The sequence below is a fragment of the Asterias amurensis genome, chromosome 1 (genome assembly GCF_032118995.1).
Source record: "Asterias amurensis chromosome 1, ASM3211899v1".
NCBI classification, from domain to species: domain Eukaryota; kingdom Metazoa; phylum Echinodermata; class Asteroidea; order Forcipulatida; family Asteriidae; genus Asterias; species Asterias amurensis.
The window spans coordinates 32604587-32890864 of NC_092648.1; the positions used below are offsets into that span (position 1 = coordinate 32604587).

At 38.5% G+C, this 286278-nt stretch overlaps 13 protein-coding genes and 1 pseudogene across 16 annotated transcripts; 6 read left to right on the plus strand and 8 right to left on the minus strand.

Moving 5' to 3' along the window:
• Window positions 1-265: 265 nt before the first annotated feature.
• Window positions 266-5105, minus strand: LOC139941033 (uncharacterized). Its single transcript, XM_071937450.1, has 3 exons — window positions 5007-5105; window positions 4059-4332; window positions 266-3268 (listed from the first exon to the last, which is right to left on the minus strand). Exons 2-3 carry the CDS (start codon window positions 4255-4257, stop codon window positions 2520-2522), a joined length of 948 nt encoding a protein of 315 aa, XP_071793551.1. The 5' UTR covers window positions 4258-4332; window positions 5007-5105; the 3' UTR covers window positions 266-2519.
• A 3035-nt stretch (window positions 5106-8140) lies between these two features.
• Window positions 8141-63629, minus strand: LOC139937177 (pecanex-like protein 1). Of its 2 annotated transcripts, XM_071932237.1 has the most exons (35): window positions 63376-63629; window positions 57418-57656; window positions 55385-55496; window positions 54322-54562; window positions 50811-51950; window positions 50087-50200; window positions 48643-48780; window positions 47513-47626; window positions 43035-43175; window positions 41920-42034; window positions 40106-40498; window positions 39402-39555; window positions 38817-38849; window positions 38140-38317; window positions 37025-37135; window positions 36178-36269; window positions 35445-35551; window positions 32474-32576; window positions 31206-31449; window positions 30213-30348; window positions 29628-29814; window positions 28878-28986; window positions 28005-28134; window positions 27009-27283; window positions 26598-26657; window positions 25497-25690; window positions 24170-24400; window positions 22757-22860; window positions 21841-21991; window positions 21293-21444; window positions 20147-20225; window positions 19418-19692; window positions 18369-18493; window positions 17032-17237; window positions 8141-15372 (listed from the first exon to the last, which is right to left on the minus strand). In XM_071932237.1, exons 1-35 carry the CDS (start codon window positions 63526-63528, stop codon window positions 15097-15099), a joined length of 6612 nt encoding a protein of 2203 aa, XP_071788338.1. In that variant the 5' UTR covers window positions 63529-63629; the 3' UTR covers window positions 8141-15096. The 2 variants fall into 2 exon arrangements, with proteins under 2 accessions (XP_071788338.1, XP_071788345.1); XM_071932244.1 differs by lacking the exon at window positions 47513-47626.
• Window positions 63630-64040: 411 nt separating this feature from the next.
• Window positions 64041-102073, plus strand: LOC139937216 (mitogen-activated protein kinase kinase kinase 9-like). 2 transcript variants are annotated; one of them, XM_071932297.1, is made up of 11 exons: window positions 64041-64207; window positions 66047-66902; window positions 81452-81632; window positions 82624-82772; window positions 87295-87470; window positions 88318-88558; window positions 97792-97914; window positions 98687-98875; window positions 99585-100298; window positions 100772-100888; window positions 101230-102073. In XM_071932297.1, the coding sequence occupies exons 2-11, from the start codon at window positions 66158-66160 to the stop codon at window positions 101754-101756; spliced, it is 3162 nt and encodes a 1053-aa protein (XP_071788398.1). In that variant the 5' UTR covers window positions 64041-64207; window positions 66047-66157; the 3' UTR covers window positions 101757-102073. The 2 variants fall into 2 exon arrangements, with proteins under 2 accessions (XP_071788398.1, XP_071788407.1); XM_071932306.1 differs by lacking the exon at window positions 100772-100888.
• Window positions 102074-112748: 10675 nt separating this feature from the next.
• Window positions 112749-126894, minus strand: LOC139937190 (adenylate kinase 7-like). Its single transcript, XM_071932256.1, has 17 exons — window positions 126705-126894; window positions 125648-125824; window positions 124939-125047; window positions 124421-124515; window positions 123272-123382; window positions 122490-122573; window positions 121841-121929; window positions 120941-121031; window positions 120233-120310; window positions 119329-119478; window positions 118571-118699; window positions 117843-117954; window positions 116473-116601; window positions 115668-115931; window positions 114930-115150; window positions 114172-114330; window positions 112749-113895 (listed from the first exon to the last, which is right to left on the minus strand). Exons 1-17 carry the CDS (start codon window positions 126798-126800, stop codon window positions 113857-113859), a joined length of 2133 nt encoding a protein of 710 aa, XP_071788357.1. The 5' UTR covers window positions 126801-126894; the 3' UTR covers window positions 112749-113856.
• Window positions 126895-129054: 2160 nt separating this feature from the next.
• Window positions 129055-144983, plus strand: LOC139937199 (ras-related protein ORAB-1). The gene is made up of 7 exons (XM_071932270.1): window positions 129055-129233; window positions 135824-135896; window positions 136983-137030; window positions 139420-139467; window positions 139886-139981; window positions 140925-141056; window positions 141607-144983. The coding sequence occupies exons 1-7, from the start codon at window positions 129211-129213 to the stop codon at window positions 141805-141807; spliced, it is 621 nt and encodes a 206-aa protein (XP_071788371.1). The 5' UTR covers window positions 129055-129210; the 3' UTR covers window positions 141808-144983.
• Window positions 144984-147118: 2135 nt separating this feature from the next.
• Window positions 147119-175705, plus strand: LOC139937204 (ERO1-like protein beta). Of its 2 annotated transcripts, XM_071932292.1 has the most exons (14): window positions 147119-147308; window positions 147551-147740; window positions 151100-151219; window positions 154829-154912; window positions 159333-159389; window positions 163680-163851; window positions 164438-164558; window positions 165403-165461; window positions 168749-168841; window positions 170472-170654; window positions 171873-172003; window positions 172673-172759; window positions 173615-173715; window positions 174753-175705. In XM_071932292.1, exons 2-14 carry the CDS (start codon window positions 147624-147626, stop codon window positions 174850-174852), a joined length of 1425 nt encoding a protein of 474 aa, XP_071788393.1. In that variant the 5' UTR covers window positions 147119-147308; window positions 147551-147623; the 3' UTR covers window positions 174853-175705. The 2 variants fall into 2 exon arrangements, with proteins under 2 accessions (XP_071788393.1, XP_071788385.1); XM_071932284.1 differs by having other exon boundaries at window positions 147119-147740.
• An 11253-nt stretch (window positions 175706-186958) lies between these two features.
• On the plus strand, window positions 186959-187933 carry LOC139943386 (alpha-1A adrenergic receptor-like). The gene has a single exon (XM_071940232.1). The coding sequence runs from the start codon at window positions 186959-186961 to the stop codon at window positions 187931-187933; it is 975 nt and encodes a 324-aa protein (XP_071796333.1).
• A 9802-nt stretch (window positions 187934-197735) lies between these two features.
• LOC139937228 (uncharacterized) lies at window positions 197736-207949 on the minus strand (annotated as a pseudogene).
• A 68-nt stretch (window positions 207950-208017) lies between these two features.
• LOC139937246 (cytochrome c oxidase assembly factor 6 homolog) lies at window positions 208018-211949 on the plus strand. The gene is made up of 3 exons (XM_071932337.1): window positions 208018-208147; window positions 209243-209414; window positions 211389-211949. Exons 2-3 carry the CDS (start codon window positions 209250-209252, stop codon window positions 211482-211484), a joined length of 261 nt encoding a protein of 86 aa, XP_071788438.1. The 5' UTR covers window positions 208018-208147; window positions 209243-209249; the 3' UTR covers window positions 211485-211949.
• Window positions 211950-212087: 138 nt separating this feature from the next.
• Window positions 212088-223315, plus strand: LOC139937237 (neuronal acetylcholine receptor subunit alpha-10-like). Its single transcript, XM_071932325.1, has 6 exons — window positions 212088-214344; window positions 217187-217335; window positions 218053-218097; window positions 221410-221519; window positions 221892-222430; window positions 222848-223315. The coding sequence occupies exons 1-6, from the start codon at window positions 214269-214271 to the stop codon at window positions 223102-223104; spliced, it is 1176 nt and encodes a 391-aa protein (XP_071788426.1). The 5' UTR covers window positions 212088-214268; the 3' UTR covers window positions 223105-223315.
• A 2977-nt stretch (window positions 223316-226292) lies between these two features.
• Window positions 226293-227577, minus strand: LOC139941468 (galactose-specific lectin nattectin-like). The gene has a single exon (XM_071937991.1). The coding sequence runs from the start codon at window positions 227513-227515 to the stop codon at window positions 226796-226798; it is 720 nt and encodes a 239-aa protein (XP_071794092.1). The 5' UTR covers window positions 227516-227577; the 3' UTR covers window positions 226293-226795.
• A 4641-nt stretch (window positions 227578-232218) lies between these two features.
• Window positions 232219-241858, minus strand: LOC139943484 (neuronal acetylcholine receptor subunit alpha-10-like). Its single transcript, XM_071940330.1, has 6 exons — window positions 241795-241858; window positions 236626-236774; window positions 235802-235846; window positions 234636-234745; window positions 232921-233459; window positions 232219-232475 (listed from the first exon to the last, which is right to left on the minus strand). The coding sequence occupies exons 1-6, from the start codon at window positions 241856-241858 to the stop codon at window positions 232219-232221; spliced, it is 1164 nt and encodes a 387-aa protein (XP_071796431.1).
• A 4234-nt stretch (window positions 241859-246092) lies between these two features.
• On the minus strand, window positions 246093-261142 carry LOC139943608 (neuronal acetylcholine receptor subunit alpha-7-like). Its single transcript, XM_071940366.1, has 6 exons — window positions 261082-261142; window positions 252992-253137; window positions 252190-252234; window positions 251817-251926; window positions 250347-250904; window positions 246093-246279 (listed from the first exon to the last, which is right to left on the minus strand). Exons 1-6 carry the CDS (start codon window positions 261140-261142, stop codon window positions 246093-246095), a joined length of 1107 nt encoding a protein of 368 aa, XP_071796467.1.
• A 4963-nt stretch (window positions 261143-266105) lies between these two features.
• LOC139942286 (uncharacterized) lies at window positions 266106-269113 on the minus strand. The gene is made up of 3 exons (XM_071939095.1): window positions 268980-269113; window positions 268464-268881; window positions 266106-266751 (listed from the first exon to the last, which is right to left on the minus strand). The coding sequence occupies exons 1-2, from the start codon at window positions 269062-269064 to the stop codon at window positions 268466-268468; spliced, it is 501 nt and encodes a 166-aa protein (XP_071795196.1). The 5' UTR covers window positions 269065-269113; the 3' UTR covers window positions 266106-266751; window positions 268464-268465.
• Between the last annotated feature and the right edge of the window lie 17165 nt (window positions 269114-286278).

Below are 286278 nucleotides of genomic sequence, written 5' to 3' on the forward strand. Positions count from 1 at the left end.
ATCTCGCAACTTCGACGACCGATTGAGCTCAAATTTTCATGAGGTTTGTTATTTTATGCAATGTTGAGATACACCAACTGTGAAGACTAGTCTTTGACAATTACCACAGCTGCTCATTGAGCCTATATAGGGAGGCCTAAATAGTATAGTTGCATTATATAGTTTTCTTAAGTTTGCACTTTGCAGTAAGCATAAAAGTAATAATTAATCACAGTACTCTCAAATTCTTTGCTTGTTGATCTATTAATTTTATTTGCATGGTCGTTGTGTTCACACAAAGCCTTCAGGCTACAGGTTATTGTTATTATCATTTTTAAAAGCCAATAATATACACTTTTGGTAAAAATACTGCAAAATGGTACGGAATAAGAATAAGTCGCAACCCCGAATTAATGCTTTGCTGTCTTTTAATGTCTGGTAGCACCTTGGGACTTATAAAATGTTATTATATGACATCGAACCACATTTTTTATGTTTAAACGAAATACAGATTGGTTATAGTTATTATAGGTGTTCTGAAAGCTCATTGGTCAAAACGTTTCTACCAATATCAGGCCTCGATGAGAACATTGTCCGTCTGAAAACGGTACAAATAAAGGATATCGCAACTTTACCGAACACTATTAGTAATTACTCAAAATAATTGTTAGCATTAAAACTTACTTGGTAACGAGCAATGGAGAGCTGTTGGTTATAGTATAAAACATTGTGAGAAAGCAACGTAGTTTTCGAGAAAGAAGTAAATTCTCACTAAAATAATATTTGAAATGAATTTTAAGCATCTGAAAGCACGCAGCTTTGTGTGACAAGTGTGTTTTTTTTTCTTTCATTATTTTCTCGCAACTTCGACGACCAATGGTCTTCAAATTTTCACAGTTGTGTTACTTTATGCAGTGTTGAGACACCAAGTGCGAAGACTGGTCTTTGACAATTTATACCAAAGGTGTCCAGTGTCACTGTCCCTTAGTATCACCGATGGTTTCACTCGGCTGTATGCTGCAATCAAATGCCACCCATTGTAATAAAATTGCACCAAATCCTGTCATGCAATAATATATATGTCTTTCACTGGCATGTACTTGATTGTTCACAGAATTCAACGATTTTTGTTTACGGGTGTGGCTGTTAAATTTGTTTACCAACAACACAACTTAAACTAAAGACGTCTTTCTCTGAGGTCTGGTTGTTCAACATTTATTTGTTATACCGTAAGTTTTACAAATTGGGATTTGAGAAGTTACTGATGAAGACACAACGCAAAACATAAGCTTACAATAATTCAGACAAACGTGTTAATTTAATTAAACACGGTGTGAGAAGCGCTGAGATAGGCCTATTTCAAAGATAATTCATTATTGCAAACCAGTGTTGGGATAATTGTGGCGAAATCTGCAGTGGAGATTTGAAACCGAAGCCATATTAAAAACGGCTGCTGCTGATGATCCAGCAGAAATACGCAACTGTTGATTGGAAGTGTCGTGGCCGAGCGGTTACCTACTATAGCACCGAATTCAAACTCTGTTGTTTCTGATCAGCAGAGTGTGGGTTCGAATCCCCAGCCGTGACACTTGTGTCCTTAAGCAAGACACTTGACCATTGCTTCGTCCTTCGGATGGGACGTAATAAAGCCGTTGGTCCCATGTGTTGATGTGTAACGCATGCAGTGCACTTTTCGAAAAGGGAAGGGGTTCGCCCCGGTGTTCCTGGCTGTGGCAAGGTGCTACACACCGCAACAACCTATCTTTCTGAGAGTTTGTATATACTCAGCGCCTTGAGTCCTTGTTTGGTAGATACGTGCGCTATTAAGACTTCGATATTATTATCAGCCCGAAATAGTGTGTGGCGCTTACTCTTTCAGACGTCATGTGACAATCACACGAACACATCAGAGTATAGTTTCACAGAGCTTTTACGTTTAATGAAAATTCTGCTCACCAAATTTCTTTGCCAAGCAAGATAAGAGTGGGTACCATTTGCAGCAATAGTGTGAATTGTATTTTCGTTGGTTACCTTTAGATGCCAACCAACCAATGATAATTGTCTGTAGACCTACTTCAAGTTTTGTTTTGCTCGAAGCTTTAAGGAAATAGGCACTGTTTCATGGCTCTGCTCACACCGAAAAGTCAGCCATTGGTGGACAGTCTTATTTCAAGGCCATGACTTATGTCCGTCTAAAACGTTTCTTATTTAAAAATCCATTGAAGTCTCAATATCAGCCTGTTTGCCAACACCGTTATCACAGTATAGGCCCTACAGCTCACAAAATACCAATTGTTTCTGAAAAACTATAATAAATACATGTCTCTTAGCTGCAATCTTGTTTATAAGTCATTTACATCTTTTCAGGAAGTTCGAGTTAGAGTTCATTTTGTAGATTTTATACACTGTACAGGAAAGTTTTCGTAAATCTCGAAGGCATGTTGCGATTTAGATGGGGTATTTCCCTTACAATATTATAGCGAGCCGTCATTAGAAAGGGTTTTAGCTTATGGAAACATACTGCCTTTAACACGTAGAGGTTACATGGGTTCGCCAAGGCATGAAAGAAGACTCTGAAACACATTGTCGATATCGCCGAAGATTGAGGGCGTTTCACCGTCCACTGTGCCACCGTCGCCATCGTCAGCCGCTTCTCCACAGTCCGACTCCATGGATGTACACTTGTTATAACGCATCGGTAGCTCCAAGCTATCCCGTAAGCCATCCGCAGACTCTTTACACTGGCTCAGACCAGTCTTCTCAAACGCATCATCAAGGTTCCTCCGGAGTCCTCCCCTGTAGCTGTCATACCGACACCCCGGGTTATGAGCGGCTGTCAACCCCACCACATCTGGTTGTACGCTGATGGAATCGACACGCCGGAAAGAGTGCCGTTTCTTCGGTAGCAGCACAGGCCGTTCGTGATGATCCAATTCCCGCTTCAGTTTAACCGTCATATTGTTGATAAGAACACATCTTCGGAGGGACGTCTCTGGGTCTTCCATGCGCCTCATTTTACACAGAGACACTTCCAACATCCTCTGCTGGTCCATATAGTCTGAGACACACCTTTCGCCCCCGTCCTCTCGCGACGCAAGGCTACCTCCGACCGTCTCGTCATCCGCTACGGAGTCGAAGTCCAGTTTTCGTTTGACACCAGCCGTAAATCGGCAAGGTTGGTACGTTGTGGTCGCCTCCTCACAACTCGCTGATGGGGGTGATAACTCGTTCGGATACATGTCCTGATGGTGGGCGGTGTCCTTTGCCGATATTCCCAATGCACACTGCTCTGTAATGTTTAAACATAAAGATATTTATTAATTTGGCTTATTAAAACATTTCAAATGTATAGGGAGATGTTTCATAGAAATAAACATCTTGAGAACCAGCCCAACCTCTCCCCACAAATATGAGTGAAACAGATATAATTATGCAATTGAATGAATTAATGAATTTAAGAACAAAATGAACAAATAAGTTAATAAATACATAAATAAAGGAATGAAGAAATGAAGGAAGAAAAAATAAGACGGTTTAATTTGATATATAAAAATAAATGCAAATTGATAGATACATAAATCAATCAATCAATCAATCAAACTAAAACATTATAAATTACCGTGTGGAAACCAGAATTATGATCCAGTAAAGGGTGTTCAAAACAAAACCACGTTACGATGTAAATACGTCATAGGTTCCCCCACGTTAGTACAAATCAATTACCACGAAAACATCTTATTTATAGCTCGTATAGTCTATTTTAAAAACTATAAGTCTTCTCGTAAGTGTTATAAAACAACCCGACGGCTCTTATACGCAAACGGTTATTTCTGCTCCAGCGACTATTTGTTTTTGCCCACCTTATAAATAAAGTCATCCCAAAGTCCCAACCCACGCAATCAACGCGATACTATTTTACTACGGTAGATACTCCGGCCTTTATCAAATACTATAGCATTCGGGTCAGAATATCTTACGAAACAACTACGTCATTTTTCCAATCGCCCGTCAATAGATAGATCATGCCTACAGTGCATAGACAACAACCGTATATATAGGTTTGTGTAATGTCCTTTTACCTGCAAGCTCTAGGATGCTACGTATGCTGTCCGCGTCCACTACGTCATCACTGACGTCACTGTCGTTGTCCACGAGAGACAGGGAGAAGTTGCCATGGTAACACAGGCTGACTGGCTGGGTAGCAGTGAGCGGCAGCGGGTCAGTCGGAGGTCGCCATGGGGGTGTAGGGGCTGTTCTTTCAGGCACGGCAACCGTCATGCCCGGACCGGCAGCGGAGCTTGCTGCTGTTGCCTGGGACGGCGGCCGAAAGTCCCCTCGTCGACACCCGAACACCTGTCATGTAAATGGGAACACCAAAGTCACAATTGGGATCTAAACCAGCACTATGAAACTCATTTATGTGAGGCACAGATTGCATGAAATATTCAGGGTCTGGTTGGAATTTTATGAGCTTAGCGTCGTTGGCGTTTCCTCTTAGGACACGCTTCATTCAGTAATAATCAATTAATTTATAGAAACAAAAACACCGCGTTGAGTTAATCGCGTCATACAGAATTAACCAACTAAGTGGAACTAAACATCCTAATTGTTCAACACGATGTTAATAAATCACAATAGATGATCACATCAGGCACCTGTTAAAAAACAATCAACAATAATAGGCTACTTTTATAATTGCCACTCATACTATACAAGTGCACATCCAAATATTTTAGATGAAAATGCAAAAGATGAAAATGCAATTAATGAATGAAAGCAACAATGATGTGATTATTGTAACCTTAAATAATTTTCTCTCGTTAGTTTTATTGTATGGTCAAAATCGATGGTTATTTTCTCACACGTGTTTAAGTTGAGGTTGATACTCCAGTGACAAAGGTACCATTTCAGCTCTAAACACATTAGAGCCGATAGTAGGTCTAAACCACTTAATATCAACGCACCCTTGGACAATCAGAACAATGAGATCGCAAGATTTCTTGATAAAACAAAAATAATGTTCTCACCGTAGCTTGATCTGCCGTCCGTTCACGGTAATTTGGAGTAGTAATTTTTCCCAGCGGGCAAATTGAGCGGTAGTCCTCGTGGAGGCAAGAGATGGTGGTCCGGAGAATGGGAGGGGGTTTAAGGCGATATCCGGTCTACTCCTAGAGAAGAATAACCACTGTAGACTATTGGCTTGAAGTGAGTAGTAGATACGAGATGGTGCTGAAGTGTCGATGAAAGTGACATCTTAAGCAGCGACAAAATCACAGCGCAGCTGTGTGCGGTTCTCACAACCGTTGTTGACGTATGGACAGTTGGAGTCGAGCACGTGTATTATATTGGGAAAGATACAAAGGCCCTCCAGCTCAGCCCATGATGAAGTTACAATCTACTAAGAAATCGTCACTGTACGGACGAGCCGTCGGAAAAAGGGACTCCTCTCTCGCATAATGAGGCACGGTCGCGCGTCACCGATGAATGGGAATTGTGCATCGCTGTTCCAAACACTTCCTGTCCTCCCTACGGCGACGTACTCAACGCCACTGATTCGCCATTCAAAGTTTCATTCACTGGAAGGTGATGGAGTCGACCGTGCATAAAATTATGACGAGCCAATAATGGGCATATATTATGAGATACGCGGTATTGTTTGGTAACCGCGTAGTCTTCGTCTATAGAGCTTGATTTCTGCGCCAGAGGCATGACGCAGGAAATCGGGCATACTAATGTGTACGTATAATCACTGTGAAGTAACGAGGTTGTCTGTGTTCACAGAATAAGGGACTGAATAATAACCGAGGTTATCAAAAGTTGTTGACTGAAATTTCCAGAAAATAAAGGCGAATACTGAAAACATGGCAGACAAACACAACTATTGAATTTTCGAGAAAAACAAGATTGTATCTGTAGTGAAACTTTACAATTTAAATGTCGAGCACTAGACCATCAAGAAATTTAATCCCAAAGGTCTTATGTACGCGGTATTTGACTTGAAATATAAAAGAGTAATTAGCCTTCAGTTTTTATCCCTTTTTTTCGTAATGGAAACATTATTCTTTGTTTATACCCCTCACTCAGCCGAAATACAACCAACTAAACATTGGCATTTTAACACATAATCTCTTGGTAGCGTTTTAGAGAGAAAGACGCTAATTAATGTTTTGTGCGGGAATGTGTGCACGTGCAAAATCTGCTTCCCATCAAATTCAAATCATTTTGAAACTGACAATCCTGTCTCTCGCACACGATATTTTTGAACGGGATTATTTCTCACGATACTACAATTACTTGTGAGTTCCAGTACCAAGTTTATTACAAAATAAATCGTATTGAAAGAATGGGAATCGAAATCATGTCAGACTAATGAAATTGAAATCTCTTTGTCAATTTGTTACAAACATTTAAGTTATTTTTTTTTTTCATACAAAATCAAACACCAATTTAACCCCAGTGACTGCTGACCAGCGGAAGGGCCCGTACCTCAAATACGGTTCGTCGAACCTTACGGGAATTGGATCCGCAGTGGGAAGCGACGGCAATAAACTCCGAAAAAGGTAACATTAACCGACACGCGGGGGGGGGGGGGGGGGGTTCAAAATCAGAACGGTTGTGAAGAACCGTTAACCACAGGGGATAGTGGTCAGGAATAGAACATCATTTCCCCAAACAATGCAAACTGAAAACACTTGTGGATTGGCACTCTAAATATAAAGTCAGCGAAAGGGGACTGTAACTGAGCGGTGGTAGACACCCTATACTCGTGTTTCACTGAGCCGGAACCAGATTAGTGGTATTTTTGATGGTGGATAAATTTGACTGTTGTTGAGAATATTATACACTCTCGTTAGAAGTGATGTCGTAAAAGGTAACCGTTATTTCACCACAAACACTGTACATTGTACGCCGTTTAATAGCAATGTTCTAAAACATCTAGTACAATTTAAACCACTATTCATGACTGCACGAAGCCACAGTATATTCACAAGCAGTTTGTATCACTGGTCGAAACCTTGGCACTTTTGTTATAGTTCGGTCAGCGATGACGTCAAATTCTGTGTCACGTTTCGTTGCGTCCGTTTTTGTTTACATCACTCTACCAATCTACGGGCGTAAGAGTAGGGCCCGTACACTTCCAATTTTTTGACATTATTGCTCACAAAAAAGCGAACTCCTTCTTTGAAAGTCAGTGGACACTAACGGTAATTATTAAAAAAATAACGTTAGGGTAAAATCTTACTTGGTAACGAGTAATGGGGAGTTGTTGGTAGTATAAAATATTGTGAGAAACGGCTCCCTCTATGTAGATTTCGAGAGACAATTAAGTAATTTTCCACGAATTTGATTTCGAGACCTTAGAATTTGAGGTCTCGAAATCAAGCATCATAAAGCACACAAATTCGTAAGACAAGGGTGTTTTTTCTTTCATTATTATCTCGCAAATTCGACGACCAATTGAGCTCAAATTTTAACAGGCTTGTTATTTTATGCATATGTTGAGATACACCAAGTGGGAAGACTGGTCTTTGAAAATTACCAATAGTGTGACTGTCTAATTGTCAAAGACCAGCCTTCTCACCTGGTGTATCTCATCATAACCATAAAAAACAAGCCTGTGAACATTTGGGCTCAATTGGTCATCGAAGTTGCGAGAAAATGATGAAAGTAAAAACACCCTTGTTGGACGCATTTGTGTGCTTCGAATTCCAGATAAAATAAAAGACTTCTAGCTAGAAGTCTTTTATTATTTTAGTGAGAAATTACCTGTTTCTCAAAAATTACGTTACTTCATAGGAAGCCTTTTCTCACGATGTATCATACTACCAACAGCTCTCCAATGCTCGTGTACAAAACTTAGTTCTTTTACATACATTTGGACATCTACTGCTCGGAATGCCCAACCCCGGAGAACCAAGCAATGGTTGAGTGCTTGCTTTAGGACACATGTCACGACCGGGACTCGGACTTTATACCACAAATTTAAATACTTCTAAATAGTTGATTTCATGCAATCAAATCTTAAACCACATCCAAAAAACAAATGAATCACATAAAAACACAATACAAACAAATTACCCCAAATTCTAGACCAACATATTTCTCAACAGACAAACTAACAAACAGAAACACTCATATAAAACCACAAATTTCCTTTTTTCAGTTTTCATTAGATCTGCATTAGCCAATTTATTTCAAAGTTGACTTCCCTTTGAAACACACTCCCTGCGGTATAAAACAGCCGGTATAAAACAGCCGTCTGGAGCACAACAAATGAAAATATAAACAACCATATCATCAAAACAATGAAAGCTGTCTACACCACCAACAGTAACCAAATAACGAGGAATGCCCTCTCCGCTCATCCATCACAAAATAAATCCACTTAAAATACACATAATTATCATAGAGTGCCTTTGCCCAGTAAATATCATCCAATAGTCAAATATTTTCTTCATTTTGTACATTAATTTGTAAATCTTTTTTTTTTAAAGTACTGTTCAGTCATACTGTATAGCATGACATGAGGATCTATTGTTTATACATTTATACAAATCATGTTAAATTCTTTCCATATTATAGAAAAGGAAACTGAGCATAACTCCTGAGTGAAAGACCTTACATATACAGATGACAAAGAATAACTACATGGTCAGCAGCCGATCTCACTAAACTCTAGGATTAATCCTATCTCGAGTTAGGACGAGTAACCCGCTCTTACTTAGGATGGGTTCAATGCTTCCTTTGTCTTCGGACAGGGAACTTAACTCGTCCAAAGCCCTCAGATTAATCCCAAGTTAGGAAGAGTTTGGTGAAATCGACAGCAGAACCCTATCTCAATAGGTTGATTAAGCATAACAAAAAATCACTAAGCATGAGCAGATTTTGCGAAGAAGCAATAGGTTTTTACCAGCCATTTGTGACTGGTTCCCACTCACAGGCATGCAATTGTAACTTCACCAAAGAAGAGGAAATTTCAATGATTTTTTTATAGTATTTTTCAATTTTGAATGGTAAAACTGAGAATAAAAAAAGAGGAAATCAGTAAAAGTTGCATGCCTGCACTCATGGTTTACTAAGGTGGTGGACTTGTTCAGTGGTATTTTATGCCTTTAGCACCTTTGTGAAATTGGGTGCAGGCACAGTACACTACGACCTGGAAGTGTGACAACCCTCATTAACCTCTTTGAGGTACGAGTATAATGACCACTATAAGAGTGCACTGTTTGGTTTGGGTGTGATACAGACAAAGTTATCCAAACCTAACAGCGTCACAGTGCTGTGTCCACATTACCTCAAAATGGCTTATTGAAAATGATATGAGCAGCTTGCTGAACCATTTAGGAGAAACTAAATTGTCCCTTAATGTACTCTTCTTGATCTGGTTAGACCAAACACACACAGTGTCCTGTCTCTATGCACACACCCAATACCTTTGGATGTGCTCCGATCGCCGATAGATCAGACTGGGAATCCTTGTTATGTGCTAGTAAGAGGAACTTTGTAGAATTCCCCGATCGGTACAATCAAAAAGTCTTAGGAGAATTCTCCTATTTGCACAAATCAAAGGAAATTGGACATTGATGGGACAATAGTCTCAGTTTCTCAGACATATTTTTCTGACATTTGGAATTTGATTCCTTTGATTCTTTCCCATCAACAGGTTTTGCCTCAAACTTGTTAGCTAACACCCACGCAGCTCCTATACAAACTGATACACAAAAGGTCATGCCTACCTGCAATTCAAGAAACACGATTAGTGATATTCTTCTGTGACCACAACTCACACAACAAGTGATAAATAAATAAATTAAAAAACACAAAGATTGTTGTAGTCTTGACTCTAACTGAAACTCAAAACTGATCAAATACTATTGCAACTTCATGCTTTATACCATAATCAAAGAAGAAAAATCAACGTTTTACTTTGCCCAAGTCAAACAACAGGCTCTCAAACCTGTTTTCAAAGCCAGAATTGCAAGGAAAAAGCCTGCATATTGCTACCATATAAAGAAAACATGTACATCATGATTGACTGAAACACATTTGTACTCTGTCTTTTGTCCAAATTGGTTATGTCCAAGAAATAATGCTGTAATAAAAAAAATCAACAACTTCTTCCAGACTTAAAGTTTTTTTTCTAACTGAGATGAATTCCAAGAACTATATGGATGAATAGGTAAATAGCCTGCTCAGTTTAATAGAGCTGCCTAAACAGTAAATATTGCCTATATAAATTCTGCTAAGCAACAAAAAGCAGACGACCAGACACAGTTGCTACATGTAAAACAGTATTTTGGCTGGTACCCTTTTACAGGTAAGCAAAATTTTGTTGTGCTTAGCTAGTTTGTGTGCTTAAGCAGCTCTATAAAATTGGGAACTGGTTACAGCAAGAGGGTTCTCTGTGTTTTAACAAAAAGGAGAAACAAAATGACAATTCTTTTTAATTGTCGAAAATACTTTCAAAGTATGTCACTTCCCCCCCCCCCCCCCAATACTGTCATAACTACCTTCTCATTTATAGAATGTTAAAGGTCAAATAGCTATAAAAAAAATTATTGTTGCATAAATTTATCAAAGTTTCCGATTGGGAATCTCTTTTCAAACTGAATTAAAAAATAGACAGACTTCAATGTCACATTGCATTCAATCTTGATTAAGAAACATTTAGGATACCAGACAAGTACACATAACCATTAGTTATCATTGATAGATATATATCATGAATGTCAATGGCCCAATTGACACCATGCTTTTTTTATCAGTAAATAATAATAAACTTCCAATTTTCCTGAGGCATCACAAATTTGCAGGGAACCACTTTGACAAATTGATATCTCGTCAGTATTGAATGATGCCCTCTCTACAATCTACATTGTTTACACCATGATTTGCTTGGGTTTCATAATTCCATGGAGTATGAACTGTGTATATGGCACAGTGGACTTCTTCTTTTAGAGGAACTTCAGGCTTTGTCCAAGAGAATGGGTTAGGGCAAGGGCAAGGGCCAGGGCCAGGGCTACATCAGTGCACCTGTTCACATGTCCACAAGTATAAGGTCACAGCCTTGGCCAAAGACTCAGAGTGCATGCCATCTGTTTAGGTACCATAACTGACTTAAAACATTTGTCTATTAAAGACACTGGACACAAGACTAGTCTTCACAGTTGGTGTATCTCAACATATGCATAAAATAACAGACCTGTGAAAATTTGAGCTCAATCAGTCGTCGAAGTTGCAAGATAACAATGAAAAAAAAAATACCCTTGACACGAAGTTGTGTGCTTTCAGATGCTCGATTTCGAGACTTCAAGATTTAATCCTGAGGTCTCGAAATCAAATATGTGGAAAATAACTTCTTTCTCGAAAACTACGTCCATTCAGAGGGAGCTGTTTCTCACAATGCTTTATACCATCAACCTCTCCCCTTTACTCGTTACCAAGTAAGTTTTTATGCTAATAATTTATTTTCTTGTAATAACCAATAGTGTCCACTGCCTTTGAAGAAAAAGGTTTTTTTTGAATATATTTGTTTTCTTTAAATAAATATTTTCTTCTTCTTCCAATTCATTAACTGCTAAAAGGGTGACCACAATATTGGTAAGAGTGAAAACATAATTAGTGTTTGAATATTTGCATTTACAAATGGTCATGGTGGAAAAATTCCCTCAAACATTGTTTTCCCCTGAGTTGATACAGTGCTTGTTCATTTTGATCCTACGAGTCCAAAATTCCCCACTATTTTTGTGACTGCTTGAGATTAAACTTTTACTTGTTTGTTTCTACATGTATGTTGGGTCGCACAAAGCAGGGATACTGGTCTTTGGCAACAACTAATTATTTTTTTGAGAAATGTAAATTTGAAGGCAATCGCTTATTTTGTAAAAAAGAAAAAAAAAAAAAACCTAATGTATGATGAATACTTCATGGTTAAAAAGTGTTGACTTTGTCCATCAAAATAGTCAATCTTTCATTTTGTATTGTCTCTAGTGGGCTAAGAGCCTGTCTAGTAACTTGATATCACTCTACGAAACAAGTAAATTGTGGAAAATACTTTTTTTTTTAAAGAATTTGAAATTTATTTGGAGTGATTGCATAAATCTTTGTTAGTTTAAATTCAGAGGAGAATGAAGACAACATTTTACAGTTGTCTCTCTGTACATTTTACGGAAAATCAACACAAAAAAGTAAGAGGAAAAAAAAAGACGAGGAATTATTGCAAAATGAAAGAGGATTCAACAATCTCCTAAATGGCCTTCAACACAAATGTTTGTCACATCTGAAAAGGAAAAAATCTAGCCTTAAAGGCAGTGGACACAATTGGTAATTACTCAAAATAATTATAAGCATAAAACCTTTCTTTGTGATGAGTAATGGGGAGAGGTTGATGGTATAAAACATTGTGAGAAACGGCTCCCTCTGAAGTGCCATAGTTTTTGAGAAAGAAGTAATTTTCCACGAATTTGATTTCGAGACCCCAGATTTAGAACTTGATGTCTCGAAATCAACCATCTAAACGCACACAACTTCGTGTGACATGGGTGTTTTTCTCTTTCATTATTATCTCGCAAGTTCGATGACTGATTGAGCTCAAATTTTCACAGGTTTGTTATTTTATGCATATGTTGAGATACACCAACTGTGAAGGCTAGTCTTTGACAATTACCAATAGTGTCCACTGTCTTTAAAGACAAATTGGCTGCAGGGTTTTTTGTAGCCCACTGGGCAAGTTGAGGAAGTGGTATGTTGGGCATGTAGGGCTTTTGTTGAGGGTGACGCCTATATCATCAGTACAATGGTCTATTCATTCACATGTGGGTTTATATGAATACTGCACAACAGTATTCAGTATAATGTTTCTTATCAGCATCTGTGTGTACAGGTTTATAAAACAACAACCCCAAAATGAGTACCATACAAAAAAAAAACCATTTCAGATTTGGCTCAAAAGATGGAATGGGTTTCAAAACTGAGATTTTTTATGCGGGATTTAAACTATGGTATAAAGACTTTCTTAAGAGAATTTGTAACACCATGGACATATCCAACACTACAAAAAAATCAAAATCCAAGGAAATGTCCAACACTGTGGAAATGACTAAAAAATTGGTTTTAGGTGCGTCTGTGGGGAGGGGGAGTTTCTCTTGAAATGCAAACTTTTTTCTTTCTTTTTAATTTTAATATAAAAAAAATACAAAAAATGTTGAGTTGTTAGGATTACAATTTCTTTTCAGGCGATTAAGAACAGTTAACTTGTAATTTGATGCATCTGTACTTACATCGATGTTTGATTTCAGATGCTTTTAGCTGGAGCGATTCATTAATTAAGTATTGTGGAAATCTGTTGATAAGTTGCGTGACTGTAAAGGGAGAAATGGCTTTAGCTTGTAAGAGGTTAAGGCTATTGGCATTGGGAGGGATGTGGATGGGCAATAAATGTATTGAGTGTCGTGGCCGATTGGTTAAGAGCATCGAATTCAAGTTCTGATGCTAAGTCACCGGAGTGCGGGTTCGAATCCCAGTCATGACACTTGTGTCCTTGAGCGAGATACTTCACTATAATTGCTTCTCTTCACCCAGGGGTATAAATGGGTACCTACGATGGTAGATGTTGATATTGTGATTGAAAAAGCCTTCGGAGCGCCACGGCAGCTCGGGCTGTATACCACCTAACGGGAGCTGAGAAAGATTGAAGGGATGTTTATTGTCCCAATGACCAGGGGACTAATGTAAAGCGCATTGATACCGTTTATTGTGAAATGCGCTATATAAAAATTTGCTTAGTATTATTTGGTCGATACAGTTTTTGATTGATAGTTTGACAGTTAGCCAGTTGAGCTATCTACATTTTGGGCATTTACATTCTTTTATATCAGATTTATCTGGTATTATTACTCTTTTTTAAAAGTCGCTGTTTTACTCGCACCACGGATGGTACCAGTAACATTACATAAAGATGGCATCTGTTCAATTAGTCGAGTTTCAACTAGTTCTATGCGCTGTGGTGAGCACAGCTTTCATGGAAACGAAAACTAAAGTCATCGAGCAAAGGATTTATCTTTATTTATGTCCGACAGGTTCCTGGATGATGTTGCTGTAATGTTTGTCTTGACAGTCATAACACAGTTCAATGTATTCAAACTGATTGCCAGAGTATATCATCTGCACTCTCAGGGATGAAACTTGAAGCCTGATCTTTGGAAGTATGTTGCAATGGTGGCATTTCTACTTTTCGGTACCCCCTGGAGTTATAGATTCCAAGGAGCTTTTGGGAACATAATTCGCAGTGCTAGATAAGTAGATCAAAGAACAGGACTTATTTAATTTGCAGAAAACTACTGCATGTTTGTTTACCAGGCAGACTTTAAAAAAAGTATAAATTCAGAAAAAAAGTCTGAAATATCTCATTTCTGATCTCTCTAAAAAGCCTGCAATGCTTGAAATCTATAAAGGGTGATATTTATGAGATGATGGGATTCCTTCCCGTTGGGCTTTGCTAGAATCAAGACCCATCCATTCGTCATTATCTGCAGCATTAATTCATCAATCTTGCATCCATCCCGAACAAGCAACTGACTGTGAATAATCTCCACTTCTCCTGCTACAGTTACAGTTCGAGAACGTGGCCGTCCGTGGGTCGCAACTCATCCAGCAGCAGCAATACTTGAATACCTCCTTGTCGAATACAGCAATCCTTGATGGCACAACTCTTGTTGGCACAATGAGTATTGCAGCTGACTTCAGGTCACCCATATATCTGTTATTCACACAGCATTTAATAGGCCGTATCCAAGTTGGCATCTACAGCTACAGCTGTTGCTAAGGGTGTTGCTAAGGATGTCCTATACCTTAACGCCTGACATCGCATAAAAACTAGCTGTAGCCCTAACTTCAACCGTCAATTCCTCCAAAAAAAGGTTTAAGAACTAGAAGTACTGACCTAATGATGTTTGATCTTGGTGTCATGGCATATGTCGAGTATAAGCCTGGGCGAACTAGTGTCAAAAGTGAGGACTATTTGTGGTTCGACCAGTCGAGTAGTAAACTTCAATTGTCACCCAAGGCCTGCCGTTGAATACTGTATTCCAATATGAAGGCACCAAGCGGTAACATTCGTTATACCTCTGCACCTAGATCCAAGACAGCTCCTTCTGGAATGGGCACAAACCTATGATCGACCTGAACTAAGAGTATCGTCCGATCGATATGCGATCTCCGCAATTGTTCTCGGTGGCATGGTACCCAAGTGTGGACTACAGTCCCTTCCATACCGTCCTCGGGGTACCAGCCCTTCCAGGAGTTCCTGCCCCCTGTTGATCTCATGCTCTCCTCCGGCCACATGACAAACTTACTGGTGTTGAGTGTATCGTAGACTAGACTGGGATCCATGATCTAACACAAAAAAAAGAACATTGAAATGAATGTTGGTTTTACCCATATACACCGATGTGTGTTAGCACTGTATACTCGGTACTTTCCCGAGCTCTGTGAAAAAATCACAGGCAAAATAAGCCTGGTTCATACTTCCTACGAATGCGAATGCGAATGTGTAGTGAATTTGACGTGAATTTGACTTCACAACCCTCCTTTCGCACTGATATTCGCAAGTGAGTTGAGCAGAGTTGAACTGCTGCGAATTTTTCGTTGCGAATTTGTGACGTCAACATTCGTATCGCATTCGCATTCGCAGGAAGTATGAACTGGGCTTTACTTTAAAATTTGAACATTTAGCAATGCTGGATAGACAAGTTAATAACGCCATCACCAGCTTTATCTGTAGCCTTTAGTCAAGGCGCACGCGGCACACCAGATGGCACGCACAACCCCAAAAGTGTAACGCACGAAAAAAGACTATCACCGCGAGAGGCGAAGCTGCGAAGCGCCTTTACCAACTCGTTTTGGGGGCCTTATGTTTTTCTTTACATTTGCCAATGATTTTGGTGGGAGAAAATGTAATGCATAATGCATTAGCGTGGTGAGTTGCTGGCTCTTATGCTGGCCAATAAGAAGCCACAATTACTTGCATGACGTCACAAGAACATTCGATGCAAGTTCGTTACTTTTTCTCCCACCAAAATCGTTGGCAAATGTAAAGAAAAACATAAGGCCCCCAAACGAGTTGGTAAAGGGGCTTCAAGGCTTCGCCGCTCGCGGTGATAGTCTTTTTTCGTGTGTTATATTTTTGGGACTGTGCGTGCTATCCGGTGTGTTGCGTGCGCCTTGACTAAAAGCTACTTTATCTGCAGACCTGAAACAATAATGAGGAGCCTGAATGTTCACCTCCCACCTCAGTTTGTATTTGTCTCGGAGAAAATGAGAAAGATTGCATGGTTGTAAAGATCAATTAACCTCAAGTTTTATTTCTAACAAAATTAATGCAAGCTGAAGCACGCAAATTTCATAGGGCTGCTTAAGCAGAAAATATTGCTGGACAGTTTTCTGCTTAGCAGAATTGTGCAGAATACCAGTCGAAAATGTTACATGTTACATGGTATGTTGAATGGCAACCCTAAGCTAAGTTTCATAAAGCTGCTTACCTGTTAGCAAATTTGTGTACGTACTGTAGCAGAAAAATGTGCGAAAGCATAAACGTGTTTCTTTCTCAAGTAAGCAGAAATATTATAGACGTGCATGCACATTCAACATGTATTTGCTTTATCACATTACTCATGTGCTAACCATGGGTTAGCCAGCATTTATACTAGCTTACGGTAAACAGCTTTATGAAAAAGACATTCAGCTAAGGGCACTCCATAAACGGCTGCTTACATGTTTTATGAAATTGGGCCCAGATGACGCCAGTAGCTACAATAGACCATATTGAATATGACGTCACGCGGCTAAAATATCCGACTTACAAGATGGCGTCGTTGTGTGTGCGTGTGTGTGTGTGCGTGCATGTGCCGTAGAAATCAAACCGGGAATGTTGCGTGCTGCAGACTTCGATGATGCACACGATTGGACGCGCATACGGTGTGCCCTACAAGATGGCGACTTTTCATAGCAAAAAGGGGTTATTCAATACGGTCTACAAATGATATGTCCACTCACCCTGACACGATGTGCGAGGTACGGATCTTTGTGGTATGGAGATTCACTGAATAGACTAGACAGTGGAATACGTCCCACGCCAGGCTTCCCTACTGACCCTGTACTTGAGGCTAGACTATGTCTGTTATGACCGGGGGTCTGTAACTGTTGGGAGGAGGTCTCGGATTGACCCGTTGAGCCCATCTGTGGCTGGGATGCACTCTCACCTGAGTAGAAAGACAATACAGTGTAGAATGATATTAAGGGTATGTATGGACCTTATGCAGTGACGTCATCACGCCGCGCCACCATTGCTGGGACATTGGCAGCCAAATGTTTTGTACACAAAGACATAGTCCGTCCCCTTTTTAAACTTGTATGTGAATTACGGGTCTTTCTCAATGATTTTACAGCATTTCCCTAACAGGACAGCAAGACATAACAATGTACAAACCACTGAACATGGATATATGCAAAGTAGTTCCAATTGAGGAGTTCCAATAACTCAGCAACCAGAAACCAGTTTTAAGATGCTGCTCACCATCAGCCAAGGACATTACAGTCTTCCAATTTACTTCAAGTTACAAAGCATCATTTGCTTACACAGATAGTCTTGGCTGTTTTCTGTGAAAACAAGCCATAGTTATATGGCTTATAGTTATCCTCGGACATACTTGTGCTTAAAACAAACGATTGTCCCATTTTTTTCCAGTTTTTTTTTTTATCAGAGTAAACTCAGAACAAATCAAGCTGTGACAGTGTATTCATAAGGATTCTTGATAAGGATTCTTGATAATTTACCTCGACCTTGTCTCGGTTAAATTATCAAGAACCAGGCCTCGGCGGGTTTAAACCACTAGTTGAAAACCGATTCAACACACTTTGATTCCCTTTCATATATACCTTTTCAGTAAAAAAACATCAACATTTGTTGGTCAAAAAGTAAAATAAATGCAAAAATTATAATTGTTCAATGATTTCTTTCAACACAACACCCCTCCAGCTATGAAATGGTAAGGCCCTCGGGTAAACAACTCCTTATAAGGAGATTGTTGTGCACGTCGCGCGTATCGCGTGATGTGGCACAAATTTGTTCCAGTTGTTGCTCTCAACCAATAGGAATGAATAAACTGTCTTATAAGCACAGGCGCAAGCTCGCGTGTCACACCCATGTTTCAACACTTTTTACTGGTGTTATATCATCCGTTATAACACCCGACATGAGGCCCTCTCGACCAATCAGAATGGATAAACTGTCTTAGGTATTTATGAATAAAGGACAACATGCCAGTACCTCATTCATTATACAACAAGTAATGTTCTAACACCTGTTCTGATTTCAACAGATAATATCTTACTTTGTGAACTAGGGGCGTGGCTTGTGTTTGCCCCTCCCCCTGTGACTGTATCGGCATCGTCTTTATCACCTCCGTCTGGTCCCCCGCCTCCACTACTGCATCCAGTCACACAGTGCATTCGTATCCTGTCAATTAACAATCAGGTGGACCACCACTTTCAGTAAATGATCATTACCTACAAATACACAGTAAATCTAGCCTGTGAAGTTTCATTTGAAAAGGTGTTAGCATTTTTTGCAAAAAGTCTTGACCAGTTAGGTCAAGCAGGAAGAAGAATCCATTATTGGAATACACATTCTGAGAAACATTTAACGCAGAAACGTTTCTCAGATTGAAATTTTTTCAAATCCCTCTCTCCTAAACAACATTCCTTTAAAGGGAACTGTTTCTAAAAATGTGTATCAACAGCTGCAGTGCTTCTTAAAAAAGAAAGTTTTGATGGTCATTACAAAGGTCGTGGGTTCGAATCCCACCAGAGTAATATGCCACTGATTTTTTTTGTCCACAGGATTCGGGAAAGAACTGAGTATACAGTATTTACAAACATCGTTGTAAGGGTAAAACCAAAACTAATTTTCTTTATCCCTGCTGTAAATTTAACATCTATTATGCAATTTTTTTAGTAACTACCAAAGGTATACCTTCCCTTTAAAGACAGTGGACACTATTGGTAATTACTCAAAATAATTGTCATAAAACCTCACTTGGTAATGAGTGATGGGGAGAGGTTGATAGTACAAAACATTGTAAGAAACGGCTCCCTCTGGAGTGATGTAGTTTTCGAGAAAGAAGTAATTTTCCACCAATTTGATTTCGAGACCTCAAGTTTAGAACTGGAGGTCTTGAAATCAACCATCCAAACGCACACAACTTTGTGTGACAAGGGTGTTTTTTCTTTCATTATTATCTCGCAACTTCGACAACCAGTTGAGCTCAAATTCTCACCAAGTGAGAAGACTGGTCTTTGGCAATTACCAAAGGTGTCCATTGCCTTTAATCTTAGAGTCTTAGAGTCAGTTATAATATGTCCATGACTAGTGACTTCATACCTTCTCCAGCAGTTAAGGACTGTTACTCTGATGTTACTGAAGCTTAGCGATCCACCAATCACACTAGCTAGTTGCTCGCTACTGTCTGCATAGGAGGTCGTTAACGGTGAAACATAGATGGGATAACCAATGGGTTGATCACAGGATGAGTTGATCATATTGCGCAGGGCTTGCTTGGCATTCTGGATGCTGCCTCTCTCTGGGTTGCGATTACGAAGGAAGACCAGCTCCTGTTGCTGCCCCGCCCACAGACCACGTACACACTCACGATTAACCTGTTTAAGTAAATTTCAGTTTGAAAGGTTACTGATTATGAAGTTCATACTAGAACCATTTTTTACTGTGAAACATTTCCCTCCAAAAAAAAGTCATATTCTAAAAGACAGTATCTGAAAACCTTTTAAAAAAACACCTCCAGCTGATCTTGGTTGTTACAACCAAAATTAAGGACGATGTGTTTACATGGTGAACATTATGCATGGTTTTCACTATTTTCCAAATTTTTCACATGTCTGTGATTTCATGTATACGATTGATTAAACAAAAAATGAACACAATGGGACTATTTTGTTTACCAATCCTGTATTATACCTTATTAATAAATTAAAGTTTCAAAGGAAAAGAGAATTCCCAATTTTTTTTATTGACAGTAATACATTTGTACATATTTGGAAGAGAAAATGACAGTCTTTGGGGTTTGTGTTTTCTTCAAGACAATATTTAGCTTACCTTGATGACTCTGAAGCTCAGGTATTTCTTATTCAGCATAATGATCTTGTAGTCATCCGTTCCTTCATCCAGAACATGTCTAAAAAATATAAAATAATAGAGTAATTGTTATACTAAAAACTGTGTGATTCTGAAGTACAGTACATTAAAGTTGATTTGACAGTACCGCAATTCTCCATTGTGGATCTCCTTCATGTAATTTTCACAGGGTTTGTCATTATTGTAAGTACAAAGACACGATGACATCTTGAGTTTCTGTTATTTTTTCAGGAAATTACAGGGGTGAGAGTCATTACTAACGAAAAAGTCTGAAACTTGGATACAAATTCAAAGGTATGTTGAAATGATGCCATTTCTACTGTTTTGGTAACCCCTGGGGCTATAGATTCCAAGATAGTATCCAAAGCACCAGAAAAGTAGACAAATGAGCAGTATTTCTTTATTTGTGGAAACAAATATTGTCTGATTTTCTTCACCAGGCTGACATGACAAGTCTGAATCCAGCCAAAAGACTGAACAATCTCATCCCTTAAATTATCACTCTATTCTACTCTTATTCTTTGTTTATCATTTCTGTAAACTAAGATTAGTCACGGTTCCATTCTAAGATAAAAGATTATTCAATAAGTTGCATCATTTGAAGGAATATTTTGATGGTTCCGGAATCTAGTCATCAGCAAGTGTTGGTCACAATAAGGCCACCGTACCCAGACTCAGCATGTCAGCCCCTATTTTGAATGTATTTATTAGCCACTGTTTGTAAATAGTTTGCTCTGAAACTTCTTCTGGATCGGGATAAATACTCTCAACGCTCCAATTAGAGCCCAACGAAAAGAGAAGATAATGAATAAATTAAAGTTTTAGATGTGGGAGGAAAACCCCAGAGAATTGTTCCAGGGAAACCCACGCAGTCAAGTAGGGATTGAAAACCAAATCAACACTTTACCCCCAGTGGGATTCGAGCCAGGGTCTTAGAGGTAGAAGGCGAGGCAAGAAACCACAGCACCGAACTGACCGATTCTTATAATTGTTTCCTTCATGAATTTTTTTACAAGATGTCGTTGATTGATTTGAACTTATGCTTATTTTCTGTACGTGAAAAAAGTGTTGTCTTGCTGTTTCCCAATTGTTAAATTTGGACCCTACCTGAGTGCGAGTAGCGAGGGTGTGTTTGACAGCACAGCATTCCTCCATTGTGGGTCTCCTTCATGGGCGATTACAAGGTTCTGCTCATGAGTAGTGATGGCATCATATAACAGCTGATGTTCCTCGTACTCATCCGGTGATGTAAAGTGATCCTGGAGGATTAAAAATAACATTTGAATTAAATTGTATAAAACAAAATGCACTAATGGGTGGCTTTTTATATAATAACTACAACAGAAACTAGCTTTTCCATAGCGCATTATCTACAGGCTTCTCAAAGTGTTTATCTTTAGTTATTTGTGGACAGGTCTTTGAGGTTATTGAATTATGAGACCCATTTATGAGACCCACTTATAATCAGACATGCAACTTTCTAATTGCAAAAAAAAAGGAAAAGGCCGATCACACTTAAAACTTTTGTACTATGTTTTTCGTTTTTCTATGGCACTGTTTTGAAAAACAAAAGAGGAAATCAGCTGATCAGCTGTGCAAAAAAAAAAAGAAGTTCATTGACTTTGATCTTCTACATATTTTGAGCATCTTCTAACCTGGTGTAGTTTAAGAGACATCCTGACCCCTGGCGCAACACATCTTCTTAACATCTCCACATCAGTAAACACCCACTCATCTTTGACTGACGTGATGCGGAAATCTCCCTTGAACAATGCGTGAAGACCATACAGAAAAGATTCCAGGATGCTGCAACAACGAAACAAAAAACTTACTTAATCTTAAAAGGAATATTTACTTCAATTCATGTAAACATCCCAAAAGGGCATCTTTTAGAATTTAGATGTTATTCTTGCGCTTGGGACTACCAACAATTTATATCAGTGTTGCCGCACATTGGTGTTTGGCACACACTTTGAACACAGTCAAATATAAAAAGGCCTTGTCACACAAGGCAACTTTTACAGGCAACTTTGAGGCAACCAACTGCAGTGCATGCTACCGGAGTACTTTGGTAGCACATGAGTAATTTTTTAAAGAATGTCTTACAATCCCCTACAAAAGTATGTGAACATTCAAATGTGAACACTGTTTCTTCTTGGAAATTGCCTGGAACTGGTTGCCTGGAAATTGCCTTGTGTGACAGGGGCCTTTTGTGCACAAAAGTTATGCAATACCAAAGGCTCCAAAGTGCAAGGCTCCAAAGTAATCACTGATCCACCAAATCCTACAATTATAAGGTTGTTACAGCCTCTGTGATTACTTGGTAATACCATTGATGAAAATGCCCATGCATATCCATAACAGTGCACATTGCTTGAAATGCATTAAGAAATTAATTTTAAAAAATGTACCCTAAAAATCGTGCAGTAACGGATAAAGACAGAATTAGCAATGTGATAGGTGGTACATTTTAAGGAAAGGAAAAAAAACCACTTAGAATTTGGGAAAAAATATTGACACAAGAAACTAAACAGTTTGCAAATCTTTTGAGAGACGACAAATCGTACTGACCTTGTTGACAGATGATGTGAAGCGGTACCCAGTGCCCTTCTACCCAGCAAACACAAGGCAAAGCATAGGGTTACCAGCCAAGACTGCTTGGTACTTTCAAGCTCCTTGAGAGAAAAAATAAATATTTGATTTAATTGGAGCTGTGTTTGTGGTCACATCCTCAGGGATAACGATGGTAAAGTTGATGAATACAAAGACCTGTTCCAGTGTATTGACAGGGTGCTGTGGCCGAGTGTCTTCTGCAAACGACTCAAGTTCTAATGGCCCAGTCATCCGAGTGTGGGTTCCAGAAACAAAACATGAAGTTGGATTGCGATGGGTTAGGGGTGGTTTAGGTCAGAGCTGTGTACTGAGAGAGTTGCAAAAACATGCGATTAGAAGCCAGTTGTGGTCCATTTTTGGCGCCACATTTGGACTGAAAATGGCGTCCAGCAACCATGTGACCTAAGAAACCTGGTCCCTCCATGTCACAATGCTCTCAATACACAGCTCTGGTGATTTAAAGGCAGTGGACACTATTAGTAATTACTCAAAATAATTATTAGCATAAAACCTTTCTTGGTAACGAGTAATGGGGAGAGGTTGATAGTATAAAACATTGTGAGAAACGGCTCCCTCTGAAGTGACATAGTTTTTGAGAGAGAAGTAATTTTCCACGAATTTGATTTTGAGACCTCAGTTTTAGAACTTGAGGTCTCGAAATCAAGCATTAGAAAGCACACAACTTCGTGTGACAGGGTGTTTTTTCTTTCATTATTATCTCGCAACTTGGATGACCGATAGAGCTAAAATTTTCACAGGTTTGTTATTTTATGCATATGTTGAGATACACCATATGAGAAGACTGGTCTTTGACAATTACCAATAGTGTCCAGGTCTTTAAGACGACAATTTTGGGCCATTTTTTGCGCTACATTTGGACAGAACCACATGACCAAAGAAAAGTGACCCCTCCATGTCACAACTCTTTCAATACACAGCTCTGGTTAAGGTTAGGGATATATTTAATAGTGGAGTAACATAATGATAATTAAGAATATAATTTGTTTTTACCCTTACACCAAAGTGTTTTAAGCACTGTATACCAGTATTTCAGAATTCTGTGAAATAAATCCACAAGCAAATCACTATGGTGGGATTAGAACCCACGACCTTTGCCATTGCAGATGTCTTACCACTAGACCACCAAGCTAGCCCGGTAGAAAGAGGAAGTTTGAATCCTGTGTTAGCAGCGGATACCACATTGATAAAAGATATTAGTTTTGCAACGCGGATAAAAAATATAATTCACAGAACTCAGGAAAATACCCGGTATACAGTGCTTAATACACATCGACGTAGGGTACAAAAAAATATATAACTTTTTTGTCCATGATGCAAAACCAACAACGATAACTAACTATAACACCTTACCTCCTGCCGTCTTCCGACACAATGCTGGATCCACCCCAGATAACAATTACAGAAGCTATCTCTAGAGATACCGCTCTGTCTCAGATCGTAGTCTTCGTCAATCTTCGGAGTGAATGTCGGGTCGCAGTCGGTGTAGGCGTCGTCGTTACACGTCCTTAGTGCCTCCTGGAGAATCTCATCATTGACCCATTGCTCGAGCTTAGGGCAGCGAACCACGTAGTAGATGATGCTCTGTATAAATCAACATTCTTAATGTCATTCATCATCCATTTGTTGCTTTTTTGGCTAAAGACATTTAGAAATATCTGCAAATAGTTACAGCTGGGCTCAGAATGAATTAAAAAAAATATATATCAAATAAAATATAGTATTTCTTGGTCAAGCAGTTTTTTTGCATTAAATTCAAGTTCTGGTGGCCAAGTTGTTTGGGTTATGGGTTCGAGTCCCAGTCATGACACATGTGTCCTTGAGCACGATGCTTTACTGTAATTGCTTCTCTTCATCCAGAGGTATAAATTGAGACGTTTATTTTGTGTTTGTAAGAGCCTTTGGAGCACTATGGCAGCCCAGGGATGTATAATCACCAAAGCAGCCCAGGGGTGGATTTCACAAAGAGTTAAGACTAGTCTCATCTCGAGTTAGGATGAGTAACTTCTCCTAACTTAGGACTAGCCATACGTTTTTAGTATCTCCCTAGACTAGTCCTAAGTTAGGACTAGTTCCTACTCTTTGTGAAATCGACCCCAGGGCCCCTTTTTCTCTCAGGTAGTCGAGACAGATTATAGAAATGTTGTTGGCCCAAGGACCAGCCGTCGATTTCACCAAACTCTTCCTAACTTAGGATTAATCTTAGGACTTAGGACAAGTCCCAGCCCTGCAATGTAGTATGCAAACCTTAAGATTAATCATAAATTAGTACGAGTTACTTGCCCAAACCCGAGATAGGATTAATCCTAGCGTTTCGTGAAGTCTGCTGCAGGGCATTACTGTAAAGCTTGATTGTAAAATGTGCTATATAAGGTGCGTTCCTTTAGCTTCCATGGGTCTACCACGCGGTGCTCACTCGGGTGAGCCCCTGACAAGAGCTAAACGACCGACCACTCACCGCTCTCGTAGTGACGTTGTTTACATGGGGCCAGCCCCAAGTGAACCACTACACAAGCAGAGCACTGGGGGCTGACCTGGGTGAGCCCCTGGAATCATCGTCAAAAGCTATTCGAACACACCGGGGCAGACCGGGGATGACCCAGGGAAGCTAAACGAACGCACCCATAAGAAGTTATTCCTATTAAATTTAAAGCGGTACTTGGCACATCGTTTCCCTTACCTTGACATAATAAGTAATTAGTATCTTGCGTAGATCAAAGACCTGTAGCATGGAGGCAGCACAGTTGTCCGATATGCTATAACCCTGTAGTATATACTTGCTAGCTATGACCTCCCACGCTAACCACCGTTGGCTGAATGCTGCATTAGCCGAGAGGAAATGGGGAAGGTGACCCGGATAGCAGCAGCAACAACCTAAAGGAAGAGTGCAAGACATGACATAGGGTGATCACACATTCTATTTTGTACCTCCCTGTGGAGACATCTTTTGCTCTTTCCTTTCTCCGTGTACTTAAAGGCAGTGGACACTATTGGTAATTACTCAAACTAATTATTGGCATAAAACCTTACTTGGTAATGAGTAATTGGGAGATGGTGATAGTATAAAACATTGCGAGAAACGGCTCCCTCTGAAGTACATGTAGAGTAGCTTTCGAGAAAGAAGGAATTTTCCACGAATATGATTTAGAGACCTCAGATTTAGAACTTGAGGTCTCGAAATCAACCATCTAAACGCACACAACTTCGTGTGACAAGGGTGTTTTTCTGTCATTATTATCTCGCAAGTTGACCGATTGAGCTCAAATTTTCACAGGTTTGTTATTTTATGCATATGTTGAGATACACCAACTGTAAAGGCTAGTCTTTGACAATTACCATTAGTGTCCACTGCCTTTAAGATCCTCACACAATTTTCATTGTGGAGCACCCTAGCCTTTAGAATTCCCCTGAGTAAATCTTTTGTTTGTCAACATTTTTTGTGGTCTCTTTAAGGTACATGAATATTAAAAACAATAGCACATGGTTGTGTGAAAACTTTAGTTTTTATAAAAGCGGTCCAGCTGGCTACTTCAGTGTTGAAAGACATCCCTGCTTAATATGAAGAAACACCTTGCGGACTTGTGAACCTTCAATCCAACTGTCCCTACTTGCTAGTCACTAAATCAAGTTCAGCCAACCCTGAATTCATCTAAAAAATGGAGATCCAATGCACTCGTTGATTGATCCAAAACATACTTAATTGTAAAGAGGCACAGATTAACTTTGTACATTATTAGTGCAATGCTGGGGGAAACAAGTAAGAACCATTCAGCATACATACCATCATCGTCATCAACTCCTTCAGTAATAGCTTCAACTTCTCTCTGCTGACAGTATGTCCCTATCAAATCATAAAAACAACTACATCAATATTTTTTACAGCTCAATACTCTGTACGAAAACAGCCCTTCAAAGACACAAAACAATCCTTGTCTAACCAAAATCTACATCAGCTTTTGAGATTCATTTTGTCTATAAAAGCGAGCTGGTGAAGAAATAATATTGAATTTAGCAGAGCAAACTTTTTGCTTTCCATAACAGTTGGTTTTAGTGAGAATATAAATTAATTTCAAGCAAAATAAAAAAAAACTAAAATTAAAAACGACAAGTAGGTCGAAGTCGGAATTTCAATCGTATCAATGCAACCAAAGACAAGATTCTAGAAAAAAAACCTGAGCCGTCCTGGTTTTACCTCTGAACTCCAACCCCCTGAGCTGGAACGTAACCAGCCCACTTCCAATCTCGATGACGTGGACCAGAGCATTGAGGTAGTCCGATGCTAAGATGAAGCAGTCCCCGGCGTTAACCCTACCCCAGCGGCCTAGCGTCAGGTCACCACAGAGGGTCTCCTGCAGGGAACGGGTCAGGTGCTCGTAGAAGATGGAGTTGAGATTGTTATCATCGGAGCCTGGGTTCTTGTCTAGCTGGGTGGAAAGTCGTGTATTGGAATGGTCCACTCGTTTGGTGCTTGAAAGAAAAACAGAACACCTCATATCAATGGATAATCTGCTTTGCAAATAGTCACTCTTAAAGCAGTTCACTTACTCTTTTTATGATGTACCATTTATTTTCGTGAGATATTGATCACATGGACAAATTAATTATTTTATTAATAATATTAACAATGTTCACGTGTCTCGCTTAAGGACAAAAGTTTCAAGACTGGGACTCGATTTCACACTCTGCTGATCAAAAATACTAGAGCTTGAGTATGGTGCAATTGACCCCTCCGCCACAACATTAAGTATGAAACACCATAAACACAAATATAGTGATTAAAGGGAAGGTACACGCTTGGTAATTACTCAAAACATATATCAACTTAAAAACTGACTTGGTAACAAGCATTGGAGAGCTGTTGATCGTATAAAACATTGTGATAAATGGCTCCCTCTGAAGTAGCATAGATTTTGAGAAAGAGGTTATTTCTCACTAAAATAATAAACGCCTTCTAGCCAGAAGTCTTTTATTCCTTTCTGAAAGCACACAAATTCGTCCAACAAGGGTGTTTTTTCTCTCATCATTTTCTCGCAACTCCGATGACCAATTGAGCTCAAATTTTCACAGGCTTGTTATTTTATGCTTATGATGGGATACACCAAGTGAGAAAGACTGGTCTTTGACAATGACCAATAGTGTCCAGTGTCTTTAAGTTGATGATTCCTGTATAATTTCTTTGGCTACTTACTTATAATCTCTCTCCCAGAATTTCATCGGTCTGAGATAAGAAGTGATAAATATTGCACTGCCCAGAATGGGGTTGAGAGGTGTGGAGAAAAACGCTGATATAACGGTCTGTAGGAGCAGCATAGCAGAGTCTGGGGGTTTTAAGTGGTTAAGGAGTAGTCACATCTGAATCTGAATTATATAGTCGGCAAAGCATCCTAATGGAAATATCACATCAACTTTCTGTAGAGAAGACAATGAAGACATTTCAGTTTAGATGCGTGGAGGGAAAACCCCTACAGGAAAAAAACCAGGCAGTCAGGCAGTGAATGAAAACCCAATCCACATGCAAGGCTCAGGTCCGGGCTCAAACCGGGGTCCACAGAGATGAAAGGCAGGGTCAGAAACCACTGAGCCAACCTGACTGCCCAACATAATCAAACATGCAGAGTGATCACTCAGACATGCGATAATAGTGGGTAGAAAAAAACCCAGAATTTTCCATTTTAAAAATGTTTACAGTGGGAGTCTTCAGCAACTAAAATGTTTGAAAACCATGCTCCAGATGTTAGGAACTATGTTGAAATGATGATAATTCCACCTTTCAGTTTTGGCTGGTAACCTTAATTTGGTAAGCGAAATTGTTTTGTGCTGTACAACTGTTTGTGCTGAAATTTCAATGAACTGATTAAGCACAAAAAGTTGCTAAGCACAAACAAACTTCTGCTCGCCAGATTAAGGATGCCGTCCAATACACCATGACACATGTACCTTTTGTGACTGGTATCCTGCTCTTTTTTGCTTACCAGAAAATTGTAAAGCAGAATTAACTTCTTTTGATAACTAAACACCCATTACTAATGGGCCCTTAACTAAGCTAGGAATGCAAGGATACGAGGAACACTGAACGGTTGAGCGAATGCGTGGAATGCTGATCCCCAGGTGATCTGCCATGGAGCGATGTAAGTAAAGACAAACTTCATCTTCAGTATCCACTCATGGAGCTTTAAGAAAAAAGACAACATCATAAAGACATATTCATTTTGGTTTTATCAATGTACACCGATATGTGTCAGCACTGTATACTCAGTACTTTCCTGAGCTCTGTGAAAAAATATCACAGGCATATTACTAGGGTGGGATTCGAACCCATGTCCTTTGCAATTCAAGAGCAGTGTCATACCAACCAGACTACCGAGGACGCCCGATAGCTAGAGGAAGTTTGAATGCTATATTTAAGCAGCGGGTACGGCCAACGACTTTAAGACACATATGAAAGAATTGGCGTTGCAGTAATTCTAAGAATATATACCTACACTTTTCAATCCTCTAATTTAAACAAATATAATTCTTGTTTTAAATTAACTTAGTAGAATGGCAGGACGTTTATCTGGAGGTCGCAGGTTCAAGTTCCCCCATTGTCAATTTGTCTCTGTTCAACACAAAATTATTCAAAAGTTATCAAGTCAGTTTCACTTGTGGTGTATTACTTGATAGTAATAATAACTTGTTAAAAAGATCACCCCAAACTAGGATAATACAACATAAATGCTAACTCATTGTGGTATGCACATATTAAACACCTTTTAATCACAACGTGAACCAAATTTACTGAAACGACATCTAAGAACAGCGTTTTCATTACCTTGTGAACAAAAATAGACATTAAGAAGTAGTTGACGACAAAGAGTTCCAGCAAGATGGTGTCATCATGAAAGTCATACTTGAAGAAGAGGACGGTGAGGGCCAGGATAGGGTACTGGGTCGCTGTGTTAGAGAAGGCACTACGGAGAAGTTTAAGTCCACAGACTGTCACAATAAAGGCACCACCTCTGCATGGAACAAAACATATACAATTTAGACTTTTTGACTTTTTGAGTTTTTAAAACCTAAAACTTTCAATGGTCTGGTTAGACAGCACTGCATCAGACACTGGACCTTTGCCAATTGTCAAAGACCAGTGTTCTGACTTGAAGATGTGGGCTCAATTTGTCAGCAAAGTTGCAAAGAAATAATGAAAAATAAACCCACCATTGCTGCCCCAATTTGTGTGCTTTCAATTATCTGAGAAAGGCTTCAGACCAGAAGTCTTTCAGATTCAAATATTTTATTGAGAAATAACCGCTTCCTCAAAAATTTTGAACGTTGTGAATATTTGTGAATATGTGAACATTCAGTAAATTTATTTGCACTAAAACTAAATTGTTCACGATATAACGGTACAACTTACATCGGTGAAAATTCATCTGCAAGTCTCTGGGCGGACGTCGTTAGACCACAGAGGAACACCAATGGGTACACAACGTTGCGCTCCACAAAGCACAGGAACACGAAGATCCTCTCAAACCACATGACTTTTGCTGCATCTGTTACAAATGGATAAATTTTTAATCTAAATGAAGACTTTTTAAAACCTAATGTCACTCCAAAATCAGGAGAGAGGTGAATGTTATTAACAGTAAATCCAATGGCAGAAACCCAATTGTTTGATGAACTGACCAAATGTACAGTTTATCTTCTTCTTTTTTTCACGAAAAGCCACATATGGTTAAGTGAAAAATTGTTGATTACTGCAGGAAGGGGTCTGCATCTCAATAATTGCAATTTTTGTGTTCATCTGTTTCAAAACAGTTTGAAAACCACTGATGTACATGTAGCAGTAACCACAATGTTATTTATATATCAGTTAACAATGACTGTGTAAGTGATAAAAAAAAAGCGCTGGAGTTTGTTGTATTTTTCTAATGAATTTTGTATTGATTTATATTGTAAACATTTGGCGCAATTCAATCATCTGATTGTGATGTAAAAATATATTATCTAATAAAATATCTGTAAAGAAGTTCTCAATACTTATCTGGGCCTAATTTCATAGCGCTGCTGATTTTGTGTCTACTGTGAGATTTCCATTTCATAGCGCTGTGACCGTTAGCACACGAATAGGCATGCTAACCTTCCGGTGCTTACCGCACGAAAATAAATGACGTCACAATGCAAATCCATGGTAAACGACCAATATGGCCATCCCAATTTTCTGCTAACCTGTGAAACACGCTTGCACCTTAGCAATTATTTCTGCTAAAGTAAGCACAAAAACTTGCTTACCATAAAGCAGAGCTATGAAATTGGGCCCTGATGTTCATTTGGTGTCTTTGTAACAAAAAGTGTACCCTCGACAGTTGCTGTGTACTTACATACAATAAACAGTAAAACCTAAACTTACCTCTTACTTCAAACTGGAGGTACTCATGATTTTTAAGCAGTGGATGTGATATACACAACCAGGGTAGTTCCTTCCGCAACTGTGGCAAGACATAATGCAGTAAGAATCCGAGCACCACAGCAATACCAAACAGTACAAAGCTGAGCCCTGGCTGCAGCACAGTGAAGACGGTGCTAGCGTGGACACTGAATAAGATGATGATGTACAGGAGGCACACAATGAGGTCTGATTGAAGCCTCTCACACTGTAAGATGGTCAAGAGAGGTTTGGGTTAAAAACCTGCAATTAGTACTGTATGTTAAAGGAACAACTGCCTTGGATCGGTCGAGTTGGTCTTTGAAAAGCGTTTGTAACCGTTTGTTATAAAATGCATGTAAAAAAGGTTAGAAAGATTTTTAAAGGTAGAATACAAAAATCCCCACAAACATGCCTTGAAATTACACGGTTTCCCTTTAACCTTGTCGAATAACACGGTCGGCCATTTATGGGAGACAAATTTGGCTGTGTTAGTTCGCAAAATAAAAGGAAAACCACGTAATTTCGGAGAAAATTTGTGTTGATCATTGTATTCTACTTTTAAAACATCTTTCTAAACCAACTCCTCCGATCCAAGGCAATGTGTCCCTTTAAAGCGCCTTGAGCGTCACTGAGTGAGGGATATGCGCGCTATATAAGAAGCCAATATTAGTAGTAGTAGTACTACAACTTTTTTCAGGGGTTCTTAAAAAACAAACCCGATGTAACTGAGATGCACCGTCTTTTGGCTGCATAAGGGCACTTTCACCAGGTTTTATGAGTAAAGAAATCCGTACTAAATGTGACAAAATATGAAGACCAATTTTGTAGTAATTTATTTTTACTTAGTACAGAAAAAAATTGAAACTGTTTAGTTGGCCTCATAGAACTATTCGCACAGATTTGTTCAATAATAAAGTGTGATCTGTTGTAATTCAAAACCTCATGACATTTCTAGAACTATGCCGTTTCAAGAATCAATTCAATTTCAATCTTCAGTTATGCTGAAGAGAGTGAAAAAAAAAAGAAGACGAAAAAAAAACATGAAATTTTTGCCCTGCTCAGTGCTGCCCAAACACCAAATAAACCTGACACTTGCAAAATATGCTATTCTAAATACAAACACAAAGGGGCATGCATGCGATTATCAGGACAGCTTGCCACTGGGGAAACATGCCTAGAAACAGACAACCATGGATACAAAAGGACAAACAGACAAACAAGAGAGGGGGGGGGGGGGGGAGACCACTCACCACAGATTTCTGGAGCTTCCTTGGCAAAGGATCTTTGATTTCATCATGTGATCCCTCAGGCTTTGCGTCCGGTTCCGTCACAACAAATTTCTTAATAATTGACCTTCACACCATACACAAAAAAACAGAAAGGATATTTTAAATTGTCTGCAATGCACGGATCTCTTAAAAGCAGTGGACACAATATCGGTCATGTTGGTAATTACTCAAAATAATTATTAGCATAAAAACTTACTTGGTAACGAGTAATGGGGAGAGGTTGATAGTATAAAACATTGTGAGAAACGGCTCCCTCTGAAGTAATGTAGTTTTCGAGAAAGATGTAATTTTCCACGAATTTGATTTTGAGACCTCAGATTTAGAATTTGAGGTCTCGAAATCAAGCATCTGAAAGCACACAGCTTCATGTGACAAGGATGTTTTTTTCTTTCATTATTATCTCGCAACTTCGACGACCGATTGAGCTAAAATTTTCACAGGTTTGTTATTTTATGCATCTGTTGAGACGCACCAACTGTGAAGGCTAGTCTTTGACAATTACCAACAGTGTTCAGTGTCTTTAAGGGAAGAAAATGCAAATTTAAACAAGCGGTAAATCAAGGTAACTTGAGATTGAACCCTGGAGTACCGTTAAGTTACTGCCTGAATAGTTTTGCAATCCTCCCAAACAACATGTCACAAACTATTTGGGCCAAATGCAGGAATTGTCATTAAGATGACACAGTGTAAAGTGAATATCACTTGCTGTCAAGGTAGACTTGTTTGTAAGTGTATTAGTTACCTAAGTATTTTCTCAAAGCTACATCGACATGTAGCACAGATATTTGGTGCTTGTCATGTTGACAAATATGGGTTTTACAAGCTGGGTTCCAATTTGTTGCTCACAACTGTCCACAAAACAATCTTAACTTTGCTTTTATACACTTAATCATAAATGTGAATGAAATAGTTAGAGTGAATCAATGCATGGATAAACTAACCTGAGACAATGTCAACTTGTGTTTTTGAACCATTATGAGGAAAAACTGTTAAAGTGTTTAAAAAAAAAAAATTGAGAAAAGGATTCCACTTGTTATTACGGGAAAATTAACAAAAATCAGTTATTTTAACTAAAAATAGAACTGGAAGTGACCCAAATTGATGATAAAACTACCCAAAAGCTCAGACCCTTGCATATTTTCCCCACGCCCTGAGTAGGGGTTTATTAAACCTTAGATTCACAAAATTGTCTCGAACAGTCAATTCACAGGAACCAATCGACAGATATGAAAGCTGAAGGGGTGCTTTGTTCCTGGCAGACCATTGACAACGAGGAGGAAAAACTAGGTCAAACAGCGCTAGATAATTAAATTTCATAACCGTGTTTGCACAGGGTCCACAAAAGAACAATAGCTCGCATGTATCCCACAACGCTGCGAGCCGTGACTGAACACTGGACATTCGATGCTGTTCAAACTCCTGCACTATTTGTTTATTACGCCCAGGGGAATAGCACACACACACAACAAAGGCAGTGAACAAAACAGCAGATTCCTCTATCAGTGGGACTAATTGTGGGTAATTTTATTAAAGACACTGGACACTATTGGTAATTGTTAAAGCCTAGCCTTCACAGTCGGTGTATCTCAACATATGCATAAAATAACAAACCAGTGAAAATTTGAGCTCAATTGGTTGGCGAAGTTGCGAGATAATAATGAAAGAAAAACACCCTTTTCACAGGAAGTTGTGTGCTATCAGATGCTTGATTCCGAGACCTCAAATTCCAAATCTGAGGTCTCAAAATCAAATTCGTGGAAAATTACTTCTTTCTCGAAAACTACATTACTTCAGAGGGAGCCGTTTCTCACAATGTTCTAGCCTCGTCCCATTCCTTGTAACCAAGTAAGGTCTTATGCTAATAAATATTTTGAGTAATTACCAGTAGTGTCCACTGCCTTTAAACCCCCCTCTGGATTACCAGAGGGGGTGGTGGACTGGAAGGGAAGATCCTGAAGTACATTAAACTCAATTTGCTGAATGTGCTTCTCCCCTGGGTAAAGGTTTGCATTACACTTTCAGTTGTCAGTTTCTAATTTCCTGTTCCAAGTTCACGCGGACTATTTACCGCTCCGCTTCCCATTCTTATTAATATTGCATTGAATCATCACATCTACTGCTATACATCCTGGGACGAACAGAAATCAATGACAGTGGTGCACCTTCCCCAGTACAAAAACCCTTGTCTTCAAAACCCATCAAGAGACTTAATTGAAGAAAAACGAGACTACGAGGAGTCAGTCTAGAAATCTGTACAAAAATGCTACACAAGAATATTTGTGCAAATATATGCTTTTTCAAGTGATTTGAATCACCCTTCAAATTTACTTTAAAAAAATATACTACGGGCAAAATTCTTTAAAAGGATAATCTACACGAAAGAAATTTAATTTAAAAATCACTATCTAAAAGGTCACTATCTATGATTTCACAGTAAACCAAACATGGGTCGTCTTGACCTTCCCAATCTTTTCGTTTCACCAAACTAGGGCCAAATTTCATGGAAAAACTTAGGCAGAGAATTATGCTTACCAAATTTCTGCTAATTGTACCTGTGTGGGGTACGTCAGCTGATAACCTTATTAAATCGATGTGGTACCTTTCCTTTAAAATTCTGCTTTTTAAATTCCTTGGAATAATAGTTTTCACTGTAATTTAAGACCTCATTTACCATTCTATTATTCACTAACTAGGGCCCAATTTCATAGAGGTGCTTAAGCAGAGAATTATGCTTACCAAATTTCTGCCAATTATACTTGTGACATGGTACGTTGGCTGGTAACCTTACTAAATAATTGTTGTGGTAGAAACTTTCCTTTAACATTCTGCTTTTTAAATCCATAGAAATACAAGTTTCCACCGTCATTTGAGACCGCATTACCATTGTGCAATCCCTTGTATATGTCAAATGAATAAAAGAAGTTGCCCTTACCACAAGACGTTTGGGTCAGAGGCACTACGGCTGAGATGGTAGCTGACTGCTACTAGTAGGCCACAAAACACTGAGAATAACAGGTGCTTGGACGTTAAGGAGGGTTCCTGAAGAAACAAGGAAGTATGATCATAATCTATTTTGCTATTTATTGCTATCTTTGTTAAAATGTACATGTATATTTATGTACCCCCGTACTGCTGTGGTGCTATTTCATGTATTTACATAATCTGTATAATTTTAACAATATTTTTACCTTGTAATGCCACATAATTCAGCCCTGTGCTGCCGTTTTTGTTTTTTTTAATAAAACTGAATGAATGAATAAAAGTCACTTTTTGTCTTAGTGACTTGTATCAGGTAGACTTTTACAGGCATAAGAGGCTTTTTCATCACATTTTTTTTTTGTTAAGAATATCATGTTTAAACAGTTTCACGATATCGTCAACAAATGAACAAAACCACTTTATCAAACTTCTTGTGGATCTAAGCTAAAGCTCCAGCCTTCATTTGGTGTATTGTTTGTGTCTTTTAAGGGCTGTAGTCCTGACATAGAACGACAACAAATTTTGCATGTATCTCTTATGAGAATTTTCAGATGAAAGTTTAAGGATTTTTTTTTTTTAAAGATAACAAAGGTGGTTTCGTCTAATGGCTGACCCCCCCCCAAAAAAAAAAACAAAAAAAAACACCCAACCCAATTATCTGAGGATGATTTGAAACGACTGACTACCTTTAAAGCACCAACTGCAAATCCAACGAGTAACAAGACTGCTGTAATGCTTCGGGCTAATGAATAAAGTGCTGCGCTAAGACCGGTGGTTGCTATGGAAACAAACACAAAGAAAAGGTACACAAATTGATTCCCTTAAATTGAAGGTGATTTATCATTGTATGTTGGACGTCCACAGCAAAAAGTTCAACGCACTCTTTTCCTCAAATTTAAACAGGAAATTTTTTGCAATAACCTGATGATATTTCTGAATCAAGAGTACTTGAGAAAAATAATTGGACTCTTTTAATGACCAGTTAAAGGAAGAGTTTCTATTAAAAGGAAAAACAAACTCAAAAAGAACACCTAATATTTTTGTTGTTGAGCTAAAGTACAATTGTTTAGAAAACCCTTTTGCATTTTGAGAACATGGTATGCTCTAATACTTAATTTATGTCACCAACAATAACGAATCTCCTGGTACAGTAGAAAGAACTTGGCTTCAAGCACATAAACTGTTTGATAATTTAATAGTTAAATCTTTGAAATAGAAAGTTTGGGATTGTTTTTTTAAATGTACCATGTTTCTGATTGTCATGTTTTTGAAAAAACTGATAGTAAACTTGCAGGTACAATCATGTAGAGACATTCTTATAGGAAAACTGTTGGCGCTGAGGAGAACCGGTGTGGTCTAGACGTTTTTAACAGTATTCTCTGCTCATCTTCATGGGAACCCAGGTTGGATGAGACCACATCGGTTCTTCTCAGAGCCATCACTTCTCCCAAAAGAGTTTTGAACATGGTTGTACCCACAAGTTTAATACTACAGTTTTTTCTTACGTAGGACTTGGTCTCCTAAATAACTTACCATTTCCACCAAATATATGTACATCTATAACCTCCAGTAGGTATGTAGCAAATGTATTGCACTGTGGTAAGAGTCCTATCAGGAAGATGAGTGGAAAGCATAATACAAACACTGCAAAGAAAACAAATCAAGAAAACACGTTACTGAATGTTTTCCTCCCTTCTTTGTCTCCCTAAGACATGGTGTTTTCGCAACCGATTGATTAAGAGCACCGGACTTGAACGCTTGAGAACGCTTGTGTTTCTGATCAGCAGAGTTTGGGTTCAAGTCCCGGTCGTGGTACATGTGTCTTTGAGCAAGATACTTTATCATATGTGCTTTGTCCTTCAGATGGGACATTGAGCCCTAGGTCCCATGTACTAGGACTGGGAGTGCAGGAAAAAAAGAACCCATAACACTTATCGTGGAAGACTAGGGGTCAACCCCAGTGTTTGTGGTTCACATAGCAAGCGCCCTTGCAAGCTACAGTGGTTATGTTCACTGTGGAGGCATCCTTGGATTCAATACCAAAAATAAAGACCCAATTCCGAAGACAGTTTCATCAGCAGGAGGGAAGTTAGTTGGTTTACCAAAAAAACACAAAGATTTCATATCTTAAGAAAAGAACAGCAATTTATTCACCAGGAAACAGCATAAAGACTGACCTCAATTGAAAGTCTCAAAAACTTCGCATCTCTGCTAAAAATATATTTCCCAACAAAATCCGGCCAAAAAATTGTTCCCAACAAAATCCGCTAAAAACATATTTCCCAACAAAATACTCAAACTTTAAAACAGTGTAGCAGCAGCGTTCTGGGTTTTGCAAGGGGTCCGCTGCATCTAAATCATTTTCCTTAGCCGCTCCAGGACTGTGGAACCATCTTCCCATCACAATACGCACCTCAATTTCACTGCCTATTTTCAAGAAAGCACTTAAAAAACATCTTTTTCCTTAGTGTCTGTTTATTGCTTTATTGTTCATTTGTTGTATTATCTGCATTGCTATTGTTCGTTTAAAGCGCTGTGGTCTAAATGAAATGGCGCTACATAAAAAACCCATTGTATTGTATTGTAAGGACATCATATATATAGAATTGTTAGAAATCTTGATGTTGACGTATGAATGATATACACACCTATAAGAATATCCCTGCCTAGCAGGAACAAGGCCTGCCCCCCTATTGATATCCCATATAGACTGGGGGCAGTCTGGTACAATATGGGCTGATTACTGCAATAATCTAGAAGTAGAATAAGACCAGAGCAGAAACAGAAATACATCGGTCGACTGTAAGGTATGATCTGGTTGTGACCCTACAAGAAAAGAAAAAGGTTAACAAAATGGTTACTTGATAAAATAATTTAATAAGGCAAAAGTCCATATGTACAAGCACCATCTTAAAAATATAGTACAATACATCTTTGGAAACCGAGTACGGTAAATAACACAAAACAAGCTGCCAAGGTGGACGCATGCTGTACTCTTACGTGTAACTATGCCAGGTTTTATATTGTACTTTATTGCGTCAAAATCAACACACCAAGAAGGTTGCCGATAATCTTCAGACTCCAATTTTAACCAGAATGAGCTATTAATTAATCTTACCAGATTTGATGGTAGTGAAATTGTAATATTATTGCAAATTGTAAACCTCTCACTTACTCTCAGGCCTTAGTCCACCATTTTGTGGAGGTGCAGACCACATCTGCAAGGGGTAATTTTTTCATTAGCATACTTAAGAAATCAAAATTTAAAGGTTGCAATAAAGAACAAGATCTTTGCTTTGACGAGAAACTGAAAGCACTGACTTACATGCATAGGTGATGCTGCATCTGGTTGAACGCTCTGGAAAACAAAACAAAAAATCTTACTTTTATTTCTGAAAATGCTTCTAAAAAATGTGTACTGTTCTGTTGACGAAACAGTCAGTTTATATAATAAACAAAATACAAAAAATATCCCATTGCCTCCCCCCACAATAACGGCCCATCATGTTACAATGGATGCATGGTATTGTGTCATTGAGCAAAGTAATTAACCATAAATGCTTCTCTTGATCCAGGTGTATAAGTGAGAGATAATCTTGTATTGGATTAACCCCTTACTGCTTTCAACAGCCTGATGCTTGATTTCGAGACCTAAATATTCTAATTCTGAGGTCTCGAAATCAAATTCGTAGAAAATTACTTCTTTCTCGAAAACTACGATACTCCAGAGGGAGCCGTTTCTCACAATGTTTTATACTATCAACCCCTCCCCATTACTCGTCACCAAGTAAAGTTTTATGCTAATAACTATTTTGAGTAATTACCAATAGTGTCCACTGCCTTTAACAATGGGAATCTACTCTGAATAATAGTTGTATCGCATCAAGATTTCCCATTTGACAAGACTTACCTTAAGCAGCGAGTACTGACAGCTGGCAAGCACAAAGCAGAACCAGAAGACCCAGAAATCATAGAAGTATCCTTGACTGAGTACAGCAAAGCCAAGGAGTGATACTAGGATGGATAGAAGAACAGCTATCAAACTCTCCAGTGAAGTACGGTTCCTGAGAACAAGGACAAAAAGGTTGCATCATGAAGTGGAAATAAACATTTACATTTTTATTATTTATTATTTACTCTTTCAGTGCCAAGGTCCTACATGTACGATCTATTTTTCATGTATTTCAAAAGTGCCATGATTGTATATATGTACAATCTATTTTATGAACTCACTCAAAAAGTGTCATCAGTCGTACATGTTCGACCCATAACGTACATGTTATTATGTTTTAACTCAAGAAATACTATTGACTATGGGATTTACCAGTGCAACACACATGAGCAAGATACATTTTGTTTGTTTTGGGGAGCTGGAGAAAGTTTGAATTATCCAAAGTTAAAAGTTTAATTGAAAAGCCATAATCTATGATAATGCAAACCACTTTTTTTAAATTAAAAAAATAGTGGTGCCCTTTTTGCAGAATAATGAATGATTCTTACCAAAATAAAAATGCATTTCCCCTTTAGAATGTTCACTTTCTCGACATGCACCAACCACGCTTGAAAAAAGGAAACAACCCAAGTCTCCCGTCATAACAAATCGGGCTTACCCACCTGTCAAAAAGGGCCAGGAACGCCAACCGATCAAATGTGACCCGTAACGACCTCCACGGGAGGATCCAGAACCTGTAGTTATGTTTGACCTTTGCCTTCTCTCTCCTCCTACTCCTATCCAAACTGATAATACTATGGGCTTCGTCCCTGGTGCTCTGATCGCTGTTCTGCCTCCTCACGTCCTCGATGAGACTCTGAAGGCCGAGCTCGCTCAGGAAGTTGCGAGGAAGCTCCCAGTTCTGGCTTGTTGCAGAGTGTTGGTTGGTGAGATTGAAGAGGATGGAGCCGGGGAGGTTGATGTCTGGTGAGGGCCCTCCTCCGTCGAGGGTAGCACCGGATGACTTGGGTAGAGTGATGACGGTGGAATCCGAATGGCAACTTGAACTGTCTGGCCTGTGGATGCAAAGAAGGTGGAGTTTGGGGCACAATAAGCAAACAAAACTTGGTCATTAAGTATTAAAAAAACATTCCTAAGAATCAAAGCAATTTCATGATAAAACATACCCCAAATAAGTTCATTTGAAAGGTTTTCTTAAAATTATATGCATTATAAATACACAATAATGTTGGTGCAAAAATTCCATTCATGTTTTTTTCCAGATAATAAATATTTTCAAGAAAAGAAAAAAAAACATTTGAATTATCACACCTGTGAAAATTTGGGCTGAAGTGGTCAAGTTGCAAAAGAATAAAGAAAGAAAAACACCCTTGTCAGTTGCATTACTTTGTGTGCTTTCAGATGCAAAATAAAAGGCTTCAGCTGAAGTTTTATATTATTTGAGTGAGAAATTACCTCTTTCTCAAAAAACTACGTTACTTCAGAGGGAGCCGTTTCCAACAGCTCTCCATTGCTCGTTACCAATTAAGTTTTCATGCAAACAATTATTTTGAGTAATTAACAATAGTGTCCAGTGCCTTTAAGTGTTGTTTTGAGTTTTGCATTGTGTGAACAGTAAGAAATAACTAATACTAATAAAGTTGCAGACAAGTTGCTGAAGTATTTTATTATTTGAGTGAGAAATTACCTCTTTCTCAAAAAACTAGGTTACTTCAGAGAAAGCCGTTTCCAACAGCTCTCCATTGCTCGTTACCAAGTAAGTTTTTATGCCATCAATTATTAAGTAAGTTTTTATGCCAACAATTATTTTGGGTAATAAACAATACTTCCTCTAAATATTTATGCATGAGGTTCGTCACAATGCTAACTCAAAACGAGGTGATGGGCGCAGCCACTGCAAGTAAAGGAGGACGTGCGCCCATAGCCTCATTTTGGGTTAGAATTATGACGTCATGCATAAATATTAAGAGAGGCGTATAGTGTACAGTGCCTTTAAGTGTTGTTTGGAGTTTTGCATGGTGTGAATTGTAAGATGTAACTTATACTAATTAAGTTGCAGACAACCTTTGTACCGCAAAATTCAAGTCTCTTCTCAAAACTTATCTTATGTCACAGGTTTTCAAGGACTAATTTTGTTGTAGGCCTATCTGTTTTTCTTTGTTTTGTTTTTGTTTTGGTTTTACTCCGCCTTGAACACCCAGCAGGGTGGATATGTGCGCATTACAAGTCTTACTATTATTATTATTATTAACCTTGTATAAAACCTTTTGGGAGAAGTGTAGGCTCTGAGACCACAAAAGAGCTTTAAAGAGCCAACACTCCCACCAAAAGAAAACTTACATGGTTGTACCTGCTAGTTTAAACATTAATTCTAACCAAGTACTTTGTTTATGACAAACGCCTTGAATTTCCAATGTAAGAATAACATAAATGAAGGAAAGATTGTTTTGTGATATTTAAGAATAATCGTCCGTACCAATCACAAGATTGTTTCTCTGGTTCAGCCGGTGAGACGTCCGGGACCTTCTCGGCCTCCAGTCTCTGCGCTAAACCAGGGCTATTTTCATCAAATGTGTACGTCATCCAGTTACCTGTAATGTGGAACAGAGAACTACATGTGTTTAAGAAAGTATTAATAAGAACATACCAGGGCCTAATTTTATAAAGCCTGTAAGCACAAAACATGAAGCACAGAAAAGTATTGCTTACCAGAAATAGGTTACCAGCCACAACTACATTAGTTAACCCTGTTGTGACTGGTGCCCCACTCAATTTTTCAAGCAGAATTTTCTGCTAAACAGCTTCATGAAATTGGGTGCAGATAAAAAGATTATACAGCATGTGGTCGGTAGAAAACAATCACTGATTTGATATGATTTCAATTTCATGGAAACAAATTCATACATAGTAACAGGAGGATCACATGAGCCTCAAGCCAGTCCTAAAGCCAAAGTCATGGTTTCAAAAAAAAAAGCCTGAATCGAACAGAGGCAATAGACGATGTGACCTCCGACGTCACAAAAAACCATAACATGATTCGCGCGCATACCGCCAGGCAAAACCTTTGTGTTTTGGCAGCCAGCTAGAAAGTGTTTGCAATCTTACCATGACTACGCGTCTTTTTGCCCGGCGAAACATGACGTATACAGTGTTTTTTCAACAGAGGGCGGTTTGAATGTAAACATAGGTCACATCGTCTATAGGTTGAAGTCATAGAGACAGACCGTCTCTTTAGACCCTTTGTGTTGACCACCATCCCTGAGTTCAAACAATACTCTCAACCAGTGATAGGCCTTCATGTGAGGGCGCCGCTTGTCGTTTGTGACCTCAAACAGGCATGAAATTTGTTCCTTGTAAAATTCTATCGAGTACAGGGGTTGATCTACATGTACACACGGTATAGGCTCTAATCTACTTTTTAGGCCTTATTAATAGCAATTTTTCAGATTTTTTCAAGGGATAATAAATCGAAACAATGGAAACAAGTATGCGTGTACACACTGGGCATTACACTCAGCCAATGGTCGGTCTTCATGTGAGGGTGCTGTTTAGGGCACTGATTCAGGGCTTGTGATGTCATGTTAAACTTACCGTGTTCATCCTGAAAGCAATGAACCGATCCCGGTGATGAATCATTGTGAGCTGAAGCCATGTACCTACCCTCACCCCTTGCCATGGATGCAAGAGCAGCAAGATAAGGAGATGAGGGAGGATGGGAATTCTTCCTTGGTTCTGTAGAGAGAGATCATGCAAGATAATGAAACAGTCAAATCATGTCTTATATATTAAACAAATGATGATGAAGATATCTTACCAGGTGAACGGTCTCACCTTGGCCCAATTTCATGGCTCTGTTTAAGGCCCGGTCACACTGGCCTCGATAACGAGAACGAAAACGAGAACGTTAACAATGCACGCCCTCGATTGGTGGAATAAGCGTGCGCATATTCAGCGCGGAGCAATTCAACCAATAGAATGCGTTCTCTTTGCATCGTGATTGTAATCGTTTTCGTTATCGCTGCAGTGTGACTGGCCCTTTACCATAAGCTTAAAATCAGCGCTTGCGGAAGCAGGGAATTCTGCCCTTCTGTTAAGAGTATTTTACGAGTTAGTGGGGAATTTTGGCTTGTGCGCGTGCGTACTCCATGTTACTAGGCATTCTACACTTACACACCTAGTGCAGAGATTTGGCTCTTTCCATGCAAGCGGAAAATGGCGATCATAAGCGCAACATTTGGCGGGAAGCAGAGCCATGAAATCGGGCCTTGAAATCTTCCTTAATAGAGACTGGTGCTATAAAATAAATGGTATGAAGTAATGGCCTCCTTTGAAATTCCCAACGTTTTGAAAGGTAAGCAATGTTTCTTGTCTAGACTGCTTCATGAAACTCATAAAGCATTTTAAAGTTGCTATGTCAGATTTTTGGCCGATTTGACCAAAAAATTTTGATTTAAAATTCAATAGGTATTTTGATGGGGGTCGAGGAAGTTACAAGCTTTCATTTGAGCCATTGCTCGAAAAAGTCCGCCAATTATTAGTAGCAGTGAAATAAAGTGCTCAAACTTAGTTTTTGTCGGGATCCCGACAATATATCACGTGACCAATTCTTATGTGTTTTATAAGAAACGTTTTAAATTTTTGTCGTGGTTCCTGACCATTAAAAGTGAAAGTTAAACTTTTTTTCATTAGAGCGGGTGATACTCTTTGAAATACCATTCACTCAAAAAAATCTATTTTTTAATGTTTGGGCAAAAAATCTGACATAGCAACTTTAAGCAAGCAGGTGATTTCTGTACGTGTGTATGATGCAACGCATTGAAGATATGTTTTTGGTGTTAATCTAATATCCTGATGAAAAAAAATTAACTTCAATCATGTACATGTAAATTGTATTTCAATCTGACCATATCTTGGTCAGGTAGCAATTTAGTTCAATATTGTTTTCTTGAAAACTTGAGTAGCTATTGCAGTAATGTTGTAAAGGATTGGTTTGATGATATGGTTTATGAAAGCTAGAGAATTGGAATGAATGTAGTCTTCCCAAAACAGTTTTTCAAGCCCTTTTTAAGCCTGAAGTTACCCTTTTCTCTCCTTTAAACATTTTTGTAAGGGGCTGGGGGTGCAGGAGGCGCAGCCCAGGGAAGGGGAACTGAATTTGTGGACTTAATAATCTACATGGCGTTGCTATATTATCATTGATCAAATTATTCATTCATATTCCAACTCCTTCTAATACATATGATACAATTTTAACTTGTATTTTAATGACTATAAATCAGCAAAATGTCATCTTCTGCATCAGGCATTGGGGAGGGGGGGGGGAGGGGAGGAGAGTTCCAAACAGCATAAAGCTTAAAGACGATGGCCTCTATTGGTAATTGTCAAAGACCAGTCTTCTCACTTGGTAAAATGCATAAAATAACAAACCTGTGAAAATTTGAGCTCAATTGGTCGTCGAAATTGCGAGATTATAATGAAAGAAAAAAAAACCTTGTCACACTAAGTTGTGCTTTCAGATGCTTGATTTCGAGACTTCAAAGTCTAAATCTGAGGTCTCGAACTCAAATTCGTGGAACATTACTTCTTTCTCAAAAACTATGTTACTTCAGAGGGAGCCGTTTCTCACAATGTTTTATACTATCAACAGCTCCCCATTACTCGTTATCAAGTAAGGTTTTATGCTAATAATTATTTTGAGTAATTACCAATAGTGTCCACTGCCTTTAAATAAATGTCTTTTGTCACAAAATCAAACATTATTGTACATAGTCGGAATGAGATAAGTTTTGTCTAGAACACCCTAAGTTGACCCTTCAAAACCGATCCAAACAACCTGCCCACAATGATGGTAATTACAGACCAGCGAAACGTCTGATTGGTCAGTCAGCTGTTTGATCAACGCACATCATTGGCAGAGACATGTGCCCAGCAACCCAGCTTGCAAGCTTTGTTTTGTCCGACAAACAAACAACAAAAAACCTGTCGGACGAGAGATGCACTGAGCAGAAATGCATCAATTGCCACTGCTTGTATCATTATTATTATTAGCACAGTGTAGACATTAAAGTGTTAAATCTTGAGCTCAAAGATTTACTTTTAAACTTGACATCATGAGTCGTAGTGACTAACCCAACTAAATCTTGTTGGTAAATTTGAACAAGAAACCCCAACGAGGTCATCCAAATCCTTCAGTATTGTTACGTCCTAATGTCTAAAACTTGGTGCTCTGTTAAGGTTGGCATGCCTGGTAACATATCATGCACACAAACCTGGCCAATGAAAGGATATGGGAGTACATGGCAAAGCACAACTGTCAGAGTATTTTGTAAACAGTAGGTCAAAACACCTCAAAAATTGACATTTTATTTGAATGTCTAAAAGTCTTATCCACATGGCACCTTCAGGTACTTCGATCATAAAATCTCCAAAGCCCAATTAAGTCAACTATGGTAAATAACATAACCCTTTGTGCAGATATGCTTGACTCATGCTGCAAACATGCTGAGACATGGGTGTTTCACAATTGATCTACAATTTCAAAATCTCCCACTGAAACAGTTTATTACTCACAGGCGGTTCAAGGTTAGGTTTTACAAGGCATTCTCCCACCCAAGTATTCATTCTTTGCTTATAATCTTTAACCAAAAGCCTAGTTGTTATAAAGATGGTTTCAATTCTCCAATTAAGCAGGCCATACACACATCAAAGTTATTATTTTTTAATTATTAGAGAGTTTACTCCTTACTGCCAACAAGAGACTCTTAAATGATCAAACAAAACAGCAAGACTGCAGGAGTGGGATTCTTGAGGTTTGCATTCACATGACACTGACCTGTGACCTTAACATTCATGCAATCAAACAACATGGACAAATCGCTTTTAATAATCTGCAGGAAACACAGCAGACAAGATCTTTTTCACGGACACCTCAGACTAACAAATACTGTGTTTTCATTCGTCATGCAAACTACTACATGTATAACTTGTCTAGCTCGGTCAGGAGTCTCATTTGACAGAAACGGTTAAAAAAATCGTCTCTTTCTCAGGTGTAGCAATGACATGCGATTTAATTTTTGTTGTTGTTACGAGAGGTTGCCTACACACATCACAAGGCCGAACTGGGACAGGGCTACCCCCCTTCAAGGTCCATTAGGATGTAGGCATGGGTATCATCCACTAGGAGCCTGGCTAATAGAGCAGAATGCAATACCATCCCAACTTTTTACAAAGCAATGATGATCAAGCACCTTGCTAAATATTAAGTGTCATGACCGGGATTCGAACCCACACTCTGCTGCTGACAACCCCAGAGCTTGGGTTCGGTGGACTAGACCACTTGGTCACATCACGCCATGATGCAACCTGACACTGACAGTTGTGTGAGTGTTCAACAAGGTATCACCTTCTTTTAAGGGTCTGGCTACTTTTTGTAACACAAAACACAATGTCCACAGATTTACATTAAACTTACACTGTTTGAAGATAATAATAGTAGAAAGAATACCTTAAAAAATTAGTTGCTGGGGTGCTGTATTTTTTGAAAAATGGGTAAAACAATGTCATGAAATGTGTTTTTAAATGCTAAAATAATTTTCGTCTAATGATCACTGAGACAAAAATTACTTTCATGACATTGTTTTACTCATTTCTCAAAAACTACTGCACCCCAGCAAGTAATATTTTCAGGGAAGCTTTCTACTATCATGATCTTCAAACTGTGTAAGTTTAGTGTAAATCTGTGGACCTTGTGTTTTTTGTCCTACAAAAAGTACCCTTTAACTAACTTGACAAAAAATCAAGTGTTCCTCTTCTCGTCTTTTTTTGTTTTTAATTCATTATAATTCTCAAATAAACACTGTACTTCTCATGGAGTTAAAACCAAATTTGGTAGGCAAGATACGAGTAGAAGCTGGGCACATTTAAACTATCTACTTTGTCATTGTTGTGTTTGGCAAGAATGTTTGCAGCTTAAGCGAAAAAGTCACAGACAAAGTTGGCGGGAGCTTTTTTCTAGCTGCTAGAGAGCGTGTTGTTGGGCAGGCTTCTGGATCGGTCAAAAGGACTGTTACCTCGTCTCCGTCTGGCGATGCTGGAAGAGCTGCCGTCTCCTCTGCGTTGTCTGGACTCGCTGGTCGAGCTCATGTACCTTGCCCGTCGTCTAGCTCGTCTAATGCTTGGATTGACTGTTTGGATATAGTATCCAAGATGTTTCAACATGTAGACTTTGGAGTAGTGTTACTTTTAATACTCCCCCATTGGTTATTTTAAAGTAAATGAGAAAATGACAGGGGGCTCTACAGCTTAAGAAAAAAATCCGACAGACAAATGTACACTGTGTGAATCGGAGTACAGATGATGAGTGGGTGTGTATCTACAGAACTAGTGCGAGAACAGGCAGTAGACTCAACATTGAAACTTCATGCTCTATGACTAACGGACAACTCAGACCAAATGAGCGAGAACCTCTTGCTGAAAAAGGCTTAGTACTGTACACTGCCCATGTACCAAATGTTATCTGGGAGTTACATTGTGGTCATGCCAACCATACACAAAGAACCAGTCTGTTTAACACTAGAGCCTCACTTCGGCTTGAGAACCAAGATGGCGATTGGATATTTTGATATTCCCCTCCCCCCTCCCCCCCACAGAAAAAAAGTAACTGTAAATAATTGAGAAACGGTATTTCCTTCCCAGTTCAAACAGCTGACTATTGACCCCTTACTAATGACCCCCTTACAAAATGCAATTCCACCATTTTGAAGGTCAATTTCTTTGTGTGCATTTTGGCACTAAAAATGAGGGACAAGATAGGCCTGTGTCAGTGCGCTGCACATCAGTACGCCAAGCAACTACAAATTCAACGATTAACTTATGACAAAATCCTTCATAGTTATCACTTGCTGTACAGTGTATGTTGATTAAAAAATCACGTTCACAGAATAATTCGCACTTCAAAAATCAAACTCATTCAAAGAATTTTGTTTAAAGTCCTCTCCAATGGGCAGTCTTACTGGGATCCATACATCATGCACTATTACAAAATTGTTTTACTTGTTTATATGTTTGTAGAAATGAACTTAACGTAACCATGCACTGATGTACAGAATTATACTGCCACATCGCAACTGACCGACAACCAACCAAACCAAAAAAAGCAGGAGAGTTTCCTAGGATATTTGGAAGCTTCCCATGAGCTTACCTGCATCCTCCAGCTGGAATCGTAATGATTCCTCCCGCAACACATGCTTCATCATCCTGTCAATTAGTCTAGTGCTGTTACTCCCTCCGCTCTCCTGGCTAGTATTAGGGTCGGGCTCCAGCTTAACATCTTCCTCACCTGTATGGGTAAAAAGTAACAGTGAGTGAGTAATATTCAAACGGGCATACAGTTTAATCTAAGTGGCACTTATGTGTACCGAAGCATATAGTCAAAGTCCCACTTTGTTGTTTGGTTGAGGTCAGAGCCTTCAAGGTGGAGCTTAACAGGTTGATAAAACTAATTTTTTCAATGCTGAGCAGCAACTATGGCTAAACTGCAAACTTGTAGTAATCAGTTAAGTGTCTGAACTGAGGGTGTAAATGATAAGTGCCCATCAGCCCAGTGGTACTTGCCCACATTTCACCTCCTTAAAGACCAACCAAGGTGCAAATCCTGACTTAAATTGTGCAACAAATGCCAAACTACATGTACCACGGTTACTTCAGGTTTCTCCTTGTTTTGGACAAGTATATTACTTGTGTTTTACCCATACACCAATGTGGCTCAGTACTGTAAACTCTGTAATTTCCGCCCAAGTTTGTTGGGAAAAAAATTATAATGCATAGTACTCTGGTGGCATTTGAACCCATGAGATTTCCTATTTTAGAGTAGATGTCCAGCCACTAGACCACAAACCTTGCCCAGTAACTACAGCCAGTTTGAATCTTAAAGCCATTGGACCCTTTCGGTACAGAAAAAAAAAAAAAGTTCACAGATTTACAAATAATTTACAGGGTTTACAGAAGGTAATGGTGAAAGACTTCTCTTGAAATATTAGTCCATGAAATGCTTTACTTTTTGAGAAAACGGTAAAACAATATAAATTCTCGTTAACGAGAATTACGGATTTGTTATAAACACATGTCATGACATGGCGAAACGCGCGAAAACAGGAGTGGGTTTTCCCGTTATTTTCTCCCGACTCCGATGTCCGATTGAGCCTAAATTTCCACAGGATTGTTATTTTATATATAAGTTGTGATACACGAAGTGTGGGACTTGGACAATACTGTTTACCGAAAGTGTATAATGGCTTTAAAGAGGTTTGTCTACTCATGCTTAAAATGATGAAATTTCACGGGGTCGATTTCACAAAGAGTTAGGACTAGTCCTAACTTAGGACTGGTCCTAGGATATACACAAATTACATGGATAGTCCTAAGTTAGGACAAGTAACTGGTCCTAACTCGAGATAAGACTAGTCCTAACTCTTTGTGAAATCCACCCGTGGTCTCCTCACAGGTTGGTTGGTAAGAGATTCCAAAGTTTCTTGACCATAAAGAACACAAATAAACCTACAAAAATTCTCTCAGTTCCATAACCTTAAACTTCATTTTTGGTTTGATCTTGAAAATTATTTTTGTGTTGGAACTGATATACTCACTTTGGCTAGTACTGTTATTTGTGCGGGTCTTCCTCTTTGGTATGGCGCCCTCTTTGGTTCGGTCATGACAGCTGGGTGAAGTATCCCTCTCCATTGGTTTACCATGATCACCCCCTGCGGAAATTTCAAGCAAGTCTAAAAATTATGGCAACAATAATGTGGAAAATAAAGAAACAAGAAACAGAAAAAAAACAATCTGTTTTATGCGTCTCACTGGGTACTTTCTACCCAGTGTCCACAAATTTACATTAAACTGTAAACTTTTAGCATGTAAAAACATATTAACCAGTTATGGTAATTTACCATAGCATACCATAACTGGTTAATAAGTTATAACATGCTAAAATAATCTGTGTCTCACTGACGACTGAGATGAAAACTATTTTTGTGACATTGCTTTACTCATTTCTCAATAACTACAGCACCTCAGCAAGTAATATTTCAAGCGAAGCTTTCTACCATCATTGCCTTCATTGTTTAATGTAAATCTGTGGACATTATGTTTTGTGTTTAAAATAGTACACTCACTCGAACTATTTTTTTTTTCCAGATTCTGTTTTATATTCTGATCTGAGTAAAGGAAAATATGCAGTGTGTAAAGATTGTGCCATTTATTATAATTAAAAATTTCTTCTTACATCAAACGCATTTGTGCTTGATAAAATCTTTTTTTAAACAGAAATCTTTTCCTTTTCTGTGAATTTAATCCTTACAACCACTTTACCTTTATCTAATGAACTCTCTCCCTCTGTTCCGAATAACCACTGTATTCCAGTGGAGCTTGATGTGCTTCTTGAACTTGTGGCATTACCAGACGACCCCAAGAAAGCAGAATTTTCAGACACTATGGTACTGTCGTCATCCGAGCTTGAGCTGATCACACCATGACCCGGCCTTTTGTTTTTTGACGAAGAGGTTAATGTTTGGCTCGAGTCACAGTTCTCGTCAATTTGGACTCCACAGCCAAGTACATTTTTTACAATAATATCCAGGGAGTCCTCCGACACACTGTCCGATAAGTTCCGTGAGCGTGCTGCCCCGCCTGTTGCACCCGTTTGAGGTGATGTTCGTATTTGCGTTGGAGATTGTCTTTTCTGGGAGGAATTTGCATAATTGTCAGGGGGCACTTGCCTCCTACCCCCTGCTGGACTGTGAGTTCTGTTGTTCCCCTTTTTGTGTTTTAAATCGGGGGATTGTTTCACCTCATTGTTGTTTTCTTCAATTGGAGAGGCGGGCTCTTTTCTGTCGGTCTTGCGTCTGTTCCTCGCTCCGCTTTGTCGCCCACCTGAGAAGGCTCTCCGTCGACCAGGAGGAGTCAAGGAATGCCTTCCTGAACCATCCAGGAAACTAAACCTTCCTTGCCTACCTGATGAGGTCAGCTGCTCTGCTGAATGCCTGTTACGGGTTCTTTCCCCACCACTACTGCTCTTAGTTCTCCTGCGAGCTTCCTCTTTGGACTCTGTCTCTTGTTCTGGAGTTCTTTCTTTTGTTAGCATAGCGAGCAACGAGTCTGAGTCAGCACGTGGAGTGATGCTGGACAGACCAAGGTGGGGGCAACTCTCTAAGTCACGTTTTGTCAGCTTGCCCTGGGGGGCACCAAAGCTTTGCTCTTGCATAGATACGGTTGACAACGAGGCAGGGACCGAGTCCAAGACACCTCTCTCGGGTTTGAAGTCTGTGTCACTTCCAAGTTCTGTGCTCGATGGGCCTTTTGAGGACGAACCCCTTGTTGTGTTTGTTCCCATTGAAGTCCGGTTTCTTTGTCTGTCCAATGGATCAAGCGGCAATATTTGTCGTTTTTTTCTGCTATGTGGTGAACCATGAGTTCCTCTAAACCTTGTTGTTGGTGCTCTTTCATTTTCAGCTATAAATGAATATAAGCAATTGACAAAGATAAACACAAAGTCTGAATTAAATTGCTCAAAAACAAAACTTAGCCCTTGCACTTCTATGGCACAGGTCACTAAGGTTACAACATTTACATTCACATTTTGAGACAGTTCCCGATCATTACAGGCAACTTGGGTTTGTGATTTGAACTGCATTAAGCATTCCAACCTTTCTACACAGCCAAGTTTTTCACGGACCAATCATACAAGGAATTTGATACAACTCTTGCGTGCCCTTCACAAGAATCAAAAGTATCTGTGTAAGTCTGATCGATAAAACACTTAACAGGGGTTGCCCTTAACTTTTTTTTCAACTGGCCAGCAGGACCAGTTGGCTTGATTTTTCACTGGTCCGTCAGGTTTTTGACAGGTCCGTCAAATTTTTTATATGTTTTTTTAACTAAAAAAATACTGTTGTATACCAACTGCTCGATTTTTAATCGCCGCTATTTCAAAATTCAACATGAATTGCAACGTCAACTTAACTGCACTGGAAGCCATACTTTATTTATGTGTACCAAGTTATTGTGTTCGTAAGGGGCTCACTAATTTGAGAGTATTTTTTCTTTAAAAAAAGTAATAACAATAATCTTACTAAAATTAATTTAAAAACAGGTCAAATTATTTGTGAGAGCAAATTGGAAAATTTAACATGATCTTTATTTAGGTAATTTTTTAGTCTACGGTTTATTGTAAGCATTGGACATCGAAGTATTCTCAAGTACGAAGAACATTTGTATGAATTTGTTTTTATTGTTTTACTTAACAAAAAAAAACACACTTTAAAACCGACTGTTAAAAATATTAACTTTTTATGTATTGCCTTCAAATCTACAGTGGGGAGGGTTTACGTGCGATCGCTTAAGTTATTTTATCATGTATAAACATTGCCTGTTTGTACTTTTAATATTAAGTATTCATAACACAATACATCGTACCGATAACCGAAGTTCCCAAAATCTTCCCACTTTCGTCCAGAAAAAAACCAACAAAAAGTAGACATCAAAATAGTTGCAACACCCATGGAGAAGCATACGGCGTTTTACGGTATTTTTTTAATTATGTGTACGGAATGGTCGGTGCCGGCGTCTGTTTTGTGAAGAAAAAATTCATTTAAAAGCAGCAAAAACAACTTCGCCTTTGTTAAACCATGGAGGTGTTGCATTCGAGAACCCAAGTATTTCTTGAAATTTGAACCCGCAAAACCGAAGCAACCGCGCATTATATTTGACCAATAAAACCATGGAGCAAAACTAGATCGCCCACCGATCGCCCGCAAAAAAAACAAGCCCCAAATAACAAAATAATTAAGCAAAATTAGGACGGAAGAACCATACTAATCCCAATTAAATACTCCTTTTTGCTCATCCAGAGTATCCTAACTTTGTAATTTTTGTTCAATGAAGCCTCACCGTCTCGCTCGTTTTTCGTTAACACGCTAGACTCTTTTCCCCACACGGAAATCTGCTCCGTTGACGACGAACATGCTGCTGCTGACAGAATGTGTTTTGCTTTGTGGTCTTTTGTCAAGGCGATTAAAGCTAGTTTTGTAAGCTATCGCGTACTTTCACCAATAGAGGGCGTCTATTCTCACGCTATCGAATATTCTGAAACGCCCTCTAGCGATCAATGTTTCTTACACTTTTTGGCACACGTGAACTAATACGAAGACTACAAGCATTTGCGTTGCATGATGGGATTTTGCGCTGTGTGTACATGTGTATGTGTTATCGTGGGAAGTTTGCCAGCGTTCAGCGGCACTTCGGGTGATTTTTTTACGTTTTATCCAAACCTTGAGTGAATGTTTGTATGTTTTATTCGAGCCTAAGAATGTGTTTAAATAATAGTCATAGTTCTGTAGTACCGCTGCCGATATTTTTGACTGGTCAGCCGGACCAGTTGGCAAGGTGTTTCAGCTGGTCCGCCGCGATTTCTACTGGCATTTGGCCAGCGGACCAGCGTTAAGGTCGAACCCTGCTTAAAGACTACCTAATTACATAGCAAACTGCATAAACTTCCAAAGCAACAATCAACAAAGCTTAAATGCAGTTTTTTATGTCATTGGTTAGTCTTTAAGTGTTACCACCACCTTCCATGCAGCACACTGTGTGTAGTTGTGCATTACATAATGAGACTTACTTGCCTGCAAAGATGGCCGACATAACACCGTGTGATTTCAAGTGTGAGTCATCTACAGTAAGGCACTATTAAACACATGTTTCTGCAGTAAGTTACCTTGTGGTTTTCTGTGAAACTTTGCCTTGTGTGTCAAGTGAAAAGACATTACTGTTATAGGAAAAGATGTCACAGAATCCAACTCCTCTCTTGGCATTGGTCTTTTCTTACCTGTGAAGGTAGCCGACGATGAAAAGCTATCCTCTCCTTCTCCGGCCTCTAAAGATCGAGCTACACGATCTTGGTGTTTTAAAAATGAGCGCATTGTCTCTAGTTTGGGGTCTTTCTCCATGACATCCAGGGCGTCCAAGGCCTGAGAGAGAGACTCGTCCAGGTGGTTCTTCGGTGGGTCCTGCTGGGGGTGGATCTCAACACGGATGCTGCCGGGTAAATCCTTGTCACTCCATGCTCCCTGAAATAAAATATAAAAAATCAGCATCAGGGATAAAGGTAGCTGATGGTTAAAACAAACCTTTCCCTTCTCACTGTTATGGAAAACCAGACCTGGAATAACCTGCAGGCAACGGAGGCCATCGCCTCCGTTGCCCCTTGGTCTTTGCCTTGGTGCCCCTTCAAAAAATGTTCTATGACTTTAGATTATACAATGGAAGTGCTCTTTGCAAAATGAAAATGGCATTGCCCTCTCAAAGATGAAACTCCAGGCCTGAAAAACACCAGCATGGTCCGAACATAAACACCTAAACCAAGAAAACTCAAATTTTCTGACTGATTTGTTGTAGGCACCTAGGCCCATATTCATTTAGCCTTGCTTAGCATAAACAGGCTACACGCCAAAGAAACAGTGTGTTACCTACTGTTTTGACCTGTTTAAAGTTTGTTTTACATAAAAAAAAAAATAATTCTGTAGTTCTCTTTAAACTTGCTTTGTTTTGTCTTTCAAACTTGCCTTTTGACATCATTGATAAGACTATAATGATCTCAATACTGATTAAATTAGTGATGATACCTGTTAATGACGATTATGAAATAAAGTGCAAACCATCATTAATAATAATAATAATAATAATAATAATAATAATCATTAAACAGAAAGCACATCAAACAAGTTTTTTTAAAAGAAATTCAAGGTCAATGTTATTTTTTATAAAGGCCTTTGTTATACCTGTTCCTACATGAGTGCAATCCCCCTAGTATTAACAATCTGCGACCTATTGCACTCAAATGTTTTTGTTTTCATTAAGTTCCCAACAAATGATAAGATCGACTGTGGTACCTTGTCACTGTCTTGAGGATAGGACTCCCTGGATGCTTCTCTGCGTGATGATGATGTCACATGTTGTGGGTTGCTGTTCAGCTCCTCAAGCTCAATGGCATCTTCTTGCATCCTGACAGGGGGAGAAAAAAAAGAACAAACTTTTATCGTTAAGCCCGGATCTTACTTCCTGTGAATGCCAATCCAAATTGAATTGTGAAGTCACATGGCTGTTTTTGCAGCGAATGTTTCCCAGGAGTTGAGAACAGTGCAACTTATGCGAAATATTCTTTGTGACATTTACCTCTTTCATTCCAAAACATGGGATTCAAAAGGTAGGGTCATATATTGGTTAAACACTCCAAGAATTAATGACCATAGAAACTTACTTGGTGAATGATAGTATGAACTATTTTGAGAAAGGGATTCCCTTCAAAGAAATATGGTTCTGATACTTTTTCGCCCCCAAAACATTTGAAACAGAGAATTGAATTCATGCACGAATGGTTTCTCAGATTTCTGAGGGTTGGTGTCTGTTTGCTAATGCTGCAGCAAGAGATGCGGTTGGTACCGGCTGTCAACTTAAAAGCATTGAATGGATTAGGCGTTCGTGTGGAAATACCAGTTTTTTACATTGTTTTTGCTGTTTTTTCAGCAAGTAGACAATGCATTCAGCTGAAATATTCGCATGTGACTTTTTTGTATCTTTCTTAGTAATTTGGCTGTAAAAAAAAAAGCATTACATTAACAAAAACAATGTGGACCCGACATGTACCTTTAAATATCACATTCTTGTGAAAGTGTGAAAAAAGTTTGCAGTTTGAATAAATTTGCCCCTCAGAAAACGTGTCTGTACTTGTATTACTAACTAACCTGCTGAAAATCATTAAAACCAATGTTATCTATATAAGTTATATAAATAATTTGTGTTTATCATGTATTATCTGTTATCATCTTCTGAAAAAAAACTTCAAATCCAAAGTCGAATAATTTGATTTCTTGTGTATATTTTTGGGGAGGTGGGTTTGATAATTTTTTTTTTTTTCAGTATTTGAACCAAAGGTTATTGCACCTCGTCCTATTTTATCACTTGACTTGATATGCAAACTGAACTTTGGGTAGATTTTCTTTTGATAACAATACCACTGGCACTGTAAACTGTGGTTAATTTTACACAATGTAACACAACCCTTTGTGCACGTTTCGTGGTCTAATTATTAAGGAAGTAGTATTTCAGTCACAGGGAGGTGCTACTTTCAGTTTTGATATTTATACCATAATGTTCAGAAATAAATGTGATTCCAAAGCTAACGGTAATACAATCAAATCAGGGTAAATTAATACACAACATTGAGACACCTTCAGCAGTTTTGAGCAACAGTCATACCAGCCTAAACAATACATGCCAGATGTGAAAATTAGTTTTAGACTCCTTCCGTAATCATACTAGGTTCTAAGAACCTAGTAAGGAAGAATTAATTTGCTCTTCAGAAAACAAACAAATCCTGTGAAAGAGCTTTCCAACGCTACCCAAAAAATGAAGCATCGACGAATAAATTTGTTCTTCAGAAAACAAATAAATAAAGATTGCTTGGATTTAACCAACTTTTAACTGATTTTTATACATGTGCAATTGTACAATGTGTACATGTAAACTTCTTTTTTGGGTAGCATTGGAAAGCTCTTTTACAGGAATTTTTTGTTTTCTGAAAAGCAAATTTATTCCTCCATGCTGTTTACCGAAACCAGCTCATGCAAATATAAATGTAATAAAAACATACTGCTTTGTTTGAGCTAGTTGTGATAATTGTGAACCCCTGTTCCTCCTGACGGTCGCAGAAACCATGGATACAAATTTGGAATTTTTGTTGCCATTCTTTTTCAACAGGTTTAAAATGTTGAGGGAAAAAAAACGTCCCACACCCAAAATGTACAAAAAGTAAACACATATGGCTGGTAGCTCTTAGCTCATGTAGGTTTTAGGACAAGACCAAGAGCTATGATAACCACGAGTGTTGAACTTGCTCCCTGCAGCAAGATCCAAGAGTCCTCACCCAAATTTTGTCTTCTGGTGGCCGTTGGCGCTAAACCCATCCTCCTCATTGTCTTCTGTCTCATCTTTGCCGTTTTCTTCACTCTCCCCAGGTTTGTTATCGGTCTCTTCTCCTTCAACTGCCTCCTCTCCGCTGTCAAAGGTTTTGTGCATGCGAAAGCTGATGAACTTGATGCATGTGAAGAGAAGACAGGTCAGGATGGAGTAGATGGCCCATATCAACGGCACAGGGGTAAAGGCCTGGAAGCCAAAAAAGAAATATATACTTGATTTGTTTTTGAAAACCCTCGTCCTGAACTTTTCTGAAAAGCTGTTTTGAACAAGGCCAACACTTTACATAAAGTAAGTGGTATGTATATATTTTAGATTACAACAAAACAGGGATGTTTTTCTTTTAATAAATATTTGATACTGTACAATTGTATTGCAAGACAGTTTCAAAGGAAGAAACAAATGATGCAAAAATTTATAGTTAAAAAAAAAACATTAAGCGAACTGTTTTTACTGGACCACTCAATGGGAGACTTTAAGACTTTATTGGGCACCCTTTGATAATTACAGGCTTTTATGAAGTAGCAAATAACAACCTTACAGCATCAAAGAAAAATATACCAAGGGTTGGTGAAAACTCAAAGTCATCAGTTAAGTTCAGTTGTGATTTAGCATTTTACACTCGGGTCACATTTTGCAAAGGTATAATAATCTATGCTATGTGCTTTTGGGAAACATCCATAGCACTTGCATAAAGCTCTTGACCGAAGGCAAGGAGAATTTACACAGTGAACTCTTGATTTCAGTCAATATTCAGTAAACCTAAGCAGATTCATTCCAAGTACTTGAGATATACGTGTACAAAATTGTCTACTTACGCTGAAGGATTTTTATCCAATGACTTTAAGCGAAGGGGGGGGGGGGTAATATGCATGATACCCGTCTGTTAAAGGAATTGCTTCAATTAAAGCCTAATGCATAACCCGTCAAATGCAGCATCACGTGCATTGGACTGTCTGTGCATATTTGGTTTGTCCATCCTTTTCAACCTCACCGCCATAATAAATGTACATTTTAAACATTATACACTACAAGTACGTTAGGGCTCAGTCTCCCCAGGATTTTTTTTAAACTGTAGGGCAGTCTTCTTGAGCCAAAAGATTTGGATATTTGGCTGCAAAGCATGCTGAACTGGTCTTCGGAATTTTTTCTACTTTATGTACTCTGTGCTTGTCAGGGTTCTAAAAGTCCTACTGTGCAATCTAGAGCATTTATGGTTTTTTCTTAATTTTTGTTAACATTTTTAAACTTTTTTTAATATGTGATTGCAAGTATACAAGAACACTTGTAAGAGGAGAACATGTTACACAATGTACACATCATGCTTTCAAAATTACTAAAACTTAAAACATGATGTTGTAGGCTATGTAAGGCACGATCACTTTTTTTTACTCACAAGCTACATTATGTCTGTCACTCTGTAAGTACAATACGGTCTAACAATTAGGCCTGGGCGAATTATTCGAATATCCGGTTAATGGCGAATAGGTTTTCCTATCCGTAACCGCGAATGCCTTTTTTTTCTTAACCGGATATCCGCATAGGGCGCGAATACCTATTTACAAACCGGATAATTCTGTAATTACAACCGTGTAACCGGATATTCTTTAATATCCGAATATCCGCGGACGTCGGGCGACAACTGATAGGAATGTTTTGTCTGAATCCTTATGAAACTTCTATTAAGACAGCATAAAACATATTTAACTATGCTCACCTCCGTGAAGAGTTAAAACAATGACATTTCTGACGTAATTTGTTCAAAGATTACAAAAGTTTTCCTTCACGTAGAGTCAATCACGATCAAAAGAAAAAGCAAATCGCCATCTTTAAATTAGATCCGGTCATTTTTATGAATGAACCGAGTGACACTGTCTAAAACTAATATCAATCCGCCCATAAGATCTCATTCACAAACGAACAGCGCCCTCTAGCGGCAAAAAAAATAATAATAATAATATATATATATATTTTTTAATAGCGCCCTCTAGCGGCGAAAAAAATATTCGAATATCCGGTTAGTTTCGGATAGTTGGCCAGCGGTATCCGAATAACAAAATTTCACTATTCGCCCAGCACTACTAACAATGTCATTAGAAACTATGACTTGCAAAAAAACTACACACAAATCAATATGTAAACACAAACCAAAGCCACATGTGGAACTTCAAGCTCGTGTTTCAAAGGGAGAGCCACTGATTTGTACTTTTCAACATGTCAAATCACTCTAGTCATATCGGAGTCAGGCTTGCGTCCGACTCCAAGTAATAGGGTTCGAATCCAACAAAAGTTTGAAAGACAGGTACTTATTGGACAGCACCTGTGCTTCTGTATATAGACTGTAGTGTCAGCAATCCTGAAAAATTGTCCTTTTGTACACACATGTGTAGGCCATCATGAAACAAGTAGGCCCTACCAAAATGAAATTCATTATAATTCTGTAACATCTGCAACAATGCCACATGCTGTCCTAAAATATCCTTTATTGACCGAGACCTGAGGACCTCCATGGGTGAGTGTACAAATCTCAAGCCAGCATCATTATGGGGGGTACATGTGGCTTTGTGCCTACATGTAGCATGTGTATAATTCAGTGTCTCGGTTGAAAAGCTGTAGACATGCATTTAATGTGCTTGATTCAATTTAGTTCTTTACCCTATCCATCCATAATACCCTGAGACGTTGTAAGAATCATCAAATTTTCTTGTGCACCCATCCTAAACTAAAAGGTTGAAAATCCAATACACTGCAACAGCCACTGAGCCAAGGCTTCATGCTAGTCCCACCTAGTATTAATACAAACAGTGATCAAATGAGCAAGTGTAATGGAGGAACATTCAATGAAATTGCATAACGCATGACTGGAATTTCATCTTTGAGAGGGCAAAGCCATTTTCATTATGCAATAAGCAAGTCCATTGGAAAATTTGAAAGTACATGTGTACTTTAGGGAAAGTTTCATCAAAGCCTGTTAAAATTACACAACAGGTGTACTGTGTATTTTTTATTTATTTTAAAGATAAACACATACATACATGTAGGATTACCCTCGACGAAAGAAATGATTATTTCCAAAGTATGCATTTAAAATTTATAACAATAATGTGTTGGTATTGTAATAATCTGTTGGTATGGTAACAGATACAAATAAGAAATTGTGTTTTTTTATCGGTTTTTGGGCCAACGGACAGATTATCGTTGTTCTGTTAACAACCCCTAATGAGTTGAGCAGTGAGCACAAATTCTTTGCTGTGCACTGATGTTGAGGAGCACTCTCATGCCTGTACACATTGTGCACAGGCAGGTACAGAACTAAAATGAGAAACCGCCCAAGTCTTAGTTCAAACCATATAGTAAGCCAGCAAATCTTGATGTAGTACTATCACCCTCTTTAACATGTTCTTTTAGAGTAGCCGACATTATTCTGATAATGCATTGAATTGTACGAATGTTCAACCACTGATCCTATGGACCTCATGCCTTGACGCCATCCAGCTGCCATCTTAGAAAAAAACGGTGACGAAACAATCAAAACGCACAGATTTGTAAGCGCAGCGCGCAGTATTGGCCAATGAACAACCTCCTTTTGACCTCTAGGTGAGGGCGCCGTACTGAAATTACGTCATGTGTGCATAAAGTCTATGGCTCAATAATGGAATTCCTCCCCAGCTTACAAACTGACATACTCCACAGCAGGAGAGGGATCTCCTCAAGGGGATGCAACTTTTTATTTCAAATATCAAATTAAATCAACCTCAAAGGGAAGGGAAATGGAGTGGATAAAAATGTTAAATGATTTGGGGTTGAACACAGAACATTTTACTTGAGCAGGAGTTGAACCTGTGAGTCTTTGAGGATGTCAGTCACTTCGTAACTTAGCCAGTTTGTACCCCACCATCAGTCAAGTCACTTTGTATCTCTAAGAGCTGCAGCTCTCCACTGTTTAATGGTAAAATATTTATCTATATGCCTATGTGTGTCTAAACACTCTTTTTTCCCCCTCAGGATTTATAAACAAAAAATGTGTTTTGTTTTTCAAAAATGTAAATCTTTTTCTTCTTTTTTTCATTTCGTGTGCCAAATGTTGAAAAGTATTGTTGTGTTTTAAAACATTGTGTTTTTTAAATCTTTTTCTTCCTTTTTTCACTTTGTTTGCCAAATGTTAAAAAGTATTGTTGTGTTTGTAAACTAATAGCTGATTAATGTAAAACATTTTTCTATTTGTATAACATTTAAAGAAATATGTGTTTGCCAATTAAATCATTCAATTGTTTCATTTTCTTTACATTTTTATTAAATTCAGTTCTGTGCACGCAACAATTCACTAATTAGACGCCCAGTCCAGTCACAAACACAACGTTGGTTGTGTGACCCTCTGGAAAAGAGGCAGAAGTCCAGAATCAGTACACAATGTATGAAGTGCACCGTAAGAAGGTACAAAGTGTCTTGTAAAAGGTAAAAAGTGTCCAGGGTACAAAGTGTCCAAAGTCACTTTGTCTGCAAAATACAAAGTGTCCAGGGTACGAAGTGGACATGGTACAAAGTGACCTGACACCATCACCACTGTCTATGATGAATGTCGGTCACTTCATACCGAAGTCACTTTGTAACTAAGTCACTTTATACCTAACTCAAGTCATACGCGTATATGACCGTACCTTGGGTACGATTGTTATAAAAATATAACCAATCCTCTTGTTAAGTGTCTGTCCTGTTGTTACTCTTCCCAGGTGACAAGTACTGCTTGTTTTTAATTTGTTTTAATAGGCATTTTAATTAGGAAGTACAAATTTTTTGTTTTAAGCACATTTTTGAATGGTTATCTTGAGGGTTTTTACAAGTGCGAATTGAGAACATCGCGCCTTAAAATGTCAAAGTGTAGAAAACTTCACAACCATTCAATGACACTTTACAAAGGTTAATACTATTTACAGTTAGAAACTGTTATTCTTATCTTCCTGGATTATGTTGCCATTTTTTTTTTATTAACGACCATCGACTGAGAATATAACTGGTGGTGATGTCCACAAGAAAGACAATTATGAATGTACTTGTATAGTTGTAACCCAGCCAGGCAGAGAGTGATTGACGCAAAGATAATCATCAGGGCCCAATTTCATGGCTCTGCTTACCGTAAGTAAGCAATGAATCGGCGCTTACGGAAGCAGGGAATTCTGTGCTTACGGCAAGCCTATTTCACAGGTTAGCGGCGAACTTTGGCTTCTGCGCGTGCGTACTCTCTGTTACTAGGCATTCTATGCTTACAAGGCTAGCGCAGAAATTCGGCACTTGCACGTGAGCGGGGAATCGTGATCATAAGCGCAGAATTCGGCGGTAAGCAGAGCCATGAAATTGGGCCCAGAAAGGCAACTCAGCAGGGAATGGTCCACTGTCATTAATTAGGCTACATTTCTATTACGGTCACGGTTGATTTAAATTTTAAAGGTTAAAACTTACAGCTTTTTTAGAATTAAAAGGGGAGGGGCAAGCTACTACGATGGAGTTTCCTGCTGAGCTGAGTTCTCAGCACTGACTGCACTGATCATGTCTGATGATGAGGATCTACTGTTTTATTTTTTGGGATGTTGTCAAATTGATCAACACCACAACCTTGTACATACAGTCTGACAGTGATAAGTGAAGATGTGCTGAAGTTGCTGGTCTAGACTAGACTCCTACTCCTTCCTAGAGTCAGAACTTCACATTTGCACTAGTGCAGGGAGGAGTGCGGGGCCAGCTAACAAAAATCATGGAAAAACACTTAGGCCCAACAGTCGAGTTGACCGTCAATCTAGATCTACGATTGGACGTCTACTACAACTTCACAGCTTCACAAGAAGTATGACTATGAAGTAACACAAGAACACTGGTTCAGACAGCAATGTGCGAGTCTAATGTCATGACTTACCATGTACAAACCCAATGGAAAACACAGCAGGAAGAGCCATAAATACAGGTGGAGTGTGTTGCAGAAAATACTCTGATGTGGGTCGAAATACCATCCTCCAGTTAACGAACCCCAAAGGCCCTGTCTCACCACTTCCAGTGTGTGTGAACCCATCTTAAGTCACAATCATTAGGCGGAACCCTGGCCGTGAAAACGCAGAGTTATCCGCCGACTTATTTAACGTTTCTCATTTACCGTTCAACATTCATGACATTGCGTCGGCCATTTTTGATTCACTTTACCCGAGTTTTCGATGACTGCTGGTCCCGTTTCGTGCACCACAATGCATTGCGTTTTTAGCCTAAAGTGGGGACCGGTCTAGGTCTAGGGTAAAGCTGCTGATATGCAAAGCGAAATGTGAAAGCTGATTGCAAAAAGGAGTTTCATGTAGCATTTAGAAAGAAATAAATACTGAAGTTTTCTTTCAAAACATGAAATTAATCTTCATAATTGTTTAAAATATCTTAAAGCATTAACCTTGTCACAGAAATAAACTACATTTTTAGGAGCAGTTGGGAAATTGGGAAATTGATAAATTTTGAATATTCATGAGTAGTGGTCAAAATAATCCAATCAGAACGCTGGAAGTGCGGTGATGTAAAAGAGAGAATCGTCTGCTGCCAACTTGCGGTCAAAGTGCGATGATCGTAAATTTCATGAGATGCTTTTTTTGGAGCAGCGATGACATGGCCCCGCCGCCGGAATTGTCGTATCCAGGACGGAAATGCACGACGAATTTCTCGCCTTTTTTTCTTCATGGCGATTTTAGACCCGTTTCTGAAGTATCATACAGGTCAGTTATACATTCGATAATGTTTACATTAATATATTTTTGAGTGTAGTGTTTTGCGTGGAAAGTTAAAGTGATATTTTTCAATCACAATTTGGTCGACGATTCATCCACATTTCACGATAACTCCCCTTGTTGTGTACATAAAAAGGTGTGTACAAGTTAGGTTCACCAGTTACGCTATTTCACAAGATTTGCATTTATTTGATGGAAATTTACGAGTCAAGTAAACCGCGGAGGAAGGAAAATACAGTGTCTATATAAAAGCAACAAGACTTGATTCTATTTCAATGTCATGGACATGTTGGACATTTGGACTTTCAATTTATGTAACATTTGTTTCAGTCTAAAAATTATAGTTAGTAAAAAAATTATGAAATTATTTGAACTAAATCAAATGTGGTCATGTGATTGTGAATTTGTGAAGATACTGATCAGAAATTTCATTCTCCAATTCAGTGAACTGATCGTGCTCGCTGATTGACCTGCTGAATATAATATTTGTATTACAATATTAGTAACATGACTCTTAATTTTATATTCATGGTACCGAATTTCATACTAACTGTTATTAGTATTTTAATAATTTATATTTATTTAATTTGTATTCCTAAAAATAATAAAAACAAGACCTATTTAGTTTTTAGGCCTACATGTATGTTTGATCCGCTATATTTTCTATGTATTTAAATTGTTTTAACCATGGAGGTAATTCTATTTTTTTCTACCTCCATGTTTTAACCAAATGAAAATTGATTAAGATAGTAATCTGATGACCTATGTACTCCTTCCACAATCATGACAATAATTTTGGAAAAGTTTCCGTATGGCGCCACCACTTTTTCATTCCATAATTATCCTATATAAAATCGTATCTAATTTACCTCCAGTCAATTAAATATTTATATCCCTTATTGTAAAATGGGTGAAAAGGTGGTGGCGCCAAACGGAACGTTATCCATAATTTTAACATGCATTACTTGATACAAAAAGGAGATTAATAAATAATTACATTAGATTGTTTAGGTGAATTTGGGGTGAAGCTGAGGTAGTACAAGCGACAATTTTTCAGCAATTTCCCATTCAACCCTAACCCCAAGTTTTGCAAATCGATTAATTTGGCTCAAAGTAAAGTCCCAATTTAAAAAAAAAAATTGTTCAAGATCATTATTACACAGTGACAAGATCATTATTGCATAGTTGTGATAACGTAACTTATTACTGCACAGTTATTATTATTATTATAATCATTTGTTCTTTATTCTAATTCATGTGTGTTGTTTCTTGTGCAATATTTGTTCCTGCATTTTGTTGTAATTGTTTTTAACTTTGTGCAAGCAATGTTATACTTTTGACTTGTCCAGTAATGAGTTTCTTGACCTGACACTAAAGGGTAAATGTCAAGCCCTAGAACCGTCATCACTATTAACTCAGTCTATTATTTAATAAATTTTACAACGATGGATTAAAAAGAATTTAAAAATGTGTAGTCATATTTACCGGTCATGTTGTAGAACATGGTATTAAATTGGTAATTAACAAGAAATAAACACTGTTTAAAAAAAAACGTATTCTTTAACCTTTTTACCCAAGTCTTTTTTTCTGGAGGGGGGTTCCTTCATTTAAAAAAAAAATGCCTCATTTTTTTATTATTTTTTTTTCAAGATTTGTTCATTGTTTCAGTTATTGATAAATAGGCCTATTTACAAGAATCTTCATAACTCTTCAAGCTTTGTATTTCTATCTCAGGTAACAGACATGTCGGGACAATTTACACCATAGTAAACATGATAAAAAAGGTCCTTCTTCTCATTATTTATTTATTTATCCTTTTTTTAACAGATATTTGTGTGACATGAGGACTACGTTAGCTGAAATTTCCAAGTTGAATATTACCTCATTTTTAGTACAAGTGAAGCAGGCTACACCAAGCCTTGAGAAAACTTTCGTCGAATGTCCCCAGTGGGGGACAGAACTCCCAGTGGCAAGATGGATCCTCTGCAGAGTGTACCTGAATCGCCAGGAGCCTCCATCTTTGGATCGCAGGAGGAGAGAACCAGTCTTTGTACAGTCATTTATGACTATGAAGCGACAGCTGATGATGAGCTTACCCTCCACTGTGGCGATCTAGTTGAGGTGATCTCGAAGGAAATCTCAGTGTCCGGAGACGATGGCTGGTGGACGGGAAAAGTCCACGATCGAGAAGGAATATTTCCCAGTAACTATGTCAGCCAACCTCACGTGCTTCTCCAAAAGGAGAAGAACTTTGGGGTTTCAGAGATTGACTTCAATGAGATTGTCCTTAGTGAGGTGATAGGAGTGGGGGGATTTGGAAAGGTCTACAGAGGCCTGTGGAAAGATGAAGAGGTGGCCGTCAAAGCGGCTCGAACTGACACCGAACAGGATCTAGGAGAAATTATGGATAATGTCAGACAAGAAGCCAAACTGTTTAGTTTACTCTCGCATCTGAACATCATTACGTTAAAAGGTGCATGCTTAGTGGAACCCAATATATGCCTAGTAATGGAATATGCGCGTGGTGGAGCTTTGAATCGCGTGCTCAGTAGCAACTGCAAGAAGTTAGGCCTGCCTCCAGATGTTCTTGTTGACTGGGCCTACCAGATATCAGAGGGTATGCACTACCTTCACACAGAGGCACCAATTCCTCTTATTCACAGAGACCTCAAGTCAAGCAATAGTAAGTATTAATACTGTCAATAGTTTTTTTACAGTACATACGTACGTAGTAAATGAAAACCAACTACTTAGCTCACAGATTTTGGTACATGTAGGTGGTACAGTAGTTGATAAGCACATATTACAAATTTAAACACAAACAAAATCAAACATGTAAAATTATGCTGTACTTTCAAAGTACATAGTGTACTATACTAAGCTTGGGCAATATCACGATATTAATTTGGAAACGATTTCGATATCGGATCGATTTGGTTTTAATCGAAATATCGATATATCGCGATATATCGTGATATAAATCGATATATCGCGATATCGATTAAATATCGCAATATCACGATGTATTTGCTAGCTGAGACATCTTGCACCTCATAGGTTTGGAGTAAAACCAGAATAGGTCATTAGAACACCTCTCTTATGCTTTGACTGTCTCTTCTACAACTTTCACTTGAAGTTCGAAGACTGATGATGTCGAATTTAATTAATCGCGATTATATCGAGTATCGCGATATATTGTCAGCGATATACGTGAATAAAATAAATTGATATCGCCGAAGCTTATACTATACATGGCACATGGCAACTATTTCCATATTGAAGGCACTCTACTCCCTAGAGTCCCTATCCCTATGATTGAAGTAATTTCCCCCAAACCAACTATGTAATTAATATCCTTTTAAAAGTACAATGATGTACAAAAGTGAAATTAATTTCAATCTAGAGTACACATGTAATGTACTGTATGTGTAATGTTTGTATTAAAGGCACTGTACACATTTAGTAATTGTCGAAGACCAGTGTTCTCACTTGGTGTATCCCATCATAAGCATAAAATAACAAGCCTGTGAAAATTTGGGCTCAATCGGTCATCGAAGTTGCGAGAAAATGATGAAAGAAGAACACCCTCGTTGGACGAATTTGTGTGCTTTCTGACAGGAATAAAAGACTTCTATTCTAGCTAGATATCTTTTAATATTTTAGTGAGAAATTACTCTTTTTCAAAAACTAATTCAGAGGGAGTCATTTGGCACAATGATTCATTCTAATATAAGCTCTCCAATGCTCGTTACCAAGTCAGTTTTTAAGTTAATATTTGTTTTGAGTAATTACCAGATGTGTACCTTCCCTTTAATGACAAAAGAGACATCATGATAAAGAAGAGGGTTTAATCCATTGTGAAGTAATTTGCAGCATATAAAATTCATTATCATCCATCTTAGACAATAGAATTATGTACATGTACATTGAACGTACATGAACACATGGACCCTGGAGAAAATGTATATGTGTGCAGTGGATACAACGTGTACATTTACTTGGTAAAATATTGAACCGTTCTCATGCTGAGGTAATTGACTTGCATAGTGCAGTGTATCATACATGTCACAAGGCAGTGTTGACACTAACAGGAATGGTAATCAGCCCAGCAGCACTGTGTGAGAGTCAACCTTCAGATTGTACTGGTGTTATTGTCATTCAGAGCTGCATGCACCCTTGATTTAAAACCTTGAATCTTAATATTAAGTGGGTGTTGTTGTTTGTGGTCCTTTGTACAGTGAGATACATCTACCATGTTAAGTGTACCTTAAAATTTTTGCCACAATGTCGGAGTGCAGGTCATGAGAAAGATATTTTCGTTGTAGGGCCAGCGCAGATTTCAAATTTGAAAATACATAGATAACAGTTGACTTTTTTAGCAAATTTGTCAACTATTTATTGATGGTTGGACCATTGTTAGATGCAATCGTGTACTAAATGGACATTGGCATATGCTGTGGTTGTACCAGGATTTAGGAAGGGCTTGCACATTTTCTTTTCAAGGGAGTTCTGTGAAGTGCACTACTACTACATGTAGTTCGCAAAACGGCAAACATGGGATGGTGGCTTCTTATGCGAAGTCAATCATCGAGGTGTGCTATGGGGAGCTCTCCAGGGTGAGGCTCCCAATTTCAGTGAGAGGTTCGCAGATCAGACAGAATGGAGCCACTTATGTGACTTTCTGATCCAGTACACTGTCATGCATTTTGAATTTTAATTAGCTAGTACATAGTACAACACGGGAATGGTCTGCAGAATTTAAGATATGTGTGCTGTAATGATATGGAGATAGATGAGAGTCAAGTCAGTACAGAGTAGCGGGGGCCTACATGTAAATCACATCGCAAACTCGGACATGTACAGTACTGGGCCCAATTTCATGGCTCTGCTTACCGTAAGCACATGATCGGCGCTTATGGAAGCAGGTAATTCTGTGCGTACGGCAAGCCTATTTCACTAGTTAGCGGCGAATGTTGGCATATGTCAGGCGTACAAGACGTTACTAGGCATTCTATGCTTACAAGGCTAGTGTAGAAATTCGGCGCTTGCAAGTAAGCGGGGAATCGTGATCGTGAGCGGAGAATTCGACGGTAAGCAGAGCCATGAAATTGGGCCCTGCACACGTACAGACATTGGTGTGCACCTGTAAATGTAGTACATTGCACATTGTATGAATGTGGATAGGTTTGCAGTATGTGTACATTGTACAATGCAGTTTTTAGTATGTTTGTACATTACATACATGTACTTTGCAGGTGGTTGTACAATGTATGTGTCATGTACATGGATGTATACCTTGTACATTGTACATACATGTACATGTACACTTTCTGACAACAACAGGTACACCATTGTAGGGCCTAGTGCAAGGTACTGTACGTGATGTACCTGACGTGTTGGAATTCAAGTTTGTATAGTTGTACATTCATAGTGCGTGTTCATTATATATTATTGAATTCCCATGAAAACTTTCACAGTCCACTGAACAACCAAAATATTTTCTGAGCCGTTTGAATACAAAATTATGCAAGCAATAGGTCGGACACAAGGGATAATATACAGGTAATACTAGGGTGTTCTGTTGTGTGATGCTGTATAGTAGGCAACACATTGCAAACAATTTCATTGGTGCGCTAAAACCAGATGGCTGAGGTCATGAGAAAGATTCAGTCATGCTCTGTGATTTTTTAAATTGGAAATTTGCTGTTCATACTAAACTCTTTGAAATAAATGCTTCAGGAGCTTCATGATTGAACCTACAGAATACATCTTTTCCCAGACTTTTTGTGATATTAAGGATGGGTGGGAAAAGTAAAGTTTGAGACTAGAGCATCTTCAATTCAATTTTACACAGAACCAAAATTACCTGTAACAAGTGTCTAGATATTGAATGTATACTACCATGTACATCAAGTTTTTGTCATTAATATTGTGAACCTTTCGTCATATCTATGAAATGGTTTTGAAGTTTGCAATGTTCTGTACAACAAATTTAATTACAACAAGCACATTGCTGTACATGTTGTACAATGCACTAAACTTCATTTAGAAGTTATGGAGTACTTTTTTGATTATAAAACCAGAAATCCAACAATTAAATTGTTTCCCCCGTAATTCGGATTGGATAGCATCACTCTGAGACATCCTCACTTATCAAGAGTTAAGAAAATTCATTGAGTATCAGTTCTAATGTAATGCGTGTGGATTAACTATACATCTTCGAATGAAAACTGAGGGGCTGCGCTGGAGGCCGAAAGCACACAGAAAAATGAGAAAAAACAATGAAGTTAGGGAGGGAAGGGTACTTTTAAGTACCAAACCAAAAGAAGTCATAAACACAATAATAGAAAATTTAAAGTGGGAAAAGGGTGCACAAATAATAGATTTGTCCTCTCTTCATTGTTCATCGTTGTTTTTCTGTCTGCTTCCTGCCTTTCTCTTTATTTATTTTCACTTGACTAGCGCCCCTGTGTTGCCATTGCATTTTATTGCCTTCAAGAAAGACTCCTCTAGGGTCAAAAAATAATAAGATGAAGCGTCAGGGCATTTACCTTTGTTGCATCTATACCATGCAGGTCCTTTTGGCTGGTAAGCAGATTGCAATCAGCTTATATTTTCTGTTTTTGTATATACGCTCAAAAATATTTTGACAATATTTGCTGTGCATAATGGGATGGATGTTCATAATTTACATATTATCATGATTACACTTTAAATACAGTACCTGGCAAGTAGCATCGGTACACAATGGTGTTACCGCAAACCCAATTTATGATCACTTACAACATGTACTATATTATTTACTCTGATGGGACCTGAAATGAGACTAGTAATGAAGTTCATCTGGAGTTCATTGACTTGTCATCCCCAGGGCAGATAAATGCAAATTAGTGCAAGCTTGTTCGTTCCCAGGGAAAGCACTGTTGTTGACATATTTTAAAATGCATAAATAATTCAATTGCTTCGAGGGAGTGACTACAATGCTTAATGTACAGTAGCAGTTGAGTTCAGTCAGCGGGTGTGCACTGTACAATGTAGATTGACTGTCATCAATGAGAAAGTACAACAACATCTGGAGTATTGTCTGCCTGCATCAGGCCATAGTGGTTTCCAAGAAACTGAAACCACAAGACCAATGTGCAAACAATACCATAACACAGTTTGTATTTTGACACTTGGAATACAGGTCTGTGGTTCAGCTTCAAATTAAAGTCTATTCAGCTGTGAGCATGATGAGAACTACATGTAGTAATTTACCATCAACATCAGGGTTTGCCCCTAGTGGGAATGATAAGCGCCAATTGCCATTACATGTAGTGTAAATAAATGGCAGCTATCATTCGAAAAACTGTGTGTATGGTAAAAGTAGATTAGGTCATCATTATAAATGCAATTTTTTCCCGTCTTTACGTTGGAGATTGTTGGGCTGTTTATGTTTTCGCTTGATTAAAAGTTACTGTAGTTCATCTAGAATGTATCATACATGTACGTACATTTTACATTTTACATTTTAGCACTGTATTTCAGTTTGGATTTTTTCACATAGCCTAACTCAGGAAATTACTGAATAGGCCTACATGTGTGCACACGTTGTTTTAAGGGCAAAAACATGTAGCTTGCCGCACGTAACACCCTTACCCTTAGTTGTCAAATTCATGATTCACTCAGGATTCAAACCTCAAATTTGATCATGGTTGATAAAACCATAATTTTTTTTTTAAATATTTCATTGTTTCTCATCCAAAGTATAAATTCTCTCTTTGTATGGACGTTGCAAAGGCCACATCTAGAGTGACTTTAACCATACTTCCACTAACTATGGCTGTGGCTGGTGGCTGTTGCCAAAGCCTAGTAGAACAGGCTCTAGCCACTGCCAAAGCCATTCATTATCCTGCACTATGGTACACTGTAATGGTACCTTATTCAAATGTATGCACTCTGCACAATGGAGGCTGTATTGGGAGGGACCAAAAGAAACAAGTTTTTTAATCTGGCACTAAGGCAGTAACATTTTAGACAATGACAACAAGGCCCACTCTGTCTATTCAAATTTCACTGGTTTTGTCTTTTTCTGTGAGAGCTCTGATAGTGCATTGTTGTATGAACTTTCTGCATGAATGAACAGCTAGGAGAGGGTTGGGTTTTATTGTACTGAGCTTCTGAAATTGTACTCAAGAGTTTCCTGGGTCACTGGAAAGCAAGAGTGTTGAATAGTTACATGTACAAAGATTGTATTGTTTGGGCAGGGTCAAAAATATTTGCCATTTGATCCACCTACATGTACATACTTGTACTACGTTATTTGTAGAGCTTGCATACATGTATATATTTAAAGATTTTTATTTCCCTTTATTTACACGTAGACCTACAATATATATGTGTAAGTTTGCTCAGTTTTTGTTTTTTTGATTGTTGTTAGTTTTTTTTGTTTTTTGGGTTTTTTTCTTTTCACTCTTTTTTGTTTAGTATTCTTGAAAGTTTGAATCACTGTGTATGCAGGTCAACTTAGGATACAAATTGTTTCATGAAAGGTTTCCCTGCCCTTGGATGAAGAAGAAATACCAACATGGAAGTATACATGTTCTGTCAACATGTTTACTGGAAATACATGTTCTGCCAACATTTTTACTATGTCAATCTAACAGAAGGGTTGTCTTTAGTAGACATTACCCCCACATTATTTGAAATACATTAATATCAGACTTTCATTTGTTTCTGTACAAGATACTCGACAGTGAAGTATTGTTGTTGAATTGAAACTCACAAGAACACCGGACTTGTCCAGTCCGGAGTTCACTGGGCCAAGCAATGCTTAAAGACAGTGGACACTATTGGTAATTGTCAAAGACCAGTCTTCTCACTTGGTGTATTTCAACATATAACCAACCTGTGAAAATTTTAGCTCAATCGGTCATCGAAGTTGCGAGATAGTAATGAAAGAAAAAATACCCTTGCTACACGAAGTTGTGTGCTTTCATATGCTTGATTTCGAGACCTCAAGTTTAGAATTTGAGATCAAATTCGTGGAAAATTACTTCTTTCTAAGAAACTAGGTCACTTCAGAGGGAGCTGTTTCTCACAATGTTTTATACCATCAACCTCTCCCCATTAATCGTTACCAAGTAAGGTTTTATGCTAATAATAGTTTGAGTAATTACTAATAGTGTCCACTGCCTTAAAATCACTGGCCTCAGGCCTATTAAGTCCAGTGTAAAATCAAGCCCTCATGTACTGAAGTCACACAGTCTGCAATCATGTGAATAATTACAAATTGTTGAGCAATGAATAACAAAATTACTGCACTTCAATGTTCATCGTTCAATTCTCCCTCAAAAATTTAACAGATTCATATTGAAAAGTTGCACATGAACCACAACAACAGTTGAAAGAAATCAACGTACTGGCATCTCAGGCATGACTTAATCATTAATGGCTCTCTCTTTCCAGTAGCCAAAAAACAACAACAGCAACAACAGACAGTAGCTTAGAAAAAGATGGAGAAAAGAGGCCCTGTCAGTCAGAGGTATTTATAGCCTTGACCTAAGGGTGAACCATTGGGAGAGATGAACAAAATAACAATGCGGGGTGTACTTGAGGCAAATTGGATTGGGACTGCAGTGTGGGGATGCATTATTCATGACATGGCAGTTTCAATTTGCAGTTCATAAACACATGGCAATGTTCTCTGTAGGTAGCCTTACACAGCCTATGGAGGAAAGGAGTGTATACATATTACATGATCAGACATGCATACATCGATGGGATGTGCCCACAGGATAATCATTGGTACATGTTTCACGACTGTATTTGTAAGGGGGGTTGGCAGTGAGGAATTACTTTTATTCACTCCACTCTATTAACCTTGATACTTATGCATGTAAGCCAAACAAGAAGCTGTGAATCTTTTGCCCTTGCTGTAAGGTGACTGCTGTCAGGTGACATTGTGTATGTGCAAGGTGGCGGTTGTATAATGTACATCAATGCCAAGAAAATGGTGTACATGTTTTGTTTGCACACAAAACTCTGTGTAAATATGAGCATTTAATGAGATGGAACATGGGGTGCCTTCAGAAAAACACCTCAGTCTTTCATACAGTGATGTACGTAGTAAGAAATTATATGAGGAAAGCCTTAAAGCCATTATACACTTTCGGAACAGAAAAAGAAGAAAAAAGTTCACAGATTTACAAATAACTTACAGGGTTTACAGAAGGTAATGGTGAAAGACTTCTCTTGAAATATTATTCCATGAAATGCTTTACTTTTTGAGAAAACACTCAAACAATTATCAATTCTCGACAACGAGAATAACAGATTTATTTTAAACACATGACATGACACGGCGAAACATATGAAAACAAGGGTGGGTTTTCCCGTTGTTTTCTCCGGACTCAGATAACCGATTGAGCCTAAATTTTCACAGGTTTGTTATTTCATATAAAAGTTGTGATACACAAACTGTGGGCCTTTGGACAATATTTTTTACTGTTTAATACCGAAAGTGTCCAATGGCTTTAAATTCAAACCTTACTTTTTGTAAAATGCCAAATAAATAATAACAATAACAATAATAACCCAGTTTTGTTTACTTGTTTCGCATCACATAAACATGGTTGGCACATACATGTAATACAAAAAAGTACAATATTGTGGTTACAATGTACAATGTGTGTGTTATTGTTTTTGAGAAACAGCAAACATTGCAAAGCAAATAGGAATGGAGCCGAACAAATTTTCAGATTTTAGATGGTACATTTTGTGTCAGTGACCTTCCAGTCTACAATGTAAGGCCTACAAGTTGGCTTTCAGATTTTAACAAGTCATGAACTCAATAAAACTGTCCTTGAAACTGAGTTTTACAAATTCATGGGACAAGACTTTAAAATTATAAGAAGTTATTATTACAATATCTAAAATAACAAGACTTTAAAATTACAATACTTAAAGACAGTGGACACTATTGGTAAATGTCAAAGACCAGGCTTCTCACTTGTTGTACTTCAACAAACATAAAGTAACAAACCTGTGAAAATTTGAGATCAATCCCTCGTCGAAGCTGCGAGATAGTAATGAAAGAAAAAGCACCCTTGTCACACAAAGTTGTGTGCTATCAGAAGCTTGATTTCGAGACCTCAAATTCTAAATCTGAGGTCTCAAAATCAAATTCGTAAAAAATTACTTCTTTCTCTAAAAACTATGTTACTTCAGAAGCAAGGGAGCCATTTCTCACAGTGTTTTACACTATCAACAGCTCCCCATTACTCGGTACCAAATAAGGTTTTATGTTAATAATCATTTGAGTAATTACCAATAGTGTCCGCTCCCTTTAAAATATCAAGACTTCAGAGTTTCAAGACTTCAAATTACAAGACTTCAAAGTTAAAAGTCACAGCAAATATTTCAGTGGGCTCTGGTGTGTACATATATACTTATTTTTTATAGCTCATTTTTAGTATTTAAATACAGTATAAATGGCTCATGATGAATGATTGAGTTCACAAGAACAATGGAATCCAAACCCAGAGTTGAATGAGTGAGTGAGCATCATCCAGAAATGAAATTAGAAGCTTTCATAGAGCTACGTATTTTATTTTTTATTTTAGACTTGCCCTGGTTAACTTATGGCGTTTTTATGGGAGCTAACAGCTTATGATAGTACAGTACATGTACATCATAACTCTTCAATTTTAAAAGCAAACAACTAGTGTAGTAGTTCTGCCGGTACCAGGGGATTGAAATAAATGTACAAAGGCATTGATGTACAAGCACGTACCAGCCGTTCACCATTGTCACTCAACTGCATGATTACAACACAATGCGTATTATGTACTAGTGATGGGTAAATGTGCACATAATTAAACGTTTCACTTTGAAAAACCACCAAGCTCAGTCCAATCCCCCAGTTCACAGTGAAATTGACGTTCAGAGCTAATCCTTGATGATTTACATTTTCATGTTTGTTGTTGAGAGAGTGTGGCTCACAACAAGACCAAGGTTGCGTGCACAGTAAGTGTTATTCCTCATTCAATTTGATTACTATTGTACTAGCTGCATGACACTCACCTTGCTGCTTAGTAGTGAAGTAGTGTACAGCAGACCTAGAATTAAACTGGGTGGCCATAGCCTCTGTTGCCCATAGTCTTCTTGACCTTGTTGCCCATAGCCCCAAAGATTTGTTTCATGGAAGTGCCCTTTGCAAAATAAAAATGGTCCTGCCCTTTAATAGATGAAATTTCAGGTGCTACATTTAATTGTGTGTTACATTGTACTTGGGCTGAATTTGAACCCATGATCCTGAAACTGCAGAGCAGATAAAAAATAAAATAAGAAAACTAAGAGTACATCTTACCTGGGCCCAACTTCATAGAGCTGCTAAGCACAAAAATTTGCTAAGCCAAATTTCCATGTGATTTTCAGGATAAGCAAACAACAGCTGAATACCAGTAACAAGCAATATGCAACAAATGAAAATTTGGTTGGCAATTCTGTTTTTATCAAGGAATACATTTCATGCTAAGCAAATTGTTGTGCTTAGCAGCTCTATGAATTTGGGCCCTGGTGATGAGAGTCTAGTTGGAATTTTAAAATTAGCAATGGTTACCACACTTGCCTTGGCCTCTCAAGACTAATCTTAATAAAATAAATGTGGTACAAGTAAATACAAGAAAAAGGAAGTCTCTCTGACTGCATTTTTAATTGAATAATATAGCCAAACCATTCTTTCTCATTTTAAATTCTTACTCAACAAAACATGGTAAAGCGTTCATCTTACTGGTTTAAATCCAATCATACAATGTACACTTATACCTGCATAGTGTACAATGTACTCACAACAATTGTTTATCCACATCATGAAGACTAGCCTTCACAGTTGGTGTATCTCAACATACACATAAAATAACAAACCTGTGAAAATTTGAGCTCAATCGGTCATCGAACTTGCAAGATAATAATGAAAGAAAAAACACCCTTGTTACATGAAGTTGTGTGCGTTTAGATGGTTGATTTCGAGACCTCAAGTTCTAAATCTGAGATCTCAAAAACCAAATTCGTGGAAAATTACTTCTTTTTCAAAAACTATGGCTCTTTAGATTATACTATCAACGGCTCCCAAAATACTCGTCACCAAGAAAGGTTTTATAAAGCTAATTAATTATTTTGAGTAATTACCAATAGTGTCCACTGCCTTTAACAAAAGGTTGACCATTTGCACTCGAACCCAGGTGAGTCGACCATCATTGGTTGACTACTCTGGTGGACCATTTGGAACCAGCCTCGAGCCCGTGGTTTCTTCACAGATCCCAAAAGCCTGTTCCATTCTAACACGTGAAAAGCGCAGAGGGGAACCAGTGACAGTAAAGCGAAAAAGCGGAAGGTTGGCTAGACTTTGTAGTGAGTTGTTCGAGTGAGTGCGTCACTGCGCATGCATGTTGCTGGTCAGTAGTCAACCACGGGTCAACTAAATGTGCCCACTCGAACCATTGCTCTATGCTCGAACTTGCTCATGAACTGTCCCCAAATGCACACTGAAGCACTGGTGCTCGTTGTTGCAACTACATGTACCTGTACATGGTGTACTATAGTTAAGCCCGGTTCTTACTTCATGCGAAAGCGAATGCGAAGCGAATTTGACGTGAATTTGACGTCACAACCCTCTGTTCGCAGCGATTTTCGCAAGGGAGTAGAGCAGAGTTCGACTGCTGCGAATTGTTCGTTGCGAATTTGTGACGTCAACATTCGCTTCGTATTCGCATTCGCAGGAAGTATGATCCGGGCTTTATATGATACAATGTACAGTACATGTACACATGTAGGAATTAAGTACAGTACATGCCATGCATACATGTACACTAAAGATTCCAGTCATTGTGCACACATGAGAAACTTTGTTTGTTATGACTTGCATGATTGCGTTATTTGATACTTTGATAATGATTGTTAGGTAATCAAACATATAAATATTTATTCTGGTGGCAAAGCTAATTACATGTGCATGTAATTCTAAATGTCACATCAATAACTTGATTTGTTTACATGTACATTGTACTGGACAAATAAAGTGTGTACATGTACACTATACACATACATGTGTCGTGCATTGTGCACCTTCAGCTGGGTAGATTTTGCAGCAGGCACTGTCTCTATATAACTACAAAGACTTACACTATGGAGGACCTTCCTCTATGGGGGACCTTCCTCTATGCTTACACTGATCGGGATCTTTTACTCTGTTATTAAACCAGAATACAATCACAGGCCTGAAACTCCACGGAGGCAATGAAGGCAATTGCCTCCATGCCCCCTGAAAATGCTCTCCCAGTAGAAATTTTCAACTTCCTCACAGGGTGCCCTTTACCAAGGCAAAAATGCCTTGGTGCCCTTGCCCTTTCAAAAACAAAGCATACACTACAGGCCAGCAATCATGAGTATTCTATTCAATATACAAAGTGAGGTCACACGACAAAGGTTGGCCTAATCCAAGTGTTCAGATTTAAGTTCCATTTTTGCATTACAAGTTAATGTTTGAGTGACTTACATGTTAGAAACAACTGGGCATAATGTCACAATCTGGCTCAACACTGAATTTGTTGGCACTTCATTAGTTTTGTCATGTTGGAAATGGTGACCATCAGCATCTCCACATGTCTTGTCCCTTCCCTAACATGTATGTACCGTATGTAGGTCAAGATGTGGCTATAAATTGGAACTTTCCCTTTTGATGGGCATTTCTTTTTCTTTTTCTGCTACCCAGCAGGATGTGCGCATTTTGAGACATTGCATGGTGAGGTATCAATGTGTATTTGTTTTGCGGTAACACCATGTGTGTATCTACTTGCCAGGTAGAGTTTGGTCTTAAGAGAACTGTCTTGATTTATTCTACTACCGCTTATTATTATTATCATTATTATTATTAATTAACAAACATTTTTATATCCAAAGGCAATATTAGCCTACTGCAGTAATAATTTACAGACCATGCCCCCTCCGTGTGTGTTACATGTATGTTTGCATTGAGGCATGTTGTGTACATTCTGTATAATATTACAAGGTATTAAAACATCAGGTAGAAAATTATCAATCAATGATCACATTTGGTATACTACTGCATACACAAGTTATGTGTCCGGCTTTTATAAAATTGGAGTGCCGTGGCTGAGTGGATCAGAGCACCAAACTCAAGCTGTTGTGTTTGATCAGCAGAGTGTGGGTTCGAATCCCAGTCATGACACTTGTGTCCCTGAGCAAGACACTTTACTACACTTGCTTCTCTACACCCAGGGGTAAATTGGTACCTGTGAGGACAAAGATGGTTCTTGTTAGCTTATAGTTCGCTACATATTTGGCAGCACAGGCTGTATACTCCCAAGGGAGCTGAGATGGTTTAAGAAATTAAATGGCCCAGTGATCAGGATAATAAAGTTGGAAGTACTTTGAGGCATTAAAAGGTTTAAAAGAGGACTTGCAATTTTTTCCCTCTCATTCATACATCGTCTCTATTGATTGGAAAAAAATGACATGACAAAATTGAATTTGACCTTGGAGTTTTTCGTTTAGAATAAGGGGTTTACCCCAGAGTTTTGGGATGGTTGGCTACAGATTGCACCACAGTGCTCACCTAACAAGCCTAATAGTAGACATGGTGCTACCCATGGTGCGAATAGATTCTGTACATATAACATGTATGGCTACATCCCAGATAAGTACTCTAATGAGCATGAGTCAAGCTCTGGAGTATTCCCAGGAGAGTGTTTGAAATAAAGTAAAGTTGTACTATTTCAGAATAAAAATAAACGTTACTTCAGACTCCACATGGCAGGGCTGTATGCTTCGTTTTTGAAAGGGCAAGGGCACCTAGGCATTTTCTTCTTGGTAAAAGGCACCCTATGATGAAATTGCAAATTTGTACTGGAGCATTTCAAGGGCACCAAGGCAATGACCAGGGGGACACAGAGGCAATCGCCTTCATTGCCTCCGTGAAGTATCAGGCCTGACATGGACATGCAGTCATGACATGTACAATGTAATACATAAAGTGTGTTCTCGAACCCGTTTTTAAAATTCTGTACTGATGTATTGCAGCTTTCAAATAAGTTTTACACTGTACATATACAGCATGTATTATTTTGTACTAGTTACAATTTGTATGCCCCATCAATGAGTATTGTGTACATAACAAGCAATGATGACATCACCCAAGCTATCCTAGAGGGCGATCCCCTGCTTTTTTCCAAATATAACCCATGACTCATGATGCCACATGTTGGTTTTACTTTCATTCATGATTTCTGGACTCTTTTGTTCAACATCAACAATAATACAGGGGTTGAATTCTATCTGATTAGACTTTGTGACATGATGTTTTGAGTCTTGTTTGTTGCTGATTCTGCTGTCATGTCCACGTTGGCTGAAATAGCTTTGGGGTGAGGTCATAAAAAAGTCCCTCACTATGGGTGACAGCCTCAAACATTATGCATACTCTAGTGTGATATATCAGTTATCAAAGACAGCTCTTCGAAAAGAATTTCCAAGGGGAATTTATTTAGGGAAAACAAACAAAAAACAAGTGCCAACTAGACCCATATAGCAAAATACGTGACATGATGGAATAAGGGTCATAATGCGCCTAATTTAACAATCTTCATGTTATTCCCCAAAATTGCTGTAAATCAGGTAAAATGAACTTTAAGGCTAAAAAATGTAATACTAATAACCATATTTGATCACGGTGAAATAAAAATATATTTCCTTAAAAATATTACCATAACATGCTTATTTTTACAAAAATACATAATAAAATACAAAGAGAAAACACTCATAAAATCTTACACTAAGCAAATCAGCAAAATACATACTTAATAACAAATAGGAATTTAAAAAGAGACGGTGTAAAAATACAGAGGGGAGTGGTTACCAGCACAATCGATTCACCCTCGGCCAAGATCCTCAGTATCTGGCTACTTGCAAACATAATTTATCAACATTTCAGCGTTTGCAAAAATAGTTTATCTCTGTAGGCCCTACTTGCTTTGGTTACTTGGTTCAGTCCATTTTGTTGATTGTCAATGTTACAAGTTTCTTCTCCTTGCTCTTTGATTCAGGCATGATGTTCTTCCAACCTAAATCAGATTTCTTAATGAAAAGCCTTCGGAAAATGAAATATTTGCATTTCCTCCTTATAGGCCTACAGACAGAAAAAAGATAAATTTGTATTTGATTTCTTTTCAATTACAGTCCTCATCAACGAGAAGATAGGAGACAACGATTTCTACGGGAAGACACTAAAGATAACGGACTTTGGCCTCGCCAGAGAAATGTACCGCACGACAAGAATGAGCGCTGCTGGGACGTATGCCTGGATGGCTCCTGAGGTCATCAAGTCTTCCCTCTTCTCAAAGGGCAGTGATGTCTGGAGGTGAGGAATGGTTTTTTATCATTTGACAGGTTTCACTAAATAATTTTTTGTATTCATTCATTTATTCATTTTTATATTGTTCAGCTAAAAATTTAAAATTCACATGGTGCCTACATTGATAAAAGCTCCAGGTACAGCACAGTAAAAAAATGTGTATTTTTCTTTTACTTTGTTAACCAACTTGGGCTGTCAGCCCAAAGCACCCGATCTGAAGGCAGTATGTCCCTTTAAAGGGATGCTGCAGTGAATTAAAATAAAACAGTTAATTTTGCTGTCATTTATTTCTGATATATGTATTGAACCTCAATAAAATGTGTTTTGTTTTTTTCCCGACATATCTCACTTGCGTAATTAGCGAATAAGTCATGCCCCCCCCCCTTTTGTGGATTGTTACCGCCCCTCTACCATCGACATCAGGGCGGGAATTCAAACATATCGTCGGCAAAAAGAGTCTGGTCCCTAACTACACGCGCCTAGGTACCAGGCCACACAGTGCACACGTCTCTATATGCACACATAGGGGCGGGGTGGGTTCCCCTAATCTCTTGAAAACCATTTTTAAAGTACTTGCGCATTTAATAAAAAATAATAAAAAATATTTCAGGTTTAAAAAGTCATGTTTAAGCGTTTAAATTATTTAAAAAAAACACTGCAGCCACCCTTTAAAGCAGGGCTGTTTAAAGAAATAAATTATTTATATAGGATTTGAGGCATTGCATGGTGAGGTATCAATATGTATTTGGTTTGCAGTAACACCATGTGTATCTACTTGCCAGGTAGAGTTTGTTCTTGGAGAACTGTCTTAGAGAACAGGTAGAGTTTGTTCTTGAACTATTTATACTTATTATGGTGTTGAAGTATTGTGTGATGAGCCACACATGTTCTTAATAAAGAATATTGTTTTAGCTTTAAGGTCATAAACCCATTGTCAATATGATACCCTCGTATTGTGACAGTCAATTTGAGGGAATTGTTATTGTTCCATTTGCAGTTATGGAGTATTACTGTGGGAATTGCTGACTGGAGAAGTACCCTACAAAGGCATAGACGGCCTGGCAGTCGCCTACGGTGTTGCTGTACAGAAATTAACTCTACCCATTCCTTCCACGTGTCCAGAACCTTTTGTCAGAATACTAGAAGGTGAGTTTCAATCGGGTCTCGAAAGCATCTTGTGAAAACCCTTGTGGCCTTATCATTTCTTTCGTTTTTAATTACCGCAGAGCGATGTTGACTCTTGTGCAATGGAACCCTCAGTCCCCTTTGGCTGTGGAAAAGCATTAAATTAGACCCGGTTTAAAGGAAAAGTATGTACAGTGTTTACCTTGGTTTTTGGATTTATTTCATTGTTTTAATCAGGTAGACATTTATGCAATAAAATTATTCCGTGAAAAATATTGTTTAAAAAAGGGGTAGCACTTTTTAGATATCGCCAAAAATCTGTAGCGGTTATGGAATAATCCGTATGTAGAATGCATAGGCTAATCTGAGAAACAGTTTATGCAGAAACTATGTTCAGATCGAAATGTTGTTAGATCCCTATCTCTTGAAATAAACCACATTGCTTTGAAAGGAATTGTTTCCCAAAATGTTATAAATTATCAACAGCTGCAGCATTGCTTAATTTAAAGTAAAGATTTTACAGTCATTAATTACCAACAGTATACCCTGCCTTTAAAGTCAGTCGTTTACTTCCACCATCGAATATAGTTTTATGCATCATCATACAATCTGGGTGCGAATAGATTATTTCAACATGCAGGTGTTTGTTTTATTTTATATATTTTAATGTACACTAATAATCCATTGCAGAAATGCAATGTTGTGGGAGTGTTGCTGGAGTGGAACAGATTCAAACCGAAATGTTCTACTTGCCAAGCATCGCTCAAGTTTTGCCTGAAATATTTTCCTCCAAACATTTCCATTCAATTGAATTGGTTGAAGTTGCCCTAGGGTGTTAACCACCTGTTCCAATTCAAATGGATGCTTTGTAATCCGATCTGCCATTTACATGCACTTGACATCCCTGCAAGATGTGAAAATAGTCCTCGCAGGAGGTGGTTGTCATCAAAAATCAGCCTCAAATTTGTGTAAGCGTGACCCGCCACCATCTAACCCCTGGAAGAGCCTTCGTTTTTTAGCACCTTCCTACTGGTAGTGCGCCTTCCCATAGGGGTAACCCTTGGTGCTGCTATAATTCAGACACTTAAAGTCACTGGACACTATTGGTAATTACTAAAAAAGAGCTGTAAAAACTTACTTGGTAACGAGCAATGGAGAGGTGTAGATAGTATAAAACATTGTGAGAAACGGCTCCCTCTGAAATAACGTAGTATGTTAAAATATGATTATTGGTCGTTGACCAATTGAGCTCAAATTTTCACAGGATTGTTATTTTATGCATATTCTGGGGTACACCAAGTGAGAAAAGTGGTCTGTGACAATATTACCAAATGTGTCCAGTGCCTTTAAAGATGCCAGTCATTTCAGTGTAAATAATATATGGGATTTATAGCCAATGAATGAGTTGATGATACAAGACACCCTGTGCTCTAGGTGGATGGGACTCTGTTACGTCCTGATGAACACTGGTCAGTTTAAATGAACCAAAAGGGAAAATGTGAAACGGATAATTTCCCTGCAGAGTTCACAGACCTGTGGAATATAATCCTTTTTGGAACAGGCAGGCATTGTTTTACCCAATTTATATTGATGCCATCGTATTAGGTGACATATTTTTGCAATGTATAGTCGTGAATTAGAGACAATAAAAACATTGTTTTGGTAGGAGACCAGGCGCAAGTCCCTGGGCTAATTTTATAAAGTTGCTTAGTGGAGAGAGAGAAAAAATTGCTAAGCAGGTTAGCAGCCAAATGTTCTGTATGTATTTTGTATACGTTTGGCTTCCCTCTGCGTAGCAAGTCTATTATGTAATGTTAGGTCAATAAGACACTGGAGAGGTAAATGAACTGATGGAGAATAGTTCACAGGCTTGATTATGTTTCAGACAACTTGCAGTATTCTTTACCGCATGGGGCATGGTAAACCATCTTGAAAAATGGCCTTTTCATTGTATAGTTATTATTAAATGAGTATTTGTTCTGCCATTGATACAAGAAAGCAACATACATGCTTTCAAAACAACATACTCTCATGTATACTCTCAGGTACTCTCATGCAGTCAAAAATATGGTCAATTACAAATGAACACTTGTATGATTCCCTCAGTATAGTAGTTATCACACAAGCGCCAGTAGAACCCTTATCCAATGAGGCTGCGGGCCGAGTTTGATATTGAACTCAAACATGGTTTTTTTCCGTATCCTATATTAAAAAGCATTCAACTCAAAGATTCAAGCTTTCTTGAAGATAATAACAATCTCATACTCAAACCATAAATTTATATAACTTATTTAATTTGTAAGAGAAAGTTGAAGTGAAATGAGTTTTAAATGTTGAAATAATCTACATACAATCGGAGTAACTACAACTCGATCGAGGTAGAATTTAAATTGCATAACTTTAGAATCTAAATGGCAACGAGAACATGATTGTTCTTAAATCGTGTCCACATTTAGTTTGAGCAAGTTAGTATAACTTGTAGTCCATGGACTGGAACCCCATCTGTTATTATCGGTGACTCAGACACAGTAGGGAAATTAAGCTTTTTAGTGGTTAACACATGATGTGTGTAATGGTGTAGAAAACTAGGCTTTTACTAAACATGAAGAAGCTAGACGCACTATAGCTCATAATACTGTCTTGTGTGTTTTCATCAAGAAGACTAAGTCATTACCCCTGATGGAGGCATCAAAGGTGATTGCCTCTATGCCCTTTGGTCTCATTGCCTTGGTGCCCTCAAATGCTCCAGTAGAAATTTATAATTTTCTTCTTAGGGTGCCCTTTACTAAGGAAAAAATGCCTTGGTGCCCTTGCTCTTTAAAAAACCAAGCATGCATGCCTAATTACCCTTGGATGTTTACAAACATTATTAGTTTCCTAGGCAAGCACTATCACCCCTTACAGCAAAGCACCTCTGACTGTAAATTCATCATGGATCCGTTATGCCATACTTGAACAACCTTTGAAAAATATCCTCCCGGGCTATTATCATTCAGAAAAAAAAAAACTTGCCGGTTGCCGGCCAGGGTCTAGGGTGTGCTTCTTTGATTGATCAGACGCGAGAAGATCCTGCGTTGACCTCCGTGGATGGAGGCAAATCGACGGTCGTGTTCTTCTTGGACCAAGTTGCCGCAAAGCCAGGCACTGTGAGGGAGCCACCATAGAGATTACCCTTTGACTGGATTATGCTCACTCCAGTTAGTCTCCATCTCTTGTCTGTGACACGTTCGGCCCTTACGCACCTGCTCATCATGCGCTGTGTTTGCTTGGCGCTACTAACTAAAAGGAACTATAGATCACAACCCCCCCCCCCCCCCCCCCCCCCCGAAAAAAAATAACATGTCTTCATATTGGGTGACTTTCGTTCCATTTTAAACCTTTGAGTTGGTGATGTATTTTAACCCAGAACCATTCCCAACCGATCATATTTCAAAATGCATGATTTGTTGGATTTTGTTGGACTGAGGACTGCACTGGTGAACTGATTTAAATGCTTCACACAGGATCAGGCGTACAACCATAATCATGATAATCAGAGTCCAACAGTTAGGGTGTTGAGTTGAGTTACTGAGTGGTGTTGGACTGAGGACTGCAATAATAAACTGATTGCTTTTATGAGATCAGGCATCAGAGTCCAACAGTTTGGGTGTTGAGTTGAGTTACTGAGTGGTGTTGGACTGAGGACTGCAATAGTAAACTGATTGCTTTTATGAGATCAGGCATCAGAGTCCAACAGTTTGGGTGTTGAGTTGAGTTACTGAGTGGTGTTGGACTGAGGACTGCAATAGTAAACTGATTGCTTTTATGAGATAAGGCATCAGAGTCCAACAGTTTGGGTGTTGAGTTGAGTTACTGAGTGGCGTTGGACTGAGGACTGCAACAGTAAACTGATTGCTTTTATGAGATCAGGCATACAGCACTAATCAGAGTTCAACACTTTGGCTGTGGTGTTACAAGGGAGTTGGGGTTTAAAGGCCCGGTCCCACTGCAGAGCTAATGAAAACGATAATGACGCAAAGAGAACGCATTATATTGGTTGAATGAGCGTGTGCGTATTCTGCGTAGAGCAGTTCAACCAATTGAATGCGTTCTCTGTGCGTAGTGATCGTTATCGTTGTCGTTATCGCTGCAGTGTGACTCGCCCTTAATGGACAGCTTTTGTTGAATTACATAGATGTTGTTTGGATTAAAATTTTATACTTTCATTTATTCTGCCTAAGGTAGTTGTTTAGTGAATGTTTGTAAATTATTTCACATAAGAACTGAACCTAAGAGCATCATTAAAATTTAAAACCTTCATATTTAATTAAAGCCAATATCTAGTTTCTCGTACTAAAAGGTGTATTTTATTTATTTCTTCAAGTATCATTTTGATTAAAATCAAATGGTTAATTTGACAAACCCTCAGTTTGCCTTTGTCTCACACAAATCACATCTTTGTACATGTATATATTTTTTTGAAAGAGGTCGTAAATGTCTGAAGTGAAGTTTTTAAAGTACAGTGTTAATACTTGTTTTTCCTTCTAAATTTCTCCTTTTTCAGAATGCTGGAACCCAGAGCCCCACCAAAGACCGAGTTTCGCCGAGATTCTCAACCACCTCAGGGAGATTGCCGAATCACCGTTTATTGACACGCCACACGAGTCATTCCGCTCTATGCAACAAGACTGGAAGCAGGAGATTCAGGAAATGTTTGATGAGATCAGACTCAAGGAGAAGGTACACAGAGAACAACCAAAAGATCATTTAATAAATTCATCTGGGTTGTTGATAATCATGAATTAAGAGGTTCGGCTTTTTTTCAAATAAGAATACTAATGTAACTAACTAAAATTATATGTAAGTAACATCAATTATTTTTGGATTTGAAAAACGAACCTCATTTTTTCACAAACAAAAGATGCCTAAAAGTGCACTTAATCATTGTCAGGGATGAAACAATTCTATGCATTCAGACTTTTTGTGTCAGTCCAGTCAGCTGTTATTTTTCCTCATACGAAGAAACCCTACTCTTTAATCTTTTTCTTGATTGCCCGGAGGACACTGTTCCTAAATGCTCTGTGAAATATAAACGCAAGGGATGGGGTTACCAAAAACAAGACACCTGGGTGTACCCCCATTCTCATTCAATTTATAGCCCATACATAGGCCAAATTACAAGAATTTTACAAATAAAAACATCAACAAATATTATACAATAGATTCAAAATTAAATACTGAAAAGGCAAAAGTTATGGTCCTGTCTAGCAATCTCTGGATAAATCAATTGCACACAAAATTCCAACTTGTCAAAAGAATATAACTGGTTAAATGTAGATCGTGTTCATGAACCTTTAACAAGTCAAAGTAAAAATAAAGCAAAGTTTATCACAACCCCTTTCACAGTGAAGTATGGTACTTGACTGGTTGCTTTAAGTTATAAAGTAAGATAGCCGAGATGTTGTTTCCATAAAACTCCCCCAATGTTTATCAATAGCTGCAGGGTCACACACACAGTTCAGCAGTGAAGTTCACTGGTAAAAAAAGTTTTATTAAATCTTGAAAACAAATCCAAATGTTGCTACAGGAGCTGAGAACACGAGAAGAGGAGCTGATGAGGCAGACCATCGAGCAGCAGGTCCACGCCCGGGTACTACGGCAACGGGAGCAGGAGCTAGCCGAGCGAGAGATCGACCTTCTTGGCCGGGAGCTCAACATCATGATCTTACAGCAACAGCAGGACGATAAACCAGTACCCAAGAAGAGGAGAAATAAGTTCAGACGGGGGAAAGTGCGGCGGAGTAACAAGCGCATCAGCGGGCCCTCCGGTGAGTACCCAATACATATATATCGCCCTCGTCCCTCGGTAACCATTGCAACATTTTCTCCTCTTGGAATTGATAAACATCTTCACTGTGTGCCCTGCCAGCGATGTATATTTTATCATGTGTACAATATTTGAAGACTATAACCATTTTAGCTTGGGGCAGTTATTGAGCAAAAAAAAAAATAGGGGGGAAAAGGTTATCATATTATCTGAGAATACGGAAAGCAGTTGAGAATCTTTTTTGAAGGTTGACAGAACTAATTTGTGTTTGTGTTTTTCGCCTGGCTTAATCCAGATCAGTTTCCTCTGGTGATTTGAGTTTGTGTTTTCTAACAGTCTTTGTATTTTAAACTGTAGTTCTCATTCCCAATAAGAATTAGTGAAGTTAAAACTATTTCATTAATATAGTCACTTGGCTGGATTGATTGATATTTTGTTGTATGTGGCATAAAGTTAATATTAATTAGTTGACTTGTGCAGTGTTGAAGTGAAGTTGAAATTTTGTTTGTGTTTTTTAAGTGATTATTGTTCACGCCTTGCACCTAAAGGAAAAAACTCTTTATAAGATTGGATTCAAACAATTTTATTGGAAAATTACTTCCTTACTAGATGATCACCAATTAAATGTAAGCCTTAAGAATGGTTTATATCTTTCTCATAACACTCCTCAAAGATAAATCGCGTCTTTAAACAATGCCCGACTTGTCTCTTAGTTTAATCATGTATGCACGGTAAGATTGTTACTTGAACCTTGGCTGAAGCAGCGTAAACCAGGAAGAGAAATTTGATTACTTGGAGACTTTGCTTCTGCCTCGTGGCCCGAGGTGGTCAAATTTATTGTGTGTTCCAACATGTAGCTGGAAGGATACTGTTTAATGCTATAGTGCATGTAGTTGTGGAGAAAATGTCAAATGCCAAATCTCACAGAATTGGCTACATGTATGAGTATGGTTCACAATTGAATATAGTCATTTTTGTAAAAATGGGCATAATTCTGAATGAAAGTGTTTTTTCCATTTTCCCCCAGTTTTTGAAGAAGGAGTGGGAGGGGGTCTATTAATAAATAATTTTTATGACTATCCTTTCCCAGTATGTTTTTGTGAAGTAATGGCATAAATATATGTTTATATTAAAAGGAATAAACATATATACATGTAGTACAAAAATATATGTAAATACGTAGCACCAAAACCTTGACTGTTGGTGCAGATGGTGCAGATGAACCAGCCTTATGTTGATGGGCTTTCCACTTACGCCAATTGCTCTCTGTAGATTTAAAAAAAAAAAATGTTTTATAATTATGTTCGGACTACTGATTAAACACCTTCGCTTTTGGAGTGGGTGTTTTTATAACTTCTTTTTTTTTCCTCTTTTTTTTTCTCTTCTTTCCATCTTAAAAAAAAATATTAATAATAATAAAGAGAAATTTATAAAGCGCAAAAACAATAGCAGAAAGAATCCGCCTCAAGGCGCTGGAAAAGAACAACAATAAAAGTTTGGACCAGACAAAATTTATACAAAGCAAAGTAAAATTATACATGCACAACGCATTCAGCAGCCACTGCAAGAAAAAAGTGCAAAGCTATTTACGATAAGTGTGCCTTGGTTCTATGCATTACACGTCCCATCCAAAGGACGCGGCAATAATTTTATTATTTGTTCAAGGGCCCAAGTGTCAAGACCAAGAGCCATCCCAGACTCTTCTGGTCAAAAACATTAGAGCTTGGGATGAGCATGACAATAGACTACACTAGGTATTGTTTTGTCTTTTAACTAAAACTAAGTGTGATACCCATCAGGAAAAAAAATTGCATTTTTGTTGGAAGGTTTGTCAAAAATTCCGATTCCACATGTCATTATAAAATTTTGTATACTTTTTACCCTTTAAATCCGAAGAAACGTGTTGCCAAATAGCGACACCTTATGCGACTGTTTCTACCTGCATGCTGGAAAGAGGATCGCAGCAGGGAATTTAAACATTGGCAATCAATGTGAGCATCTCTGATTTCGCTAGTACTGTCCCTACCATATGGATTGCGCTGCCATTCACATACTCTCCTGCCAATTGGAGGATGCAGCTTCAGCCGTTGTGTCGGCTTTGCATCATCTTGGCATTCAGAGATTGAATTTATGCAGCTGCTCTTTTTTCTCTTGTATTACAGGTGGTTTTTCACACCCTCCCCCCTCAGATTAAGAAAAAATAGGAAAAGGGGAAAGCATCTTTTTGAAGGAAACTTGCTGCCTGTCAATATTTCAGTGCTGTGATTTGTAAAAGCATGTCTTGTGTAAATGGCCAGTGGATGGTCATTTGTTTTCCTCAGGGTTTTGTCCTGCAAATGTTTAAGGTCACTTTTAACTAAAATGTGAAGTTCTATTCTGTATGCATAGTTTATTTCTGAAATTTCTTTGCAGGCTCTAAGCAGGCCTAGAATTATACCGAGGTCACAGAGGCTCTGGCATCTGTTGCCCAATGGTCTTGGCATAGATTTTTCCTCGGAAGTGCCCTATGCAAAAAATGGCCTTGCCCCTTCAAACATAAATCCAGGAAAAGTATACTGAACCGATTGTTCAACTTGACAAACAAATTTATACACCAGACAATAATTCTTTGCATCAGAGTTGTTTGTGGAAATGTCTTTCGTCATTCCTGGTTTGTTTTCTGCTTCTCCTCTTTTCATCATGAAAGCATCAATATATTTGTCAAGAAATACATGTAATATCCTCTATTTTAATTTGTCATTAGTTGCTACGTTTTCTTGTAACAAAATGCCAAACTACTAATTCAACAAAATTAAAATAAAAAACATGTGACATTCAATCTCTCGTTAGATGCAAGCATGTGGACCAAAAGTTTGTTATTTCTTTTCAGAAAATGTGATCAAATTATAAACTGGTCCAATGAGGAAGGAATGCCAATTTCTGAGACTTAAAATGCAGAAGTAGTAAAGTAGTAACGTTTTTAACCTTCATGCTTCAACGGCTTCAGGGAATAGCTCATATATTCCCCCCTGTTGTTACTATTGTGCAATATTTTGAAGTTTCCCCTACTAGCAGCTTATGGGATCAAGTGTAAATTGAGCTATAAATAAAAGTGACATTGTAGTGGACTCCAACAAGTGTAGGAGAAACACACAATGGACCATGGAATTGGGTTTCACTGCTTATTGACATTTAGGGTTAAGGCAAAAGGTTGATTCTGTATTCTATGCAAAGGTAGCCAAACCTCAGCTGCTGAACAATGGTTGAACTGTACTTTATAGTCCATAGCTTCAGAAAAATCAAATTTATGTATTTTTTTTTAGGGTCTCAAGTTGCGGTCTTTGACAGTGGACCTACTTATGAAAATGTTTCCATTCAAATGTGCATTTTTCAATTGGAACCTCCTTACATTATTTATGTTATACATTTATGCTACATGGTTTGTAGTCACTACAGCTGTGGGGGAAAAATGTTAATTTCTAATGCTGCATTTATGGTGTAGTTTGGGATATGGTGATACCCTTACCGTGCTTTTGTGATCATCATAAGATCTGTCATGCATCCTGTGTTTGCACATTCATAGAAATGATTGTGTGTATTTGCACTTTCTGTTATGAATGTGTTTTTTTTTTTACATGTACCATGGAGGAAGAAAATAGTTGTCTTCCTCCATGCATGTACATTATATTTCATGTATTTAGACATTGTCCTGTTTTTAAGTCTTGCAGGGAACCACACCCAAAACACGTGCTATCTTAAAATGATTGGCGCAATGATTAGCCCAAACAAAGATATTGACAAAATAGGGAGACTGCCAACATAAGCTAGATAGCTCAGTTGGTAGAGCACCGGCACATTAATCTAAAGGTTGCGGGTTCAAGTTCCGCTCTAGTAAACTTGTCTTTAAAGCCATTGGACCCTTTCGGTTAACAGTATTGTCCAAGGCCCACACTTCGTGTACCACAACTTATATATAAAATAACAAACCTGTGAAAATTTAGGCTCAATCGGTCATCGGAGTCGGGGGGGAAATAACGGAAAAACCCACCCTTGTTTCCCCACGTTTCGCCGTGTCATAACATGTGTTTAAAATAAATCCGTAATTCTCGCTATCGAGAATTAATATTGTTTTAATGTTTTCTCAAAAAGTAAAGCATTTCATGGAATGATATTTCAAGATACGTCTTTCACCATGACCTTCTGTAAACCCTGTAAATTATATGTAAATCTGTGAACTTTTAATTTCTTGTCTGTACCGAAAGTGTATAATGGCTTTAATCAACCCCAAATTATTTAAAACTGATTTTGCGTAAAGAACTTTGTGGCTACAAATTTTGAATTCAACAGAAGGAAATCAGTACCAAGTCACTTACCTTTTTTTTTCTGTTCGTAGTTCGACAATATTTTCATCCATAGTTTAAATTTTAATGGACTTTGGTATAGTGCCATTATCTGTCAATTTTTAGCCCATGGCTCTTCAGCTCAACAATTACCCTGGTCATTGTGCCAAAGCATTCTGAACCATCTCAGCTCCCTGGGGAGTATACAATATGCACTGGTAATTATGTGTAATGCGCCAAGCTAAATCAATCACAAGATTGGGTGAAAAGAAGCAATTATTTAATAAGTGTTTTTTTCAAGGGCATTGGGCCCAATTTCATACAGACTGAGTGTAAGCACAAAAATTTGCTATTAGCACAACAAAATCTTGCTTAGCAAAACTAGGTTACCAGTCGGAATACAATACAGATACCATTGGTGTGACTGATACCCCACTCATTTCTTGCTAAGCTAAGAAATTTGCTCAGGTGTCCTGACCAGAATTCGAACCAATCCCTGGCGACTTTTGTCAACAGAACCTGAGTCTGGTGAACTGCACCACTCGGTAACGACTTTAGCAGTCAAAACATAAATTGTATAGAGCTGCTTAACCCCAAAAATTAGCAAAGCACAACAAATTATGCTTACCAAAATAAGGTTACCAGCCATAGTACATGGTACCATGTCACATGTACAATCTGTGACTAAGTATCCTGCTCAAATGAAAATTGTTCAGGAATATTTTCTGCGAGGGCCCAGGTTATCCTTGTGTCCTTTTAATTGTAATACAGACTGTACACATCCCAGATTAAGAATTGTAAGTTCACTTTACCAAGTCCATATTGAAGTGGTGATCTAACCCAATTAGTATATTATCAGATGGTAGTAAATCGTGTTAGATTTTGAACTTGTGGAAAAAACAGCTCAGTGATTCGACATTGTGGACCCAAGGGCCCGATTTCATGGCTCTGCTTACCGTAAGCAAAGAATTGACCCTTACGGAAGCAGGGAATTAAGCGCCTAACGTAATGCGTATTTCACGGGTTAGCAGGGAATGTTTGCTTTTGCGCAGGGATCTCCATGTTACTAGGCATTACGCACATACAAGGCTAGCGCAGAAGTTGGGTACTTGCCGTGCAAGCAGAGATTGGTAATCGCAAGGGAAGAATTTGGGGATTAGCAGAGTCATGAAATTGGGCCCACATTCTCTGTAAGTCTTGCTTCTATAATACTGGGTTAGCTGGGAATTTTGCCTTGTGCGCAGGGAATTACATGTTACTAGTCATTCTGTGATTGTAAAGGAGGAATTTGGCGGTGAGCAGAGTCATGAAATTGGGCCCACACTCTCTTGAAGTCTTGCTTCTATTAATACCAGACTGAGATTAAAAACCGAAAGTAACATTGTGTTATTTTACGTGGAACAATAGCTTCATTTCACAGTTCACTTTCTATTAGCAAGCAAATGGCAAAACTTTCTATTCCTTTGTGTTGTAGTCAATCAAATGGCCATCAAGTTGTTTCATTTGAGAGTCTTTAGTCAACAAATAAACATTCAATATTGCCTGTTATAAAAAAATATATATAAAAAAATAAAAACAAGATTTGTCCAGGATGTTCGGTAGACTGCTTGTCACTCAAATAAGCTTTCAGTTTCAGATGATTACGACACTTACGTACATTTAAGTGTTATTAAATTCAATCTGGGCGCAATTTCCTGCACCGCTTATGCACCAAAAATAAGTTTACAGCACAAAATATTTGTTAACCAGAATAAGGTTACCAGCTGAACAACCACTCCACGTGTATCATCTGTGACTGGTAACATGCTCATTTGTGCTTAGCAGAAAATGTTTAAGATATTTTTTGCTTATATGCAGCTCTATGAAATTGGGCCCTGCTAATTTGCCCCTGTGATAGTATGCAATAATTTTGTTGATGCAATAATTTATGCCATAATTTATGATGCACTAATTTTTTATGCAATCATTTATTATGCAATAATTTGTTATGCCAATTTTACTGCTGTGGTAATTTAATATGCCAATAAGAACGAGAGTAATGCTTAAAATGCATTGAAATCTTCACAAATACAAAATGGGACTGGTGACATCAGAATTATATTTGCAATATCTGTCTTTAAAGGCACACGGTTATCGGTAATGGAACTTATCGGACTGAATAACAAGTCCTTTGGGCATCTGACCTTTTGATCATAAACCCCTGAAATGTGTTTAAAGTCCCACACTCTGAACCCGGGAACAGAACTTGTCTAGTTAATTAGGAGCTTCTGTGATCATGAACGTGTCTTGTAAACAACTGATGGTCTGACCTACATGTATGGAGGCATAGGCAGCTAATGACACTGTGCCTTGCCATTGTGATGTCTCCAAATAGATGTAGAAATCTAGAGCAGCTGGAAGAGATGTGCGGATATTTCCATATTGGTTGCCATTGGCATTGCTAAGTCACAAATTGGGATGGATATTACTGTTTGTTCTGATGTACAAATATATTGCAAATGTGGGGGAGGCTGAATATCATTTAAAGTCGGACTCTTGTTTGGAATAGAATTTTATGTACTTTGTGTATACTTACGTACATAGTAGTGGCAGTTGTTTGTTTGTAAAAAGAAAAACAATTACTTTTTAGGATGCTGTGTATAATATTAATAATAATAATAACCGTATTTATAACGCGCCTTTTGCCAAAGGATACAAAGCGCCAGGTATTATTACTGCAAGGAGTGGGGCGAATTTTGAGATATAAGACCTAATCGTTAAGCACCGTGTAATGGTTTACAATGGTTTACAAGGTGCTGTGATGCAATATGCTGCCAATAATATTGTTACATGTTCACTTCATAGTTCATCCTACAATGTAAGTAAAACACTGTGTAACGTGGAGAAAGAAATAGAGTAAAACATAATCCGATCGAAGATGTCCATAGATAGATTGATAGAATTTATTTTTATTTCAAAACAACCATTGAAACTTTTCTTAATTTACAATGCTTGTCATTTAAACGTTCATGAAGTAAAATTGGTAAAGTATGTTGGCATGCTTGAAGAAACCTCAAGGGATCATCATATGCATGGCAGATCATCTGCGTGGCAGATTAACTGGCTGCTTGATGTGATGAGATTAAATATCAAAACCAACAGTATTTAATCTAGACTATATGTCTTTGCTCATCCTACAAAGTACTTTATGAGATTGGTTAGATGTATAATGTCAGCGTACATTTACACTGACGATGTGCAACTTAAACTGGAGATCTACGTTAATTTAGTAAGGACAAGCACATGTACCAGAAGTAATGTGTGTGCAGCAGTGCGTGTAATTGCTCAAAGACGAGAGTCCCAAAACAAAAAAACAACATTTTTGACTTAATATTTGTTTGTTTATTTATTTATTTCCATCTGCACAACATATTTTAAAATACATTAAATAACAACATTTAGTACATGTACATTTAGCTGATGATGATTACTCAATGTTTTTTTGTGTAATTTCAAAGAAAATTTGAAACATTTTCGAAAGGTTTCTAATGTACATGGAACCTTTTCTCAAGTATTGATGTTAACTGACTGCTCTGAGATGGGAAGAGGCCTTTACTGTGGTATTTTCTCCTGATATCTAACAGTCTTCTGGAATATCAGGTGGTTTTCTGTCAGACCTATGCTACATCAAGAAAAACATGTAGCATATTATTCTTGAATTACCACACTACACACTCATCACAAATGCGTTACATGTACCTCGCCTTGCGTAAAAACAAGACAAATCTGTGCCACCGAGGGGTCAACCAGACAGATGGTTTTATAAAGCAGTACTCAACCACAGTTATCAATAATGAATGTAATGAAGTTATAGACGTCAGAAGAGAGAGAGAGTGTGTGTGAGTGAGAGAGAAAAGGGCCATAGGGTTCATCCACATAGAATGGAGAGTGTCCAAGGTTCAGACTAGTCCGAATGGTACGGTGTATGGATTCACGCCTCGTGCTGTTTACAATACCTTCACCTTGTAATGTCTGGTTACTGCTGGCTGCTTTAATAGCTTTAGTCTAATCCTGATTTTAGCACGGATTGGTCTGCATTGTTAAGTAGTTCAAACGGTTTAGTCAAAATGTCACTGCCATTATCATATATTTATGAGGATTGATCAAAATATAAAAAAGAAAACTGTCAAGGTGCTAACTGGAGGTGCCATGAGATTCTGAAAGTATTTCATATTTATTTGGAATTTTTAGTTGATTAACAAAAACTTCAAAAATCCTGTACTGCATTCAGTGTTTGGTTACAATACTTCTACTTCTGCATTTTTGTTTGCAGTTTTACGTCATATCACTTTTGTCTTTTACTTGTCATGATGTCAGGCAATAAAAGGTTTTGAACCGATCTGCGAGGGAAAAATATTTGCACAACTTGATTTCTGTCACATCACGTGTTCATCTCTGTCAATTCTTGACTCTATAAACATGAGCCGCATGGATCAATCATTTAATCAATAAACCTTTTACACATGCATGTATATTTAGAGAGAGCTACTCGAAAAAGATGAAATGATAAGCCATTTACATGTCATCGTAATTTAGTAGTGAATAGGTAAGCTGGATGAACAGTTCAAAGCAGTATTTGTTTAACCTACATTTTGTAAATGCACCACCCCTCCCATTGCATCAATTGAATGGCAGTGAATGATTTCCTTTGTAAAGCAGAGCAAAATGCTGCACATAATGTATCAGTTGCTACTAAAATATCATCACTTGCTACTCACAGCATTCAGTGTGCAAACAAAAATTTCAGTCAAAATATTTTGCAATGCATTAGTGCTGCATGAAATTAATCCCTGACTGGAACAGTTTTAAAAATAGGTACAATTTATTGCAAATGTGCGAGAGAATCCAATATGAGTTACATTTATTCCCGTTGTAGATTTCCAGCACAAGTTGACGGTGACGTCCGACCCATCTTATGACAGGAGAGACCCCCGCTCCCCACTGAGTCCAGAAGACAGCCCACCTAAAAGCCCCTTGCCTAGACTCCGAGTTATCGCATGTAAGTTCATCACTCAGTCACATCAACAATCTAAATTCAGCTGTAGTTACTTAACTTAATATATCCAGCTTCTTTAGAAGGTATTTAAAACTCTTCCAAATTAAGCATGGTTAAATTGGAATAGCAATAAATTCTTGGTTTAAAGGCATTGGATACTATTGGTAATTACTCAAAATAATTATTATCATTAAACTTTTCTAGGTGACGAGTAATGGTATAAAACATTGTGAGAAACGGCTCCCTCTGAAGTGCCATAGTTTTCGAGAAAGAAGTAATTTTCCACAAATTTGATTTCGAGACCTCAGATTTAGAACTTGAGGTCTCAAAATCAACCGTCTAAATGCACACAACTTCGTGTGACAAGGGTGTTTTTTTCTTTCATTATTATCTTGCAAGTTCGATGACCGATTGAGCTCAAATTTTCACAGGAAGTTGTGTGCGTTCAGATGCTTGATTTCGAGACCTCAAAATCTAACTCTGAGGTCTTGAAATCAAATTCGCGGAAAATGACTTCTTTCTCAGGAACAACGTCACTTCTGAGGGAGCGGTCTCTCACAGTGTTTTATACCATCAACCTCTCCCCATTACTCATTACCAAGTAAGGTTTTATGATAATAATTATTTTGAGTAATTACCAATAGTGTCCGCTGCCTTTAAAGTACCATCAAGATTTGTTTGGTGTAATTGGCCTTATTGTGAAAACGTAGACACCCCAAACCTGTAAATGGAAATAAAAATCTATCCTGATATTTCTTTTGTCGTTATTTTACAGTACCCAAAGGGATCAAGGGTAAGACATGGGGACCAAGTTCTGTGCAGCAGAAGCAGAAAGATCGCCCTTTCAAGGCCTACTCCAAGTCAATGTCGGAAGCTACTGGCAAGAAATTTGCCACCACCAGCGCCCCGAGTCTGGGCTACCCTTATGGGCATTGGTATCACGCTGGCGACACCTCCGATAATGGTGAGTACATAATATTTATCAAATATTATAAACCACAAGGGAAACTAACTGGGTAAATTTTGAATGGGCTGAACATAGACAAATTTACTAGATTGGGACTCGAACCAACGACCTCCGGATTAACATGTCAGCACTCTATGAACTGAGCTATCTATCCCCCTATGTTGGTGGTTTCCCAGTTTTTACTACGAAATTATTTATACATCCCATGATTTTTATACGCATTGAAAGGGTTTGTTGCACTCTACTCACCGTACTTTCTGTTAAAGCATAGCATTTGACCATAAGTAATTACTGTGTTGACAAGCACTTTTAGATAATAAATAAAGTCAAGAAGCCTTCACTGAAGCAAAGCTCACACGAGATACATTCTTTAGATTTTATTTCTCCATGGCAACTAATAGCATACGCAATTGTCCCAAGAAGCTTGAATCCATATAGCTTGAATTCATATCACCTGCCGAAGGGAGTCTTGCCTAAAGCTACACATCTTGAGGATTTTGTTTTCAAAGTACATGTTTTGTTGTTGATTTTGATTTGTGTAGTTGTCTGTTTATGAGTGTAAAATTTAATGGTTACTGGTATACTGAGATCACATGCATTGTAAACCATTGTTTCATGCATGGCATGGTCAGGAAGACGGAAGTAAATTTAGAGTAACATTTATTATGAGTCTGATGTTTAACGTTTGTAGGTTCTTTCTTTTCAGAAACGGAATGGCCCACAGATCTTGGAATGCCCAAGGCGCACTGGCGTAGTGTCGGCCCCAGCACAGAAGATGGTGAGTCTACAGACGACTCCAGGACGTCTCCACGTAACTCACTCAAGAGAGAACGAAAGCGCACCCGCGATGGCCTGTGTAACGTAGCAGCCATGCTGGCATCGGTGGCCGTTGGCTTCGACATAAGAACAACGAGTCAGTACCGGCAGGACGAGACGGACTACCATCGTAAGGGTTCCTCGGCGTCCGAGAACTACAGTCGACAGGGAAGCCTGTCCTTCCAGCACGACCTAGACGATTCCCCAACCATGTCAAGCGCTTCAACAGTGAGACTCATCAGTGTGACGTCAACTGATGAGGACCACAAGCACTACCTCCGACAAGGGTCCTGGCAGGGCTTCAGTGACTCCTCAACTGTCCTAACCATCAAACAGAATCCAGCATTCAATGATGAATCAAAAGCCCCTGCCTCATCGGATCCACCACTGGCTGCACCCAAGACGCACCGCCGGACAGCGTCCGCTGACAATAACCTGAGCTACTTGTCTCACAGACGGACTCCTTCCGATGGGTCCTCACCCTCGTATTCCTCCTTCACATCGACGGTCAAATGGGACGGGACGGAGCCATGGAGTAGTCCCGACTCGGACGTGTCAAGATTACCAAACCCACCTCAAGCTCCTCCCAGGAGAATCAGTCTGGGTAAGCACCGTCGTTCTCAAAATTTAAATCTAGTCAGAATGGATTACAAATTTGTGATTTAGGGAGAGCTGAAACTTGCAAGAGGATAAATATCAGTAAACCTTTTACTTTCGTAAACATGCTTTATACGACAGTTAGAAGGAAGGAGTTGGAAATATTCTGCTGCTGGGTGGAACTTGTCCTGCATTATAGCTCTAGTGCGTTTTCGCAGTCGGTCGTAATAAAATGACATGTCAATATTCCACTGTTTTATTAAAGAACACCAAAAGTTAGGGGGACAAAACAGTAATCCAATGAAATAAAGTTAGATGATACACATGGTGAGTTACAAGAGACTTTCCTGCTGGTGGGGGAAAAAACTTAGATGTGGCCTTTTTGGGGTCGGAAAATAAACCCCGGTGTGGTAACAATAAAATGGGGGAATCTTTGTGTCATTATGACTAATATTACATCCATTTTATTGATGTGTGTAGTGCTACCTTCAGACACACACCCAGAGCGGCCACGCACACTCGATATCTCCCCCAGGCCGAGACCACATTCCAGAATATATCTGACCCCTCAACCAGGCACCCAGGACTCGCCGCTTGGTACGTAGCCACATATTCATCACCCAAATCATCTGCATGTCGGCCCCCCCCCCCAAAAAAAAAAAAACATTTTTAAAAACTGAATTGCAATGATGGCAGGGAAACAAATTTTAACATCAACATTTTTTCTTGACTTTGTCGATTTAAAATCATTGACTTCTGAAGATAATGTGGCTTCTTTAAATTTAAATCAAAGAAGGGAAACTTAAAAAGTAAAACCTGGAATTGTTTGGTCAGAGATGGTATTCACACAAGTTTTTACTGGGGTTCCTTAATTCTGGATTTAAATGATACTTTGAGGTCTCCATGAATGCCAATGTTGTCTTCACTTTGATACACAGGTACAGGACCTGCTGCAAGTAATGCCACTCCAAAACACAGTACCTACTCATCAGATGCATCCCAGAGCTCTGTGTCACCAAGCCCTGCCCACCACTACCCCCAAGCAGCAGCAGCAGCAGCAGCAGCCGCAGCAGCTACAGCAGGGACAGACATGCAACGAGGTGCGGTCACATCCAGTCCAGCTCACTACTACTCTCCACACCACCAGGCAGCAGCGACGGATCTCTCCAAAAGTCCAGCCCATCACCTCTCACCTCAGCACTCACAGCACCATCAGTCACCCCACCATCCCCAGGGTGCCACAAACACCCCGTCACATACCCCTCAGCATTATGCCACCCAGCAACACCACACCCCTCAGCACTATCCCAACCCCAGGGGTACCCTGGAGCACCGTACCTCACTCTTAGATGTGGATGTGGAGGGGCAGAAGGCAGACGGCACCAGGCCGTTAGTGCAACAGAACAAACGAGGAGGCTTACCAAGGAAGCCATCAGTCCTGGAGCTGGAGGAGGAGTTCTTATGATGTTAGCGTCAAGGTCCTGGATAATCTTGGTGGTATGGATTCTTTTTACGGGTGTAGCCTCCTAGATCTTAAGTACTTCCTGTCGGTGTGTCTACATTCTCACTATGTGGGAATTATATTAATGTGCTTATAACCCCCCTCTCTACCCCCTATTGGTGTATTTGTTTTCTTTGTAGTGCTCTTTCAGAAGGAACTTACAACCACACGTTTGTACCTGATATGCCTGGATGTAAATGTTCCAATTCTGATCTAAACGCAACAAACCAACACAGGGAGAGGTGACCTGAATTCAGGAGATGGGTCACACCAACTGTATTCTTAAAATAAAACAAAATAAAATGGTAATTCTTTCATGTAGTTGGTGATGGCATGTTAATATGCATCTTCAATTACACAAACTGTATTCTTAAAGAAATGCTGGTATATAAGTTAAGGAACTAAGTATCTAGATAGTGTACCTGTTAGCGTTGCATTGGATATAATGGACTCTTCAACTGCCATTACATTATAATGCTGCCCGTTTTTTTGTGGGTTTTTTTAGGGGAGGGGGGGGGGTTGTGAGGGAGGCAGGGGGTTTTGTGAGGGAGGCAGGGGGTTGTGTTCATTGTTGCACTGTTTAATGGCCAGTTCGGATGTGGCTAAAAGAAGGTTGCAGTGCCAGTTGACATGTACACAACTATTAGGCAAGTCTTGTTTTGGATGTCCCAACTACTTCGCTTGCTTGCCTGCCATGAAGGGTGAACCTGGCTTAACTTTACCATAGCATTCCACATTATTGTTATTAATTCAAATTGTCCATGTTTTAAGAACTAAGAATGGTTATCAAACTGGACTCACTGCTTTCTCACTGCCATTTCAGGACCTCAATCTAATTGTATAAAGCTGAAGAGAACCAAATTTTATTAAGACACGTAAGATGGCAAGTGTTCTTTGCTTCAAGTTGCTCCTGTCATTTCCAGTGGCGTGCAAATAACCTTAACAAGTAGATACAGGACATCTGTAGACAAATTGAAGTTACATTTTTACACAAGTACACCAACCCAAACAAGTTTACCATCAATTGGTCAAAGAAACATTTGTAACATTTCAACTTCAGTAATTTTTCTGACATTAATGAGATGCACATCAGATGCAGCAGCAGAAGCCCTCGTTGGTAACCAATCTGCTTCAATGGTACTGCTTATAGTCTTCGCAACATTCCTTTTTTCAGACATCCTTCCCTCCCTCCCTCCTTAGCCTCCCCCCCCCCCGACCCTCCCTCCCAAATCATGTGTGCAATTTGAAATTCATGTCAACATTAGTTCATTGTTGAGAGTTCCTATTCGTCAACAGAGGGCAGCCTAACTATCTGTTCTTTGTTTCATGACTAGTCTATCACTTGTCAAGAGACGATTGTGTAATCAAGATAAGAAATTGTATTCAGCACTCAAAATCAATGATGTTAAATTCAAATTTTATCTTTGAACACACGGGCAATGAAAATTTCAGAATGGAAACTTTTCTTGGTAAATGTTTTGGGGTAGTTTCTACTAGATATTAATTTGAATTGTAATTATAAGGTTGTTATTATTTTTGTTCATGCTGGTCGTGATCAGTGTACAGATTTAGAAAGATTTGTTGTTGTGTTTTGTTATTGGTTATAATTGTAAACAAAATTTAATTTGGTATAATTTTTATTGTTTTGCTGGCTCTAATTTCTTCTGGATGATCATGTTCTTAAGTAACCACGGATACTGACCTTTGACACTAGGGCCATCTTTGTTGCGTTCCCCTTTTTGAACTGTGATTATAGAGCCTATGAACACCGAGCAAAGAGCACCGGTCCAGTTGCCTGTCATCCAGATAAGGCATGGAGATATTGAGTATAAAGGAGTTCAGTACTTTATTGTTATGGATTCAAGGTGAATTACTTTTAAAATTGGAAAAACAGTGGCCTGTACTCCTCTCTTTGCTTACTGATCATGATCATCTAGCAGGATTTTATTTGATTTGTTTTCAATATATTTCGATGAAAAGAAGGTTTCTTTCCATGCACAGCAAATAATCAAAAACTCTCATTTTGATTCAAATTGACAATTCCTGAGTTCAGTTTCACAAATCAGCACTACATCCCACTCAGTACTTTAAGATTCCTTTAAAAAAAACAGTGCTATTGAAATTCTTAAAAACAAAAACTAAATTGGGATTCAATGCTTTTTGAAATTATTTTTTGTATTTGGAAGCAGTCCCTTTGAAAAATTGTGTAATTTCGAGATAGAAAAATGTTCAGCGATTTTTCAGATAGATGTACATTTTTATTATCATCTTACAGAATCATAGATCAGTGCCAAATTCCTCATCACTGCTAACCAAAAAATTCTGCCCCAGCAGCCCATGGAATCACACACTTGTAAAGCCCGGTTCATACGGTTTTGACTGGTTTGTGACTTCAAAATTTGTACGGTTCGACTGGTTTGTGACGTCAAAATTTGTACGGTTCGACTGGTTTGTGACGTCAACATTCGCATGAAGAATGAACCAGGCTTTGGAGCGGCTGTAAGCGCAGAATTCTGCGGTAAGCAGAGCCATGAAATTGGGCCATGTTTTTTTCAGTGAATAATTGACTGGTAATTGAGAGATTGTAATAAGTAACTGTGGATCAATGAATTGAAATTGACCTTACTGGAATTCGGCTCAGTGTGAATGGAAGTTTGGTTCATCTGGTATGTCAGGCGTGCAGTTCTGCAATGGATGTGGTGTTGTATTTTTGCTGCTTAAGAAAAGATAGTCCAGCTGTTCTATTGTTGTTGTCGTTCTAGTGAAAACGTCAAGAAATAATCAAATTGAACACTCATCGTGGAAACCTTGTGATTGATTGAATCCCAGGTATATCACACTTACAACAAGGACGGGAAAAATTAAGGTGTACCGAGGACGTTCTTGCTTTGCTTATGTGTACTAAACCAATGAAGACATCGCTAAAAAGCCAGGTTTATACTTCCTGCGAATGCGAAGCGAATTTTGACGTCACATGGATGTTTTCCAGGCAAATGTTTCACAGGAAGAGAACACAGTTTTACTGTTGCGAATCTGCCTTGCAAATTTGTGATGTCAAAATTTGTATAGCATTCTGAATCTTATCCGCAGGAAGTATGAACCAGCCGTCGATTTCACAAAGAGTTAGGACTCGTCTTATCTTGCGTTAGGACGAGCCTAACTTAGGGTCAATCTTAAGGTCTGCATGCTACAATGCAGGGTTGGGACTCGTCCTAAGTCCTAAGATTAGTCTCAAGTTAGGAAGAGTTTTGTGGAAGGCTTTTTATGTTCCTTTGTTTATTTTGACCCATTGGAGGGCACTGCATGTTTTCCTACAATCTCTCTTTATATTGGTCAGTTACAGGTTTTAGGAAAACTTCAACAGAGAGACCTTCCTTTTCATCTACATCTATTTTGAACAAGGGTTGATAACATGGAGCTGCTTAGCACTCAGATCTTGCTTAGCAGCAAAGATGGGTTACAAGCTGATTATGGTTGGTTCCCTCATTCATTTTTTTGCTGATCCAGTAAGATCTTCTGCTTGGTGGCTCGATCGTTGGTAGTGGTGGTAATTTGAAAGTATTTATGATTTCAAGTATTCTAAAGGTAGGTTTTATGAAAGTATGGAATATGTAAATTGATATATGAATTCAATACAGAGGGGTGGTTTAAGGGAGTTTTTTTGTGTGTATATTTTGCATTATGGCTGAGCGAGTTGGTATACAAATCTATAAATGGAAATGGCGCGAGATTTAATATAAAGGAACTAAGAAGGCTTTTTGGATGATTTGTTTAATTTTGATGTGTTTGGTACCAAGCTACCGACGGAAGGCCACTGTCATCATGCAAAGTGCTAATTGTAGGTGTGGTATAGTTGCAATGTGCTGAAATGGAGATCAATCGTATTAAAGTCTCAGTCGGTGAGCCGTGGCACTGTCCAGTGGCATAACAAGGATTACCCAACCATGAAATGGCAGTGGAAGATTTAGTCTTTAAGTGATTTAGATGTATTCTTTGTTTGTTTAGGGTTTTTCCTTTCGTTATTCTTCATATTTGTAATTTTTAATGTGTTTTTTTCGATTTCCAAGACTTGGGGTAACTCTTTCAAGCGATAGGTAAGCCTTTCTGGAAGGTCTTGCAGATTAGTTGACAACATACATGCTATATACACGAGATGTACTTGCGATTAAGTTTCAATCCATCGGAAGCTCTGGGCTTTCATGCAGTTGTGACCGAAACAAAACCTACAACTACATTTGAAAACATTTCACTTATGACATGGTAAAAAGTCGTCGTGCTCCACAAGTAGATAAGACATACTATGATGTCATCCTGGGTTTACCCATAACCTTTTGAGTAACTTCAAACAAAAATAGTGGAAATATACTCAACTTTGACAAAGGTTCCCTCGTGGTGAAACTGTTTTGATATCACTTTGTGTTGACAACATTTTGTATTTATCATTGACATTGGCATCGTGTATGGACCTGCTATCAGGTACTGAACATTTTGTATTGTAACATGTTTGTACAACATGTACTTCATTCTGCAGATCTGTCTGTACAATGGCCATATAAAAAATATTGCTTGTTAAAAATGTACATTATAAACTGGTGTCCCACTAGTCTCTGCCTCGGCCGATAAATCTTCCTAAATTAATGTTTATGAGAGTGAAAGTGTACACGGCGCTATTGTTTCACTGGGCTCATCTGAAGAAAGCAAAACAAACTGTTGTCTATGTGAACCTTAGAGTAAAATTGAAAAATGAAACCTGTCTCGTCATGGCCACTCCCTTGATGACTGTTTTATATCAAAGAGGGCAGTATTGATAAGACTTGACACAAAATTGAAGGTTTCTTGCAGTTGATTGTCTTCTCAATGTCATTTCAGTGTTGACATCTTTACAGATTACATCAGAAGTCAATGTTGTATAGCTACGAGGTAAACATTTTCTTGCAAAGCATATTATTCATTTTGCTTAGCAAAAAAAAACGGTTACAGGCTACAATTCAATTCAATTCAACATTTGATTAGTCATGACTATTCCAAGGTGATTGTTAAAAAGCAACTGAATTTGTTGAGGACTACTACCTTTGTAAAACAGGCTCTACATGTGAGAGAGTGGAACCCTACTTGTGTTTGTGTGTTTTTTGTGAGAACAGGGAATGTTTGGCCATACCCAAACTGGCAGCCTCGGCTTTTTTTTTTTTTTTTTTTTTTTTTTTTTTTTTATGCAAGTCGCCAGACACACAAGGCCTGAAGGCCACTTCAAGGTGTGGGCTACAATTTTTTTTTTTCCAGAGGCCGTTGCCACCTACTCCTAGGGCTGAAACAGGGTTACCCCTTTTACAGTCCATACAGATGTAGGCTTGGGTATATCATCAATCTGAAGCCTGTCCGGTAGAGCAGAAAGCACTACCTCCGCAATTTTACTAAGCAAGTGTCTCGACCGGGATTCAAACCCACACTCTGCTGATCAAACACCAGAGCTTGAATCCGGTGCTCTTAACTGCTCGGCCATGACACGCCACAAGCCATGGCTTCAGCTACATGTATAGCTGTTGCTAAGCCATTGCTTTGGACGTCCCATACTTAACACATGAAGACACAGCAATCCAGTCGTAGCCGTAGCCACTAATTCTGACACAACCTCACTATGAATTAATTCAATGGTTCCAATATGCCCTAGAAATCTAAAATATTATTTGAAATTGTAAACTTTTGGGCTGCAGGTAATAACTGATAATTTAATTTCTTTGTTTCTTTAAATTTGTTGTAAAGTTTTTTTTTTTCCTTTCCTTGTCTCAGTTTGAGATGTGTCTTTGTTTGTATATGTAGCTGGATTTTTATAATTTAGTTTTCCCAAAATTAAATGAAATATGGGGCCAAAATTATTATTATTTAAAGCAACTCCCTCGGAAATGATTTTATAGTGTAAGATTTTTGTTTATATTTGAATCGTCATTTTATGATCTTGGCCCAACGTCATGGCACAGCTTAAGGGCCAGTCACACTGCAGCGATAACGAAAACGGTAACCATCCCGACGCAAAGAGAACACATTCTATTGGTTGAACTGCTCCGCACAGAATATGCGCACACTTATTCAACCAATCGAAGGCGTGCCTTGTTTACGTGATTGTATCGTTTTTTATCGCTACAGTGTGACTTGTCCTTTAGCGTTGAGTTCGTTGCTTATAAGGTGCCAAAAAAAGCATGTGATTCTATGGGTTATGAGCGCAGAATTGGGCGGTAAACGGTGCCATGAAATTGTACCCAGGAGTGTTAAAGAGAACCAATTCTGCAGACCAATAGTAACCTTTAAAACTAACAATCAGGATTGTTCTCAAACCCACTTCTCGCTCTCTGATTTTGTATAATTATTTCCTCTTGTAGATTGTGTCATTTATAACATGGTGTCGGGACATGAACTGTGTATCGACATCAAGTACACTTGAGTATGTCAAACCCTCCAGTATTTTGCTCAGGATATGGTGGCCAGTTTGCAAAAATTATAGAATGTTGATAGTGAGCGGCCATCTTGGTTTGCAGAATTGAGAATTCTTCAGGATTGAGACTAATAAAACTTGTTTTCCCATCACGTTTTCAGGTAGAGTTTATTTAAGCATGTTCTGATCATTCGTAGTTTTTTTCTCATTGATTCTGCACAGTCTCTTCCACAATGACAGATTCAAAAGAGAATCTAATATTCTATATGTACATTTAGATTGAAAATTGAAATTCACTCCTTCGATAAATGTGTCCAAAGTTCAATGATTAAATTTGGAAGTAGATTCACATGGTGCAAAGTTTTTTTTTTAAGTTCACTTTTTTTTCTGTAGTGTTTTGGGAAGTCGAAGGGAAGGTACAACATTTGTGAGGTATCGATTGCAAAATGATCAAGTTAAGAGAGCTTTAGCTGTTGTTGTGCTTGGTCGCCAGTCATTAAGGGAAGAATTGTTAAGTGTAAAATATATTTGAAACAATTTTATTTTTTTGAGGAAAAATGTATCAGTGAGTCAAGTATCTGTTTGATTTGTCTGTTTGGCTTGTAATGCCATTGTCACCCTGTAAAGTTGCCTTTGCTGGCTTGAATATTTGCCCAGCAGACAGTTCAGGGGCCATTTGTCATGCGATGAATTTCTTGCTAAGTGAAATCGGCCCCAGGTCTGGTCTTTGAATGTACAATAACGGAAAATAAATAACATCGGTGAGCATTGACTCGGCTAGTCTGTTGCATATATTGTTTTAATTTTATGTTACATTTTTTACGTACTACCAGTGTTGTACCTTCCCAGACATAGTGTTTTTTATATATTGTGTTCGGTCAGTATTGCCACGGCTGTATTAAGGGGACTGGAGCCGGATTGCAGGGTTACTGGTCAGCAAATTTGTCAGCTTAAACGAAAATGGTGTCTGTATAAGCTATTTTGTACTAAGACATGGATTTGCTTATTTGTAAACAACTGTATGACATTTGGACCAGGGCACACTTTCATAAAGCTGCTTTTCTGCTAAGCAGCAATAAGCAGGATACCGGTCAATAATGCTACATGTGAATAGGTATTTTACCTTGTAACCATGTTCTGGTAAGCATGCTTTTGTTGTGCTTTGTGCTTATAATAAGCAGCTCTATAAAATTGGGCCCGAGTCTCTGTTTTTTGTAAAGTGGTTTTCTTGTTAAAACCAAGTACTGTAAGGAGGTGACATATATTGGCAGCTCTAACTACCAATCACAAGGTAGCTTATTTATTGACATTCCAGGCACTGTGTAGTTTTAATATGACTTGCCAACTGTCAAAAGTACAAACATAAAAAATAAGATCCGTTGTGTGGAAGTAGGAAGGCTCTGTGTCCTATAACTGAAAATTGAAAGGAAAAAGATATATTATTAATAACACTCACAGTCTTTCTTAAAAAGGTAGAAGATAAACATGTGTACAATGTAAATGGTCCAAACAGATTAATGTTGCAAGTACAAGAAAGTGTCATTGTACACGCTTAATTTTAGTCTGAGCTGAAAGTGTTAAGTACCTCTATTGGGGAATTTCATAGAAAGCTTTAAGGAACATGTTGCCTTGGATCGGTCGAGTTGGTCTATTTGAAAAGCGTTTGTAACCGTATGTTATAAAATGCATATGGGTAGAAAGATGTTGTAAAAGTAGAATACAATGATCCACACAAACATGCCTCGAAATTGCACGGTTTTCCTTTTACCTCGATGACTAACACGGTCAGCCATTTGTAAATGGCTGACCGTGTTAGTTCACATAGTAAAAGAACCACGCAACATCAGCTGCACTCCAGGCAGGTTTACATACGGATTCATTTCATTGCAAAGCTACATTAAAGGAACACGTTGCCTTGGATCGGACGAGTTGGTCTATGAAAAGCGTTTGAAACCGTTTGTAATGAAATGCATATGGTTAGAAAGATAGTTTAAAAGTAGAATATAATGATCCACACAAGTATCACTCAAAATTGCACGGTTTTCATTGTACGTCGCGAAATAACATGGTCGGCCATTTATGGGAGTCAAATTTTTGACTCCCATAAATGGCCGACCGTGTTTGTCGACGAGGTAAAACGAAAACCACGCAATTTCGAGGCATATTTGTGTAGATCATTGTATTCTACTTTTACAACATCTTTCTAACCATAACGATTTTATAACAAACGGTTACAGAACGCTTTTCAAAGACCAACTCGACCGATCCAAGGCAACGTGTTCCTTTAAAGGCAGTGGACACTATTGGTAATTGTCAATAACCAGTCTCCTCACTATGTGTATCTCAACATATGCATAATATAACAAACCTGTGAAAGTTTGAGCTCAATTGGTCGTAGAAGTTGCGAGATAAAATGAAAGAAAAAACACCCTACTCACATGAAGTTGTGTGCTTTCAGATGCTTGATTTCAGAGGGAGCGGTTTCTCATAATGTTTTATACTATCAACAGCTCACCATTACACGTTACCAAATAAGTTCTTATGCTAATAATTATTTTGAGTAATTACCAGTACTAATAGTGTCCACTGCCTTTAAAGGAACACGTTGCCTTGGATCGGGCGAGTTGGTCTTTGAAAAGCGTTCTGTAACCGTTTTTTATAAAATGCATATGGGTAGAAAGATGTTGTAAAAGTAGAATACAATGATCCACACAAACATGCCTCGAAATTGCGTGGTTTTCCTTTTACCTCGTCGACTAACACTTCGGCCATTTATGGGGGTCAAAATTTTGACTCCCATAAATGGCCGACCATGTTAGTTCGCACAGTAGAAGGAAAACCACGCAATTTCGAGGCAAACTTGTGTGGATCATTGTATTCTACTTTTAAAACATCTTTCCAACCATATGCATTTTATAAAAAACGGTTACAAACGCTTTTGTTTTGACAAACTCGTCCGATCCAAGGCAACGTGTTCCTTTGATTACCCAGCAAACAAGCTTGTCCTTTACTGCTACAGTTTTACGAATGACATTGTACTGTAATCCTTCAGAACTTAGCTGGGGAACAAAAAACTAAGAATATCGGATTCTTCTGCCGACAGCTATTTATATGAAATGCAATGTCAGCATGAAGATAATAGTGTCAGTACTGTGGAGTGCATGTTTTTTCAAAGTGGTTTGAAAAGTACTGCAATTTTATGACAAGTTGGTTGTCTCTAAGTTGCCCAACAAAAACTTTGGTGGCCTCGACACTTATGTCCAAAGGCATTGATCAGAAGTTTGGCCAGGGTAATGATAGTAACACTGGCGATTGTTGTGTGCTTCACCAACTATTATTGTGATGTGTTTAATTTATCCCCTTTTTGTTTTGGTTCAGTCATATTCAGTCACTACGAAAGGACATGTTATATTGCCTATCGTCTTAACGGTGGTAGAATTGATCAAATTAGAAGTACGTTTATGTATCAAAGATTATAGTGTTGTACTATGGTGGTAGATTGATAAATCAAGTTTATAAACACAAAGCTCCCCTCAAAACTACTGTGCTAGTTAGAGACGTTTCTTTGTATGGATTTTTTTATATATATATATTTGTGTATATTTTATGTTGAACCTTGTAAATATAATGAAGTGGAGCTTAATGTTACATTTTATCAGTACGATGTTTGTATAGAAAATGGGATGGTTTAAAAAATATGAGAAATAAAAACGTGTACTCATGTCATTTTTTAGAAAAGTTTTGACTTGGCTGTTTTTGTTAGTGTTGGGTATTTATTTGATTTTTGTGGTCTTTGATACCTAGTTCCAACTTCGTTGGTACTCTACATGGAACATTAAACCCAGCCGATTCCTACAGTATATCATGGCAGTGGTAGGATTGGAGACTTGTTGAGACTAACAGGTGTCCTAGGCACCCCACTGACAGGTCTTTTTCTATTATTGTCATCGAGAATAATAAAAAGGACCTGTGAGTCCGACTCCTGCCATCATCTCAATATCTCCATTGACCCAATTCGCCCGACATCATCCTTGATAAACCTCGTTATTCCTACTGTTTTACTTTATGGTATTCAAATGAGGCGATGCCGATGCAACTTGCACCGCATTGCGCGATTTCATAGAGCAGCTTCATGAAATAAGGCCCCAATATTGACAAGCAATTTTCATCCAAAAATGGCCGGAACCATTGGCAAGAAAGTAACTGCATGACAGAACGGGTATATAAGAGTTGTACTGTATCCTTAAAACTCCAGCGAAAAACTTGTGCAACTAGATTTAGCGTAGTCAAGGTCTGTATTTAATTTGGGAGGGGGGAATCTATAACATTTCAAAGGGTTAGAATTTAACACGTACTTAGTTACATAAAGACCCTAGACTTTTAGATTTCAGATGAAGTTGAAAAGTTTATTTATATTAGAAACAAATGTAACAGAAATACAAATTTGAATAATTTTAGTTTGCCTCATAACAGTAATAGATTAATGTATCTCTTGGACAACCAAATTGGACGGTTTTGTGCATAAAAAAGCACCAAATATATCCTCAGAACACACATTTTCATTTACATGTCATTAATATTTTATCAGACACAACAAGCCATGCATGTGATTAGAATGTAAGTAATCAGTTCTCAATAATACAAAATTATCTAAATATCATCAACATGTTGGAAGAAATCAAGGAATCAGTGGACGGAAACTGCAAAATTACTTCATAGTATTTATATTTAACAGCATATTAAAATACTATTTAAAACTTAAAACTACCACAAATTATTAATAAATACAGATGGGCCAGAATGTACAAATCTGACGGTGTTTTAATGCAGAAATTAAGTTTTGCATTGTAAAAGTTGTCTTCCATTGTCTCCTTGGATACAGCGGATTAGTTCCGTGGACGGATTAAGACAAATCTAAATTATGAAAACTATACAAATTATATTTACAATTCAAGCTTTAACCTTAATGGGGCACACCGGTGTGCCCCTTTAAAGCAAGGCACCGAGAGAAAAATAATCACTGTGGACTAAAACCACTCAGGTCTGTTCCAGTAAAATTTGATAAATATGGAAGGAATGTACTAATTAGCAGGGTTTGCCTTGAACGTTGACAGTGACTTGCCAGCGGGACCACTCAACTTGTCACTTCTCTCATTTGCTAGCTTTTCATTGTCCATAGTTAATACTTCACAGGGATGCTGGAGAGAAATTTGACTAGTCCCAAGGTGTTGTACTGGCATTTTTGGTTATTACACAGACCACTGTTAAAGAAGAACACTACTTAAAATCTATAGTTGGTTCTTGAAACACATGAAGTTGTGTAGTTGAAACCTAAACAACATGATGTAAAGCCAACAGAGCAAAATTTCTTTTAAACTGAATGTTCTTGAACTATTCACAATTTTGATTATCAAATTTGCATGTACAATGCCAAAGCATGTGCAATAAGGCCGCTAAAGGTGGGATGAGATTATCTTTTGTAGGACAGAATAACTCCCATAATGGAGGAAATAAACCAACCCAGGATTTGGGTCAAAGCTTAACTGAAATCATGGACACTACTCTGGTATTTTGTCCTCTTCTGCTCCAAGGAATGTGTCTGCCCTATTTTTAAGAAAAACAGGAGAGGGCGACAAACTAATCCACTTGTGGATTATTCCGGAAAAGATACTCCGCCTGTAGAAACAAAAATAAAACAATAATGAATCAATGATTTAGTTATGAATGGTGGGGGGCATAATAGAAAAGTAAGATAAAAACAGGATTTCCAACCAAATGTTCAAGTTATTTTCAGGATAAGCAAACAACAGCTGAATGCCAGTAACAAGCAATATGCAACAAAATTAAAATTTGGTTGGTAATCGAGGAAGAAATTTCATGCTTAGCAAATTTTTGTGCTTCCAGGCTTTATAAAATTGGGTCCTGGCCTGAGTGACTACATGCAGGGCTTACCAGGTAGTCAATGGCATCATCAGGTCTGACTTTACAGCATTCTATCAACCCTTGTGTGAGTGAAGGCATGACGTGTTTCATCAGGTAGTTACGTAGTGGGATAGATTGATTCTCAAGAAGCTCTGTCTCTTGACGTTTCACTTCATCGAGTCTGTCAGCCTGGATGGAAGAAAGGGAGGAAAAACAATGAACATTTTATTCAGTGGTTTTCAGAAGAGGGCAGCAGACCCTTCATCAAAACTGTCTTGGTCATATTGGCCACTGCCTTTTGAACAATCTTCCCTGCTCAGGGGTCAAAAGTAGGTGTAATTTTATGGTAGTCAGCAGGGCTAGTAATCCAGAATTTTGCATAGCACGGTTGAGATTTTGGTACCTCGAAAAACACATTATGTCTTGAGTCACGGCACAAAGTTTACATACACCATTAGCACAGTTCATTGCTGTTTGTAATGTTGATTTTTGCATTATTTTTCCACTAGCCATTGGGTCCATCAAACTGGATAAATGAGTAGCCCGGCTGTAAATCTGGTAGTCCCGGGCTAGCGGCAACTTCGACCTCTGCTGCTACATTCAGGCATCCACCTAAGCTGGTATGATCAAGAAATTGCTAAAAACTGAACTATTGATTCTCAATGCCTCTTGCGAAAAAAAAACGGGGGAAAAAAAAACAATATATGCATCCATATGTAAATTTATCACTAATGTAAATGTGCATGAAAGGGTTAATAAAGAACAGACAAAATAAATTGTCTTCTTACCCATTCTTTCTCCCGTTGCTCCCTGAGTGCCACCTCCTGTGCCTCTTGCCTCTCTTTCTCTTCCTTCTCCTCCTGCTCTTTCTTCACTCTCTTCTCTGTCTCAATGCGTTCCATCTCGTCAACCTCCTCCGGGGTGGGGCCATAGTTACGAGGCTCCCCCATGATCTTAATCATCTGCTCCACAATAGTGGCATTGTTGACATCTACCTCCTTAGTAACATCTGTGAGTGAGAATTGACTTGGCATTAGATTTGTTTATGACACTTGATAGGCTCAAAACAGACACCAAATCTTTACATGATATGGAAATCCTTTGCTCTTCGTCTCCGAGCATGCTTGGTAATCTATAGTATTAAGAAAAAGCGCAAAATTATAATGTTCCCGTAGGCACACGCCCACAATCCATTGGACCACTGGAACGCTCTGTTGACCGCATCATTGTGTTGAAGTATTGGAGCAAACCTACACAAGTAATATGCGCATTAGTATTTTGAATGTTTCAATGGACTGTTCCACCAGTCTAATGGATTTATCCATGAGGATGGGCTGGAATACTTATCCGATCCAACTTCAACATTCCTACCGTTCCACCTTAAAATTCCATGTCAGTATAAAATAATGAGAAGAAAAAAAACATTGACAGATTTTATCACTATATACTGACCCCTTAGACCAATGTCACACAGGGTCTGTGTGAGTGTTCCTTTTGTACAAGCCACACATTTTCTCTTTACTTACCCACGTGCTCCGGATGGATTTCCAGCTCGTCAAAGTAGTTCAGCACAGTTGTGTCTTCCTCATTCACAGACCGGAACTCTGTCAATCTACGGATCAAACCTTCCTCGTTGTTGTGGGTGCCGGCCACTAGACCCTCCGGTAAGTTCATGACTCGCTTCTTGAGGAAGTCGTCCTGGGCCTCCAAGGAGATGACTACCTCTGGCATGGACAGCTTGTCAAAGACAGGCACTTTGCTGCTATCGTCTTGTTCTTCTTCATCTTCAGCTGTAGTACGAGAGGTTAAAGAAAATACATGAGAGCCATTGCTGACAAAAAAGTCTTTAACTGTGATCCACGTCTTTAGGAGGTCAAGTTGAGCATTAGAGAGATTTCACAAGTCTATGGATACACATACAGATACCGATTCGTCGACACTTTGTGTGTTCACATGACGTGTATCCACGACTATCGTATTTTGCATACATGTTTCAACGGAAATGGAGCTCATACACGTCGTAGAAAAACAGTGTTTTGCAGACTTTTAGCTGTCTTTTTGCCCAGATCAAAAACATTTCCAATGTAATTGCTTGCACTGGTATCGTGCTTGGTACAGACAAAAAATTGTTAGTCATTTGCAAGCAAATCGGGGAAAAACACTCATGATGAATGCAAGCACACTCAAGTGACACATAGCTATATTTTGCATAACAAAATCCAACACGCGGCTGACGTGAACGGATACGGTTATCATTCATATCCATATCTGTACCTGTTTCCGCACGCATGCGAAACCTCTCTATAACTGTCTGAGGAACCATTGTCTTACCTGCGAATAGCTCCTTGGCCTGTTCCATGGTCTTAGGGAATCCATCTAAGACAAAGCCTTGGTTCTGGCACGGCATGGAGTGAAGCTTGTCCCGATAAAAACGAAGGATGTACTGATCTTCAATCCGACCTAAGAAACATAACACAAAGCAGCTTGAATGGTAATCACAGTCATTCAATACAAACAAGCTTGATAGGTTTAAATTATTTTTGATCTTTGTATCCAATATTTGTGACGATTCTGAGAATGGCCAGCCATGAACACCAGCAGACTGTCCTGTAGCTGCCTTTTCCTTATGACTGTAACGGGAGTCCAGTCACTCAAAACACCACCTCTGCTCCTTCAAGGTCCTACAGGCTTCAGCTATTCCAATTCATCTCATTATCTGACTAGTGTAAATTGTAGTGAGACATGGCTGAGCAATCAAGCACACAAGACTCAAGCCCTGGTGTGGGTTCGAGTCCCGTTCATGACACTGGTGTCCTTAAGCAAGACACTTCACTATTATTGCTTGATCCTGATGGGACGTAAAGCTGTTAAACTCGTTGTGTACACGTCTACGTTTTCCTCATAGAAGTGGCCCTTACTAGAGGAAAATTGCATAGTACCCCTCTAACAGTCTAAGGGGGAAGTTCCCATTACACTTATCATCAAGCGAAGTTCCCATTACACTTATCATCAAGCGAAGTTCCCATTACACTTATCATCAAGAGAAGGGGTTCGACTTTTATATCCAGTGTGTAGCATGAACAGGCAATGCACCTATCGTGATACCCCTTCATTTCACTCATACACAGAGAAACAACAGGTTCTGGAAAACATGGCTTGTAACATCCCTTTCTTGGAGTATTAAGTAACCCCGATTCCAGACCTTTGTCCATTTGTTGTACAAATATGTTGTACAAGAATGGACATACCACCACTTCATTGTCTTTCATTAAAGGAACACGTTGCCTTGGATCGGTTGAGCTGGTCTTTGAAAAGCGTTATTAACCGTTTTTTTATAAAATGCATATGGTTAGAAAGATGTTGTAAAAGTAGAATACAATGATCCACACAAACGTGCATAAAAATTGCACGGTTCTCCTTTTATTTGTCGACTACCACGGTCGGCCATTCATTTATTTTGACACCCATAAATGGCCGACCGTGTTAGTCGACGAGGTAAAAGGAGAACCGTGCAATTTTGATGCACGTTTGTGTGGATCATTGTATTCTACTTTTAAAACATCTTTCCAATCATATGCATTTTATAACAATTGGCTACAAACGCTTTTTATAGACCAACTCGTCCAATCCAAGGCAACAGGTTTCCTTTAAGGAATCCACTTTTTTTAAGGACCAAAACTCATTTATTTGGAAAGTCTTACCATTATTTGACTCTTTACTCTCCATGATTGCTTCCAGTAATTCTTGATCTTCTTGTGCCTTGCCATCGTCATCTTCATTCTCATCAGAGTCGGCTCTTGCTGCACTCTTCTCCTATAACATCAACATCAAGTCCATCTTAGTTAACAAAGTTACATTTTCTTCACCAAACAGTATTTATTGGTCAAAGTATAAAACTAACAAGTAGGCCTCTAGGCCAATTAAAGGAACACGTTGCCTTGGATCGGTCGAGTTGGTCTTTGAAAAGTGTTTGTAACTGTTTGTTATAAAATGCATATGATTAGAAAGATGTTTTAAAAGTAGAATATGATGATCCACACAAGTATCACTCAAAATTGCGTGGTTTTCCTTTACCTCGTCCACTATCACGGTCGGCCATTTATGGGAGTCAAATTTTTTACTCCCATAAATGACCGTGTTAGTTCGCAAAGTAAAAGGAAAACCATGCAGTTTCGAGGCAAATTTGTGTGGATCATTGTATTCTACTTTTAAAACATCTTTCTATAACCATATGCATTTTATAACAAACGGTTACAAACGCTTTTCAAAGACTAACCCGACCGATCCAAGGCAACGTAAATGAAATGACTCAGGTCTACTGCAAGGTGTTTTTAAAAAACTTTAAAAAACTTTACTTTATGATTCAATTCAAATGATTTTTGCAAATGATGCATACTGTTGATAAAGAATTAATAATTATTCTCCTTACCAGGATTTCAATGGCTTCATCAATGACATCTTTAATCTTGATGTGATGAAGTTTGTAATGTTTACACAGGGCTGCCGTAACACAGGTCTTCCCCACGGCTGGCGGGCCCAGAACACAACCTCGCATTGGCTGAAAGGCAACAAAAAAGAAAGAATTGAAAGATTTCAATGGTCAAAGGAAATAATCAGCATGCTTCAATAAGATACGGATAGATTCCGCAGTTTTTGAAACAGAGTAGTATTTCTGCATTCAATAGGAATGGAGCTTTGTAACTGTATTCAAGGCAGAGTTCAAACAGGTGGCTGCGGCTATGGCTGGATTGTTATAATGTGTTGAAGTATAGACCGTTCTTATCAACACCCATAGCAACAGTTGTAGCCACCAATTCGGTACGGCTTGAGGCTACGGAATGGACAAATTTGTATAGTGGTGTATACAAATATTTTAAACATATGAAATAACACGGTGCAATTCCAAGCTTTATAGGTCATTGGAAAATTTGAGAAAATAACTTTCATTTGTGGAGAAATTGAAATCTAAATTATTCAAATCATGCAACAGTTTGATGTCTGGCAGGAGAAGTGGGCCATGGGAATAATTGAAATATCTACAATTAAAAACAGTATTATAATTTTGGGGAAAATATAGCTAATCACACAAAATTAGGGGAAATCAACAAAACTACTGCCATTAATGGATCCTTGATAGTTTTGTAAATCTTGAAGAAACCTAGAGGCTTTAATAATGATTGAACTTACCAGGAGCCCTCTGGTGGCTTTGAATTCTTGAATAATTTGAGTGATATTCTCAATAACTCCTCTCTCCGATACCCAATGAATATTCATGTTCTCCTTGGTGTACACTCCATCCATCCTCAAATTGGTCAACAACATGTCAAAGTCTTGTTGCTGTATGGGTGACACAATAAATGTGATGAGATCAAGCAAAATGAGTCGTTTGTCGACCCTGGACTCGATTTCACAGAGCAATAAAATTCATCGAAAGACAATATTAGCATGGTGATTTGTATTGAGACATCACACTTTGTAAATTCAGAATGTGATTCGGTCGTTGGACTGCCAATTTTCAAACGTTTTTAAATAAACCATAAACCATCAACAATTTTTCTCTTCTATTTAGCATTCGAAAAGAGCTGTTAATAACCCGTCAGTGATACCACCCTTAGTAGACAATAGATATGAGAGAATGCGAGAGATGTGAGAGAATGACATCTTTCTCTGTGAAACCCAACCCCAAGGCAACTGGAATTCATCAAATCCAAAACCCTGGAATCTCGAGGATTTTATTACTCATTTAGTTGCGAAGCTGCCATCATTTGCAACTCGCAATCAGGGAGATACTGACTGCCTTCATATTCTATTCAAAGAAGTATAAGCTAGTTGTTTTATTTCATGCTCCATTCTTTACAACACTCATTTGTTTGCCTCTAAATATTTGTCTTTATGACAGACTTGACATAATTTTCACTTTGAAAAAGGGCACTTCCATTGAAAAAATCTTTAAAATCTTTGGAAAACTTATACAGAGGCCACGGCCCCCTTGTAATCCTAGGTCTTGCACTACACTAGACTCAGCCGTCATACATGATCTCATAGCTTCGGTTTAATAGGGGCTCATAAAGAATCAACGGTCTTAACTTACCGAAAGCCCTTTGCTTAGCAAGGCATCTTCTTTGGTGATGTGTTTCACTTTGCCTGTTCCCAGATTGGTGCTGATGCACTGGATACAAAAACAAACAAGCACTAGGTTTATTATCAGGGTTACCTCAGTTTACATAATTAAAAGTAGTTAACATTTTAACAAAAACTACACAAGTTATACTTATATTGCCTAACAAATAGAACTCCCATAATTTTACCTTAAAGGCAGTGGACACTATTGGTAATAAGTCAAAATAATTATTAGCATAAAACCTTACTTGATAACAAGTAATGGGGAGAGGTTGATAGTATAAAACATTGTGAGAAACGGCTCCCTCTGAAGTAATTTTCTGAAGTAGTTTTCCACGAATTTGATTTCGAGACCTCAGAACTAGAATTTGAGGTCTCCAAATCAAGCATCTAAAAGCACACAACTTTGTGTGACAAGGGTGTTTTTTCTTTCATTATTATCTCGCAACTTCGACGACCAATTGAGTTCAAATTTTCACAGGTTTGTTATTTGAAGCATATGTTGAGATTCACCAAGTGAGAAGACTGGTCTTTGACAATTACCAATAGTGTCCATTGTCTTTAAATCTTTATTTTCATCTATAAATGCTTAACATAAATGCTGAAATAGAAGAACATGAGCAGAATAAGAGCAGAATAAGAAGATGCTGATAAAATCTTTAAACAAATCTGTAGTAACCTTGACAATATCTTCCAATGAGTTCTGGGAGTCATCTACGGCTAAGAGATACCTGGTTTTGGGTCGAGCGTCTGCTATGTTCTGGATCACACTGTCAGGAAAAAACAGACCAAAGCATGTCAATATCAAAGCTACTTTTAATATATTATTCCATGGTAAAGCCTACAGTCAGATTCAAACTTCACATGTTTCAAGCGAAATACGTGCCGGAAACAAACCAGTATGCCCTGTCGTCCAAGTGTGGCATAGAGAAATTCACTGTGCTTTCAAAATCACATGAAGTATAAACCAGGCTTATGTTTTTTATGGTAGCTTCTTTTCACTTAGATTTTGATTCTCTTTGACTTTTATGCCAGTCAATCTAAATGAAGTTTCCTCATCTTGCCTGCAATGGACTTGTGGACTAGGTGAACAATAAGCAGCACCCATCTCCCAAGATGCTACCCACACTTAGTGATAGAGCCTTCATTACTGCTGCTCCCAAACTTTGGAGTAAACTAACAAAATCTCTTCGTACTCAACAACTGTTTTAAACTTGTTAAAACAAGTTCAAAACACTGCTCAAAACTCACCTGGGGTGGATTTCAAAAAGAGTTAGGACTAGTCCTAACTTAGGACTAGTCCTAGGAGATATCAAAAACGTATAGCTAGTCCTAAGTTAGGAAGAGTAACTCGTCCTAACTCAAGATAAGACTAGTCTTAACTCTTTGTGAAATCCACCCCTGTTCTGTTAACAACATCTCTGTCAAGCGCATTTGAACATGTATATATATGGAAAATGCGCTGTATAAATACATCATTATTATTGTTATTACACAGGACAACTGCCACAATAATGCCAACTTCTTTGAGGTGGCTAGGGTAGCTATGTAAAAAATATGCAAGAGTTCTCAATCTTACCCAGCCAGATCTTTGACATGAATAGTGGGGAGGATGTTCATTCCATTGCCAAAGCATTGAAGAGCTTCCACCTCACCGTGCCAGGCAGCCTGCAACCCAAGAAAACGAACAACATTTTGGTTTAAAACGTGTTTTGCTGTTTTTGTTTTGTTTTAAAAGGTTGTCTCGCCAGCGTCACAACCATATAGGGAGGAGAGCAGCAACCCCCTTTTCCACCCCACCCCAATCCCAAGTGAGATTGAAAACAATGCCCAAATGAATGTTTCAATACATCAAACAGCCTTCTCAAAATGTCTTTGCCCAAGCTTGCCACCCCCAAATGAAAATTAAATTTGTATAGGTTAGTTTAATTGTATATATATGGTAAATGTCCTTATTTTTATATAGGATTAAAACAATTGACTGGTTGCAAAAACTTTGACTTAAAAAAACCCATTTATCATTTTTGTAAATTAATATGTTAATTTTGCATTAGAGATACCACATATAATTTGTTTTTCGCCCTTACACTTAAGCCCAACTGATAATATGCATGGGGATTTTTTTTGCCTCAGATTTCCAGAAATTACTGAGTCAACTGCTTGTTTCACATGGGTGAAAATTATGGCAAAAAAACAAATATTATTTTTTGATATTAACAAGAGCTTACCTTGAACAAATAGTGGAAGATGTTTTCACCACCACCGTATGTCAGTCCAGATGCAACAACGTAGGTCACAAACTTAGCCTTGTTCTGACGGGATAAAGTTGAAATCACAAAAACTAATCAAAACAATGGGGTTTTGAGGTTTTTTTCTTTAGAATCACCACAATTTCTTCAAAGAGATTTATCATGGTGTTTACCACAACTCTTAACTTTAAGATTATTTCCCCACAGTACAAATTACTTGCATTGTGACACATGCGTGCTTAGCACCATAAAAGTGCTCAAAAGTTTTAAACAAGAGTGCGAGCCAAATAGCCAATTTATCTAGGGAGCCAATTACTGTTATTTTTCAGCATTCACTTCTAGGGGTTAGTGACAAGAGGTATTAATACAGCACGCTGCCCATGGTAGCGAGGCTGAGGGGTTAGTGATGAGAGGTACTGATACAGCTTGCTGCTCATGGTATAAAGGATTGATAAGCAATGTATACTCAGTACTTTCCAGAAGAAAAGTTTTGGTATACAGTGCTTATAAAACATTACAGTTGGTGTAAAATAATATATATAATTTAAAAACTGTTACAGGAATCTCGCATTCTTAGTTCGCACACAAAGCAAGCCAATCGCAGCTTAATGAATTGCATTTACTCATAAATAGTTGACTAATAATCAAACATCCTGAAATCAATAATTAATTCTGACTGTGCAGTCTCACATTAATAATAATAATGATAATATCAAAGTCTTAATATCAAAGTCTTAATATAGCGCATTTTCTAAACTTACCGTTTTGCCCAGTTTAATAACAAGCTTCTCAGCGCTAGTGTGAGCCTTGAAGTTGCTATGTGCTTTCCGTCGTCTGTAATCCTCCTCAGTAAATGGGATCTCAGGATCATCCTTGTGAAAAAAAAAATTAAAAATTGAGATTCATTGCTCATCAAAACATTCTTTTGGTTAATGTTTGTAGAAAGTTTTTATGATCATGTTCATTACGAATTGACATCAAGTAAATTGACATGAGTTTCGACTGATCGTTTTGGTTTAAGGTTTTTCAAGTAATAATTTCTCTGGGGATAACTAATTATTTTGATACCGTACAGGGCCCAATTTCGTAGAGCTGCTTAGGCAGAAAATAATGCTCAACAATTTTCTGCTAAGCAGAATTGAGCAGGATACCAGTCACAAATGGTACTTGTGACATCGTAGTTTGGCTGGTAACCTTAATCTGTTAAGAGTAACTTTGTTATGCTTAGCTACTTTTTGCGCTTAAGCAGCTCAATGAAATTGGGCCAAGATTTTGAAATGGCCTTTCGTCACCGGGCACGCTCAGTGGTCTTGTGAATAAAGATACCTGTTCTAAAGTGCAGAGATTGTGGGTCTGAATTCCACCTGAGTGGCTGTGGATTATTTATTCACAGGACTCTGGGAAAGCACCGAGTGTCACAAATCAGTGTATGGTAAAATTAAAACTCAAGTTCTTCATATAAAATTATGGAGCAGTCAACAAGTTAGTGTAAATAATGGCTGGACGTTTCGACTCTAGCAGGAGTCTTTCTTGAAGGCTAAATGACAACACAACAAACATGAACAGTGAGAAAGACTCTGCTAGGGTCAAAACATCAGGCCATTAACTATTTGTTTTGCATTTATACCTTAGATCCCTTTGGTTGGTAAGCAGTTTGCAACAGCAAAGTCTATTTTCTCGCAAATGAAATACTGAGATTTCTACAACTTTTTTAAACATAATTTTATCGGATGCAGGCTACTGATATCATCTGCATTTAATAAACCACAGCTGATGATATTGAATGGAGAGACAGTAGGAGGGTTAAATAAAGTTTGGCTGATGCACTGATAACACTAAGAATATAAGATCATTTAGTTTTATTTCTGGAATTGTTAATAGAGAAGATTTTGGCAAGAATGGAAGCTTACTGGATCTACAGGCTTGCTCTTGGCCCACGTCATGACGTTTGAGATCAGCACGAACATCTTTGGAGATTCAAAACGATCCAGCTCTGCGTGTAATGCTGCATGAAGGAAAAGAAAGTTAAAATGACAGTGAGTGTTTTATCAGAAAATTCGATTGACCTAAAGATTCAAAGGTGAGCTTCTACATTAAATTGGCTCCACTTTCAAAATGAATTAGAAAGATCCGAGATGAGAGATGACAGGGGAGAGCTTGCCAAAGAGGGACAGCGTTTTTATTTACTTTCAGTTGTTCACTGTAATAACCATTAACCAGCGGATGCCCCAATTAAAAGCTGAACTCTTATGCAGTGCACAACAGAGATCTAACAAACTGGCAATTGTGTAAAAACGCTAAATGAATCTTGAAAACAATAAATCATGGTGCTTTCTTTGAGAACGTTGGTTGTCTTGGCTTTGTTTAGCATCTAAAAGTCTCTCAGTAAAATCGTTTTGGGTCAGAGTTCATTGGTCTTTGACCTCACCTGAAACAGCCCATGAAGCTTCGTCAATCTGACTAGGGTCCTCATTGATGTCATAAACAACAACATCACACTCTGCAAGATGTTCCAACATGTGCTCCTTCTCAGGGAACTACAAGTAAACAAAAACAAAACAAATAAGAATACTGAAGATGTGATTTAACAAGGAAGCTGGGTCCCGGATACAATCTTTATATTTGTTTTTTTTCAAATTAGGCACAATTATGACATAATAGAGGTATTTGCCTTTTTAGCAACCAATTAAACATTTAAAGGTTTCTTTGAGATTTCAAACCAAATATTTTAACAAAACTTTTGTTCACAATACAAATACAATACAATACAATGGGCTTTTATATAGCGCTATTTCATTTAGACCACAGCGCTAATGCTTTTTTAGGTATGACGGATCCAATCTCCAAGTTTTATCCCTGAATCAACAACAGTGTGGATGACATTATGGCAACATGACAAAATATTAATTTTAGTTTTTACCCATACACCGATGTGTGTTAGCACTGTATACTCAGTACTTCCCCGAGTCCTGTGAAAAAATATCACAGGCATATTACTCGGGTGGGATTCGAACCCATGACCCTTGCAATTCTAGAGCAGTGTCTTACCAACTAGACTACCGAGATTGCCCGGTAGCTAGAGGCAGTTCGTATCTTATTATATGACAAAATAACTAAATAACTAAACTCAAACTCACACTGACAATTTCTTGCACCCAAGCTGGTTTTGGCTTATTGCGATTCTTGAGGGATCCAATGATGTGATAGGTTCCTATCTTTGGTGGACCAACGACGTCGCTCTGTACAGAAACATCATCTTCTTCTTCCTCCTCTATTTCCTCCAGAGACGCCCCAACGACACAATTGGATAGGTACTGCAGACAAGGAAGGTTAGAAAACCTGGGTAAAAGCGTATACCGGACCTTATACTCAAAACAAACAAGACATCTTCTGTATGCCTGTAGACCTTATCCCGTTTCCACCTGACTGACAAAAGGAACTGTGATTAAACCCACAATACCTTTTGTCCATTTAACACAATCAGCCAGGGCCCAGGCAGATTGGTGATGAATTTCAGTATTTATCTACCCATCTATCTATGCTGGTACACGTCAACGCGCTTTTCAGCAACCTTTCTTGGGCATCTCTACCTTTGAGCTTCTTGTCATTTTAAGATGTAGGTAAAAAAAACTTGTTTATCGCAATTCGTACACAAGACAAGATAATTCATTATGTTTTGACATAATTTCGCTATTTTTAAATATGGAAACAGTTTACGTCCATCTGACCATAAGGTTTTCTAAGTGTGTGTTATTTAAAATCATCAAACTAAAAAAATTAGTTAATAGTTGCGAGGGTGCGTACTCCACGTTACTGATTATCTTTTGCTCCACACAACACAGCTAGCGCAGAAATTCAGCGCTTGCAGAGTAAGCAGAAAATCATAAAATGGTGATCGTAAGCCATGAAATTGGGCCCAGTTTCCATTGGTTGTCTGTCTGCTTGTGGTGGGAGAGGGGGCGGTGGGGGGGGGGGGGTTGACTAGAACTAGATTGATTTTTTTATTATTTTTTTTTACGTTAACAGCTTCATTTGCCATGGGCATGTTGGGCCTATTCACTATTATGTTTATTTTTAAAATACTCATTTTATTTAATAATAAAGATTTAATTTCGGTTAACCATCTAAAACACATGAAAAAGTGATGAATGATTCGAAACAACAAAAACACGAAACAGTTGGTTGCTGACTTACTTTCCCAATATTTTTGCCATGATAGCAATCGACATGGTTGACAAAAATGCGCTTGCTTGATGGCTTCGCAGTCGTCTCTGACTCTTCGTCTGCCATTGTCGGTGAAAGGTGTGATTTACGCTGTCAATTTGCTCTCTAAATCGAGATGAAGGACCAGGTTTTAGTTACTACGCGCAAGTGGTTGATGTACCCCTTGTCGCTATGAAAGTCACGTGACATAACACTGTCTTACTGCTATTTCATCAAGAGAGGGCGCTATTTAAATGAAAAGTGGGAAAGTCATCACAACAAATAAATGCAGTGTGATGTGTTCTTCCTCCATGGTAGTAGACAGAGGCTGGCTGATGGGCGAGACTGCTGCATGCAATAACGGTCATCAATTTTTTACTTTTCGTGCCGATCGAGAACTTCAAAAGTTCGACAGTTTAAGAGCCACTTCGACAACGAATGAATTATTTAATGAACGATTTTGTGTAATTTCTTTGGGGGTATTGTTTTTCCAAAATAATACTCTTGAAAGAGAAAAGACTGGAGGTCAGAATGGATGAATAGAGCATACAATCTCCACGGGGAATTTTGTGTATGGTATGATGACAAACAGAGAAAAGAACTGAGATGTCCCCAGGATAGTTTAAAAACTGTGTATGTGTAGTGTCAGTCAAAGTGGTTTTCGGTACATTGTGGAGACGTAGGCCTACCGAGAGAAAAAACACCCCAAAGGAAAATAAAAAGGAAACCACCGGGAAATTCTATTACTGTGAGACTGTGCCCCCCCCCCCCTCAACCACCCGCCCGCCACCTTCTCCGCCCCATTCATGATTTCCAGGCTTAAAAAAAACCAAGAAGTTTACGCGACCAGTGCCTTTATGAGAAGTTGGAAAGAAACTTGCCCTCCTCATGTCTTTGCAAACAGCCCCCCGCCCCTCCCACCACACCAACGAAGCGGCCTCACTGCACACCGGGCCCACCAGATTGGCAAAAGAACAGTTTAAAATTCATAAACGAACTAAAGCAGCATTTGAATCTTGAGAGACAAAGCGCATAAAGTTCTTAGATCTCATTATCTTGAAATGGTTTCCACCAAAATGCCACATCGAACCAACAAACAGTCCGGAGAAATTAGGTTTTTATAGGAGGACCCCACTTTAGCATGAATTCGAAGTTTTCATTCCGATAAACTAGATTAAAGATGCTATGTCAGATTTTTGGCCCCAAACATTAAAAAATATATTTTTTTGAGTGAATGGTATTTCAAAGAGTATCACCCACTCTAACGAAAAAAGGTTTAACTTTTACATTTAATGGTAGGAACCATGACAAAAATTTAAAACGTTTCTTATAAAACACATCTTTAGCATTGAATAAATAAACAACAACGTTGTCGTTGTTTCTGAGTCTCAAAACCCCCTTGACCATTCACTATACTCCACGCGATCGCTGCCCCAGTGAGGCGCTTCGATCCAATCATCATTTGGGGAACGTGGGGGGAAGAAAATTAATGATAACAATTTTTCTTTCCGGGTACCAGTAATTAGCTGCGTTTCGCGGGCGTTGATTTGTTTTAAAAGACGAGTATCTTTCGCTCAACTCACACATCGCGAATCTTTCTCCCCCCTGTTTACCAAGCTGGGCTGGGGGGGGGGGGCTGTTAGTCACCCCCAAAAGTAATTTAAAAATAAAATATAAAAAAAGTTGCCCTGTGACTGCTATCTTTGATAGCAGAGCAGTTCATAATGGCGGGTATTTAATTCTCTTTTTCCAGGAAGCTCTGCTTCTTCACCTGATGATGACCAATAGTGATGTAATGTTGTCCATCAATCTTTTTAGGAAGTATCCTCCTCCCCCTCTCTGTCAGTCGCGTGCGCGGGGCCCAAGTCCTTTAAAAACTTAATGGCCATTGCTCTATGCCCCAAGGAGTATGTTTTGCCACAAAGCAGGACCAGTTCGATCGCATTCGATCATGTTAATTAATAGCCATAGGCATATCTTTAAAACTTTATGAATATCCTCCTCTATCATCATTATACAAAAAAATCATCCATCACCATCTCAAAGTGACAGTAGTGTCATCAGAGCTCCCCGCTCCAACATTGACAAAACGACGTGGAGGTCACTTCTAAACATCATGGCTATGGATGTTGAAATATAAGTTAAGTGATGACCTCATTGTTTAAATACACAGACAATTGCTTTCTATCGAATGAAAAACAAAACATAACTTTTGAAGTGCGGTTAAAATTATTTTCGAAAATTGTCTTGTTGCGGTGGTGCATTGGTATACTACACAGAGGTCAGGTGATGCCACGTCGTTGGATGACGTCATCACCATCCAATGACTACACCCCCTGTTTAGCCATTTTATTTCTTCATCACAGGCAGCCATATTGGAACTTCCTGCACTTGATTACCGACGACATTAGACACTTTAAATTGAAGCAGTTTGTTTTATTTTTTCCGTCCACTGGTAAACGGAAAATACACATATAAATCTGGAGTTATACTTGCCATGTCCACAATGAATCCCGAATAGTAAGTATGGAAGTACATTCGTGTAAAGATAGGGGTTTCTAGTTTATCGTTGATTATTTTTGTCAGTGCATTGCCATTGCATTAAATACAATGGCCAATCTGTGTATAAAAGCAGCGACCGGGCCGGTAGCCACCGGTAGTGCGTCATCATTGATAAAATTATTGTTTTCAATTCGTATATTAATTGATTTAAAGACGGCGAATTTATTTAACTTGTTCATAATTAGTTACATTAGGGGTTAAACATGTTTGCTGCCGAAGTATTTGGTGTAAATGTTGGAGAATTCTTCACAGTCCACCTACAAATATTTATTTTCATGTTTTGGAAAAGATGCTGAATCATTTTCTTTCGCATTATTTATGACCAGAAATTAGTATCTTATTCTTAATGTTATATACAACCAAATAAGATTACATATTTTGGGTCATAGAAAGTGAAAAGGTGGGGTGGATTTGGCATATTACCCTTAATTCAAAATGAAAGTTTCATTTTGAATTTGAGTAGCGGCAGGTCACACAAAATGAATGAATGAATGTTTTCACTCATTTATAATTCACACTTTTTTTAGCTGTAGGCCTCAAAGTCAAACATGCCAAAAGTTATAACCAAGGAGGAAGGTAGTTTGCCTCCATGTTATAACAAAGAAAAGAGCATGGGCAATTAGTGTTGGCTATAGTATATTATTTGTTGGCAGTCTTCCTTGTTCACTCAGGTAATCATCAGACCACCACGTGTTTACGTGTTGTGACCAAAAACACAGTCTTATTGTTGTTTGTGTAAACAAGGAAGTGTTTTTGGTCATAATGTATGAAACTGAAAACTTGACAATCAGATTTGCCATTTGTAAGGCATTCTTTATTTCTAAAAAGAGGGGGAGGGGGGCAGTGGCAGGGATAAGCAACACTTATTATGTTATTCCACACACATGAGATGAAGTGTACATTTAAATATTTGTAGAGTGTCATGGCCGAGTGGTTAAGAGCATCGAATTCAAGTTCTGGTGCGTTTTCACCGGAGTGTGGGTTCGAATCCCGGTCGTGACACTTGTGTCCTTGAGCAAGATACTTTACTATAATTGCTTCTCTTCACCCAGGGGAATAAATGGGTACCTGCGAGGGTAGAGGTTGATATTGTGAATGAAAAAGCCTTTGGAGCGATATAAACTGTTGCCCAGGCTGTATACTCCCTAAATGGGAGCTGAGAAACATTAAAAAGGGATGTTATTGGCCCTATGACCAGGGCACTAATGTAAAGCGCTTAGAGAATTAAGTGTTAGTTATTAGGCGCTATATAAATCTAAAGTTATTATTATTATTATTAAACCAAACCCCTATTGGCCCCATGAGACCTAGTGTCCCATGGCTATGGGGCCTGGTGGGTAAGGGTTTGATTGGTGCAAATAGTATACATAACTGTGTCATAATACAACGCCACAGGCTGACATTAAATTATGCGCTTTCTTACTGAGCACCATCTCTGTTTTGCCCGACACACACGCCCCCCTCGCCTTTGTAAAAATAATTCATAACACTCGGATTTCAATAGCACCAAGTGCATTTTAAAACAATTTGGAAAAAAAGTTCTAGAACTGTATTGGCAGTAGGAAATGAACTGCAGATGTGGTGCTTGTTTACTTAGATCCTGTAACAACAAAAACAACAGTCCACAATCCAGTCCTGCAATCCTGCACCATGGCATACAGCGCTTAAATTAAAACATCACAAACATTCAGATTTTATAAAACTGTGTTTGAATGACACTTTTCAGACGGTTGTGTGAAGTTTGACTTTAAAACAGCTCTTCTCATTAAATTAAAGGAAATAGTATTTCTTGAATGAAAGACTGCCTTTTATTACAAGATATTGTCTCGATATAGAAAGGTTTGCGGTAACACCACGTAAAGATATTGTCTCATTTTGTCTTGAGTTGAAGTTGGGTCAGCAGAATGCTAGGAATTCCTGATTGATACGTGGCACTGAGTACTGTTTTTTCTCTCTCGCAATTAAAATGATATCTGATATTCTTTACTCAAAGTTAAAGTATCTGGAACATGCAATCATGGAAGGCCACTGACTGAGTAAGGTTTTTATTAGCAGCAGTGGAAGTGCTCTTCAAATTTGCATACCATAGGGGGGGGGGGTAGCAGTTGGTCACCAGCCAGTATTACAATGTCTTACATGTACATGCACATCTACATCTATAGACTCTTAGTCAAATAGAGTGAAGTTTTTTAATTGATTTGAAATGGGTCACCAACTAACAATCTCAAAGTGAATGGAATGCATAGAGGTCAAAACTAAAGCAAACAATTAAAATTTACTTGTCAAGCGCACATCGGACTCGAGCTCTGGTGTTTTCTGATTAGCCGAGGGCCGGTTTGAGTATTGGTCTTGACATTTTGTGTCTTTACAGGCTGGGCTAAGATTGTTTTTTGTCGCTGTAGTGCACTACATTTAGTGCTGATGTAATAGGTCAAATTATCAAGAAAGATAATATACTGTAAAACAAATTACCCCATGAAAGTTTCAGCTGAATAAATTATCTGCTTCTTTGATATCTAATCAACTGCAGGGCATTTCAGACAAATAATGTTGTGGGATGCTTAGTAAGCTTTCAGATAGAAATTATTCTTGTTTTTCTGCGGTCATTGCCAAAGTATGACCCTACAGCTTTTTTTGTTTCCATTCTTTCAACAAAAAAGCTGTAGGTCCTGTGTGTTGTGAATCCATGTAAAATGTTCCAGTGCACTTATTATTGAGAAAAGAAGTGTTTCTGGCATGGTTGGCTGCATCAAGTTTGTCCCACAGCACCTCTTTTGAACAGTAACAAGGTGCTTACATGTAATGTCTGATAATTCAAAACATAGCTCAGCATACCTGTAGAAAAAATAATGAGCGTTTTAGGATGGCCTTTGGGCAGGGAAGGCACTCTAGTAAGAACTGCTTATTGTTATTCGTTGTACTCTGCTGATTTATCTTGGCAGGCACAGGCTTTAACTATCCCCCAGGTACCTTCAGCCTTTTCTCATAGACCTTTCTGACTGCTAGAGATATTGTTGTCAAAGTCACCCCTTGCAAAAATGAAAGCAGACTTGCTCTTTCAAAGGTTAATTTTCGTCAAAGTGTGGAGCTTTTACATGCAATGTGTTTGGTGCTCAGAACTATCTGCATTGAGAAAATCAGTGGTTATTTGACGCCACCAGCGCTAACATTACAGCAGTCAATTTAATTTGTATAGATTATTGTCCATAATCAGCAATGTAGCTGCATAGATTTAGATCAATACATATTTATCAGTGCATCTCATTTTCTCCAGTCCCGACATTGTTTCTACATTATTCTAAATGTCTGAAGTAAATAAATACAGAGCTCTTAAGTTACACCACACTGCAATGTGTGAAAATTGAGAGGGCAGACAATTACAACCCTGGCAAAAGGAAATGAACAGAGTGAATTAATTAGAGAAAGGAAATTACAGAAGGGCTCAGTCCACATGTACATGTATGCAGTTACATGAAAGTGTTATATTTTTGGGAAAGTGATGTCAGTCTAGTGCTAGATGATGGGTCTGGAACTCTCCATTTGCTGCATGTCTTCGACTTACATGTAATGCAGTGTAATGAGGGAATATTCAGGATTAAGGTTTGCCCTTGGCATTGAGAGTCCTTGTAATGTAGCCTTGTTTACATGTAGTTTATTATGCATGTCTCTATGGTTCTAGTGTAGGAGCTGATGCTGACTTGTCAATAGGTATGTAAGCCACTCATTGTTTGTGTTTGTGCCTGGAGCTGCCCACTCTTCACCACCTGACAAGGCCACATGCTGGACAGGGAAATTTGGGAATCTAAACCTATACCAGCTTAATGAAAGCAAAACCATAAAGAGGACGAAGATGTACAGTTTTTTGCTTAGCAAAACAAAGCAGGAAAACCAACCACAGACACTACATATGACATGGTATTTAATTTTGGCTGGTACCCTTATTCTTATCTAGCAAGCACAATTGTTTTTGTGATTGGCTACTTTTTGTCCTTAATTGAAGTGCTGCAATTGAGCTGTGGATTTTGGAGGGTCAGGGAGGGTAGCCCTTCAAGTACATAATTTATGCTGACCCAATTGATGGTGACTACAGTACCACTAGCAATGTATTGTCCACATATTGTTGTGTAATATAAAGGGATTTTGTAAAAATAACCACAACTGAGGCAAGAAAGGTGGAAATAATATTTAAGTTTAAAGATCAAAGTTGTTGATTCCTGATCCATGTCAATTTGTTTTAATCAATTATCACTGATTCTAAAGTGAATGGAGTTGGGGATCGGTTAGTTTCAATGTGCAGGGTGCAACCAGTTACAGTTTGTTTTGGATTTCAGTATCTCTTTTTAACCCTTTTGGTTTGATTACTCTTTGAAAAGTAAATATCCTATCTATTGTGTGTTGCACATGTTGAAGGAATACAGATCAATACGTGTTCGTTACAAAATGAACTTATCTTGTTTCTTTTGTTACTGATTATAAGAAATTGACAAGTTGTTTAAATGCTATATTGATAAAGTTAATATCTTATTTTGATATTTTCATCCAAAAGCTAATGTAGAACTAAATTTTCTTATCAACACTATCTTGACTAGAGGGACCCACGCGCAGATTTCCAACTAGCGGGAAATCTGCATAAAATGGGTCCCTCTAAGTCAAGTTAGTATTAACCTGGGCGGTTTGTGCATCTAAAAGTTTACATAGTATACATGGAAGTATCAGGCCTGCTACTTTGTTCAATTGCTGAACAATGCTGTCTACCGTTGCATTTTGTTGCTTTAACTTAAAGGCAGTGGACACTATCAGTAATTGTCAAAGACTAGTCTTCACAGTTGGTGTATCTCAATATATGCATAAAAAAACAAACCTGTGAAAATTTGAGCTCAATCGGTCATCGAAGTTGCGAGATAATAATGAAAGAAAAATAACTCTTGTCATACGAATTTGTGTGCGTTTAGATGGTTGATTTCAAAACCTCAAGTTCTAAATCTGAGGTCTCGAAATCAAATTCGTTGAAAATCACTTCTTTCTCAAAAACTATATGTCACTTCAGAGGGAGCCGTTTCTCACAATGTTTTTACCATCAACCTCTACCCATTACTCGTCACCAAGAAAGGTTTCATGCCAATAATTATTTTGAGGCATTACCAATAGTGTCCACTGTATTTAATAATTTGAAGACGGTTAAAAATATTCATTAATAGCTGATCAGAATCTGTAATTCCAGGGATCAAACTTATTTGTGGATACACCTCTTGAGTTCACGGAGAGTTCAAATTATGTGTGAAGCCTGACAACCACCCCCCCCCCCCTTTTACTCATGAGAAAGTATCTTTCTCGACTGTTTTAGACACGTTGAGTTGATGGTTTTAAGTCATTCTGACTCATTTGTTTCCCAGGACACTTAGTAACAACCCTGGCATTTACTGCTTCCAATCCTACCATTAAGGTCACCTTTTTTTCAAAACAAGTATTACATGTACAGTGACTGATACACACAGGCACGAAGCAAAAGCTGTTAGTGTAATCTTCCACACAAATCCCTACCTTCAATGTGGTGTGATGAGCTTTGCTGTGCATTTCGTTCGCATGAGTTATCAACTCAAATAAAACAAGGTCCCAAATTTCGTAGAGCGTCTAAGCACAACAAGTTGCTAAGCAAGAAATTTCTTCCTTGATAAAAACAGGATTTCCAACCAAATTTCCACATGATTTTCAGGATAAGCAAACAACACCTGATTACCAGTAACAAGCAACATGCAACAAATAGAAATTTGGTTGGTAATCCTGTTTTTATCAAAAAAGAAATTTCATGCTAAGCAATTTTTTTGGCTTAGCAGCTCTATGAAAGTGGGCCGAGGCTTTATCCCAAGGCTCATCTGGCAACTCAACAAGGAATCAGTGTCAGGTGCTTGATATTGCAATTGCATGTCTACCACTTCATATCATATTGAGACAACTACAACTTCAATCAATGAGGCGATTTCTCCACTAAGCTATGAACACCTGATACATGAAGGGTGTCATATTAATTTAGATTGGGGGGGGGATTTGGGATGAAAGGCCAGGGATTGTTCATGTAGATAGTAGGCTTGGTAACACTTTCTGTGAATTTGCATTTTTGAATGCGTGGCTTGAGGATTTTCTCACTTGTTTTTGTGTGTAAACTGAACTTGACTGGAGGAAGTGTGATTTTCTGCTCTGCTGTATCAAATTGACAGGGAATTGCATGATCATGTACAGTGTGAACGCTTTTGTGGGGTAAACATGGATGGGTTGTTTTTTGTAATCCTGTGAGACCCAACATAAACATGGTGTTGAGGATGTAATTTTGCTTTTTGAGATCGTATGGAACACTGTCTTATAACGTATAATGTATATCTCGTTCAGGATTGTATTTTTTTCTCTAAATAACAAGAGAGCCCACTTCAATTAGTTTGTATCTTTTGTCTTTTCAAAGGTTGAATTCAAGTGCGTATATTTCCAAATGTCATTAAGTGCATCTTCTTGTGGTGGAAATGTTGTATAATATTTGTTTCCCTTTACTTCTGCAGTGATTTCCTATTTAAGCTCCTTCTGATTGGAGATTCTGGTGTTGGAAAGTCCTGCTTGCTTTTACGATTTGCGGTAAGTCTAAGCTCCTGGATACATGATATTCAACCCTATATTCCATATCTACTAGGATCATTTATCCTAATGGTAAATCATCACCCACTCGCTTCAAATATTTATAAGCTAGATTCTATGTTCCTACAGCCGATTTCAAGAATTTTTCCGCACTTCCCTGCGTAAGTCCACTTGCGCAACATTTATAGCAAATTTCACAAAATTTAATGCAACTGCGTAAGTCCACTTGTGCAACGTTTATGGCGCAACTTGTGCCATAAACGTTGCGCAAGTGGACGTACCCAGTGAAATCAGCTGCTGGTGGCATGAATTGGTCAGACTGTGCAACCATAGCAGTTGAAACCAGAAGTAATGACACAATTTTCCTGTGCCCAATTTCATATAGCTGTTTGGCAGAAAATACTGCTTTTCCTTTGGTTAGCAAAAACGAGTATGGCACTGGTGGCAACAGTATTATAAACTTCATGGAATTTCAGCTTGTAACCTGTTTCTGCTTTGCAAGTTTTTCTGTGCTTAGCAAGAAAAAGCAGGCTTTATAAAATTAAGCCCTGCAGTTTTCCTGGTTTCGTCATCACAATCATCTTGGTTTGCCATTTTGGGAGTTGATGTCTATTAATTTGTGTTTGACAGAAAAGTGCACATTTGAGGCGAGGCAGCATTAACATGCTTACCATTGACTCCTGAACAGCGAGCTTGGCAGACAGACAATAGTCGCAAGTGATGTTGGTGCAAGCAGCCAATATGAGGAGCGTCAGGGGCGGGTGCTATTGATCAACTCATGTTGAAATTATCATCTGATAGCTCTCTCAAATAAAATGTTCAAATTCTAAATATTTCAAAATATATATTTTTGTTCCTGATGTGATTCGAAATGGTGTGTTAGTGCAACTGTCAATTTCTCAGGAAGTAGTCTTTTCCCCAAGCATAAGCAACCAGTCTGACATACTATCAGATCTGGCAGATAATTAATACAACATTAGTTTGGAATTTCCTGTCCTATATGTATCTCTTTTTTTTTGACAGCGTTTTTAATGCATCTAATTATTCACTTCCTCCTTCTTTCTTTTATTGTCCTCCCCTTTACAGGATGACACTTACACAGAGAGTTACATCAGCACAATCGGTGTAGACTTTGTAAGTTTGGTTTTGTTTTTGACTTGAATGCTTTCCTTTTCCTTGTCCAGTTGGTTAGTTCAGGCTTGAGAGTAGCCCAAGTGGCCTTCCACTTTCATACTAACACTACAGTGGAGGGTCCAAATGTGGTGCAAAACATTTTCAAAACTTCATAACTCAAATCGTACCTGCGAGAAACCACTAATTTTCACTGGATGCACATTCAAAAATCACACCTGGCAAAGAAATAGGATTTATAACACTGTGCTTGGGATCAAGAACATTTTCTTTTTATATCGTGCTCTCTGGAAGCTGAGTAAATCCACAAGTTGTTTTGACTTGCTTATCTAAAAAATAAGTTTCACTCCAATGTACAATTTTTTCAATCAAATGATCATTAAAATTGCAACAAATGAATAATTATTTTTCGCAATAAAAAGTTGAGCAGGCCATGATTTCTCTCATTTGGCCAGGCTAAAAATGACTGCTTGGCCTACTGCCCAAAAGCTTGGTACCAGCATCTTTTTTTCCCTATGCGTCAATAATAATTCAACCACAGCCAGGTGTTTCTCTGACCTGCACTTTGACTACATGCAAATTTACAAGCCCATGACACGGTAAACAAATATGTTATTTTCTTGTATGAGCCATTTTTTGTTTTAGGTCAAGTGATAAACAGTTGAATTGCAAAGATATTTGCAATTTCTAGAATAACCATAAATCTAAGAAAACCCATTCAGATGGCTTTAACATGGAAACAATTTTTTGTAAACAACTATTTTGTGAAATAAGGTAAAACACAGCATTTGTCCAGGTTTATTTTTCAGTGATCTTGTTTGCTTCATTTTTGACCTTCTTTTGCATAATTTCTGTTTTGAATAACAAAAAAGCACACACAATATTTGTGGTCTACAACAAGTAATTTTCAACATCTGTTGCTTTTAATACAGTAACTTTACACATACATGTAACAGTAACAGTATACCAAAATGCAGTAACTCATAGCATGGTGTCTCGGGTACCATTTCAATGAATATCTATTCCCTAGGTTGTAGCGATTCTAAAGTCGGTAACACAGTCGCCGCAGGGGTCGGACACCGATACAATTTCATCAATTATTAAATGCTGTCTACAGGATTTGATAAATGCATTGCACCTATACCATTACCCCTCCAGGAAACTCAATAGACTATGTCACTCCTGTTGAACTCATCTTGTTTAGATTAAGCTAGAAGGATAGTTTATCTGCTAAAAGGCTTTGGGTTATTTATTTTTTGTTTAGTTTCCTTGTTGAACATGTTTCCTTGAATGTTGGCCGGCATCAAAATCCCAAATTGAACTCACTTTTCTGTAAATTATAGTAGTTTCTGAATGTCAACCGACAATTAATGAATTGACATGTAACTGGAAAGGGTTAACGCCTCTTAATTGCTTAACCCTTTAGCACTCAAGCACATGTAAACATTGTGTCTTTTTATACTTCGGTAACAAGTTGTGAAGTTTTACTGGTCGAGAACCAATCATGTGCATAACACAAAGACACATGTTACATGGCTCGGGGGTCGGGTAACATGAAAAGTGGTGTACACGGGTGTACATAACCTTGATCGTTCCCACCGTTGGTCGATTTCCAGTGCGGTGTACACCCGCGGTATTGTTTCTTATTTGAACTGTTCGTATGCTTATTAAACTATGCATACTCCGTCGTAATAATTTTTGAAGATGACAACAAAACTTTGAGAAGAGGAATAACAATGTTCCAAGGTATATCAACACAATTGTTGCACGCTCTGACTGGGGTCCATGGGTTTGATACATCTTTGGTGGCAAATGGCACGCTCGGCTTGGCCTTTGGTGACATTTGCCCTCTTGGGTATACAAAACGCCATGGATCCTGCCACAGTGTGCAACAATTGAATAAAGTACTCCTTGAACGCAGCACCAAAGCGGATCAGATTTTCTACTGTTCCTAGAATTCCTAAGATTACTTTCGTTGTGACTATTTTTATGCACTACAAATATGATATTTATCATGTAGAGGATGAGATCACGTTTCTAATGATTTGCAGGGTTGTTTTGTTGCCTTTTACCATTGAAGCTTTGAGGTCGAAAACATACATGTAAGACAGATCGACTGAAACTAGGAAATATTGTTGTGTCTTTGCGTTTCATGTGTTAATCTCACGATACAACTTGCTAAACTTCTTGGGCGGTTCGGGCAGTTTGAGGGGTAACATCCTGGGTGGTTTCAAGACTGAAGGGTTAACATAATTTAGTCAAATGCTCTGAGCAATGAACTAATTTGTTTTTTTAATTATTATTTATTATAGAAATAGAAAATGAGGATTTCATCAAGTATCTTTGTTAAATTTGTCGTATTAACAATCCTTTCTTTGTTTTTCTCTTTCAGAAAATCAGAACTATTGAACTAGATGGGAAAACAATCAAACTTCAAATCGTAAGTAACGATAGATACCTAAAAATCTAGAAAGCTAAAAAAGATAGCTAAAAAACGTGTTAAGCTATCAGAGCTTGATGCCAATGCACTAAACCGCTTTGTCACGAACGCCACTTATTAACATTTACTGTTATCTCTTAGACTACGGCAGTCTTGGTGGTCTAGTTGGTGGGACACTGCTCTGGAGCTGCAAAAGGTCGTGGGTTCGGGTCCCACCCGAGTAATATGCCTGTGATTTTTTTTCACAGAAAGTAATGAGTGTACAGTGCTTACAAATATCGGTGAAAGGTTAAAACCAAAATTAATAACTGTTATCTGTGCGTTTGACAAGGTCCCATTTACTCTTAAGGGTTTAGACCTGCATTCTTTGGAGACATTCCCCAGAGTTCATATTTATTTTCACTTTCTATTTTAACAGTGGGACACAGCAGGCCAAGAGCGGTTCCGAACCATCACATCTAGCTACTACAGAGGAGCACATGGAATCATAGTAGTATACGATGTAACAGATCAGGTCAGTCATTAGTAACTTCAAGCATGATTTTCTTCCTACTGTAGTCTGTTGAAAAATTTTAAACAAAATGTGATTAAACACCCTGGAATGTCTTTTGAAGCCTACACCATGTGCACATGTAGGTCAACCCTTGTACTCAGTAAAAAATTCCTACCTTTTCTCCAAGAACCAAATATCATGCTGGTACTATCTCAGAGAACATAACGGTTCCAATTATAAGTCTCATATGGCCTGTTTATATTACCTTAAAGAGACTACCTGTTGTTAGAGGGAGGATGTTGCCCTTGTGTTGTATCATAGGCCTGATAGCACGGAGGCGTTTTTCCCTTGATATAGGCTACATGTACCTATATGAGGAAATTGACAATTTCTATTGGAAGGTTTCAAAAGTTACCAAGGCGATGAAAGGGGCAACGGTGGTGATTGCCTACATTGCCTCGGTGAAGTATCAGGCTTGGTACCATACTTCTGCTTGCCTTTGGAGTAGATCAGAGGCTCGATGTTGAAGAGGCTCTGTGTTTAAGATGCCATTATGATACAACAGGCTTTTATGAGTGGGAAGAGCGAGTGCAATCGCAATCTTCTACCACTGCTTAAGATTGTCCAAGGAGCGCACAAAAATAGCACTCCTTAAAATTTTAAAGTGGTTAGATGGACACACCTATTTGACTTAAAAATGGCAGACTGTCAGCAGAGAGTAGCCTTTTGTGAAGACGTCGGTGCAATAATAATAATATTAATAATATAGGTATTTATATAGCACCTTCAACAAAGACAAGACTAATACAAAGAAACAAGAAAAAAACAAGGATTATTGGCGAGGCTGAAAGTTGATTATGTGTTGACTGTTTTTCTTATTTTATTTGTTGTCTTCTTCTTCATATACAATGTAGATTGATTGGTCTAATTTTATTCATTAAATATCCTTTCTTATTTCCTGCAGGAATCATTCAATAACGTGAAACAATGGCTACAAGAGATTGACCGCTATGCGTCAGAGAACGTCAACAAACTACTCGTGGGAAACAAATGCGACTTAACAACTAAGAAGGTTGTGGACTACACAACGGCGAAGGTAAACATGAAACTCACTGAAACTGCTCAGTTTTGTTTCTTCAAAGTCAAATTGTGGTTTGGGTTATTTTGGGTTGCTTTCTTGTTGATGTTGAAATGTCCATGAATAATTTGTTTCAAAATGCTTCTGAAAAGATTTGTGATAGAAATGAAAATCCTCTTCCAAAGGCCATTTCGTGGACAACTACAGGAAACTCTAGATCTTAATTTTGGTTCTCCAAAGTATCTCTCTCTTTAAAAAATTTTTTTTAGTTTTCTTTATTTTCCACAAAATTATGACAAAACATGAAATAACAGTTTAAACCATAGCAGATAATACTTGAACCATCATGGATGTGGAAGGGGGTCTCTAGAAAGCAAAGCTTGTCAAGTAGAGGCCCTCTCTCTCTAGTCGACAGAGGTCGGAATCATGTTGAGATTTGCCCATCCTTGTCTATCTCTCATTAGGTTGGGAAGATCAGCTGGAAGCACCTCCAAAGTATAGTTTGGTTTCTTTTTTTTCGTGTTTTTTTTCCTTCATAATAATAACTTGCCACCTTCTCCCTTTTCAGGAATATGCAGACCAACTTGAGATCCCCTTCCTTGAAACAAGTGCCAAGAATGCCACGAACGTCGAGCAGGCTTTCATGACAATGGCCGCCGAGATCAAGAACCGCATGGGACCCGGGACTGTACCCTCAGACAGTAAACATGACAAAATCAACCCCAGCAGCACGCCCGTTAAACAAGGGGGAGGAGGGTGCTGCTCTTAATTGTAACAATAGGGGGCTTGTACTATTATAAATAGCCTGGTTTGTCTAATAAAAGCCTATTGTTTGTTGGTGAGCACTGGCTGGAATTGTGTCCTTGAATTGGGGGGTTGTCTATAACAATGCTACGTGTAACGATATTATTACAACACATTTTGTTGTCCCCCATCTACAAATTAAAAGCTGTATAAAATGAAGTATTTTCACGTGCAAATATAATACTCTTTTATTAAACGTCTGTGTATCTTTGGATTAAACAAAGCGTTGCTTTTGTGCATAAGCAATTTTATGTTTGTTGAAAATGCTTGTATGTACATGTATCACAGGCTGGGATATGCATATTTCCTATTGTGATGAAGCACAGTGTTTCTTGACACCAAAAAATGGTCTCAGGATCGGTAACAGAATAACTCACAAGGTCACCAATTTAAAGGACACAATACGCTTCAGTGACACTTTTAAACAAAACTTCCAAGGGTCAACCGGGAAGGGGGTTGTATATTAATTTTTTTGTTTCATTATACTAAACTAAGGACGGGAATATATAATTGTTTAAACAAAGAAAAGTGTGATGTTTGTCATTCCCAAAATTCAGCTACCTATTCTACCGTGACAGCCAAGTGAGAGATATCTGGGATTAGGGAGGAAGGTTTTTGATAGTGACATGGTGTTTTAGACTGTGTGAAGATTTTGGAATTCCACGTATCGCAGAAATCGTATTGTCTCTGCATGTAATACTGTGCATTTATTATAGCAATATTTATCAGTGATTGTAAAATTGGAAGCTTGTGATTCGAGATCAATGGCAAAGCAAAGACACTTTGTAGGTTTGAATGTATAAAGATGCGCAATTCTTCCATGTTCAGAGTCAAGATAAAACATTTTTAATTGTGGGAAACCTCATGCTTTAATCAGGATAGGTGGAGACTCTGTTGAGTTTTTTTTTTTTTCAATTCTGGCTGTGATTTAGTTAACTCTCACAGCTCAATGGCCGCTACTGGGTGGGGTTGTATTGCTAGCTTGAGGTGTTCGTTCCCTTTCCTGAGAGTTAGAGAACTGATTTCAGCCAGGTGGTGCAGCTGGCTAGCTGAAGTATTTGAATCAAGTTATTAGATATTTTCTGAGGGCAGCATGGTAATTGTGCCATTTAGATTTGCGAGGCCAAAGTAATCTGTGCTGTAGTAGTGAGACCCATTTTCATGTCCACGACTACGTCACTCACTCATCACTGATTCACTCTGTTTTTATGAACATTTTAGACGTTACTGCGCAGTCCATCAATTTTACATTATGACTTCCCGCAGTCAAACCAGTGGGATGGCAGTATTACTAGCTTTATTCTGAGCTGATTTCAACTGAGTTCTGCCATGGCAAACCAAAACCTTTTTAATTTGAAGGTTTGTTGGCAGTTATAGCCCAGGATAGTGTAAGGAAATATAATGCACTTTTTGTCAGTTGGCATGTGCACAATGTTGTATACAGTATTTGTACATTGCATCATGCAGGCATGCATTTTTCAGCCGAGATTTTCTCATATTTTGGTTGAATTCTCATCTGCAGTTTGTTGACAAGATGCAACTGCATGCCTGATCATGCCATTCATTAATTTAAACTGTCAGTGAACTGTCAGTGTCGATCAGGGCCCAATTTCTGTTTAGCAAAAATAAGCAGGACACCAGCCACAGGTAGTACATGCAAGATGGTATTTTGGCTGGTAACCTGATCCTGGTAAGCACAATTTTGTTGTGCTTAGCTACTTTTTGTGCTTTAAGCAGCTCTATGAGATTGGGCCCTGACTTCAGGTGGTTTTGTAGTACACCTGCTTTCAGGAGAGTTTATGTGTGTAATTTTCAATCGGACAAATTCTACAGAATTCACACTGTGTTATCATCTATGTACATGTACACTGCGCCCTTACAAAGGGTAGATATCATAAAATGCCATTCTTAGTTTTAAATAATATCATCGAATCCTGGTCTTCTGGTTTCAAATAATCAACTCATGATAATAAAAAAAATGGTTTGACATCTATGTGAAATTCTGTGATCACAAATATGAATGAAACATTTCCTATGTGTGTTTCACCAAGTTCTTCTTATTTTTTCTCTTTAAAATCTCCGTTTGATATTTTCAAATGCAGTGTAATTTCACTTTTCCATTTTATTTACTTTTTTTGAAGTTGTTACAAAATCATCCTGTTGAGTGATAGGTGCACGTGTTTGTAATAATTAATTGATAACGTTATTAAAAACTCTATAATTAATTTATGTTTGTCTGTGGATGTCAAAAGGTAATTTATGTCCTTTACTATATTTAACCCTTACCGCTTTTGCTGGATTTCATTCATACAATACTTATTACTTTCAAATTTGCTGACAAGGGGTTAAATAAAATTCTTGTTTTTTGAGACCTCCAAGTGATATTTTTTACACAAACATGTACATTCAGTAATTCATGTTCCATGTTTTCAATGTAGCATTATATTTTGTTTTGTTTCACCTGTTGTTTTGGGTTTGGTGGAAGGGCTACTTGAAAAAAATCGCCTGCATTTTTGCTTTATCTCTTTTGAGCTTTTTTATACAATGCACATAGAAATACAAATACACTCAGAAATACAGTTCACACAAAAAAACTTACGGTTGTAGAAGTTTATGGCACAATAAAAACCAAGCTTTGATGAAGAAGATACCCTTTTGGTTCAATGTACATTAATTGTCACGCTGAATGGAACGTGGACTATAAAAGCATTTATTTGGACTTATAAATTGTTGTAGTCAAGATTAACGTTGAAAATAAGTGTAATTTAAGAAACTTAAGTAGAAGAATCTGTAGTAGTGGCAGATATAGCACCAGGATACATCATATGAAAACATTGAAACATCATTCCTTACAGTGGTGCCAGTTTAGAGAAGTTTCTCAGAAACACATTTAATCAAATGAAACCAGTGTGGTCTGGCAACCCTCTATAATCATGTTTTCCTGCCCCCCTCACGTCGCTATTTTTTATTTTATCAATTGTTATTTTACTGGTTTCCAAAAAGTTAAGTACCTGTGAATAAACTGTAACAGTTAATTTTTATGAGATTTTCTTTGCATACCAAAGCTGTGTTTTCCCTGTAAGCTCTTAATATCCTTGATTTAATGAATAAACGCCCATTTTTCATAGATGACTGTAACAATTGTGTAGTGTTCAACTCTGGTTAAAGGGATATATTTACTGAACAAATAATTATTTGCTGTTTGTTGCTTGAAGTTTGTTGTCCATTCTGGAGAGCCCTAAGACACCCTATTTTGATATTTCAGTGGAGTTTGTACTTTACGTTGATTCATTTGTCGTATACTGGACTCCCTTAAGTGTACTTACTGTCAGCACAACTGTCAACATTATTCAGAGAAAGTCATTCAACTTGTTAACACCAATCCAACAAATTCTACTCCAACCACAAAATGATCAAGTTCAAAGAATATGCTTGGGATTTGCAATTGGCAGATAAAATTTGTTGTTTTGTGTTTAATAGCTTGTTCATGTGGTGTCTGCGTTATTCACTGTAATCGTGGAGCGTCCATCTTGCTTTCCTTCTTTTCGACCCAATGACACCAAACGGAGGCTGGAAGAAAAAGACAGTCTGGTCCCTTTCATGTCATTAGAATTAGAACTGCCATTGTCATGGTTGTATACAGGGTATCACAAGAAGTTGCAGTGGCTTACTAGTGTGAGATCAATGTGGCTTATCTGCCTGTTCCACTCGTGTACAAAATCTGTACCAATCCTGTGCAACTATTTCGTATAGTGCACTCAAATAGGCTGTTCTCTTATAACAAAACAGTATTTTTTGGTAAATTTGTGAATGTCTAGTTTGGTGAAGATTCATCACTGCACTAAAGTCCTAAGAATTGTCTTATGAAGAACAAGTATTGTTCCAGCATATGATTATGAGTCACTCACCAAAAGTAGATGTGGCTCAGTAAAGAAAAACTATCGTCCCATGTTCCTGTGTTACCATTCATGTACGATAACTTCCTATGAGGCATTGAATCTGCACTTTTATAATTGATGATAAATTGACAAGCCCTGTTCATATTTAAATGTTTCTGCCTGTTGAGACCACAAACCTCTGATAGTTGTAGAAATAGTGAATCAAATCTTATCATAAACTATCCAAAGTCCATAAGATTGTTTAATTTATATTGTGGTTGATAACTATCCACAGTGATCTGGTTGTTGTAATGCATATTATAAGTTTATATGATAACTATTACAGCTGTAGTTTTGCTTTTAGTACATTATTGTAATAAATGATAATTGGCTGCCACTGAGCGCCTGTCCTGCAGATACAAAAAAAAAAATAATAAAAATGAGATAAAACAAAAAAAACTTTGTAAATGGTAAAATGTTTTGTGAAGAGTGTCGTTTGGAAATAAATGAAGAAACCGAAACTGTCTGAAAGTTGAAAAAGTTTCAGAGGTAGATCAGACTGGATGTAGCGTCTGGACTCAATTGATCAGAACTTATCAAAAAGTATGATATTAAGAGGGTTGTTGGGGGGGGGGGTGGGGAGGGGGTTGTTGACTGTTTTGTGAGGCGTGGTTTACCCAACCCCTCCGATTGTTCTTTCACTTTGTGAGGCATGGTTTACCCACCCCAACCCTCCGATGGTTGTTTCACTGTGCTCTTGGAATCTCAGAAGTTCTTCAGAGGTTTTTTAAGGGAGGGATGGGGGGTTACTTCTGTACAAGAAGGAAAGAGTGTGTCGTAGTATAGCATCATTTAGGGGGGGGGGGCCTCCCTCATCTGCTGCATATCCAGCAGCCTTGCAATTTAGTTAAACATTTGAAGAACTCCTTCCTCTATTAAAACTCCAAAGTAAGCTTAAAAGGAAGTTTAGATAAAGGGATACTTGGTCCTGGACTTGTGTCTTTTACAAAACCTATAACAGGACCAAATAAAGCAATGGTAGACAATGTGTACAAAACCAACAAAAGTATTACTATAATCATAAACAAGTTTTCATTTTACTATTATTAATATTATTATAAAAGTACAATAAACACTAACAAATGTGCTGAGTTGGGAAATCGTAATTGAATGTTCCTTGTGATTTCTACTTATTTTCGAAGGGAAACAATTAATGGCCCTCTTTCCAAGTTCCCCTCCCCTTTCCCCGTGCATTTTTTGTTTGTGTCATAGCGCCCTCTTCCGATAAAGTCTGGTCTCCATCTTCGCACAAAAATACTCGCGTAAAAGTAAACGGTAATGCGGTAACAGTACGTATAATTATGCACCATGCTTGCGTGTTGAAAACATGCAGTTTGTTTCTCGAAATTTCACTCGGTGTGTATTTTCTGAAGGATTGGTCAGCTTATGGCAATTTTTGTTGATGTTGTTGGAGTTTCGGAGTTTTTATCAAAATAGTTACTACTGGTAGGCTTAGAACGCCAGAGAGAGTTCAACACTCGTTTGTTTCCTGTAGCATTATGAGGAATGAATAGTTCACAGTCCGCAGGTAGGAACACCGGTAAAACACCAATCTGTCATTCCGCTCCGAGTCCGAGTACTGCGCAGTCCATGTGGGGGTGACGGTGGCCGGCTAGCTAGCTCACGAAGTACACGTCATGCACGTACGTCCTGTGTTTGAGCTGGTGGTGTGTGTATAGAGCCCTCTACACTTTTTTAAGTTACAGTTTGCCTGAAGTTGAACCACAACTTATGCATTGACGTACTGTACTGGAACCCTTGTTTTGCCAGGTGCTGTTGACTTGAGTGAAGTTGTGTTGGTTACTACTCTACCCTGTCATGTTTGAAATTGCAACAATTGACCATGTTCAACTGTAGGTGGTTGTTTTTGTGGGTTTGCTTGTTGTGTTTACTGGACACAGCTTTGCTCAGCATCAAACAACTCAATAAAAGTGGGGCTGCACACCGATGTTTTTGCGAGGTGGGTATACAAGGATAACTTTCCAAATGGCGCCACCATTTTTCACTAATTTTTACAAAACATAATAAAGAGATATCCTAAATTCATATTATTGAGGTAAATTAGATACTATTAATTTATAAGATAGGTCTAATATTTCATACCGGATGAAAAATTGATGGCGCCATACGGAGACTTTTTCTAAAAAAAAAAACTATTTGGGAGTTTATCTTCCTCCCTTGGGCCTTGTTAGGCCCGTAGCCAGGAAACGTTTCGGGGGAGGGGGGGGTCTATAAATGAAAAAAAATTTACATTGGTGCTTCCAGCATTGCCCGTCGTGCAGCGATATTGGTGAATCAGTTGTAACTTTGTTGAAAAGTATTTACGCTTTAAAATTAAAGACTTTTGGTAAGTAATTTTGTTTGCGCTCACAATTTTCAAAGGGGGGGGGTGGTAAAGACATGTTCTTCTTCCCTTTTCTATTTTGAGGTTTTTTTTTCCCAAATCCTTTAAAGGCAGTGGACACTATTGGTAATTACTCAAAATCATTATTAGCATAAAACCTTTCTTGACTACGAGTAATAGGGAGAGGTTGATAGTAAAAAACAATGTGGGAAACAGCTCCTTCTGAAGTGTCGTAGTTTTTGAGAAAGAAGTAATTTTCCACGAATTTGATTTCTAGACCTCAAGTTTAGAATTTGAGGTCTCAAAACCAAGCATCTGAAAGCACAGTCACACAACTTTGTGTGACCAGTGTTTTTTTTTCTATCATTAATATCTCGCAACTTCGACAACCGATTGAGCTCAAATTTTCACAGGTTTGTTATTATGTATATGTTGAGATAAACCAAATGAGAAGACTGGTCTTTGACAATAGTGTCCACTGTCTTTAAAACAGGTCAGATTATTTGCTAGAGCAAATTTGAAAATATAATATGATCTTTGGATATTTTTTTGTAGTGCATAAGCACTCGACATAATGGAAGTATTTCCATGTGAGAAGTACATCTTGAATGAAAAAATGTGTGGTTTAAATGCGTCTAGTGGTATGAATGTGGTGTCTTGTTTGATGAGTTTGCTTTAAGTCACCTGGAAGTGGTATTTTGTCAAAATAAAGCTTTTGTCACTAATGTGTTTTGATGAGTGGAATATGAATAAACAATTAACTAAGGTTTAAAAAAAAATTAGTTTCCATGTTATTTACAAATTTGAAAATAAGCCCGACCCGAGAGGGCGCTGTTCGTGACGTCAATCGAGGCGCAATGAATCTCATGCAGTGCCAACACAAGATAGTGACGCTTGGCGCAAGCTAAAAACATGCCCTCAAAGTTGAACCAATACCGGATTTTTTTCATGTTAGGCAAATGCTCCTTTAGGTTCGTTACGTCTTTCAGGTACCTTCTTCGACTTCCCCACTAGCTGGAAAAATTGTTGGGATGGCGTCATGTTTTAGAAAAGAACTTTTCTCTTCATGTCAAAATATGTAGTGTATTTCGGATTCTCGAAGCACGACGGCTCGAAGTGTTTGCTGCACAGTGCTGGAAAAAACTTGCACCCTGACCCCATCTTTAGTTGTTTTGCTGCATCCAGCAGTAATACACCTGGTCGACATTGCCGGAAAAATGCAAGAAAAAACTCTTTTTGAAACGTACAAACTCACGACTAGGACTTGAATGTACTTGCATGTACGTTTGTTCGATGCTCGATCGAGGCAAAGTCTACCTCGATTGACGCCACAAAGGGGTAGGTGGAGTCACCCCCCACACAACTTTATTTTAATTTTTTTACACATAGGCCTAAATCGTTAAAAATAATTACTCAAAACATTTTATTGTTCAGAAACATACACTCTAATGTTTGAAGAAGAAAAAATATATTTCCAGGTGACTTTAATATCTTGATAATCCAAGAAATCAACACGTTGCAAAAGTCTGTCTGCATGTCAGATAATTAAAAAACAATCTAGGAAGTAAAAACCTGCTATTTTGGTTATTTCAATCTGGAATAAGACTCTGGTTGTACATGTGTAAAAATACACCTGTACCAGTACGTATAAGGCCATTCTACCAATGTATAACAGTTAAAAGTACAAAAGACAAGCTTTCATTAAAAAATTCCTAGATAATTAATTTTTGTTTAATTTTTAATGTCAGTCAGATCCAAATAATTAATAATATTTTATATGTTGAGTACATTTAATGGCATACACCACGCTATAATTTAAATTAAAAAATAATAATTAAAAATTTAATTATCAAAACGACCCTGTACAGATGAGAGTATTTTTAATGACTGTGATAATGAATATAACTTTCGTAGTTGCAATTCTTCTTCTGCAATGGCTATTCCTGTTTTTATTAGAGATCTATTTGTAAATTGAAAAATTATTTTTTTTTTGTTTTTTTGTTAGGTTGATTCAATGTAAGAAGAAGGGTCTTGTGTTAAAGGCACTGGGACACTATTTGTAATTTACTCAAAATAATTAATAGCATAAAGACTCACATGGAAACAAGCAATTACATGGAGAGCTGTTGATAGTAAAACATTGTGAGATATGGCTCCGTCTGAAGTAATGTAGTTTTTGAGAAAGAGGTGATTTCTATGACGTTCTACATTAGGCCTATAAAGTTTTGTGTAAAATTGTCAAAAAATACTGAAAGTTATTTTTTGATTTAATATTTGATGTTCTCTTTCTAAACCTGTGATTTACATAAAGTCTGTTATTACTTATTTATATACTTGTGTAAAGGCTATAATTTTTTCTTGAAAGCCCAAATTGTTCCGATTCTAATTTTCTTTACAGTTCTTGAAAACTGCATTCTTCATATTCTAGTTTGGGCTGGGGTGTTTTTTTTCCAAAAACTCTTTGGTTTCCGGTTTGTTGTATTGTTAGTAATTTAAAGACACTGGACACTATTGGTAATTGTCAAAGACCAGTGTTTTCACTTTGTGTATCTCAACATTGCATACAATAACAAACCTGTGAAAGTTTGAGCTCAATTGGTCGTCAAAGTTGAAAGAAAAAAAACACCATTGTCACACAATTTGTGTGCTTTCAGATCATATGCTTGATTCCGAGACCTTAAAATCTAGGTCTGATCTCGAAATCAAGTTCGTGGAAAATTACTTCTTTCTCGAAAACTACGCCACTTCAGAGGGAGCCATTTCTCACAATGTTTTATACTATCAACCCCTCCCCATTACTCGTTACCAAGTAAGGTTTAATGCTAATAATTATTTTGAGTAATTACCAATTGTGTCCACTGCCATTAATAATACGTTAAACTTTTCCCTTTATCAATCAATTTGCTTCATAACTCAGAGAAGAAGATAGTTTGAGTCATGACATGGTTTTTGATAAATTTTTCCTCTTCACGTAGCTTGATGGTCAAGTAGACGATTGCAATTGTAAAGTAGAATCCGTAGCCTCTTTCAACAACATCAAAATCGCGCCGAGGTTACAAATCATTTTGACCAGAAACTTCTTCAAATTTTTCAAGGTAAGTTCTGGCTGTATTCACCAGTGGTAATAACCTTTCTGTAAAAATGCTTGTAAATCAAGTTAAAATTTAGGAAATTGTGTGTCTGATACCTTGCTGCTTATGAATCTTTCTTCTTAATCCATTTTCCTCCTTGTTACTTTTTCATTATTATTGTTTTCATATTTGTTGTGACCGAGCAAATTAGAACACCATCAGACTGAAAACCTAGACACTGCTAGAGGATAAATCAATTGTTGTATCTGCTACAGTAAGGCCACATTAAAAAAAAGTGTTGACCGTCCCCGCCTGATCGTTCAAAACCCCCCGACCCAATTTGTTTTCCCTTATTTTTCTCCTTTTTGTTTTCCCCCATGTCTGGATATCTCTTTATACATTTACTGCCCAGATTTTTCAGCTGATATTTTTTTGAAAATGTACAGGTTTGAAAAGATGTTTAAAGAAGGTCTTATTCATGTCGGCAAAGCAAGAACAATTCTTCAAATATTTACTTGGGCTACACTGTGCTTAGTTGTTTGAAAAAGTTTACAGAAAATGTCATCTAGGAGTTAAATTTGTTTGACAAAACTATTGAAAACATCAAAAACACACAAACCCTCTGTTTTATAGTGATTGTGATGATTTCTTTATTTTTGATTTCATACTTGGCGTGTCAACAAAACTTTTTTAAAAACCTCCCTCCCTCCCCATCCGCAAAAAAAAAGGATGATCTACAATTTTTTTTTTTATGTGGCCTAACCAGTGATTAAACATAAAGCATGGTACATTTTTAATGCACTTGACACTATTGGTAATTGTCAAAGACCAGTCTTTACTTGGTGTATCTCATCATATGCATACAGTAACAAACCTGTGAAAATTTGAGCTCAATCGGTCATCGAAGTTGCGAGATAATAATGACAGTAAAAACACCCTTGTCACACGAAGTTGTGTGCTTTCATATGCATGATTTTGAGACCTCAAAATATAATTCTGAGATCTCAAAATCAAATTCTCTGAGGTCTTAAAATAAAATTCTCGGAGGTCTCAAAATCAAATTCGTGGAAAATTACTTCTTTCTCGTAAACTACCTTACTTCAGAGGGAGCTGTTTCTCACAATGTTTTATACTATCAACAGCTCCCCATTACTTGTTACCAAGTAAGGTTTTATGCTCATAATTATTTTGAGTAAAAATTTACCAATAGTGTCGTCTGACTTTAAACAAAAGGATATAGGCAGATTCCTGAGACGTGTCTGTATACGCTGTCAAGTGAGCATTTCCCCATTAGGAATAGGAAGAAGGGAAAAAAAGGATTATGACAGAATCAAACTCTAAATTGTGTTTAAAGGAACATTACAGAATTGATTTTTTTGCTAACAAAACAGTTGCTGGCAGTTTAAGCACTTAATGTAATTCACCAATACATAAACTGACAAACCTGTATAAGTTTGAGATAGATCGCCCATCTGGGTCACAAGAGAATAGTGAAACCAATAACAAATTTTGCATTGCACCGATGCAAAAAAACAAAATGAATAAAACACTCACTGAGCGATAAACCCCAAATGCGAAATTAGATTTTAAATTATTTCTCATCAAATATGACATTTCAGAAAAAAAATATTTTAAGAGGTATTTTCAACTATCATCATCATCATTAGACCGTGCAAGTTTTATGTAAATCTGTGATCTTCACGATTTTTGTTTCTTACCAACTCTGTAACGTTCCATTAATTTTTTTGGACTTAGAACTGTACTTGACATGACACAGCTTACCTCAGTAATCTGAGGCCAACAGCTTGGGTGATGACTGCTGAGTTACTGTACCATATGGTGCTTAAATTTGTTAGAGTCAGGAGGAAGGATCCTCGCAAATCATTCTAGGAAGTCGGCGTTAAATTATTTCCTCGACTTGTGTCTACAAATGCATTCAACTAAATGATATTTCTATTTGATGCAATGTTTCAAATCCCACACTACCTAGATGTAAAAAACATTTTATCATTCCTAATTATTTTATCCTTCCAAATTAATTGCAATCATTTCACATTTTTTCAGCTTCTTACTAGAGTCAAATAAACTAAGTACATTGTCCTTCAGTTTGTGATCTGCGTGCCTTTTGATAAAACATTTAATTAAAATGAAAAGGATTCAGAAAAGGCCCCCACAATCTGAGTTTCTAAATGTTACCATAATGAAACAAACAATTTTAATTTTTCTTTATGTGCATTGAGGCGTTTTTCTGGTGTAAATCCTACTGGAATTATTTTGGGCAAAATGCAGTTTCCTTGTTTTGTTTTCTTCTTCTTTTTTTCTTGCTATAAATTCATATGATGTTTTACCAGATGTTTGATGACACAGAGCAAACAAGGCTCAATGGGTTTTTATCAGCTGGATTTATTGATCTTGCCTCCACAATATTGTCTTCTGCATTCTGTTGTTTACTGTTCAGGATGGAAATAAATGTTATATTGAATTGAATGTAGTGCCACTGCTACATGTATGCATCAAAGACAAAGGAATCAGAAATGGTGGCAAAATAGTAATTAACTCCAACAGCTTTTACACAGCAGAAAATACCTCACAATGCCAATAAAAGGAGAATTGAAACTAAAGGGATGTCATGAAGAAGAACAAGTTCAAGCAAAGCATAACATACTTTTGTAATTCCAGTGGGTTTTACACCAGAAAAATGTCTCAATATCCATTGAAAGGAGAGTTGAAATGAGGTCAAAGCAAACAATATAAAAGCATAAAATACGTTATAGTATTTATTCCAGCTGCATTCACACCAGGGGAATTGCCTTCATACCCATATACACATGTAAAGGAGGATTTTGTCTCAACATGGGGGAAAAAAAATAAGCCAAGTTATAAAGTATTTTGTAAACGTGAATTATAAAAATTGCAAACATCACCATAAAAATAACATGCTTCAAGTAGTCTCTCCAACTGGCCTTCTGTAAAATCCCAATCCTCTGATTAAAATGCTGAGGTGTACAATGTTCTTGTACACTTGTAAGTGTTTTATAATTGACTCAACAATTCAATCAGAGCGTTTTTAATTAAAATATTGACACTGAAAACTCTTTCATAAATGTTAAATGGTTAAAACCCTCTTAAAGCCATTTTACTTTTGGTAAACAGTATTGTCCAAAGGTCCACACTTGGTGTATCACAACTTATATGTAAAATAACAAACCTGTGAAAATTTAGGCTCAATCGGTCATCGGAGTCGGGAGAAAATAACGGGGAAACCCACCCTTGTTTCCAACACGTTTTGCCGTATCATGACATGTGTTTATAATAAATCCGTAGTTCTCGATATCAAGAATTGATAATTGTTTTAATGTTTTCTCAAAAAGTAAAGCATTTCATGGAATAATATTTTAAGAGAAGTCTTTCACCATTACCTTCTGTAAGCCCTGTAAGTTATTTGTAAATCTGTGAATTTTGTTTTTTTCTGTTCCGAAAGTGTATAATGGCTTTTAAAAAAAAAGATAAATTAGAAGCGATAATTAAGTATCAAAACAGTTTTTCCTAATTACGCATCATTTTTTGTTTTTTGTGTGTTTTTTTGGGGGGGTATGAATATGATAGTTTACAGAGTTTTTTTTCTTCCTTCAGGTGAATTTAGATAAAAGCTGTCCCTTCTGGTCTGATGATAGTGTCTGCGCCTTACGTAGCTGTGCTGTCTGTCCGTGTACAGATGTAAGTAGTTGTCATTCATGTAGTTATTAACACGGTTCCAACACCTCCTTTCTCATCTCCTCTACTTAAAGGTAGGGGTCACACTTTGGTAATGACAGGCCTGGAACTTCATCTTTAAAAGGGCAAGGTCATTTGTATTTAGCAAGGGGCACTTCCATTGGAAAATCTTAAAGTTAGTCTATTGGAATATTGATGGGGCACCAAGGCCAGGCAAGGAGCCCTGTAATACAATGTAAATTTGGTTGTAATTTCTATTAGAAAGCCTTCTTGTTATAAAGATGGTAACGTTAGTAAGCATCCTCTGAAACTAGTTCGTCTGAAATGCTAACGTTGATTAGAAAACACTGTGTCGAAAAAAATTAAGGCAAGATTTGTTTGGCTTTTGGGGTTTCAAATTTCCATGGTGTCAATTTGTGAATGCTGCCGCCAGAGAAGTGGTTGGCACCTGCAGTCACTTCGCTTTAAACGTGGATGGATTCGATGCTCTTGATTAAAACACTGATTGATAACAACTAATCTATACTAACGCTATCAGTGTTGGTAGGGCAGCCTGCTACAACGTTAGACACCATTTGTCGTGTCATTGCATCCGTCTTATCTGGGTATGAACCAACGTGTAGTCAATCAGGCGTGATTCAAGTAATTTAGCTGTCGCCGTGTGGTATCCACTTCAATGATTACAATCTGAATCAAAACCGTTGAAGAGATTATAATAGGACTCATGATCATGTGACTACAATAATTCACGGTTAACTGAACATCATGAGAAATTCCGGCAAATTCATTTTTTAGTGGGTTAAAATATTATTTACATGTACAACAAAATATGTAAGCATGTCAGTGCCCAATTTCATTGCTCTGCTTACCGCCAAGTTGTGCGCTTACGATCCCCATTCTCTGCCTACTGTATGTACTACAAGCGTAGATTTCTGCGTTGGCTGTGTAAGCGAAGATTGCCTAGTATCATGGTAAACGTATGCGCACAAGTAACAATTTTCTGCTAACTTGATATCAGTCCCGTCCTGATTTTTCAGTGATTATCTCTGTTATTAATGTATCTTAAACAGACACATACTTCTCTACCCAGGTAACGTCAGGCTTGTATCCCCTTACAGTGCTAGTCGCTTTTTTGGGGTCTTGTCTTTCTTACGGTCTTCATTACCAGTAAGATATAATAACATTTATAATAGTAATAACAGCTGTATTGTGCAAAGTGTTGTGCGTAGCTACAATTTCTGTTCCTAGTTTTTAAACTGTTTCAGTGGCTAATTATCCAAGAGGCTCCTATCTCCATGTTTTTACTATTCATTCTGTGTAATGAAGTCCTTTGTTGCTATGGTAATCACACGACAGTATCGATTGTTTGCTAGGGACCCGTTCTTTGAGAACAAGAGGCTTTATTGAGATTGATATGATCAGCTTGATCTTTGTTCCGAGGACAGCATGTACTTATTCTACCTCTTTGGAAAATCTCTCAATCTTGGGCGTCATAAGATTTGTGAATATATCAGGGAAATATTTGATTATTTTTCTTTCCAAGCTTGGTGCCCAAAGCAAGTATATTTCTCAAAATTCTGAAAAATATATGAACCGTTGTTTATTTTTCTCAGCGAGAGATATTCATTTTCTTCAAAAAACGTCTAATTATGTGTCGATTTTTATTGATTTTTCAAAGTCACACATCATTTAATACCCCTTGGGTCAGGGGACATGAAATTGCAATCAAGGACCTCATATTTGCACTGAGCCGACAAGCTGAAACTTGGCTAATCTGATTGACTGGCAAACACAAAGACACGTGAGTGCAGTAATTGACAATGCACTCTATCCTATAAGGATTATAATGAGTTGGCTCTAACGTATCGAGCACTGAATCGTCCCTATCCCTAAGGTAACCCATATGGAAGCACTGTGACATAAACTATTTATCAATTCATGTACATGTACATATTCATTCATTCATTCATTTATTTATTTATTGTCCAAAGATACATGTATGGGAAAACTTACATAACAGGACAGTTAAATTGAAACACTTCGAAATTAAAAAAGAGTTAAAAAGAGACAATCTCAAAAAAAATTATAAATTATCTAAAATCAGTGCTGCACAACACAGACAACAATGGCCAGAGTAAGAACATATCAAACATTCTCGAAATGCACCGTGTGCCATCATCAAACATTAACACAATTCTACTAAATTGGAATTGGCTAGTGCCTTAACATCTTTTGCTGACGTAATGCCAACATCAAGAACACCAGCCTAAAACCAACATCTACCTGGCCTGCTGCTACATATCAACGTTAACGCCATGTTTTCCATCTATGTTAATATTGATGGCCAGCTTTAAAACAATGGGTTTACCAGTACGCCATTACAGAGACCAACATTGGTTCCTGGGTGGATACGAAAACAAACCTGTTCAGAATTTTCGTTTTACTTCTGTTGAATATACATCAAGTTAATGATCCCCACAACACATCCATGGACCAATCAGTTTGATCCATGTGTTACAAGATGAAATAATTAAATGTTGACAACGTTGTCTTGGATCGGGCATTTGAAACCATTTGTTATAAAATGCAAACATGGCAGGTTAGAAAGATGTTTTAAAGGTAGAATATAATGATTCATACAAAATATGCCTCGAAATTGCACCGTTTTCCTTTTACTTGGCGAACTAACACGGTTGGCCATCTTGTGGGGTCAAACATTTGACCCACAAATTGAAGTGCTGTGTTAGTTCACCGTGCAGTTTTGAGGCATATTTATGTGGACCATTATATTCTACTTTTAAAACATCTTTCTAACTAACAAACAGTTCAAATGCTTTTCATACCAACTCGCCCAATCTAAGGCAACGTGTCCTTATAAGGTGAATTAATATTAAATAGTTGTTAGTTATTAAAAGCAATAAAAACCAGCTGTCTAAACTATTCATGGGTATTGTCTAAACATGTACAATTTGCCAATAAAAACTAAAACACAAAGTTTACACAAATTACATGTACTTGTAATCAATGTGGTTGTATCACTCCTTGAGTAGTTATTTTATTTATGAAAACCGATTTAGACAATTAAATTGTGAACTAACATTGTTTGTGATGTCAAACATTATACTATTAGTTGTTGGCTGATAAATAACACTAAAACCTTTACATATATATAAGAGTTTGCGGTAACACCATGTAATAACAATCTCTAAATGAGTTGGGGTGGTTTTGAAAAGAACCGTTGGATTAACTTGACGTTTCGATCAGTATGCTCTGATTGTCTTCTGGAGAATGCTGGACTCTGATGCTGCATGCTGCTTAAGTACTGGGCGGTGGATCAGCGGTGATGCACGAAGGCGGGAAACAGAGGCTGGAAGTGAACTCAATGATGCGTGGTGAAACCTGTTGTGGAGCCTTTCCCGACCAGCTGTTTTAACTATTCAACATGATGGTCTAAACTTGAATAATTCGCCAATACAAAATAAAATACAAAGTTTAAGATGTTAGATCAAAACATAATATACTGTTGGCTTAACATCCTTCAGTGTTTCTGAGATTCTGAAGTATTGATTATATTTGACGATAAATAATGTATTACAAATATTGAATTGTGCGCACATGTATGTTTTAGCTATTTTATTTATATCTTTTTGAATAAGATATGTTTCAGTACCTGAAAAAAAGAAGCAAATTTTTGATCTATTTTTTATTTTTGACCATCCTGACACAGCTTAAAGGATTGGATTGGTCGAGTTGGTCTTTGAAAAGCGTTTGTACCGGTAACCGTTTCTTATAAAATGCATATGATTAGAAAGATATTTTAAAAGTAGAATACAATGATCCACACAAGTATCACTCGAAGTAGCGTGGTTTTTCTTTTATCTCGTCGACAAACACGGTCGGCCTGTTAGTTGGCAAAGTAAAAGGAATACCACGCAATTTCGAGGCAATTGTGTGTGGATTATTGTATTCTACTTTTAAAACATCTTTCTAACCATATGCATTTTATAACAAACGGTTACAAACGCTTTTCAAAAATCAATAGTGTCCAATGCCTTTAATACTTCATTACAGTAAAAAGTAAACATTTGAACTCGGTATTACACATAAGGTATTCTTATTCAACTGAAATTACATCGGACATGTTCATTCATTAGTTTACAGGCCCGACACTTAAACTACTGGCCTCTTGCCTGCATTCCAGTGTAAAATTTGAGCCCTGGTACATCCTTGAAAGATTTTGGAGTATTTGAGGTTTGATACACATTTAAAAACCAAAGAATAAAATAAGATGTGCAGCAATATCTGGAAACCTGCCTGCCTTGAAACAATGTAACCTCTAAGATTCCACTTTGGCAAATCACCAATGCTAGACCTTGCCTTCATGAGCAATAAACATTAATTTCTTGTACTACTTTTCCTGCAGGAGCAAGTGCCTTGTGGTTTAAAAGAAGAGGAAGGAATAGCTCATGGAAAAGAAAAGGTTTGTGGTCATGTGTTAAAAACAAAAATCTATCAACTAGTAAGCATCATCAAGTCATTTTAATAGATGTTATATTTGCATTGGAATAAAGAATATTCATTTTAGTCAGGTAGCTTATGGATAGAATCGTGACCGACTGGCCCAAAGCACCAAATTTGGTAGGTACCTTCTATAGGCCCCAGAAATCAATTTTAGAAGGGGTGACACCAAAAAATATTTTTGGAAGGTACCTAATTTACATAGTTTCAAAATAGCTGCAAAATCCTATATTTAAGCACTAATTTCGGTACATTTTTATCATTTAAGCAAAGGTCATTTTGAAATATTTACTTTGGTGGTTTTGTTTACATATCCTGCACTTAAAAAACATTAATGAACTGATGTGCCTAGGTAATTATGTGTTGTCAGAAATCCAAGATGGCCACTATAATAATAAATTCAGTATCCTGGTTCGAAATATGCAAAACAGTTATATTTTGTTGTTACTGCCGTCTTAACTATTAAAACAGTCCCATGTGGGGAAAATTGGTTTAGACTGACAAGATCTTCAAAGATCTTGGCAGCTTCCGCTGCACTTGTAAAGCGCTGTGCAAGAAAGCCTACAGCTTTGCGGCATCTGCAGTTTCTGAAGCACTGCAGCAGTGTTTGGCATCCGCACTCCAACAGCTCTCTGCAGACACTGGCTGCCTCTGGAATGAGTGACCACACAGGTTTCCAGTCAGATGCAACCTTTGTCCAATCATACCCCTCGGTTTGAAGCACGCTGTTCAGACTTCAAGTTTGTTGTCCAGATGCTCGCCTCAGGAAACTTCATGTTCGATACCTTCTCAGTTACTAGTTGAAATAGCTCTTGGTGGGATCCTGCAGAAAGTTTAGGAAGTTTGTTGGTAGTTTAGTGTTCCCTGCAACCTTCTTCCTACACCTTTTCCTCTCTTCTTCCTCATAGATTGCTTGAAACATACCTCTCTTGTATGTATTCCACACTATGTCTACTCGGTTGCTATTCCTCAATTGCTGGATCCAAGGGAGAAATAACTTTTCACCAGATTCATTGAATGTACCACAAAGTAGTTTGATTTGCAGGAAGTGCGTGGACGATAGCATCATCGTAAAAAAACCTTGGCATGGTAGTATGCGGGAGGGTCTAGCTGATCTGTTGTCAGAATTTCTACCGGATCAGGTTTTTTCGTCGGCAGGAGGAGCGCTCCATACACCGAGAGAGAAGATGGCCAAGGATGATTTTCATGGGCGAAGAATTGTGTTGAGTCTCCATCACGGTACTGACTTAATTGCAAAGTAGAGCTGGCTGAAAAGATTGCAATCATTGTTTTTACTTGAACGATGCTGCTTAGCACTTGTGTTTGGCTTTGATTTCAGACGCTTCCAAATGGCCACAGAATTTCTTTTGATGGGCTTATGAATGCTGGTGCTTCGGTCTAAAATCACATCCTTAACATGCTTCTGGTACTGGGAAATGCCAAGGGCTTCGATTGTTGGGACTGTGGAAACAACATCTTTATTAGCACAATTTCAAGTGTCGAAAGCAAGCAGTTCTGAAGAATCTTCAATGAAAGGGGTTACCCATTTCTGAGATTGCTTCAGTGAGGCTCTTCACTTGTTTCTTAAAACCTCCTGCATAGTCATCCCTGTTCATGCTGCTTGTAAATGTTGACGTTTCTCCGTCCATGAACTGGTCCTCAAATTCCTTCAGCAGTCTTGCTAGCTGTGGACCTGAAACCATCTATATTCTGGAGGCAGCTGGGTTTTCGGTAAGTCCTACCACGCCACCAGACCCTTTACCAACGTTGTTTTGTTCATGACCATGGTCAAGAGGCATGCAAGAGGACTCGTGTTGAGTCTTTTGAAGAACCCACATTTGTATGACATCTTCTTTGATATTTTGTGGGAGAGCCTTTATGTCTCGGGTGTGAATGGGGATCCAGCGAGCGTAGGTGTGATCCAGAACAAAGAACCAAGACACCAATGCCTTCAAAGCCTCCCCAAAGAGATCAAAATCTCGGATACCATGAGCACGGATGAAAATCAGCAAAAGTGTTTCATATTTCAAGATGATATCCCAGTACTGAAATGTAGAGCTTGCCTTAATCATCTTCTGCTTCCACGTTTCAAAAGAAATCCCACTGTCAGACTCCACCTTCAGTTGCCAAGCATCTCTCTCTGCAGATATGCAACTGTTGGGGCTGTAACTGTGACTATGCCTGGTTCTAGTGAGGTGAGCAGCTTAGAGGAAGGAGTCTGCTGTACCTGAGGAGCCCACACCAGCTTCACATAAGGCAGCGGTCCAACCAGATCCTTCAAGAAAGTCTCCAATTGTGTTCCATCTATAGAGTCATCTCAATTTGGAGACCACCAACGTTACTAAAAAGTGCTTTTCTCCCAATACAATGTCTCGGGCCAACGCCACTGAACAAAATTGGCATGGACAGACAGTGGTTGGTCCACAGCAATTAGCGGTGTTTGGCATGGATTGAGATATGTTGTTATCTGCCTTTGGATATCCATCCTATCAAGCATTATGCTTGATCATGTCAATGGTTGTAGCCTTTTTGTGTAAAAGGGGAAAGAGGGCGTCAAGAGCAGCAGGATCTTAAGGAGGCATCTGAGTTAAAGCAGGGAGGCAGACCAGGCAATGTAATCTTCTTTCTCAAGCTTGTCCTTCTTTATTAAGAGAAAAATTAGATCTGTGTATCCAGGAGACTTCTGTAGCTCTTGCAATTTCAAGTTTACCATCGACCTTATGTTAGATTTGCAGGGCAGACAAGCTTCTTGTTAATGGCACGGTCGTAGCTTACACTGATGCCCAGTCTATACAGGATGTTCATTATATGTTGCATCTCGTGAGTGTATGGATACATAACCCATTGTAGAGAGGAAGAGGTGGCTCCTTTTCTTTGGAATGCCTGCTGTTTTTTGCCACAGAAGCTTTGTTTTTTGCATTGAAGCTGACCATCTGAGCTATAAAAAGACAAACCTGTGACCCATTGATATCTTGGTGCTTTACATTAGGTACATTCAGCAGCATGGCAACTAGTGTCTTAAGACTTGCCGGAAGAGAATTTTCCAGGCAGTTATGCTCAAAATTCCTGGTAACAGGGAGGGATTCCCAATCAAATATGTATTGTCTGATGCTTAAAACTGATCTTTATTATCTAAAATATCAAAGTGAATACGCCAGGAAGGATAAAAAACATTGAATTGGCTAATGAAGCTTACCTCCAAATTGTAGGTGCAAATAATAAAACGAATATATAAAATTGTACATTAAATCTTTATAAATGAATTACTCGTCAAATCACTAACAATTACGTTGTAATTAGTCTTAATTAGTGATAATTAGTTATAAGCATCAGTCTACTTTGACTTTAAAGTAAAACATACATAATTCGAATCCTATCAATAGGCCTAATTAATAAAGGGCTGAATACAGCACTCAACTGAAAAGCAAAATCACCACATAATTTTTTTTTAAAGCTTTTATATGCAAATTGTGCACAAATTTAGATTTATGCAAATTAGGTACCCTTCCAAGATTGTTTTCAAGTGTCACCCCTTCTAAATATCTTCTCTAGGACCTAAACAATATATCTACCAAGTTTGGTGCTTTGGGCCAGTCGGTCACGATCTCGTCAAAATTTTGACCTAAGCAACCTGACTATTTTGTTTTTTTACCCATACACACCGATGTGTGTTATCACTGTATACTCAGCACTTACCCGAGTGCTGTGAAAAAAATTCAACGGCATACTACTTGGGTGGGATTCGAGCCCACGACCTTTGCAATTCTAGAGCAATGTTATACCAACTAGACCACCAAGATTGCCCGGTGGCTAGAGGCAGTTCGAATCCAATGTTTCAGCAGGTTGATGTTTTCATCAAGTCATGTTGTAAGAATAATTTGAAACTTTGTAGCACCATGTGTAAATCTCTTTTGGGTAATGTTGGTTGACAACTCGATGTTTCGATCAGTATGCTCCGATTGTCTTCCTGAAACCAAACCAACACTGCCCAGAAGAGATTTCTGTGTGTTGCTACCACAAACCTCGACTCAGCACTGAATTTCTAGCGATGTTGAGCGCAAAGTAGTTCCTTGTGCAAGTTTAGAACTTTTAAGTTTCAAACTATCGCACACAAGTTTCAAACTTTTGTGAGCCAATATGCAATGAAATGGTCTTATCAGAGAAAGAGATGCGAGCAATTTAGACCTTACAGTTTTATAATAGTGAAGAGTTCTTTATATTCACATCTTCCCGTCCCTTCCTAATTACGCAGTATTATCCGCAGAAGGATGAGGAATCGTCGTCTGACAAGTCGTGCGACTCTCGCACAAATGAAGAGATCCGGCTGAGTGCCCTGGATACGACAATCAGCAAAGAGAATGAAGCTGTCTTCAGGACGTGGACTGAGCATGATGACATCTCTGTCACTTTCTGTGAGCTGGACGGTAGGTTAAGACCATTGTTATTTGGTGTTACCTGTTACAATATGCATTAAGTTGTTTGTTGACCTTTAACCTTTCAAGTGTTGCATTAAACGTTCCAGGGTGTAGGGGTTGGGAGGCTTAAAACACAACAGTGACTGTCTTGTGTGCCTAAAATCTGTGTTTAATACCTATGTATAAAGCATAACATTTTGAAACATTACCCACATGCTGAACTTTCCTGAGCCCTGTGAAAAAGCCTTTTTCATTCTAGAGCAGATGTCTAACCACTACTAGACCACCAAGATTGCCTGGTACCAGGGGTACAGCAACAGTTTCATAGCTATTAAATTTGTATCGGGGGAAAAAGTATATTACTTGCTTTTACCCATACACCAGATGTGTGATAAAGCATTGTATACTTGGTACTTTCCCCGAGTCACATGAAGAAAAAAAAAACATAGGCATATTACTTGGATGGGATTAAAACTTGCACCTAGACCACCGAGTAAACCGCCATCTTTTTATACGCATGTAGCTTCGTTAGCATTTTTCTTTGTTTACCACCAAAATGTCGCTGTTATTGTCAGTCTTTGATTCCTCTTTTCAGATGAACAGTCCGTGGGTATGCAGTATGTAGACTTGACATTAAACCCTGAGAGGTATACAGGCTACAAAGGCAAATCAGCATGGAGGATATGGAACAGCATCTACAATGAGAACTGCTTCAAGTAAGTAGAAATTCTGCTTATTGCTGCTCCGGAACCAGAAACATCTGGGGCCAATTTCATAGAGCTGCTAAGCACAAAAATTTGCTTAGCATGACATTTCTTCCTTGATAAAAACAGGATTTCAAACCAAATTTCCACAAGATTTTCAGGATAAGCAAACAACTGCTGAATACCAGTAACAAGCAATGTAACAAACGGAAAAATTTTGTCTGTAATCCTGTTTTTATCAAGGAATAAATTTCGTGTTAAGCAAATTTTTGTGCTTAGCAGCTCTATGAAATTGGGCCCTGCTTACAGGCTTTATGACATTTGGTCCAGCTCTTGGTGTCATTTGCAAGCATAGAAACCTCACCTTTGGGCTTGAGTTACTGCTTTTAACAATGTGTCAAAAGAATTAAGATTAGTTAAAGGCAGTTGACACTATTGGTAATTACTCAAAATAGTTGTTAGCTTAAAAACTTACTTGGTAATGAGCAATGCGGAGCTGTTGGATATAAAACAGTGTGAGAAACTGCTGCCTCTGAAGAATTGTAGTTTTTTTTCCACGAATTTGATTTTGAGACCTTAGAATTAGATTTTGAGGTCCCGAAATCAAGCATCTTAAAGCACACAACTTCGTGTGACCAGGGTGTTTTTTCTTCCATTATTATCTCGCAACTTTGACGACCAATTGAGTTCAAATTTTCACAGGTTATTACCAATAGTGTCCAGGGTCTTTAAATGAGAGTGTTTACAAAGCACACTACCTGAGGTACCTTGTTTGTTAAGAGTGAGAATACTTTTATTTGAAATTCTGCTTTATGTTAATCTGTCTCGGTTATAATTATTCTTTGTTCATCAACAGACCGGAGCCAGTCAATGCTAAAGGTTATAAGTCATTGCTTTCAGAGAAGTCAGTTAAAGGTAAATATTGTGTTCAAATTTGTTGTCTGTTTTATTTAATAATTTTTCTTTTACAATTGTTTGTCATTACTTATCCCTATCAGCCATTATGTTTTTTTTCATAGGCACCCTGCTTAAACGCATCAAAATGCATTACAGTTGAGATGAAGAAACCTGCTAAATGCAGCAAAATCCAGTCATTCTGTTTTGTAAAAGTTTACATTCGTTGTTTCTGATACTGTTATATTTCTTTAGTACGGTAATATTGTATCTTGTACTGTTTGTTGAAATCTTGGCCGAATAAATAATAATAATAAAAATAAATAATAATAAAATTGGGATCCTGGCAAAAATTCATTTGGGTTTTTAGTAAACGGCAGCAAAATGCTCTCATTAAATACCTTGCATCACTTTTTTGAATCTATTTAACTAGCCATGTATATATGCAGTTTAAATGTAACTGAACTCGGAGCTAGCATATTCAACTAACCATTTTTCCCTCCACTCTCATTCCTGCTTTTCCCTTTTTTTGTTTTTCCCAAACCTTTTGGAGGTCAGCATTTACGTTACAATATTTACTCATGACCTAACCTATCATACTTCTGTTTCACCCAAACCTGCTTATCACCATCCTCTGCAGTTTCCCAATACCTTAAAGGTAAACCATTAGAACCCCAAACTGGCTGATGGAAAAACGGAAAAATATGAAGGATTTGGGTACTTTTTGTAACACAAAACACAATGTTCACAAATTTACATTAAACTTACATCGTTTGAAGATAATGATAGTAGAAAGCGTACCTTAAAATATTAGTTGCTGAGGTGCTTAAGTTTTTGAGAAATGAGTAAAACAATGTCATGAAAATACGTTTTTACATGCTAAAATAATTTTCGTCTCATGATCACTGAGATGAAAATTATTTTCATGACATGGTTTTACTAATTTCTCAAAAACTACAGCACCTCATCAACTAATATTTTCAAGGAAGCTTTCTACCATCATTATCTTCAAATGGCGTAAGTTTAGTGTAAATCTGTAGACATTGTGTTTTTTTTTTCCCCTACAAAAAGTACATAGACCCTTTAAAGTAGGAGGGTTCATTCTTCCAAGATCGTTTCAACACGATTGAGTTTGATTCAAGAAAAACTTTGAAATCGATGCAACCAGGCATGATATTCTTCCTTCTCTGCCCTTGGAATTATCTGCAAAGCTGTGATTAAATCGCCTGGACAGTCTATTGAAGCCTACACCATAATCTACGTGAAGGTCAGCCCTCTTACTCAAAACAATTCTCAGGTGTTTCCAAGGACCAAAAAATCTCATCTTTTTCATTTTATTGTAAAAGAGTGAACCCTCATACTCTTGACTGCATTGATTGTTGTTCTGTTCGCTCTGGTTTGGTCCTTCCTTCGTGTTAGTTAGGTTCCTCTGATCTGAGTCTGCCGTTTTGTAGAAGAGTTGGAATTTGTGCGCTGACTGTACGTACAACACTTAGAGCATAGGTTGGCATTAAAAATTATAGAAATTTGTGTCTGCGGTTAAATTAACTGAGCTGCTAGAAAATGTTTCTCCAAACCAGAAACACTTTTTTAGAAACACAGCTTTTGTTTTATATTTACCATATTGAACTTACCCTTCCAAAACTCAGAAAACTGAATTTGAATCATCAATGTTTGAGAAAAAAAATTGTTCTATTCGTGTAATCGTGTGTGAAATTTGAACTTTTTGGTCAGTTTGCTCAGAAAAACCACACCACAGCCAAGCAAAAATTATTCACCAAAGACTGAAGCTCAAGCTTGCTCCTGTGCCCCAAGCAATGGTTTTGAAGGTCTCATTTCGCCTGCTTTCTATGCACTTTATCTGTTGAGCAGTGTTTGTGCAATAGACAATAGAGTCTTGAAGGTTTGTAATCTTTGCATGGAACTATACCGTCTCCTATAGCGAGCTGGGAGCAGTGAGATGCAGTAGATGCAGATGAGAGTAGTTTTGTTGGCACATCTGTAGTTGAGAGGCTGTTCCCTTTTCTTACAGTTTTGTTTCTTGTATGGTATTTTGTATTATTGTGATCACTTGATCCAAGTCGCTTGTAAGTGCAACCATGGAGTTACTCAATAGTGCATCATAGCCAGCCTGCATATATATTGTACATGTAACAGTCTGCTCTATATACTGTTTAAACAGTGTTGTATGTCTTAATTATTCTGTATTAGGTTTAAGTTTGGGAACATTGTTATAAAGATATTAGCCTTGTGACAGGTATCGTTATGATTGGTTGCAACAATTCTGTGCACATAAGTTGAAAGCAATGTTTGAGCCATAGTGGGCAGTGCCGGGCGGGTCTTCTCAAAACTAACAAATTTTGTACAGCACTCTATTAAAGCACAATACACTGGTCTAGCTATAGCCCAGGTTGGACTCCTCCATTGCATGCAACCTGACTGGCGTCCTACCAGGGCTAGTCTAGCTACAACATTGGTTGAAATGACCACAATGTACTGATGAAACAATGTAAGGCACACATACAGACCTAGATAAACATGTATGTATGACCCCAAAGGTCGTATCCGAATTGGCAGCTGTGGCTACGGCTAGAGCTACGACTTTTGCCAAAGGTTGTTGAGGATGTCTTATACATGTACTTAAATGCATGATGACGTTTGGTGGCATCCAGCCGTAGACATAGCCGCAAATTCAAACACATCCATAGGTCCTGTCCGAAACTGTAACTTTGACTACAGCTACGGCGGCCGTCGGGGCTGCCTATTCTTCCACACTGGCAGACGTGCTGATCTAAGCTTACGCTGATCTAGCCAAGGCTGTAGCCGAAGTCGCCATTTCGGACACATCCATAACTGTCTTATTTTGACATCGTGGTTGTGTTCCCTGAAGACATGTCGTTATAACATGGTTAGCTACGGCCAAGGGATCAGTCTACAACACTGAGCACCTTAAAGTATACATTTGAGCTCCATGTACATTACTAAGAGAGGTTTGTGGGAACACCATGTATATGTAAGTTACTGTCAAATTAAAACGTTCTTAGGACATCAAAATTGAGATCTAGTTTTGAGGATGGACAAGTAGTTTTACTTGGATTAAGACCCCAGTAAATAAATACATGTCAGGTCACCTCTTGTTAAAGTATTTATTTGTTTCTGGTTTCTAGTGTTTATTGTTTGTTTGATAAACCCTATCAAAATTTTAGCTTTTAGTTTTACTGTGCTCCTATTCTTGTTGATATCTATGTGATGTAGGAGGGAATTCAGTGTAACCAGAATAATGGTGTGTGTTTGTGCTCTAATTACAGGAATGTGTCTTGAGAAGCGGGTATTCTACAGACTGATATCAGGTCTTCACAGCAGTATTAACATTCATCTATGTGCACATTACTTATTATCAGGTACGTTACATTGTGTCTCCTACCGATTTGCCCCTTAACATTCATCTACCGATTTGCCCCTTAACAAACATTCATCTATGTGCTAATACTTATTATCAGGTACGTTAGATTGTGTCTACTACTATCGATGCTACTAACGTTGCTCCTACTAATGTTGCCCCTTAAAATTCATCTATGTGTACATTATAAGTTATCACACAAGCGCGAGTGGAATACGGAAAAATATAGGCCGAAGGCCGAGTTGGATATGGGACGCAGACGCGCTATATTTTGTGTATTTCCATGAGCGCGTGTGTGATAACGTATTTATCTTCAAGCAAACTTGGTGCGTGACATAGAACACACAAGACGCATGGTAGTGATATTAGCCGTGCAATATAGGTTTTTATCACCACTCCATTCTGCGAATCTGATTGGAGGATTAGCACGTACTTGAAGATAATACTTTTTATCAGGTACGTTAGATTGCGTCTACTACCGTTGCTCCTTGCAACTGAAATGCATTTTGGTTACACTCTTTCTCAATGTTTGAATGATTTGGCAAGCAATTGAGTCAAGTGTTTTCGTTGTATGATATCTTATTTTGTATTTAATATAAAATTAATATTATTAATTGGCGCTAATAACTTTGAAAAGGGCACGAGAAGAAATGTTCAGTTTTAGATGTGGGAGGATGGGGTGGGGGGAAACCCATGCAATCAGGTAGGGACTGAAAAACCAACCCACTTATAAGGCTCCAGTCTGAGTTGGGATTTGAACCGGGGACCACAGAGGTGAAAGGCAGGGAAAGAAACCACTGAGCTAACCTGGGGTGGATTTCACAAAGGTAGTCCTAACTTAGGACTAGTCCTAGGCTCTGCTAAGCGATAGGACCAGTCCTAAGTTAGGACCAGTAACTCATCCTCACTTAGGACTGGTCCTATCTCTTAGCAGTGCCTAGGACTAGTCCTAAGTTAGGACTACCTTTGTGAAATCCACCCCAGAACCTATACTTATTGATAATTTAATATATACCATATACACTGAAGAACAAAGTAGCGCCTCAAATGAAGCAGATATTTTTTTTAATATTCTCCCAGCTGATCCCCATTCTGTTCTTGTATCTTAACCCCTTCGATTTGCCGTCCTGGCCTGGAGCTGTTTCATGTACATCCTCAGTTGGTGTTTCTTGGTTCGATTCATTTTGTATTGGTGAAAATGAAAGAAAAATAAACAAAAGGAGGCTTGTTTTAAAATGCCCACTGTTAAAAACAAACCAACACCAACAAGAAAACAAGAATAAACAATTTTACAAAAACTACTGGTAAAAGTGCCCAATTTGGATAAACAGTACCAAATCCATCAAATTCTAGACGAATTCATAGGATGGATTGTGTATGATTTGAGATGGACGTGGTAAGAGTGTTTGAATTTAACAACGGAAATTTGCATCGTGATAAAGAATATTAGTTTTGCTTTTACCTATATACACTGATGTGTGTAAGCACTGAAATGCTCAGTACAAGCCCTATCTCTATGTAAAAAAAATCACAGGCATATTACACAGATGGGATACGAACCCACAATCTAGGATGAATAGTGTTTGAATTGCTTTCATTATGTTTTGCCTTGTGTGCTTTCTTTCTCTCAGGTGGGATGTTCGGTGTTGAGACGTTCGGCCCCAGCGTGGACGAATTCCAGAAAAGATTTGATCCAGAAACAACAGATGGTGAAGGCCCCATACGACTGAAAAACCTATACTTCACTTACCTTGTAGTGCTCCGTGCACTAGCTAAGGCCGCCCCTCTTCTTGGACAGGAGTCATTCTATACAGGTTATATTTTGTTCTCACTATTCTTGTTCAGTCTCTCTCGGATACACTACTGGTATTTACTCAAAATAATTATTAGCATAAAACCTTACTTGGTAATGAGTAATGGAGAGCTGTTGATGAGAAAGAGCTCTCTCTGAAGTAACGTAGTTTATGAGAAAGAAGTAATTTCTCACTAAAATATTTGTATTTGATTTTGAATCGACTTTTTGAAGATGTCTGTGGTGAAGTTTTTTGTAAGCACTTCAAATTTCACACACACGTTAACTGTCAGGCAGGCATCATATTTGTGAAGTTTCAGACCAATGGCGTCGTGGGGGGTTACGTGACGCGGCCTTACAGGTGCACTATTTGAACTAATATAACTCCCGAAGTAACAATGCGATCATGTTGAAACTTAGTAGGTTGTTAGATATTGGTAAGTTCTTGTGAATTGTGAAATGGCGTCATGATGAAGTCATGTGATTTATTATGATTTTATTTTTTATTTTTGCACCTTTAAGTCATCAATTGCTAACTGAACATGGTTTAATCTGAATTATTATGTTTATTTATGCCAGATTCAGCAAATTGCTTTGGATACACAACAAATTTCACACTCAGTTGAGAATATTGAAATTTCATTGACGAAACAGCTATGCATTTGTGCACAAATGCAATCATGTCTATTTGAATTTGAGACCTCCGAATTTGATTTCGAGGTCTCGAAATCAAGCATCTAAAAGCACACAACTTGTTTTTTTCTTCCATTATTCTCTCGCAAGTTCGACGACCAATTGAGCTCAAATTTTCACAGGTTTGTTATTTTATGCATATGTTGAGATACACCACGAGAGAAGACTGGTCTTGACAGTTACCAATAGTGACCAGGGTCTTTAATACATCAAAATGCTCCCAATTGTTGAAGTTGCATTTTGTTGCCGTTCGCAATCAAGTTAAGTCCCATACTCTGTTGTTGCAGCGTTCTCCCTTAACAGTCCTCTGCTGGCCAAATGCCAGTTTAAAGCACAAGAGGAACAGTCAAAATCCTCTCTAAGCTGTTCCGGCTGGCTAGGTCAATGTTGGAAAGCATCCCTATTTCATTTGAAATATTGACTATTTAAAAAGCTGACAGTCTATATAGTGAAATGACAAGCTAACTCTGGTCCCTGTCACAAAAACAACAAGGGCAAACCCTGTTGTTGGGAAGTGATTTACGTTTACAATGTTCTTATTCCTCAGGTGAAACTGCAGAAGACGCAGAATTGAAAAACGAAATCACCGAAATTTTGGAGGTGGTCAAACAATTTCCAAATCATTTTAATGAGAGTACAATGTTTCAGGGTGACAAACTACAGGCTAAAATATTAAAGGTAAGAAATGTACGGCGAGGTTTAGTTTACGTCTGAAGGAACAAGGTTAAAGTTTATGTGACAAGTTATTCATGTTGGTTGTGTGGTACACGTCGTGAGAAAAAGCAAGTAGGCTGATTTGTACCTTAGTCAGGGGGACCAATTTCAAAAAGCTGCTTAAGAACAAAAAGCAGCTAAGAAAAAGAAAAAAAATTATGCTGACCAGAACAAGGTTACCAGTTTACTTACCCTTTCCGTCCCCACCCTTCAGATGTGACGTCCAAATTCTCTGTGTTTGCCTAAGTGGTTTCTGGTATGGTTGGTTGCAGATTGCACTACTACACTGTTACATTTGTTTTTACTGTACATTGGTGTGTATTAAGCACTGTTTACTCAGTAATTTGTTGATTTATGTGAGAAAAAAACCACATGCAAATCACTCATGTGGGATTCAAACCCAGAACTTTGTCTTACTAGACTGCCAAGTTGGCCTGGTTGCCAGAGGCAGTTAGACTCCTATGTTTTAGCAGCGGGTAGCACAACAATTTAATAGATGTTAAATTTGCAGTGGGGATCAAATTTATCATTTTGGGTTTTTACCCTTACGCCATGGTGCGATGTAAATAAATTGGTCTTTTATTTCATGCATAATAATAATAATAATTTAAATTTGTTACTTTTTTTTTGCAGGAAGAATTTAGGAATCATTTTTTGAATATTTCCCGCATTATGGACTGTGTTGGATGCGACAAATGCAAACTATGGGGAAAGTTACAGGTAGGTTTTCAAGAAATATTTAAGTGAATATTAATAATGGGTGTGATAAAGAGAAGGTTCCAAGGGTCCTGTTTCTTACATTCACTCTTTCCCCAAGATTTTGCCCTGGACCCAATGGTCATAAAGCTGTTTGTTGGTTTGCATATTTTTGCGCTAAGCAGAAGTGTGTTTTTATGATCATAGCATGCACCAATTTATGAGTATCAAGTGACCGGGGCTCAATTTCATGGCTCTGCTCACCATAAGCAAAGAATCTGCACATGCGAAAGCAGGGAATTCCACACTTACGTCAAGCGTATTTCATGGGTTAGCGGGGAATTTTGGCTTGTGCGAGTGCGTACTCCACGTTACTAGGCATCCCTCGCTCAAACAGCTCGCGCAGAAATTCAGCGCTTTCCCTGCAAGCGAAGAGAGGTGATCTTAAGCCTCGAGTTGGGCGATAAGCAGAGCCATGAAATTGGGCAAATTGTTGTCTTCTCTATATTGAAAACTCAACCTTTTTCTGTTGGCAGTTAGTATTTGAAATCCAGTAAAGCCCTATTCATTATTCACGATGCGACATTTTGGCGCCACAGTCCTGTTCTCACTGTGAATGTTTCGCGGAGCACAAGTCAACTTTTGCAAATTTTTTATTGTGAATTAAGGACGTCAAAACTTATGTTCAATAATTTGAATTCACATTCGCAGGAAGTTTGAACCGATCTTTAATCTTCCATAATCTTATTCAATTTCAATTCACTCTATTATCCACGGTGGAAAATTCAATTTGGCCTTTCTTACATCAAATTTACAAAATTCACATAATTTTTTTTTTACCATAAAACAGAGCAAAACTTATTGTACATTTATATACAGATTCAAGGTCTTGGCACTGCTCTGAAGATTCTTTTTACGAGTCCAGATAAACTCAACCTTGGTCGGCAGGAAATCATCTCCCTCTTTAATGGATTCGGAAGGTAGGTGTTGGGGGAAACCCTGAAGTTGTTGACATTTGAGACAACATTATTTCCTGTTCACTCCTTTTTTGCCTTTTCCCCAATGATGTGCTTGAGGGAGAGAATAGTGGCTGTGTTAATATTGAGCAATGAGACCTTGGCACGAAGCAGCGATGGAGCGGAAGAAGCCACTTTATAATAACAGTAGAGATTTTCTTTGCAAGTGCTTGATTTTGAAGAGAATAATAATCACAATACCGCAGGGAGCTATTTTCTGTATAATAGCCTTGATGCTGGCATCATTAATGTATGTATGCTTCCGTGAAAGGCTTTCTCAGTTTTCATCTATAAGTTGTATTAAACATAATGATGATCCAGGATGTTTTATAAAACGTGTTCATGAATGACTAAGATTGACCATAACATAAATCTGAATAATCAATGGTTTCACAGGCCTTTTTCTCTGTTATTATTGTTGTTGATTGCAATGTAAACAGTGGGTTGCGACTTTCGGGTGCAGTGTAAACTATAGGTTGCATTACAGTAAATTTACTGCACGAAAAATATCTGGAATGTTAAGGTACAATTTGGTTTGTTGATTGGTCTTTGGCCTTACAACTTGATATACAAAGTTAAGGGTCAAAATTAATTTTTCAATAGAACTTGATGGTAATATTTATTTGTTGTGTGGATTGGTTTGAAATCCCTCAGGAAGTATATTGTTTTTGGTTTCAGGAAACAGAAGCCTCCTATTTTTAGACCACTTAAGTCAAATGTAGAGAAACGGACTGGCTTGCTAATATTGTAAAAAGCACTTAACCAACATAGCGTACAATGTAGTGCTATTTCTCCTGTTCTGTTTAGTATTGTTGTAACGGGCGCATCCATCACAAGCCTCTGCTTTTAGGATGATGCCTCCATGTGCGTATGTGGAAATAAATGTTATATTTTAGTGAATTGAAAAGTATTGTGTGTGTTCTCCAGCATTTATATTTTGCAGCAAGCATTGTATCCCTTCTTGCCTACCTCAATACTCTTCCCTTTAAATCTTTCTCCAGGCTTTCTAGCAGCATCCACAAGGTTCAAGAATTTCAAGCATTACTTTCTGAAGACACTTCAAGAAAAGTCAACAGCCCCACAAAGTCTCCATTCCTATGACAGGCATCGTTAATCACAATCCCTCCTGTTTTAAAAATTTTCCCCTGAGTTGAGTTTCATTGATCTTGGCCTAGAATGAAAGAAATGTAATTTTTAGTTTAAAAAGAACTATTTCAAAAATCAAAATGTTTTTGTTTTGTTTTTAAGAATAAATGACATTTCTATATCTATGGCAGTATGGTCAAACAGAACACAGAGAAATCTTGTGTGGATATTTCTCAAACGTTAGGAACATTTTGGTATAACTGGCCCGTTGTCACTGTGGTTGCTAAGGGGTTGAGATTAAGATATTAATGATGATGGCGACAAGGGGAGAATAGTGGCACTAATTCAAACTGAAGGTTATGTTAATTTCACTGACAAGGGTGAAAAACAGACAAACGTAACGATTCCCGTTATTGATTGCCAGGCGGGTCGTTTATTAAATATCTAAGAGTACCTCGCTTCAATGAAAACTGATGAATTATACACACCAACTTCATCCAGCGGGGTGAAGGAACAATTACTCCTGTGTCAATCCAAGTCACTTTCCTTGAGGATTTTATTTTGGGTGTGAAATATTGTTCCGTGTTTACAGTCGAGTGTAAAAGGTTAGACACATAGGACTAGAATCATGATTGATGCACACTATCTCTTTCAACTGGGTGGAAGGTTGTGGATTAGTAAACATGGACATTAAAGACCATATTTGCTTTGATTACCAAATGAGAAGCTTGGCTATTAGCATCTTCTTCCCTTTTCTTTAGTATATTTCTAAAATCGAGTAATGTTGGCTTGAACAAAGAAACAATGACTTGAGTGATTTGAACCTCTGTCATTCTGTCCACAACCCTCCCCCTGAGATTCTGTTCCCCCCCCCCCCCCGAGATTTTGTGCCCCCCCCCCCCCAAAAAAAAAAAAAAAAAAACTTCCCCTGTATCTGCAGGTATTTTTTTCTATTAAATCTCCTCTAGCCCGTATTAACCCAGTGTCAAGCTAGCACCGGATTCAGCACCGGATTCAGTGTCATCCTTATTTTGGTTGTAACAGCCAGTTGGCTATTGTATGTTTTTAAAAAGGTTTTCAGATACAGTTTTAGGTCTCTTTGTTTCCTTGTTATACCGTCTTCAGGCCTAAAACTGTAAAACTGTATCTGAAAACCTTTTTAAAAACATACAATAGCCGACTGGCTGTTACAACCAAAATAAGGGCGACACTGAATCCGGTGCTGAATCCGGTGCTGAATCCGGTGCTAGCTTGACGCTGACCCATATTAATTTCCCCTGAAGGACCAAATGTTCTGGAGTAGATGCCCTATATGATGCATGCATTCTGCCAACCTTGCCATCTAGTCCTAATGTTGGTTGACTCCCTATTTTATCAATGCCCCCCAAAACCAAAATTTGGGCGATAAATTTTAACTTATACGTTTCATTTTGGCAGCTGGATAATAGGGGATTGAAACACTGTCTTTGTAGAGTCCTTGGCCTATATTTTAAACTGGACGGAAATATCGGTTTTTTGTTTTCCCTGCTGTTTAAATAGTTCTGTTTCCATATATTAAATGATATTTGTATTTGTACACTGGAACTGTATATTTACAATTTACTGTAAATTATTGAATACCTTTATTTCACTTTGAGAATTTGTAAGGATTTTAGTCTTAAATTGCTTTCGAAGCAATACTGTAAACCTAAAGTAAGGTTATTTCCATAAGTCTTTCTCCAGGCTTTCTAGCAGCATCCACAAGGTTCAAGAATTTCAAGCATTACTTTCTGAAGACACTTCAAGAAAAGTCAACAGCCCTACGAAGTCTCCTTTGTCTCCTTTCCTATGACAGGCATCGTCAATCACAATCCTTCCTTTTTTTCTTCTTTTTTCCCCCTGAGTTTAGTTCCATTGATACTGGCTTGGAATGAAAGAAATTTGATTGTTAGTTTAAAAAAACAATTATTTATTCATTTAGTAAGTTATATATTTTTTTTATATTATTTGACAGTTTGAACCCTGCAGATACCATGTTTTTTCTTAGAAATAAAAAAAAAAAAAAAAAAAAAGAGAACACAGAGAAATCTTGTGTGGATATTTTTCAAACATTGAGAAAATTTTGGTATAACTGGCTCGTTGTCACTGTGGTTGCTTGAGGGTTGAGATTAAGATATTAATGAGGTTGTGGACAAGGGGAGAATTTTGGCACTAATTCAAACTGAAGGTTATGTTAATTTCACTGAAAAGGGTGAAAAACAGACAAACGTAACAATTCCCGTTAATGATTGACAGACGGGTCGCTTATTAGATATCTGAGAGTCCTTGCTTCAATGAAAAACGATGAATTATACACACCAACTTCATCCAGCGGATTGAAGGAACAATTACTCATGTGTCAATCTAAGTCACTTTCATTGAAGATTTTATTGTGGGTGTGAAATATTGTTCCGGGTTTACAGCCGAGTGTAAAAGGTTAGACACATAAGACTAGAATCATGATTGATGCACACTATACCTTTCAACTGGGGTGGAAGATTGTGGATTAGTAAACATGTACCAAATTACTAAGACCCTATTTCCTTTGATTACCCAATGAGAAGCTTGGCTATGAGTATCTTCCCTTTTCTTTAGTATATTTCTTTAGTTTGCTTGAAAAAAGAAACAATGACTTGAGTGGGATTTGAACCTCTGTCATTCTGTCCACAACCCTCCCCCTGAGATTCTGCCCTGCCCCCCCCCCCCCCGAGATTTTGTGCCCCCCCCCAAAAAAAAAAAAAAAAACTTCCCCGGTATCTGCAGGTGTTTTTTCTATTCAATCTCCTCTAGCCCATATTAACCCAGTGTCAAGCTAGCACCGGATTCAGCACCGGATTCAGTGTCATCCTTATTTTGGTTGTAACAGCCAGTTGGCTATTGTATGTTTTTAAAAAGGTTTTCAGATACAGTTTTAGGTCTCTTTGTTTCCTTGTTATACCGTCTTCAGGCCTAAAACTGTATCTGAAAACCCTTTTAAAAACATACAATAGCCGACTGGCTGTTACAACCAAAATAAGGGCGACACTGAATCCGGTGCTGAATCCGGTGCTGAATCCGGTGCTAGCTTGACGCTGACCCATATTAATTTCCCCTGAAGGACCAAATCTTCTGGAGTAGATGCCCTATATGATGCATGCATTCTGCCAACCTTGCCATCTAGTCCTAAAGTTGGTTGACTCCCTATTTTATCAATGCCCCCCAAAACCAAAATTTGGGCGATAAATTTTAACTTATACGTTTCATTTTGGCAGCTGGATAATAGGGGATTGAAACACTGTCTTTGTAGAGTCCTTGGCCTATATTTTAAACTGAACGGAAATATCGGGTTTTGGTTTTCCCTGCTGTTTAAATAGTTCTGTTTCCATATATTAAATGATATTTGTATTTGTACACTGGAACTGTATATTTACAATTTTACTGTAAATTATTGAATACCTTTATTTCACTTTGAGAATTTGTTAAGATTTTAGTGTTGAATTGCTTTTGAAGCAATACCTCAAGTAAGATTCTTTCCTTAAGTCTTTAGATAATATGCAATATACATGTACCTACACTCTGTTCTTTTTAAAGCCATTGGACACTTTCGGTACAGAAAAAAAAATTAAAGTTCACAGATTTACAAATAACTTACAGGGTTTACAGAAGGTAATGGTGAAAGACTTCTCTGAAATATTGTTCCATGAAATGCTTTACTTTTTGAGAAAACATTGAAACAATATCAATTCTCGATATCGAGAATTACGGATTTATTTTAAACACATGTCAAGACACGGCGAAACGTGCGGAAACAAGGGTGGGTTTTCCCGTTATTTTCTCCCGACTCCGATGACCGATTGAGCCTAAATTTTCACAGGTTTGTTATTTTATATAAAAGTTGTGATACACGAAGTGTGGGACTTGGACATTACTGTTTACCGAAAGTGTCCAATGGCTTTAAATTAAAGTAGCGCTGGGCTTTCTTTAACAACTGGTTGCATCAAATTTAGGTGCATTATTATCTTTGTCCATTCATAGAAGCATAGAGAGATGATCACCAGCCTGGGGATTCGTACTTTTTAAAACAATCCCCAAAAAGGATTTACAAATTGAAAACATGTTTGTTTTGTTGTTTAACTATAAAAAACCTACAAAGTGATATTATTATTGTTAATGTTATAAAGTTTTGAATTATTTTGCAATTTTCAAAGTGCAGTATACAGAGTAAGGAGTATTGCCTAAACGTGTCGTTCAAAGCCCTACCCCCCCCCCCCCCCACCCCCCAAAATCTCTATTCACATTCTGTTTTTAGCCTGGTCCAACCTTTTGTGCTTTGGACCCTTTTTATGAAATATGCAAATTGTACATGATTAACATTCCGGAGCCTAGTTTCTGAGAACTTCTTTAAAAAAATTAAAATGTCTTAGAAATTTTCTGGCGGAAAAAAGGCAATGTTCTTTTGGCTGGGTACCTTAATCTAAATTGCCATTGTGTTCAGCTACTTGTTGTGCTTTAGCAGCTCTGCGAAATTGAACCCTGTTTGCCAATTTGGGAGAACATCACGCCTATTTGTGGAGCTGTTGGGCGTGATGCAGACGCGTTTTTGTCATATTGTGCACATTTAAATGTATGGCATTTTGCTAACTAATGTTTGATGTATGTTAGTATGGGCGAACGTAATCCATGAGTATTATTAGCATATTTCATGCCTTTCGTTTTTAGAACATTATTTGCAATGAATTGTTTATTGTGATGTTAAACATTATTTGTTAATTGAATTGACTGATTATTGAAGAAGAAGAAAAACGTTACTTATGTTCTAAGACATTAAAAGCCTATGCATACTAGTATATTTACATTTTAATTAAGTCTCTTATTTGTGTTTCAGCCGTACACATTGGTGTATGACGAAAGCAGACCAATATTCTTGGTGCATGTTGTTAATTAAACACTACCATTAATTCTCACTATTGATGACAGAAGTATAGGCGTACCATTCATTAAGTTTTAAAAAGAGAATTCGATGTGAGTTTACTCTTTAAAAGTAAGTAATGACTGAGTAAAAAAATACAAAAGAACCTTTATAAGTTGCACTAACAGTTTCTTTGTTTAAAGACACTGGACACTATTGGTAATTGTCAAAGACCAGTCTTCTCACTTGGTGTATCTCAACATGCGCATAAAACAACAAACCTGTGAAAATTTGAGCTCGATTGGTCGTCGGAGTTGCGAGATGGCTATGAAAGAAAAAACACCCTTGTCACACGAAGCTGTGTGCTTTCAGATGCTTGATTTCGAGACCTTCAATGCTAAATCTGAGGTCTTTAAATCAAATTCGTAGAAAGTAACTTCTTTCTCGAAAACTACGTCACTTCAGAGGGAGCCGCTTCTCACAATGTTTTATACTATCAACCTCTCCCCATTACTCGTTACCAAGTTTTATGCTAATAATTATTTTGAGTAATTACGAATAGTGTATTATTAGCATAAAAACTTACTTTGTAACGAGTAATGGAGAGCTGTTGATTTTTTTTCAGCGCAAGTGCCAGTAACAGGATGGATAACAACATTAAGTTACATAAAAAGCACAATAACATTAATAAATGATTTTTCTAAGAATTTTCTAATTCATTTATTAAGTTGATATTTTACCAGCCTGATGAACTTCTTTCATCACAATAACATCATTTGAACAGACAAAACATGACAGAGATTAAAATGGCAAAAAGTTCTTGCATTAAAATACATTAATACAAGTACAGCTTGAGAAAAAAAAAATAATAACAAATACAAACACGTTGCTTGGTTTCACCCGAGTGTTCAAACATTTCCTCCCGGTGCCAGGTCGACGTACCTTGCCTTTCAAGTCGACTTTCAGACACACATAGTACAATAGGCCTCTTAATCAATATTAATAATTCAACTCACAGACGGAATAGTAGTAAATGATTTAGAATATAATATTTTACAAAAGTCTGAAGTGAAGTGTTTACATCTTTGAAGATTATCATGTATGCTAGTATCAATGTTTGTTCTTAGTGATCGTACCGTTTACTTAAAGGAACACGTTGCCTTGGATCGGTCGAGTTGGTCTTTGAAAAGCGTTTGTAACCGTTTGTTATAAAATGCATATGATTAGAAAGATATTTTAAAGGTAGACTACAATAATCCACACAAGTATCACTCGAAGTAGCGTGGTTTTTCTCGTCGACAAACACGGTCGGCCATTTATGGGAGTCAAATTTTTGACTCCCATAAATGGCCGACCGTGTTAGTTCGCAAAGTTAAAGGAAAACCACGCAATTTCGAGGCAAATAAATGTGTGGATCATTATATTCTACTTTTAAAACATCTTTCCAACCATATGCATTTTATAACAAATGGTTACAAAACGCTTAGACCAACTCGTCCGATCCAAGGCAACGTGTCCCTTTAAATCGATGTGTACTCACATGGTTTACACGAGTGTACACAAGAGTAGTGGTGGAAATGAACTTGATCTACTGGTTGTGTGGTCAGGTGCAAATGTGAAGCAACTTGTAAATGAGCTAAGATTTCTAGGCGGTTCACTATAGACTGCTCATTATACCATCAATAGTAAATTGACTCAAGATCATAAAATGACAACTTTGTGCCAACGTCTCGGTCTATAGTTGACATAAAGGGCGATTAAAAATATCAAACAGGCAGTGGAAACTATTAGTAATTGTCAAAGACTAGCCTTCATAGTTGGTGTGTCTCAACATATACATAAAATAACAAACCTGTGAAAATTTGAGCTCAATCGGTCATCGAACTTGCGAGATATGAATGAAAGAAAAAAACCACCCTTGTCACACAAAGGTGTGTGCGTTTAGATGGTTGATTTCGAGACCTCAAGTTCTAAACTTAAGGTCTCGAAATCAAATTCGTGGAAAATTACTTCTTTCTCAGAAACTATGGCACTTCAGAGGGTGCCGTTTCTCACAATGTTTTATACCATCAACCTCTCCCTATTACTTGTAACCAAGAAAGGTTTTATGCTAATAGTTATTTTGAGTAATTACCAATAGTGTCCACTGCCTTTAATAGATGTTAAAATAATTTGCATCGGGGATAGATAATATTAATTTTGGTTTTACCCATAGAGCTACTTATAATATAGCTCCATGGTTTTACCCTTGTGATCCACACAGATTTGCCTCAAAATTGTGTGGTTTTCCTTTTACTTTGCGGTTGGCCATTTAGGGGTCAGTCAAAATGGCCGACCGCGTTAGTCGACCAGCTAATAGGAAAGCAATTCGATCGATACTTGTGTGGATCATTGTATTCTACTTTTAAAATATCTTTCTAATCACCAACTCAAACCGATCCAAGGCAACGTGTTCCTTTAACTCTTTCTTAAGAAAGAGTAATGTCCGCCTTTTAGTCTAGGCGGATTTCTGAAAAAGAGTTATTGAGGCATTTTGGGGTAAAAGCAGGGAACCAGACTTTGTAATACAGTTCAGGCGTGCTGATTCCGAAAAAATGGTGCCCCAGCGAAATTTTGAGTTTTTGACCATTATTTGCATAATCATATTTTTGACCTTTTTGAACCATTTTAAGCAAATCTCTGTAACATGACATTCAAAAATGACAAGTGATGCACCAGTACCTAGATGTTGAAGGTCACAGAGTAGGATTACCACATTTCAAAAGTAATTAGTGCTAATTAATACTCATGAACATGCAAATTAGTGACCGCCATTACAAAAACATGATTTCTCTTCAATATCTCTGTAGCTAGGCAAGCAAACATGATAAACGAAGTGTTTTTCCTATGTTCTGAGGCTGAACCAACGTAATCAATGAAAAGCAAGATGCTTTTTATGCAAACGAGCGAGTAAAATACCTTAAAATGCTTATTTATGCAAATCAGCTAGTATGACTACCAATGAATTTCATAACAATTCATGAATGAATGCTTAATGTTAAAACCCCTTAACTTTACACCGAAATACTACTTGATGCTAATACAGGCCGAAAGAGCAATTGGTGTCACTCACCAGTCCCTCATATTAAGTTGGGTATAGAATGAACTGCTGTTGCCTAGGAACATGTAGCCATACAGCGAGTTTCATCACCAATCTGTTGCTGAAATGCACACATTGCTGTGCATTGAAACCCATGCTTCTGGCATGAACACAAAGTATCTTCCAGCAGGTAACTTCTAGGGATTTGACTCATTGACATCAGTATTGGCTGTGGTTCTGAGTCACCATGTTCCCATCCATTGTACATGGGCTCAGGAAGCTCAGGTATGGAGCAGTGAACATTTCACCAAATAATGATTGATAGGAAGTACGCATCAAATTGAAACCGGGAGCATCAGTCTTTCATAGTTTACACCTTGAATCAAATCAAAGAGGTACAGACTCGACTGAAGCCACAAAAAGAAGTATATTGGTGTTGTTGGTCAGACCAGATCTCTACCACACACACTAGCCAATGCCATAATGAAGGGCCTTCCATTCCAAAGAGTTCCTCACTTTTATGTCGCTCAATCCATCCTATAAGGGCACAAAGGTACTTGAACTGCTTAATGACGGAAGCGCTATTTAGTTCTTACCGTCTTTCGAGATGAATGCCATCGCCTTGGTCTTCCTTAAGTTTAACTGAAGTCATATTTAACATCTTAACTTCTCTTATATGAAGTACTCTGCTAAATTGGAGCTGCAGGTAATTATCGTGCCAAGTCCGCCATGTAGAAGAGGATGCCATCAGTGCAGTCGAGGTCAGTGATACCCATTGCTGGCACTCTCCGACTTCAGCAATTTGTTTTGCTCATTGACATTTTCCAGAACATTTGGGTAGGTTCAGCAAAGTTTGTCTTGGTTAGACCATCTCCTTATTCAAACTTTTCAGCAAGTGAAGTGGACTTGGCAGAAGCCCATGCTTTAGGACAACCGGCAAGTGAACTGGACGACCTGCTCTCTATCATCATGTCGCGGGCAGTCGGGATCTCCGGCGGCGTCTCTCAGCCTCCCTGTCCATCATGCAGGCAGCCAACTCTTCTGTGGTCTCTGCCTCAGCATCTCTCATCAGGACAATGCTCAACCTCTAATGTGGTCAGGGGTGCATGGTAATCACCTGTCTTTCTAGCATTGAGTGGAAGTTCTTGTGCCTGGGCTGTGGTGTTAAAGAAGATACTGATGTCATCAGCAAAGTCAAGGTCGGGCATGGCTACTACGGGATAGAGGCTCGATCTCCTTGGCATCAATGTGATTCCAAGATCCACCTTGTGTCTGCCGACAGCACGTCTGAGGGCGAAGTCACTGATGAAAATGAATTGAGGGGAGGGTATCCCCTTCATGACTCCTGTCAAGATCAGTGCACAAGGTCCTCTCTCTGACCCTGGCATCCTTCCTCACTGCGTTTGTTGAAGGTAGCCATAATGAGCGGCCTCCTGTATTGCAGATCGCATTGGACTTTGGGCTGTCGTCGGATGGCCTCCTCATGGGAAGGGGGGGAGCAATGCCATTCTGTCAGGCCAAGACCTGGCCAGCACACCTGTCCGCAGCATCGATCCTGTCCACTCTCGGGACTTGAAGTAAATGCTTTGCCATAAGATTTACCATTAGCTTCCTTTACAGGCTATAATAAGACTTGGGGGTGGGGGGTGGAGGGGGCACCACTCCTCTCAGGACTACCCTGGTTGCTGCCCTCGTCCGCACTAGGATGTGGACGTACGTTAAGTTACGTAACGAGCTCTACCTGCAAACCGGAGTTTGCAGTCAGAGAGGTCCTTCTCCTAGGTATACTACCAATCTAGGCTAAGGAGTTCTACCTACCCGGAATGGTGATCAGAGAGGTCCTTATCCTAAGTAGACTACCAATCTAGCCTTAGGAGTTCTACCTGCCCAGGATGGTGGTCAGAGTGGTCCTTCTCCTAGGTAGCAATCTAGGCTTACGTGTTCTACCTACCCTGGATGGTGATCAGAGAGGTCCTTCTCCTAGGTAGATTACCAATCTAGGCTTAGGAATTCTACCTACCCGGAACGGTGGTCAAAGAGGTCTTTCTCCTAGGTATACTACCAATCTAGGCGTACGAGTTCTACCTACCCGGAAGTGTGATCAGAGTTTTTTTCTTCTCCTAGGTGGCCTGTCTACTAAAGCTGACGAGCCTAACCTGCTCGGAATGATCTGGTTTTTCGGCACCATTTAAAATTGCCTATTACACTTCTGCCAATCAGTTTAAAACAGGGTTTGGCGCATCAAACCAAGCAGTAGGAGTCTGTTTAGAAGAGGATAGTTCTCCTGGGTTTGTCTTTACTGCCGTTGCTAAAACTGCATCAGAGATGCAAATGTTATGCAAAAACTCTATTGTAGGGATGCATCGATTGAGCAAAAACTGCATCAGCGAGATTTAAATGTTTTGCAAAAGCTCTATTGTAGGGATGCATCGATTGAGCAAAACCTGCATCAGAGAATTAAATGTTTTGCAAAACTCTACTGTAGGGATGCATCGATTGAGCAAAAACTGCATCAGAGATTTAAATGTTTTGCAAAACTCTATTGTAGGGATGCATCGATTGAGCAAAAAGTGATGAATGATGAAATTTATTGGTAGTCAGACTAGCTGATTTGCAAAAATAAGCACGTGTAGCTATACCAACTCATTAGCATAAGCATCTGGCTTGCCAATGAACACACTACATGCATTACCTGACCCTCAGAACATAGGTAAAAACATTTCTTTATCATGGTTATTTGCCTAGTTTCAGAGATATTGGAAAAATCTCATTTTTCTGCTATGGCTGCCACTTATTTGTATTTATTTTGTTAAAACTACTTACCACTAATAATAAATAATAAAAATGATTTTTCTGTAATGGCGGCACTAATTTGCATATTTATGATTATTAATTACCACTTATTACTTTGGAAATGTTTCAATCCTATTCTGTGACCTTTTACATCTAGGTACAGACTCATCGATCGTCATTTTTGCTTGCCTGGTTACAGGGGTTTGCTTAAAATGGTTCAAAAAGGTCAAAAATATGATTATGCAAATTAGATGGTCAAAAACTAAAAAATTCGCTTGGGAACCATTTTTTCGGATTCAGCACACCAAAAACGTGTTAAAAAGTCTGGTTACACACTTTTACCCCAAAATGCCTCAATCAGTCACTTTTTCCAGAAATCCGCCTAGACTATAAGTGGCTTGTCACTCTCTTTAGAAAAGGAAGCATATTGTGTATCGTACATTAAACTATATCAATGGAACATGCTCGGCCAACATTCGAAAAAGAAGGAGATTTTCCCGGCCTTCAAAATCCTAGATCAGATAATCCGCTAAATAACATAATTTAAACACTTTACTCATTTCTACAACGGCTCCACGATTGAGTAAAACAACCTCCATAACCAAACTATTAGAAAACTCTTCGTGATGATGTCGTGAATTTGGTGCCCAACTTTGTTACCAGTTTGACTAATGACATTTTCCATTCATCTTATTTTTCTAATCTGATTGGGTGTGCAAGGCCAGAGGAACCTAACGGAACATTTGAAAAACTCCACAAGTTTTGTTCCATCTTAGATAAGAGAAAAGGGCAGAGAGGAATATTGTGTTTTTCACGTTTAAAAAAACGTGATTCACCGTTAACAGCAGAAAATCGTCAACCGCAATCAATCTAATCTAATAACCAACATCAGATGAACAGAACCCACTGAATGCTACAGTTCTGATTATATTCCCTTTTCAATCAATGTGATTGTCATATCCTTGAATTTAACTCACATACGTCACTGCGATAACTGTCAACTACTGTAATTTCTCAAACTAAATGTCTCTAAAGTTAAACGATTTGTGTTGCTTGATTGCTTCGCATAGATCTAGCTACTTGGTTGAAAACGAAATAAAGACCGATGTTGAAAACGCTTGCGTCAGAGTGAAATGTCCAATCACGTAATGGTAATCACAGTTATGCAAATGTAATATTCGTGGCTGACTGTTTAAGCATATCATTTTACCTGCTGTTTTCTAGAGAGCCATTTATAAGGTGACAGAGGCAGTCACTTGTACAAAGTGGTAGACTCTCTTCTCTGGAGCGTGCACCCGTGCTCGACTCGAGATAACGGGAGTCCTCATCTGCTGGTTTTCACGATGGAGCCTATCATTGCTCTCCGCGTTACCAAAACTTTGGCTGGACTCATCGGGATATTTGGCAACGGACTCGTCTGCATTGTTATCTTCTTGGTCAAGTCCATGCACACTACAACCAACATGTTCATCTTCAACCAGGCGGTCATGGACTTTCTCGGTTGTTTGTTGCTTCTTCTGAGCAGCAACGTCCCCGTACCAGACCCCTTACCTCCAGGTTTGGCCGGTACTCTGTTGTGCCACCTCTGGATCTCCGACTCCATCGTCTGGCTCCTGTACTCAGCGTCCACAATCAACTTAGCGATGCTGACTTTCGAACGGTACTTTGCCATCGTGTTTCCCTTCAAATATGGTCCACTCTTCTGCTATAAGAAGTCCGTGCCGGTGTGTATGCTCATCTTCGCCTGGTTGATGGGTTTCTTGGTGGCGGTTTACGGTAGCGCCATCTTTGCCCCCGTTGACGACCACTGCATCTCCGTGAACATCCCTGGTGGTAACGTACTCGGCATACTCATCATTGGTATATACTACTTCATCCCTATTCTGTTCATGATCTTCGCCTACATCCACATCAGCATTGAGTTGAAACGAAGCTCAAATCGTGTGGTCCCCGTGATCGGGCGCACGGCCGCCGATGACAGGAGCGAAGCGCCCGCAGCCCCGCAACAAGATGATCCCATCAAGCGTGCCCGCATCAATACATACAAGACCCTGTTGGTTGTCGTTGGGGCCTACATCATCTGTTGGACTCCGAACGAGATCATCTTTCTGCTCTTCAATCTGGGCTGGCTTTACCTGGATTTCTCTGGTGCCCTCTACATCGTATCCGTGGCTCTCGTTGCGATCAACTCCTGCATCAATCCAGTCATCTACGCATTTAAGTACAAACAGTTTCAAAAGGCAGTGATGCAGGTATTTTTCAGACGAAGACCAACCGCGAACTCAGTTGCAACCGTGGAAACAGAACTGCGAGGATGATTTTAAAAGGTCGAGTTGACTCTTGCTGCTGTGATGTCATTACAACTAAACTTGAGAGTGTGGATGGACACCCACTTCACCGATACTCACCGATGCACGCGGATCACAATATAATTAGTATGCAGCACCTCGTAATTATTGCACATACACAACTCGAAAAAAAAACAACCAAAAACCCAAACATTTTTGTTTAAAGTTTATCCTATTGTTTGTCCCGGGGTGGATCCATCTGCCTTTTTGCTTGTTTTGTGTAATTACTGTTAGATTAAAGAGGGTTGTGTCTACATGATCAAATCAGGATCCAATTTCATGGAGCTGGTTTGGGTAAAAAGGGTTTGGGTACGACCAAAAACACAACTTTCACAGATTTTCACTAAACTACACGGTTTGAAAATAATGGTGATAGAAAGCTTCCCTTAAAGGCAGTGGACACTATTTGTAATTAAAATAATTGTCAGCATAAAACCTTTCTTGAGTACGAGCAATGGGGAGAGGTTGATATAAAACATTGTGAGAAACAGCTCCCTCTGAAGTGACGTAGTTTTCGAGAAATCAGTAATTTTCCACAAATTTGATTTCGAGACCTCAAGTTATGAACTTGAGGTCTCGAAATCAAGCATCAGAAAGCACACAAATTCGTGTGACGGAGGGTGTTTTTTCTTTCATTATTATCTCGCAACTTTGACGACCGATTGAGCTCAAATTTGCACAGGTTTGTTATTTTATGCATATGTTGAGATACACCAACTTTGAAGACTAGTCTTTGACAATTACCAATAGTGTCCACTGTCTTTAAATAATTGCTTGATGAGGTGCTGTAGTTTTTGAGAAATTAGTAAAACAATGTCACGAAAGTAGGTTTCGTCAATAGGAGAGACGAAAATAATTTTAGCGTGTAGGGGGCCTATAGATTTACGCGACTCTCCTGAAAACATTGCTTTGTGGATTTCACTATTTTTTTCTCTCAAAAACATGAAGACTAAAGAAGCTGAAACTTTTAAGTTTTAAGGTAAATTCATAAATCTTCAATCACAGTGAGTATATTATAGGGGTTCATGCCATGGCAAAACAATGGGAAACTTTTGAGTATCTGCCAAGCACCAAGAGAGGGCGCTCTTCACCAGGTAATGTCAACAACTTAGGAATAGGAGAAGCATGAGTGACGGTCACTGACAGCAAATACCTTGTGTTTTGCGTGTTTTTGATTTTGTATTTTAGATTTAGTCAACCTGTATTTTGTTTTTCATAACACATTGCCAGCATAAACCAAACTGTTCTGGAACAGGACGCACTGGATAGCAAACGGTGTGCATGAGTTTTGGAGAGTGTTTCTTCTAGAGTAATTAGCAAAAATTCCAAAATGCTGACCTACCAAAACTTGAGAAGAAATCTGAAGTTTAGTTGTATGACAATGTGACAATGTATCTGATTTAATTTTCAAGAGGCTGAGAGACTTCTAAATATTTGCTAAGTATTTTTGAATTTTTAGCATTTACCATTGTTTGCTATAGGAGTTGTGCACCCTTACCTGGTAGGTCTACTGCCCTCTAGTGGCAGAGCTTTCAAAAAGTCTCCCATTGATCTACGCAAAAGGTATCAAGTTCCAAAAGGACAATAAAAAACATTTTCATAAAGTCAATTTATAAAAGTTATCGTTTTTTCAAAGATCAAAAGTAGTTGCTTTTGTCAATATCTTTACTACCTCGTTTCTGACCATTCATATTTTGCATAAAAACTAAACAAATCAGTGCTATTTTATTTTAAATTGGTTAATGGAAAGGTGTGTGAGCCAGTTTTCCCACAACATCAACAGTATTCACAGGATACCATCTGAATTTAAAGCGTAAAAGAGGGGGGGGGGGGGGCACACTCTAAATGGATGCTTATTGAATCACTTTATACGTATAGTTAATATGCACTGGACATCTTTGGTAAGTGTAAAAAAAAATAGTTTCACTGTATCCCAACATGCATAATATAAAAACCTCTGAAAATTGTTTTTTCTTTCAAACATAAGAGTATATGCTTACGCACAATAAAACAATTTTTTTAGTAATTGTTTGTCACGATTTATATGTTTAAAAAATATATAAAGTTGTTTGAGGGGCTGATCCGCCTACCCCTTTTGTGACGTCATTCAAGGCAGACTTTGCCTGCAATGCGTATAGTAAACACACGTGCAAAGTACATGTACGTCCAAGTCGTGAGTTGGTACATTCCAAAGAGTGTTTTTCTGCATTCAGCAGCAATACACCTGGTCGGCATTGCCGGAAAAAAACAATTTTCTTTTGAAACGTACAAACTCACGACTTGGTCCGTACATGTACTTAGCAATTGTGTTTACTCTACGCATTACAGGCAAAGTCTGCCTCGATTGACGTCACGAACAGCGCCCTCTCGGGTCGGGGTCTACTCTTAAATTTGTAAATAACATAAGAGCTGATTTTTTTAAACCTTAGTTAACTGTTTATTCACATTCCACTCATCAAAACACATATATTAGTGACAAAAGCTTTATTTTGAAAAAATACCACTTCCAGGTGACTTTAAAGTCACCTGGAAGTGGTATTTCTAAAAAGCGTTTGTAACCGTTTGTTTTAAAATGCATATGTTAGAAAGATGTTTTAAAAGTAGAATACAATGATCCACACAAATGTGCCTCAAAAGTGCGTGGTTTTCCTTTTACTTCACGAACTAACACGGTCGGCCATTTATGGGAGTCAAAAATATTGTCGTTTGAAGGTTTTTTTTCCTCGTTCCGGTACGGACGAGATTTTCAGAGTCCTATACTGGACCGATCTCTATTTATAACTCTTTTGCAATATCAAAAACAACACAATAAAATCAACATAATAAACATCAACAACTCACTGCCTTTGTCTAAACATATTCTTGCTCTATGGTGTTAATAGCAACAGCTTCACCAGAACACGTGTTCATCATGACCCAAAATTTCATGCGGTAAAATCATCATTGCGAACAAAATAACCTCGGTAGCGTTATATGCGGAGACTCGTGAATAAATTAAGACATTGAGATAAATTTCTTCATAAGATTTAGACCGATTCCGAATTTGCGGCTACGGCTACGGCTGTTACTAAGGGTGTTTCTAAGGACGTCTTATACCTCAACGCGTGAGGACGCGGAAATCTAGTCGTAGCCGTAGCCAACAAGTACGATAATATTAATTATTATAGTGAACTTTTTTTGGTCATCATGCACACAACGAAACGGATCAACGTTTACCACTGTTCTATGTACATCTACGTTCTGCTATATACGGGTAACACAACAATTTGAAAAGTATTATAGTTTTTTATGCGGCAAGTGTTCATTGCTACCGGGACCAAGTTACCGCAAACTTGGAAACACGGACGTCCAATCAGAGCTTCTGAACATTTTCCTAATGGCCAATCAGCTTTTGTGCTCATTTTTGTTAAACAAGCAGCAGTTTTGTGTCGCTTGACTTGTGGTGTAGCTGACATGCCAACGCAGTCGCCCCTCAGGGGTGAAAATAGCGTGAAAAGAATATTTTAAGCGTGATTTCTGAGGGTGTATTGTTGATCAAAAATTGCACATTGGAGATAATCACAAAAGAAACACCAAACAGAGGGTAGAAAACTACACTGATGGACCAGGCTACCGGGGTCGAGCTACTGAATACACTGCTGCATTAGCCACACCTAAACCAATGAGGTCACATGGCGTTGTCAAACTACTGATTATGTGCTGAATAGTCAACATAATCACTTTTCAATCACAAACAGCTAGAAAATCTCAACAACTACCAGTAAACTTTCATCGTGAAAAATAACTACAACAACAACTTCGTAACCAGAGGGAGCATTTTGCGTTTTTGTTTTAAGGTAAGCTAACAATCTGTTGTTAAGGCCCTTATGTTTTAAACTATAGAACCTGTATAATGCAAGGGGGAAATGAAAAACGTACTTTTTTTCTAGCTCGGATTATTTTCTAAGTCAGTAAACACAGAACACCTCCAATCCAATCGAACTGTGGATGACAGATTTAAGGTAATATGTCTCGTTTCAGTTGAAGAACAGCCGTTTATAATAGTGATTTACACAAAATCTTTCTTGTAAATGAAACCAAGGAAATCTTGCAGAGTATAACCGGTAAGCCTAAAGGTACCCATATAGTAGCAGTAGGCCTATTTAATTTTCGACAACAAGTGTTATTTCAGGTACATGATTCAGAATACAAACACAGGAATTAAAAAACTTAAAAAGACTAAACACGCACGCTGTATAATAGAGCACTTTCATGCTCCTTTGCTACGCTCATACGCATGAAGAACAGTTTCTCCCTGATGACTTATGACAATAACACAAAGTACAATACAATCCATTGTTTTGTTTCATGGGAATGTGCCGGTGGTAGGCCGATTATGAGTGAGGTGCGGCTAAACGGTGTATAGGTGCCGGGGCGTGTCTTTTCAGAGGGGAGCAAGTTGTCTGTACTTTCTGGCTTCGTATTAAAGCCAGTGGACACTATTGGTAATTGTCAATACCAGTCTTCTCACTTGGTGTATTTCAACATATACATATAATAACCAACCTGTGAAAATTTGAGCTCAATCGGTCGTCGAAGTTGCGAGATAATAATGAAAGAAAAAACACCCTCACACGAAGCATGTGCTTTCATATGGTTGATTTCGAGACCTCCAATTCTAAACTTGAGGTCTCGAAATCAAATTCGTGGAAAATTAGTTCTTTCTCGAAAACTACGTCACTTCAGAGGGAGCCGTTTCTGACAATGTTTTATACTATCAACCTCTCCCCATTACTCGTTACCAAGTAAGATTTTATGCTAATAATTATTTTGAGTAATTACCAATAGTGTCCACTGTCTTTAATGTGTGTCTTGTTTGTTGTCCCCTTTTAAAATACAACCCAACACGATTTTTGATCGGTTTCACTTCGTTATATTCCAATAACATTAAGGCTCTTATGTACCATAAACCTACGCTAGAAACACACACATAATTATTTTATTCGATCATAAAAGCATACCTGGTATAAGAAATAATATTTCTATCTTTGCCTTTTGATTTCTCCAGGGAAATAACCTTAAAAACCCAGCAAACAAACGCCATGATGGCGAGCAGTGATTTGAAAGCAGTGATCAAGAACGCCGACATGTCTGAGAGTATGCAGGAAGAATCTGTGCAATGCGCTCAGCAAGCCATGGAGAAGTTTAACATAGAGAAGGACATCGCGGCCTTCATCAAGAAAGAATTCGACAAGAAATACAACACTACATGGCATTGTATTGTGGGGAAGAACTTCGGTAGCTACGTCACACACGAGACTAAAAACTTCATTTATTTCTACCTTGGGCACATGGCGGTGTTGCTCTTTAAATCGGGGTAAACAAACTACACTGCCATGGACACGATATTGATCATATAAAGAGAACTATTATGACTTTCTTAACCTTAAAAGTTTTCCTCTTCTTTATCGGGGTAAACTTGACTGCCATGGACCTATGTTGACCCAAAGTTTAAGTTTTATTAATTTTGGTTCGAATCCCACCCGGTATACCTTTGATTTGTTGTCACAGAACTCGGGAAAGTACTGAGTATACATACAGTGCTAAACACACATCGGTGTATATGGGCGAAACCAAAATGAATTCTCTTTATCCCCGATGCAAATTAACATAAAAGTTGTCCTATTATTTATGGATTTTTAGATAGTGTCATAATTGCTTTTATGAAATAGACAAATAGTTCCATACATCTTAATCTGCAGTGCAAAATGACACAGATATTGTCTAAATCCAGGTTAAAACGAGTTGTGATTGTTTGGAGCCAATTTCCGCTTAATTGGTACCTCAAACAAGTTGGGTTGCCTATCAGTCTTTGTCCTCCCCTCCAACGAGTTTGGGAGGGCAACTAATATGCCACTTAACCCATAAGCCTATTATTAACATTTAAGTTGTCTTCTTCTTTATTCATTTTCGGATACCGTCATCATTGCTTTTAGCAAATAGTTTCGTACTTATTCTATTGACAACAAAATGCTTTTAAATAGTACCCTCAGCGAGTTTTGTTTCTAACGGAAACGCTGTTGTAAATTGTTTATAATGTGTTTTTTTTTATCATTTAATTGACATTTTAAATTTTATTTGGCACGTCCAATTAACATCTCTTGATTACAAATGTATCTATGATTTATACAGATTGCCAATAAAAGCTTTGCTGTTTACTTTATAATGGTGTAACAGCACCCTGATAAGAAAAGTTCTCTTAAAGTAGTTGATCTTCGAAATCATTTTTTTATTTTTATGAAGACTACACTCTAAAAACGCCGGGGTCATGTATTTATTATTTCAGTCGGATTCTGGAAGAAATGCTGCATGGGGTCTGACCTATTTCTGTATATAAGTTTGAGCCAAAATCTTTGCCAAATTGACCCAAATTTTGACGCAAAATCAGAGTAAAATCCTACTTAAAGCCATTGGACACTTTCGGTAAACAGTATTGTCCAAGGCCCACACTTCGTGTATCACAACTTCTATTATAAAATAACAAACCTGTGAAAATTTAGGCTGAATCGGTCATCGGGGTCGGGAGAAAATAACGGGGAAAACCACCCTTGTTTCCGCACGTTTCGCCGTGTCATGGCATGTGTTTAATATAAATCCGTAATTCTCGATATCGAGAATTGATACTGTTCTTAATGTTTTCTCAAAAAGTAAAGCTATTCATGGAATAATATTTCAAGGGAAGTCTTTCACCATAATACCTTCTGTAAACCCTGTAAGTTATTTGTAAATCTGTGAACTTTTGTTTTTCTGTACCGAAAGTGTCCAATGGCTTCCAAGCCATTATACACTTTCGGAACAGAAAACAAAATAGTCGTCCGACTATCACACGGTAAACGATGCACTATCACACGGTAAACGATGCACTATCACACGGCAAACGATGCACTATATTATATCACACGGCCGCCGTCTAGTAAAACTAAGACATATCATGTAAACCAATTAAAAGGCAGAATATTTAAAGGGGTGTTAAAATATAAATCATTGTGAGATACGGCTCCCTCTGAAGTGGAGTAGTTTTCGAGAAAGAAGTAATTTTCCACGAATTTGATTTCGAGACCTTAGGTTTAGAATTTGAGGTCTCGAAATCAAGCATCTGAACGCACACAACTTCGTGTGACAAGGGTGTTTTTTCTTTCATTGTTATCTCGCAACTTCGACGACCAATTGAGCCCAAGTTTTCACGGGTTTGATATTTTAAGCATATATGTTGAGACACACCAAGTGAGAAGACTAGTCTTTGACAATTACCATTATCTTCAAGTACGCGCCAATCATCCAATCAGATCATCACAGAATGGAGTGGTGACTCTGCCTTTTCATTGGTTTAGAGCGCGTCACATGATATGTCTTAGTTTTACTAGACGGCGGCCGTGTGATATAATATAGTGCATCGTTTGCCGTGTGATAGTGCATCGTTTGCCGTGTGATAGTCTGATGACTATCACATGGCGTGCAGCACCCAGACGTCTTTACCCACCTCGAACCCAATCAGTTGTGCATCTGTGTATTTGAAACGCGCATACGAACGTTCCGAGTACGAAGATGATAAATAGTCTGTTGGGGGTGTTATAACACAAAAATATTGACTGCTTTAACTCGTGCTATGGTTAAAACTACGACTCCCTCGGTGATCCCGGACCGTTCTATTTTCCCTCGGCTGCGCCTCGGGATAATAGAACGGTCAAGGGATCAGTCGTAGTTTTAACCATAGCACTCGAATTGCGAAGCAGTCAATATTTGTATAATAGTGTCCACTGCCTTTAACAACAAACTGCCTGATCAGCGTGGTGGGTCAGGCCCCACGTGACCTTGATTCTGGGCCAATTCTAATCGAAAGCTTAGAGTGTAGGATAAATTCTGCTTAAAACTGATGACTTTTTCCTATCAAGTACGATTATGAATTGATGAGATTTTACCGGTTAGCCTATAACATTTATTATACCTGGTGTGGTGCATAGTTTTTGTTCTTGCATGTGCCCTTTTAGGCTCTATGGCTTAACCGATATACCCCAATTGCTCACAGAGATTTTTTTTTACTTCAATCGAATGGTTAAACATTGCGTAAAAATCCCACAGGAATAAACCAAGCATAACTGAGAAACCCAATACTAAATCAACTTTGACTTCATAAAAAAATGGTTTTGAAAAAAAAAAAAATTAGACAGAATAATACTTGTCCTTTTTTAGAGACTTTGATGTCATGCCTTGAAAAAAAAGTAAATGGCCGTATAAAAAGAAAATTATGCGTAATATTGTGTGCAATGTTTTGTCTCGCGCATGGCTTTGTTTTTAATTTCAGTTTTGTATCACGAAGAGAAACTAGCTGTGTGTTTTTCTATATAACTATCGTACATACAGTCGATATATTATAGGCTACACAAGTTTTTGTTTGTATTGTGGTTTTGTTGTATTTTCCCAAAATGAAGGGAAATGTTTAGTAGGGGCCAACGACTCATCCAATTTCAGTTCGAAAACCAATTCTCCAATTATTTTTAATCGTAGGTATTTGTTTTCAAGTTCATAGATTCAACGCAACTCCTTCCAATAAAGAGGATATTTGGAAATGGCTCTATTTCTAGTGACAAATTTCGACAGCTGATGAGTATATTGGGACTTGACCACAGACATATATAATATGTCCACATAATATGTCAAGTCCCAATATACGGCTCTGCGTTAGCCCGCGGAGGAAACACATCGCCCATGGCACCTGTGCATCTTCGCTTTACTCACATAACAGCCAATCGTTAAAGACACTGGACACTATTGGTAATTGTCAAAGACCAGTCTTCTCACTTTGTGTATCTCAACATATGCATAAAATAACAAACTTGAGCTCGAGAGTTGCGAGATAACTATGAAAGAAAAAAACACCCTTGTCACACGAAGTTGGTATTATATGTCTGTGGACTTGACGGAGTTAATAGCGCCCTCTTTTGAACCATCCTCCTTCAGCCCATGTTCTTTCCCCATTCATCTATGATAATGAATGATGGGGGACAGAATCTCCGGCGACACACTCACCATGGAGGTAGCCTTCATGCACTCACTGTCCAATGGAATTCTATCCCGGTAGACAGAATCTCCAGTGCCTCACCCTGATTTCACAGGTCTGATTAAGCAAATAATACAACGGGTTGCATGCAGAATTGAGCACTGATACCGGTCACAAATGCGACTTGTTTAGGTAGCCCATGGTAGCCTGAATATCTGACGTCACACTTCGAGGCTCGTGGTCTAGGCCCGTGGCTGTTGAATAAGATGGCACATTTTCTTTTGAGAAAAATAAAAGGACAGGTTTCAATTACACTACTGTCACAAGAGGGCGTGCGTACCTTAACCATAAAACTAACTTCTTGTTCTCCGAGAGGGCGGGTCAGTCTCAATTATAATTGGCAAAAGAAGTGTACACAAACTACTACAGTAATTAAAAAAACAACTAATTGAAATGAATACCGTAATTCGCGTAAATAAATAGGAATGAAGTCAGTTGCATGTATCCCCTCCTAGTTTTGTCTTACCCAAGCCATAATATATTTTGTTTGGCAACATAAATTCACCTGAAATCTTGTCTTAAAAAAGGGTGGCATGTGTTTTGTAAAAAAAATGTAAATATTCATTCGCTCGAAAGAAAAGAAAAACAGCACAATGAAAACAATGAACAAGGCAATGAAATGCAAGGGAAAATATTTGTCTATATTTTACAGCAGAAACAATATTTTCATGAGTCTACAAAATAAAAACCTTCACCACTGCAAGTGTTTCAACAAAACACACTGATTGTTTAACCTAATAGTGAACATAAACAATGTACAGAGTTTATTGGTGTACGAAAATAGTTGTTTTTACTTCGAGCAAAATAACGTTCCTTAATATCATTTCTCATTCATTGCACAGAGTTGTTTTTCTTTTTTGTTTTGTTTACTAAAGACTTTATGAAAACCAGTCTTCTTTACAGGGGGTCAGGCACTATCACTGACAGGGATTATTTGGTACAAACTTGCCATTTTTCAAAGGTTCATTCAAAGTTTTTTTTTTTTATAGCAACCCTTTTAATTCAGTTTTCTCTTAAAGGTTTCTGTGAATCAGTTTGAACAAATCCTTTGAAGTAAAAAAAACCCCAAAAAACCTTCAAATTATGACAAAATAGATCAAATCAATGCAAACCATAAAATTATTTCAGTTCAGTGGATGAAGAGATAATTTTTTTCCAGGGCCATCTTTTAATAAAATTAAATCTTCTTCATCTTTAAATGAAATTACTTTGAATTCATTTATAATAATTATAAACCGCACTTACAGATCATTGTCAATTGATTTGTGAAACATGCATCCAAATGCCACACTTGATTTTTGCCATGTATACTGTTCCGACACTCTAACAGTGTAATATAGGAGTCCTATAATGATAAATATAGGACTCTTTGAATGTTTTTCAGCTAACATTCACGCACACTGATATATTTTACAGAGAGAACCATATGCATTGATTGTTGATGGCTTTGAAAGCCGAACCCACGTGAGCCAACAGTTCTCAAACAGCAGCTACTCCAGCTATGTCTTTATCAGCAGTTTAATACAGTACCTCCGTGTTTAAAGACACTGGACACTCCTGGTAATTGTCAAAGACCAGTCTTCTCACTTGGTGTATCTCCACGTATCCACGTATGAACTCAATTGGTCGTCGAAGTTGCGAGATAATAATGAGAGAAAAAAACTCCCTTGTCACACAAATTTGTGTGCTTTCAGATGCTTGATTTCGAGACCTCAAATTCTAAATCTGAGGTCTCGAAATCAAATTCGTGGAAAATTACTTCTTTCTCGAAAACTATATTACTTCAGAGGGAGCCGTTTCTCACAATGTTTTATACCATCAACCTCTCCCCATTACTCGTTTCCAAGTAAGGTTTTATGCTAATAATTATTTTGAATAATTACCAGTAGTGTCCACTGCCTTTAAATAAACTAAAGTTTGTTTAAAACATATAGTATATATTGTTGACAATTATGATGTGAAAAAATATCAAATGACAATGATCTGTGAGAGAGGTATGTAGGTATAACAGATATGGGGTGCATTTTATTCAAACAACATAGCAGAAAATAACCACTCCTTAAAATATGGACTGTTCCATTTCACACCACTTTCCCTCGTAAAATGGAACAGTCCAGGTGTTTTTTCTGCTAAACTGTACTCATATGCATCCAATACCTGTTTAGTATTGGGCCTATACCAAACAAAATCTCAAGCACATCTTGAAAATATAAAAAACAAAACATCATGTGGTTACATTTTTAATCACAAGTTCGCAAACAAAATAACTCCAGATGTACAAGGTTTTTCTACTAATCACTAGTTTTATATTGTATAGTGTTAATCAGCAATGACACTTCAACATTATTCTCCTTTCAAATAAATAATGCAAGACAAATTAATGTACAGAAAGGAAATACTTTGTGGAGACAAAACACTGTCAGACGCTTTTTACAACAAAATTTAACCCCCAAAACACCACACATTTCTAAGGAATATTTGTGGATCATTATATTCTACTTTTAAACAGCTTTCATATCAAATGCTCTTCATAGCCCAAAGAACCCACTCAGAAGGTAGTGTCCCTTTAAGATTGCTTGTTGCCCTGACCCCTGACCCCATCATAATTTGACCATTACTTTCCAGCATCAATCAAATTATTTCTCTTGAGAATATCAATTAAGACTAGGGCATGAGTTGAAATGTGTCTTAAAATCGTTTGACTCTCTATAAATCCCGTTTACAGTTGAATATTGATGTTGACCTTTTGTTTTATAGGAGCTCCCAATTTTACATGAAACATTTCACAACAAAAATTTCCCTTCCAAGCTGTTGTATAGCTGTTTTTAAATGTTACACAAATTTTTGTCTGAAAATCCTATGCAATGAGCAAATTTCCCTCTTTGTTCCCTGATCTTTCTGCGCATATAACTAGCAGCATGACTGCATGATAAGGTATTGTGAGTGACAGTAGAGGGACACAGTGTCGCAGGCCCGCAGTGTCGTTACTCAATGCAGTATTTCAAGACAAAATGAGGACATTCAGAGAGTGGTGTGGGGCAATATTGATGATCTAGCCTTTCACACAAGCCTTTAAACCATTGCATATTACATTACATCTTGGCATCAATCAAATGGCGACTCTCAAAGGCAATATGTCATTTACATATTCATCATACACAGCACAGATGAGTCTCTAAATTAGTCTGTCGCTAGAATTGAAAATTCCCAATGGTGGCCTATGCCTGAAGAAGTGGGCTAATTTCATAGAGCTGCTGAAGCAGAACAATTTACTTAACAATTACCTGCTTAGCAGAAATGGGCAGGATACCAGTCACAAATCTTACATGTGACATGGTATTTTTGCTGGTAAGTAATCTTAGTCTGGTAAGCATGACGTTGCTGTGCTTAGCTTCTTTTTGTGCGCAGCTCTATGCAATTGGGCTCAGTTAAGGTTTACCAGTTAAGATAAGAAAACACTATTCTTAAAGATAGAATTGAGAAGAGTAAGAAAATATTTCTGTTACCCAAAACGCTTTTCAACCAAAGCTTACAATATATTTAGGAAGAAACTCATACATGTACAATTATTAAAAATCAGCAACCTAACGTAGTACATTTTCAAGTCTTTTGACTAAAATCAAAACTTTTAGCACCAACAAATTATTTGGTTGTTTATAACACAATGCTCATTTTAGATTTACACAGTCAGTTGTGTGTGTTTGACATACTGTACAGTTTCATTTTCATACAAGCTGCAAAATACTGGAGTTTTCGAAAATATGTTACTAAAGGATACAAATTAATGTCAATAAATCCATTAAAAATTATGTAACGGGTTGAAAATTGTCAATTCAGGGTAAAAAAAAAAAGATTTTGAATCCAATTAATCAACATGTATACAGAAAACTAAGATGACTGGCGATCCTACCAATGCAGTGAGAATGACCCAACGGCAAACACTGCAAATGATTGCCCAAGTCAGTTTATATCATTACCTGTACAGGTTTCTTGGTCATTGAATAAGTTTGAAGTTATCAAGCCAAACTCTGTGCTTAGTAACCTACTCTTGCAGCACGTGTTAATCATGGTTGGTATACCTTACATCACACAAGATTTCCCTGCATCTTATTTCATAAAACTAACTGTAAAAATCCACTCTCAAAATCGTATAATTCTCAAAAAAATTCTAATTTCATCTTTTTTCCCATACAACCTATTAAATGCAACACAAGAATTGTTTTAATTACCTAAAATCTAATCCTGTAATACCAGGCCTAGAGTTTCATCTTTGAGAGGGCAAGACTGTTTCATTTTGCAAAGGGCACTTCCAATGGAAATTCTTCAATTTTAAAGGAATTTTTGAAGAGGGGCACCAAGGACATGCCCAGGGCAACCGTGGAAATTGCCCCCATGTAATTCCAGGCCTGCAATACTGTGCATTCCTTTTTTTGTAACTGCATATTATTTATAAATTGAGTAACTATGTATTCTACACAAAGAGGTGCCCTTTCTGCTAAGATTCAAGTGAACAGACAGTGCCATATAAAACCAAACCACAATAATCTGATAAAAGCCAAGGCTGCAGTGTCTGTGCCAACAATACCTTTGGAATTGCTGTTCGTACTGTCACGGATAACAAATCTTATTTTCAAATCGCGTTGACGGGTATATCTTTTCTTCACAACACAAAAATATTGACATGCATTTTCACCATTGTTGTACACGAGACAGAACTTTAGGGTGCACAGCAAACAAACAATGCCGCTAGACAAAAAGAGAGAAAGCACTGTTCATATTGAACAGTTCAGCATTTAACTGTCATTGTTGGCATTTGTATGCACATAACTTCTTTCCTTTGGTGTTCTGAACATGTAATGTGGCACGATGTACCCTTTTGAATTCTTGAGAGGATTTTAGTGGGGTGTGGTCATAGAGTTATACAATATAAGAACTAGAGGGCACACTGGTGATGCTTCTTGCACAAATGCGACGGGACTGCAAGGAGACACGTGCGCGCCATTCTGTACGGGCGTTGAATGTGAAACACACGTTGGAGTTTGAGTTTACAATGCTGTTTTGTCAACTTACAAAATTGCTGCCGAACAAATGCTGTGCGATGCCTGTTTTTCAACTCAGAAAATGGCCGCCTGCGGGCATGCTTATATAGGGCAGTGCGCCCTCTAGTTCTTATATATAACTCTATGGGTGTGGTACTTCTGTGCAAGAGGAAAACTGTATGTTGAAGTACGGGGGACACCCTCTGTCACATATCGAGCACATGGTATTTTTGAGTTACTTATAAATATGTTGACTTTGTATTCAAAATCTTTCACTGAAAAATGAATACTTTTCAAGGCTAAAGCTGTGTCGAAATGAGCGGCCATAGGCGACTTTCATAGATTCCACCCATTTCTTAAAGTATCCTACTAAAAGCACATTAATTAAAAAAAATCAGTGACAGTTCAAGGTGAAGTCAGAATTGAAGTTTTAATTTTGAAAGAGTCCTTTTACATGCAGCACAATAATAATGGTTTATACATCATTGCTGCACAAGAACATCCACTAAGCGCTATTGTGCGTAGTCACTGTTCAGCCTATTCAAGCAAGACACTGCAAGATGTACTTTCACAACAATGTTTCACTGCAAACAAATCATATCATTTTAAAAGTATGCAAGGCTTTAGAACTCAGAATCTGCTTCAGTCGTTGTGTACAATTATGTAGCCCATTTTTGAACTTATGTTTACCCATTTCAAAAAAAACTTCAGCTTTGGAAAGAAAAACATTTCACATAACCTATCCCACCATGACCATGACAATGTGAACATTTATATTATCACACACACCAACTTTAAAAGCACACCCTTCAAATTTATCCAAAATCACAACATTTCCTCAATGCATTTCATATCTGTTAGGAAAACCTCAGCAAATAACAAATTATAGACATATTAATAACACTTTTTATTTTATCAGAGAAACCAGATTCTTAAAACGTGGAAAATATACAACCTAACAAAAAGTCAGACATTAAGATATGCCTCTCAGCAAATACCTTTATTGATACCACTGCTGCTGCAATTCTACCTCAGCCATAGTTTGAGACGAAGGGCATCCACACCATTGAGATAATATCGGAAAAGTCTTTTATCACGAACAAAACCAAGGTTCTCGTAGAGTCTTAGTGCTGGTTTGTTGGTAATCTCCGTTTCCAGGACAACCTTTGACATAAAAAACCCAAAAAGGTTATAAACAGAAACCTCTTCATGGTGAGGAAGGGCACATGATTGTCACAAAATAGATTCTGGGTGAAATCTGAGTCCAAGCAAATCCAGCATCGATCTTGCCGCACTGATTTTGAAGCAATGTGGTATAATAAATTCTGGCATAGTTACGCGTAAAAAGCATAGCGACAATCTTGGCAGCTTGACTTACTTTTTTAGCCACACTCGGCTTTCCAGGGTGCATTAACGCACAATTTTCAAGAAGGCGCATGTGCAAAGACAGTGGACACTATTGGTAATTGTCAAAGACTAGTCTTCACAGTTGGTGTATCTCAACATACGCATAAAATAAAGAAACCTGTTAAAATTTGAGCTCAATCGGTCAAAATCAAGCATCTGAAGGCACACAACTTCATGTGACAAGGCTGTTTTTTCTTTCATTATTATCTCGCAACTTCGACGACCAATTGAGCTCAAATTTTCAAAGGTTTGTTATTTTATGCATATGTTGAGATACACCAAGTGAGACGACTGGTCTTTGACAATTACAAATAGTGTCCAGTATCTTTTATAGGGACAGACTTTCCATTATGAGGAAGTCGTTTAAAATTGTTCCTCACAACATGGAAATAGTGGTTTATTTTTCAGAAAAATTTCTGGAGAGTCAGGGAGAGTTGTCAGCTCCGTGGTGGTCATGTTGGCACAAAAACCTACACAGCGCATCACACCAAACTAGAAAATAAGGAAGACAAAATCTATCCTAATAGTACAGTACTGAGATACCTAACTCAAGTGACACAAATCAGCAGCTGATCAACAGACACTCGTTGTTCAAATAACATTCCAAAAAGTACAATTATTACATGAACCTCCCGACAGGTGCGTTAATAGGAATACAGGAAGTGGCAACAAAATAACAGGTTAAGCCAGTGATATGGGATTCATGGGATCTGGCAGGTGTGTTCAAATGGCCTTCCAAAACATTTAGGGACTCCATGTAGTCTACGGGCCTTGTCACACATGGCAACTTTTCAAGGCAACATGGAGGCAACCGACCGCAGTGCATGCTACAGGACCACTTCAGTAGAACATGAGTGATTTTTTAAACAATGTCTTACAATCTCTGAGACCAAATGCCAGAAAATTGCATGAAGACCAGTCAAAATTCAATCCAAGTGGTCCTGCTGGCAAGTTCAGTGTCGAAAAGGCATTCCATAACTCATTTAGAATATTGACTAGCGAAAAAGGCGACGGACTAGTGAAATAACAACCTACAACTGTAACTGGTCCTGCTGGCTTCGATATGTGCAATTGCAAAATGTGGGGCGCCAACTGACTAAGGAATGTACTTTGGATGAGCAATGGGACGTGGCTCCACTAATCGTCGTCTCGTGTAACATTTACTTCCACCTGGGAAATTAAGTATTTCCCCTGTACTTCTGGTTGGCAGTTGTGGTCCTCATAGAATCAGTATCATAGCAAGTAAGCCTGGGCCACAGTCGGCAGTGCAGGACGGGCCTTCCCAGAACTTTGCCAAGCACTTGTGGCAAAATACACTGTGCTGCCCAGCACAGATTTCCCCCAGATTGCACTTCAACAATGATTGCCCCATATCTAATCATGCTCCCCTTGGTGGACCGCTCGCCCTTGATGGGCTAAATTGGATTAAGAGCCCGCCACTAAAATTGGTCGAGCTACAACTCTGCTTGGGCGACTAGAGAAATTTACTTCTCAAGTATGCAGATAAACAACAGGTACATTCCAACAACAAAAAATATCTTGAAGTCGACTGAGATTGTGATATCAAAAGCAATTTACCTCATCACACTCTCCCCTCACCATGGCACGGATGGCTTTCTTCACCAGACTTGAGCCTTCAGAAAGAATCACAGCAGAACATTTTTGTCAGTTAATAGATGTAGATGTAAAATATGCATAGAAAAAAGAAAACTAATTAAGAGCTGGTAGGGAGGTGTCAGAAAGAGGCGGCATGACTGTAGATTTATAGGTCATACTTCTAACACTTGAAGTCAACAACCCTTGTAAAGAGGTGTCAGGTAGGGGGTGGGGGGGGGTAGCGGGGTAGGAGGGGTAGGGGGCACAATCGGTTATTCATGGGTCATACTCCTCTGAACACCATGCAGTCCACAACCCTTGTAAGATGGTAAATGTAAGGTGGTGGGGGGGGGGGGGCGGCTGGTTAGTAGGTCATACAGCAGTCAACAACCCTTGTCGTAGTTAGGTGTCAGGAACTTATCGTTTAAAGGTAGCGTGGGGGGGAGGAGGGGAGGGGGGCATTTTAGGTTTATAGGTCATACTCCGTCTAAGACTTGCAGTCAACAACCCTCGTCTTAGTAAGGAGGGGTCAGGAACCTATGGTTTAAATGTAGTGGGGGAGGTGGGAATGGGGGGGGGGGGAGATTGGCACGATGGTAAGTTTATAGGTCACACTCCATTCAAGACTTGCAGTCAACAGCCCCTGGGTGAACCCTCTCACTGAGTATCAGACACTGCTGATGGATCCTATTAGCTGTTAAGATATCTCACCAATTTGAAGCTTCCTGTAGTTTTCATCGACTGCCAGCATAGCTATGTAGCCACGGCGGGCCATCTTCTTGTGAACGTCCAATTTACAGACTATGGCACCCACACACTTGTCTTGATGCATCGCCTAGGGGGTGAAGATCAGATGACTTTTAAAATGTGGCAATTGATTGTTTTATCATCGAAAAGACAATGAATCAAAAATTTATATATGTGCTAAATATTATCCCAAGAGAGCAAACAACACCAGGGTGTTGAACTCAACACAATTTGTCATTGCCTTGAGCCCACACAATGTTCATACATGTATGTAGTAACAAAATGAGATTAATTTGTTTGTGTGGTACATAATTACTCCTAGAACAAAGAGGTTTGTTTTTGCTCCATTCGTGGAGACGATAGCGGAACAAACCTCATAGTTCTAGGGTTAGTACAGTTCAATCCTCGTATTATCGAGATTGAGGAATATCAATTCCTACCTTCAGCTCCCCAAGATATTTTCATCTAAAATATTTTCTTCTTGTAGCCCCTTACCAAGAATGACTTTTAGCAAATGTTTGGAGCAGCTTTTTAATAGCCTTGTATGGAGCTAGTTGCGAGTGTCGTAACCCACCATCCTCCGACAGTCGGAAGACCGGAGGGAGGATGGAGGGTTACGATTACTGCAACTAGTTTTTGTAAAGTCCTCCATGTAACTCCAGGCCTGAAGTCATGTTAAACATTTTGCACCTCAATAACCTTAATGGGGCATTATTACCACAGCCTGAATAAATACTTACCAAGAAACAAAGCTGTGGCCAATTATGAATGAAGTACCGATAAGTATAAATTGAGTACGGTTCCGACAAGTCTTTTGTTATAAGCCTCATGATGTCAGGCATTTGTACCTCGGACTTGTACGGCACAAGAACTATGGGAAACTCCTCTTTCTCAATGTGTATAGTGTTGATATCACTGTCGTTTGGGGGACAAGGGGGTACGTATTGGTTCTCATGGCAACCAAGCACAAAGTCCGACAGTGATTCTGGGAGTTCTTCTAAATCTGCATCTCCAAGATCGGCACCAGCCGGTCCGATAACACCGAAAGAGGGATCCATCCCTGCAACTGCAAGTAGATCAATGTTAGTGTTAGTGTTAGCAGCTTGAGCGTTGCAGGGCACGATTTCTTTTGAGGAGTCCGCATGCTTTAATTTGTCCATGGTTGATGAGACGTGAAGGTCCCGAGATGCTTCTCCACTACCCAAACAGACGTTCTCAACCATCTTGGTGAGATCCAGTAGGGGTTCGTTTATCATGTTTATGCGAGAATTGCAAGACGACTTTGCTAAATCCTTTAAAGGTTTAGGCATTGAAGTACCTTTGGTTTTTGATTCAGGTAAATTATGATTTACAACATTCCTAATGTGGTTTCCTTGCTCGTCAACATTTGTTAATGTGTCTTTTCCGTCACAGGTACAACATCCGTTTGTCAACCCTTGGTCGGGGACCGCTCCAGATACTTTCGTCTTCAGCTTTGACATCTTTGAAGAGTCTGTCTCCCCCACATCCATTGCATGTGCGTTAACATTAAAAAACCTACACCGGAGTTACTGTTGTTGTGGCCCTTATTATTTTTGCATGGACAAGTCAGGTCACTGATTTGTGTGACCTCGACACAATCGTTTTCTGTTGACAATATTGAAGGTTCAGACAGTGGCTTTTTAATCATACGATTCTCTGCCGTTCTATTGTCGTCTGCTGTGTCACTTTGTTGTTGCTTGCAATTCTGCATTTCTGTACCATTCATCTTCTTGAATCTCCCCGCCGGCAGCTGTGCAGTTGTTCCGCTATCCATCCAGTGCAAATCATGAAATGGTGCTTGGTTTTCAAATGCAACTCGGCGGTGGGTGGAGTTGGCTGTCGTGCAGTACTCACCTCCTCCCGGACCCCACAGCAGCGGCGCGGCGGGATACCCTCGGCCTCGGACAAGACGTTTTCATACCAATAAAAGCTACTGTGTTTACTCCCTTACAAAAAGTTTTCTTTGCCTTAGTTCAAGGAATTCTTCGACGACAATTTTGAGCAATAATGGTTTACGTACGTGCAGCATATAACGGCCCCAAATAAATACAGCAGCCTTCTGATTTTCTACGCATGTCTAGTGTTGCAAGTATATCACATCCCCCAGCACACAATGGAACATCAGTTTATCACTTCCGGGTTAAGTGTCACGAACCTGGCATACAAAATCGAGAGAGGGGGCGCATCATCATCATCTTGAATGAGCCTATTACGATATGTGTGTGTGTGACTGGTAGGACTAGGAGACTGTAAACGAAGTTAATTACAAAACATTCAGTAAGTAACTAACTTATAACTATATATAATATTGCCAACATGCAGTGTGTTTAATTCTCTTGTCAAACTTTGCATATGATGAGGGGAAACGAAATAAAATACAATACAAACTTTACTAACTTTGGAAAAAGATCTCTGACCTGAGACTGCAGTGAGGGTTTACATATTATGTAACCTGTAAATTAGAATTAGATAGTTGAAGAAACATAAGAATTGGTTAACCATGATTGAATGATTGATCACAATACCACATAGATGTAGATGTAGACTTAGTAGAGCAAGGACCATACTACTAGTTGCGATAACGTAACCCTCCTGCCGACCTCCGCCGTCGGGAGTAGGGTTACGTTCACAACTAGGACCATAATGATAGGCGGATGATATTGATATATATAGGATAGGCCCCCTAGAACACTGTCCTTATCCTGCCGACAATGCGACATTAAAGGAGGAATATCTGATTTGAGTAAATCACTTTTTATTTCACAAAGAATGATTGAAAAAGTGGTGGCAGGCAGGATACGGAAACTTTTCTATTCATTATTAAATCGTAGTCAGAGAGTAACTTAGTTCGGTAGTACTTGGTAGTGGTATAGAGTATAACTGTATACAATTATTACAACTATTGGTTGCTCTGAGTTGACTTGAGTGCTGGTATCATCATGCTGGAGGTGATCAGATGGTATGTTCTATTTTCCTTAGTAGGCAAGCAGAGAGTCGTAGTGTTATTAACCATTGCACAAGTAAAGCACTCAATATTTGTTATATAACACCCCAAACATATACTGTGCCTACTGCCTTTGCTTTGGTTGCTATGGGATAGTACAGTTGCTACGGGTGTACCTCTTGCTGCTGTATAGTAAATGTTCATGGTCTTCTCATAATTACCCAAGGAATTGTTGCAATTCAACCCTCATGAAGGATTGAATCGGGACGCAGACCTTTGTGGTAGTTTTGGTTGGGGACCCATGTTAATGTAAACGTCAATGTGCCACCAAGCAAGCATCTGTGGACCGCATGTTCTCGGTAAGGTACCCCTGGTGAAACTAAAATGCCTGATTATAGTAATAACGAAAGTGTGACTTTTTGTTGTAGAATAATCATGGCCGACAAAGGGGACAAACCGGCATTTCCAAATGCCGAGTCCAGAAAGCAGTGTTGGGCTGCAAGGGACAACCTCTTCAAGTGTTTGGATAACAACGGTAATGACATGTCAAAATGCACAGAGACAAGACAGGCATTTGATGAGCACTGTTCAAAGACGTGGGTAAGTCGGTTTCAAAGTTGGCGGCTGCAGCTTTGGCTGTTGCTAAGGACAACTTAAAGACAGTGGACACTATTGGTAATTGTCAAAGACCAGTCTTCTCACTTGTTGTATCTCAACATATGCATAAAATAACAAACCTGTGAAAATTTGAGCTCAATCGGTCATAGAACTTCTGAGATAATAATGAAAGAAAAAATACCCTTGTCACACGAAGTTGTGTGCGTTTAGATAGTTGATTTCGAGACCTCAAGTTCTAAATTGAGGTCTCAAAATCAAATTCTTGGAAAATTACTTCTCTCTCAAAAACTATGGCACTTCAGAGGGAGCAATTTCTCACAATGTTTTATACCATCAACCTCTCCCCATTACTGGTCACCAAGAAAGGTTTTATGCTAATAATTATTTTGAGTGATTACCAATAGTGTCCACTGCCTTTAAATGCTTAAATAGTGCATTGAACGCAAGTTGGTGATCCAGCCTTTTTCCCCAAAGGTCAAAGTAGAAACCTTGTATAATAGAAGGACCAATGATGACTGCCTAAAAATAAGGAGCATTTCAGGCAGTTTACCTTCCCCTGCTCAACCTCCCTCCCCTCCCCTGAATCCCCAAACTATATAGTTTTCAATTTGCATTAACTTCCTTTCTTAATGTTGTCACTGCTAGTCTCCATCAGTGCTCAAATTTGGTTGGAAATCCACATGACCATTGGGCTTGTTGTAGCTAAAAACTCTCCCCAAAATTTAGTATGTTAACTGTTTTTTTGCCATTATCTCATTGGATAATTAATCCTTCGATACTCAACAAAATTCAACGAGAGACTTCCCTTGTACAACAAATGTATATTTTGTTGCTACTTCATAGCTTTGGTTAAAGCCATTGGACCCTTTCGATACAGAAAAAAAAAAAAAGTTCACAGATTTACAAATAATTTACAGGGTTTACAGAAGGTAATGGTAAAAGACTTCTCTTGAAATATTAGTCCATAAAATGCTTTACTTTTTGAGAAAACGGCAAAACAATATAAATTCTCGTTAGCGAGAATTACGGATTTGTTATAAACACATGTTTTGACACGGCGAAACGCGCGAAAACAGGAGTGGGTTTTCCCGTTATTTTCTCCCGACTCCGATGTCCGATTGAGCTTAAATTTCCACAGGATTGTTATTTTATATATAAAGTTGTGATACACGAAGTGTGGGACTTGGACAATACTGTTTACCGAAAGTGTCCAATGGCTTTAAACCATCTCTCTTTGTTTATCGTTTCAATGTGTGACGTGTTTTTTAATTAAGGTTGAACTTTTTACTGTACATTGTCATGCGCCTTTGAACAGCGTTGCATTGCCTCACTTTTGGGATTTTAACTTTGGTTGTCTCTTTTACTAATTTTCGAGGTTGTTCTCAGATTTTTTAAAGATTGTTATACGTATAATTTTATTGCTACTTCAAAGATTTGGTTATAATCCTCTCTCTTCATTTATTGTTATTTAATGTCATTTTTTATGGTTTGATTTTTGAATTGTACATTGTCATGCACCTTTAAACAGCGTTGTCTGGAATTGACGAATTATACATAAAATTATTGTTATTATAATATCACAGCAATATATTACATAAAATGTATCAGATGGTACTTAAAAATTGGCAATTAGTGTGCAATAAAATAAGCTCAGTCTGAATCTTTTTGCTACACAAATTTGCTGGATGATTTCATTCCCTCGAATTGAAAGGTACTTTGTCCAGTAGTGAAGTTACTGGCCCGACACTAAATTCACTGGCCTTTGGCCTGCAGTCCAATATAAGATTTCAGGCCCTGTCCACATATGTATGTTCCGTGATGCATTTAAGAAATGCAGGACAAATCCATTCAAAGAGCCGCCCAATGTTTTCTCAGTAAAATCTCTATGCCGAACTCTCATGAAAATTAAATAATACTATCCTCATTTTTGTCTTAATCTTTTTCTCCTCTGCCCAGGTGAAATATTTCCTTAGGAGAAGGGACTTCCTAAAATACAAAGAGACTGTTGACAAGGACGGATTTGTTCCAGGAGAGGGAGAAGAGAAGACATAACAACTTAATAAAACAAAATGAACAATGAACAGAAGATGAAACAATAGAAAAGAAAGATATGAAAGAACAATAGTGGTTTCTTCAAATGAATAATTTAGAGATTAGAGGATGCAACAATAGAAAAGAACATTAGTTGGTTTCTTAAAATCAACAATGGAGAGACGGTGTAACAATTGAAAAGAACAATAGTTTTGTTCTTCGTTTCTCATGTGTCACTGCAGGAGTGCCAGAAACAAGTCAGGAGGTTTGTGTGCCTTCTAGGAGACCTTGATACACAGGGGTGTCCTCACTCAGTTACATCTATACAACAATGTCTTAGTTTTCAAAACAATTATTGATCAAATATTGTCAAAGAATAGTATCTTCACTTTGTGTATCCCAAAATTGTGCATTACATAACAAACATATACAGATTCGGGCTCAATTGATCATCAAAGTTGCAAGAAAATAAAGAATGAAAAAACACCCTTGTGTAAAAGAATCGGAATTTTTGTTCCCGCTAATCGTACCAACTTTTTTTCTCATTTTGTATTGACCCTGAACAATGTTTTATTATATGAACAGCTAATGATCATTAGTATTTAATAATTTGCCCAAAGTACACCCCACCTTTAACCTTTGACAAAATTGTACACTTTATTAAATAATAATGAAGTGTATGCACTGATCTCATGCTGTAATTTCACCATCTATAGTAATTAAAGTAGACATGGCCAAAGTTGTACTACAACTATTGTTGACTCCATTAGCAAACTACTTGTTTGTTTGTTTGCATAATGTACCTGCAAGATACCCAATATTTAACTGTAGAATAAGGTCCAAACTGACGGTACAAAAAGCCCACAGCTTCGAGAAATAACTTTTCCGTTAGGATGTGCACATTTATGTCTCCCTAACCTTGGAAACTCGTTTTGTGTTGTGTACCCGTACAATGAGGGTTATTTTAGGCGCTGAGTGACCATACAACGTGCACACATCACCTCGTAGAAAAAGGTCCCACTATGTACGGTACAAAGCGTGTCGCTTAAAAAGGTAACTTTGTGTACATTTTCGCCGTGTGTTTGCCGCACAGTGAATCCGTTTAATGAGGGTTATTTTAGGCGCTGAGTGACTCGCATGAATATGACTTTTCTATCGAGATGTGCACAATTTTGTACCCCAACATTTGTAACAATTTTGTTCCCGACCACGTGCACAGGTTTAACCGTAGAAAAAGGGTCAAAAGTACGGTACAAAGCCACAGAATGCTAAAAATAATTTTTCCTGTATTGTTTTGTCCTAGGTCTCCAGAAGGTACCGGGATCATAATGAGGGATATTTTAGAAAATAACTTTAAAATTGATCGGGATGTGCACAGTTTTGTATTATGTATCTGCATAGTTTAGGCGTCGTGGCAAACCACGTCCCGTACAAACATCTTCTGATATAGCGCCCTCTTTTATTTCGCATAATGAGGGACAGATTTTCCTGGAAAACCGTGGGCTGATAATTACAGCAAAAATTCATTTGATGAGCTTTATCAGCACAGTCTGCTTGTGTTTAATTAAACCCACAGCAGTTAATGCACAGCAGTTTGGGATGATGCACTTAAACATGAACAAGTGTTATTGTGATTATAGACTCAGTCGGCTACCTGTGATACATTTTTTGTGTCTTTGAACCCCATTTTGAGAGTTGAAATGGCGTTTTAGATACTGCACTTCCGTGGAGTCAGTAGAACTGGAGCATTGTTTTCAGTCAAGCGGTTTATCACCGCTCTTAAAGGCAGTGGACACTATTGGTAATTTCTCAAAATAATTGTTATCATAAAACGAGTAATGGGGAGAGGTTGATTTCAATTTCAATTTCAATTCACTTTATTATCCACGATGGGAAATTCATTTCGGCCTTTTATACAACAAATTTACAAAATTGATGGTATAAAACGTCGTGAGAAACGGCTCCCTCTGAAGTAATGTTGTTTTTGAGAAAGAAGTAATTTTCCATGAGTTTGATTTCGAGCCTTAGATTTAGAATTTGAGGTCTCAAAATCAAGCATCTAAAAGCCAACAACTTCGTGTGACAAGGGTGTTTTTTTTTCTTCATTATTGTCTCGCAACTTCGACGACCGATGGAGCTCAAATTTTTACAGGTTTACTATTTTATGCCAGCTTTATGCATAATTATGTTGAGATACACCAACTGTGAAGACTAGTCTGTGACAATTATCAATAGTGTCCAGGTCTTTAATGCCTTTTTGTCATTAGGTTAGATGTTTATTAAAAACTTTACATTGTATGTATTTCCTTAGGGAGCTCCTACTAAAAAACGCACGTTTATTTATTATGATTATAGGCCAATTCTTCCCCTAAAAGTACACATAAAATATACATCAAGTTTCTCACTAGAAAAGAATGTTTGACGTATATGAGCTTTGTATATGAACCGCACTGTTCCTGTTTGACATTTTCAATATAGATTTACGTACTGGTTGATTAAATCACTCGATATATTGTGACTATTTGCAAGCAACGCGTGTAAGCAACGACTGCAATATTTGCAGGCTAAACAGTCAGTCACAAGGCACGACTGAAACCGGCACAATCTAGAAAAAGTAGGGCATTCAGGCGTTTTATAAGATTATCTTACAAGATATTGGTGGAAGTCCAATCTAAAAGGTTTAGAACTGCATCTTTATAGTATGCTATCAGTGAAGCGGTGCACAACTTTACTTTACCGATTAGATGTATTGGGAGAGACTGTGGGAGTGAATGGCGTGTATATTGTGATCAGATACAGCAAGCAATGTGGTCAAACATGGCCAAGTGGATAGCCACGCCCCAGACACTGTTACGGATTCTTCTTATCTTAGGATATTCAGGTAAGATCGCAAAAGATGTTCATTTCTTCAAAGTGATTACAGATATTTTCATGGGGGGGATTCAGGTTAAAATTATATAATTGATAGAGAGGTGTAACTTCGTCTATCGAGCCATTCATCCTTGTATTTTTAAAAGTCCTATTGGAGTTCTGAGTATATAGAGGATACATCGGACGTGAATCTATCTCGATGATCGAATCATTAATTTTTCCACCAAGCGGCTGAAATTCTTGATTTTATACGGTAATTTTTGTGTTGTATCTGAGAGGTTACTTGACTTGTTGACTATTAAGGCAAGACAAAATGGCGGGGGATCCATACACAAGTTTTACCAAGTATGGACAAATTTGTTTTAATACATCAATTTAATTTTCTTCAAAATGATTACTATAGCTAAACAACTTTATACCGAGTTCTATATATATTTAATTTCACATTGTTGATGGAATCGCCCTTTCGTGCCCCCCCCCCCCACTTTAGTCACTCTGACTCCACCCCCATGAGATTGTGGCTTCATTTCGAAAATTGTGTTTCGTAAGTGGTGTTTTTTTTGTATTTATTTGCTGAGTATAATATAATATGGGGTTGTATAAACGCTTATATTATTGTGACTGTTCAGGCATATCTGGCGTCAATCGCTTCTTTGCGTTTTTTTCATTAAATATCGTAAAGTTACCTATTTTTCATTTAGGTTGCCGTCCAATCCTCATCAGAATGTAAAATGAATAGCTACAGCATTTTAGGCGAACAGTTTTTTTCCAAATTCTATTCAAAACCGTTACATGCAATAAACCTAGAAAATAACAATTTGATTATGTTGGAAAATACTCCGAGTGGTGTATCATTGTGCCAAAATGCAAATGTTGAAACATCTCTCTTTGAAGTTGTTTTAAATTTGCACTTCATGAAAACGGCTGCCGAGTCAGAAGACGACTCTTTAGAGATACAGTGTCTGATTAAATGAAATTGGATTCAGTCAAGCAAACTGCAAACTGCAAACAACACCTCTGCATATGGGTGGAAAATGCTCAAAGATTAAAGACACTGGACACCTTTGGTAATTGTCAAAGACCAGTCTTTTCACTTGGTGTATCTAATATTTAAACTCAATTGGTCGTCGAAGCTGTGAGATAATAATGGAAGAAGAGAAACCCTTGTCAAACGAAGTTGTGTGCTTTCAGATGCTTAATTTCGAGACCTCAAAAACAATTTTTGAGGTCTCAAAATCAAATTCAAATAATTCTTTTAGTGAGAAATAACTTCTTTCTCAAAAACGACGTTACTTCAGAAGGAGCCGTTTCTCACAATGTTTTATATATCAACATCACTCCATTGATCGCTAACAAGTAAGGTTTTATGCTAACCATTATTTTGAGCAATTACCAAAACTACAGTGTCTTTAACCATTGTGCAAGTGATGGTATCAGTCTAGAAAGATGAAAGATAACATGTTGAGCCGATCAAGAGATTGTAGTTTTGCTCTTGTATGCTGAGTGGTTCCATTATGGTAGTTCAGAGTCCCTTTTCTATTTACTAGTTCCCCATAAAACATCCGGGCCCACTTACGGTGCTGACTTCCGCGGAACTTGTATCTTATCTACGACGGTACACACTAAACACTTTATTAAGGTGACGTAAGTGAATAATAGTAAGGTCTGCAGTGCCACAATTGGATCCTGGGCAATGTTAGTGCCGATGCATAAAATAACTAACCTGTGAAAATATGAGCTCAATCGGTCGTCGAAGTTGCGAGATATTAATGAAAGAAAAAACACCCTGTCGCACCATGGTCACACGAAGTTGTGTGCTTTTAGATTTCGATACCTCAAACTCTAAATCTGAGGTCTCGAAATCAAATGTGTGGAATATTTTTTCTTTCTCGAAATTGACATCACTTCAGAGGGAGTTGTTTCTCAAAATGTTGTATACTGTACTATCAATCTCTCCTCGTTACTCGTAATCAAGAAAGATTTTATGATAATAATTATTTTAAGTAATTATCAATAATGTCCACTGCCTTTAAGCCAGCTCTGAGCTGGCTGTAATCGGTCCTTGTTTTGGTTTCAAAAGTTCGCGCTGCAATATTTGTTAGTTGTAGATGACTTGATGCAAAGATCTCTACGATGAAACCGTATTATTTGTGGCACAGCCATTAGAGGCATAATGGTAATGATTTATACTTCGTATCATAAATTTCTTATCCGCTTGGCTAAAGGCTGCACGGCCACCTCACGTTTGTACTCAGTTTTTTTTCCCCCAAAGCCATCACTAATTGTTGTTACGGCTCGTTTAGCGTGTAGATTGCGGCCGGTCGTAATCGAAGCTAAAGTAATGGGCGTTTGTTCGTATTGCATTACTCTTCGCCGACTTATCTATAAACACCGGCTTATTGCAACGGGCGTAATGACTGACTAAGCTAAGACCATCTAAGGCAGAAAGCCGACCGTATAGACTAGTCTTATACTGCTCGTTTTATTGCAACCCGGCCCTGGTTAAATTTGATGAGATGCTGGTTAATGCAGTTTTTGTCGCAAGAGCGCCACAGGGTACCGACGCGTCGGTACACACACGGAACCCGTAAGGGGGTACATGATGTTTCGCTCCTTCCTTCGAAAAACAATATTTTGTTTCCATGAAAAGGTTGGTTGCTTTGAGGGAATGAAATAAAATTTCGAGGGTTCCAATACGAAATATTTGTTGTTTAGACTATAAACATTCATGTTCTATTGACTCTTGAACTTTCTAAATTTCTCAAACTGCAGAAGATCGGCCGGAAATGCACCACTGTCACATCAGAACTTGTCAACTCAAATGTTTAACAATATTTATTTTATCTATCAAGGGACACAAGTAAGTGGGAATGAACACGCTAAAAATCTCACAAGGGATCTACTGAGCAAGTATGGATCGAAGGATGTCATACCAGTGTTGAACTCGTCGCAACCGCTTCACGTCACATTGCGTGTACTGATTGGGCAAATTGTAGAATTTGTGAGTCATTTCTGATTTCTATCCATCTATTATGCTGTGTTGGGAGAGAATATTGATACCCTCATTAAAACTAAAGAGTTGAATCCAACACTTGGAATAGCTCGGTGAGTGACCACACTTTGAAAGTGTTGGATCCAACATTCTAAATTAATTTGATCCAACGCAACAAGGGTTAATTCAACAATTTAAGTGTCGATCATCATTCCTCAAAAGAATTCCTTAGAATTGTTGGATCAGCTTGTTAAACGTTAAACTGGCACTTAATATTGTGGACTGAATACTTTAACATATCAAATGCTTGATTAAACACTTTCAAAGTGTTGTCACTCACTGAACTCTTTCAAGTGTTGGATTCAACTCTTTAGCTTAAAGAGTGTACATAGGCCTATACTGACAGTGACACGCACAGTTTATATTAATTCATTTGTTTAGGTTTGTTATTCGACATAAAAGTTATACTTTGCTATCTTGCACTATAGTTAAGATGATCATAAAGATATAGTATAGACCTTTTCACAAATACCCATCGCGCAAGCGCTAATAAAGTTGAATGAGGTGCATTCTGGTCTAGCTATATAGCGATGATCTCTATAATAAATCTATACCAGCATGCACCTCATTCCACGCCTAACGTGCGCGTATACCGAGTATTTGCGATGGTGAAACATGAAAAGTCAACTTGTTAACGTCTTGAGATCAATATTGGATGTTTTACAGGATGAAACGCGGCAGCAGTTGACATTGGACATCTGGCGAAGGTTGGTAAGTAAAGCCAGCCTTCTTCTTATACGGAATAACGTGTATGTTTATTTTTCAAAATCAATAAATCTATCCATACTTGTTAATAAAACCAGAACCCGACTGTAGTTATAGATCTACATCGAGTAATCGATGCATGCTTCCAACAATCTCAAAAATACATCAGAAGCCTTTGGTGTATAGTTTAGTCTCCAATAAGTAGCTCTAAAGTAGCTCTATCAGTGTAGCTCAAAGGTGGTTGGGTGATGAGGGATAACTTGATCATTGACGTGTTGTAATAACTTCAAATATTACTAATGGTATTCCCCCATGGTATTACCAGTCTCCATTGAGTGTAGCTCCGTACATAGCTCAAGCTTGGTTGGGTAGGGGACAGCTTGAGTATTGATGTAATGTAATAACTTCAAATCTTACTAATGGTATTTTAATACCCATAACGGTATTACCAGCCTATTACACCATGATTATCCTGTCACTGATAGCGTTATACAACATTTTGTGCATTTGAGTGCACAACCACGAGGTGAAATCATATATATCACTCGGCTTCCCCTCGTGAAATGGAAAAATCAATGCAGATTTCACCAAATTCTTTTATTCTGCGACATTGCACGAACCTATGGCATTAAATATGTTTTATACAACTCACACTTTAACTTTGTCATTTTGTTCACATAAAAGGCAAAAATGTACACGGAAACATGCACACACACGCTGAAACTTCCTTTGAAAAACTTTGCTTTCTAAACAAGCAGAAGACTCAATGCAGAAACAACAATTATTGTCCCCGTGACACAACCTTGTCATCGGGCGGGAATGATTGGAACTAAATTTCACCACGCATAAACCGGCGCATAGTTCGCCATTTTGTGAGTCAATGTACTTTCAACCTCGTTCCCGGGGCTGATCAATCTGCCGCGTATTAATGCGTCAAGCCCATCAGTCCAAACCAAAAATGACACAGTTGCCAACCAAGTGAGCGCGCAATGTGCAATATATTGTCCACACAGGACTCGTAAGAAAATTGTAACTAGAGCATTGCTTTGTATACATGACAAAATAACATGATTTTTTTTCAACCAACCAATCAATTACAAGGATCTGTGTGTAAACAAAATAAATTCGTGCACACACTGCAAAAACTGGTTTATTAAACTGACACCGCGGGTGTTAACATATTATTAAATTGATACCGAAGAGAGAAAACAATCAACATCATGTCATATTTGTTGTTGTTTTTGCAGAAATTGGTTTTATTCTGAAACCCTGTGGTGTAAATTTTGATTCTTTTCTTGGTATGTGCGGAAACACCCATGGTGTCAATTATTTAACAGTGTCTGCAGTGCAGCCACAATCAATTATGGGTATACCTTTTACTTGTTGTTACAAAGACAACAAATGAACGATGGCATAGACAACTCTTTCCAGATCTCGTATTTGACAAACTCTCAAGCACCTTTAACATCTTTAACCGCCTGGTTTAACATTCTTTGTGTTTTTGTCGTCAGCATTTTGTATTGTCATTGTGTAATTGTCTTGCCCTTGTTTCTTCTTCGATGTTTCTTCTTCGATGTTTATTTGTTTATTTGTTTGTTTGTTTGTTTATTTGTTTGTTTGTTTGTTTGTTTGCTTGCTTGCTTGCTTGCTTGCTTGCTTGCTTGCTTGCTTGCTTGCTTGCTTGCTTGCTTGCTTGCTTGCTTGCTTGCTTGCTTGCTTGCTTGCTTGCTTGCTTGCTTGCTTGCTTGCTTGCTTGCTTGCTTGCTTGCTTGCTTGCTTGCTTGCTTGCTTGCTTGCTTGCTTGCTTGCTTGCTTGCTTGCTTGCTTGGTTTTCTTGCTTGCTTGCTTGCTTGCTTGCTTGCTTGCTTGCTTGCTTGCTTGCTTGCTTGCTTGCTTGCTTGCTTGCTTGCTTGCTTGCTTGCTTGCTTGCTTGCTTGCTTGCTTGCTTGCTTGCTTGCTTGCTTGCTTGCTTGCTTGCTTGCTTGCTTGCTTGCTTGCTTGCTTGCTTGCTTGCTTGCTTGCTTGCTTGCTTGCTTGCTTGCTTGCTTGCTTGCTTGCTTGCTTGCTTGCTTGCTTGCTTGCTTGCTTGCTTGCTTGCTTGCTTGCTTGCTTGCTTGCTTGCTTGCTTGCTTGCTTGCTTGCTTGCTTGCTTGCTTGCTTGCTTGCTTGCTTGCTTGCTTGCTTGCTTGCTTGCTTGCTTGCTTGCTTGCTTGCTTGCTTGTTTGTTTGTTTGTTTGTTTGTTTGTTTGTTTGTTTGTTTGTTTGTTTGTTTGTTTTTTTTTTTGTTTGTTTGTTTGTTTGTTTGTTTGTTTGTTTGTTTGTTTGTTTGTTTGTTTGTTTGTTTGTTTGTTTGTTTGTTTGTTTGTTTGTTTGTTTGTTTGTTTGTTTGTTTGTTTGTTTGTTTGTTTGTGTGTTTGTTTGTGTGTTTTCTTGTCTGTATAAAGGCTGTTGTCTACAAGCCACAGCTTATCTAACAGCCTCATGCTCTCGCTCCTGTCTTGTACATAGTTAATTCCTAGTTATTAATTTATTATTTGCTTTTAGATTAAATTGTTTTTCTGTATAATTTAATACACTTTAGATTTGTTAAATTTCTATGTACTGTTTAATTCTCACAATTTTTTTTTTCAACAAGAGTATGGAATAAACGTTTATTGAAACCTTTTATTAATTGACACAGTGATTGTTAATTGATATTTGAGACAGATGATTCATCAGTGGTTTTCAAACTGTTGACCATAAGATAGACACGAACAAAATGTGTACCCATAATTATGATTGTGGCTGTGAACATTATCATTAACTATTTTTTATTCCGTGTTGCCTACGAGAGAAGAGCACTTAGTAAACGGTAATGTAATCTAATTTACTTGCCAGTTGGTGTGGTTTACCGAGGCTAATGTATTATTGGTGACAATGAAATCCATCTGCACAAGGTTTCCATAGAAACAACAAATAAACTCGAGACTGGAAGGGAAACATGATGAATATTATGTATAATATTAGTATTACTTCACATTTGTCTTTAATTGGCTGTTACTGGTCATCTATAGGTATGTAAACAGTTTTAAATATTCCAGACAATTGTGACCACAATCATACATAACATTTATAAAAAAAATTAAATATTTCAATCCAATTCAAATCGAAAATAACATTATTTCCATTTTGGTGAAAAAATAAACAATACAAAATGTTTTTTATAATTATTGAAATCATAAAAAATCAGTAAAATTTAAATGAAATGGGTTGGGAAAATTAATAATGAGTTGAATGAATTTAAACTACAATGACTTGAATGCAATGTTGTCTTTCAAGGCATGGAAAGACGAGTATCTGGTCTGGAATCCTGACGACTACAATGGACTGCAGGAGATGTTTATAATACCTTCAGATATATGGAAACCACGTCTCGTTCTAACTGAAAAGTAAGTATTGCCGGTAGGCCTACAATGTTATGTGTGCATGCCATAACTATTGCTATAATTTATACCAGAGATTTGGAACGAAATAATAATTTAGGGGAACGAAGTAATTTTTACTTATATATACGGGCTCCGTCCTACACATTGGTTAAGATAATGCTAAGTGGCCCAGAGAAAAAAAATACGGTGCTCTTGAGGTGCCATCCGACATGTTTAGATCCTGACGTACTCCGGATGACGACATCCTAAACGCATAAAAATTGACGTTATACCGAGATAATTATGTCGGGATGTTGTCACCCTTTAGATACAAATTCATGTTTTTTTTTATGCAAATAAAATGGATACCATATTTTGTCTTGACATCTTTTTCAGTGTAAGGTTTGACTTTTCCAGCGTGCTTACCATTGAGGCAAATGTCCAACCTAGTGGTCATGTCAACTGGTATACACCCTCGATGCTCAAAGTGACGTGTAAAGTCCACGTTTTAAAGTTCCCCTTTGACACTCAACATTGCAACCTGACATTTCTCTCCTGGATCTACGACGTGTCCCGCCTTGATCTGTTTTATTTTGACGATTTCGACTCCAAACAAAATGTCTTCAGCAGCAATGGAGTGTGGCAGCTGCTTGGAGTCGACACCCATCGTTATGAGAAGAAATACAACTGCTGCGCGTACCCCTTTGCGAAGGTTGTCTATACGCTGACATTAGAACGGGCTTCTAACTTCTACATCTTGAGTATTCTGGTACCTTCTGTTCTACTCACGATGATCACTATTATGGTATTCTGTATGCCACCCGAGTCTGGAGAGAAGATCTCACTAGGAATGTCAAACCTACTGGCTTTCATCCTCTTTCAACAACTCATCTCGGGCAACATGGCACCACAGGGAGATGAAACACCCATACTCAGTAAGTAGGTTCCATATTGTGTGTAAAACACCAACAACACAAAAGCAACAACAAACACAAAAAGCAAACAAGAAGAATGATATTAACGGAACAGTGAACTAGGCTCAATATTTATCCGATGTTCACCATCGCTGGCGTTTTGTGCTTACGTCCACAGTCTTTGTCATTCCATTCAACCCCACCCCCATTGGATTTGGTGTCAGTTTGAACCATTTCTGTGTAATATTGAAGCAGATACCGTGTCACACTGACCCCCAAATAGGACAAAGTTTATGTTATTTTATGTGTCATTTTGAAGCAGATACCGGGTCTCATTGACCCCAAAATGGGCCAGCCCCAAGGATCCGAATCCGGGTCAATTCTGACCCCTAACGTTTTCAATCATTTTACAATGAACCATCTCTGTTTGTATTTCAGATGTCTATATTTTCTGCATGGTGGTTTTGGGTTGTGTTTCTATCTTTGCCTCGGTCTACGTGCTCAGATTGTTTCACAGATCAACCGACAAACCCGTACCGCCATTGGTCATCAAGGTCATGACGTACATCAGTCGTCAGAAAAGTGACGTCACGTGGAAGTCAATCGCAAGGACGACTGACAACGCCTTGTTTTATTTATTCCTGGTGGCGTCTGTTATTTTTATTTTGGTAACCTTCGCCATGCTTCGGGCATGATGTTAATGTAAGATCATGTGCACGTTTTAAGGGTCTAATCATCGTGATCAAAGCTGCCCTCCACGCGGGCGCCCTCCCCGTATCACAGGCCTACTTTGATCATGATGACCTAGCCCCTTTAAAGACAATGGACACTATTAGTAATTGTCAACGACCAGTATTCTCACTTGGTGTGTCTCAACATATGCATGAAATAACAAACCTGTGAAAATTTGAGCTCAATTGGTCGTCGAAGTTACGAAATATTAATGAAAGAAAAAAAACACCCTTGTCACACGAAGTTGTGTGCTTTCAGATGCTTGATTTCGAGACCTCAAAATCTAATCCTGAGGTCTCGAAATCAAATTCGTGGAAAATTACTTCTTTCTCGAAAACTACGTTACTTGAGAGAGCGCCGTTTCTCATAGTGTTTTATACTATCAACAGCTCCCTATTACTCGTTTACTAAGTAGCCTAAGGATTTATGCTAATAACTATTTTGAGTAACTACCAATAGTGCCCACTGCCTTTAAAGGTGTGCCGTTTATGTTTTATGGTGTTTGCCGTTTAAGTAATTTAGTGATTTTAGAATCATAGCAATAATTTGTGGATGGTCTTGTACGGTCAAAGATCAGCGTCTAGCCATTGCATTAGTGTAAAATATTATTGATGTGACATTATTGGGCAATGTTTCACTAGACTGGTGCTCTAATTGCGAGGCATGATGTTATGTTAATATGGTTGCATGCACTTTTTCTTTGTCCTTGTGTTTGGATTTTTAGTTAAAGTGTGCATAGTCCATTTTTAGTGAAAAAGTCACATTCTGTGTAGTGCTGTCGTGTTTTGGGAAAACTTCATTCAAATACATGGGTCATGATTCCTTTAATTCGTAACCATTTTGTTCAGTTAATCAACAATGTAATAGATTACAACCCTTGTTGGACAAATTTGTGGACTTTCAGATTCTTAAGAAGGCTTCATCAGGTCTGAAGTCTTTTTTTAAATCAATATTTTCAGAGAGAAATTGTGACCCGCTCAGCAAAAAGGGTATTGAGGGACGAAATGCTAATTACATTTAAAGAGGCGTTCAATGTTGAGATCCTGAAAATATTTTCACAACATGATTTTGTCTTTCTTGGTTTATTGGCTTCTATTGCATAAATACTACCATGTTTTATTCACAGAAAATATGAATATGCAAATATCAGTATATCACCAGAACACACAATGCCACAGGGTTCAAACCTACACAAAAATAAAGCTTAATAACACCAATTCAGCTGTGTCAGTAACTCAATTTACTTATTTTGTCCCTTAATACCTATTTTTGCGGAACCGGTCACAATTTGTGTATTTCTCAAAAAGTACAAATTTTCTATTTGTGTGTTTAAAGCCATTGGACCCTTTCGGTACAGAAAAAAAAAGTTCACAGATTTACAAATAACTTACATGGTTTACAGAAGGTAGTGGTGAAATACTTTTCCTGAAATATTATTCCATGAAATGCTTGACTTTTTGAGAAAACAGTAAAACAATATCAATTCTCGTTAACGAGAATTACAAATTTATTTTAAACACATGTCATAACACGGCGAAACGCGCGGAAACAAGGGTGGGTTTTCCCGTTATTGTCTCCCACTCCGATGACCGATTGAGCCTAAATTTTCACAGGTTTGTTATTTGATATAGAAGTTGTGATACACGAAGTGTGGGCCTTGGACAATACTGTTTACCGAAAGGGTCCAATGGCTTTAATACCCTTGTTTTACTGTGGGCAAAATTCAGTGAGCAAGCATTGCCAACAATGAGAAACCCGTATTTAGGGTCTTGTGCTATGTTATGTGGGTGCGTTCGATAAGTTTCCCTGTGTCGCCTCGCGGTGCTCACTCGGGTGAGCCCACCCAAGAGCCCCTAACAAAAGCTAAACTCACCCTCTCGTGGTGACGTTGGGGCTGACCCGGGTGAGCCCTTGGAATAAGGTCAAATCTATTTCAACGTACCGGGGGCAGACCGGGGTCGACCCAGGGAAGCTAATCGAACGCACCCAATGTGTAGGACTACTCATAAAAAAATAATTTTGATTCGACACTTTAAGACTGTACGGTGAGTGGCAATTCTTCGTAAAGTTTAAATCTTCTAATGAAAAGGAGTAACAAACATTATAGTATTTTAGATGTAACTTGGCAGTGTCGTTTTAACTTGTTTATATTATTAATCTATTTTTTATTGTCACTGGCCGCAGGTTTTGTAGAGTGAATTAAACACTAACTTTAAGAGTGTATATTACAGTTGTTGTTTATAATCATGAGGTGTGTCTTTGGGGCCATTCAGATTTGCCAATGGTAAAAAATATCGATCTTTTCATTCTGAAAATCTAAATTAATTTATTATTTAATTTATTATAGGGTTACAAGTACACTAACAAATCGCAGCGGCCTCTTCTTGGAGCGTCTGCCAAACTATGTAAAAGTTGTGTTCCAATGCGACATAGTGAAAATAGAGCAGATGGCAATTTTACAAATATGTTTTGTGCTTACTCCACAATCATTTACATTCGCTACCTAAAAGGACCTCTGCATTAAAGGCATTGCACACTGTTGGTAATAACGTTAAAAAAATTCAGGTAACGAGCAATGGAGAGCTGGTGATAATATTATACATTGTGAGAAACGGCTCCCTCTGAGGTAACATAGTTTTTGAGCAAAAGGTAATTTCTTACTCATATATTAAAAGGCTTCAGGCCTGAAGTCTTTAAATAAAATGTTTAGGCTTCAGAAAGCAAACTTGTGCGAAAAGGGTGTTTTTCATTCATTATTCTTTTGCAATGTCGGTGACCAATATGTCGGAGTCCAAATTTTATGCATGGTGGGATACACCAAGTAAGAATGTCTTTGATATTACCAAAGGTGTCCAGTGCCTTCAAGGTTTAAGGTTTGAGGCTTAATTGTTTCCACAGTAACAAATCTAATACAGGAAATAATATGTACATGTTCCAAATAATACAGTTTAGCCAGGTAGAAATAAATACAATTTTATGATACTGCAGAGGAGCTTACTAAAAAGCAACGCTTATATAAAAGCGTGAGCCCCATACATACGCTCGTTGAGCCCATACAAAACACCCACACTTTTCGGGTGCGCGTTTTTTTTTTTTTTTTTAAATCTTAACACGTCCCGTGACGTAATCTGATTCGAATTCATCTGATTGATGCATTTTTTTGTGTCCACCGCCCCGTAGTGTTGTGAACATACAATAGTCACATTCCTATGGGATATTAATGGGTCTTTCATGCTGGCGAAACCAATGCATGATGGTGAATCCCTCTGGAATGCAAGGTTCAAATCCGGTGGCTATAGAATTCAATGACGCAATATATTTCCTGTTCTCGGGCGGACTGTGTTGTCTTGTAACGGCTGTATTTGTCCAGGGTAGGATGTAGCCCTCTTCATGTAAGTGCCATTTGTTTCTATTTCTTGCAGTTCTGGTCCATGTTGTTCCTTGTACGTTATACTCTGATGTCATCTCCCCATCTTCTTTTCTGTCTACCTCTCCCCTTTTCCCCATCTTTTGGTTGCCAATTCATTGTTCATCTATTGTCATTTCTTCGGGCATCAGTGTGTCCAACCCATCTCCATTTAGCATGTTTTATTGTCATTATGATTTCTCTCATACTCCAGTTTTTCTAGAACTTTAGGGTTACTACAATTGTTATTAATTCTGCTTGGGCAGATTGAAGGAGTGACAACGGGAGTGTGAGCGGCAAGATTTCCCATCCGATAACTCCGCCATAGCGTGATGCAGCAGACACTGAGGGGTGAGGCGGTCATCGGGCCCGGTCCGTTTGCAGGACTCCGGGGTTTGACCGACAGGGAGCTCACATACCGCGTAGTTGGTGTCAACTGTGCACCGTCGATCGTGCCATTTACCACTTGGATACCAAAATAATGCACAATCTACCGAGTTATCATAAGTACCACTGGGTTGGCCATCTTTCCAGTTCTCATACGAGTCGTTTTGTCCCCTTAGCGGACAGTGTTTCCACTTTCCCTCCTCCTCGATGTCATTACAGCCGATCCAAAGCTGGATCGGGTTCGAGAGATTCACCTTCAATGTATCCGTGACGAGTCCTAACATGTATTCTTGTTCGGCTGGAGAGGTTGGGACAGCAAGGTTTGCTCGTGACTCGGCACAAGTGCGATTTGCTTCATACCAGTCCATCTGGTCCTTGATGATGAAGTAACATGACTCGCCGTTTCGGTGCCAATCAGGAGGGCATACTTCAGTCAAAATGCAACCACAACCAAAACCCACAGCAGCAACAACAAGCAAAACATTCAAATGAATCATTTCGTTTGTTCTGAATAAAATATTAAAGACAGCAGAGAACAGACACCTTTTTTTCTCCCCCAAACAAGAAGGATCATGTATCATCAGTTCCAGTACCCGTCTAGTAAACTGCTGGAAAATTACTGCTGCTTTTGTGTTTAGGGGGATTGTTGTAGGTGTATAGTGATCCGTTACTTAGCAACCAACTGACGCATGATACTAAAAACGAAATTAAAATTATCGACTCGAAGAATTTTACAGACCCAGAGGAGCGTTTCCAATAAATTCTACAGGTTTTTGAAATGTCACGAACCTTGTATTCTGTGAGATTTACAATTAATAGAAACGTAAACTATTATTTAAATTGTGATTTTAAACGACGTCCTCTTTTGTAACATTGAAGGTTCAATCAATGTTTAAGGTAGGTTGTTATAATCGACCTTTTGTCATGTTCGTATGTGTGATGTGATTCTATACTGACAGCTGCACTTGACAAAGACCAGTGTGCCCACTTGTTGTATCCCACCATTATTATGCATGTACAATTATTACAAACCTGTAACAAATCAGGACATCGAAGTTGCAGGAGAAAAAAGAACACAAAAAACAGCCGTGTTGCACAAATTTGGTGTGCTTTCAGATGCCTATAATAAAAGGCTTCAGCTGAAGTTTTTTTTATTATTTGACTGAGTAATTGCCTCTTTCTCAAACACCAGAGGGAGCCGTTTCTCACAGCTCTCCGTTGCTTGTTACCAAGTAAGTTTTTATGCTAACAATTATTTTGAATACTTACCAATAGTGTCCATGCCATGAAGTAGAAAATAAACCTGAGCATTCAATTTCCACTGGGTGTCACTCCGCTCGGTTAGTGAGTGATAGACTGGTCCCCCCGAAGACAGGCACCGGTATTTACCACCCAATGGTTTCATTGGATAGGCATGACATAATCTTTCTATTAACGTGTTATGATTGGTCCGATGTGATGATAGTTTGATAGCCCGATAGCCCATGTACTTTGGATCAATTTGCTGCCGTGTGTATAATATATGCATGTAACGCCGTCCTTGTGATGGAGAGTCGTATGGTGTAAGCTACTTTGGGCAATTACTCCACAAGTTAATGGTCATAAAACTGACTCTGTTAAGAGCACCTGCTATATCATAAAACATTTATAGGAACGCACCCTTTTAAGATGTAAAAGATAAAATGATAGTTTGCACTCGGGCACACGAAAGCACACAAATAAGTGCGTCGATTGCGTTTTTCCCCATTATATTTGTAGAAATCTCCATGACCTGTAGGCCTATAAAGTTTTGTTATTTCATGCATTTTGGGGGGAACATGTGAGGATGCTGGGTTTTTTTTTTTTTTTTTTTAAATATTTATTTTTACAATTACCCAAATTATACCCTGCCTTCCACTTTTACCATGATGGAGGAACCAAAATGACCCACCTCCATAACTGCAAGTCAAGATTAAACTCAACAGGGCCCAATTTCATAAAGCCTGTAAGCACAAAAATTTGCTTAGCATGAAATTTCTTCCTTGGTAAAAACAGGATTACCAACCAAATTTTCACGTGATTTTCAGGATTTAGCAAACAACAGCTGAATACCAGTATCAAGCAATATGCAACAAATCAAAATTTGGTTGGTAATCCTGTTTTTACCAGGAAGAAATTTCATGCTAAGCAAATTTTTGTGCTTACACAGGCTTTATTAAGTGTGGCCCAGATGACAAGCTACGCTCACAAATACATCACCGCGGACCAATCATCGAATCATGGAAAGCTTGCGTCATTGCGCGTGTATCAAATGAAATCATTGTGCATTTCTTCTTGCGGATAAAGATAGGGAACTATATTGTCTATGTTTGAATGATGCTTGAGTACGTCAATATGTGGAGGACTTCACACCGTGTTCTCTATGCCACTGACGTTGTCTCTGCTATTGTGTCTGGGTTTATTTGGGTTTATAAGGGGACCCAACCGCTAATTCGGAACAGGGATACTGTCGATGTACCGTAACCAATGGGAGGGGGGAGGGGCCCGGTTCACATACTTCCTGCGAACGCGATCCGAATTTTGACGTCACGTTGGTGTTTTCGCAGCGAATGATTCACAGGAATTCAGGACGAGTCAACTAATGCGAACTACACAGTGTTGCGAATGTGTGACGTCAAAGTTCGTCAAGCATTCGCAGGAAGTTTGAACCGGGCTTGAGCGTTTAAAGGGGAAGGGTGTGATGGGCGATTATTTTCTGCGGGAAGGCATTAATCAGAATGCTGATGATATGGGAACGAGGGGCGTAAACGAAGTTAATAACTGAAGGGTTGGGAAATGAACGAGGAATTTTAGCTTTTATACAAGGTCATCAAGCGCGGGCTTTTCACAAGTTCCGAAATGTACTCCACGGCAGTAGAATAAAAAGCAAGACTTGGTTCCCAAAGAACAAAATATACACTACACAGCAAAGTATATATTCATATACTTTTATTTCCTCCTTGCAATTATTAATCTTGCGTGAACGCAACCGCTCAAAAGATTTTCGGTGAAAATATCCCAGACACGCTACCACGTTTAAAAATGAAATTTTTGAAATTTTCGATAGTTTAATCGATTACAACGTTCACATAGGATTAAAACAATCACTCGGCTCCGAAACCAAATATTTATATATGTCCATATTATATTCCCTAACTAAATTGGATCGTTTTAGGAATATAATATAGGCCTACTATATGACACAAGTACTGATATAATCTGTGTAAATGATTACTTTACAAACATTAAGTAGTGCCAGTAGCAATAAGTTGGTCACCAATGACCATAAATTACAGGCAATTTTGTATGTCAGCCACTCTGTGTATAGGCCTACAGCCCCTTATCGTAATACTATATGCAGCATTAATTTGAGTAGGCCTACGTTTTCGCAAAAATAAAAATTAGGCGAAATCTGGACTGTTCGATTTCAAGAGGCCAAGCCGAGTGAGAAGTGGAAAAGCCGTTTTTTTATTTTTATTTTTATTAAATTCTAAATTCTGCGACATCGGTTTTTTAACCAAAGTTATACTATGCCTTGGATCGTGTTGGAAATAAAAAATAGTGCAGGCCGAACACCAGTGCTGATAATAGTCTGTGTAAATGAATACTTTACAAACATTACGTAGTGCAAGTAGCAATAATTTGGTCACAAAAAGTACAAAATAGGCGATCTGTACATACATCAGCCAGTAATGCGACAAGTCGCATTTTTAACTGCAACATTATTGGCAGCATTTGAGTGCTTTTTCGTAGCTGCGCTGTATTTTATGGTTTCCACAGCACACGATACTACACAGAATGAGACTTTTTCACTAAAGTATACTATTAATGGACTCGAAGCGCATTTTCAAGAACAAATCCCAGATCAAGTCACCCAAGGACAACGAAACAGAGTAACAGCAGTAACATTTAAGTATTATACACAATCGAGTCATTAGGCCTTGTATTATAGTTGGACAAAAAAGTCAGATTTGTAAAATAAAACCCTCCAGGTCAATAATTTGATGTATATACGCAGGTGGTAGGCCCATAACCCCTGACCCTTCAAAGAAACACATTGGTCTGAACTTCAGGCAATTCCTCTCATTCAAAGGGGCACACTGACTTCGTCGGGCTATTTTGGCTGCAAAATAGACCCAAACATGACTCTGAATGTCTTCAAGGCGTTAGGGTAAAACAAGGTAAAACAAAATTGCCGTTTTCGAGTCTTTTTCCAAATTATGAGGTAACGTGATTTTAGAACCTTTAGAGTAATATACACATGGTTATTACATTTCCAGATGAATAGAAGACGATTACTTTTATCAAATTTAACTATTAAAGGAACACGTTGCCTTGGATCGGTCGAGTTGGTCTTTGAAAAGCGTTCTGTTACTGTTTGTTGTAAAATGTATATGGTTGGAAAGATATTGCTAAAGTAGAATACAATGCTCTACACAAATATGCCTCGAAATTGCGTGGTTTTCTTTTTACCCTGTCGACTAACACGGTCGGCCATTTATGGACTCCCATAAATGGCCGACCGTGATAGTTCGCGACGTAAAACGAAAACCGTGCAATTTCGAGTGATACTTGTGTGGATCATTATATTCTACTTTTAAAACATCTTTCTAACCATATGCATTTCATAACAAACGGTTTCAAACGCTTTTAATAGACCAACTCGTCCGATCCAAGGCAACGTGTTCCTTTAAAGTAACCTGGAAATATATATTTTTTTTCTTTCAAACATAAGAGTATATGCTTACGAACAATAAAACAATTTTTTTAGTAATTGTTTGTCACGATTTATATGTTTAAAAAATATATAAAGTTGTTTGGGGGCTGACTCCGCCTACCCCTTTTGTGACGTCAATCGATGCAGACTTTGCCTGCAATGCGTATAGTAAACACACGTGCAAAGTACATGTACGTCCAAGTCGTGAGTTGGTACATTTCAAAAAGTGTTTTTCTGCATTCAGCAGCAATACACCTGGTCGGCATTGCCGGAAAAAATAAAAATAAAAGTTTTTGAAACATACAAACTCACAACTTGGTCCGTACATGTACTTTGCAATTGTGTTTACTCTACGCATTACAGGCAAAGTCTGCCTCGATTTACGTCACGAACAGCACCCTCTCGGGTCGGGGTCTACTCTTATATTTGTAAATAACATAAGAACTGATTTTTAAAAACCTTAGTTAACTGTTTATTCACATTCCACTCATCAAAACACATATATTAGTGACAAAAGCTTTATTTGACCACTTCCAGGTGACTTTAAGCTCATGCCCGAAGCATGGCGAATGTTACCAAAATAAAAATAACAGATGCCACCAGGAACAAATAAAACAAGGCACTGTCAGTCGTCTTTGCGATTGTCTTCCACGTGACGTCACTTTTCTGACGACTGATGTACGTCATGACCTTGATGACCAATGGCGGTACGGGTTTGTCGGTTGATCTGTGGAACAATCTGAGCACGTAGACCGAGGCAAAGATAGAAACGCAACCCAACACCACCATGCAGAAAATATAGACATCTGAAATACAAAGAGAGATGGTTCACTGTAAGTTGTCTGTTGGAACGTTAAGGGTCAGAATATTGACCCGGATTCGGATCCTTGGGGCTGGCCCATTTTGGGGTCAATGAGACCCGGTATCTGCTTTAAAATGACACATAAAATAACATAAACTTGGTTTCGCCATCGTGTGAGTCATCAGGTCGTTTGGACACTGTATTTGAGTTGTACAGTGTTGCGCGCTTTTCAGGCAAATACGTTTACGAATTGACTCCCCAAAATGGAGAGCGTGGCTTGGCAGCAGTAGTAGCGGCGCGCGGTGACGTCAGTGCAAGGGGTCGGTCAGTATTGAGGTATCCCATGCCCAAACTCCCTATGTACGAAAATGTATGTCATTGTGCTTCAAGCAACGCTGTGAATGTTTTTTATTGTTGGTGTTTTGTACGCACAGAGGAAACCTACTTACTGAGTATGGGTGTTTCATCTCCCTGTGGTGCCATGTTGCCGGAGATGAGTTGTTGAAAGAGGATGAAAGCCAGTAGGTTGGACATTCCCAGTGAGATCTTCTCTCCAGACTCGGGTGGCATACAGAAGACCATGACAGTGATCATCGTGAGTAGAACAGAAGGTACCAGAATACTCAAGATGTAGAAGTTAGAAGCCCGTTCTAATGTCAGCGTATAGACAACCTTCGCAAAGGGGTACGCGCAGCAGTTGTACTTCTTCTCATAACGATGGGGGTCGACTCGAAGGAGCTGCCACACTCCATTGCTGCTGAATACATCTTGGTTCGCGTCGAAATCGTCGAAGTAAAACAGATCAAGGCGGGACACGTCGTAATTCCAGAACATAAAAGTCAGGTTGCACTGTTGAGTGTCGAAGGGGAACTTTAAAACATTGACTTTACACGTCACTCTGAGCATCGATGGTGTATACCAGTTGACATGACCACCGGGTTGGACATTTATCTCTATGGTCGGCTCGCTTGTAAATCCAAACCTTACACTGAAAAAGATGTCAAGACAATAATATTTTGTTCATTCTAATATCACGTCGGATAAAAGGGAATCCGAAAACAGCATGAATTTATTGATTCATAAACACTATGGCGTCAACGAATGTATTTCGGTCTCCATTTCATCTTTGATTCATAAATACCTCGGATAGTTTCGCTATTCCTATTGGCGGAGAGCGCGTCACGTGGGGGTGTTTAAACGGTTGATGATGACCAGCTTGAGCTCTGTTTATATAACCGGTTGTTTTCGGATACTACGCGCTAGTCTTGGTGCAAGACGTTTCTTGTTACGGGCGATGCAGGCGCTGTCGGTGAGTTGGCCGCGCTGTGTGTGAAAGGAAAACGAGAACGTCTTGCACCATGACTATACGCGTACGAACGGAAACTGTCGCCTCAGTCATAACAGTGTAACACACGGACAAACAGAGCTCAAAGACGTCGGAAACGGATAAGTTTTACAGAGTTTCTTACTTTATTGCGGCTTTTAACCAAAAAGGCATTTATAAATGGGAATAAAAGAGTAGTGACTCGTTCTTAAACTGCCGTTTAAAACCTTGCAGGGTCGTTGCCGTCACCTTCGGCTCGGGCCTTGATCACACGGCAACGACCCTTCCGGTTTTAAACGGCCGTTTAAGAACTCGTCGCTACCCTTTTATTCCCTTAAAGGCAGTGGACACTATTGGTAATTACTCAAAATAATTTTTGTCATAAAACATTTCTGGATTACGAGTAATGGGGAGAGGTTGATAGTATAAACCATTGTGAGAAATGGCTCCCTCTGAAGTGACGTAGTTTTCGAGAAATAGGTAATTTTCCACGAATTTGATTTCGAGACCTCAAGTTTAGAATTTGAGGTCTCGAAATCAAGCATCAGAAAGCACACAACTTCGTTTGGCAGGGGTGTTTTTTCTTTCATTATTATCGCGCAACTTCGACGACCGATTGAGCTCAAATTTTCACAGGTTGGTTATTTTATGTATATGTTGAGATGCATCAAGTGAGAAGACTGGTCTCTGACAATTATCAATAGTGTCCACTGTCTTTAATAGTTTACATGTTGAGTTACTACTTGAGAGTGTCATAAACCACATTCTGATCTTTTTCCAATGGTTTTATATTTGTACAGTTTCTTTACTCTTTGCCTCTGCTTGAACACCGCAGCTTACTTTTCAGGTAGAACTAGACGTGGAGTCCAAACATCTGACGGTATTATAAATATCTCCTGCAGTCCATTGTAGTCGTCAGGATTCCAGACCAGATACTCGTCTTTCCATGCCTTTAAAGACAACAGTACATTCAAGTCATTGTAGTTTAAAATCCTTCAACTCATTATTTTCATTCTAGAACGGGTCTTAATCAATCCAAATAGTATTCCAAGATGTTCTTCTTCATTTTTATAGATAATGATACCCTGTCATGTTTTAACGTTGCACAGACCACCAGGTTCCCTTTGAAGTTTTGGTTCAAGTTTATTTTAATTTACGCGTTGCATTATTGGCTAATATTTAGCAGCAAATTACGTATAGGCCTTTTCGAAACCGCGGTTTCTGTATAATGGGCTACGGCTTGGGCTCCGTCGATAACTTTGAAAACGTTTTAAACCGGCAGGCCTATCTTTATTAGATATTAATGGCTATGCCCTTTCATCGATCTCTGGGAAAAAGCCAAAAACATGTGGTTTAGGAACGAGGTTGCGTACATGTTGGCTCTAAAAAATGACGGATAGGCTAGGCCCATTGAATATAATTGTTGAAGTTTCAGCGTGTGTGTGGTCAAGTTTCCCGTTCTATGTTTAGTCACGGGCAAACTGTGCCAACAAATGACGGGGATCTAGTGTGAGATAAAACAACTTATCGAATGCATTGCGTTAGTGATTTATTGCATAATCACCTGTGAAATTATGGGGTATTCCAGTCCAATTGGCTTTGCCTCATGAAATGGAAAAGTTCAGATGTCACTTCTTGATTATATGCTTCAACGCACTCAAATGCACCCAATTACTGTATATTGCTATCCGTGAAAGGATTTAACTGTTGATAACATTAGGGGTAATATAATTGAAGTTATTACATTACATCAATGCTCAAGTTGCCCCCCCCCCCTCCACACCACCCCAACGTGGAGCTGCACTGAGCCACTACCATTAGAGACCAAACTCTACTCACACACGGCTAGTGTTACGACGAATTGAGATAACCTTGTTGGAAGCATGATCGATTACTCCATGTTGATGTAGTTTATAACACGTCAGGATAGATTTATTAATTTGGAAAATTAAACGACCCGTGTCCAATGTTATTCCGTAAGACAAAGGCCCGGCGGCTTTACTTACCAACTTTCGCCAGATGTCCAATGTCAACTGCTGCCGAGTTTCATCCTGTAAAACATCCAATAATGAACTCGATCAACATTATTTTACAAGTTGCCTTTTTACGGTTCCCCGTGTATATTTTATACTTTATAAACAAATCTTAATTAATGTACAAGTTTAGCAAGTCTTTTTCAATACGCATGGATGTTAAAGGGAAGGTAAACGTTTGGTAACTACTCAAAACAAATAGTAACTTTAAAAAACTGACTTGGTAACGAGCATTGGAAAGCTGTTGGTAGTATAAGACATTGTGAGAAACGACTCCCTCTGAAGTAACTAGTTTTTGAGAAAGAGGTAATTTCTCACTAAAATTTTAAAAGACTTCTACCAGAAGTCTTTTATTCCCATCTGAAAGCACACAATTAATTCGTACAACAAGGGTGTTTTACTTTAATCATTTTCTCGCAACTTCGATGACCAATTGAGCCAAAATTTTCACAGGCTTGTTATTGTATGCTTATGTTGGGATACACCAAGTGAGAACACTGGTCTTTGACAATTACTAAACGTGTTCAGTGCCTTTAAACAAGTTATCAACCTATTTTAACTTATGGTCTAACTTATGGTTAGGAATGTTGTTCAAACCTTTCTGAAGAGCTTTGGGAAAGAACTATTTATTAAGCCCCACTCTCCAAAAGTAGTTGGCCTACTCACCATAAACAAAGTTTTAGTCAAATGTAGCCTAAACCTAAACGAACGAGAAAAAAACCCGTCGGTATTGTAACAACCCCATCTCTCCCACCTCCCTCAGCATAATGAATGGGTAAGAATCAGAAATTACTCACAAATTCTACGATTTGCTTAATCAGTACACGCAAAGTGACGTTAAGCGGTTGCGACGAGTTCAACACTGGTATGACATCCTTCGATCCATACTTGCTCAGTAGATCCCTTGTGAGATTTTTAGCGTGTTCATTCCCCAAAACTTGTGTCCCTTCATGGAGAAAATAAATAATTTGAAAAATGTGTATAATAGGGATAGGTCTGATAAACCAGTGATGCATTTTGACAGCCGATGATGATCTTTATAAACTGCTCACAAAAAGTAAGGAAACTTTTTTTCATTCCAGTATATTTGTTATTATTTAATACTCTCTTTGTATATGGTATATATCAATGCAAAGCTGAACTGTTCCTCTTTAAAATGATACCACATTTGCAATGATTACATGTTTGACAGATTTTTCAGTACATCACAAATTAGTGGTGATACTTTAATGGAGATCGAAAGACCTTCTCACGTAACCTTGGTTTAGTAGATGTTAAATTTGCATCAGGCATAAAGAAAACCATTTTGGTTTTGCCCAAACACCGATGTGTGTTAGCTCTGTATACTAATATTTTCCCGAGTTCTGTAAAAAAAAAAAAAAAAAATGCATTGCTCTGGAATTGCAAAGGTCGATGGGTTTTGTTAGTCTGAAATATTAGTTCCTTCCATCGGAATGTGAATTCGTCCACTCAAAATATTTTGTTGTGCCCTCGAACAAAATAATTGTAGTTCGGGGGAACGAAAACTATATTTCTGGGGGAAGCAGCAAAAAAGTCCTTCTTGTCACTCACTTTACGGGGTCCGTGACTAGGCCGCCTTGTGGTCCTATACACATTACGCAACGAACAACAATTTTTGCACGGGGGATTAAGAATATAAGTTTGTGTCTACCCTTGGTGTTGCTTTGTACTGTTTTTTTTTATGAAGTAAGGAAATAAGAGTTTGAATTGAATTGAAATGAATTGAATGGGGATCTATATGTACAGAATAGGTATTCTGAATCACACACCAGAGTCATTTACAAGTCTAAATACGATCTTTAGATCGATGCAACATGTTATCTTTCATCTTTCTAGACTGATACCATCACTTGCACAATTGGTTAAAGTAAATTATGCTCCATGTCGAGATCCCGAAGTAAAAATTCAAATACGATTAATCCTTCAACATTTTCCACCCAACTGTAGAGGTGTTGTTTGCAGTTGCTTGACTGAATCTAATTTCATTTAATCAGACACTGTATCTCTATAAAGAGTCGTCTTCTGACTCGAATCAGCCGTTTTCATGAAGTGAAAATTCAAAACAACTTCAAAGAGAGAGATGTTGCAAAGTTTGTCTTTGGCACATTTTAATTTGCCAAAAAAACACACTTCTATGTTCATTCGTGTTTCTATCAGGTTTGTTTTATTCATTTAGGCCTATTGTACGCTACACTTTTGAAAAATATTCGGACAGTTCTGTTCATTCGTTTAACCGTATTTTACTTCACTTATCACACGCAACACTTTTGAATAGTATTTGAAAAGAAAAATATTTTCGTCTAAAATCCTGTTATTACCAGGAACTTCTATTTTTTGTCTAATGAGAATTCGACGCCAACCTGGATGAATGTCAAGAAGAATGAGTAAGAAAGTGTAGATTCGTGATTACATGTACTCGCCTTCGGCTCGTATTCACGAATCTACACTTTCTTACCCATTCTGCTAAAGTGAAGATTCGTGATTACCATGTACTCGCCTTCGGCTCGTATTCACGAATCTTCACTTTAGCAGAATGGGTAAGAAAGTGAAGATTCGTGGATAGATGAACGATCCGAAGGCGAGTACATTGTACTAACGAATATGCACTTGAGAGTCTATTTTATGACTTAAACTGTTTTCCCAAAACTCTGTATTCTGTCAACGGCGACGTTTGGTCACAATTTGCTATTTTGCAAAATTTATAAGCATGTTATAGTGGTTGCAACATTATTGAGGCCATGTTTTGATCAATTAACAATAAGTTTTTTTCTTAAGTAAATTAATTAACTTGAAAATGATTTTGGAAATTGAAATAACTACATGTTTTCAGTTTTCAGCGACTGACATCATGTTATCTTTCAATTTGGACAAACAGATATTTCAGACGAATCTACAGTCAAGTGTAGATTCGTAAATATTGAGTGACGTTACAGAAATAGTTTAATACATACGAAACCATTTTCACACAACAAATTGTAGTGTTGACAAAATAATGGCCTTTGTTTGTCATCTTGGGTTGGGTTATAACAACCTTTTTAACTAAAGGAGCACAATACTTTAAAAATTTACGATGAATCATCTAAGATTGTTTTTTTTCATACAAAAATACTTAAAGCCATTACACACTTTCGGCACAGAAAAAAAGTTCACAGATTTACAAATAACTTACAGGGTTTACAGAAGGTAATGGTGAAAGACTTCTCTTGAAATATTATTCAATGAAATGCTTTACTTTTCGAGAAAACGTTAAAACCTTTATCAATTCTCGTTGTCGAGAATTACGGATATATTGTAAACACATGACTGTCATGACACGGCGAAACGTGGGTGGGTTTTCCCGTTATTTTCTCCCGACTCCGATGACCGATTGAGCCTAAATTTTCATAGGTTTGTTATTTTTTTATATCAGTTGTGATACACGAAGTGTGGGCCTTTGGACAATACTGTTTACCGAAAGTGTCCAATGGCTTTAATGCAAACTTTTAAAGCCATAATTGCCGAATGGAGACGATGACAAACTGAATTATTCAGACTAATACAATATGTTCCATTTTCAACAAAGAAATTTCCACAATCGTTTAAATTTACGACAATTTTAATGAAAAACTCAAGGATGCGAGCGGAAGTGAAGAACCATCAAAACAACTATTTATTAACCAAACATCCCATTAACTCAGCAACAAATTACAAAAAAAAACCAATGCATTGTAATAATTGCGACTTGGTCCTTGGGTTGTTTTATTTTTGATCTGTCATAGAAATATCGTAAATTCAAGAGACAAACCACAACTTTCACAATTATCTCATGGGTGGAGTCAGAGTAACTAAAATGGGGGGGGGGCAAGTAACCAAAGGGTTATTCGTACAAAAACAATCAGTGGCAGTTACCCGTACACGTTTAAATTATCAAAACATAAATGAAGAACAAAAAATACTAAACACATTAAAATGAACTCGGTATATATCCCACGCCGTTTTTTCTTACCTACAAATCCATCAAGTAGGCATATAACCTTCACATAGAAAAACAACACAGAAATGACAGAAATTGAGAATAATACGGTCGTTTGCATAGAAAGGGGGACACTGACAACGACAATGTGAATACCGCGATACCTTAAAGGGAAGGTACACAACTGGTAATTACTCAAAACAAATATTAACTTAAAAACTGACTTGGTAACGAGCATTGGAGAGCTGTTGATAGTATAAAACATTGTGAGAAACGGCTCCCTCTGAAGTAGCATAGATTTTAAAAAAGAGGTAATTTCTCACTAAAATAATTGAAGACTTCTAGCCAGAAGTCTTTTATTCCTATCTGAAAGCACACAAACTCGTCCAACAAGGGTGTTTTTTCTTTCATAATTTACTAGCAACTTCGATGACCAATTTTCACAGGTTTGTTATTTTATACAAAGGGTGAGATACACAATAAAGTGAGAAGACTGAACTTTGACAATTACCAAACATGTTCAGTGCTTTAGAGACACTGGACACTATTGGTAATTATCATAGACCAGTCTTCTCACTTTAAAGTGTATCTCAACATTTGCATAAAATAACAAACCTGCGAAAATTTGAACTCAATTGGTCGTCGAAGTTGCGAGATAATAATGGAGGGAAAAGCACCCATGTCACACTAAGTTGTGTGTTTTCAGAAACTTGATTTCGGGACCTCAAATTCTACGTCTGAGGTCTCAATATCAAATACAAATATTTTAGTGGAAATTACTTCTTTCTCGAAGACTACGATACTTCAGAGAGAGCCGTTTCTCACATTGTTTTATACTATCAACATCTCTCCATTGCTTGTATTACCAAGTAAGGTTTTATGCAAACAACTATTTGGAGTAATTACCAATAGTGTCCAGTGCCTTTAATACAACCAGTGAAAACATTGTTGTATCTGATAATAGACAAACATATTTTTCCGAAACGCATCATTTTGGGTGCATAATATTTTATTTTCATAATCACAAGTCCGTGGAGGACAATTTATTTATTTATTTATTTATTTATTTATTTATTTCCAGGCAAACAGTATATACAAAATATAAGCAATAAAAATAATACTACACAGAGAACAAGCCTGCGGACAACCAAAAAGCGAAAATAATCACTATCTAAAGGCGATCCAGACAATAAATAGCTGAACATGATCGTGCGGTTAATTGCCGACGTAAGGAATCACATTATGTTATCCAAAAGGAGAGCTGCAAGCATTCCCGACAACTCAAGAAATGGGGTTTAAAATTCAAATTAAATTGAATTAACCTATAAACAGCACCCAGTTGACAAATCTTACAGGGACGGTATGGCTCCTCACTCAGAACCCACGCCCTCCCCACCCCCCCCCCCCCCACAAACAAAATTAAATTAAAAAAATTGAGATTTAAATCAAAGCAAAAATGACGGCCATGTGCAAAATAAAACACCAGTTGATCGTCCGGGTTTTTCAAAAAAGAGGAGGATGAGGGACTTTTTAAATTATCTTTTATTTCTTTCAAAGGTGGCGGCCGGCGGCCGGGTGTTTTAATTTAAACTGGCCACCCACTCTTCAGTTTAAAGTCAGCGCTCACTTTATGTTTACAATTTCTTAAAAGATTAGGAAGTCTAATACAATACACAGAAAATTTGTATTTTTTAACAAAAAAATGTATTTTTTTGCTGAATGGTTCGATACATGAAATTACCTCCTCCCCCTCCTCCAAAATGATGTCCCTGCCCCTCAGAACTGTTCCCCCACTGCCCCCGAGATTATTGCCAGGACTAATGACTCGACACATAATATCCCACCTCAATCATGCCTTTACCCCCCCCCCCCCCCACCCACCCCCACCCCTGCTTGCCCCCCGCCCCCCCCCCCCCCACACACACACCTTCCGTATACATAATACTGTTAAAGACATTGGCGTTTCCCCATGAACAAATGTTTGCAATCTTACCTGTACATCCTAAGATAAGAAGAATCCGTAACAGTGTCTGGGGCGTGGCTATCCACTTGGCCATGTTTGACCACATCGCTTGCTGTATCTGATCACAAAACGCCAGTTCACTCTCAGTCGCAATTCATCTAAGTGATGTTACACGGATAGTAAAGTGAGATGTTTCTATTACATTTAGAGTGGCTTTACACCAAGTTTTTTTTTTAAATAACTTAATAAAATACCTGTATTTTTCGTAGCAACACTAAGTGCCGGTTTTCGTGCCTATTGACCGTGCATACCCCTATATTGCATGCAGTCGTTGCTTAATACACGCCTCAGAAAATAGTATCGAGTGATTCACCCCACAATTTAAGCAAATCCTTTGAAATAACAAACACAATGGAGTGGTGCATATCGGTTCTATATACACGACCCATTAATAATGACGTAGAGCATTCTTTTATAAAAAAATTATGGAGAAACTTTATCTCTTTTTTGATGGATATTTATTTTATTAGGAGAATACTAGTCAACAATACACGATTTGTATGTAGCAATTTTCTAGGTTTCAATGAACAACATAACAAACGATGGGGACAAAACGGTAAGCTATTGTTATCAGGGACTATGTGAATGCTCATAAAACAGGCTTTTACAGCCTGAACAGTTCACTGGAAAGAATGATTTCTCTGTAGAAAGGCAGTGGACACTTTTGGTAATTACTCGAAATAATTATTAGCATAAAAACTTACTTGCTAACGAGTAATGTGGAGAGGTTGATAGTATAAAACATTGTGAGAAACGGCTCCCTCTGAAGTGGCATAGTTTTCGAAAAAGAAGTTGTTTTCCACGAATTTGATTTCGAGACCTTAAGTTTAGAGTTTGAGGTCTCTAAATAAAGCATCTGAAAGCACACAACTTCGTGTGACAAGGTTTTTTTCCCGACGACCTATCAAGCTGAAATTTTCACAGGTTTGTTATTTTATGCATATGTTGAGAGACACCAATTGACAATTACCAATAGTGTCCATTGTCTTTAATACTTTCATAATTATCAGTGAGTCTTCAGATTATGTTTTGTTTTAATTTGATATGAGAATCCTGAACTTTGTCTATGCAAAGAGAACTAAAAGTGGTAGGACAATATCTCTAAAAATGAGTCATATAAATATGTGTAACAGATGATAGTGAAGTAAAGCCAATCAGGTGGAACTTACCAACACCTCTCCTAATAGACGTTTATCGTGGCGTCTCCAACCTGGTCGTGTCCCTTGTATCGAATAACACTAATGAATGCTATTAATCATTTTGCAAATAGGAACCAGTTTATTTTGTTCTTCCAGCCTCAGTTTTGTTATACATTGATATAAATGGGGAAAATTCATAATGGATGCACCACGATCATCAAAGGTCTATTGGTTGTCTGTTATTATACGATGGACAACTATAGTTTCATATAGTTGATGTCATGTATTCCCCCGTTCAATCATTTTGAAAAAGAAGAGAAAAGAAAGCCGTTGTTCGAAGTTTCTGTCATAAGGTTTTTTCCTAATAAGATGATTAAAATAAACACACCTGTCAGCTGATCGAATACAAATTGACTAGAGTGGGATTTTAACCTGCAACTTCCAGATTAATGTGCCGGCCCGCTACCATTTTGGTCGTCCATGTATATCTCTTCTGCATTTAACAACAATGTAAACTCATCTCCTCATCCGTATGGTGATTTTTGAAAACAAAACATTAGCTATCATCTGCTTAGGCTTATCCAATTGATTTTTTTTTCACGAACCGCAGTCAATTTGTGACAAGTTATTGATAATGTTCACTGTTGAGTGCTTATCACAAACAGGTGCTCCCTGTGACCCAATAAAAACTCCATTGTTTTCACTGTATAACCTGACTTTAAATCCAATCAAGCGTTCATATATACGTTTACGTTGGTAACTCGACAGGACCCTTAAAGGCATTGGTCACTATTGGTAATTACTCAAAGTATCTTGTTAGCAAAAAACTTACTTGGTAACGAGCAATGGAGAGCCGTTGATAATATAAAACATTGTGGGAAACGGCTCCCTCTGAAGTAACGTAGTTTTCGTGAAAGAAGTAATTTTCCATCTAGAATATTTGAATTTGATTTCGAGACCTCCGAATTATTTTTTGAGATCTCGAAAATCTGAAACCACACAACTTCGTGTAACTTAAGGGTGATTTTTCTTCCATTACTATCTCGCAACGTCGGTCGATGACCAATTGAGTTCAAAATTTTCACAGGTTTGTTGTTTTGTGCTATGTTGAGATACACCAAGTGAGAAGACTGGTCTACAATAACCATAGTGTCCAGTGTCTTCAAGTTAGGACGTTAAGGCAAGGGTGCTTGCTTGTTGAAGATCGGTCACAAAAGTGCTGTCATAAACAACACTTGGAGAGCTTAGTGCTGAGGAAAGACATCTGAGTTAAAAACTTGACTCCAAAAACTTGACTCCATAAGTTGGCGTTCCGTGATAGTTCACAACGTATAAGGAAAGTCATGCAATTTCGAGGCATATTGTGCGGATTGTTAAATTTTACTTTTAAAACATCTTTCTTACCATATGCGTTTCATCATACAAAATGTTTCAAACGCATTTCATAGAACAACTAACAAAACAATCGCTTTCTTTAAATTTAGTATTTAACAAAATCGTGTAAGTACAACTATATAATACTCTAACCAAACCATGCCAGAAACCAGTGTCCTTAATGAAAATATACATGCAGGCACTGTAACAATGAGGGCACACTTCGGTTCGGCAATAAAATCGAGAAACATTGCTGTGCGACTGGTTTGTCACCTGTGCTTTACGTGTATGCATCTTACATTGTGTCGTCCTATGACATTATTAAGGGAATCAATGTGAGGTGAAGAGGTTTTCAACTAGTGGTTTAATCCCAACGAGGCCTGGTTCTTGATAATTTTACCGAGGCGAAGTCGAGTTCAACACACTTTGATTCCCATTCATAAATAACCTTTTCGGTCAAAAACATCATCACTTTTTGGTCAAACCCTCCAGCTATGAAATGGTAAAGCCCTCCGCCGCCCTCGGGTAAACAACTCCTTATAAGGGGATGCTGTGGGCGTCGCGCGTATCGCGTGATGTGGCACAACTGTTTCAGCCATTGCTCTCGACCAATAGGAATGAAGAAACTGTCCTAAAAGAACAGGTGCAAGCTCGCGTGTCACGCCCATGAATTAACACTTTTTACTGGTCATAAACAAACACACCCACGTGACGTGCTCTCCACCAACAGGAAAAGCGAAACTGTCTGAGGTATTATGAATGTTGGTTATCAATTCAATTATTAATGTTGTGTCATTACTTTCAAAACGGTTTAAGATCTCTTGAAACTCATGTTCTTATAAGTGTTTGTTGTCAACTCCTCGCTTTACTTTGTGTAAGACTATGCTTACTGTGTGCACGGTTCCCTTAAGTGCGTAGACGGCCGCCAAGATTTATGTCTGCCCCGGTCCCGAGTGTCCCGGGAGATTCTGTATATACACAGTTATGGGAAAATAACTTGGCTAAAGGAGGTTGATTCAGAAGAGGGCGCTATAAATACACAGAATCTCGGTGGGACATAATATCCGGCCACGCCTGTTGTAGGCCTTTACCTATAATAAACATGACGCTGGGGGATGGCATTACGTTTTGCTTGTTTTTGAGTGTGAAAGAGAAATTTGCATATCCACGATGGCGCCAACAGTTATACCACTGCATAATAACTATATATAAACTACTAAGTTAATTTATTTCTTTAAACTTGTTTAAAAATCTAAAAAAAGCGCGCAAGCACAAAATAAAAGGATGGTGAATGGAAAGAAAGAATAAATGTTAAAATTTGAAGTGACAAGAAAATCCTAAACAGGGCAAACTCACGCAGTCACTGGAGGTGACTACAAATCCGATCTATTTGCGAGGCCCAGGTCTGAGGTTGGATGTGAAAGTACGGGAAAAAAAACCACTGGCCCAATCTGAGTGATACTCCAAATGCAGTATAGATCAACAGAGTGGATATCAAGAAATACAAATAATTTTTATTTTGTTAAAACTACCCAAAAAGTTACCTTTACTTTGTTTGAATGACGACATTGAAAATTAACCACAAAGGTGTGGAACTTGTATCACTGGGCTGGCCCACATTCAAAACTAGAATATGTATTTATTGTCGAATGGCGTTAGATTGAATCATGATCAGTTGTTTGAAAAACAAGGCTTAGAAATGTGAAAAATAAGACAGCAAAAGATACCAACAAAAAGAACCAGAACATCAGGCTGTCAACAATTTTGGCAAATTCTTGCCAGGTCGGCCTGATGGAATTCTGCGGACGGCAGACGTGCCTCATAAACCAGACGACTCTTTCCGGTAAGGGCTTGTCGTGTGATGTATGGAACAGCCGTAGTACGTATACTGATGCGAAGATAGACGTGGATCCAACCGCCACCATGCAGAACAGGTACATAACTACACCGAAGAAACGAAAACAGTTTCAGTTTTTAAATAAGATTTGTCACATGATAAACCAATACATTTAAGACAATGGACACTATTGGTTATTGTCAAAATCCAGTCTTCTCACTTGGTGTATCTCAACATCTGCATAAAATAACAAACCTGTGAAAGTTTGAGCTCGATTGGTTATCGGAGTTGCGAGATATCTATGAAAGAAAAAACACCCTTGTCACACGAAGTTGTGTGCTTTCAGATGCTTGATTTCGAGACCTCAAATTCTAAACTTGAAGTCTCGAAATCAAATTCGTGGAAAATTACTTCTTTCTCGAAAACTACGTCACTTCAGAGGGAGCCGTTTTCTCACAATGTTTTATACTATCAACCTCTCCCCATTACTCGTTATCAAGTGAGGTTTATGCCGAAAATTATTTTGAGTAATACCAATAGTGTCCACTGCCTTTAAGCTGCACATCCAGGTTTTCAAAACCCTATAACAATACCTCAAAACAACACAAATGTTAATTATATTATGGTATTGACCACAGACAAAAGAAAGAACCTTTAGTTAAGGTTGGTGAGTGAGGCATTTAATTGGAGAGGGCAACTTAAAAACAAAAAAAAGTATATTGTCTCTTTCTAGACATTTGGTATTTCGATAGGAGATCGTGAATCTTTCCTTTTAAACCTACATGAAATAATTGAATGGATTTTTTGTTTTACTCTGTGGGGTTTCCTTAAGTTCATTTGTTTATTTACAAACTAATTTACATGTGATAACCTCATTTCAAACTAAGCGAAATTCCCTTTGAAGTGGTGGCACTACTGTTAGACACGGCGTAAAAGTGTGGAAAAAACGCGACTTCAACGTAAATTCACTTCCGCCCAAGGTTTGAAAAGGAGAAACACACAGTTTTTGCGCCCCCTTACCTACTGTCCGTCTAAGGGTTCTTTATGGGTGCGTTCGATTAGGTCTCTGGGTCTACCCCGCGGTGCTCACTCGGGTGAGCCCCTGACGAGAGCTAAACGCACGATCACTCACCGCTCTTGTAGTGACGTCATGTACCTAAGGCCAGCCCCCAAGTGACCCACTCCACAAGCAGGGCACTGGGGGCTCACCCGGGTGAGCCCCTGGAATGACGTCAAAGCTATTCGAACGCACCGGGGGCAGACCGGGACGACCCAGGGAAGCTAAACGAACGCACCCTATTGTTATGTGTGAGACCCGTACCCCTTATTGCACGCACGTCACAAAACGCGGAGACTGTGCCACGCTTACCATTTTGGTGGTCAATAGGCATGGTTTACGTGTTAACGTAGTCTTCGTTCCAAGACCATTGGTGTTGCCTGGTCACACACAACCAACGTTCCGATTATGCACAGCAAAAACTGTACACGCTTGTACGAACGCTAGCGGGCGCTCTGTTTCTCTGATTTAGATCTCACCATGGTCTTGGATATTTGCAACGACGGTTCTTAACTTTTTTATTGTTTTTCGTCAAATCTCCCCGACTTTCCGGCGGAGCCAATCAGAGGCTGCGTAGCGGTTGGCTCATGAATAATAATCAGTGTTGTGCATGCAGTGTACAATGCATGCGTTGCATGACTTTTGCTATACTCTGCATGTGTGTGTGGGTATACGTTTTTATCGGAGTATAATAATATCCAGATCAGTAGGATTTGAAACTTTGCATGGTGGAAATACGATATAGAATAAAGGTTTGCGGTAACACCACAAACCTTTCTATTAATATCCAGATACAGACTTCTGCATTGCCATGATGCAGTTTGAAATGCGATCGGGGGGTTATGCTCCCGACGTGACAGGGCCCAATTTCATGAAGCCTAGATTGGCACAACAATTTGCTTAGCACAAAATAGTATTGCTTAGCAGAAACTGGTTACTGAACCAATTTTTAATTAAATTTGAAATGTTGTAGACTTGTGGCTAGTGCCCAACTAAATTTTTGGATAGTGAAGAAATTTTGTACAGTATTTTCTGCCAAACAGATAACTGGTGGGCCCTGTAGTGTTACTCACAGTGAAAGTTGTTTAATCTTGGGGGAAGGAAATCTTGAGGGATTCAAAAGCACCCTTTAGAGAACGTATTTTGATACGTAAGCGTAGCTGCAGATCTTGGAACGTAAGCATAGCTTGACTCGGGATTGAATGCGTACCTTTTGATATTATAGCGTAACCTAAACGTATCTTGGAGTGTATAATAAGCGTAGCTGAGTAGCTGCGCAGCTTGGAACAAAACAATATCTTTTGGAGTGTAAGCATATCTTAAAATGTAAATGTAGCTGCGTATCTTGAAACGTAAGCGTAACCTCACATGGGATTGAAAGCGTACCTTTTGATACTATAGCGTAACTTGAAGGAAAATAAGCAGATCTAGGAATGTAAGCGCAGCTGAGTAGCTGCGTAGCTTGGAACGTTGACATATCTTTTGGAGCGTAAGCATATCTTGGAACGTAAGCGTAGCATCTTGGAACGTAAACGTAGCTGCGTATCTTGGAACGTAAGCGTAGCTTGACTCGGACTTGAAAACGTACCTTTTGATGTTATAGTGTAACTTGAAGGAACGTAGACTTAAGTGTATCTTGGAACGCAAACGCAGCCGAATAGTTGCGTAGCTTGGAACGTAACCATATAATATCTTTTGGAATGTAGTCGTAACCATATCTTTTGGAACAACTCATGGGAAATTGTGAATTTTGATTGCTTGTCGAGTGGCGACTGCTGCTATTCAACTCACTTGGTTAATTGTGCGGCTAAGACTACGTACTATGAAAGTAGTTGTGATCAAATTCCTGCTTGGTATAACCACTTTTGTCGCTCATGACTATTCACAGAAACTGTTTACAAAACACATGCAGACGTCAGTGACACAATCTTTCAATCATTTCAGATGCCCCTTCGGCAAACAATATGTCACACGATGCATCTGGGGCAGCGGGAGTAAGTTTCGCGACTAATATCGAAGTCGCAGTTATTTGAGGTGACTATAGTCAGGTCATAAATTCCACTAGTTGCCCAATTTAATCATTACCTCAAAAATAGCTCTTCATTCACAGAATTAAAAATAATACTTTGTTTGACAAAATTATGCTTTGAAGGAATTTTGTTTTATCATTATTTTTATTTCAACCTTTTATAAAAAATTCTCATAATTTTGTTAAGCTACTCACACAATAACACTGTCAATATAACAAAATGCGGTATGTGACGTTTTGACATCATCAACATTACCTGAAAACTCATAACAAAAAGAAATTAGGGGGCCATGAAACAAAATGGAGCAATTGGAACGTTGCGATCATAAGAAACAACGGATTCGACACCCGCAAGCTGGGAGTTCATGCGCCCGGGATTTAACACCTTCAACCCCCACGAGACACGGCATGGGCGGTACGTGATATTCCACAAGGCTTACGTTCCGATTGCTCCACGCCGTGGGGCCATACAAGCGTCCGTTGGTTACACGGACTCTCTGAATGCTAATCTTACATTCGATTTTTGACCATTATTTACTATTTCAAATCGTCACGTATCCATAATCTGAATAGGTAGTCTATACTTGAAATTTCACTGTTTTCCCTTTGATAGGTCTCTCTGTCCTTACTCTATGCTTTGAGCAAAGATTCATAAAAATAGAGCGCCGATCATATTGACCTTTGACTCGATCTAGTTTGAATAGTCATCTTCAATTCGTCACGTGATATGAATATTGCATACATTAAAAGTCATTTACATAGTCTGGCCACGCCTTCAATTTGCAAATATCCAAGACTTGGTGAGCACAGACATGGTGAGATCCGGAAATCAGAGAAACAGAGCGCCCGCTAGCGTTCGTTCATTACAAGCGTGTACAGTTTTTGCTCTGCATAATCGGAACGTTGGTTGTGTGTGACCGCGCAACACCAATGGTCTTGGAACCAAGACTAGTGTTAACGCCGCGTCGCCTAAAATGTGCACTTCACCATGACTTCACTGAACAAGGCACAGTGACGTTGACCACCAAAATGGCGCATCCAAGATTATGTTGATGATGACGTCAGGTGAATTGGGTCAATACCAACCTATCTATGAACTTACCGACTACGGGTACATCGATGCCTTGTGGGGGCATAGCGCCCGATATGAGCTGCTCAAAGAGTATGAAGGCTAAAAGGTTGGTCATACCAAGTGATATCTTCTCCCCGGATTCGGGCGGTATGCAAAATACCAACAAGGAAATCGTCGTAAGAAACACTGATGGAATAATCATACTGAAGACATAGAACATGGATGCCCTCTTCAACGTCAACCTGTAAACCACACGGGAGAAAGGAGCCTCGCAACACATGTAATAGATTGATTCTTGAGACGACTCGACCTTCTGGAGACTCCACACCCCATTGTTGCTGAATATGTGATGATAGGAGTCGTCATCATTGTCGAAACGGGAGAGATTCATTTTAGCAGAGTCGTAAACCAACGACAAGAAAGAGGCCTTACAATGCTGAACATCGAACGGGAACTTGCTGACTTTCACAGCGCAGTATATTTTAAACATGATGGGTGCGTGCCACTGAACGGTTCCATCTGAGGTAACCCACAGCTCTACCTCATCTATTGTTAAGAACTCGAAGGCGACACTGGAAAGGAAAATTGGAAATAAACATATTTGTAAATAGCGCTTTATACCCATCAGAAGCGATTTCAACATTTTTACCTCGGTCACTGTGGGCCTTTTAATCCATTCCTTAAAGGAACACGTTGCCTTGGATCCGTCGAGTTGGTCTTTGGAAAGCGTTTGTAACCGTTTGTTATAAAATGCATATGGTTAGAAAGATATTTTAAAAGTAGAACCAGTGATCCACTAAAGTATTGCTCAAAATTGCGTGGTTTTCCTTTTACTTCGTTCACAAACACGGTCTGCCACTTATGTGAGTCAAATTTTTGACTCAGTTCGCACAGTAAAAGGAAAACCACGCAATTTGGAGGCAAACTTGTGTGGAACATTTGATTCTACTTTTAAAACATCTTTCCAACCATATGCATTTAATTTAAAAAAAAAAACCGGTAACAAACGCTTTTTATAGACCAACTCGTCCGATCCAAGGCAACGTGTTCCTTTAAACCATCTAAGCTCCCTGGGGAGTATGCGTGTGCAATGGTGCAACGTGCTACTAAGCTAAACCAATCACAAGAACCATTTCTGCCCTCACAGGGAGGTACTGGATTACTCATGGGTGGATAGAAGAAAATTATAGTTAAGTGTCCTTTTTTAGGGACACAAGTGTCACGACCAGAACTTGAACCAACACTCTGCTGAACAAAAACACCAGAGCTTGATGAGTTTGGTGCTCTTATACCGCTCGACATGATACCCAAAGTGTCTTTAAGAAAACAGAACATGTTTTAGGTTGAACGATTTATTGAATGTTACCCTAAACCCAAAACAAAACCACAAAATTTAAATATTTTGTATGAAAACTGGTAAAAGAAGTAACGCACAATAGAACAATTACACCCTTTGTTTTTTGACGAGATTAACTTTTACTTACTTTTGGAGCAACTTGAGTTTGGGTATCCAGATGTCCGATTCTGATACGAAAATCTCATTAACTCCATCGTAGTTGTCAGGGTTCCAGACCAGGTATTCGTCCTTCCATGTCTGTACACAGTTGGATAAAAGGATAACACCTGGCAATATTAATGAAAATATTCATTTAAATTCACATTTATTTTAAAACATGTCAAAAACAGCATTGCAGACAGAATGCATACATTCATAGAAAAGACAGTATGTACAGATAGGCCGATTTGATAAGCCGAGGTTTGTAGTATCGTGAAATGACTTTATGGAAACGAAGGCAAAGGATAAAGGTCAACATCGGAGCTTCACCGTGAACGACTTTTTGTTATTTTCTAACTTACCATCTTTAGCCATCCGTTCACTGTCAACTGCTGTTTAGGTTCATTCTGCAAAAAGAAATGTGCAAAGTATGAAAATCAAGGTGTGACTGTGCAATAAGACGACATTCGATGACGTGTTCTTTTGTTGTACACCAATTGCTATTCAGAATATTTGAATTTACGGTTCGCGTAAAAGTGCGATGTATGTCGGCTACGGCTTAGTCTTGGTGCAAGACGTTTCTCGTTACCCTTTAACGCACAGCAGCACGGCCAACTCACCAACAGCGCCCGCATCGACTAACCTGACTTAGCCCACTCACCGCCCCGCGGTCTCTCGGGCGCCCTATGTGGTGGGCACTGTTGGTGAGTTGGCCGCGTTGTGCGTGAAAGGAAAACGAGAACCGTCTTGCACCAGGACTAGCTACGGCTATGCGGCTAAATGGATCGCCCGTCGTCATGAATTGAAGTAGTGGACGTCCGTAGCAACATCCATAACAACAGTCCTAGCCGCCAATTTGAAAAGGCTCGATAATGTGTCATTGCGGCCGGGAAACAATTTGTTCTGCTTTACGAAATTGCCACTGTCGTAGTGCTTTTCAATTTTGAATTGTGTTCTGCTTCTAAATCAATTAAAAAAAACTTAAAAAACAGCAGGGCAACTTTTTAGGATGGCAATTCTAACGTGTACAAGAAGAAAACAATATTTGCGGTCGATGTCTAAAGGAGTGTATATCCCAAACTATACATGCACTTGAAAAAGTGGAAAATAAGTAACAATTGTTGTTCGTTTTAAAATTGAAGACAAATATTTGTAATGACTTACAAACTCAACAATTTGAGCAATCAGGAGACGGATGGCAACGTGAACTGCCTTTGAGGAGTTTACCAACGGTCTTGTGTTCCGAGGGCCGTATTTGCTGAGAAGGTGAGTCACGACGCTCTTTTCTGATGCCGAGGAGACAAGTGTCACTACATAAAGGAGGTTTAACTCATCATCAGTGGTAAAAGACGACAAGCACCAACTACGAACTGATCTTTAATGGGCACTGGGGTGGATTTGCACAAAGAGTTAAGACTAGTCTTACCTCGAGTTAGGACGAGTTACTCGTCCTAACTTAGGACTAGCCGTACGTTTTGTATATCTTCTAGGACTAGACCTAAGTTAGGAAATCGACCACAGAACACGATTTGTAATTGTCAAATACCAGTGTTCTTAATAATAATAATATTTGTTCGGGCAAACACATCAACAGGCACATGTACACATTAAAAATATTTTCTTTTTAAACAAGGTAAAACGACAGTGGGGTGCCCAGGAGAGCATAAAAGTTTTAATAAAATAACTATTTCCAAAAGGCGTATGTCTCCTAAATCCCCCAAAACACATTAAGTCTAGACATCAACAAGTTTCTTGAGCTTACATAAAAATACGGTAAGGGGACACATATGAATTTTTTAACAGGTCATTAGGCAAGTTACACTTGGTGTATCCCAACAAATGCACAAAATAACAAACCTGTGAAAAGTTGCGAGAGAATAATGGAAGAAAAAACACCCTTGTTGCACAAGTTGTGTACTTTCAGTTGCTTCAAATCCAGACCTCAGAAATTAAATTCAAATATTTTAGCGAGTACTTCAGAGGGGCCGTTTCTCACAGCTCTTCATCGTCGTTACCAAATAGGTTTTTATGCTAACAATTATTTTGCGTAATAACGAGCAGTGTACAGAGCCTTTAAAGCAATTAGACACTTTCGGTAAACAGTATTGTCCAAGGCCCACACATCGTGTGTCACAACTTATATATATAAAATAACAAACCTGTGATTTTTTTGCTCACTGTAATCGGAGTCGGAAAAAAATAACGGGAAAACCCACCCTTGTTTCCGCACGTTGCGCCGTGTCATGACATGTGTTTAAAATAAATCCGTAATTCTCGATATCGAGAATTGATATACTTTTAATGTTTTCTAAAAAAGTGAAGCATTTCATGGAATAATATCTCAAGAGAAGTCTTTCACCATTACCTTCTGTAAACCATGTAAGTTATTTGTAAATGTGTGAACTTTTTCAATGGCTTTAAAGGGAAAGTTATACGTTTGGATTTTTAGAACCATTCGATCGTTCCAATCCTAAATGTTGATGTCGGCCTATACAAAAAAAACTAACTTGAGTGTGAAAATATTAATTTAATAGTTGATCCCTGTTTTGGAGATACCGCCAAAAATTCCAAGGCGAATATGTCCACGCATGGAGACTCATCCCTATGAGGAACACACACTTGGAAAAACGTTACTGTAGATCTGAAGATAAACAAGGAACGTCGTACAACTAGAATTCGTCAGAACAACTTCACACAGAGAGTCTGTAATGTTTGGAACAAACTACCAGCTGCAGTTGTTCATTCTCATTCAACTAACATCTTCAAAAATGGCATTGATGAGTATCTTACCAAAAACATTGACATGTACAGTTTTGCAGGATGTTTACCACAGGATATATGGAAATATTAAGTTCATTCTCTTCTGCTCTCACATTTGACTTTGCTACTTCCATTGCATTCAGTACTTTTGCAGTAAGTTTTGTGTGAATATGGATGGGCGTTTTATAAGGCTTCATTTAGCCTTCATTATGCAGAGCCCGAATCTACAGGTAAATAGGTAAACAGGTAGTAACGCTTCTCAGATTTAAATTTGGGGCATAAAAACTGATATATTTTTACACTTCAAAACGCTTTATACCGCCGAAAGCTATTGTATTTTCAACCAAATAAGTTTTACCACCTGATAAATATACACAGACACAAGGATTTGTTGTTGTAGTGAACTCTGCCAAGAGTTAATTTATTCCGTACTCTGAATTCGGTGGTGAAACGCCAATTCATATTAATATAAGGGATTTCCCTTTATTTAATTCCATCCAGTGATATCCACACTCATAAAGAAGTGAACCAGTTCCCATTATAATACACTTTGCGACCAATTCGCAAAGGGTCCCAATTCCTCACTTTGCGAACGGTAAATTTCCAATCCGCAAAGGTTCCCACTTCTCGGCGATTTACCAAAGAAGGTACCAGACTAATTACAATTATTATAATTATAAATGCACTCATTGACTGGAGAAAACTCCGGGTCAATGAGGTTTCCACTTCCAGCGAGTTGCCAAGAAGGTACCAAATTAATCTACTTCTTTATATACAATCACATCATTTTATTACCACCATATTTATCCATATCAATTCACATAAATTAATTTACCACTTCCTCACAGGCTACAATGCCTATTAGCTTCTTGTTTATAGGAACAACCTAAACTTACCGCCAAAGCAAATTTTGATATAAAAATTTGCCCAAACACCCCCTTTTTTATTTTTTTTTTATTTTTTTTTTAACAAAACTTTCTCCGAGTGTGAAGTGGAGAACCTCAACCCGTCTGATAAATTTTGATGGAACCAAATGAATCATGTCTTGCCAGTACGCACCTTCCGGGAAGGGTTAATGAGATGGGGGTGTTTTATAACAGGTGCGTTTTGCATCTCCCGAAGTATCTTCTTTGCATACATATTTAAATCCCAAGTGCAGCGTTTTTGTGCCCTCCTTTAACTTTACCTTGATACTTCACTCTTAACAAAATGTCTGACCAAATTAACCGTGTGTTGGGTAGGATGTTCCTAATTACCTTTAGGCTCTCTTTACCCTATGTCTACTCTGTCCCGAATTTTCCTTCAAGATATCTTTGGTCCCTAGATATAACACTATTGTCGTCGGGACCTCGCCTTTTGCCAGGTATCTCCTGAGCCTAGTACCAGCCGTCCAGGCGTGCCCCAGACGAGTCTTTCCATGTCACTGTACCACCACTGTGTCGCTGCTGTGGCGAATGATACTGTCCCAGTACCCACGTTCTTGCTTCGGATTGATGAACATCTTTAGGCTCCCTGTTACCCTATGTCTTATCTGTCCCGAATTTTCCTTCACGATATCTTTGGTCCTTATATGTAACACTATTGTCGTCGGGACCTCGCCTTTTGCCAGGAGTCTCCTGAGCCTAGTCCCAGCCGTCCAGGCGTGCCCCAGACACGCCTTTCCATGTCACTGTACCTCCACCGTGCCGCTGCTGTGGCGAATGATACTGTCCCGGTACCCACGTTCTTGCATCGGATTGATGAACATCTTTAGGCTCCCTTTTACCCTATGTGTTATCTGTCCCGAATTTTCCTTCAAGATATCTTTGGTCCTTAGATGTAACACTATTGTCGTCGGGACCTCGCCTTTTGTCGTATCTCCTGAGCCTAGTCCCAGCCGTCCAGGCGTGCCCCAGACACGCCTTTCCATGTCACTGTACCACCACTGTGCCGCTGCTGTGGCGAATGACACTGTCTCCGATAAACATCTGTATAAAAACAAATTCGAAGAAAAACAGCCTGGGTAATCTGTTCTGACCAATATTTTATCTTGTCAAAGTCTTGTATGTAGTTGAAAATGTTGTACACATTTTGTTAACAACCAACTCAACATTCACCAATCTTGTAAATGATTATTTATCTTAAACAGCAATATGCTAATTAAAGAAGCGGTTGTCTACACTGCTTATTTATGACCTTGCTACAAGCTACCCCCTTTTAGACAATTGAAAACATAAGTCTGACCTAATGTAGGATTCAAGTGCTCCAGACTTCCATCTCCCCATACTTTTGATTTGTTCCTCCCGAACCCCAAACATATCCGGCAACTATGAACTGAAAAGGGTATGGGGTTTACCTGATGGCCTTAATCCCTACTTTAAGATGTGATTAACTTGTCTGGCTGACATAGGGTTCCCCCCTCAATGTACAAACGGTGAAGTATTGGCATTCCTGTCAATAGAAATGCTACTTGCAAATTCCCTTCCTGATTAAAGGAAATATCACCAATACGCAACGCCCGGGAATTTGCCATCGTGAGTTGTAAACTCACTCACCCTCAGAATAACCGAAAAGCGCAACCAAGAATGCTGCTTTTAACAGCAGAGCTTCATATGCTTTAAACATTAACTATGCTACTTTAATAAAGGTCATATAGGTTAAAATATGGTATGTCTGCAAGCTTTGCTGCAACCGGATGAAGATGTCTGTTAGCTATGCTGCAACCGGAGCAACTGATTCCTTTTTAATCATTCATCTTCTCTTTTCATCTTCACACTCTTCTACGTTTGCATCGAACATTTTTGTCTTCACTGTAAAATTTACACCCTGTAATTGAACCTATTTTTAATCATGCATCTTGTCATTTCATGTGTATGCTGTTACATTTTAATCCAACATTATAATGGGTTACTTTTTGTAACCACTTTACGAATTGTTATCTTCACTGCCAATAATTACACCCTGTAACTTGAATAACCGGATCACTCGATCATTTTTAATCATGCGTCTTCTCATCTCATGTACATACTCTGTACGTTTAGTCCCACATTATAATGTTTGTTACTTTTTGTAACGACCGAATTTTCGTCTTCACTGACAATAATTACACCCTGTAACTTGAATAACCGGATCAACTGATAATTTTTAATCATGCGCCTTTGTTGTTCATATACGTAAGCTTTACGGTTTAGCCCGCCTCCATTGTTCGTTACATTTTGTACCGAAATTTTTACGACACAATGTGTCATTGCCATGGGACATCAGTGCTGTGTTGACCGCCAGATACGAAAAACCAACCGATATTGGAAACGTACACCTGATCTATGCAAATCAACGCTTTCAGGTTCAAGCTAGTACTGACCTCCCTGCTAAGCTATGGTAGCTGCTACTGTTACCGATGATACTTAAACTATATAACGACAAAAAAAGGACTAAATTAACAAAGCTTTAATGTGTATATTGATAGCATAGCCAGATAAGCCTTACCCTGGGTACCGCACCCAGTCCTATTCAATGTTCCCGCCAAACCATTGAACCGTGTAACTCTTTATACTAATTCGCCTCAGGACCCAACCGAATAATTCAATATTTTGCAGACTGGCGGTAAAAACTAACCAGACTGCTCAGCACTGGAAATGTAATGGAACATCTTGAATCTTGCCGAGGGTCCAAGCGTCTACAATCCTCTTTCATCTTAGAAACAATGAAACTACCCGTGGGATCCTCCCATTTGTGCAATTTATGAACATATGAAATATAACTGCAAGCATAGAGAATCACACTGGATTCACCAACTCAAGACAGTCAAGCCCTTTGGACTAAACATAAACACTGGTGTTAAATAACTTCCCGTTACCCCCACTTCACTTCTGCTTGAGAACTATAATGTTGTTTATATTCTGTAACTCAAGTATAAATTAATTTTTTAAGTTGTCCTGTATATTTGTTACTATAACTATCTCATGTAAGTAACCCCCCTTCTTTTTTCCACAGGTCCCTCATACCTATTTTTAATACCATCGTACTTTTGATCTTGTTTTTCTCTATTAATTGACCATTGTTAATTGCATCATGATGCAACTTCTCTAATTTTCTCTAATGTTCTCTAATTCTACCCTTTCATGTTTCCCTGCATTGTTAACGAACAATGCATTTACCACTTTTATGGTCCAGTAATCCATCCTTTCATATGAAACCTCCTTTGTCCTCGCCATTCTACTCGTATTGGTTCATAGACACCAATTGTTTCTGAAATAGAAAGTTTTGATTGGCTGTTATTTTCCCGCTTCTTTCTTTCCCGCTTCTTTCTTCATTTAATCCATTTCCCCTCTCTTTTTCTATGAATGGATATGTATTTGTTTGTACTTGTTTTATGCCTCTTAACTAGGTCCGGTTTGGATCGAAAGCTAAGGCCATCTATACCACCCTATTCATTAAACATATGAAATACCAGATACGTATGTACAAATGGAAGAAGATGCAAAGGTCTTTAATTTTAATATTATGCATTAGGCTACCCCTTGATTTATGGAAGCTGGCCATTTAGTGCCTAATAATGATCAATCATTCCGAAAGGTAATAATGAAACTTGGTATTGCCCTTCTATTCTTTATGTACACTTTGTTCTAGAGCTTGATTAACACATGGTGCTGTGACGTGCAATGCCCATAATTCATCGTCAATTATGCCCATGATCTAACTGGTGTTAATTGCTGCCTCATTCTAAAAGTGCGCCATCCCCCCTTATTGGACGAGCTGCTGCTCTCTGTGCGTACGATCTGACACTATTTCAATAGTTCCATGTGTTCTATGGAGATGAGCTCGCAAATACACTGCTACATACGTCAAAAAATGCAGAAGTCCATGTAATGTATAGAAGTAATTGGACGCCTGTGTTTATTATCTTTCCATATTATAAAACCCCCTCGTTTACAGCCAGCAAGAATTATTGTGTCTTGACCGCTATTTGTACTACTAAAGGGTCACTCTGCTTTATAAGATCACAGCGAAATCCACAAACTCGCTATGAATAATCTTAAAAATTTTAAGGTTAGCGGTAGGCTATTTGTACTACTATAGGGTCACTCTTCTTTATAAGATCACAGCAAAATCCACAAACTCGCTATGAATAATCTTAAAAATTTTAAGGTTAGCGGTAGGCCCTCGCCCAATTCGCTACAAACCGATATCAATGGATTAAAGGGAGTTGATGGTTAATTCATATGCTGCATGTTATCCGCCATCAGTATGCTTCAAGAGCCCGCTGTGCAATCAATGGACCCCCACATGCAACTGCTCCCTACTGTACTTATTTTGCACCCTGCATTTGAAAGTTGGGCACCACCCAGTTCTATTGAAGATGATGTCCCTCCTAACCTACTACATGCCCCATCCCTGTTATGTATGGAATACCCTGAATATTGACTAGAGTTTGCCAAGTTGTACACTAAACTACTAGGCTTACTTATTCCTGATTGGCCTGACTGACACAAGCTCTGACTAACTTTCATACTAAACGGCAAGCTGCCAGAAAAATTATGATTGTCCGCCCTTTCTTGTCCTTGTGTACCTGTACTCATGCTTTGAGAATGTTGTTCCGTTATACCCCGAGTTACGTGTAAAGGCCATGAAATATCCTGACTATTAATCTGTGGGATGTTCGCAATTATTGGCCCTTTATACATACTAGATGTTTGAAACCTTTCCGTATTCACGGTACTCGTGTTACCTACTAGCGTTACTGTTGGGGCTGTACTTGCCCTAGCATTAGGTCTGAAAATGTAGCGACTCACCCATTTGGCCCGGCTAGTAAGCCATCGGCTTCACCACTCTCTGTAGCCGCCCATCTTCGCCCTCCTCATCAGGTATCACTTGGATTTCTTCAATGCGGTTCCCACTTCCAGCGAGTTGCCAAGAAGGTACCGAATTTTGCGAAAATATACAATCTATCTTAACTCCTCGGTGGCAGAATATTCAATGACGGTTCCCAGAAAGACAAGCACCCTTTCCCCAAATGCATTGCTTTGGTTGGTTGAAAAGAACAATGGAACCACGTCTGAATGCGCCCTGACAATCCCAATCGCTTATAGCCCAGCCTGTGCAACCTGACTATAATTATGCATATTTCCTGGTGTTAAATCGGTTTACTGCGTTACGCATTAAACCCTATTATTGCCGTTTTTCAAGAGTCAGTGATTACCAAGCGTATATGCCTTCCCTTGAAGTGTCTCATAAACGGCCTCTAGAAATTCATGTTAGTAAAAAAATGAATTCCACACTATGAATTTTTTTGTTTTAAGGAAAATACTATTGTTGACCAAAAAATATGCACCGGACTTATATGCCGCTATTAAATGACGCATATTATTGCCATGTCACCATCAGCATCATACACGAGCCAGCAAGAAGAAACTTTTGTCCAGCACACTCGTTTGTGTTTCGCAGAATGGGGTTGTACTATATTCTATAAATAAAAATAGAACTGACGAAAACCTGAAGTCTTTTGTCCGACTCACCTGTCATGTAGCTACACGCCAACAGGACCACGGAGAAGCTGAATTTATTCCATCTAGCCATGATGAGATTATATTCCCTCTGCCCATGTGATGTTACCACTCGCCAATAATTCGCAATATCGCGATGATGCATGTAGCATAATGACGAACGTGAATCTGTATATACTGTCTTATTAAGTGATTAAGTGCAGTTACGAGTTGATGCTTTTTCCCATGTTAAAGGCAGTGGACACTATTGGTAATTAATCAAAATAATTTTTAGCATACAAACTTACTTGGTAATGAGCAAAGGAGAGCTGTTGATAATAGAAAACAGTTTGAGAAAGGGCTCCCTCTGAAGTAACGTTAGTTTTCGAGAGAGAATTAATTTTTCCACGAATTTGATTTCAAGACTTTGAAGTTAGATTTTGAGGTCTCGAAATCAAGCATCTGAAAGCACACAACTTCGTGTGACGGTTTTTTTTTTTTCTTCCATTATTATCTCGCACTATTATTAATAGTTAAACGACCAATTGAGTTAAAATAATTGTAAAAGGTTGTTATTTTGTGCACATGTTGAGATTCACCAAGAGAAAAGACTGGTCTTTGACAATAACCAAAAGTGTCTAGTGTATTTAATCCTTGCGTAATGTGTGACCTTGACAATGGCGTAGCACCCGTAGGGCCTACAAAACCAAAGATTGCGTTCAAAGTCATAAACATTTTTACATCAGAATTTCTGTTAATCTACTAGCAAGTTATCAACTGGATACTCCAATGTCGAGACGCATCCATCAATAATGCCCCTTGCAAGCTAGCATTGACTTCACGGTCGCACACTTTCTTTGAATTATACAAATCATGAAAAGTATTGGCTTATCCGTCACTGAGCAGTGTAACCGCTAGGCCATCATGACACGCCACAAACTACTAGAGATGTCTAGATGCAAACTCAAAGTTGTAGTCAATCGATGATGATGATAATGATGATGTTGGTATCGGGTTTTTCAGGTTACGAAGTGTGAATTTGGGAGCCTCACTCGCTATTTTTCAACCCCGGCAGTATTTCAGAAAGATACGGGCCACATTTCTTATTCTGCGCAGAAACGTATCACCATACATTATTCATAATAAGCCTAATTGAAACTGAAGTTGGTGTATTATTAATGCTTATGAATCCTTTTAACCTAATGATACCATTAGAAGTCAAGGTAATTTTTGTCGCTAATTATTTCCCATTTGAATCCAAATCAATCATCCATGGTGTGTTTGTTAATAATTATGTGGGTATCTTGGCAACTAAAGGAGTGCCAACGTTTTTCCTAAAAGATGACATTACAATCTCTCAAAGGGATTTTTAATACTCCAATGTCTTGAATGTAAGAATCACAAACTCCTATTTAAAATTGCGTGCTAAAAAGAAGAAGAAAAGAAAAGTTGCTTAATCAAGTGAGGCATTTCTGAAGAGTATTTTAGTGCAAAGTGGCAAATGCTTAATAAACTAAAACATACTAAAACACTGTTATGGAACTGTGAATTGGTTAAATATTTGGGTCAGACTTTATAGGCCTTTTATTGTCATGCAGGACTTGTTTTTCAACAAACAACTACAAGACTTGACTCGAGTTGCGTGTCATAGTCTACGCATCAGTGTGTCGTGTACATCAAGGCACCTTCAGGTGCTTTATATACACTTCCTCCATGATGCCATAATGCGATCCAACTATATATAGTCGAAACAATTAACAAACCCATGGGAATATGTACCATGAAGCCTCAGTACTTCCATTTAGTAAACGACTTCTTACACCCTCAATATGGAATTTTAATTACTTCAACATTTTCTCATATTATGAGAGAAGATCAAACACGCGCTTATATAAAGTGGTCCGTCTTTCCTAGATAAAAATACGCTTCCGGGGGGCGACTGGTGTCGCATGCAATTATGTCCTCTATACTATCCGGAGGACATTGTTGCATATGCAATAATGTCCGCCGGACGTTTTTTTTTTATATGCAATCGTGTTCGCCCGGACGCTGCTGCATAATGCAAATGTGTCCGCCCCGTGCAAAACCGTCCTTTCAGTAAATCAAACGCCCTTGGTCGACGGCACACTATATTCATTTTTGAGCAGAATGGTCTTTTACAATTACCAATAGTGTCAAGTGCCTTTAAAGACTGACTACTATACGACCATTGGCCACAATTTACTACCGTTAAAAGAAAGAAGGTATCAAGGTTAAGTAATGTGTGGTTAAAATCGCCCAAATGGTTTAGGAGTTTCTTGTTTTTTGAACGGTTTTCATTTTGATTACGTAACCTTACGAACGAAGAAAAACTAGACCTAACGTTCTCCACAAAACACACGCCGTATCTTAAGAGCTGACAAAGAAACGAGGAATAATTTGCAGGCTCATAATTATAACAACAAGTTTAAAGGCTTCGTACTTACTAAATTGTGTATTTGACTTGCCATTTAGTTGAGGTCCAGATGCTACGATTACTCAGGTTGGCCGTCATCAATGTGCTCATAAGATAATAACATTATCATTCCGCCCAACTGACGTCACGATTGCTTAAAATAAACTTCTGTCAGAGAAACACCACCTAAATATGTCTTCAAAATCACTGCATTAGACTTAACTCAAGTCTCACTCCTCTGTATCGCCAGATGATGCTCTGCATTCCCCCAGCCTGCCTCGAGACCACAAGTTACGTTTTGACGGCGAGGGCGCACTACGGCTTGCTTGCTAGTTGACGTAATATTATGCCTAGCACCTCCCACACGAGAACGGGAATTTAACCAAGTCTATCACTGCATAGGCACGCTCCAGGGGCCAATTTCATTGAGCTGCTTAAACACAAAACTTGCTTAAGCACGAAAATAGCTTGGTTACTTTACACATGTTACAGGACAAGATTCCCTGCCATATCCATTGCTTGTGACTGGTATTTAGCTGCTGTTTACTTAGCATAAAAATGAGTGGATATTTGGCCGGTAATCTGATTTTACGATTAAGCAATGATTTGTTCGCTTGAGCAAAATTTGGTGCTTAAAGTCAACTGGAAGTGGTATTTTGTCAAAATAAAGCTTTTGTCACTAAAATATGTGTTTTGATGAGTGGAATATGAATAAACAACTAACTAAGGTTTACATAAATTAGTTTCCATGTTATTTACAAATTGGAAAAAAAGCCCGACTCGAGAGGGCGCTGTTCGTGACGTCAATCGAGGCGCGATGAATCGCATGCAGTGCCAACACAGCATAGTGACGCTTGGCGCAAGCTAAAAACATGCCCTCAAAGTTGAAACAATACCTGATTTTTTTCACGTTAGGCAATGCTCCTTTAGGTTCGTTACGTCTTTCGGGTACCTTCTTCAACTTCCCCACTAGCTGGAAAAATTATTGGGATGGCGTCATGTTTTAGAAAAGAACTTTTCTCTTCATGTCAAAATGTGTAGTGTATTCCGGGTTCTCGAAGCACGACGGCTCGAAGTATTTGCCGCACGCTGGAAAAGACGTCGGACCGGACAACTTGGCAAACTGACACCATCTTTAGTTGCTTTGCTGCATCCAGCAGCAATACACCTGGTTGACATTGTAGGAAAAATGCAAGAAAAAAACTTTTTCAAACGTACAAACTCACGTCCAGGACTTGAATGTACTTGCACGTACTTGTGTTCGATGTTCGATCGAGGCAAAGTCTTCCTCGATTGACGTCACAAAAGGGGTAGGCGGAGTCTCCCCCCACACAACTATTTTTAATTTGTTAAACATATAAATCGTCAAAAACAATTACTCAAAAAAATATGTTATTGTTCAGGAACATATACTCTAATGTTTGAAGGAAAAAATATATGTATTTCCAGGTGCCTTTAAGCAGCTCCATGAAATTTGGCCCAGACCGCATCAGTCAGTATGCGCGAGTTAACATTCTGCTCGGACAATAATTTGGGAAAATCTATCGGCACACACCCAATCTAAACAGTGCACTCCATAAACATTGTTAAGATTTTACAGAGCGTACAGTGTTTAGAATTTAAAGGCAGTGGACACTATTGGTAGTTACTCAAAATTTAGCATTATACCTTACTTGGTAACTAGTAAGAGGAGAGGTTTGTGTTACATTGTGAGAAACGGCTTCCTTTAAAGTGACGTAGTTTTCGAGAAAGAAGTAATTTTCCACGAATTTGATTTCGAGACCTCAAGTTTAGAATTTGAGGTCTCGAAATCAAACATCTGAGAGCACACAACTTCGTGTGACAAAGGTGTTTTTTCTTTCATAGTTATCTCGCAACTCCGACGACCGATCGCGCTCAAATTTTCAAAGGTTTGTTTTTTTATGCATATGTTGAGATACACCAAGTGAGAAGACTGGTCTTTGACAATAACCAATAGTGTCCACTGTCTTTAAAATTGATGCGTGTCCAGTTTGGTTATTCGTTTTGTTTGTATTTTGTTTTCTGTTTTCTGTGTACAGCACAGAGGAAGAGTCCTGTACGATCGTCGTGATAAATAAGTGCTCAATTTAGTACTTCTGTCTCTTTAATTCAATTCAATATATTAATTCAATTCAACTAAAATCAACATTTATTTCCATATTGGTGAACAGAGGAGAAGATGAAAGCCATTGGACACAGTATTGTCCAAGGCCCACACTTCGTGTTTCACAACTAATAACAAACCTGTGAAAATTTAGGCTCAATCGGTCATAGGAGCAGGGAGAAAATAACCCACCCTCGTTTTCGCACGTTTTGCCGTGTCATGTCATGTGATTATTATAAATCCGTAATTCTCGCTGTCGAGAATTGATGTTTGTTTTAATGTTTTCTCAAAAGGTAAAGCATTTCATGGAATAATATTTCAAGAGAAGTCTTTCACCACTACCTTCTGTAAACCCTGTGCGTTATTTGTAAATCTGTGAACTTAATTTTTTGTTTCTGTACCGAAAGGGTCCGATGGCTTTAATTCAATTCAATTCAATTCAATTCAATTCAATTAAAATCAACATTTATTTCCATATTGGTGAACGGAGGAGAAGATTACAACAATTTTAGTAAAATAAATTTAGTCAAAGACTGTCGAGAACTGATTAGAAAAAATATTGAATAACAACAAATTAATAATGAAATGAAAATAATATACAATGTCATGGATACGGAGTATCCAATATGTATGCGTTTTACCGAAGCCAAAAGGCGGTGTTTTGAAAATAAATACAATGGCACTGACAAAATACACAACGAAATAATTTCAGCAAAAAAAGAAAAGGAACAAACAAAAACAAATTTACAATTGAACTTAAAGTGGAGTAGACCTACGTTGAACGAAAAAATAATAATAATTTATTATAATAAAACCAAAAGGAAGGAGCTATGATAACAAAACCATGAGATTATAACTTTTGGATAAAGGGAAACCTAATACTAAATAACTCGACTTTGAAGGGGATACAAAATGGAGAGCAGAAACACAACTTTCATTGGGGTGATTTTTCACGGCCGTCAGCAGTTTTAATCGTTGTGGTTTGAAATCAAGCCCCGACCACCTTTTACATCATAACCAGAGATTAGCTAATTTACGTTATATTTAAAATCCATAATGTGATTTTTCAATCGATAAGTTGCGCCAAAGCATGGTCAAACGTTCCTTTACAAGTCGTATCACCTTTCACCCATGGAACAGATTCCTGTGAAAGACAAATATTAAGTAAATGTATTTATTTGAAAAGCACTATAGACGCATTTGGTAAATATCAAAGACCTGTATTCTCACTTGATGTATCAAACATATGTATGAAAATAGCTATCCCGTGAAATCGAATTGCAAGAGAATAATGAAAATAAAAATAACTTTGTGTACTTTCAGATGCATAGTAAAGGCTTCAGCTGGAGTCTTATTTGAGTGCAAAATTACTTCTTTCTAAAAACAAATACGTTACTTCAGAGGGAGCCGTTTCTCACAATGTTGTATACTATCAACAGCTCTCCATTGCTTGTTACCAAGTCAGTTTTTATGTTAAAAATTATTTGTAGTAACGTAACTACAAATAGTGTCCAGTGCCTTTTAAATGAACACGTTGCCTTGGATCGGTCGAGTTGGTCTTTGAAAAGCGTTTGTAACCGTTTGTTATAAAATGCATATGGTTGGAAACATGTTTTAAAAGTAGAATACAATAATCCACACGAATCTGCCTCGAAATTGCACAGCTTTCCTTTTACCTCGTCGACAAACACGGTCGGCCAAAAAAGGCCGACCATGTTAGTTCGCAAAGCAAAAGGAAAACTACGCAATTTCGAGGCAAACTTGTGTGGATCATTGTATTCTACTTTTAAAACATCTTTCCAACCATATGCATTTTATAACAAACGGTTACAAATGCTTTTTATACTGCCAATTAGTCAGATCCAAGGCAAGGTTCCCTTTTAACTCACTTTACATGCTAAAAAAAAAACCCGGATCCAACGGTTCACTATTGGTGTAATTACAGAAGCACACATTGACTCGAGCTTTAATTGTAACACTGATATTCTTATATATAACGGATCGCCACGTGTGAGTTCTGTAGCCGAGGTCCTTTTTGTCGGAGTCCGAGTCTCTCAGGTCCATGTCCCCGTTGTCCGAGTCTCATTCTACACCCAAAAAAATAGACTCGAGACCGGTCTCGAAGGGGAGACCGGTCTCGAGTCCTCCAACAGTGCCGATGGTTTTTATTGTTTAAAGCCATTGAACACTTTCGGTACAGGAAAAAACCCAAAAAGAAGTTCACAGATTTACAAATAACTTACAGGGTTTACAGAAGGTAGTGGTGAAATACTTCTCTTGAAATATTATTCCATGAAATGCTTTACTTTTTGAGAAAATAGTAAAACAATATCAATTCTCGTTAACGAAAATTACGGATTTATTTTAAACACAATCCATGTCATGACACGGCGAAACGCGCGGATACAAGGGTGGGTTTTATCGTTATTTACTCCCGACTCCGATGACCGATTAAGCCAAATTTTTCACAGGTTTGTTATTTGATATAGAACTTGTGATACACGAAGTGTGGGCCTTGGACAATACTGTTTACCGAAAGGGTCCAATGGCTTTAAAGGCAGTGGACACTATTGGTAATTACTCAAAATAATTATCAGCATAAAACCTCACTTGGTAACGAGTAATAGGGAGAGGTGTATAAAACATTGTAAGAAACGGCTCCCTCTGAAGTGACGTAGTTTTCGAGAAAGTAATTTTCCGATTGAGCTCAAATTTTCACAGGTTTGTTATTTTATGCATAATGTTGAGATACACCAACTGTGAAGACTAGTCTTTGACAATTACCAATAGTGTAAGGTGTCTTTAACTGTTATGGTTTGCCATAATTATAATTAATATTTACACCTTAAACATTACCTTTACTCTTTGCACTGCAACGGCAGCTTTAAGCAACCTCTGACTGGAGATGCAAGCTTAAAAAAAGGATGTGGGTTATCCCCATCGGCAAGTTCGAAGCAAACGTAGGCCTTGTCCCCATCGCAACCACCCATTCCGCTCAGAACAGCGTCGGTCTTTATGTGCAAGACGCCTCCAGACAGCGGTGTGCTACTCTGTGCCGATGACAAACTTTGTTTGATATCTGGCGCTCCAGATGCAACATTTGTTTTGCTGGCTGAGAGTGAGAGCTGCCACAGGCCGGTGCCTGCCAGGTCCTGATCAGTTGACTGATACACCGTTGCTTTGACCCAGAAGGAAACCCTCAGATTTTTCACACCAGGAGCTGCCCCCCACGATGAGCCGAAATTGGCAGTATGAAATGAAACGTATGGTATGACTGAAATATAAAGGACAAATACATTAAGTCATTAGGGTGATCGTCAAGATTATTTAGGAGAACAAAATACGAAGAAAAAAAACTGATCTAGGGCCTACCGTCTCCGTTGACCATGTCAGAGTATACAACAAGCACGGCTCCGGCAAGCAGGAGCAACGCCCAGGCTGAGGGTAGTCTTGCCATTTTCCCGTTGTCTTCTCGATAACCCGCGTGAATATACAGATTCAAACTTGGTTACATGTGAGCTGGGTAATGAATTCTACAACAAGTGGGGACCGTTGTGTTTGCGATTTTCTTTTGATTTCGCTGCTGCCAGTGGCTAAGCCTCCTCATTCAGTCGAACATGACCTTTCGAAGGTTCTAATGTCTATTGATGACCGAACGTTTTTAACATAAATAGAACATCTGAAAGATTCACACCTAACAAGGTGAAAAGATGTGATTTTCAATATTATTAAATCATCAATGACAATCAACGATTTAGCCTCAAAACGGTATTTAAATCATTTGGGAGTTATGCATCCCTCCCCCACGTTTCATTTGTTCACATTCAAGGTCCCTAATTAAAGGTGACGAATGGTGACGTGTTTTGGTAATTCAACGAAAAGTAAAGGTGATACCCTTTATCTCCCAGCTGCACATGTTTCTCTAAAACTCTTATGTGGGTTAAGCACACGGATTCTAGGTCGCAGTGTCCTAGATATTTTCTGTCAAAATTGCAGTCTTCTTTTTCATCACAGGCTTCAGTATAAGCCTTTTTGAGATATGGCGGACACAATGCTACAACACTATAAGGTTTGGGTAGGTCTGTCTGTGTACACCCAAACCAAACAGTACACTAGCTCCTATCACGTCCGCCATATCTCAAAAAGGCTTATACTGAGCGTGCCTCCTTACAGTGGACCCTGCAATATCTCGGTGCCAATAATTGTGGTTTCGATGTCGTCACAGCCGTATCCTGACGTGTGGATTAAAATAGTAGTATAGTGCCATACATCATGTATTAAATAAGGGACTGAAAGGGTAGCGATGAGTTCTTAAACGGTCATTTAAAACCGGCAGCAGGGTGGTTGCCGTGTGATAAAGGCCCGAGCCAAATGCGAGGGCCTTGATCGCACGGCAACGACCCTGAAAGGTTTTAAACGGCAGTTTAAGAAAGGTCACTACTCTTTTATTCCCATTCATAAATGTCTTTTTGGTTAAAAGTCGTAATAAAGTATTAAAGAAACTCTGTAAAACTTATCCGTTTTGCGACGTGATTGAGCTCTGTACGTCCGTGTGTTGCATAGTTATGACTGAGACGACAGTTTTAGGATCCGTTCGTGCGCATAGTCTTGGTGCAAAACGTTTTTGATTTCCTTTCACACACAGCGCGGCCAACTCACCGACAGCGCCCGCATCGCCTGTAACGAGAAACGTCTTGCACCAAGACTATGGCGTAGTTTCAGAAAACAACCGGTTATAAACAGCTGGTCATTATTAACCGTTTAAACACCCCACGTGACGCGCTCTCCACCAATAGAAAGAGCGAAACTGTCTGAGGTAATTATGGATATAAAATTAGAGATACTCATTAAAACAATTACTAGCTGTGTATAATTGGTGATGTTCTCGCCCCGTTGTTTGTGACACAAAACCATTGAATTCAGAATAGAGTGCGCCACCAAGAGTGTGATCCAGATAAGCGTGATCACAATGAGGACATTCTCGATTCCCCTGTCTTTATCCGCAAGGATAAAGAAAGGTACTTGAACCAGAGATGCCACTGGATAAACGTGCAGTGACGTAAGCATTCAGTATGTTGTGTTTGGATTGGTCCGAGGTGACGCTTTAATCTGCATTTTACGTATCTAGGTAAATGTGAAGATGGACGAGGGTTGACCTACGCTGAGGCCACTCAATGGTGTTATTCACGAGCCTCAAAGTGTGGCGTCAGATGTTCAGGCTAGATTTACTCGTCCCCATCAGGGCAAAATTTCATAAAGCTGTTTAGTTTGCTAAGCAAAAACAGACTGTGGGCACTAGTTGCAAAGTTGTTAATGTTATGGATCTTTGGTTGGTAACCAGTTTCTACTGAGCAAGATTTAAGAGCGGCAGCCCGGAGCACTTTGGTTAAAGGAACGAGGTACCAATATTTGAGTACAGGAACATTTAGTGGATAACCTGACATAGTCAGATATGGATGCCTGCCGGGGACCCCCCGCTGTGTGTAGCACGTGGACCCCCAACAAAGAGGCAAAATAATGGGCTGAATCAAACATTCTAGGTACCACATGAAACCAAGTGGAAATGGTCATTAACATCATGCTTAGTAAAAAATATCAACCGCCAGACCAATGTTCTGCTGCATTAGGCCTGACAGACACCCCCTCCCCCAAATATTTAGTGTACAAACTAAAAATTAAATCCATACTCCATATTGTTTCCGAGATACAGCCTCTTAAAATATGCTAAAATCTCCCCCTTTTGGCGCTCCGCCCCCGAACGACACCGCGCGTCGTGGTGGTATTCTTTTCAAACGTTAAGAGCTCGTAATTTAATAACGACACCAGCTTTGTGGCTGAAAGTTGTATGCTATTTAAGTTGTGGCCATTGATTCATTATTTGGCTGCACTGGGCCTGACAGACACCCCCACCCCCGGGGTAAAACATCGGAGGAACAACCTAAAACCAAGTTGAAATTACCAATAGTCCTAATGCACAATTCTTAACAGAAGACAATATCAGCCGCCAGACAATGTTTTGCTGCATTGGGCGCGGCCCGACAGACACCTACCCTCCCCGGGTTATACATCAAAGGAACCACCTTCAAACCAAGTTGAAATGACCAATAACAATATTCTTAATACAAGTATCAATCACCAGACGAAAGTTTTGCTGCATTGGGCCCGGCAGACACCTCCCCTCCCCCGGGTTAAAGTCACCTGGAAGTGGTATTTTTTCAAAATAAAGCTTTGTCACTAATATATGTGTTTTGATGAGTGGAATGTGAATAAACGGTTAACTAAGGTTTTAAAAAATCAGTTCTTATGTTATTTACAAATTTAAGAGTAGACCCCGACCCGAGAGGGCGCTGTTCGTGACGTCAATCGAGGCAGACTTTGCCTGTAATGCGTAGAGTAAACACAATTGCAAAGTACATGTTCGGACCAAGTCGTTAGTTTGTACGTTTCAAAAAAAAATTGTTTTTGTTTTTTTCCGGCAATGCCGACCAGGTGTATTGCTGCTGAATGCAGAAAAACACTTTTTGAAATGTACCAACTCACGACTTGGACGTACAAGTACTTTGCACGTGTGTTTACTATACGCATTGCCTCGATTGACGTCACAAAAGGGGTAGGCGGAGTCAGCTCCCCAAACAACTTTATATATTTTTTAAACATATAAATCGTGACAAACAGTTACTAAAAAAATTGTTTTATTGTTCGTAAGCAACTAAGCATATACTCTTATGTTTGAAAGAAAAAAATTCTATTTCCAGGTGACTTTAAACATCAGAGGAACCACCTGAAACCAAGTTGAAATGACCAATAACACTATTCTTAATACAAGTATCAACTGCCAGACGAAAGTTTTGCTGCATTGGGCCCGGCAGACAACCCCACTCCCCCGGGTTTTACGCATCAGAGGGACCACCTGAAACCAAGTTGAAATGACCAATACCACTATTCTTAATACCAGTATCAATCACCAGACGAAAGTTTTGCTGCACTGGGCCCGGCAGACACCTCCCCAACCCCGTGGTTAAACTTCCTAGAACGACCTAAAACCAAGTTGAAATGGCCAATATGCCTATACACTATTCTTTATACCAGATCAGCCGCTAGATAGACACAAGTTTTGCTGCATTGGGTCCGGCAGACCAGTCCCCCACGGCCCCCGGGTTAAACATCAGAGAAACCACCTGAAACCAAGTTGAAATGACCAATTTACACTATTCTTAATACAAGTATCATAATACGCCAGACAAAAAATTGGTGCATTGGGCACGCCAGACACCCCCTGGGTTTAAGAATATTGTTAATGGTAATTTCAACTTGGTTTTAGGTCGTTCCTTCGAAGTTTAACCCCGGGGTTGGGGAGGTGTCTGCCGGGCCCAATGCAGCAAAACTTATGTCTGGCGGTTGATACTTCCCCTTGTATTAAGAATATTGTTATTGGTCATTTCAACTTGGTTTCAGGTGGTTCCTTTGATGTTTAACCCGGGGGAGGGGAGTTGTCTGCCGGGCCCAATGCAGCAAAACTTTCGTCTGGTGATTGATACTGGTTTTAAGAATATTGTTATTGGTCATTTCAACTTGGTTTCAGGTGGTTCCTTTGATGTTTAACCCAGGGGAGGGAAGTTGTCTGCCGGGCCCAATGCAGCAAAACTTTCGTCTGGCAGTTGATACTTGTATTAAGAATATTGTATTGGTCATTTCAACTTGGTTTCAGGTGGTTCCTCTGATGTTTAACCCGGGGGAAGGGAGGTGTCTGCCGGGCCCAATGCAGCAAAACTTGCGTCTGGTGATTGATACTGGTCAAAGAATAGTGTTATTGGTCATTTCAACTTGGTTTCAGGTGGTTCCTTTGATGTTTAACCCGGGGAAGGGAGGTGTCTGCCGCGCCCAATGAAGCAAAACATTTTGTCCGGCGTCTGCTATTGTCTTGTGTTAAGAATAGTGCATTAGGCCTATTGGTAATTTCAACTTGGTTTTAGGTCGTTCCTCCGATGTTTAACCCCGGGGTGGGGGTGTCTGGTAGGCAAATATTGGTACCTCGTTCCTTTAACCAAAGTGCTCTGGGCTGCCGGTCTATTTGTCTGTGCTTAGCAAGTTCTAGCAAGTTCTTCCCCTGCAGGGCTCTATACCGCTGGGTTCTGCGGTTAAGGTCACCATTCTCCGCTTATTAAAGGGACCCACCGGCTCACCGTTTACGCAATTTAGGGCTGTAGAATCATCAATAATGTTTTTATAGATGGTTGCTGTAAAATAAAATCATCAAAATGTCACGTAATTAGCGAAAAATGATTAAAAAACCCAAAAGCGGCAAAAGGCCAGCGTGTACGTGTTTCCAGCCGTTGCAACTGTCAAATCTTCGTGACATTGTCGCACAATGTTGTAAGTAGACTGGTGCTTTGTTTATAGCAACGTTTTACTACGACGCAGCATAAGGATCCAGTCTATCCATAAATTATAAACAACCAACATATACGGATCAGGCAAATCCTTCGACGGTGGAGGTAGTCGTGCTTCGATGTACATCCATTACAAAAAACTAACCCAGAAAATGATGGGACAGTGACAAGTAAATAAAGTATTCCTGGCACAAACTAGGCATACTACTGCATTGCATAGGCATGATGCAGTTTGGAATGCGATCGTAGCGTACAATCATGCTCCCGACGTGCTACTCCTAGAACTATTTCAGTTTCGTCCGGCTGAAACCGAAATAGTTCTAGGAGTACCTACGTGCCAGGACCCATTCAATACCTGTAGGCGCCTACAGAGGCACAGAAATTTGCTTAGCACAAAATAGTATTGCATAGCAGAAACCAGCCAAATTTTAAAATTTGAAATGATGTGAACTTGGGGCTAGTGCCCGACTAAATTTTTGAATAGAAAGAAATTTTGTAAGCAGTATTTTTTGCTAAACAGATGAAACTGACGGATAAATGGGCCCTGTTATTCACAGTGAAACATTTTGTAATCTCGGGGGGTGGGGGTCGGGAGGGGAGGGGGGAGGGAATCGTGAGGGATTAAAAAACGTCCTTGTGAGAATGTATTTTGAAACGTAAGCGTAGTTGCAAATCTTGAAACGTAAGCCTAGCTTGACTCGGGATTGAAAGCGTAATTTTTATTGTAGCGTAACAAATCTAAAAAATGTATATGGATTGTATAGTAGCTGCGTAGCTTGGAACGTAACCATATCTTTTGGAACGTAAGCATATCTTGAAACGTAAGCGTAGCTAGGTATCTTGGAACGTAACTTGACTCAGGATTGAAGTGTACCTTTTGTAAATATAGCGTAACTTGAGAAGGAACGTAAGCAAAAACTTGAAATGTAGGCGTAGCTTGGAACGTCATATCTTGGAAGGTTAGCGTAGCTGGATATCTTGGAACGTACGTAGCTGCGTATGGAACGTAAGCGTAACTTGACTCAGGATTGAAAGCGTACCTTTTGTTATTATAGCGTAACTTGACGAAACGTAAGAGTATCTTGTGTAACCCTGACCCAAATGAGGTCTCAGGTTACAGTATATTTTGTGTTTTACAAAATATGATTTATATTTCATTGTGTAACTTTGATTTCCCTTTTTCATTGCTCATGTGTTTATTCCACATGTGCATTTTCAATTTGCCATGGTGTGCATTTTCTCTAGCCATGGTTTCCCTTTGTTTACTTGTGTTTACCAGCCAGGCTATTCAGCTGGTGCCATGCTCTTCAACTTGTGTTTTATTCATGCTCTTTGATCTTCACCTATCTATTGATTCAACTATGCTTGTAATCTCTACCTTCTTGGAGGAAGTGGAGATTCACCTTTTGTTTATTTCTGGGAATGGCCAGTGCCTTTTTCTTTAGTCCACGACCACGAACCCAAGCTGTGAAGTCGTAAAGATTTATTTTTCCTTCACTCCCTCTATTTCAAATGGACCAATCAACTTTAGAGCATTAAGTGATATTTTTCAAACCATCCAATGAGAGTGAACAGCTGACCTAAGCTGAGGCATGGTCGGAGGGCTGGCTTGGCCCAAAATTCTGGTCAGACCAAGCACTCCACCATTTGCCATCGCTCCAGCTGGATGTGTGTCCGCACATGCCTCTACGACTATCTTTTCTTCAAGTGCTTGTTAAATCATTTCTCCAAGCAACTTTCTTATTCTGGAGCGAAGACAACTTCTACTTTTAAATGAATGTTGGCTCTCTATAATAGGTGAGTTTTAGTATTTAGTATTTAAGTAATATTTGTAACTTGTTATTTGGATGTTTCCAGTAAGATCTCTGTTGAAGTTAGAATTTGATTTATGATTTTTGAATTTCACAGACAACCTTTAAACTTTCATTTTTATTAAATGTATTTCCTTAAATTCTCTGAAGCACTTTTGTTTTATATTTGTTTCCATGATGAAAGATCTATCATATGCTATTTTCTGAATTTGAGAAATAGATCTTTATGCTTTTAGGCATTGTAGGTTTTAAGTTCTTTGAAATTTGTTGCAACTTTTGGTTTATTGAGGAGAGACCTATTTGCTTTTGCCGATTTCTTATTTTGCGGTCCTACTAAAAGCCGACAACAAGCCGACAACGCCGACAACAAGTCCATAAATCGGTAACCTTTGGGTCAAATTGGTTGAAATTGGTGTCTTTGGAAAGGAAATTGTGTAAGCTTTCCAAATATGTCTTCTTCTTTTTTGTAGGAACATGTTTAGGTATGATAACGCTCTTGACTTGTTGTCGGCGTTGGCGGCTTGTTGTCGGCTTTTAGTAGGACCCCCTTATTTTGTATTCTTGATAAGAACTAACAGAATAGTCATGATATTTACCACCAGCTGATTCAGTTGATGTACTGTGGTAAGTCATGCTATTTGTGCAGTCCTTAGTATTTGGACTGGTTCTAAATACTATCAAGATATATTTTAGGTTTGCTGTATTTTAAGTTTTACAATGTACATGTGTATACTTTATATTTAAATGGCAATCCAGCATAAGACTTTAAGACACAAAGTATTGTCTAGTGATAGAGTTTTGCAGAAAGCCAGATTTTTGCTTTTGTACCCGAGGGTACTTCATACCTTATTTTTATGTATTTTGCACTTGCTAAGATTTTAGACAATGTGCTGTTTGATGTAAAAACTCTTAGCTCATTTAAGCTTGGACGATTTTAAGTTTGCTAAGCTGTCTTAATGAGACAGATGATTATTTTGATATGCTACATGAGGGAGTAATTTTCTCCTTGTAGCCAGATAGCCAAGAGTATTGGCTTGTCTTTATTTAACTTACTGGCTTGTGGAGTTTTAACAAGTATTTGATATATACTGTATTTCCCGAGCGTTCCATCAGTTAGCTGACTGGATATTTTATATTCCTAGAGAGGGTTGTATTGTAATATGGCATGGACCATTATCACTCTCTATAATAGGTACAGAAGACCGAATGTGATGTGGCGAAGAAGATTGACTGGCCCCGTAGATACTAATACAAAGGCAGATTCCCATCCACTTCATCTGTAACCTATTGCAAGTATAAACGTTTTTTAACAATCTTGCGAGCATTATTGGAAGAAGATTCCGTACATGTATACCGACACGTGAAGTGTCCTTCCGCAACAAGAGGAACTGGGTCGTCTCCCAACTGATGTTTGGACCTCGCCTGTAGGACGCGAAACGCGGTTTAGGGTCTATTTTAGATTTGGCGCCCATCTGAGCTCATTGTTGTATTATTTAAATATTACAGGATCCTTTAATTGTATTGTTTAAATCTGCATTTCTTTTATTGGTGATTTATCGTTCAAATAAATCAGAGTTTCTGTTATTGTGCATCGTATTTCGAATTCTCTAAACTTGGTTTTATTTCAAAAAGGGAGTTGTAAATTTATTTCGGTTCCCGCTATTTTTGATTGGCGAAACCAGGGTTACACTTGTAATGTAAGCATAGCTGAGAAGCTGTGTAGCTTCGTAACCTTATGTTTTGGAACGTAAGCATATCTTGGAACGTAAGCGTAGCTAGGTATCTTGGAATGTAAACGTAGCTGCGTATGGAAGGTATGCGTAACTTGACTCAGGATTGAAATCATACCTTTTGTAATTACAGCATAACTTGAGAAGGAACGTAAGCAAAAACTTGGAATGTAAGCGTAGCTTGATATCTTGCAACGTAAACATAGCTGCATATGGCACGTAAGCGTAGCTTGACTCGGCTTGAAAACGTACCTTTTGATATTATAGCGTAACTTGAAGGAACGCAAGCGTAGCTGAGTAGCTGCGTAGCTTGGAACGTAACCAAATAACACCTCAACAATCTCAAAAATAACACTTCATTCACAGAATTAAAAAATATTTTTTGACAAAATTATGCTTTGAGAGAATTTTGTTGAACTTTTTTTTTCAACCTTTTGTACAAAATTATTATTCAACTGTTCTTTTTTCGATCGGGGCTCCGGTTTTTGTAATCCCTTTTTTCTTCTTCATAAAACATTTTTAAATCTACTCACACAATAACACTGTCAATATAACAAAATGCGGTATTCCTACGTTTGGACATCATCAATCTTTTTTTATTGTACCTGAAAACTCCTAGCAAAATAAAATTAGGAGCCATGAAACAAAACAGAGCATAATATTGGAACGTTACGATCATAAGAAATAACGGATTCGACACGAGGTGTACCGACTGACAAACCCACGATGACAAACATGTACTCCCAACCCCTCTCAAGCTCACGGCGAGACCCGCAAGCTTGGAGTTCATAGCGCCTGGGATTACACCTCCAGCCCCCCACGAGACACGGCATGCGCGGTATGGTATAATGCCCCGAGGCTTACGTTCCGATTGCTCCACACCGTGGGCTATACAACAAGCTTCCGTTACACGGACTCTTTGAATGCGAATCTTACGTTAGAGTTTTTCACCATTATTTACATTTTGTAGCGATAACTTGAATACATGATCTTTTTCGTCAATTACCCGTTAATAATTTTGTAAAAAAAAAGATTGAAATTTGGTTTGGTAAGTTACTTTTTGACGGCTGGAAGTAAAACTAGCCCGGAAGGTCACGTGATTGTTTGTACCACTTTTTGGTTAGAACAATCACGCGACCTAAGTTTTTGTTTTAAAATGCTCAAAAACGGCCAAATTTGATGATTTTTTTATGGACTGTTCTTCTTCATTCCTGGAAGACCGCTGAATTCATTTCTTAGTCTATTGTGTAGCCCAAATAGCCCAATTCGGCCGGTGTGTCCCTTTAAGCAAGTGCCGAATTCCTGCTATAGCCATGTAAGCAAATAATGCCTATAGTTTGGCGCGGAGAGTAAGCACGGGCTCAGTCAAATACGCTTGACGTTTAAGCACGGAATTCCCTGCTTCTGTAAGCGCCGATTCTCTGAGTACGGCTAGCAGAACCATGAAATTGGGCCCTGCTCGTGACACCCAATGTAAACATCATCATTGATTTGTTATTTATTAACCTATTTATTTTGCGTTATGTAACAATCAATCGGCTCGGGAATTGATTTCATTTGGATTAACTTGAGTTTGGGCTATTTTCATCTCATCAAGGGCGATTCAAATAGAACGCCTTTCACTACCGGTGGAGAAAGAAATCGAAGTATATTGATTGATGACACGTACTCTCTTCAAAATTTTAAACGCGCAGCTAAATTGGAATGCGTTGGTCAGCCCCCAACATCAATAATCCTGATAATAATGGCTGTTAGTTTCCACGAATTTGATTTCGAGACTTCAGATTTAAATTTGAGGTTCCGAAATCAACCATCTGAAAGCACACAATTTCGTGTGACAAGGGTGTTTTTTTCTTTCATTATTATCTCGCAACTTCGCCGACCAATTTAGATCAATTTTTTCACAAGCTTCTTATTTTATGCATATTATGTTGAGATACATCAAGTGAGAAGACTGGTCTTTGACAATATTAACAATAGTGTCCAGTGTCTTTAAGACGAGTATCCCGTCCTAGCTATGACGGGTTCAATGCGTCCTAACGTCTTCGAACTCGTCATAAGATTAATCCCATGGTTTAATAGAGTTCAACGGCGCACCCGGGGGGGGGGGGAGGAGGAAAACAATAAAAATGGGGGAGGGGAGGAAGGGGAAAGGAATAAAGAGCCGAGGGAGAAAAGTCGCAAAAAAAATGCGTGTGTAGTTTTTGGTTTTTATTTCTGGTGGAAGTATTTTCTTTTCTTCCTTCGCCATTCGCATTTTTTCCCCTGCCAAAGTCACTCTTTTATCTGGGATATTCGATAACGCGAGGTGCGAGGTGAAAGATTTTGAACACATCTTATGCAATGATCTTATGACAACTCCCTTGTAATTGTGTAAACTTGCAACAATAACATATAAAGCATTTTGAAACCCGTTGTCCAGGATAAAATATTTGCCGCCCAGTGATGAAAAGTAGGTAGCACCGCCTATAATGTTCTCTTTTCAACCACGTCCGCAGCATTTCTATTAAAAACAAAAACCTTTGCTGACAATGTACCTTGCACATGTTGATGTTGATAATTGTTCTTAGGACTCCATGTGGATTGCGGGCATTATCAGCCTTTTTTTATTGAGCGAAACCCCAACCCAGATGTGTGACAATCCAGAGACGGCTTCATCATCGGTATGTGTACCTTATAAATTGGAAGTGCAGTGGGCTGTTTTTGCAGCACTGTACACAGATTTCAACAACATGCCATAACAATTTGGGGATTCATGCTGGCATCAGCCTAACCCATATGAATGGCAATAAGGCCTAACATACACACATACATTTATTGACTGATTTGTGCAGTTCGTAATTATAGACGATACATGAATCAGAAGTGCTTAAAAAGTATGTTTTTCTTTAAAAAAAGAGGCTTGATATTTCACCCTCAAAACGCCAGAAAGCTCAGAGCTCCAGGGCCGACCTTTGTGTGTTTATACGTGTGGTCGCCTTCTGTCCTGTCTCAATACACAGCTCTGCCTGTGTAGCGAATGGACAGCGCCCTCTTTTGAATCAAAGTCCTTCCGGCATTGCATCGCATAGGCCTGTGGCAGGAGATTATGTCCCCGGAGATTCTGTGTAGTGTCTTCTTATTGGCCAACATCAAAGCGAGCTTGTGCATTATGCATTACACGTCTCCTCCCCAACACGGTAGAAATCAGTTAAGAAAAACATAAAGCCTCAAACCGATTTCCTAATTAAGGCTATTCGCTGCTTCGCCATTCGATCGTGCTGGTCTTTTTTTTGTGCGTGACTTATGGGTAGCTGCTGCGTACGCCTTGAATAAAGATTTAGGTTTCCTTGTATTTGTAATTTTATATTCCCGTGACTTTATTTTCCCTCATTGAAAAATTTCTCATCAAATCTTACTAATTAATCCCCATTTGTTTCAGTGTATAGTTGACAATCTTTATATAAAACTGAACAATAAAGCAACAGGCTACAATACACGGAAACGATATTGTCCCTGCGTGGGAAAATCCCCACGTACACAGGATGGTATAATATTTAGTCATTTTGCCCTCAGACAAAAATTTCTTTCTGTTTCTGTATATGTTTGTGACTATGGAAATTGAATTTCACTTCGAAATATTTACGCGGTTACGAAAAAAAAAGATATCACTTTTGATCCCCCCCCCCCTCAAATTTGAATATTGTGTATTCATATATGGATTATTCTTCCAGCTTGGACATTATTCGGTCTGGGGATTCAGGGGTTTTTGCTTTTGTTTTTGTAATTGCTTTGTTATTGGTTGTTTGTTTTTACTGAATAAGAACTTAATACAATACACTGTAACGAAAACGTTGTTGTTCCTGCATGGGAAAAATGCAGACAAGTGCACCCAAATTGCAAATTACATTTAATTTGATATTGACGTTCAGATTATCCTAAACTTTCCGATGTACATTGAAACTGTCGTTTACAACAATACTGATACGTCAGACACCTCGCAAATACAAACGAATTTGCGTTCAATATTAAATTAATTAATTAAATTAGTTCAATAATGGCCTACTTCTTTCCCACTTTTAGTGTTTCATTTTTCTCATTTCGCACACCAAAACGCAGGGCAGATTAAAATTTGATCTAATTATAGACAGCTCGATTTCAGAGTAGGCCTATTGTGTTTGGAAAACGAGCAGAAGGAAGTTTCCGGCTATAAAAGGTCAACTTGCCTTCGTGTGATGGTGATGTACTTGCTTCAACGAATGTTACCATGACGAAACTACCATATAACATCGAACAAGGCAATCACCACTAAAAAGCAATATTGACAGGCAATGTTGTTTACGTAGAAGGCATACAAGGGCTCACATCCGGGCTCAAATTTGAATATTGTGTATTCATGGATTATTCTTCCAGCTTGGACATTATTTGCTCTGGGGGTTCAGGGGTTTTTGCTTTTGTTTTTGTAATTGCTTTGTTGGTTGTTTGTTTTTTGTTTTTACTGTACAAGAACTTAATACAATATACTGCAACGAAAACGTTGTTGTTCCTGTGGAAAAATGCAGACAAGTGCACCCAAATTGCAAATTACATTTCATTTGATATTGACGTTCAGATTATCCTAAACTTTCCGATGTACATTGAAACTGTCGTTTACAACAATACTGATACATCAGACACCTCGCAAATACAAACGAATTTGCGTTTTAATTACTGAGATTAGTTCAATAATGGCCTACTTCTTTCCCACTTTTAGTGTTTCTTTTTCCTCATTTTTGGACCAAAACGCATGGCAGAGTAAAATTTTATCTTTTCAGAGTGGGCCTATTGTGTTTGTCAAACGAGCAGAAGGCTGTTCCCGGCTATAAAGGTCAACTTGCCTTTATGTGGTGATGCACATGCTTCAACAAATGTTACCATGACGAAACTATCATAACATCGACTTAATTGAGGCAACCACCACATAAAAATCAATATTGACAGGCAACTTGCGTTCAATGCGATTTATTTGTTAGAAAACAGTTTTTCTTTCATCCTGAGTATAATGATATCGGTAGTTCTTTTTTTTTGCATGCAGTGATGTTGGTTGCATGTAAAAATCGCTGTGTGTATGAGTTGGCCCATAAGGCCCATTAAACACGCATTTTGGGGCATTTTGATAATGATCTGTAAACTAGGATTGATAAATGTGTTCTAATGACTATCACGTTTTTAATTCTACAAACTAAAGCTAGCGAGGTATTCCCCCACATGTAAGTGTTTCACTTTAGGCGGCTGGGTTGTCCAGTAAGTAGCTTTGGTTCATTTTGAGACTTTTTGTACGACACGAAACACAATGTCAATAGATTTTACATCAAACTTAGGTTTGATAGAAAGCTTTCCTTAAAATATTACTTGCTGAGGTGATGTATTTTTGGAGAAATGAGTATAGTAATGTCACGAAAATAATGTTAGCAAATACAACGTATTACGCGATTCTCCTGCTGAGAATTTGTTTTATTTTTATGCTCTGTGATTTTCAATTTTTTATCAAAAACGCCGCGATTAAATTATTGTATGGTATGGATTCATGTCATGGCTAAAAACTTGATTTACGAAATGTATCAAACCCCTTTAACACACGTCGATGTAGGTTAACAAAGCAGCACATTTTAGAGATAAATTATTGGAAAAGGCAGCCACAGAGTCATGTCAGAACTCGTGACGTTGCGTTGCAAAAATCAGCATGCAATAATACCCTCACAACAACGGCACACTGTTTGATGAGCGATTGTGTCGTGTGGCCAAAGTCTTCAAAATAACAATATTCGGGCAATAATTTATTCAAAGAAATTGCTCTCATGGAAACATTGACCTATTTGTAACATGTCAATATGAAAACGCTGATGAGGCGTTTGTTATTCGTTGAATAGTTAAAATTAACACTTAAAGGAACACGTTGCCTTGGATCGGTCGAGTTGGTCTTTGAAAAGCGTTTGTTATAATATGCATATGGGTAGAAAGATGCTGTAAAAGTAAAATACAATGATCCGCACAAACATGCCTCGCACGGTTTTCCTTTTACCTCGTCGACTAACACGGTTGGCCATTTATGGGAGTCAAATTTTTGACTCCCAGATATGGCCGACCGTGTTAGTCCGCACAGTAAAAGGAAAACCACGCAATTTCGAGGCAAACTTGTGTGGATCATTGTATTCTACTTTTAAATTATCTTTCCAACCATATGCATTTTATAACAAACGGTTACAAACGCTTTTTCATAGACCAACTCGTCCGATCCAAGGCAAAGTGTTCCTTTAAGCTCCAGGGGCAACCCTCCAATATCCTAGCATAGGCCTCTACAGTGCGAAATGCTAATACATAATATTCGAAAATACTTATGAGTCCCACAGCTTTTTACCAAAAATCTTACAACAATATAATATTTGTCAATTCCCAACCGTCTTATTATCAATCTCGAAATAATTGCCCTGGGCCTATATTATACATCTCTTGGCAAATTGCAGGGCAGACTTGTTCCCCCATTTTGACGGAGTATTGACGTCACAATGACTAATTTGACGCCAATTGTGCCATAACTCGTGACGCCAACATTTACCACTTAATTGGACACACGTTACATTGGATCAGGCGAGTTGGTCTATGAAAAGCATTTGTAATCGAGTGTTGCGAAATGCATTGGTTAGAAATAATATGTTTTAAAAGTAGAATACAATGATCAACACAAAATTATGCCTCGAAATTGCACGATTTTCCTTAAACGTCATGAACTAACACGGCACCCCATTTTGTGGAGTCAGATTTTTGATTCTACAAAATGGCTGACCACGTTAGTTTGCAAAATTAAAGGGGAAAACCACGTAACTTCGAGGCATATTTATGTGGATCATCATATTCTACTTTTAAAACATCTTTCTAATAACCATATGGAGTTCATAATAAATTGTTTAAAACATTATTCTCTTTTTTTCTTATACCAACTCGCCCGCTCAAAGGCAACGTGCCCCTTTTTAAGCTTGAGCCTTGAATATTAACCACAGCAGAACGACAGAATTCACGACTTTTTGCCTCAAGTCGTAAATATTGAAGGGTTTAATGTTTACGACAAAATGTACGACTTGGGCCTGTAACTGGGAATATTGACGACCATAATTGTATCCATAACAAAATTACGGCTTGTGCACAGTCAATTAGTTTTCATGATTTTATTTACAAATTTAAAAGCAGGCCCGTCCCGAGAGGGCGCTGTTCGTGACGTCAATCGAGGTGCAATATTTGAAGAGAAAATGTGTAGTCTGGCCCCGTACACTAAGTTTGGGTACCTTATCGGTATGATGCCTACTAACAGAACTGCGGTCACATAGCAGACTGGACGCATTGCATGGCTGCCGTGCGGATAGCCTTGCTCAAGGCAGTCACTCCGAAAAAAGACCGCCGCTGTATAAAAACCCACCCGTATTCACTGTGCGTAACATCGCACGACACGATGCCCGTCAGGACGACAGCCTTGTAGGGTCTGTGTTGAAGCCACTGTCCTCATTACTATAATAAGCGAAGAGTTCCCACGGTCAGCTCATTACCATAATGCCCGCGAAAGACGAGTCATGTTTACATCACACACCACCACCACGGACGCTCAGCGAGCATGATAGGGTCCAAAGGTCGTGATAATGGAAGTGCGTGATTGGGCGTCAAAATGAATAATTAACTTGCCTCACATCCTGTGTTGTCTGATAGGTCTGACGAAAGATATACATATTCATGGCTGCATACTAGCATATCCGAGAGCCTCCCCCCCCCCCCCATTTTTTTCCACTAGTGGAAATTGTTTCATGAAACACATAGAAGTTACAGACCCGACAAGGCTGTCGGCATGACGGCCTCCGCATGCGGTTAGTGGTACGAGTGCGGATGACTTGTGTGCATGTGACAGTATGTATACGGGTGGGTCATGCGGTGTGAACGCACGCACCACGCACAGGGTATACGGGTGGGTTTACAGCTGCATCTTTTCGGAGCGAATAATGCGACTGCCTTGAGCAAGGCTACTGTGCGGACGGACCACTCTTCCCAGCACGGTGAATCGCATGCAGTGCCAACACAAAAAATATTGACGCTATGCGCAAGCTTAAAACATGCCCTCAAAGTTGAAACAATACCCGATTTTTTTCACGTAAAGCAATTGCTCCTTTAGGTTCGTCACGTCTTTCAGGTACCGTCTTCGACTTCCCACTAGCTTGAAAAATTGTTGGGATGGCGTCGAAATGGTGCAACCAAGACCAAGAGTTATCATCATGGTTTATGACGTGATAATAATCCAGTCTTCGTTCCAGCCGCAGTTTGGTTACATGGAAAGGGATGAAAACAAAGTGCCCTTGTATAGAGCGGTATAAGTTTCACTAATGCTACTTGTGTAGAGCGGTATAAATTTCAATAATGCTACTCTTACACTGGGGAGAATATGCAAGCGAATGTGCTCACGACGATGAAAATATTTAACAATCGCTCACACTTCGCAAAATCTGCCGTGTCTTCGTAAGCTTTGGTAACAAATTCGGAACGTTCACAAGTCATTCTTCACACCTCATTACGATGATCGGTCAATTTATGCTGCTCTCACACGGCGAATATGCTAGCGAATATGCTAACGAAAGGAAATATTTGACACTCGCTCAAACTTTTCGCAACATTCGCCGTGTCTTCGGAAGCTTTGGTAACAAATTCGGAACGTCGACAAATTACTCCCCACCTCATTAACGAAGAT

Bases quoted from the DNA above. Each gene is read 5' to 3' on its own strand.
- LOC139941033 (XM_071937450.1), bottom strand. From the start codon at position 4,257: ATGACGGTTGCCGTGCCTGAAAGAACAGCCCCTACACCCCCATGGCGA. The intron at 3,269-4,058 runs GTAAAAGGACAT...TAAACATTACAG, and splicing joins TAGCATCCTAGAGCTTGCAG to AGCAGTGTGCATTGGGAATA.
- LOC139937177 (XM_071932237.1), bottom strand. From the start codon at position 63,528: ATGGGTTCACACACACTGGAAGTGGTGAGACAGGGCCTTTGGGGTTCG. The intron at 39,556-40,105 runs GTGGGTAAGCCC...CCTTGTTCTCAG, and splicing joins TTCCTGGCCCTTTTTGACAG to GAACCGTACTTCACTGGAGA. The intron at 36,270-37,024 runs GTAAGTTATTTA...TTGTTTCCATAG, and splicing joins ACATATATTTGGTGGAAATG to CAACCACCGGTCTTAGCGCA.
- LOC139937216 (XM_071932297.1), top strand. From the start codon at position 66,158: ATGTCCCCAGTGGGGGACAGAACTCCCAGTGGCAAGATGGATCCTCTG. The intron at 81,633-82,623 runs GTGAGGAATGGT...TTCCATTTGCAG, and splicing joins AAGGGCAGTGATGTCTGGAG to TTATGGAGTATTACTGTGGG. The intron at 100,889-101,229 runs GTACGTAGCCAC...TTTGATACACAG, and splicing joins CACCCAGGACTCGCCGCTTG to GTACAGGACCTGCTGCAAGT.
- LOC139937190 (XM_071932256.1), bottom strand. From the start codon at position 126,800: ATGGCAGACGAAGAGTCAGAGACGACTGCGAAGCCATCAAGCAAGCGC. The intron at 119,479-120,232 runs GTAAGTTAAGAC...TCACCCATACAG, and splicing joins TGCTAAGCAAAGGGCTTTCG to CAACAAGACTTTGACATGTT. The intron at 118,700-119,328 runs GTAAGTTCAATC...GTTGCCTTTCAG, and splicing joins AAGCCACCAGAGGGCTCCTG to CCAATGCGAGGTTGTGTTCT.
- LOC139937199 (XM_071932270.1), top strand. From the start codon at position 129,211: ATGTCCACAATGAATCCCGAATA. The intron at 137,031-139,419 runs GTAAGTTTGGTT...TTTCTCTTTCAG, and splicing joins GCACAATCGGTGTAGACTTT to AAAATCAGAACTATTGAACT. The intron at 139,982-140,924 runs GTCAGTCATTAG...TATTTCCTGCAG, and splicing joins TATACGATGTAACAGATCAG to GAATCATTCAATAACGTGAA.
- LOC139937204 (XM_071932284.1), top strand. From the start codon at position 147,624: ATGTTCAACTGTAGGTGGTTGTTTTTGTGGGTTTGCTTGTTGTGTTTA. The intron at 147,741-151,099 runs GTGGGTATACAA...CTCTTCACGTAG, and splicing joins CACACCGATGTTTTTGCGAG to CTTGATGGTCAAGTAGACGA. The intron at 154,913-159,332 runs GTAAGTAGTTGT...CTTTTCCTGCAG, and splicing joins CTGTCTGTCCGTGTACAGAT to GAGCAAGTGCCTTGTGGTTT.
- LOC139943386 (XM_071940232.1), top strand. From the start codon at position 186,959: ATGGAGCCTATCATTGCTCTCCGCGTTACCAAAACTTTGGCTGGACTC.
- LOC139937246 (XM_071932337.1), top strand. From the start codon at position 209,250: ATGGCCGACAAAGGGGACAAACCGGCATTTCCAAATGCCGAGTCCAGA. The intron at 209,415-211,388 runs GTAAGTCGGTTT...TCCTCTGCCCAG, and splicing joins AGCACTGTTCAAAGACGTGG to GTGAAATATTTCCTTAGGAG.
- LOC139937237 (XM_071932325.1), top strand. From the start codon at position 214,269: ATGTGGTCAAACATGGCCAAGTGGATAGCCACGCCCCAGACACTGTTA. The intron at 214,345-217,186 runs GTAAGATCGCAA...TTATCTATCAAG, and splicing joins TCTTATCTTAGGATATTCAG to GGACACAAGTAAGTGGGAAT. The intron at 222,431-222,847 runs GTAAGTAGGTTC...TTTGTATTTCAG, and splicing joins AGATGAAACACCCATACTCA to ATGTCTATATTTTCTGCATG.
- LOC139941468 (XM_071937991.1), bottom strand. From the start codon at position 227,515: ATGATACATGATCCTTCTTGTTTGGGGGAGAAAAAAAGGTGTCTGTTC.
- LOC139943484 (XM_071940330.1), bottom strand. From the start codon at position 241,858: ATGGCCAAGTGGATAGCCACGCCCCAGACACTGTTACGGATTCTTCTT. The intron at 236,775-241,794 runs GTAAGATTGCAA...TTCTCCATGAAG, and splicing joins TCTTATCTTAGGATGTACAG to GGACACAAGTTTTGGGGAAT. The intron at 232,476-232,920 runs GTAAGTAGGTTT...TTTGTATTTCAG, and splicing joins AGATGAAACACCCATACTCA to ATGTCTATATTTTCTGCATG.
- LOC139943608 (XM_071940366.1), bottom strand. From the start codon at position 261,142: ATGGCTAGATGGAATAAATTCAGCTTCTCCGTGGTCCTGTTGGCGTGT. The intron at 253,138-261,081 runs GTGAGTCGGACA...TCCTTTATGTAG, and splicing joins GGCGTGTAGCTACATGACAG to TGACACTTGTCTCCTCGGCA. The intron at 250,905-251,816 runs GTAAGTAAAAGT...TTTCCTTTCCAG, and splicing joins AAACTCAAGTTGCTCCAAAA to TGTCGCCTTCGAGTTCTTAA.
- LOC139942286 (XM_071939095.1), bottom strand. From the start codon at position 269,064: ATGGCAAGACTACCCTCAGCCTGGGCGTTGCTCCTGCTTGCCGGAGCC. The intron at 268,882-268,979 runs GTAGGCCCTAGA...TTTATATTTCAG, and splicing joins TGACATGGTCAACGGAGACG to TCATACCATACGTTTCATTT.